The 288,358-nt window shown below is 37.2% G+C and overlaps 1 protein-coding gene across 2 annotated transcripts; it reads left to right on the top strand.

Annotated features, from left to right (window-relative positions):
- Positions 1-84,982: 84,982 nt before the first annotated feature.
- Positions 84,983-276,199, top strand: MMP16 (matrix metallopeptidase 16). Of its 2 annotated transcripts, XM_069854313.1 has the most exons (10): positions 84,983-85,248; positions 169,865-170,013; positions 178,280-178,402; positions 193,484-193,788; positions 218,161-218,322; positions 220,878-221,095; positions 251,493-251,631; positions 258,432-258,582; positions 261,933-262,048; positions 266,074-276,199. In XM_069854313.1, exons 1-10 carry the CDS (start codon positions 85,117-85,119, stop codon positions 266,406-266,408), a joined length of 1,830 nt encoding a protein of 609 aa, XP_069710414.1. In that variant the 5' UTR covers positions 84,983-85,116; the 3' UTR covers positions 266,409-276,199. The 2 variants fall into 2 exon arrangements, with proteins under 2 accessions (XP_069710414.1, XP_069710415.1); XM_069854314.1 differs by lacking the exon at positions 169,865-170,013 and having other exon boundaries at positions 85,137-85,248.
- The last annotated feature ends 12,159 nt before the right edge of the window (positions 276,200-288,358 follow it).

Raw genomic sequence — 288,358 nt, 5'->3', positions numbered from 1 at the left:
ATTGACGTTTTAAGGTGGTAGGACATCATTCATTCTAAAAACTTAGAGTGAAAAATAGTTTCACTTGTGGCCTTTGATCCTCATGGAATGAGAAGGAGAGCTAAGAAGAGTTAAGAAATTACATAAGGAACTTTCAACATCCTTACTATCGTGACATTTTTAAAAGAGTGTTAAATAAATGTGTGTCAGCAATAGGTATTGGTGATCCTCTGGTACAGGATTGTGAATAGGGATTAGATAATCTCTCAAAGTCTTTTTCTTTATCTTTTTAATGATTCTCCAACCTGACAAAGTTTACCTTATCTATTTTGGAACAACAGGGACAAGATGCTGCTGGGGACAAAAAAAAAAAAAAAAAATTCAGTCAAAAGACTGGCGACCAAATTGTATATTGGAATACTTGGATACATCCAAAGGTTTGCTGCTGTCAGAAAGTCTTCCAATGGACCAAGAATGGCAACCAAGTTACTGACAGTCAAACCATGCCTGTCTGAGATTGATTATATTTTAAAAAGTATTTATAAGCATGAACATACAAAAGAGTGGGATGCTACTACAATTGGGCTCATGAAAAAGTGCATTGCTTTTTGCTCTTGAATAAAAGTTATAAATGACATAGTCTTCTTGAAACTAATAAAATTGACTCTTCTTTGCTATTTCTGTCAGTAAATCATTCAACTATTTTCTCCTTCCAACTTCATACACACACTACTTAAGGACTCTTGAAGTCCATGGAGGAATCTCCATACAACTCATTGGGAATCTCCATGCAAGTACTAAATAGAAAAATCTGTTATATGAAAAAGCAACACTATTTGTTACTTTGTGAAAATCTCTGCTAGATCTCAGCAGTCAAGATCACTGAGCACAAACTGATATGTGTCAAAAGCATCAAGCAGTTGATTAAAATCATGTCTAGACTATGCCACTGCTTTATATTCATTATGAAAATGATAGAAGGTCATTTGCTTATCACACTGACTTCCAATAAAGGTATAAAAGATATATGTTGCCTAAGGCACTGTAGGTGACTTCTGTGAGTTACTGAAAACCATAAATTTTATTTGTTAGAATGGTTAATGTCAGCTGGTTTGTGATATATGGAGACTATTTAATTACTGTCTTTCTGAATTTGATATTAATATATATTAACTCAGTATCCACTATTCTTGATGATCCTATTTTTTAAATTTAATCTTATTTTTTATAAATTAAATATAAATATTTGTTAATATGTATTTGTCAGTACTGGAGATGTTCTGGACAGTATTTCCTTACATTCTGTTTCAGCATTATTATCTATATTAGAGGGAGAAATTTCTGTGGCAGTTGAGAATTAGACCCTAAAAGCACATCTTTATGTGTAAGATGAGCACTCTGGTTCAGAGGACGATACATAAGTCCATAAGTAATCCATTGTGGGAAGCTGATAAGGAAAGACAAACATCCTATTCTGAACACAGATGGTGATGTTTCTAAGCAGGAAAACATACTGCAATGAAAACAAGGAAACAATCTTCCTTTTGGGTTCCTGTTCACTGTAACAGTTGCCAAAAAAAGATAGTACCTTTTAAGAATAAGAAAAGGAATCAGGAATACAGTACAAAAGACAAAAAAACATTTCTGAAGGTGAACCTAAGTCCTATCACCCAGAGATATTTTCCACAGATCTTCAGTCCAACACCTCCACCTTCCTACTGGCAGTAACTGATGACCATTTTCATGGTTTGGGCAATTTGAAACTAAAATATTGAGAAGAGTTCTATTCTTGCAATGGAGACAATATCTGCTCTAAGATAGAGCAGATCTCCCACTGTTTATGCAGACTGTGGATATCATCAAAGGCCTTTGTTTCCATGGGAACACTGCAGGGTAGGCAAGGAAGCAGGGTGCAGTGGTAAACAACTGCAGACAGGATGACTTGTACGTGACTTTTGGGTTAAGAGTGCTGAGTGTAGAGGACAAAGAGTACTAGGTCTGTGGTATTCACTGAAGTATGGACATAGGATGTAGGATGCTGGGAGCCCTGTCCAAGGTTCATGTATACAGAGGCATTAAAGTAACCTATATATTCTTCCTCTTTCTTTCATCTTTTCCTTTCTTTAGATCTGAATTAATTTCACACTCTAGTTTCAATGTTTCTTCTCCAGTTATTAGTTTGTATTGTCTACTTCCTTTTCCCCTTTTCCTCTTCTGGTGGACACTCAAAATTACTGTGCCTGAATATCTTAGTAGCATTTGCTAATGTAGTCTGTCTCTCGCTTTTCATTATTTTACACCTTTAACTAACTTTCACAGGTGTAGTCTAAAAGTCTTTGCATTTTTACTCCTTTTTCCTGTCAGCTTTGCTGCTGAATTTCATCTGCAAACACCATCTACACATATCTGCTGTTGTGAAAATATTTACTACTAATTACTGATTGCTAGATACCAGAATATAGATTTGCTGTCACCTGAAGTAATAATGAAAGACATTATGCTTCTTCCATGTTAGTTCTGTAAAATAGAAAAAAAAAATTGGTTTTTCAGCTGATTTTTTCCCTCTGCAATTTTCTTTTTATTTCCTTACACCATTATAAAATAAGTAAATAAAGAATAAGAAATGCCTGACTGAAGTTCCAAAACAATACAAAGAGATATCATTCAAATGCTATAAAAGCACTTAATTTTTAAAAATATTTAAACATTTAAACTCATCCCAAGGGTCCTAAAGATGTTATTTATAGCAAAAGAAATATTATGAACCTTTGTGGGGTGGGAGGGGGGCAGGGAAAGCACAATAGATGTGTTTGAATATACAGAGAGAAGAAAACAGAACCATAAACTCAAATGACCAGAGCACTGAAACCAACTTCTCTTCTTTAGTAATGTCTTATTATGAGTTACTGTAAAAACTTGTATAACTTTCTTTAGAAAAAAAAAACAGACATGGAGAATGGAGAATAGCTTTGTCTTTAACATTAATCAGTCTCTATATCCCTCAAAATCTAAAAAATTTCAGTAGCAAAACATGTGTCTGCCATCAAACACAGCACAAACGGATAGCGTATTTTCCTGAGGAGAGAAGAATAAATGAAAGCTGAATGAAAGGGCTTACAATCTTCAGATTGTTTTAAATATGGTTAAGAGAAATAATATTGCTATGATCTGCATATAATGTAATCCATATTTACATCTCAAACCACAGACTTTTAGTGTAACATAATCATCTTCTGTTCTGTGAAAATAATGCCTCCTTACACACAAATATTTTAAAAACTAAAATTAGTTAATGCAATGAATTTTGATAAAGGGAAAAGAACTACATGCCTCCTTGACTCACTAGAATTTGAAAGATATTAAATATATTTCAGATTGTATTTTTATAGTAGGTCAATCACTATCTTTCTTTTTTTGACATATTCTGAAAATCTAAATTCCGTGTAATTCCTTCTAACTATAATTTTGTATTGGATATTTACTGATCTTTTGTAGTGTTCTTCTTTGGCCTTTTGAAATGCTTATTGAAACATAGAATAAAACTACCTTTTTCACAAATCAAACATAAAACTTATGGAGACTTAAGTCATTCTGCACATATCTGCAACTACTGAATCCTTCTAGTTCTTTGTCACTTGAAGTCTCCATGGACAATAGCAGCGAATCCACTTCAGTGTACAATTCTCTCCTAAAATTAATAGTTCCTATTTTGATGGAGAAGCATTATAGCAGGTTGAGGAAGACTCCTTGCCAAAATTGTTTATGAAGGCAAATAATTTATATGTTATTTATATGTTTATATTTTTATAAAATTCTTTTTAAGGTTTGACTTTTCCCCTTAAAACACACTAGTTGAAAACACATCACTTTAATAGAACTTCTATTTGTTTTTTTTGTTAAACCTCTTAAATCTTAATAAAAAATGCTCTTCAAAGTAACGTTTTGCCTAGGAAATTATTTCAGTAATTTATAACTCACAAAATTATACAGAAGATTTCCTTTACTGGAATCCTGTCTAATAGAGCATTATGTGAAGGTGAAAAAGGATATATATGAAAGAAATAGAATGATGCCTATTAAATATAATTTATATCTACAGAATTTTGGGGTAATATTAATACTAGAGAGCTGTATTAGAGGAAAATAAATTAGCAGTTCTCTGCAGAAAGCTAAAATTGTGTAAAAGCATCCACCATGAAAGTGAATCTGCTCTAGAAACTGTCAATAAAAAGGCTGGTATTAATAGCTGTGGCACTGAACTACAACATAACTTCACTTACTACTACTGAGCGTAAAACCTATTACAATTTAAAGGGAATTATTTTCACAAAGTTCTGCAAGGAAACATCTCCAAAATTTCTGAAATAATACTGAGCTGAAAGCTGTTCAGAAGTGATGTAGGAAAAGCAGGCAAGACAACTTCAGTGATATCAATCAAAATGTCCAGTTTTCATAATGAAAAGGAAATGTTCTCCTTAACTAAAATTTAGCCAATCGAGATTTTGAAAATCTTGAATGCAGCCAATAAATAGTTATCACTTTGAATGCAGAATTAGATATTGCTTAAAAAAATACACAGAGTAGGAGTAACAGAACCCCACGAAGCAGAATCATTTCCTGCATGTATGAGATTAACAGCTGAAATAATCTGAGGAAGTATGAGCCAAAATAAAGAATGCTATGTTGGAATGTATGAGCTATTATTATGAGCACATGATCTGTACCTCTTCTGCTCCAAAGAATTTGTAACTTAATGTACTGTTTTCCACTTTTTTTTCTTTTTATTTTTTGAGAAAGAAACTCTTCAGACAAATATTTTATAAATAAAAAGTTAGGAGGTAAAAGGAACAGTCATTAATCCCCTCTTTTCAAAGCATTTTTGAACTGGAAAGTGCCAGTTAAAAAATCAAAATAACTACTTTTCTGATATCAGACTTGGATTATAATGGATTCTTAGAAAAGCCACAGAAAATTAACATGCAACTTGAATCTGTAACTGTAACCAAATCAGAAAAAATGTAATTGATCGCAGCAGGAACCCGGTTTAGTGATATGTTTGCAAAGACTTGCTTAATCAAATGTTATGCAGAGAGAGGTAATAATGATTCTGAAGCCTGAAGATGTTACAAATCCTCACGCACTTGCAACAAAATTATAGAGGATGAACTGGATGAAACACAAAAGTAGAAAATTATCTTTTTCTGAATTATAGTCTATAGACATCATAATTTGTAATATCGCCCGTACCTCCCAGTAATTGAAATCCTGTGCAGAAAAAAAAGGATATTAAATACTGTCAACCTTATATATAAGTTTCTATTCTCTGAGTTGGAGATCTCCTGCCTCTTTGAGCCAAACTAGCTACAACACTAGTATATCAGAATTATTTTATTGGTTACTATGCTTACAGGCTTTACTGCATGTAAAATATATACTTCCTCAAATCACAAAGCAGTCTTTATATCATTTCTTACATTATTGTTGGTTTTGTACTATTGGTTGTATTATTGTTGTTATTGTTGTTATTATTATTAATCATCGCCATCTTCACTTTGTTCCTTATGCTACCACAAAAATCTGCAAAGCCTAGTTATCTATGAACAAGCACTGCTTCACAAAGTAGGAACTTAATGGGTTATAATACTAATATAAAAGTACTATTTAAAATTTTCTGTTGGGATTATATTTGCAATTTATAATTTTGTAAATAAACCCAGTTATTTTAGTTATTTAGAAAGCTGTCTGGCAGAGAAGTACCTCGAGGTGTTGGTTGACAGCCATCTGAACGTGAGCCAGCAGTGTGCCCAGGTGGCCGAGAAGGCCAATGGCATCTTGGCTTGTATCAGAAACGGTGTGACCAGCAGGTCCAGGGAGGTTATTCTCCCTCTGTACTCGGCACCGGTGAGACCGCTCCTCGAATACTGTGTTCAGTTCTGGGCCCCTCACCACAAGAAGGATGTTGAGGCTCTGGAATGAGTCCAGAGAAGAGCAACAAAGCTGGTGAGGGGGCTGGAGAACAGGTCTTACGAGGAACAGCTGAGAGAGCTGGGGTTGTTTAGCTTGGAGAAGAGGAGGCTGAGGGGAGACCTCATTGCTCTCTATAACTACCTGAAAGGAGGTTGTAGAGAGGAGGGTGCTGGCCTCTTCTCCCAAGTGACAGGAGACAGGACGAGAGGGAATGGCCTCAAGCTCTACCAGGGGAGGTTCAGGCTGGACATCAGAAAAGAATTTTCCAAGGAAAGGGTCATTGGGCACTGGCAGAGGCTGCCCAGGGAGGTGATTGAGTCACCTTCCCTGGAGGTACTGAAAAGGCGTGTGGATGAGGTGCTGAGGGGCATGGTTTAATGACTGATAGGAGTGATTGGACTCGATGATCCTGTGGGTCTTTCCCAACCTAGTGATTCTGTGATTCTGTGACTTTGGTTTAGTACTTATTTTGGGTTCTAAGGTCTGCAGTTTAAAGAGTAATATATGTAAGAATGTCTGAAGTGTGACAACCATAAATAAGTCTTTATTCAGATGGTTTCTGATTAAATTCCAAAAAATTATTCAAGTAATTACTTTTGGGTGGAATTCAACCTTTATATAAGCCCATTGTCTTCAAGTGTACAGCTGCTTTTACCAAATGTGAATTTGTGCTTACAGTTCTTGTTGTCCTGGGGTGCAAACAGACATAGTTACTAAGAGAGAAAACCAAAAATCTTTAGCATCTAGAGGTCATGGCTCTCTGTCTTTTCCTTTAGATTATCTGATCTAGTGGTAAATTACTTTGTTAAATAGCTGGAATTATTTTATAGCTCTTTTTTTGAGAATTCATTTATCCATAACCCAGAATTCACACGTGCACACAACAAGTAATTTTCTTATTAATTTGAGACATAAAATGTCAACTTCATGCTGATGGAACTGATGGACCTCTTAATTTCAGCCTAATGTAAAATACCTTTACAATTCCCAAATTCTCCCTAGTATCTTCAGAATTCCAAAATGGCAGCAAGACGATTTCTGTTGGAAAATGTAGTATTATCCAAAATTTCCCTTATCTACTACAGCAAAGGACTCCACTTTCTGCTCTTGAATTATGGGATAATACTGGGCAGCATAAAATCAAAGATGTTGGAAGATATCTCATTGCATCAAAGAAACAAAGAATCAATATTATTTGTTTTTTCCTATACTGGATATAAAAGTCCTTGGGTTACATACTGTAGAATTGGCAGGTAATCTCAATTTAATGAAAGTGAATTGAAACAAATTCAGTACCAAATGTAATTGACAGTTTAGACAGTAAATGAGAATTTCTCCTTTTTAAGTTGAGATTAACAGTATAGACCCTGGACATTATATTTCCAAAAAACCATTATTGACAGTACGGGAAATATTCAAACAAACAAAAAGACAGGAAAGTCATAGATGTCCCTTGATCTCTCTTCATTCCTCAGAGTATTTCATTAAGTAGCATCTCCCTTTTACTTTAAATTAAAAATCTCTTAAACTAGTGCATCCCAAAAGTAGAGAAAATCATCAATATTGACATCTTTAGAGCTATGAATGGACAAACTGGTTATCCAGTTTTGTCTTGCTCCTCCTAAGTCATAAATTAAACACTTTTTCTCTGGTTTAGTGCCACAATGTGAAAGGCAGTTACCAGAACAGAAATCAGAAAGCGTCTCTTCTTTTTTGTTCAGCCAAATTTACTCAGGTCCGTAGCAACATCGTCCCTCATCTGAGCTTTCAGTAGCTCACCATGATGAGCAGAGAGGTATTTGTCTCAGGGTAAGCTCTAATTTGTTGTCCAGGACATTTGCAGCATGCTTCTCATGCTCAGGAGCAATGTGCTCCTGACCCAGTGCATGCACCTTGCTCCAGCATGTTGCAGTACCAGGCTGGTGCTGGCATGTCCAGCATGAGTTCAGTGCAGAGGGGAAATAAAAATAGAAAGATTTTACCAAGAGTTATAAATTTCTGCTGGGGATAATGCTCACCAATCCTAAAGTATGAGTCACTCCATCTTTTTTCTTTCAAAATTTCTCCTTCTTCTATTTTTCAGCTTTCCTTCACACCCTCACCGTTCTTCTGTCTTTAGAGCCAGATGACAGTCAAATTCTCTGGTGCACAAGAAATTCCAACATCTCAAAACTTGTTTGTCTTCTATATTAGACATCACGTCATTTCATATTAGGTACTAATACTATGGGCATGTCATATTATATTAAACAACCATAAAGTACCTAAAATATTATATTTATTTTATTTAATTCATAGTATTTTATTTTAATTATGTAAGACTGATTTATTATATATTGCTTGTTTTACTTTCATTTTTTTTTAATACCATCTGCTTTTTCAATGTCATGCTCTGTTAAATGTGTCTCACTGCAAGAAACATAAGAAACATCACATTAAAAAAAGTCATGTCTTATTATCTTCTAATTAGAGTAAAAAGTTCAGACTGACATTACTGAAATGTGACACATGCTAATCACAAATCAACCAAGAGCTCATTGGAAGGAGTTATACTTTAATCTGTTTATTGACTTGATCTTTGCTAAACAAGTACAAACAATATTGACAATAGAGATTTAGGGAGATTACATAAAGGAAATAAGAACTTTTACCCAGGACAAATCCAAATTTTATTCTCTAAACCAAGACATAATCCCTGTTACAAGGAAAATGACCCAGCACTGAGTACCCATCAACACGAATATTGCTCATATACATACTGTTTCTGGGATCTGAACAGGCTGGACCAATGAGCTGAGACCAATGGCATGAGGTTTAACAAGGCCGAATGCTGGGTACTGTACTTGGGGCACAACAACCCTATACAGTGCTACAGACTAGGAGAAGTCTGTCTAGAAAGCTGCCTGGAGGAGAGGGACGTTGGGGTGTTGGTTGACAGCTGACGGAATATGAGCCAGCGGTGTGCCCAGGTGGCCAAGAAGGCCAATGGCATCTTGGCTTGTATCAGAAACGGTGTGACCAGCAGGTCCAGGGAGGTTATTCTCCTTCTGTACTCGGCACTGGTGAGACTGCACCTCAAATCCTGTGTTCAGTTCTGGGCCCCTCAACACAAGAAGGATGTTGAGGCTCTGGAATGAGTCCAGAGAAGAGCAACAAAGCTGGTGAGGGGGCTGGAGAACAGGTCTTACGAGGAACAGCTGAGAGAGCTGGGGTTGTTTAGCTTGGAGAAGAGGAGGCTGAGGGGAGACCTCATTGCTCTCTACAACTACCTGAAAGGAGGTTGTAGAGAGGAGGGTGCTGGCCTCTTCTCCCAAGTGACTGGGGACAGGACAAGAGGGAATGGTTGGACTCGATGATCCGATGGGTCTCTTCCAACCTGGATATTCTATGATTCTATGATTCTATGGGACAACACGTAACAGAAATTGTATGATTTGGCCATTACAGACCTTTCTACAGAATCACCTACACTGAAGAGTGACTGAAGAGGCAGTCACTTGGTAGCATGGGGAGGAAGCAGAGCATATCAGCAGGACACACAAACACTAGCTGAAATGCTGATATTGGAAACATGTCTCCTGGTCTGCCTGCCTACAAGAGGAAAGAGGCAGATGAAACCAGGCATTAATAATGTTAAAGCAACACAATGTTATGTGAAAACAAAGAAGCTTAATGAAAATAGAGAGAAATGCTCTTGTACGTAATGGCAGCAGAGCATTGACAAGTGCTATCCTGAGGGCACTGAAAGTATTGCTGAGTACATGCTTCCAGGAAGATAAGGGACCTTTAGTCTAGGCAAGATTTTTTTGTATAGTAACTGCAAAAATTGTGTATAAGACTAAAGAAAAACATGGGAACCCAAATACTGTAAATAAGTGTTTTCCTCATCTAATTATAGCCTCACTTCCTTGGTCTCCTTACTCCTGATACGTTTTTCTCCAAAATGACAGGAAGGCTATGCTTTCATACAGTAATAAGCAGTATGACATCTTTGAAATTCACAGTAATGTTCTACAGGGACATAGTTTGATGCCAATTGTCTTTGATAGAATCTTTTCACTGCTGCTTTGTCATTCTCTTACCCAGTATTTAAGGTATATATATCTCCATATACTGCCAGATGGAAAGCTTTTCAGCTCTTAATAAGAGGTGAATAGTGCTAAACAAAGTAAAGCAAATACTGGAGTGTACTTCTTACATTTCTCATGAAATGAAGACGACTACTAAAGAATACGATGCATATTTTCATTCATTGTAATAAAACAAGATTAATCATTGGCATAAAAGAAGCATTTATTATTGTTTATTTTCCATAATTTTAGAGTTAATTCCCTGCTCTAGAAGTGCTTATAGATAATACAGGTAAGAAATTGTTAATAAATTCTCTTCTTCAGCATAAAACATATTGCATTACCTATCTCTACATATCAAAACTCACTTTTGTACCTGAAAAGCATCTATTTATTAATTCAGTTGACTAGGTGGTCTTAGAAAATGAAAACAGTATTGGAAATCATTAACTATTCACAATTAGCTATTTTTACTAACTGTATACTCTGTGCCACTGTATGCCACTAGATTTTTTAATGGCATGAGGAGACAGAGAAATAAAAGAGATGTTATTGGAAAGGGAAGAAAAGAAACAATGAGAAAAGTTCATCAAGTACTTGGTAACGTTTTTTCCCCTTATTCTCTAAGTTGTGATCCTACAGATGTAGTGCTCAAATGCCAAAATAGAAACATCTGATGTCATTTTAAATGTCTTATGATATGCAGACTATTCTTATCGGGCTGCCAAGAGATGACAAAGGAGCTATTCCCTACAGCAAAAGTTGCAGGCCAGGCCAGACTTCCATGGGATCTCAAATCACAGTCACTGGGCAAACAAACCTGGTCCTAGATCTCCACTAGCTGCAGCAAGGTATTGAACACTGAGCTCCCACTAAAATATTTGTATTTAGACAACTATATTTAAGCATTTTAATATCAAATCTGTTAATGTTCGTCTGAATTACTGTCATGTGTTCACAAGTTTTGAACCAGATAAGAAATGCTTCACCCTTTCAAGTATTTTTCTCTGAAGTAGAAAAAGTACCAAAACACTTCATTAATTTCCTCTACTAATTCCAGAATTTTAGCATTTCCAGATAAAACTTGTTTTATCAGTAGTTTTCTATCTTTTCTTTAATTTTGTTTTTCTTCCCCATCCACATGGGAAGTTATCACGTATTGTTATCACACATGACCATTATCTTGGCTAGAATTATAAATAAGGATTCTAGAAATTCAGAGAAGAATTTTAGAGGAACATCATAATAATAAAATATTTTACTAGAATTGTAGCATATTAACTACTTTCATGAGTCAGTTTTGCTAGATCTGGACTAGTAAATAGCAATTATTATAGCAGATACTATCAGCTGATGTTATTTGAGATAATCAGTTTTAATAATAGTTCTGAAATCACAGCTTCTGGAGTCATGCTGTGGTAAGAGAAACTCAGTTGTCGTTTAAACAAAAAACAGCCTTCCCAGTCATAGCTAAATGTCAAAAAGGTGAATCCAGAGACTCATAAAGTTGTGAACATCCAAGATAAATAAGAAGAAATTAACATTTAGTTCTTTGTATATAATAAAATGAAAAGAAATATAGTTTTGAAGTTGTTATGTCATGAGATTTACACTGGACTTGGCAACATCAGACTTAAATCTAATAGCTGTTTAGTTTAATGCTCTATAACAGACAGTGGAACATATCAGAATTTAGTTCTATTTTCACCTCTTTCAGGAAGAGAAGTTTAGGCCTCATACACCCTAAGGATTATTTTACGATAAAGTGAGTCTAACATGCTGCCTGAACATAAAGTGAATTAACAACTGAGGGCTGCACCTCTGACGTATTAATAGAAGACATTTTCCTCCACTATGAAGGTGAAAATGCAGTGGAAGTATGCCCTACTAAACCGCACAGGGAAACATCAAACAATTACTTTTCCATCAAAAATAGAACATTTAATGGACAATTTATTGACTTTAAAGAAATACACTGTTGTTCATGAGATTTTCCATTAGCCTAAGATCTGTGCTCTGAAAATTGGATGTTTTGAGTGGGAAAACTCTCTTTCTGTGAGGAAATAGTTCTGTTAAATTGGAACAGCTTAAGACATGGTTCTATTTTAGGAACTATACAATGAAAATAACTTTAAAATGCTTTAAAATTTTTTTTCTGAGCTACCTCCTTGGAGAAAAGTGGTATGCCATCTCTATGGGAAGCATATAAAATTGAAAACAAATCCTTTCTTGCAAAAGGTAGCAACTCTGTGTTGTATGGAAGGCAAGAAGCAAAAGGGTATACATTTGTGGAAGTGGACTTCCAGGGCACTATTATGCCTGGCAATACGTCAGTAAACATCTTGCATTTTCCTTCTACAAATTTCAATTTTTTTTCTTTTATGAGAATGCACTTTTCTGGGTCATACCGAAGGTCCATCTAGTTCATGATGCTGGCTCTGACACTGTGTAACTTGGAGGCTATTTTCTTTTAATTCTGACCAAAACCATGTTTTCATAATTTAATGCTGTGCTTCTGTTCCTGAGGCTTTTCCTCACAGCACACTGTGATCACTAGCCAGGGAGAAAGTTTGATAATTCCATTATTTTTTTCAGTGAGAGGGTGTTTCAGGTGAAACAGATTGCTGTACTTTCTTATAGACTGAACTCAAGATCTCCTGTCAGAGGAAGTCTGTCAAATATCTCATGTTTATTAGCTTAGTGGTCCTATTTTCTTTCCAGAAAATAGTACATACATTTAATGGAGACCTGATGTGCCTGATTTAAACCCACCTCAAGGATTATGGTCAGTACTAGTATCTTTCAGTGAAGAAATGGGTGATGTTGTTCTTTAATCAGTCATGAGGTGGCTGTTAAGTTTTGTAGAACTAATTAAATTCAAGGCATGCTTGCCCATTACAGTCTAAGGACTTAATGGGTTTTCAGTCACAGTCTATACAAAAAGTCACGCTGCTTTCAGCTCATGCAGGATCAGCACCTAAGGGTATAGAAGTCTTTAAGACTGTGAGGAGACAAGAAGCTGTATCTAGTGCAGGCTATAGCAGGGAACTATACCTTTCAGACCATATCTCACTATTCTTTTTTACTGCTACCAGTTAAAATTTGGAACAATGTATTAAAGGTTACCCAGAGATTTCAAATAATGTTCTATCCTCTTGGTTGTTTGGGTTTGGGATTTTTTTTTGTTTCAGTTTTTTTCTTTTTTTTTTGTCTCTGTCATTTTGCTGCCTTGTCACATTTGTAGCCGTAATTGTTTAAGTCATAGCCTTAAAATCTTCCAAGTACTAACTGATTAGGTGTATCTTGCAAAGTTGCCATAAAATTTCTCAGGAGCTATTTTCACCAAACCTTCAAATACTCCTCCCATCAAAGCCAAAACCAAGTCCAAACAGAAAACAAGCGGATTTTTAGCATTAGGTGTTTTATTTTAGACTTTCACAACATAATATTACTGATATAAATAAATTCAATAATAAAGAATAAAACAGAACTAGCTCTTCTGAGACAGTTAAGGTGGTGTCGAAAACAAGGGTTATCTATTGTAAGACTACATTAGATCCATTAGATGTCATTACATTGGATTTATTTACACAGCATTCTTACTGCCCAGTAATGCTGACCGAAGACGTAATAAACTCCTACAGAAAGGAAAAATACATGAAATATAATGCAATTGTGAACAACGAAACTGACAAATAAATTCATTCAAACATGATCTGTAAAAAATGCAAGACTGCTCATATACACTTTGGTGTATAATATAATATTGTTTTCCAAAAGTAAAAGACACTACCTGAATTATTAATACAATATCCAATTGTTCATGTCATTGATTTGAATCTTCAGTGTTAACATTTATTTTAAGCAGACATTGCTTTTGCTTCTATTGTTCATCCTTATGATGCAAGTCAGGTCTTTGCACAGAGTAAAAGAATTCAGTATTACATGAAAACTTTTTTAAATTAGTACATTAGTATTTGTTGCTTCTGAACTACACCAGTAAAATGTTTCACAACAAAAAACTTTAAAAATTTTCTATGTAAATAGTTTCAGGCTTTAACAAGTTCAGATGATGTTAAAACAGTAAGTACTGAATGTGAAATAAGATTTATGCCGTACCAGTAATAATACTTGGGACATACGCATTTTTTAAAAATATCCTACGTCATAATGAGCAAGAGCACTTTCCTAGAAAGATATTTTCCTTGCCTAAAAATATCACAGTTTTAAGGTTCAAACTAAAATTATTAGAATAAAGATAGCATGAAATTCAGAAAGCAGAGGATGTCTTCCCAAATATTGTATTTGAATAGAAACTTACAGATCATGGTTTCACTTTTAGGTATTTTGTGAATAAACCACTGTAGATGTTGACTGATAATCATCATTTTGGCTTTATTACACAGACTTATTCAAAGGGGATTTTAACAGATAACTGGAACGCAGAATTTCTTTTTATCCAGTTACAGCTAGTTCCTGGTGATAAAGGGAATGACATTTCCTCAACAAATGTATAAGTAGGAATCTCTTGTAAAGAGAAGAAGTGGTAGATATTTGTAAGTAGCATGGGATTGCTAGATAAATTACAGAAAAAATATCTGATATCGTAGTTGCTGGTTGGTAAAAGCTTTTATAGGTCTTGAGCTTGTTGGCTGTAGGCAATGGCTGCTTCTTTCCCCACAGAATTACAATTTGTCTGTAGGGAAAGTACCTTTGCAAATACCTGCAAGAAAATATGTATTTTGGTGGTTTTGTTTGTTTTTCTTAGTCTATCATGTGGAGCATTACTAAATTTGAATAGTTTTTTCTTTCTCCACTATTCATCCAATTTTAAAATCATATATTATTTATATAGATGTGAGAAACAAAGTAAAGCTCCAGCTGTTTATTGTTAGGTAGAATCTTATTTGCACAAATATATGTTACCTTACATTGTCTTGTTGGCCTTGCTAGTGCATACAATACGTGACAGAATTGCATTATTAGATTATTGGCCAGAGATAAATAACTTGTATCCATTTTGATTTTTATACTTTGTAATATGTACTTATTTTCTTAAGGAAGGTGTTGAAGTACTTGACACTCTAGTCTGTATACATTGAATAGGTTTTGAACATTTCAGTTTGGGTACTCCTAGCATCCCATCCTTTTTGTCCCAAAAGAAAAAAAAAAATGTTCATCAGTTTGTTATGTCCCTTAATCAAAAAGCAAAGATCATAGACAACAGCTGAGGTATAGAACAAAATATTCTAATGGAGCAAACATCAACTTCTGAATATTCTCTGAATATTTTTGCCATTCATATTCAGCACATGAAATATAAATCTTGCTACAGAATTTCTCCCAGATATGCTTACTAATCAGGTACATGTACTCTTAAAAGTAGAGGCATTATCAGAGGTGATCAGAGGGCTGGAGCACTTCCCATATGAGGACAGGCTGAGATAGTTGGGTTTGTTCAGCCTAAAGAAGAGAAGTCTCTGAGGAGATCTCACAGCAACCTTCCAATACCTGAAGGGAGGCTACAAGAAAGCTGGGAAGGGACGGTTTACAAAAGCTTGTAGTGATAAGACTGAAGGCAATGGGCATAAACTGGAGAGGGGCAGATTTAGACTAGACATAAGGAAGAACTTCTTCACAACGAGAGTGGTGAGACACTGGCACAGGCTGCCCAGGGAAGCTGTGGCTGCCCCATCCCTGGAGGCGTTCAAGGCCAGGTTGGATGGGGCCTTGGGCAGCCTGGTCTGGTGGGAGGTGTCCCTGCTCATGGCAGGGGGTTGGAACTGGATGACCTTTAAGGTCCCTTCCAACTGAAACTATTCTATGATTCTGTGATTCTCTTACAGGATTAGATAACACTACTAAACATATAGATGAGAAAGGTGTCTGAATAGTAAAAACATTAGTTAAATTACTGTTCTTTGTAAAATATGAGTGTTAATAATAGAAAAATAGGCAAAAATAAGACCTACATTCAGCTAGACTTCATTTTATGCTTTAAATAAATTATTAATCTTCTGAAGCAAAGGAATGTTGACCTTTCCTTGTAATACAATGCAAAGTTCACTTCAGGGAGAACTATGGGGACAAACTGTTTTTTGTAACTGAAGATTCTCTTACAAGTCATATATCTTCTTACAAATTTCAAAAGAAAACAAACCCCACAGGAACATGAGAATTCAAAAATTCCAAATATTTTTGCCAGCATCTGAATTTTCTCTTTGGATGCATTGCTTAAAATTATTTGGAATAACTGTACCTTTTAGTACTTTAATTAGACTTTAATTCCATGATGGTAATTAAATACAGTATATTCTTTATTGATCAGTGCTCACACTGACTACCTATCCACTGGATAAATTAGCAGATACCCTTCATATCTGCAGACTAGTTCTACAGGTTTTTATTCATGTAAGAAACTACTTAATTTTTCTTTGTCTCACCAAATTCATTGTGAAGGATTTCTTCCTAATGTCTAATCTAAATCTTCCCACTTCCAGTTTAAAGCCGTTTCCCCCTCATTCTATCACTACATGCCCTTGTAGAAAGTTCCACTCTTGCTTTCTTGTAGCCCCCTTCAGGTACTGGAAGGCTCCTATAATGTCTCCCTAGAGCCTTCTCTTCTCCGGGCTAAGCAACTCCAACTCTCTCAGCCTGTCCTCATAGCAGAGGTGCTCCAGCCCTCAGTTCATCTTCATAGCCCTTCTCTGGACCCGTTCCAACAGTTCTATATCCTTCTTATGTTGAGGATTCCAGGACTGAACACATTACTCCAGTTGGGTCTCATGAGAGTGGAGTAGAGGGGGAGAATCGCCTTCTTCATCCTGCTGGCCAAGCTTCTTCTGATGCAGCCCAGGATATGATTGGCCTTCTGGGCTGTAAGCACACTTTGCTGGCTCTTTTTAAGCTTCTTATCAACCAGCACCCCAAAGTTCTTCTCCACAGGGCTGCTTTCAATCAATTCAACCCCCATCCTGTATTGAAACTGAGGACTGCTCTGACCCAGGTGTAGGACCTTGCACTTGGCCTTGTTGAAACTCATGCTGTTCACAAAGGCCCATTTCTCCAGCTTGTCCAGGTCCCTCTGGATGACATCCTGTCCTTCTGGTGTGGCAACTGCATCACACACCTTGGTGTTGTCTGCAAAGTTGCTGAGGGTGCACTCAATCTTGCTGCCTATATCATTGCTGAAAATATTAAACAGCAGTGGCCCCAATACGGAGCCCTGAGGGATACCACTTGTCACGGACCTCTGTCTGGACATTGAGCCATTGACCACTAGTCTCTGAATGTGGCCATTCAACCAATTTCTTATCTACCTCATAGTCTACCCATCAATCCATATCTCTCCAATGTAGAGAGAAGGATGTTGTGGGGGACTGTGTCGAAGGCTTTACAGAATAACAGATAGATTACATCCATTGTTTTTCCCATGTCCACCGATGTGGTTACCCCATCACAGAAAGCCACTAGGCTGGACAGGCAGGATATACCCCTGGTGATATATCCCTGGTCTCGAATCACCTCCCTGTCCTCCATGGGCTTTAACATAGCTTCTAGGAGGATCTGTTCCATGAAGCTATGCTTATAGTCTGCCACATAACCTAGAATCATGTATAATGGCATTTTTTTGAGATAAATTAACTTCTTGATTACTTCAGGGAAGACTGTTGCCTATCACTCTCCTATCTCTTAAGCAGAAATGTATCAATTCATAAGATACCATTCATGTGTTTCACATATTATGATATCATTCACACATTTCACTTATATGTATGGATACATTCACTTTCAGATTGTTTTTCTTAATAAATCTTATTATTCTAAGCAAACCAATCTATAAAAAATGAGGTGAAAATCCAAGTTATTAACTTAGCCACAACTGATTAATGACGTGACTCCAAGTCTTAAAGAACTGATTGTTGTCTTTCATAAATAATAAATAAATTATTTCTGTCTGAGCAGAAGAAGAAATGCACTGTCTTTAAAGAATTAGTAAAAGTTCCTAATAGAGGAGTGCTAATTGATCTTTAAATTATTCATAGAATTCCTCTGAGTTCTTATCCTCCACAGGAGGGATTTGCTTTTTTTTTTCCTTTTTCACTGAGTAAAATGACTTTGTCATTATTGTAATTTCCTGCGAAGTAACCATAGCTTTGTTTGGAGTTTGAATGAAGGACTTAGCCAATTAACATGCGGATTTATACATTTTTTAAGTTAAGATCTTGACTAATACAATGAAATTAGCAGGAGACTCTTAGGTTATTGTCATTTCATAGTAATTACATCAGTACTATTGAGAAACTGAGGATAAATCTGTCTGTACAATTATCTTGGCTAGGTAGCTGCATTTTCATTTTCTTGTCCCATTATTCATTGAAGGGGTTCTTTTGCCTTATATAAAATAAGTTCAGCTATCTGGGTAATGAGCTCTGCTAACCTTTGCCTTTGTGTAATTCTGCAAATATTTTTTAGTCACAAGAACATTCACATTTTGAGATTAACTGTATACATCTAGAAGGTAACATTTATTTCCAGTTCTGGGGTCTTATAAGTTTGTTTGTTTTAATAAAATCACTCCAGAGTTAACTATTTCTTTCCTGAAAAAATCTTCAAGAATATTTCCCAAGGACCATATGAGAAAAGCAATGCCTAACCTGGGTTTGTGCTACTACAAATTTCAACTTCTTTCGAGTACTGCTGGTATTATATATGGCGTGCAAAATCCTATATGGCATGTGACAAGATAGTGACGTACACCACAAAGAAACTTTGATCCAGAGTATCCACATTCAATGAAATGCTTCAAGAACATGCTGCCTGAGAATCTGCAATAGCACTATTGATAAAGTTTTACAAAGTAGGCACACAAGTTACTCAAACGAAGTTTAAGCAGACAGAACTGCAGAAAATGTAGGAATATATACAAAGGAATTAATCATAAAAGCAAACAGCAGATTCAGTTCACAAACAGCACAGCTCTTTCAAGGTGTACATTTTACTAATACAAAATAGATACTCAAAAGATACAAGCAAACTCAAGATCAGATACTTAATGTGCATATCTCCTCTAGTAGCAGCCTAACTAATATACAACCTACCAGAACCTTCACTTTTTATCAACTTCATTTCCTTACTACTACTGTAGTAAGGAGGTTGAGAGAAAACAGCATGTAAGAAGTATTTACTCAGTGCTAGGAGTCTTCAATGCCAGTGGGGAGTTGGCTTATGGGATGTATTTCTGTTACTGTGCATTAGGACTAATATAGCACTGAGCTGGAGGTTGGGCTGAAAACCTTCCACAGGTATTCCACAACCTACTTATTTCATGATGCACAGGTAAGCCAGGAAGTGGATAGAAATACATCTGATGGAAAGGAAAAACCATGTCCTATATTTGCTTTACACTTTTCTTTCTCTTTAAGTTGCACTGAATGTAGTACTGTGCTAAAAAATGCATAGGCCAAAGGAAAGATTGATTGTATTGATGGGAAGAAATAATTTAGGGATTCCTTCATTTGAAAAATCATATGGAAGTCAAAGAATCCCCAGAGAAGAAATAGCTGAAGGCTAGAAAACTGTTAAGGAGAAGTATCATAAATGCTTGCTCCTTTCTCCACCTTCCTAAGAACATGCACACAACCATTGAGATTAAACACACTTCAGTCTTAGACATAACTCATTATGTACATTAGGTTTTTATTCTATATAACATCAATTTTTCTTACCTAATGTCACTTATCATGTCAACACGTAGTTTGTGAATTTCTCAGACTACAAAATTTAGCCTTAAGATGTCCTCCCTACAATTAGCTTTGCATTATGGTATAATGAGGCTCAAAGTTAGCTTAACAATGTCCAATCAATCATATACAGGTGTGCCAGCAAGACTGAGAAAACAGGTGTTTTGGAACAACTGTAATTTTAAGACACATCCCTTGTGTTTATTACTGTACCATAGCCCAACTGGAAAGCACAAGGACCACCTATGGAACAAAATTAGTCCACATCAATGATTGTACACAAGGTACAGTATGATATTAGCACTGCCTTATGCTTTATTCAGCTTCTGGGTGTACTGTGCACATTCACTCTAAGAGCTGGCTGCAGTCCCCATGACTTGAACTGTACAAGATAATTTCCTATAATAGAAATACAACCTACTCCATCTTCAGCATTCTTCCTTTGTAGGATGAATTTGCTTGGGAACTTGCACTCACTCCACTCTGCTTCACCCAAGGACCAGATAATCAGAGAAAGCTTTATTACATTTAACTTTTATTTGATGTATTTTTAAATATTCTTCTCTTTATTTCTTTTCATGCAAATAGTGCATAAAAGCAGAGACTAAGAGACTTTAAAAAATATCTGGACCTGGCATTAAAAAAATTCCCCTATTATTGCTTTTGCAGGAATAAATGTGCATGGAAGTCTCCCAGAAAAGAAGACAATCTGACATTGTTTCAGTGGCTAGAGTGTATCAATGTCAGCAGTTATCAGGTGGGGAGATTTTGATATTGCAACCAACACCCAGATGCAGCAGATTTTTTTCAAAATGCACATTACTTCACTAAAACCTAAATACTGTCAATGACAGCAGCAAATAAAAAAAAAAACCAAAACCCAAATGTTCACAGAAATATCTACAATCTGTTTTTCATTTTTATGTGATATCTTTTTCTTTCTAGTTGATTTCTTTTTTTTTCTTTTAAATACAGAAATGATTATTCTGGGTTTTAAAATTAACTGAGGATCAGATATTTTAACATAAAAAATTTGCAATCAAGCTAACAGCTTGTGTTTCAAGTTGAAGCCAAATGTAAGTTTAAACAGCCAAACCATTAAAATTATTATTAAATGCCATTTCAAAGGCAGTGGTTCCATTCTGAGCCTCCATCCTTCCTCTTTTCTGACACTTACGTAGCATTCACAAGGCTATTCTTGACCTCTCTCTTCTGATCTGTCCCATTGGCTTCTTTCCTGGTTTTCAATGATCTTCCAAAATATCTTTATAAAATTGATCAGGTGAGACCAGCTATTCCTCAAGCTTTTCTAAATTGGTCTCACTTTATTTAGAACTGAAGTGTTCTTCTGCTCCTTTATGCAAGTTGTCTAACTAGCACTGGCATCTAGTTTCTTTGAAAGGTGCTTGCTTGACAGTTAAAACCTTGATAACGTGACTCAGCTCAGCTGAATAAAATAATAAAACTCTTAAGTTTATGGACAAAACAGAAGCAAATGGATATTTTACACTGGATTTCAGAGAAGCCAGGATCTCACTGTAAGATTAGACAATGAGTTTTGTGTGTGCTTTTTTCATTTTGGCCACTAATTCAAATTGTATGGTGGGATGCACTAATTTGCTCCACATTTTTGAGTCAGATTTTTGATTACATGAGTCAGATTTTTAACTGCATGATTTTAACTGCACTCTAAGTGTAATGAAATACCTAAATGATTTTGAAACCCTACATACATCAGTATTTTCAGATGTATACATGTTTTTTAAACCGCCCCTCTGTTCCTTGGTCTTTTTACCTGTAACACAAATATCAGATTACTCACTTATATAGGTTAGAGCATTTTGAAATATTAATTGAATTATGCTTTGCCAGCACAATATTTTTTTTTTTTATTTATTTATTTATTATTCTCTCTCCATTCAAATGGGAAGTGAAAGATAAGCAGCATGCAGGTAATTCCAGGAATATGATGCTCTATGTGACATTGAGTAGATACTTGTCAGAAATACAGTGCAGTTCAAGCTTTCCATTGGAGTACTGTGTGAAAGGAATCATTACAAAGAAATTTTGGAGTGGTTTTCTTCCCTACTATTTCCACCTTAGACTCAAGCTTGCAGCTTCCAGCTGCCCAAAGCATCACCTCAGTCAAAAATCGGTGTATAATAATTCAGTTGATCAGCATGTGCTGGTCTATTTGGTCACTTTTGTGTTGCGCGGGAAAAGAGGGGAAAGATGATACTGAAAGACAGTCAATCTATTCCTTCTGGGGTTTATTAAAAGTTGTTCAAAAAGGTTTGACAGAATAATGGCATGCTAATGGATCCTGCACATATCAAGATGGGGACAGATTCAGATTTACTAGCACAAAACCTTCTATATCTGAACTCTCCTCTTAATTTCTCACAGATTTTTCCCCTCTGGTAACAAATGCAACCAGTCATTTTCTGTACTATATTTTGGGAAAAACTGGAATTGAAAAAAACAGAAAAGACACTTTTCTTATGCTATTAAGCCTGTTTTCTCCTGTTTAGGTATCATGGATTTTGTTCATAAATTTGTTATGTTTTCTTTCTGCTGTGCTCATAGCAGGAGGGAGCCTGGCTAAGAAATATCAGAGCAGCTTTGAGATTATTATTCTTCAGTGGTAAGAGTAGGATTGCTTCCTGATGTAACATTGCACCATGTCTCTCTTATGTGTGGTGCCTGTCACTATAATATATGCAGATTCAAATCTGACTGCTATTTTTATATCTATAACTAGTCTAGCCATTTCTCCTTTTATATTATCCAGTTCTCCATTCTCCTTCCATCTCCTATACTTTTCACAGGAGAAATGGAACAGCTTGTCTTGCTACTACGTTTTCATACTGAAAGATACTCTGATATTAAAGAAATGTTTTCATAGGATCATAGAAACCAGGAAAACAAAACATTTCTTAGGCAATTTTGTCTATCTCTACCTGTTCATAACTGTTCCCTACAGTATAATTTTTAAGTTTTTGTCACTTTAAACATTATACTTCTCAAATGAGAAGACTCCAACTTTGTCTCTTTAAAAAATATTGCATATCCTAATAAAATTTCTTGACAGCATGTTTTCCCTTCAACAGTCACTTAAAAATTTCTTTCCTTTTTTTTCTTTAACATCTTTTAACTCATTTTCGTCAGGCAATATAGTCTTCCTGACCCTTGATTATTTTTTCTTTTGAATAATTAAAGACATCCCTTCTCCCACCCCACCCCCTTTGTAATTTTACATAAATGTATATTAATATCATGGTTATTTTCACTACGTTTCTGCTCTGCAATCATACCCACAATCCTGTAGTTTTGTCAATTCAGATTTCAAAGATTCATTAAAAATTAATTGGAGACAAAATACAAACTGGTTAGAGGACTTTAGGGAAACTACAACATGCAAAAGCATTGTCACAGTCGGACAAAACATTGTCATGACAAGAGATTCTATGTAAAATTCATTCTATTGAATGAGACTATTCATAGGAGTAAAACACTGATATTTTCTGATGATTTTGAAACAGGATAAATCATGTCTTAAAATGCCCTTCATAATTACTTTGAGACAAAGCAAAAGCAACAAGTTTCTTTCAAATTACAGTCAAACTGAGTCACTCTTTTGTGCTTGAAATTTATTTGGCAAAATTGAGGTCTGAGCTGTATTTTATAGCTAATAGTTTTAATGGAAGATAAATATAACCTAACCCTGGCAACACAAACACTAGTGCCACTGTTCAGCCTTGGCTTATTTAACATGCATTTCAGAAAATTTTCAACTGCCACATTTCCAAACCTCCTTTCAATGTTTCCCTGTTGATGGTAGACACAATTCTCAGCAGTAAACTGAATTTCAAAGAAACTCAGTTTCAAAGAAACCAACTGTTCCCAGGATTTAAAACTGTGAAATATTTGTGATTGCTTTGGTCATGAAAAAAGAGATTTATCAAAACAGAGTCTGAAAAATAGTTTTTTTTCTGATTTTTTTTTTTACATTGCTATATACTATGTCTGAAATGTTTTCTTAAAACAGAAGATAAATTGAACATAATTGTACTCCTAGACGAGTCTTTATAATAAGCTTTTTAAGATATTTGTGCTAAACAGTTTTCTAACCTCAGACCAAGTAGGAGACATATTGACAGAAGCCAGCTTGAACACCTTTAAGTAGTTTTGTCTTCAACTTTTCCCTGAAGATGACTGCATGATGATTACTAAGACACTACATAGTTCAGGTCCTACTCTTGCTTTCACGAAGCATAGGAATGCATTTCACAAGTAGTGACCACAATTTCCTTATCACTAGTGACTGATAGAACTACTGTTTACTAACAAGAGAAATTAGTACAATAGTTTTCCACTGCCTCTGCTGCCTTCTTCAACGTTTTTTATGCGCCTCCTGGTGATATTGCCAGCCTTGGGAACATCTCATGCATGGACTGCTGTTCTTCCAGAGCCTCAGTACTTGACAGACACTGACATTACACCTGGCAGAGCTCAGGATGGAAAATCAGTGGAGACTGGAATCTGCAGTTTCCACTGATGAGCTTGCAGGGATGTCATTCCTATGTCAGTTTGGACCTTGAAGGTTTGCTCAGATCTTTGCCTTTGCAGGACTCATCTCTTCTCCTTCAATGGTTTGTTCTGTTGTTCCTTCAGACTTTCACAAAGACAGTCAAGCCAACACTGTTTCTCCATGTCACAAGCAGGCTAGATCCTTTCTTCTTAACACATTGTAAAATCAATGGAGAGAGAGCTATTCAGCAGTCTTACATCTGACCTCTAATGCTCTATCTCTAATTTGTATTAAAAAATGCTGTGCCTTTTGTTCTGTAAGTATTTATCAAAATGCTCTGACTTGAGGAAACACAGTTCCATTAGTATTAAATGTTGCAAGCACTCATTAAAAGTTTTCTTCTCCTTAACTTTTATGATAGTTTTAGCACAACTGTTGTAGTATCACTTCAGAAAGACACCACAGAGTTGAGCCTTGGGGCTATGTTTTCTCACTGATTTTCTAGATAAAATTTATTATGTTTGCAAAATACATCATCATGTTCATAAAGCTTTTTGTTTAAGAGAAATAAAGAAAGCTTTGTGTTACCTAACATTGTATTTCTTCACAATTTTAATTTAAAACAACTGTAGCAATAAAGGATGAATGTATTTCTTTTTCAGCTTTTAAATACAAACTGGCAAATGTAGGTTGTGCATACCAGACAGGGGCTGCCCCTGCATGAATTAATAAAAACAAACTAAATTTTCATTCCCTCAACTTATGAATGGTGCCAGTCTTACATTAGGATGTCTATGCTATTATGTGCTTAAGAAAATACACAAATTAAAAGTCAGACTGCAGGGGATGCACATTTTTGAAATTCATTTCAAAAACCTCTGTCATAAGGGACTAAATTGTTGCCTTGTGTTTTTTGATTTTTGTTAACATCACATTTTATTTTAAGTGATTGCCATCCAAGGCACAGTAAGGAAGTGGTAATCAGATGCTGAGTCCATACATCATGATTCCACTTTCCTATGGAATGAAAAGTCACCAGTAAAACACAGTAATATTTACAACATTTCACAGAATCACAGAATCTCTAGGTTGGAAAAGACTCACAGGATCATCAAGTCCAAACATTCCTATCAACCACTAAACCATGCCTCTCAGCACCTCATCCACTTGTCTTTTAAACACCTCCAGGGAAGGTGACTCAACCACCTCCCTGGGTAGCCTGTTCCAGTTCCCAATGACCCTTTCTGTGAAAATGTTTTTTCTGATGTCCAGCCTGAACCTCCCCTAGTGGAGCTTGAGGCCATTCCCTCTCATCCTGTCCCCTGTCACCTGGAAGAAGAGGCCAGCTCCCTCCTCTCTACAACCTCCTTTCAGGTAGTTGCAGAGAGCAATGAGGTCTCCCCTCAGCCTCCTCTTCTCCAGGCTAAAGAACCCCAGCTCCCTCAGACGCTCTTCCTAAGACTTTTTCTCCAGCCCCTTCACCAGCTTTGTTGCTCTTCTCTGGACATGCTTTGTTTTCCTTACAAAAGCAGAATCTAAATTCATTTGTAACAGGTCAAATTAAAAGTAAATCTTCTAATATTTAGTAGTTAAAGTAAGGCAATCTCTTTTTTCTCCCGCTCCTATGCAAGAGCTTTGGTCCCTGTCTTTTATGTATTCAAATGTTTTTCAGCTTTCACTAACGTCAGACACCTTCTCTGATTAGTAAAGAAGTATATTTAAGTACTAGAAAATTGAAAGGAGACTCGGAGTTCCTAACGACTAAGAATGTTTATGGAAGAATATTTATTTTTTTTCTCCTGAAAGTGAAATTGTTGTACCAATTGCCAGACTGAAGACATTGCAAATCACTTGCAAAGATTACATTACAGGGGACAATGACAGCATCTTCTGCAAGACCCTCCCAATATATATGAAGTGGTGTCCTGAACACTATTTCTATAGCCGGGAAATTAATTAAATATCTGCAGTCATGCTATTTTGTGTGGTTTTCCTGGAGCTGTCAAAACCATTACACGTGCTAAAATAATATACTTCGTCTTGGAGAATGCTTCTCCACTGAGGCATGCACTTTAACACAAATACCCCAACAATCCTTGCTCTCCCTGAAAATCATGCAAAAGTTTGGAGAGCTGTGGGATGTGTTAAAAAAGAAACAGAATTACATGTAAACAGAGGGCATGTGTCTGCATGTGTCAGAGAATGCAGTCTTCACCTGAGCAGTTGCAAAGGTATTATGGTTGAGCATCTCAGCTACAAGCAACTAGAACTTCAGTGAACCACTACAAGATGGCTGATGGGGTATTAGCAATGCCAGCTAACCCATATTAAACTCTGCATTCCCATACTGCTATCAAATCCAATAAAGGTGAGACACATGGTCTTTCATTTCCAGCCAGTAAATATGTGTCATTAAAATGTTCTTAGACATATGGACTGGGGAAACTGATAAATAGAAATGTAATCTCCACAGCTTCATCCTTCAAACAAAACAATAGTCTCTTCTCCAGCTACACAGTGTGAATTTCCAGCATCTTCCATAATTTTCCAGTGAAAGAACTGAAAGAACATCCAGAACTTGGCTTGTTCTAGCCCATATACATTGATGTCATTTGGGTAAGCACGTGTCTCTTGTGCATGTTAGGAACAGAGTGCCTCATGCAACTTTTCTTCTTCTCTGACAGTGCTAAAAAGAAAAGAGCTAGGGATAACACTGAGGCACAAGCTTTATGTCGGCATAGACAAAGAATGGGTCCAAAAGTGCCTCCACCCTGGAAGTCATGATATAGATGCAGAGAAGTTTCTAACAGCAAGTAAGCTGGATAGATATCAGAAACTTTATGTTTACCCTAAGTTGAGGGTTAAGATACGATGCTTTAGAAAAAGTACTCTAAGGACAAGTTTATTCTAATAAATCAAATATGCCTGGGACCGTTATTCTGAGTTTGAGTCTGCACTGAAGCCAATTACTTTAACCTCCATACAAATCCTAACAATTTCTATACATAGTTATCCCCTCAAATAGGCCAGTAATACTTTAATTTTCTGAAAGCCCTGCCCTATTGTAACTTCTGAATGGTGGCTAGAAATTGTAAGGATGCTGTCTGGTTTGAGCAACAGATATGTCAGGGAGCATACTTCCAGTTTTACAGTGTAGGTGAAGTGGGTGGAAAAAACGAGCATAAATTGTATCACATTCTTTTCCACATAAATGTTATGATTTTTTTCAAGAGCAGATATCTCCCATTTTTCCTAACTCTCTCCTCTTTCCACAGAGAATGTTTCTTGTTTTTTTCTTCACCTATGAGAATATTCAGTCATTCCCTCCTGTTATATTCCATGTTCTTTAAGTCCTTTACGTTTCTTTTAAATCTCAACCAATTGCAAGCAGATTGAAATATAGTAAAAAACTCCTTAAAACCCAAGAAAGACTGGTTTTGCCACTGACCTATAAAAAGCCTGTAATTATGCACTAGCTGTGATACCTTGACTTAAAAATGTTTTCAGAAGCAGGAGAAGTCCAAGGCGTAAATAGAAGGACATATTCTTTAGGACAGCTCTGTAAGGTATTATATGTCCCATGTTTCATCTTTCATTGCAAGCCAATAACAACTGGACATATACCAGAACCGTTCCATAAATTTATGGAGTGTTTGAGGAATTTCCTACATGAAGTGTAAGAAATAGTACAAATATTGCAATAAAAGTAAATAATATCCATTTTTTTATACTGCCAAAGGTATTTACATATTTATAGTAACTGGAGAGAGGCCATATTTTATGCATATCCTCAGTGGAACCTTGATCCCACTGTAACTTATGGGATCTTTGCCATTGGCTTCTGGGGGCCAAGATTTTTATGAAATATTCATTGTCTATCTTACTAGTGGAAAACATTTATACATAATTGATTTTCAGGAACATCTTAAAGTGTAAAGAATAGAAAATTCATAGTACTGTAGAGCTGGATGTCAGAAGGAATCATTAGACTAAATGCTGCATGTACTTCTTAAACCCCATGCAAAATAAATTATGTAGACCATTAGGAGTCTATACAAGCAATCTTTGTAAGACTCTTGCAGGTATATTATACTTTCATTTGGGAATGTAACAACCCAGAGAGAACATGGAATCACTATCCTTGGCATATTTAAAAAAAACAACAAATCATACAAGGCCTTTAGCAGTTCATTCTAACTTTGAATTTATCCTTACTTTGAGCAGGACATCCAAAGGTCATTTCCAACCTTTTTATTTTGGTTTGATTTGATTTTTAATTTTTTTTATTATTATTCTAATTCCAATGCAGGAAAAGCCCATATTTAATAAGACACAAATGTTGAATTATGTTCTATTCTTTAAAACTTCAAATTTTTAAATTTCTTAAAATTAATCCCAGAAATTTGACTTTTAGACTAGAAACACCAAAATAAAATCAAGACATCGATGGTAGAGGCATTCAAATATATCCATCATTTCTTCCAGACAAGCTATATCCATTTTGAGATCACGTGTGATATTAACCGACTCCACAGATGCTGAGCAATTTGCTGATATGTGTTCTGAGCAGAATCATATTGTTCGGGCAGGCAAAAAACATTCTTGCAAGAGGAAAACGTAGACCTGATCTAAGAAAGTAAGATAATGTTGCTGGCTCACGTTTCTAGAAAATATACATCTAAAAATCAACAAAAGCTTAAAAAAGTAAAGAAATAAAGGAAAGTTTTATGCAAGAACTTTTTCTTTATCAATTGGCAGAGCTCCACTGGGAGAGGTGCATTTTCCCTAGGATGAAGTTTGTCCTTTGTATTCAAAATAATTAAGAACCCAGCCCAGAACCAGTTGAAACCAGGGGGAGAGCAAATACTGCACTAGGGGGAAAGCATCTTAAACAAGAGATTTCCAAGTGTCATTAGAGAAATCTAGAAACTCCATTCTTTAACAATATGCCTTGCAACTGTTATCTTGTTTCTTTACCTGGTTTGGGGTATCTTGTGTTCTATGAGTACTATTCAACATCAATCACTTCTGGTTAAGTCAAAAAAAAATTTGATAGATGACAAGTCTCTTAATCTTTCTGAACCAATAAAAAAAAAGGGTTACCCTGCAAAGTAATGTCCCCTAGGGAAACAGGAAATAAGGTGAGAAAACACTTTAAATGACCTTGTAGTATTGAGGTGCCACATCCCATTGCTGGATATCTCTGCACATTAAAATGTTTCCCTGGCGTGCAAAGAGATCAGTGATGTGCACAGGAAGCTGAAGGATTAAAAGCCACAGGGATATAACTGGGATAGAAGTAGGCATGACAAAGCTGTATTTGGATATGTTGGAAGGATAAAGAATGATTTATTATTGTTTTTAGCTGAAGCCTTTAAAAACTTTTGTATAGTTTTATTTAGAAAATAAAGTTTCTGTCTTAACATAGAAGAGATTGCTCTAATAAAATCTAATAAAAGTGAGTTTAGTAGAAGTATTTTATAAAAAGTGTTCTAATTTATGTAGGCAAAAAAACCAGCATCAACAGGACAAAACCGTAGGTAAGCCCAGTATATAACAGTGCTGTCTCATCACATGTTCTTAGTCCTATTACCTATTGTACTCCACTGGCAGCATCACAAAAACAGGAAAACAGATTGCTTATGCTTACTAGTTTAGATAATTTCATTAGGAAGTTCCTTGTTTCTATAACCCCCAGAGTATATTATTACATTAATTGTTCTCTGTCAAATGTTTGGATCCAATAGCATGAAAGGTAAACTTAAAAAATTTTTTTTAATGTATTGATTCATGTGACTATATCTACAATAGCACTGAATAATGATAATTACCATCTAGAATATGCATGCTAGGATTCTTATCAATAAAAAAAATAAAGGATAGATTTGGATAAAATGGGAATTTTTAAAGATCATGAATAATGAAAAACACTTAAAATTATCTTAGAAAATATTTTTCCTTGCTTTGTTCTGATGAAGAACATGAACCAATGCTGAGGTCTGGCATCTTGCTGCTTTCAGACTTTGTTCCATCCTCCTCCAGACAGAATCAGAGCCCTTCAGTACCAAAGGACAAGTATAACGTCAGTGACTTACCACTGCGGATTCTGCATGCAACATTTAGCCAAAGCAGGAAAAACATGTAGCTGAGAGAATCAGCAAGGCTCTGCCTGCAATTTCAAGCATAAACTGGAATAGAACAGAAAAGGAGAAGCGGGTGCTTGCATGACAGTCTAAAGAGGGCAAGCACAAAGGAGCACTGTTCAAAATTTAGGGGATGAAGAGACTTTTTGTTTTCTCATCTTTTTAAAATTATTTATCATATAACTACTGAGTTTACAGCATATTGATTGAAGGCACCCAGCACTTCTGTCTGTCAAAGACAGAAAGTTGGTCTAGGCAAACCACTACTGGAGACCAACTTGGTAATTCTCACCCTGCTACACTTCGGGTAAGTGTGAGTCCATATGTCTCTTGTGCATACATTTCTCCATACATTTCTTTCTGTTCATTTCGTGCCTCACCAGACCCATCACCTGGAGTGTCACTGAGTCTTGTTAGGATTTCTGTTTGTTGCATGATAAGTAAAAGGTTTAGCTGACATGGGAAATTGTGCCATGGGGAGGAGTTTCTCTATTCTCTGACCAACAGCATCTGGCTAGTGGAGCAGTAGCAGGAGTCCATGTCACTATGCGACATATATAAGGGAGACACAAGTTTACAGTTTGTGGTGGTAGGTGGGGAGCAGGTGGGAATAGAACAGGCACTCTGAATTTCTTGGCAAGTAATTTTTAAAAAGATATTACATTCTACAACAGAGACTGCTCAGTGCTAGATATGGTGATTTTTTATTATCATTATATACTGAACAGGTTTAATATGGATTTTAATAATTCTTAATTGCAAAAACTACTTAGGGATCCCTGAATAATAGCTTCTGTGGAAATATACATAATTAGTCATAGATGCATTCAATTAAAATAACTATCACTGGTGTCTAAATTTCATCAGTGCCAACAAGCCCCAAGCAGAGACTGTGGCTTGTACTGAAGTGGCCTGTCCTCCTCTAGGATACAGGGTATCAGGAGCCAGCACATCTTTTTCAATTAATGCATCAGTGAAAAAAAGTGGAAATAATTGAGAGGTAGGAAGGGAGTTATATGAAAGAAATCTTGTAGATGAATAGCCACATCAGACCCAAATACCACAAAGAGGCATAAAAACCAAAAACCCCTCCAAGTCTCCAGGGCTGGGAACCTGTAATAAACATAAGCAATGGTTTATGTTTAGCGTTATGTTTAGCTCAAGTTAGAGTTAAAAAAGAAACTCTCACATTAGATTCTTTCAGGGCTGGGAAAGAAGGCTAGTTGCTGATAAGCTGGTGTTTTCTAGGGCCTGAAAGGTGAAAAATAAATCCCATCTTCTTCCCTCCAATCCTTACCACTTGAATTTCCAAGTCATCCCTTATACCTAATCTATGGAAGTACCTACACTGTCTGAAAAAAACTTTCTCAGTTCCAGACAACTGTAAATATCCACTGAAAAAAAGAGCAGATTTTTTTAAAACATTGATGCCAAGTTACATCACAGAAAATTTAGATAAAAGCCCATTAGTTTAGACTAAACATATGACAGCAACATTTCAAACTCAAAATTCATGTCAGCAAGTAGAAATGGAGTAGACACTAATTATATGAGGTATTCATTACCCAAACGTTGCAGACTACACACGTTCTTTCGGATAAGCTGAAGTTCTCTACAGTCTGAAATCTAACTCCAAAGAAAATTGTTTGAAATGAGAGTATGTATCATAGGTACATACCTGGAAGTGAGTATTAGGAAAGGAGGCAATTCACCCAAATAACACTTCAGAGAAAATGAAGACAGTTATTTGATTTCTGCTCTATTATGCATTCTTCCATGCATAAGTATGGGTGTATTCATGAATATGTAAATTTTTGGTATTAGGTGGATCCCACTGCGATTCTTGTGTATAATTAGAAGCTCATTGTTAATGATTTATGAGCTGCTGCATGCTTTTAGCATTTAGAAACAGAACTACTGCAAATGACTTTTTATTTATACTTTACCAGGGTTATTGCTAATGGTGGCCACATTTTTGAAGATCTACATGAAAAACAACGGGTCTTGCTTCTAAAAGGTGGTGTTCATAAGACTCCCAGGACACGGATGTTTTCTACAGGAAAAAAAAAGGTGCTGGTGAAGATATGAAAAAGGAATGGAAAAAAATTCCTTGGGTTAGAAATACAATGTGATTTTGAAATAATAGGTGCAATTAATAGCTGTGATTCAAAGGAAGACTCTGAGCAAGGATGTCCCTGATAGAAAAAAAATAAACAAAAGGTGGGAAAAAAAGGACAAAAAAAAATAGAAGTACTATAAAACCAGCTAAAACCCCCAATTCCTACTTAGTACTGTCCAAACCCCTCCAGATAAAGGTTGAGTTGCAGTTGGGAATGGAATGTTTTATTTAATTTCTAGACCCTCTCAATTTCTTCTTTACCTATAAAGGCTCAGTTTGGTAAAGAAAAGGCTTGGGGGGAACATATCCATGTGTATAAATACTTGATAGGTGGGAATGAAGAAGAGGGAACCAGTGCCCATTGACAGAACAAGAGACAGTGGAGACAAAAAAAACCCCAACAAACATTAAATTTCCTCTGAACAAAAGAAAACAATCTTCTTTGCTTGTTTGTTTTTACTGTGAGGGTAGTCAAACATTAGCACAGAGAGGCTGTGAAGACTTCCTCTGTGGAGATATTGAAAATCTGACTGGAAAGGGTCCTGGGCAGCCTGCTCCAGCTGACCCCGACTGAGCAGGGGTTGGACCTGATGATCTCAAGAGATCCCTTTGAACTTAAATGATTCTGTGATACTCAAAATTAGTAATAGAAGCAAGGCTTGTGAGGAGATGTAATACGTTTCATTAGGCCATGTAGGAAAGCTAGAAAACATTTACTTTGGAGGAAAGCCAATAGAAGGAGAATTCGCATTTGTGGAGATTTGTACTGAGGTCACTCCTCATTTAGTGCAGAAGATAACTGATTAGAGAGTGTCCATGGGCAGAAGAGAGATTTAGAAGCTGGCAATACCAACTCTTTTCTCTCTGCTCTCAATTCATGTTGAGAAATAATATTTCCTATAGTGCAATTCCAGAGGTGATATTCCTCATTTTGGGGAATCTGGTTCCATGACACTTCCAAGTGATGGAGACACAAGAAATCACGGTGAACTTATCCTTGATTGGCTATGTTCATGCCACTTCTGGGTTGTATATGCATACCTATTCCCCAGTTTTCTGTTCTTTTTCTTGTCCCCCTCTGCTTTCATATTAGGTTCAATAATTTACCAACAGGAAGGGATATTATTTAGTTGTTACGTCAGCTGTAGGTCACTGTGAACACATTGCTGCAGTCATTTATAGGTGGTGTGGCAACTAGTTAATGAAGTCCGTATCTTCCATAATTCTTCCCTGGCTGATGTCAGGCTAGCAAATCATACTATACAGGGTACATGTAATAGTTAAAAGGAACATTTCTGGGCTCTAAAATTTGGTTGTCTTAATACTGACTTGTTACAATTGTGTCTTACTGAGTTTTGGCCCACACCACGCTCTTTCAAAGAATTGCCAGACAGTCTGCAACTAGCACATCCTATGCCAGTCAGCCTCAAGTCAGAGAAGGGTCATGGACTTCTTATGTTATCAGTTTATCTACGTAATAGCTACAGATAATTAATATTATTTCAAATTTATATTCTATTTCCTACTAACTTTATGATACTTGTGGCATTACAGAATAGTTCACAGGTAGTATTGGTTGTTTCCAGAGCTTCTTTCAGTGTGGGATAAGAGCAGTTGGTTAAGTAAAAAGTAAGGAAAAAGGAGAAGTTTCAGTTTTCAGCTTGAATTTGGTCTCTGCTTCCTTGCATGGATCTTCTTTGCCAGGAGTATATTGCATCATCCTTGTGACGGATAGCAAGGAGAATGGACGTCAGAAGAGCAGGCATGAGGCCCATATGAAAGCATAGCTCCAAATGGCTGCTCATTCACGGAGTTAGGGGAGCCAAACTATAAGGCATATCCTAGTTGGCTAGTTGTGCGAACTCCTGATAGTTGCCTGCAATAATGTGGAACTATGCTTGTTAGATGACAGCAATAAATCACAATTCAGAGTATTTTGTTCACAGTTGCAGCTTTCTCTGACAGATCAAACCCCATGGCCCTCAGGAAATTAGTGTTCCATGATGATCCAGGCCTTGTAGATCTCAGAAACTGGAGCCCCTGAAGCCCACAAAAAGTCATTTCCATTCATTCTAGCTACTTAGACCTTGCTGTCTCTGAAAATCAAGACTTATTGCTGCAGGCAGCCAAGTTCTTTGTTTTTCCAGAACTGGCCGTTCTTGCAGTGACTCCACACAGTGTTTTCCAGTGGGCTGTACAACATTACTTACGTGACTATTGAACAAGCAAACAGTGCAAGGTTTTCCTGTAAGCTAGGTCAACATGCTTGTGTGTGACAATTTCCAGATAGGAGCTTTTCATTTGACTGATTTGCACTAACTCAAACTTCTTCAATCATGAGTGTAAGGGCACTCAGGAAAGGATGATGAGTTTTTTGCAGAATCATCTCCTAGAGCTCTTCCACAGCATGTAAACATTGAAGTACAGCTGTGGTTCTCAGTGGTAAGGGAGAAAGATTCAGAAGACAGATGAAGGTTCGCTTCTAATTTGAGCATATGCATGAAATTCACAACCTTTTGCTACTACAATTTCTCCAATGTTGTACCTGAACTGTACTTTCCTTTGCTACTTTCCTCTATCTTATAATGAAAAAAGATCCAGTCCATCTATTCAGAATGGAAAAGAACATATTTTAAAAAAAAAATTTAAAAAGAGAAAATAAAAAGAAAAAAGGAAAAAAGAGAAAAAAGGAAAAAAAAGAAAAATATCCTCAGTGAGGTAATAAGTATCTCACTGCAAACAGTTCTCAGTTCTAAAGAAGAAAAAACTAAGAACATCTGACTGCTCTTTAAAGGGCCAATAATTTGGGTACAGGATCAATTCATCCAATACCCTACTACATGTCATATATTGCTTGTGGAAAGGAACAGCTTGTGATTGTACAAGAAGCTGCTCTCCAGCATCTGGTACATAGAAACTGGGGGATAAGAATCTGGAAAGAAGCCCTGCAGAAAGAGATCTGGGTGTTCAGGTTGATGACAAGTTGAATATGAGTCGACAGCGTGCCCTTGCAGCCAAAAAGGCCAACTGTGTCCTGGGGTGCATCATGCACAGCACAGCTGTCGAGGGAGGTGATTGTCCCACTCTGCACTTCATTGGTGTGGCCCCACCTTGAGTGCTGCGTGCTGGTTTGTGCACTGCAACATATGAAGGACATAACTGTTAGAGTGTGTCCAGACTAGGGTTACCAAGATGGTGAAAGGCTTCAAGGGCAAGACAAGTGAAGAGAAGTGGCCGATGTCAGTAGGCTTGTTCACCTTAGAGAAGAGAAGGCTGAGGGTGCAATCTACAACTTTCTCAAAGAGGCAGAGAAGGATGACCTGCTGATCTTCACTTTCTGGTGACCAGAGATAGGACGCAAGGATATGGAATGATGCTGTGTCAGGGGAAGGCATTGTAGATTTCGGCTGTCATGAAGTCAGCGTCATCATTTCTGTTTGTTATTAAAAAAAAGTCTTTGCTTTCTTGGATGGGCCACTGTGCATGAAAACCAGAAGTTAACGCACTTAAAATTCATGTGCTATAGTCTCCCAATCACCCATCCTGACAGCACCACAAAACTATCATGCATTACACAGCATGAAACGAAAGATTAATCATGTTTTATTTTTGCTTCTCTGCATCTATTCTTTATTTTTAAAAAATGCTGAGGGAGAATTTTATCTACACGTATTTATATGGAAATAGTACATTTTTTGTGAAGACTAATATAGTGGATGGTATATCAATGAGATGGTATCAGGATGGCATCCTTTCTCATCTGGCCGCAGGTATTTGGATTGTTTTAATACATCTAACAGGCATGCATCAAGCCTCCGTCTCTCAGATTTTGAGCACCAGTCATAGTTCTTTAACTCTGACCTGGATTCTGGCAAAAAACCCAAAGACCCTTAAAAAGTAAAAATGAAAGGTTGCCACAGATGCATTCAAGATTCACTTTTCTAACAAACTGTTTATGACAGAATACTTCTAAAGAGCTATCAGTCAGCAATGGAAAGTATGAATGACTTTGAAGGAATTCAGTTTTTAGAGCCCAAGTTCAAAGACTTGAATTAAAAACATCTTTAATGGCAAATTAATAAAATCTACAAGGAAAATTTAAGTACTTTGATAACTAATTCTTAGTGAAATATTCTACTGACTTGCCTGTTTTCCTTTTCAGAAAAAGATTAATCTATGTTCTTGTGTGTAAAACCATTTTGACAGTTTAACCTCAACTGCACCCTTGTGGAATTTCTTTAGTGATCACAGAAGACAGTGATGCATAGAAGACACCAAACATAGATTCATCTTATTTCCCATAAAAGGAGAACTCCAGCATGACAATAGAAAAATAAACCTTTTTAAAATACAAATTCGAGAAGAAACATTAATAACACTTGAAATAGTAGCAAAAAAACCCAAGAAATCTTGATCAGACTGTTTCTGTGATATTTTTCTCTGAAAAGGAAAAATGCAAAACTTCAAGTAGGAGCATTATCCAAGTCAGAATGATGATAAGATCTGAATGGATTGAAGAATGGAAGACCCTGAGAAAGCCATATCTGTTCAGCACACACTTATCTAGTGAGAGGAATCCTCCCTGACAAAATAATCTAATGCAGAAAGAAATGCTATTTCCCTTGCAGTTTCTCCAAGCTTTCAATCTCCTTCCCAATGAATTTAAGAACAGGTAGTGGCGGCTCAAGGTGCCCTGTCTACTTCCAGAATATGATAATCTTCCTGCTGATTACCTTAAAAAACAATAATAAGTATTTTAGACAATTTAACTTAAAACAAAAAAATCGGCAGTTGTCCTTAAAACCAGAAATTAGATTAGTTTTCCAGGATACATCACCACTCCAATTCTATTTCGGTTTTGTCAGCCATCAGATTTACACATACCATCAACTCATATGGGAACAGCTGTGTTGATGGCCTGTGGTATCTACAATTCAAAGCTCATACCATATGAGCTCATGTCAGTCTGACCTCAGTGCTGGGGAAAGTCATGGAACAGGTGATCTTCATTTTGAATCTTTTGTTGGTACATTTTAACTATACCAAGAGTTGTGACAAATAATCACTATCACATCGGGGTATAGCTGCTGAACTGCTCCCTACACAACTGATCTATGGACTAATATTGTACAAATAAAATCTGGAAATGTATTGTATAAGTTACTTTACTCAATTGTTTTTAAATAGTGGGTTATAGGTTAAAGTATTAAGCTCTTTACTTTTCTCAAGCATAATGTGGAGGAGTCCACTCTCATATCTATATTTACACATTTTTCTGTTACATAAACACCTCCAGGAACACTGGATATTGTTTAGAACATAGATGAGTGAATGCCTTTTCATGAATAATTTATTTAAAACCTTTTCTTATGGCATATCTGTGAGCAGATTACAGTTCTTTCAAATTTATTCAATATTCAGAATTAAAATAGCTTCTTTAAGAAGTTGGTAGCTTTATAGACTGAATATGAACTCTTTTTATGGAGGTATGTGTTGGATGCCTTGAGCAGGAAAGGCACATCGTATTGCTCTTATTTCCTAATTGGATAAACATCCAAGCAGCTTTACTGCAAATCCTATCACATGCAAAAGTAAATTCAGATTTCAGGTTGTTTTCATAAACATAACCTTGTATTTTCTGTTTGCAAATATTTTACCGTGAAAAATTAATTTATACTGGCTTTAATGAAAAGAAGCACAAAGTAAAAAATGTGACTGACAGGAAGCATAAAAAAAGCCAATCAGATAATCGCAGAAAATATTTTGCATTACCTTCCTTGTTGTATTTTATAGCCATTACATTGTTATTATTTTCTTTCTATTTCCTTTTCCGTAAATTATGAAATAAGGTCTAGGAACTGTCATTTCTTATTATGAGTGTTCTGTCTCCTCTGTTTATTGAAAGATCTAAACCTGTTTTCTTTCTGTGCTAAATAATTACATGTCCTTTTCATGACATTTAAAAATCAATAAGCATAATGTTTAAAGGAAAAGTCAAAGCATGAATTTTTCATGGACATATTAATCTATAATCTGATTGTTCTGAACATAACTGTTTTACAGGCACATGCAAATAAATGAAAGGGAATATGTACAATCTTTCTTAAGGATCCATCACTCAGCATACTTCTCAAGAACAAAAATATATATGGTCTATGCATTTTTCACATTCTGAAAAGAATTAACTTGATACCAAAATAAAAATGCTGGGGTTCCTGATTACCCCATTGTTTAGATTAGGGACCTGTAAGAATGCATTACAGCCCTTGTACAGCCTGATTTTCTCTAACAAAAATAAGACATAGTCAGCCAAAATATCCTTGAACTTGTAGTCTGAAATACTAATGTACAGCTAGGAAGTTTTTATATCAAAAGGTATATAACAACATTTTTATTATCATTAATACTATTACCAGTGGTAATAACAGTAATAATATTAAACTAACATCTATAGAATTATTAGATTTCACTTTTTTTAATTAATCACAAAACTATATACTGAGAGACATTCACTTCCACTGACAAGAGGTTAGATAAAGGTTGTAGGAGACTGTAAAGCTATGAAGGCATTCTTGTAATGTCATTGGAAATTGTGCTACTGGGGTATAGAGCTCTTAAGTCCCCTCTCCTTCTTTTGCTGTTGCAAATTTGCAGGAGAAAGGTTTAGCAATAGACAGGAAATTAAAAGAAGGCAGAATGACACGTCAAAGACCACAAAATAATTAAGGTCAGAGGTGTTAGTAGAAAATAGTTCTTCCCATTTCTAGTCCTGTGTTCTACCTCCTGGCCCATAATACACTCATAAATCTTTCCACATAAATCTCCGAGGCAGCAGGAGGAATCCTCAAGACAACTACCCAGAAGGAATTCTATTTTTGCTTGACAGTTTTTGACAAAAAGCCAATCCCACTTTGGCCACTCATGAATAAATACATTCATATAATCCTTTAAATTTAAATAATATTTCCTATCTTAGGGTCTCCAACACTGCATGTTTATATTGCACAATACCCTTAGTGACCCTTAGAGAAGCATCACTTAACTGAAGAAATTTTTCATAGCCCTTTCAGCTTCCACTAAATGAAAAGTTAGGTTATCCAGTTCAAATGTCCCCAGACCTTATTACTAGAAGTGGCCATTCCATCTGCCTTCCTCTAGCACATGAAGTCTATACTACCAAATAAGTGAGGTGTTGATAAAGCATATTTTTATGTAATGTTAAAGTTTATAGGAAAAGCAGAGCCTGAAAACAGGAGCTGGCAGATGTGCTGGCCAAACCCCTTTCCACCATCTTCCAACAGTCCTGGAAGACTGGGGAAGTCCCACTGGACTGGAGGCTGGCTGATGTTGTGCCCATCTACAAGAAGGGTCGCAGGGAGGACCCAGGAAACTACAGGCCTGTCAGTCTGACCTCAGTTCCAGGAAAAGTCATGGAGCAGGTGATCTTGAGGGCTATCATGAAGCACATGCAAGAGAACCAGGTGATCAGGCCCAGTCAACATGGGTTCACAAAAGGCAGGTCTTGCCAAACTAACCTGATTGCCTTCTATGACAAAGTGACTCGGCTGCTGGATAAGGGAAAGGCTGTGGATGTGGTCTTCCTGGACTTCAGTAAAGCCTTTGACACAGTTTCGCACAGCATTCTGCTTTGGAAACTGCCAGCCTCTGGCCTGGACAGGCGCACACTCTCCTGGGTGGAAAACTGGTTGGATGGCCGGGCCCAGAGAGTGGTGGGAAATGGTGTGAAATCCAGCTGGAGGCCAGTGACAAGTGGGGTTCCCCAGGGCTCAGTGCTGGGTCCAGCCCTGTTCAATGTCTTTATCAATAACCTGGATGAAGGCATCGAGTGCACCCTTAGCAAGTTTGGGGACGACACTAAGCTGGGTGGAAGTGTTGATCTGCTGGAGGGTAGGGAGGCTCTGCAAAGGGATCTGAACAGGCTGGACCGCTGGGCTGAGTCCAATGGCATGAGGTTTAAGAAGGCCAAATGCCAGGTCCTGCACTTGGGGCACAACAACCCTATGCAGTGCTACAGACTAGGAGAAGTCTGTCTAGAAAGCTGCCTGGAGGAGAGGGACCTGGGGGTGTTGGTTGACAGCGACTGAACATGAGCCAGCAGTGTGCCCAGGTGGCCGAGAAGGCCAATGGCATCTTGGCTTGTATCAGAAACGGTGCGACCAGCAGGTCCAGGGAGGTTATCCTCCCTCTGTACTCCGCACTGGTGAGACCGCTCCTCGAATCCTGTGTTCAGTTCTGGGCCCCTCACCACAAGAAGGATGTTGAGGCTCTGGAGCGTGTCCAGAGAAGAGCAACAAAGCTGGTGAGGGGGCTGGAGAGCAGGTCTTATGAGGAGTGGCTGAGAGAGCTGGGGTTGTTTAGCCTGGAGAAGAGGAGGCTGAGGGGAGACCTCATTGCTCTCTACAACTACCTGAAAGGAGGTTGTAGAGAGGAGGGTGCTGGCCTCTTCTCCCAGGTGACAGGGGACAGGACGAGAGGGAATGGCCTCAAGCTCCGCCAGGGGAGGTTTAGGCTGGACATTAGGAAAAAATTCTTCACAGAAAGGGTCATTGGGCACTGGAACAGGCTGCCCAGGGAGGTGGTTGAGTCACCTTCCCTGGAGGTGTTTAAGGCACGGGTGGATGAGGTGCTAAGGGGCATGGTTTAGTGTTTGATAGGAATGGTTGGACTCGATGATCCGGTGGGTCTCTTCCAACCTGGTTATTCTATGATTCTATGATTTGTCTGGTATATTTTTATCACTTTGTAACAGTCTACCTGTTAATGTATAAGAGATGTAATGCGGCATCTGTGTTTACCGAAACTGTTTGAAATTTTTGACTCCCTGTCTGTTACCTTGGTCTATGTTACTGTCTGATAGTTTATGACAGACAAGGCTCTGAATACAACTCAAAAACGCTTTTGGGGTTTACAACAGGTTAAAGCAGTATGTTAGTAATGTATCCATGGAAAATCCCAGACATTTGTCAAATTAGCTATGGTTTCTCTTTCCCTCAAGAAAAAAAATTAGTTTATCATGTAAAATATCTCCTACAGAAAAATATTGGACAAAATATATGAATGGGCTTTACAGTTTTCTCCTGTGATGTGTGCTTTGTACACTGCCTGCATCAAAGGAAGCATATAGGGATATAAATTTTTTATTTTGCTTACAGTTTTGTAATCTTCAGTTTAATAAACGTCTAGACTGTGTTTTCAAAAGAGAAAAAATATTCCTTCCCATTGATAAGTAAGAGGTTTTGTACTTGTTTTTATAGTAATGAAAGTTATTAAACTGATGATTTTCTAAGTATTAAAATGTGAGGAAGGCAATAAATTAACAGTGTTTAAAAACAGTAAATTGTATCACTTACTGTGATATTTACCCTAGGATGTCATTTCATCAGGCTCCAGTGGTGTCCATGACTTGCTTATCTATTTGAAAAGTATTTCTGTATCTGAAATATATTTCAAAGATGCTTAGAAAAATCTTAATTTTCCAACCAGCTTTTACAGTAATAATGAAACCTAAAGCTGATATCAGACACCACTAAAAAAACAGGGTAGGAATAAATGTTTTTATGCAATGAAATATGGAATAAGATCTTCATAGTTCGGATTTAGTTGTTCAACTCAAGAATGGAAGATCTCCACTGAGTCTCCTTTCCAATTGCTTAGTTGCATTTCACACTTCCCTGAGCAAAGGCTACTAGAATATTCTGAGGCTGGATTTTTAGAAATTAGAAAATAAAATATTTCATTAAGTAAAAAAAGCACAGAAGCAGGAGTTCAAAATTAAAATGAGTAGTCAACTGCAGATGAGACATGATCCAGCACAAATGCACATTTCATCTTCAATTTCTGTATGTTTACCACAGGAATGTCGTAAGTATGGCCAGAGCTTTTGCCCCCAAATAATCCTCTTAGGTGTGCAAAATTCCTTCCAGATTCAAGCCTGAAAAATTCAGCACCTTAGTTACTCCCCAGAGGAGTAGTTAGGACGAAGAAGTAGTACAGTTTTCTTAGCCTCTTAATCAACTTTCCCTTCTAACATGCATATGGAAGCCTGCACGGAATTATGGATTCCTGATTAATTTCTTAGAGCTTCTTCTGTAGTCAACAGTGCAGCGCAAAAGTCTGTCTTTCTACTTCTCAGGTATAAATTATTTGGACACAAGAGGACTTCCCCTTCCAGTCCGGGTTGTTGAATGCTTGCCTTAAAGAACAAGCATTCTTTTCATGACAGACTATAACAGTCTACAGATAACACATTTCATTATTAGGCCTTTGCACTACTTATGCTTCATGTTACCTCCCCACACGAAAATTCCAGAAAGGAGGAAATTAGAAAAACAAAATTTCTTGGCCACAGCTCTCTACTCTTTCAGACATATAAACTGTCATGTTGATGTCCATTAGTGAAAAGGTATTATCTTCTATGTGACAGAAAAATGCAATCCTCTGAATCTGGATTTGTTTTCAGTAAGATGGACAAATACCATGCACAATACCAGGGCTTCAAATGTCATGAGCTACTCCAGGGACAGGGAAATTTCATGTCAGGTCTGGTGCTGTAGAGATTTTTGGCCCTCTACATATTCTTTCATACAAACAGCCCATACTCCCCATTCTTTTTTCCCATTTGGTTAAGATTCAGCCTTTTATTTCTTAATTTTAACAGCAGCTGATCATGTAAAAATAAAGAAAAGAAATTTATCATCTGTCTGACTTGAAAAACGTCCCCAAATGGATTTTATTTAAGGGAGGAATTAAAAAGAACAACACCAAAACTTAATGTAGAAAATTCCTGCTGAGCTAAGAATTTTGTGAGTACTCACTCTCAGCTATATTGAGGATGGGCCAAAGACTATCTAAATGTAACACCACTACTATTTAATCCTTTTTACATGCTTAAGTGAATGGCTCCTCTCCTAATTTTGAAACTCTTCCCAATGTAATTATTTTAACAAAAATGACGATTCAGCCTTTGGAATTTCTTCAGCAAATCCTTTCCTGATATTATTTATTATTGCACTTACTGCAGTATATAATTTCAGTGACAAGTGTCTCCTGATAATATAATTAGATACTACTAAGCAATCGTGTTTATGTGACTGTTTTTTCAAGATCTCTTGCAAGTAAAATGAAACTCTCGGAGACTTTTAGTAATAAGATGATGCTATTCCTTCACAAATTTCTATTTCCACTTTCAAATCATTTTGTGAAATTTCAGCAACTGAGTTACAATTTTTCTTACTATATTAAAATTCACACAAAATAGCTCAGCTCTACCCAAAATTGAAGTGTAGGAAAAAAATGCTTTCTATCTGTTTAGAGATCATCTCATGACTATTCCTTACAAAATCAGAAGCACACCAACACTAGAACATAAACCAATGTTTTACTACACATCCTCTAATCTTCCTGATTAAAATAAACCCACAGGGTTATAAGACCTTCCAAAACTCACAGTCATACATTATCAGACAATTATTTTGAGATTGACTATGCATGTGATACACACACTTCTCTCTGAGGCTGAGTAAGCACTTTTACCTAAGCCTCTATATAAGAAGATCGTTCTGAGGGCCACATCCATGTACATGCATTTTCTACTCCCTTAGGCTGAAGAAAGCACTGAACCTAAAACTAAGTTAATAACTGACAGTTTTCCACCTCATGGTCAGGACCCAAACACTCAGCATACCCCCTCAGTGGTGCTAAACTTAACAGATGTGGCAAAGATAGTGGTAAGTCAGTGGCAAAGCTTGGACCTGCATATGGGAGTCCCAATCATTCACCATGGTAGACATAGAAGCAGATTTTTATGCTCTCCAACCCACAGATGGAGGGAGAGAGGACCTTCTTGTGAACTTGGCTTCTTGTTTTAATTTTATCTTTCATCTACATGGCTAAATAAATCTGAGAGGACTGTCATTGAGGTCAAATAAAACAGTGAAATTGGTTCTTGGATTGTATTGGAGAACCACTGATTCACACAGAGTCCAAAATATAGAGTTATTGGGGACCTAGTAGTTTTGGGGGTCAGAGATGACAAGATCAATTAAGATGTGGCAAAGGAAGATATAATGCTTAAAAATGCATCTTCTAAATAGCCAAAATAATAGTCAAACTCTATCTTCTATGTGACCAAGAAGACGAAAGGTACATAACTTCTAAAAAAAATTTCCTACTTCTTTATGGCTTAGGGTTCCCAGGAAATTTTTGTGGTATTAAGCCATCAAAAAGATACATCATCCCCAGACTGGCTTACAGTCTTATTTACAGGCAAAATAAGCTCAATCATGAAATCCAGAAAAAAAGGGGACTCGAATCAGTCAGGTCTAATGAAAAAAGTTATCTGAAAAGTCATAGATCAGTAAAGCTAATGGGAGCTTGTGAAAATGAACGTTAAGTAGCAACTGTGTAGTTAATGTTTGTAGAGCTATTCTGGACATCAAAATTTATATAAAATGGGTCCAAAAAGGAATAAGGCTTAAAACTATTAAATAACTCACAGATGAATATTCTTGGCCAAGAATATTCCAAAGAATAAATAAAAATATATCCAAAGATTGTCTCTGGTATTACACAGTTTGAAAAACAGTCTTCCATCCGAAGGCTAGGTTAGAAAATATGTTCTTAGGAAAAGCAAGACTATTAGACTTCCTTTATAATCAAATAGTTTCTAAGAGACAATTTCAGAAGATGATAGTAGCAGTCCATGACAGCTGCTTGGTCTGTCAGCACTACTGTCTAATCTCACAATGTTATGGGATTTAATGAGTAATTTAGCGAGAAGCAGGGCGGTCTACCACAGTAAACTCCATCAAAGAATATATGTAATAACGATAGCATCACTTAATGGCATATAATGTATTTGATAATCTTTAAATGAAGATATCACTCCAGAATAGATTCATTGTGCATGCCTGGGAAACTCATAAATATACACTGCTATTAGAAATATGCCTTATGTTTTTATTACTATAAATCCAGACACAACCCATTTTAGAAAGCTTTATACAAAAGCCAAGTCAAAGTGTCAATAAAAGCATATCTGAATTATTCCCATGCAAATGGATCTGAGAACACAGTATTAGTTTACCTGCCTAAATCACAAACTTCACTGTTTTCAGCTTTCTACTTCTTGTCTTTCCTTATACATGGAAAATGTTTCCTATAATATTCCAGCTTTTCTGAGTTCAGTGCTAAAATGCTTATAGGGACTAGCAGATTTTTTCTGGATCCAATTAGATTCTTGAGATAACAAAACATTAATCAGGAGATTAATTGCAAAATTTATTCTCTGCTTTATCTTTTCATGTAAATGCCTCATGTTTACCAACTGACACTGGTTATTATGTGTGCTGGTAATTCAGATTTTAATGGAGCTCCCTGCCAAGCCACTCACAGCAGGAGCTGGCACAAGGCCTAGACTATGGATGGACCAGAAATGGCATGTCTATGGAATCAAGAAATTTTTGTGGTGGGAATGACAGCTGCTCAGTGTTAGCTGAAGGTGTGGAGAAGAAAGGACTGCTTTGCTGTGCCTGACCCTCTTGTGGCAAAGCTTATACCTGGCAAAAATGTGTACCATACCACTGAAGCCAATTAAACTGTGCCTGTTTATGCCCTGTCTAGAAATTGGCCTTTACTTTCAATCTCACTAATAGAGAGTTGACCAGCTCTCACAGTTGAAAGCTGGTCATTCCTAACCAGATATATATTTTGCTACTGTCTTGCTAATGTAGACTTTGAGTTTCTGCCAAAATGCCTATACCGAATCTAATTGAATAAATATTGGAATGAATCTGAGTTTGAATCATATTTTTTTTTTCTGAGGAAGGATCTTCCAGTACCTTTCCTTTGCAGGTAATCTTTTCTCTCAGGTGACAGAGAGCCACTTATTCTTGAATCCTTACAGATAGGCAGAAACCATCTTCCTGGTCAGCTTCTATTTCTTGTCTCAATTCATGAAAATGTGTTGTCTCTTCTGGCAAATTTATTGCTGCTCTTGTAGATATATGAACTATACCAAGCATAACCTGACCACAGATGGTATAAAGCTCACTTTAATCAATCTCTTGCTGTGTTCCTGGAATCAGAACTGGCCTGGCCCCAACTTCATAAGCTTGTTATGTCAATGTCCAGACTGTACAAAATATCAGTTGCATAGGGCACTAATCTGTTTATTTTTGTCCAATGAGCTATAGACTGTTCTCACAATGCAGCTTTCACATGAGAAAATGTTTGTTTGCTGCTCACTGATACTTTGCAATTTCAAGGACCACTACTCTGTCCAGCCTGAGTGACTCCAGGGTGCTTATACTCAATTCCTAGCAGGTAAGCAGATGATAGAGAAAGCTTAATCTTTAAAAACCTGTTTCAGGTTCATTTTGTGGAAATCATTTGCCTGGAGATAAATATTAAAGCAGCAGGGATTGACCTGACAACAAACTGGGTAGGACTAGTCTGGAGAGAGAGTGGCTGGATCCTTTTGGCATCTAGCGAGGGACATGCAGGGGCAGCACCTGCCATCGTCTGGCACCCATCAGCAGGTGAGCAACAGGCCTGACTGTTAGTCAGAGGGAGTAGTGCGGATATGAGATGGCAGAACAACTCCCTTACAGGTCCCTTCTGACCTGCTTATAGAGGGATGGTTGGTAACAAAAAGACACGAGTGAAATTCCACCAGTGTTTAGCAACACTGGGCTCTTGTTTACTGTTGAGTTTTGAGCCCACTGTTGAGTTTTGAGCTGTTCTCCCTCTCAGTGACGTCAACAACTATGGGTTAACAAGTGGGTTTAAGCAAACAATTATTTTTTCTAGGCAAGAGATGGAAAACTTCTGCTCATTCCATTTTAATACTAAGCTAGATTTGAACCCGCGCCTTAATATTAGTTACACTGAAATCGTTATTTCCAAATGAATACGTGGCACTTGGGTTTACAATGTGTGAGATGGAGAATGCTTTTTCAGTGCATTGATTAAATTTTCTTAAACAGTTGGTTGATGTTCCCCCAAGGTCTGGAAATTAAAGTAAATCATGGAGAAAATAGGATAGTGAGTAGAGATGAAAACAGACAATCAAATACAAGCCTTAAATGAATGCATCACATTCTTCTGGATGTTATTCTCTGCCTGTACAATTTACTACACAGATGATATCATCTACTGTAGCTATGTCCTCGGACAGACAGAAAATTTTGTGTATTTAATATAATACACTAAAAGAGAAAGTAAAATTCCACAGAGTTTATAAAAAAGTATTCAAACACACAAGAACACAGTATCAGGCAAAAAAATCAGTGGAAACAGTGCCATACCAAATTTAAAAAAAATCTCTCAATATATTTTACCTGATTGCATGGGAGGCCATCAAGACTGTACCAGGGTCTTCAGTGGTGCATAGTGCATGGATGAGATAGAACATACATGAGTTGAAGCAAGGGAAACTCAGACTGGATGTAAGCATAAACTTTTATACAACTTGGGCACTCAAATGATGGAACAGGTCAGACAGGGAAAATACGCTGTTTCCATTCTTGGAGGTTTTTAAGACCGAACTATGTGTTTATCAGTTTTCTTTAGAAACAGAAGCACCATTAGAAACAGTAAGTCATATTTTTTTCCCACTGAATTTATGTCAAATCTATGTATATGCCTTTCTCATGCTTACATTTCTCACAGACGCTGTCACCCTTCCTACAGAAATACTCAACAATAAATTTGCTTATATAAATAATCAATCAAAAAACAATTACTCGAGTGCTTTAGACATACTGATGTGAAAATTATTCCTAGGCCCAAGCTCAAAAATGAAACAATTTGCAGTGCACTATGAATACAAAGAGTCTAGAGAACCAAAAAGAGAGATATGAAAATGAAGACCAAACCAAGAAGCAGGAAATCTGTGTCTTTTCAAACCAATGGTAACATTTCCCTGTCTTTAGTGCAGCCAAGATTTCATTCACTGCTTCCAGCGCAACCATTCTCAAAGATCAGCCCTAACTTGCAACCCTATACTTTGTGAATTATAAATTGATCTTGCCTGCTGTCTGATAAGCATTATTTCACATTAGTGTACTTACTAACCTTTCATGATTTTCTGCTGATAGAAGAAGAAAAAATACAATCTGACTCTGCTGAAAACTAATAAAAAAACCCATGTTCATCACTTCATCTAGTAAAACATTTCTATGCTAGTGAATCATAAGAGACCTCAGTGCATCTATACATCCCAGGTTATTACTTTCCTCGGGAGCAGTGCAGTATTTAGGGCATTGACATTAACAACTAGCAAGAAACATATCAGAGCTTACTGGTGTCAGATGTGACACATGGATGTGATGTGTATTACAAAGTACTTTCTCTTTTAAGAGAGTATAGAAAACATTTTTGGTGCATGCAAAAAGGTTGCAACTTCAAAAAGACTCCTTTCATTTTCAGAGAATAGGCAGAGCAATATCTTAGTGCTGTCATAAAAATGAGTTTGTGTTCTAACTTTAGTGACCCAATAACTTGCAACACCAATATCGTTCATCACACTGTCAGAAAGAAAGAACCAAGGAGCAGGGAAATAAAACATCATATTATATTGTAGAGACAGCATTTGCAGTTGCCAAGGGAGCAGGGTACCAAGTTAATTGGTGTCTAAATATCAGATCATTAAAAATAGTTCAGTTAAAAACTGTCATTTTAAAAAGATTATTTTCTCAGTCTGATATTTCTGGTTTCTTCCCACCTATTTTAATAAGGAGCTTTTAAGTTTGGGCTTTGGGTGAATTCTGACAATATTACTTCTCACTTTTGATTAATATCTTAAAATTATTATCTCTTTACACCAAACTTCACTGACATGTAATTTCTGAGATGCAATTTCTGATTTAGTATAATGGATCATGTTTCCTTTGTTCTTAAGCCATTTACAGCAATTCAACAGATTTAATCTGCTCTTCACTAAAAGAAATTGGTGAAGCGTCACAGGGGATGCTCATTAAACTGGAGAAAAAGGGAACTAGTAGAGAAATTGTATGGTAAGTAAGAGACTGACCAATGATATAAGGAAAAGAACTGAAATGAGGTTTATCTTCACAGAAGAAACTTACTGGTTAAGTTCTTGAAAGATCAGTCTTGAGTCTGATGTTATTTAAATATTTCATTAGGTTGTTGGCACAAAAGTGTCAATGTGATAATGAAATTTATTTATGATATGGAATTGGAAAGCACCTTAAACACAGAATATTAAGGGTGGATGAATGAATGACCCTGAGGAATGAAATAATACCTAAACAGGACAAAATCAAAAATCCAAAATACAAGACCAGGCATTGCAGGCTGGACCTCAATGTATTCATGGGGTTCAGCCAACTCTGTTTTAGTTGCATGAAAGCACACAAACTTCTAATGGTAAAGCTTATAACTCCTGTCTGGTCAATGAAGAGAGGTAGGTGCCCTTGAAGTCCTCATGAGTGAAATTATATCTGCCTAATTTAGGTACTTGACCTTGGACAAAATACATCCTTACTCTGAAGATAAATCTTACTATTACATTAGATACCTAAAGTGAAAGTATTATCCAGTTACGTAAGTTAAAGGAACTGGGTCCATTCCTTGGAATGTATGGGTTTGACATATGAGACCTACCAGACTGGAATCTTAAATACAGAATTAAGAGCCTTGCTGTCTCACAGCACACATGAGTATTAGGTGGTCCAAAAATGATGTTGTTGATTAAGAAATCTTAAACCACCCAACAGCAAATGCAGAAATAAGGAAGGAAAGTACATTAAAGTCATGTTCCTTTATATAGCTAAAGCAATTGACTCAGGTTCAGAACCCTCATTGGATTTCTTTTTCAAATTTACAGACTGAGAGGAAGTATCACTTAGCAGTATAAGAGTTCAGATGTGAAGTGCTTCCTCCAGCTAATTAGAGATGGGCCAGAATGGACCCTGGTCTGACCTAAGTCCTGAACATTTTTACAGACTGACAGTCCTAAGACAGGTTTTTTTTCACATGAACAGATTACCTATACAAATCTGCACAAATCAGGAAACTTGAAACTTTCTCACATTAAACTTTTATTCCTCTACTCAGAGGCATGGGAAGACATTTATCAAGTCTGGAAGTGACAGAGAAGATTGTACACTGTACTTATAATTTCCTTATTTTTAAGTTGCAGTTGAGACTCAATATCACCAATTTTTTATCTTATTCCTGCCCCTGTGTGTATTAAAAAAAAAATGACTGGATTTCTGCAGCAGCAATAGCTACTCAACGTAAACTGGCCTAGATCATATCTCTTCTGCCACAAACAGCATATTTAATGCTATATCTAATGTTTTGCAAATGCTGTTAAGTGAGTCTTTTCCTGTGCAAAATACCACACAATTAAAGGGAAAAAATTGAGGAATGTGGTATTTCAGTTAGTAATACTTTGTTTACTCACCTTAATTGATTACTTAAATTTCACCTGCTTTGATTGTTTTTTATACCTTTCCTGTGGTTTTCATAGAATCATAGACTCATAGAATAACCAGGTTGGAAGAGACCCACTGGATCATCGAGTCCAACCATTCCTATCAAACACTAAACCATGCCCCTTAGCACCTCGTCCACCCGTGCCTTAAACACCTCCAGGGAAGGTGACTCAACCACCTCCCTGGGCAGCCTGTTCCAGTGCCCAATGACCCTTTCTGTGAAGAATTTTTTCCTAATGTCCAGCCTAAATCTCCCCTGGCGGAGCTTGAGGCCATTCCCTCTCGTCCTGTCACCTGTCACCTGGGAGAAGAGGCCAGCACCCTCCTCTCTACAACCTCCTTTCAGGTAGTTGTAGAGAGCAATGAGGTCTCCCCTCAGCCTCCTCTTCTGCAGGTTAAACAACCCCAGCTCTCAGCTGCTCCTCATAAGGCCTGTTCTCCAGCCCCTTCACCAGCTTCGTTGCTCAAAAAAAGATTTTAAAAGATTTACTGATGGTTGTTAGTGAATCACTAAGAAGGGCTGTGTTAGTGCCTTAATTGTTGTTAGGGTGGAGACATCTTTTACAAGGACTCCAGTAAGGACTGTCTAGCATAATTAAGAGTAATAACACTGAGGGGTTTGATTGATTGTTTATTTAGATAAATGAAGAAATGTTAATGATTTCATGAGTTAAGACCCTAAAAATATTGTGGAATGTAAAAACCAATAGGGTTTTGCACACTCTGATTTGCCAGGACACACTTTTGCTTTTGTGCATGGTACTGTACTGCCTAGCATGTTTTTCCCCAGGTATGTGGAGCTTTTGAATAACAAAACTGTGCCTTTTAAGGACCTGGACAAGTAATTTGGGATAGTACTACAGATACATCACCTCTTTTCAAGCTAGTTGGGGAATATACACAGGAAGGTGAATAACTCAGTAATTTATAATTTATGTGCTGTCAAAGACTTCTGCGTGCCTATGTCTCTCACTAGGTCTAATCCTCTGACTGTGTCTCACAGAAGTTCATCACTCAGTTTTGTGGCTCAGTCTGTGGTTAGCCCAACCTTGAATAGAAAAACAGAACACTGTGGGAATCAATCAACTTACAATTACATAACAATTATTTATTATTATTATTAATTAAATGAGTAGCTTGGAATGGAAACTATTCACAAGCCCGATTGACTATCGTCAGTAAAAGCCTTACAATTTGGAAGGAAATCAGCTGCTTTCAGACTATAACCTTAAAACAAGAAGTAAGGAAAGCAAAGAAGACAAAGGACAAATGGGGCTAGACTCTTCATTGTTGCCATCTTGTAAATAAGAGCTGTCTTTGGTGAGAGGTATCTACATGACATATTAGCCACGTTAAGACAGCTTTGAATTAAATTAGAAAGTCACTACAGTTCTGCCAGTTTAAGACTGAAGCTTTTTCAGTATTAGATACATCTCTAGGCTTTAAATATCCATTAAAATGATCTGTTTCCTCACATAGCAAAGTAGCAAAGGTATTAAAAACATGCTACCAGCTTGGATAAGTGACTAATCCAATAATGTCCATGGAATGCCAGGGCAACTGAAATTATTTTTAACATTTTAAAATTTGTGCTTAGAAAACAAAACGTATTTTCCTACCTTCTTTCCAACCCTCTGTTTCCCTTGCAGATAAGCTGTATTCTGACCTTCACTTCTTTTTCTATCTGAGGAAATGATTATGTATTACCTTTTTAGGCCCTAAATCAGCACTCCAACTATACAGTGAAATGGCAAGCTCATTCCAAAAATCCATGGTGGTAGAATCAGACTGTAAAGTAGTTAACTCTTCCCTCCTAACTTCACATTTTATTACACCTATGACCATACAAACACATCTGTGAATGTGCAATTTTAAAACCTGCAAAATCAAAATTTAATCTACATATATCTAAATTAAAACTTTCAGCTAAGATGAAATATAAAACCGTTTCCTAGAGAGACAGCTCTTGTATGTCAAGTCAGGGAATACTTCTCTGTTCTCATGTACTTCAAATTTTTATTACTAGTCAAAAGCTGTACTAAGAGCAATAAGAATGTAAGTGATGGGCGTCACATAAATGCTTTCACATCACAGCATGCAATCAGCAGCAACAGATGTATAATCTTTCCTTTAGAATAGAAATATGTTCATCCCTATTGTGATGAGATGTTACAGGTATGTTGTAAGGTAAGAGCTCTTTTTAGAGTACTTAAAGTGAGAAGTATCATTATAGTAATACCTTCCATATTTTAATGCAATAGAGCTGTCTCAGTGGTTAATTGCTTTCAGTAACTGTCTTATTTTGAATTATAATGCAAGCACCAATTTCTGGGTTTGCTAAACTATCTCTTCAGTTTATCTAACTACCTTAAGGTTAGGTAATTTATATAAAATCTGGAAATTACATTAAAACCTTGCCAATATGATTATGAATTATTAAAAAATATATTTATAATGGCATCTTGGATTAAAATTGCATCTCTGATTGTCACAATTTAGTCCCACATGGCTAAATCCTGGCAGCTAAAACTGTGCAGTTCGACTACCAGATATCTCCCCCACCACCACCTGCAGGGGAAAGGGGAGAGGGAAATGAGAGGGAAAAGACTTGCAGGTCAGAAATTAAACTCACAGCTTTAATGAGAAGATAATAATAATGGAAATAATTAGAAAAGTAATAAAATATATACAAATATGTGAGATCACACCCCCACCCCTTGATGACTACACATCACCACAAATACTGCAGAGCAGACAGGAGGGAATGGGTCCACAGCCAAGAGGGAGCTGAGCTCAAGGAACACAAGGATCTCGGATAAGGAACAACCAGACAGACAAGGTCCTCATTGGATGTAATCCATGGCAGAAGAGAGAAAGACCCTCATGATGTCTCAGTTTTACACCGAGTATGACATAAATGGGATGGAATACTCTGTTGGTCATTTTAGGGTCACCTGCCCTATTCGCCTCTCCTCGCAAGTGCGGCCCCTTCCGGCAACTCAAGGATGGCCTTGGTGAAGTATAAACATTGGCCTTTCTGGATAACAATGCCCTGCATAATCACTCTGGGAGAATTACACTATCTCAAAAACATGCAGTTAGCTTTGAGAGACAGAATTTACTTAAAGCAATTGAGTTAGTCACAAAACTGATTCTAATTTAGCTCAAACCACAACACTGATATTTTTCCATAAATAGCATAAAACTGAATAGTTCTCTGAAGAGGTTTATCTTCTGTATGAATATCCAGAAACATATAGAGAGCTTTGAAAATATGTGCATATATTTTTTATAAGATAACCAAAACAGATAGAATTCATGTTCAAGAACACTGACTAATTTAAAAAAAACCAAACCAAACCAAACCATCTCCATTGTATGTCATGCCTACATATGCCAAAAAGCGTGATCTCTTTTACTACAGATCCTTAACTGATACAGAAGGTGTATTTGGTCTGAAGTTTAAGCAACATGATTCTCTAGGGCTGTTTTTAAAATGCTGTAATGTTGTTTAGCATTTCACATCCGGCATATCAAATACTTCTTCACAGCATAATATATATTTAGTCTGTTCCTACAGTACTTGGCACCATTTTTTTCATCCACCCTGCATGTCTACACTGGATCTATTATGCTTTTCACTTAAGTGAGAGTATTCCATTCAGTAAGGTACTTGAAAAACATGGATAAACTGTGAAACGGGCTCTGTCACGTTGTTAGCTCTCCTATAGTCTTACTGAGAGGAGATTAGAGAAGGTGTTGCCCTTCTAAATGCACCCTCAGTGTGTCCTATTAAATTTTCACCTGTCAGTGCTAATTTCCATTTATAACACTGAAGTTCTTCCGTTAGTGCTCGTGTGGTGGAGGTAAAATTAAGAACCTACTTTCAGTTCTCCTCATACAAATTGAGTATAAACTGAAATCTGTAAGTAGCATTAATTAGTAAGTTCTTCTCTGATATTGTAAAGAAAAACTTCATAAAATTTTACATATAAGTAATTTGGTAAGTGACTTACATGGCTAACCAGATCTAACCTATAGGAAAGATTGAATACACAATACAGATAATCTATTTAGGACAAAATTTTTCATTAACATATTAAAGAATATTCTCTATACTTCCTTTAGAACTGATTATATAGGATAAATGCAACATTTCTCACCTAAAAATCAAATCAGAGAAAAAACTGAGATTTTGGTATTTTTAATTTATGTTACATTTAACAAAACAGTTTTTCACCCCATTGTGTTTTCATTAACTGCTTAAAGAATCTGCACCAAATTAATGTATTGTTAAACAACCCACATTTAGGAACACCTAATATTATTTAAGTTACTTATTTTGTTTATCTTCAGAAAGTCTATATATTATAATAGCTAAGACATTTTTAAAAGTCATAGATTGGATGTAGTGGAAAAGTGAAAGACCTCATCATCAGTTTGAAACAAATGTGATGTACAGTTGGCTAAATCTAGATTTTCTGTTTCAGGATAAAAGTAGATGATTATTTCTGAATCAAAATGGGAACAAATCTCTTCAAAATTACTATCAAACTTAAATACTAAAAATATTTTTTATTTGAAAGTCTAATTTGTAAATATTTGTAGTGCCTAAGAGGACTTGTCAGCTCACATAACCTTTGCCATAAGTGTATCAGGCAAATTAATTTTCCATAGGACGCAGCATTCTAAGTCACTCTGTCACTTTCTTCCAGTCCTTTATATACCGTCAGTCTGCCAATTCTACATGGTTGTTCATGGTTTTCTCTCCACCATACCCTCAGTCTGTGTTTACCCTACGTGCACTGTTTTCCCTGGAAACACGTGCTATTGCCTTTTCACATTGTTTGTGTGATGACTTGACAGTTGGACCTGACCATGCTCAGCTGTATATCCTCACTTCAGGTCACTGACGTTTTTTGCTGTAGAGGGCTGTCCACTTCACTTGGCGTCTTCCTAACTGACAAGGTCTGTCACTTCTCTAGCGAGGTCCAGATGACTTCAGGGGACAAAAATGCTTTTCTGGTTCATCAGACTCTGCTTTGTTACCTGGGAAGATGTTTTGCTGGATCCAACACTAGCAGATAAGGATCCTTTTCTGTTTGTTTGCCCTTTCCATGAGTTTCTTGGATGCCTTTCCAGGAGGCTATGCATGCCTACTGCTATCCATTATGTTTTCAGATTCCCAGATGTCACTGAACCACTTGAATTCTCCTGCAATGTGTTGCTCATTTCCTGAGTCATTGTCAGATAGGTCAGAACTTGTAAAAAATCTGTCTTTAGTTCCCTCATTACCTTTTTTGCCCTCTGGGTAGACTCTTCCTCAGAAATTTGGAAATTAACCTTCTGTCACCCACATATTCTTAAATCCTGCTCTGATGTTTTCTATGTTTAGTTGACAATTTGATGAAGCTATATGTCTCTGGTATTGTCTCCACTCTTCTCACTGTTCAAACAAGTGCCAAATAAGCTTGCAGGACAAGATGCTAGTCTACTTATGTTCAGAGTTAAATATACATTTTTCTTAGGTCTGCTCCTAAATCTGAAGGGGCTGCCTGCACAGTTTGCTAAGCAATTTGGTAAATTTTTTTCTTATGATCTGTACATCCATTCTGGTGCGTCCTGAACACTTTCATGAAGTAAGGGTATGGGAGCAAGCTGATGGAACCAATATTTTGCTTTTCAGAACTATCCTGTACAAAGCTTCTTGTCTGTGCCAACTTGCCAACAGTTGTCAGATGCAAAATATTTTAAATTAGAGGAATTTTACTTAAGTTTCATAGGCAAGTAGCAGAAACTTCGATTACTGAATCAGATACTGAGAAAAAAAAGAAAACACACACAATTAGACACTAACACTTTCCTCCCCTCTCCACAGGCTCCACTCCTCACTGCTTCCAGTTAACATGATTCCAGTCTTTGAGATGCTTCCACACTGCATTAGCCACCACCCAGGACTCTGTATGTACATATATTGGAGCTAGTGATGCTCCTGAACACGTTCCAAGGCTACTTTCAAGGCCATTACTTCCGCAAACTGACTACAGAGTCCAGTTCCTTTGCAGGTGGCAGCTTCTCCCATGGAGGGATTCCAAGAAGCAGCTTACCACCTCCTGATCTCTGCTATAACTTTAAAAGATCCATCTGTATACAAACTTCATTGTTTTCATCACTTAATTCATTACATGCTGCAGTGCCAATAGTCTGAGGAATTAGGTTTCCACATAGTACTTATTTACTGGCTATGGGCTAATAATCTTGGCTGGTCCCCATCTGGAGCTTAAACCAGTACGTGCCTATTGGGTAAACAACAGCACATATTTTTGCCGTGTAACACTGGTTGTTTTTCCACCAGTGGGTTTTTAATCCTTGAAGAAAAAATTTAGGACAGGTAGTCTAGGGTATAATCACAGTGGCTGCTCTGTGTCTAACACTTCAATGGCATGCAGAATGTCCTCATCTGCAGCTTGAACCTCTTGCTCCACAGAAATGTGATTCATTTTGGCTCTTTTGTAGCTCCAAATCCAGTATCCCAACAGCTAGCCTCCCATTTCTTGACAGGCTCATTACCACAAGCCCCTGCTCTCGCTGCCACAATCTGCTGTTCTTTCCTGCACTGGTATATAACAAAATTTTTACGTCACTCTCTTTCTCCATCAGTGCTAATGTCAATGCAGAGGCTACCTCCTGCTTGACCGGGTTAAAAGCCTGCTCCTGTTTCTCTTTCCTCCCAAGATGGCTCTTTTTAGAAGGTCATCGACCATTCCTATCAAATACTAAACCATGCCCCTCAATGCCCCATCCACCCGTCCCTTAAAGACCTCCACGGAAGGTGACTCAACCACCTCCCTGGGCAGCCTGTTCCAGTGCCCAATGACCCTTTCTGTGAAAAATTTTTTCCTAATGTTCAGCCTAAACCTCACCTGGTGCAGCTGGAGGCCATTCCCTCTTGTCCTGTCCCCTGTCACCTGGGAGAAGAAACATCATTTAAAGTACTGTATTGCTGTTCAACTTCTGAAGAGGTAAGATTCTCCACGATTAGTGACCCTCTTATGATTTGATTTCTTTCTTCAAATGTTGCCCCCTGCTCTCTGTCTCTATGTCATTCTTATATAAAAAGCTTCTCAAGAGTTCATGGTATTCTGAAGCTAAGGTATTGAAGATAATTAAACAACTCTAGAAATTGCTGGAGTCATTTCCCAGTCATTACTCTGGGGTTCCTGTACTTTTCTCAGTGTTTGAGGCAAAGCTGGTGATCACCACCTGTCAAGAAATAGACTGGAGTAATGTCACCAAATATTCAATTTATCTGCATTCTGTCTACTGTCCTTGCACAGGAATTGCTATTTTCTTGATGTCATTTTTTCCCAGTTATTAAATCAATGTATTGGCAATAAATTTTATATAATTGGCCATCACCCTGTTTTCTGGTAATATTCTGCCAATAGGCATTCAAATTTGGTGGTATCGATCAAAATATATAGCAAAAATTGTCTATGGTTGAATGGTTCATATGGCTCAATATTTCAGGATTCATTTTTCCATCACAAAAAGTGAGCATTATATCTCTAGAGAGGCTGAACAGCAGATCCATGTTGTTCCTAATGATATTGACTTCAGTGCTGCCTGAAGTGGTCTGGGATAGTGCTAGTCTTCAGGTTATTTAAAGACTTTGTTTGCTTTTTGTCAAGGACGATTCATCCTGTGCTAGTTTTGACGTAATGATATGTCTTTGTAGGGTTTCTGTTCTCTACTACAATTCTGTCTCACAAGGTGTATCTGGGCACATAGTTCCACTTCAGCTTACTTTATCAATGACTATTTCCTTTCTATTTGGAGACTTTTTTTTCTTAGATTATAGCTATTGTTGCACAGTCTCTCTTAACTCTGTTACATGCCATATATGTGACTTTTTTTCAATCATAAGCAGATGGCAGAACACTCTAATTTGTGAGTATCTAGTAGCCATACTGCATCTTGACTTTGAGACTTTGAATAAAAAGAGTAATTTCTTCTGTCTTACTCTGGATGTGATTACATATTCTACTCTTCTGCTTTTATTCCTGACAACAGCTTTGTCCTTTTCTCTAAACAATGCAGTAAAGAAAAAAGAAAAACCAAAAACAAACCAAAAAACCCACCACTTCGTTCTTACTGCATTGTTTTACCTTCCCTTTTCATTTTCCTGTATGGGTTCACATGTTGCTTTCAAACTATTGCATGTGCAAATTTAGACTTACAAAAATTTAGGGTATGCTAAAAGTGTGCTTTTTCCATGGTGCCACTTAGCTGTCTTCCAAAGTTCTCCTTTATGCACTAATCAAATACTCTTCCTAACTCTGAATCTGAGTGGGCAATTCCCTGCCACCAAGACTAATACAACACTAGTAACCGTAGATACACTAACTTAGTTCATAGATGAAATAACATCAGGTTTCTAAAGATAAACTGATATTTTTATTAAGAAAACACTTCATTAATTTATTTACATTAGGTACGTAAGAATCCTAGTCATGAATAAGCTGCTGCCTTGCTTTCTTCCTTCATGATACATCCTTCTATAACCGCTACTCTTCTAAGTCTAATGCTACTATGGTTGCACACTAATATGATTATCAGTATGCTTAACTATGATGCAGACAGAAGACTTGTCTTTCAGCAAGAAATTCAGGTACTCACCTTCTACTCCTGTGTGCTTGTGTGCTGTTGCCAATTTTTACCTTATTTAAAGTGCTTTTCTTTAAATAACAGTTCTCAGAGATAAGTGTCTTCATTTAAATGCTTGCAGAGAAAAGTTGAGAAACATGGCCATGATACAGCAGTAACAAGAAGGATGACAACATGATTACTCTAAAGAATAATTTAGAAGCCTAATTTAGAAATGTCTCCTAGGATAGAGGATGACGGGATGGGGAATGTGAGTCATGCATCCAACATATTTGAAAGTTTTGGTAGTGCTGCCCAAAGTTATGCTACACTGTACTGTTTAAAGACTTATTGTATCCGGCAAGTCAAAATACTTTGCAGAAATTTCAGGAAATACAGGCAAGAGCAATTAACTGATACTGGTACATATGAATCATCGACAGCTGAAATATCAGGGGGCTCTTTCCTAACAAATATTTAGTTCTTCTGTAACATAGGCATTGATATCTAAAATCACAGAATCATAGAATGGTTTGGGTTGGGAAACACCTTAAAGATCATATAGTTCCAACTTGCTGCCATGGACAGTGACGCCTTCCACTAAATGAGGTTGCTCAAAGTCCCACCCAACTTGGCCTTGAGCACCTCCAGGGATGGAGCATCCATGACTTCCAGTGCCTCACCACCCTCACAGTAAAAAATGTCTTCCAAATATCTGATCTAGATTTACTCTCTTCCAATTTAAAACTGTTACCCCTCGTCCTATCATTACACTCCCCGATAAGGAGTCCTTCCTCAGCTTTCCTGTAGGCTTTAAGTACTGGAACATTGTGATAAGGTCTGCCAAGAGCCTCACCTTCTCTAGGCTAAGGACGCCCAACTCTCAGTTTGTTGCATCCAGCTGGGTATTTATTTGCCTTAATGCTGTATTGGGCAAATAAATGACTGGATAGGAAGAAGAAGATATATGTCCTGGTTCTCTGGCTGCATTTTCCCCATTCTTCCCTTTAATACGTACTTCAGAAGACAGCCTGGCCCAGGCTGCTCTGGGAGGTTGGAGCAGAGGCAGTATCACTGAAACTTGAACTATATCCCTTATCTTGGGAGGGATAACATTTATATTCCAACTCAGACTGTCTTCCCCTTGAAAAAGCTCTGTCTAAAATTATTATTTAGGAAAGTTCCCCATGAGTTCAACACAAATGTCACACAAACAAGGATGTGTAGATCATGCCCCTCCTTTTCCCAGTGACCTTCTACTCTTTCCACCACAAAGACCAGCTTGTGTCTTCTTATCTTGTAAAACACTTCAGAGTGTCTTGAATGAGAAAGACACTGAATCAAAACAAATTTTATAAAATTTAACCTTTGAAAAAAATAATGTGAAAAGATAGCCAAGAAAAGAAGTAATACCATCAATACAGGATGACATACAAAAGCATTTTAGACTTCACCGTCATCCATTTGATGTTAATCTATGCTGCTAAGTTTCAGACTGTGGAGAAACAATTGACTCATTAAGAGGTGAATTCAGATATGGTTGCTCTGAGGATATATTCTTCCTATATTTCAACTTATTTCTCTGAACAGAAAAGAGGGAAAAACAAATCCTAAATCTGCTTTACCTGTTACTTTGTTCATAATAATGCATGTACCTTAATGAAAATATAAAAGAAATCTTTAAATTAGTCCCATTTCTCTAGTGTGACACAGCTAGCTCCCACATTTAAAATAAATCTGTATTTACTGTGAAATTAGCATTTCTTTTAACATGAACACACAAAATCCTTTCAAGAAAAATCACCAAAGTCACTTGTCAACCAAAAGGACATAGCCAGTGGCTGTACATTGTACGCTTGCTTAGAAATATTATTTTTGGTATCATTCTGACATTGCTCTAGAAGCAGTTTAGGCTAATAATGTCATTTTATAGTGGTCCAAAGACAGTTCTCTGCATAATGGCCCAAGCATATTCATTGCAAAATTCAGCACCTGACACAAAAAGACTTCAAGTTTTTAAGAAAACAGCTACAATTTGTGCCTTTCCTTCAGGACCTAACAGTAACATCAAGAAAGAAAAGGGAGTGCGTAATTATGGAATTGATCTTATTTGTAAGCAGGAGAACTTAAAACTCTTTCAGACTCCAAACAATTTGCTGTTAAGCTGAGAAAACTGATCTCATGTGTTTTTCTCTTTAGCATGAATATTTTGTGTTCCTCCATCCCTCCATAAAGTTGCACAGCATAGAAAGACTTCCATAATGCAGACTGTAGTGAAATCATCTAATTTAAATCACTATGGATCAGACTGAATCTCTGATTAGACTGCTAAAATTATAAACTATATGTGTGTGTAGGTGTCTGTCAGTTAACAACAAATTTCACCACTGTATGTGCATTTGTATATGTAATATATAATCCAAAGACAAAAAATATTTTAACACAGAAGTATAATTGGTTGTGTGTGTTGGTAAATGAAGAGTAAGCAGCATCTTGCTGTTTGCAAACTTTTTTTTGCCTTTGCATAGCATTTTTCTATATATTTTCTAACATTTTAAGAATTACCAAGCAATTTTTATTAGTAAACTGAAACAAGAAGCTGCCAGAGAATTTTAAATTCATAACTTCTAATGACATGAAAACATGAAATATCAGCCTCTAAAAAATAAAATGGTTAAGATCAGATTTATTACCATGCCAAACAGTTCAGACCTCTGCTGCATTAATGGTTACTGTACATTTTCAGAGCACAACACACTGCTGAATCTAGTCTGTCTTTGTAACTGACTTCACAAAACTTCAGAGGGCTGTGTAAGTAAAAGCAGTGCTATAGCAGAGGGAAAAAAACACATTTTGGAGTTCCTCTATATCTTCCTGAGTTAAGGATTTCACTCTGTGTTTCTTCTCTCATTTGTCTGGTAACTTGTGCCTTAGACACAAAAGGCTGGGCATTTCAAAGTCAAAAGGAACCTTTAATGATCACAGCAGCCGGAAACCACAGTACTTTTGAGGAGTATTAACTACCAGGCTCTAAGAATTCTTGAAACAATCATTTTTTTCTGAGTCATCTCATCATAGAGACAGCTTCCTGAAGATTAACTCTAAAGGAAGAATTATCTAACTATCCCAATGGCATTTCTTGCCTTAATTTGCTGAGAGAAACTAATTGGTAAAATGTACGGAGAAAATGAAAACACTGAAAATAACCCAAAAATTCTGAAAGAGAATACTTTAGCTTATAATTGTTTTATAAATATTTTATAAATACTTCTGCTTATAAATCAATATATTTCCTAGTTCCTTTACATGAGATGTTATTTCTACTGGCTAGGCAAGATACTTGGGGAAAACTTATGAACTACTTTTCAGACAAAGAAAATTAGCAGAGATTGTGACTTAAGCACAAAGCTGGATGACAACCATCCTGTCTTTGATTCATTGAATTTTACTTCTGATTTTTTAGAAATACATTATTTAATGATAAAACCATCTCTGGCATTATAATAGCACAATTTGAGACTTCCAGAAAACCATATACTAGGCAGAGAAAGCCCACACATTTGGACTTGTCCTCAGGAAAAAAAAAATTAATTTCTTCTAAGTATACCTTATTATATCTATACCTATAATTATGTCTGTGGTTTGGCTTATTGTATAATCTGTATTGAAAATTTCCCTCACAGGTGGTTCATCATGTTAAGTTAAAGTCCTGTGCATTTAGGAGGAACCTCCTGCATTGATTAAGAAGCAAGCTGTGGAGATAATCCTTTTCCTACTCTACCTCCTGCAAAGTGCTATTAACTCCAAAAAAGAAACCCTATTAATCCACTTAAAATGCACTTTTAATGGATATTTGTTATAAATCTAAAAATAAGTAAATCTTCTAACAGAAAATTATTAAGATTATATATTATTTGTGCTACTTAGAGTCTGATCTTTGTTAGACTTCTCAGGTAAAGGACTATGCAAGGTCCGTTTCAAAACATGGTGCAAAGAACATATCTCCTAACTCGCTGAAAGATTAATTTGAAAAGTTTCCATATGCAAAGAATAGAGGATATAGTTTACTGGAAGTTCACATAATGACTGATGGGTACATAGAAGAGGAATATACTTGCATAAGAATAGTATCAGCTTTTGTTGTTGATATAACACTATCATATCAAAAATCTAAAGGAGTGAATTTATATTTTTACTGTCAGGACCTTGTAGTTCTTGGGAGATAAGGCTTCACATAACATTTAATAATATTCTTATAAAGATAGTATTTTTGAATTTGTGAAGACATGGGAAGGGTGGGAAGTCCCAGGGGAACTGGGCAGGGGCAGTTTGGGCTGGTGGTGCCCTTGTGGTGCTAACAAATATTCAATGCACAAAGCAGAGTAAACAGCTTTCCTGAAAAATTGTTGCATCAAAACATCACTTGGACATTTCGGAGATAAAAATCTTCTAGGCTTTCCAGCCTCAGTTTTAATATTTAGATGGCTTAGGCATTTTTTTTGTTGTACACATACTACCTAGAGGAGATTAGGGTAAATCAGAATTGTTGCAGATACCATGCAGATTTCCCAGGACTATATCACTTGGAAAAACTCTATCCTTTAACCTGTATATTTTGGAAGAAGAGAAGTTATGGATTTATCTAAACATTTACCCAGGCAAAACAAAATGATGTTTTCATATTCCATTTCCCTCGCTTCCAGGTACCTATCACAAAGAATGAAGAGATCAGCAGCCCTGGCATGATGGGGTATATAGACTGTGCCAGAGAAGGCTCAAGCAGAATATATTCCTCCATCCATCTAGTGCAATAGTTATGATCTTCTAGTTTATGGTTTCCTGCGTGAATTCCTCCTGGAGCATGTATCAATGCTACTTTATCTTCAGGATTAATTCAATGCTACTACTAAACTCAATTTACTCATCATCTTTGACGTCACATCCCAGGCATTTTACCAGCATCTCCTTTGGCATTTGGAACATACTTTCAATTAAACTTATTTACCCATAATTTCATATCTATGTTTATTATTTCCTTAATCCATTTCAGACCTTGCACATAAGTGTATGTATATATAGCAGCTAGAGGTATCATTACAACTTTGTTAATACTGGGATGAAATTTAAAGAGAGACCTATATTTCTACTTTAATTGCTCAAATAAATCTGCAAATTTAGTTTTATAACTAAGCATAGATTAGCTGAATTTGTTGGTTTTTAATAATTGCATGTAATTATTTTTTCAGAAGAATATTGAGTATGTGCCTTTTTAAAATGTTGCCTTAATTTTCTTCATACTTATTTCCTAGCCACATTTTCTCTGCCTGAAAGGTCTAGACCTCTGAGAGACCTGTCTAACAAGACAACTACTCAGTAATGTTTATTCAGCTTTCCTCAGCTGCTGTTCCCAGGATTCACAGGTGATGGCATTTTTTCCTTGGATTGAACCACACAGTGGAGGGCATAATTTTGTCATAACAGCAAGTAGAACAAAGGAGTTGAAAGAGTTCCTGAGTCTGGAGGGTCTTCAAAGTACCCAAGAGGACATGAAAATCATTTGCTTTTCAAGATATTTTGAAAAAAGGAAGAGATAATGACCCTATAAATAAACTTAATGCAAATTATTCACACGTTATTAGCAATGTTTCTACACTTGAATTACACAGTTAGAAGTTAATGTACTTATTTTTTTCCACCTTTTTACCCTATCTTGTTTACATAATTGATAGATGAATTCACTGTATAAATGGGATAGTGTGCTGATGAGATTAAGGCATTTTACTGCATTATGCAGGTTATTTAAGTGTATTAGTGATTCCACCAAAACTTTCATCATATCAGTATGGACAGTTTTGCAATAGACTTACCTAGCAAGACAAATCAAAGAATCTTAGAATCATAGAACGGTTTGGGTTGGAAGGGACCTTAAAGATCATCTAGTTCCAAGCCCCCTGACATGGGCAGGGACACCTCCCCACTAGATCAGGCCACCCAAGGCCCCATTCAACCTGGCTTTGAACACTTCCAGGAAGGGAGCATCCACAACTTCACTGGGAAACTTGGTCCCATGTCTCACCACCCCCATAATGAAGAATTTCTTCCTTATGTCCAGTCTAAAACTTCTCTCCAATTTACAGCCATTCTCCCTCTCACTACATGCCTTTGTAAAAAGTCCCTCCTCAGCTTTCTTGTACTCCTCAGGTCCTCCAGGTACTGCAAGGCTGCTGTAAGGTCTCCCAGGAGTCTTCTCTGTCAAGGCTGAACAGCCCCAACTTTCTGTCTGTCCTCATAGCAGAGATGCTCCAATTCTCTGATCATCTTTGTGGCCCTCCTCTGGACCTGTTCCAGCAGTTCCACATCCTTCTTATGTTGAGGATTCCAGAATTTGACAGAATATTCCAGATGAGGTCTCACAAGAGCATATTAGATGGGCAGAATAACCTCCCTGACCTGCTGGCCACACTTCTTTTGATGCAGCCCAGGATACAGTTGGCCTTCCGAGCTGCGAGCGCACATTGCTGGCTCATTTCAAGCTTCTCATCAACCCGCACCCCAAATCCTTCTCTGCAGGGCTGCCCTCAATCACATCATCCCCCATCCTGTACTGAAATCCAGAATTGCCCTGATCCAGGTGTAGGACTCTGCACTTGACCTTGTTGAACCTCACAAGGTTCTCAAAGGCCCACTTCTCCAACTTGTCCAAGTCCCTCTGGATGACATTCTGTCCTTCTGGTGTGACAACCACACCACTCAGCTTGGTGTCACCTGCAAACTTGCTGAGGGTGCACTTGATCTCACTGTCTATATCATTGATAAAGATATTAAACAGCAGTGGTCCTAATATGAATCTCTGAAGGACACCACTTATGACAGATCTCCATCTGGACATTGAGCTGTTGACCACTACTCTCTGAATGCAACCATCCAAACAATTTCTCATCCACTGAACAGTCCACTTATCAAGTCCATATCACTCAAATTTGGATAGAAGGATGTTGTGGGGAACCATGTCAAAAGTTTTACAGAAGTTCAGACAGATTACACACATTGTTTTTTCCATGTCCACTGATGTGGTTATCGCATCATAGAAAGTCACTAGGTTGGTTATGCAGGACCTGCTCCTGGTGAAGCCATGCTGGCTGCCTCTGATCACCTCCCATCCCTCAAATAAGCAGACTGTTATAAACATATTAGTAATATTTCTGAAGCCCAGCATTATAATTTATCCAGTCCAAATCTGAAATTGTACATTATTCATAATTTTCATCTACTTTCCATATTACCCAGGTTTGCATCAGAAGTGAATGCAAACCATGAATTAAAATGATAGTTTCACTTACTGTAGAAATAACATTTCATCAGGTGTGAAACATGCATGAGAAAGAGCCCCAGCAAAGCTCCAAGGAATGAGATGGGGAAGATGAGTGGACTTAGACTAATATAGTCTCACTGCCTTGCCGTCAGGAATATTCTTTCTGCCATTTCTTCCCATAAAAACATTTCAGAAAGCAATCCCTAACTACTCTTCTATCTCTTCTGCCATTCTTTACTTGCTTTTTCCCTCTCATAGTGTAAGGTTGGGTATATACTCCTAAGGGATAGAATCACAGAATCACTAGGTTGGAAAAGACCTCCAGGATCATCGAGTTGAATCACTCCTATCAACCACTAAACCTGCCCCTCAGCACCTCATCCAGCTGTCTTTTAAATACCTCCAGGGATGGTGACTCAACCACTTCCCTGGGCAGCCCATTCCAGTGCCCATGGCTTTTACAAGACATTAGCAAGTCTTTCTGGTTGGTACTTTGCAGGTCAGGAAGGGATTTTCTAAATAAGGCTGAAACTGGTGATAGCTTGACAACTATTTTACTTTGCAATCTTCTTCATAGAAGTAAAGGACATTTTAATTGGTAGGACATATGGTTACTGTTCAGGCTAAAGAATGAAGCACAGTAGCTGAGGTTAAATTAAGACAGGGCATTCTAAAGTCCTTTTGTTACAAAACTGTACTTTTGACATTCCCTTTTTCTCCTCATGAAATTCTATGGTCAGTGCACCTGAAGATGTGTACCCTGGTTGTTAGTTTTTATAGCTGGAATAGGAGAACCAAAGCAGGACAAGCAGTGTTCCCAGTATGCAGTCAGTACAAAAACCTATCACTTACATGATTTCCTATGCCTTTCCTTTTTTGCTTAAATATTTTATTCAACTGGAATGTGGCTATTTCAGCTAGATTAGCAATGTTGTTGCCCTCTAGTGGACTTATTTATTTGCAATTGTACAAATTATCCTGATAACATTTTGAAGAACATATACTCTGTAACACAGAACACTAAGTCTGAAGTAGAAAATACCCTTGATTGAAAAATATTGCATGAGTTACTTATTGCAAGGAACGTATTGGGGATTATAACATGTAAATTATATTGGAAGACAGGGATCTCCTTCTATTACATTAAACAATGAGTAAAGCCTATTGCATCAAAGGTTGAAAATCTACCTAGTATTGGCACCAACCAAACAGTATAACATAATGACTAAGGCCTAAATAATACAATCAGACCAAGTGTCTGACTGTCATTTCAGTTATGAAGTAAGTGTATTAATAAGCCTCAGTCACTCTTGGCCATTATTCATTTTTCATTATAGCTTCAAAGCCTGGTTAGGTATCTGAATTCAGCTAATGTGAAATTTTCACAGCTTCTGTTTGGGACAGACAGCAAATCTTGGACAGCATTCTATCAAAGAAAAAGGAAGGGTAAGCTCTGAAAAGAAAAAAAGAAATTATTACAAGAAGTATGTCACAGAATCATCAGGGGATGCACAGACTATAACAGGCTTCTTAATGACACTTATAAAGATTAGAATTGAAGGGATGGGTCTAACAGACATAGTTAAGGTGAGTAAAATGTAGACAGATTTTTAAAAGAACCCTCTAGAGTAAGCACTTCACTCACTGACTTCTAAAAGTATTGTTTAATGAACCTTACTTGCCACTGGAAATTGCACTAACCATCCGTCTGCATAGTTAGACCCCTTCAAATGTGTGTAAATGTAGCCTTTATATCCAAAAAGAATGATATTTTACATATTTTAATATGGAACAGGAATCAATAAAATTCATGTTAGGATAAGATGTGCTCTGATTTTTACGAAATATGAATTAAAGGGAGTAAAACATTGCTTTGCAAATTTACACATTGCAGCAACTCCAATATTAACATAATTTGATCATTAATCTGTTCTAAACATTCAGTGGGTATTGCTTTAATAGTCAGAGGCCATCAATAAGACTCATTTCACACAATAAGGAGCAACATAAATATTTATTAAATTACATTATGTTTCTAAGCCATATCTCAACATATAGTGAGGTTTAAACCTTGACTGAGAGAGACTGATCTCTATAAATTCCATTGCTTATGCTTTGGAGTGAATGGGATTACTTTGGATTTGGCCTTGAGTGCACTAACAGGCTTTACCTACCTACCCTAAGGAACCTCACCTGAACCTACACTCACCCTCTCTGCCCATGGGCACAAGGGCTTCATTCAAGCTCATGCCTGTACATCCAGACCTCCCGAGCTACTCTGTAGTTGTCTCTGAGCCCAGACCTGCTGTCTGCTGTCCTGGTTTGCAAGGTTCCTGGGAAAGACTCTGCACCTATGCTGGGGGCGCCCTATCTCTTATCACTCCTGATGGGATCCCTGGGCTCCCCATGGACTTGATTTATTATCTCATCTTATCTGGGACTGCTGATGGACTTGATCCTTCTCATCGTCCTGCCCTGATGTAGTAGGGCTGTGACTTCATCAGAGAGGGCACTGACCTGCCCAAGTCATATCTGCTCCCAGCTTTTGGCTCATTCACTTCAATGGACTGGTTAGGCTCTTGCTGCTCCCTGGAGAACAGGTGAACAAAATAAGACATTTCCCCCCAAAAAATTTACATCCAGTATCAGTAAATGAGGCAGAAATTTATATTTACTTGAATTTTATGAATTATGTTTAATGTTTCTGAGTTTTAAGGGCAGATAGGACTTCTAAACATCACTCACAAAGAATTAGAGATAAATACTTCTACAATGTATTCCTTGCATTATTCTGAATATTTTCTAATCTGGTATTCTTCTTCTTTCATACACACACCTAATACATTCATAAAAATTACCTTTTACTTATAAACACATTTCAGAGATGGAACACTTTTTAAAATTTAACTGATATGTTGTATCTAGAGTTTAAAATTTGGTTTTAGATTGCATAAACTGCCAACTATATTCGCACGGCAACCATTGATTTATGCAATAAATACACTGGGATCTGAAAGTGAGGAACTGTGAAAGAACAGGCTTCCACAGCTGAAATGTAAAATTAGGAAAACACAAGTCATTCTTGGACTCTTGGGTTCTGCCTGGGAGATAATATATTGGGGTGGAGAAAGGGCACAACATTAACCTGGTGGTGGGTGACGAATGTGTGGGCAGATGCTGTATATCTTATACATCCTTAGAGAAGAATGCAAGAAAATGGAATCTGGCAAGAGGATGCTTTGCCTCTGTCGTAATAAAAACTCAATCAGTTCAAGTGCTTCACAATACAAGTATCATCATACTGATATAAAGCATCCTACACATAGCTTCTCAGCAAGAGCAAGTGAGATGTGTGTCAATCATGCACAGTTTCATCCCTTCCCTCACACATTTTACGTGGGGAGATCTGATCCCTAGGACGATTTTTAAAGTTTGCCTGCGGCTGATGAGGATCCCAGCTGCAATGTTTTTGAATCGATATGACTCATTTTGTTTACAGTTACAAGACTCATCTTCCCTAAACATTCTCCAGCACTGCCTTTAAATGCACCATTTCTTAAAAATAGCTAACTAATCAAATCAGTGCACTCCTGCACTCTAATTGTAGTTCACTGGAATGTTCATAGACAAACAAAACTAAGTAATACAATCCTGAAGTGAATTCCTTAAAACAATTAAATGAAGTAACAGAAACCATTCCATGTGTTCACCAGCTTACCTTAATGAAAATTAGTCATGTGCTTGCATGCTTAGCTTTGTTGTTCTGAACAGTATTGGTGTCATATTTTGTTTTTCTATGCTGTATTGTCTATTGCTCTACTCATGTGAAAGGTTTATATCCACACGGCCCATGAGTTGTTCATAAGGCACTTCTTGCTCAAATGTCCTGTTTCTTCTTCTTCTGTGACTTCATTATTGAAAGTTCAGTCTTCCTGACTGTACATATTTAGGCTAAATAAGACACAGCATGTTGCAGTTATTACACAGTTATCACAGCAAACAGCAAACATAATGATTTGGTGAGCAGTACCATTGCCCCTTTACAGTTGCATTAATAACAGCATGGCTTTCAGAAATGTGGAACAAGGTTCAAAAGTTACCCTGCTGGAAGAGGCAATCTACATTCATACACCAGAAATACCTTATATCTACTTATTTATCTACCAACATAAGGAAAATGATCTGGAAAACAAGCTGTTGTGGTCAGTAGTTTTCATAATGCAGGATCCTCAAGTTCATGTTCTGAAAAAGGTAACAAGATGCCTTAAAAGGTAGCTACTTTCCATCTCATTACTGGCATCTGCATGGTCCAGACAAACTTTACCCTTTCCCATCCATAAAAGCAAGTTTAGAGAATGTACTGGTAACTGTTATGAGGAGATATGGGTTTCTGAAAATGAGATCACTTCCCAAAGCTGTACATGGTGTAATTACATCACAATCATATTGCTGTCATCGTGTTCTCAGAATGGTAAGTTCATACCATTCCAAGAAAGTACATTTTTAATCATTAAATGAGAAGCTTTCAGTTTAAAAAAATAAGGAAAAGTATATCATCTGTCAGCAAAACAATGAAAGGAAAGAATACTGGTGCTTGAAAGAGTAGTCCCATTAGTCAGCACACTAAGCGTGCCACAAAAGCCTATAAAACTTTCCATCATGTGAGAAACTTTCCTGACAAAAAACCAACAACAACAACACAAATACCCTCCCTTTTCTTTAATAAATACATTTAATGCATTAAATAGAGAAAGGCAAGTATTTCTCTGTCCTTTTTTCATTCTAAAGGACTGGAAGAAGTAATTATTTTTTCTTATTGGAAAAAAATACTTCTATTCATACTTAAATCCATGTAAAACATATATTTGCTATTTTTTTTAAATGTTGATTGCACTGTTTACCTGTAATTCATTAAAAAAAAGATAACTCAATGGGCCAGACATTTGGTCAACTTACTTTGATTTGAGGCAGGACTATCTTGAAACATTCTTTTTTTTAAAACTCACATGGCCTTCCTACGTAGCCACTTTCAATGCTTGCATATTATTAAAGAAAGGAAAAACATATGTTGAAACTAAATGTGCTGGTTTTAAGTGAAATCAAACTTATCCCACAATGATGGGGGATAAATGTATTCTTTTTGTGAAACCTGCACAGTTTCAGAGACGTTACCATCTCTTCTGCACTGTCTTCCTTTCTAGGCTATATAAATCCAATCTTCAGTCCAAGTCAAAAGATTTTCTCATATGCTCTTAAAATTGCTGATCACTTTGTTGCTCCCTTCTGTTTGTTTTCTCTTACATAATGGTGCCCAAAACTAAACTTCTAGCTGAAGCCTTGTCAAGACTGAGGAAGGATGAAAAACTATCACTCAGAGCTGACAAATTTCCATGAACTATTCCCAGAACAACATTTGATTTTTTGGGCAACATCTTATAAACCTTCATTCAGACCATGGCACATCTATTTTTCTGTGGTCTTTCCTCCTTTGTTCTTCCTCCTATTATATTTGCCCATATAAGATCCATCCCCAGCATGGCACCTGCATTTGTAATCATTAAGTTTAATCAATTTGAGGTATTTTCTCTGACATACATTGATCTCCAGAATATTTGCAAACTCCACAAATCTTGTCTTATTTGTAAATTGTATTACTGCACCCTTCATGTCATTGCTTAAATCATTAAGGGAAACATGGAATAGACCTTCAAAGAAGCTGCTTCCCTGAATGACTCAGCTGGGACAGGCACCACCTTTCCAGTTGGGCAAAAAAATACCGAAAACTGAACTTTGTCAATATTTTTTCTACCTCTTCTGACAATTTAATGTTGACTATAAAATTAGTATGATAGTATACTGTTAAGGAGCGGGATTTCTAAAAATTTTATATTAAGAAAGAAACTTTTTTCATTATTCAGTATTGCATTGTCCCACATGTAAATCCCCTTGCTCTCTGTGCTTTATAGATAAGTGCTTTAGTGGGGAATAGAGCATTTGGCTAAAACACACAGAGCACAGTTACATAAATTTGGGAACTAACCATCGAATCTTGAAAATACAAAATAAGAATTGTTTTGATCCCATGGAATGGTAGAAAAATGGAGATTCTCAGATGCGAGTTCAATACCATGCCAAGTGTCGTTCTATGTAGTACTGTCAAGTAACCTTGAGTAAGGGTTGGAGAAGTAAATACCCAGTGATACTACTTTAAAGAAAAACATTAAGAATATGTGGCATGGGTTGGGAAACCATGTTACCTATATCATTATGATTTAAAAGGCAAAACGTTAATAAGAATCCAAGAAGCTCTCTAGCATGATTAGGAAAAAGGCTTAAATTTTACGAAACAGTGCCCTCAACACAGAGCTTTTGAATACTGAAGTATTCTTGTTAGACTGAAGACATAACTTCCATTTTGCATTTACCTGAAATTCATATCATAAAAACTAAACCAATATTTAGTTTTCAGAGTGCTTCTCTTCACACATATATATTAATTTGTTCACTTATGCATTAGCAGAATACTTGGTTGTACTCTGCTACAGGAAATTATTTAGGTCAAATATAGATTTCCTGAAATGGGTCCTTTCGTAGTTAAAGCGAGTTCCACTGAAAACAGTAAAAGTAAGGGTCTACAGTAGGTTGACCTGAGTATTCACATGAATGCTGGAAATGCATTACACTATTTTAAAGGTGAATTTTTATGCAAATTATGTTTAATTCACAGGTTATTTAAAGAAAACTTACTGGAAATTGCCAAGTTTTGTGTGTGCTTGCACAGCTCCATAAGTCATCTGATTATTATTTATGGTCCCTAAATATTTTCCATATGGTTACATACCTGCAGATATATTTGAATTCCTCATCTAGATGTAAAATTACCTATTTTCTTTTGACTATTGATAATTTATGTAGTTTGAATATAAATTTTCTCTCTGTGGATATTGAGATTTTTAACTTTAAATTTTAGGGTTTGAATGTTCAATGATAACCTTTGCTCAGAACTGTATTGTCTAAGGAAGAAGAACAACTACAAAGCTTAGAGTAGGCATTTAAGCACTATAACTATATATATTTTAACAACACTTAAGTAAAAACCGAAGCACAAACAACATAAATATAAATAAATTTCCTATTTTTTTTTAAGAACTCCAGTCTCAAAGTTGTAATGATAATTAAAGAATAGACAAGCTCACTTATTTTGTTAATAAAAAATGGTAAACTTGCATAATTGATGTCCCAGACAGAAAAGTCAGAGTTGATAAAATGCAAGTTGCTCAAATAATTAATGAGAAAATATCTTTTACTTGATCTAATCTCACAGAATCACAGAATCACAGAATAACCAGGTTGGAAGAGACCCACCGGATCATCGAGTCCAACCGTTCCCATCAAACACTAAACCATATCCCTCAGCACCTCATCCACCCGTGCCTTAAACACCTCCAGGGAAGGTGACTCAACCACCTCCCTGGGCAGCCTGTCCCAGTGCCCAATGACCCTTTCTGTAAAGAATTTTTTCCTAACGTCTAGCCTAAACCTCCCCTGGCGGAGCTTGAGGCCATTCCCTCTTGTCCTGTCCCCTGTCACTTGGGAGAAGAGGCCAGCACCCTCCTCTCTACAACGTCCTTTCAGGTAGTTGTAGAGAGCAATGAGGTCTCCCCTCAGCCTCCTCTTCTCCAGCCTAAACAACCCCAGCTCTCTCAGCCGCTCCTTGTAAGGCCGGTTCTCCAGCCCTTTCACCAGCTTTGTTGCTCTTCTCTGGACTCTCTCCAGAGCCTCAACGTCCTTCTTGTGGTGAGGGGCCCAGAACTGAACACAGGATTCGAGGAGCGGTCTCACCAGTGCCGAGTACAGAGGGAGAATAACCTCCCTGGACCTGCTGGTCACACCGTTTCTGATACAAGCCAAGATGCCATTGGCCTTCTTGGCCACCTGGGCACACTGCTGGCTCATATTCAGTCGGTTGTCAACCAACACCCCCAGGTCCCTCTCCTCCAGGCAGCTTTCTAGACAGACTTCTCCTAGTCTGTAGCACTGCACAGGGTTGTTGTGCCCCAAGTGCAGGACCCGGCATTTGGCCTTGTTAAACCTCATGCCATTGGACTCTGCCCAGTGGTCCAGCCTGTTCAGATCCCTTTGCAGAGCCTCCCGACCCTCCAGCAGATCAACACTTCCACCCAGCTTAGTGTCGTCAGTTCACACGTACATATATGTTCTCATGAGCATCCATGCTTATGTTTCACTCTGATTTTGTGCAATACTAAACATGGATGAATATCATATGTTTGAAGATAAGCACCTGTATGGATTTGGGAAAAGCTAGAAGGCTTTGTCTCAGAACTGCACCTCTCACATTATTAGCATCTTTCTGGATACTTGCAATGAAAAAACAGATATTACATTCTGTTTGAAACAATCTGTGCTCTCCCTCCCTTTCTCACACACTTGTGTGTACACACAGACATATACACACTCTCAGAGAATAGAAGCCTTATTGTGGGTGTTACAATGAAATTCCGGCATATTTCTAATGATGTCATCATTCTCTGTCCTGCAGAAATTTTAATCAACCTGACGAACATGGGAATGTCTGAACAAAATGTGAGAAACTTTCTAAAAGGTAAAAATGTTTTCATCTGCCTTTGGGTTAGTGACAGCTAAAGGTTTCAAAGTCTGCTAAAGGCCCCTCACCTCAGAAAGCCCACTCACTACACGAACAAGGTGATTTTTCACTGTAAATGACTGGACACAGTAATAATGGCAATAATATTATATGATATTAAGAGTAAGAAAAGTTTTCAGAGCAGCTAATTAGCTGGGCAATTGCAATACCAACCAATAAATGTAAACCCTATGAAAATCACAGGTGATAACTATGCAGCTAAATGAACAGCAGTAAATGCACTTTTAAAAATAATTATTAGCAAGTCTCTTTCTAATTTGCCTGTATTTACTTTCATTCGTTTTTATTTCATCCTTTCCACCATAGGACAATGAAATAGGTGAAGTGCAAGCCTGTGGGATAGGTTTGTCCAGTCTCTATAAAATTTATTGAGAACCAGGTGATCAAATCTGTTATGTTGCCTTGAAATTTCAAACTGAAAGTAGGAGCACTATTTGGAAGCCTCTCTCAAGTCAAAGGTCTAAGATAATTCTGCCTCTTCTTCAGCTGTGCGTGAGTCAGAGCATGTGTTTAGGGCCTCTACTGGAAGCACCCTTAATGATATGGAAATACTGTATAGCTAGTTCCTGTGCTTTTCTGAAATGTCTTGTAATACAGAAGATAGAAGAAAATAAAATTGAGAATATCAGAAAAATCCCAGAAGAAAGACATAAAACAGGAAAGACATAAATCCCCATATGTCTCAGATTAGGGAAGATTAAAAAATACTTATATTAAAAATATATAAATAGCAGCTTTCTTGAAGAAGCATGATACAATACATTACAGGGACCAGGACTGTGTTTGCGCTCACACATTATACACAGCAGAACTGGGGGGGAGGAAGCATTACAAAATTTTCTGTGCCGGGGTTATACAGGTCACATCAAACTGAAGCAGCATGACTTTATAAAAACTCACACCATAATCTACTTTCTACATGTTCCTCTCAGAATGCAAATATAAAATTGAACTGATTATCTCGCTCTCTTGCCAATATCACTGTTACCAGTAGCCATGTATAAACAGACTTCTCAAAGCTAATAACCTTCAATTGTGCTTCACCATTTTATGTTCCCATTTTTTCCTCTACTTGTGTACATTAGCACTAGAAATATGCAACTTTTTAAAATTACTGTTGTTAAGGTTCTGACTGTCACTAAAATAGCAAAGAACAGCCAGGATGCCATGAAATTTGACTAATGAAAAAAGTTAACCAGGTAAAATTTGGTTTAAGCCTAATTACTTTGAAATCATTCCCTAGCCTCTGCTTCCAGAACAAACATAAACTAAAAAACACCTGTAAGAGTAAAAGCAGAGTGTTCACATTGCCCTGAGAAGCAAACTGTGTGGAAAACAGAGGGACTGAATATTGTTCAGTCCAGAGGAGCTTGGGCAGAGAAAAACTGAGTCAGATCCAAATTTATATTCCCCAAAGACAGGTAAAATCATCTATATGGTGGACCTAGATCCCGTAAGTCTGCAATGCATTTTCAGGTAGTGCAGCCCTGGTAAACATCTGCCCTAGTATTCTAAGGAATTAATTTTCTGAATCTTTCCTTCCCTTCACCTTCCCAACTTTTTTTCACTTTGAGATAAGTGGCTTTATAAAAACATACCCACAATTCAATATTCCTGCACTTAAAACCTGTATTTCTAAAATTGTTAACTGTTGCTTGTTAGATCAGCATTCAAGTTAAAATGTTGAAATTGCAAATGGGATCTTAGTACTAGTCTCATGAGAATGTGCATTATTGTATAGTCCTCTTTGACTTGACCGCTATTTCCCCAATGAAAAAAAATTAACCGATTAGAGCAAAAAGTTGTTAAGACAGCCCTAACCTGGAAGTTAAAGTTGTCAATAAAAGGGGGAAAGAAACAGGTTGTAGCTGGAGGAATATATAGACACAGAGAAACTGAACCTTCTGTGTGTGATTTTTCCTCTCTCAATTGAATAACCGTTTCTATCAGACAGGTTATCTGTCACTTTGGTTGTATCTGTATTGCAGAATGGAGTAATATATAAGCTTAACCTTGAGTGAACCCTTCTGTTTCCTGCAGGCTGGCTTATTCGGATACATTTTCAGGTGTGCTCTTTTAAAACACATCTTCTATTGTTAACGTTGCTCTCTCTTTATAAGCAGTGTGCAGCTTTTCTTCTCCTAACTCTTCTCTCGGATCTTCTTATCCAAAATCTCATATATGAATGGTATAAACCAAAATGATGCACAGGAGTCCTGTGTCTGATGCTTTCAAAGGGAGTAACTTGAGTTCTTGGGCTACCAAGAACTGGCTGTAGCAGAACTGCTTTTTAGAACCTGAACTTTAATTCATACAAAAGCAAGTAAGTAAAGAAATTATGCTGTGATGATGAAGTTATACTTGAATGTATATGTCAAGTATATTTTTTTCCTCGAGGATGAAGAATAGCTCCAAATGTTGCAATGATTTCATTAGTGACATTGCTAATTAACTCTGTAATTCATCAATGTTACTTAAATGTAAACTGTCCTACCTCTTTTACTGAAACTAATCTTGCCATATGCATCCAATCCATCTATGAAATGCTAAGTACAGTTAATTTGGGGAGGTTAAATAGCAGAGTATTTTTAAAAAGTCTGATTTAACTATTTTGATGTGGAATTTATAGCCAGGTTTGAGCAACACAAAATCTGGGATAATTACCTTCCATTTAAGATTCAACTTGATATGGAGTTATGGAGGCCTTTTCCTTTGCATTATGGAAGCCACCTAGTAACTAAACCTTTGCACACTTCTGAAACATTATATTTATGACATGAAACTGTTCTTTCTCCACCGAATCCTTCAATATATTTAAGAGGACTTTGTTAATTTTCAAGCATTAAGCTATGCCAGAATATTCTCTCAGAACTCCTTGTGTCTTCCTCCTCAAATCCGTCAAACTCACCTGTCCCTGTTTGGTGTTATTTATTTTTGTTTCGTATAGTGTGTTCTCCTAGTTGTTAACAATATCAAATGGATAAACAGGGCACCTTGTAAAAATGAAGGAGACAACACAAATTGTTAAGATCTTACAACAATCATGCCATTCTGAGACTACTGTAAATTCAGCGAATAATCACCAGCACATTCCAAAGGACAGCTGGACCACGTATAAGCCTTTGGCAAATAGTTGTAAAGAGCAACAAGGTCTCCCCTCAGCCTCCTTTTCTGCAGACTGGGAACCCCCAGTTCCCTCAGGTGCTCCTCATAAGACCTGTGCTCCAGACCCTTCACCAGCTTCACAGCCCTTCTTTGCACATGCTTCTGCATCTCAATGTCTTTCTTGTAGTAAAGGGTCCAAAAATGAACAATGTATTCAGGGTGCAGCCTCACCAGCACTGAGTACAGGGACACGATTACTTCCCTGGTCCTGCTGGCCACACAATTTCTGATACAAGCCAGGATGCTGTTGGCATGGTTGGCCACCTAGGCACACTGCTGGCTCACATTCAGCTGGCTACCAAACAACACCCCTGCGTCTGTTTCTGCTGAGCAGCTTTCCAGTCATTCGTCATCAAGCCTGTAACACTGCAAAAGGTTGTTGTGACCCAAGTGCAGAACCTGACACTTAGCCCTGTTGAATCCCATAGTTAGCTTTGGCCCATCAAGCTAGCCTGTCCAGATCCCTCTGTAAAGCCTTCCTTCCCTCAAGAAGATCAAAACCCCCCCACAACTTGGTGTCACTTGCAAACTGATTGAGGGTACACTCAATTATCTGGTCCTGATCATTGATAAAGACATTAAACAAAACTGGCCCTGACACTGAGCCCTGGAGAACGCCACCCACGACTGGCTGCCAAGTCCATTTACCACAAGTCATCAGGCCTGGCCAGCCATTTTTTTACCCAGATAAGAGTATGCCTGTACAAGCCATGAGCTGCCAGTTTTTGCAGGAGAATGCTGTGGGAAATGGTGTCAAAGGTTTCACTCAAGTCTAAGTAGACAACTTTCACAAGCTTGCCCCTATCTACCAATTGGGTCACCTTGTCATAGAAGGAGATCAGCTGAGTCAAGCAGGACCTGCCTTTCCTAAATCCATGCTGACTGGGTCTAATCACTTGTTTATTATCTACATGCCCCATGATCACACTCACTATGATCTGCCCATAACCTTCCACAGCACCAAGGTCGGGCTGACAGGCCTGTAGATCCTTGCACCCTTTTGGCCCTTCTTGTATATAAGCTTCACAGTTGGTAACTTTCAGTCAAGTGAGACCTACTCAGTTAGCCGGGACTGCTGGTAAGTGATGGAAAGTGGATCAGTGAGCACTTCCCTCAGTACCCTTGGGTGGATCTCATTCTGCCCCATAGACTTCTGTGCGTCTAATTGGTGTAGCAGGTCACTAACCACTTCCCCTTGGATTGCAAGGGCTTCATTCTTCTCCCTATCCCTGTCTTCCAGCTCAGGGGTCTGGGCATACAGAGAACAACTAGTTTTAGTGTTAAAGACTCAGACAAAGAAGGCATTATGTACTTCAGCCTTTTCCTCATCCTTTGTCACTAAGTTACTTCCTGTATCTAATAAAGGACAGAGATTCTCCTTAGTCCTCCTTTTGGTGCTAACGTATTTATAGGAACATTTTTAATTGTCCTTTACCACAGTAGCCAGATTAAGTTCTAGTTGGGCTTTGGCCCTTCTAATTTTTTGCCTACATGACTTCATGACATCCTTGTAGTCCTCCCAAGTTATCTGTTCCTTCTTCCAAAGGTCATAAACTCTCTTTTTTTCTCCCAAGTTCCTGCCACAGTTCTCTGTTCAGCCAGGCTGGTCTTCTTCCCCGATGGCTTGTCTTTCAGCACACGGAGACAGCCTGCTGTTGTGCCTTTAAGGCTTCCTCCTTGAAAAATGTCCAGGACATCTTTTCCCTTGACAACTGCCTCCCAAGGAATTCTGTCAACCAGTATCCTAAACAGGCCAGTGTATGTCCTTCATAACACTTCCTCACTTCTTGAAGAATCAAAAACTCTGTCATTTCATGATCACTATGCAATATTCCCTCCTATACTTTTTAAATTCATTTGTTGCCTTCATGTCTTGTAGGACTTTTTAAATAGTCAAAGAGAATTCATATGGACATATATCTATGAAAGTCTTATTCCACAAGTAAAATGCTAGGTGTTCAGATGAACTTTTCCAAAACAGAACTAAATATAGCAGTGTGAGATAAATATAGATGTATGAGATATGTGATTTCTACCCTCAATCTCTGTAGGGTTTTTTTGTATCTTGTAATGAAGCTGTCTTCTCTTTAAAGTTCCAGCTGGTATTATGAACAGCTAAGCAGGAGAAAATGCAGAAAGGACAACATGTTATATTTTGATTTTTCAGCTTTCACATGAATTTCTATTTAGAATTGATATACATCAATACTGAAAATCTTTGCTCTCTGTTCAAAGCTGGACATAGGGATGTGTAAAAATGTCCATGCCTGCTTCTGGTTATCACCCATCCTAAACCTATGACTCTAATCATCCATAAAATGTATATTCTATAGAGTCTAGTAAACTCAGCTGGTTAGGGGCACAGGAGACATATCTCTTCCTGTCTTTCAAAAAGGCTAAGAGTTTTAAAACTAAATGGAAGTCTCATTTTTTCGATATTGCTTCACTACAAACCCGCTCGCAGCTTATTAATTACCGCTGGTAACTGCCATTACCAAATAAAAGCAAGAATAGAAAAATTACATTGACATTTGATAAAGACAAAAATCTGCAAGACACTTACAAAGTATACAACTCGAATCATTCAAGCACTTCAAGAAATTATGTCAATTTCTTTAAAATTGCATTTTTCTGCTTCCTACCTTCTTTACTCGTTTACTTGCCCTTTCATCTTTGTTGCTTTTTTTCTGTCTTTTTGTTAATCTCTTTCATAATCCCATACACACATATCTAGGAACAGCCCTCTGCATGGAGTTTTAAACCCTTTGCTATTTCTTTTTACTTTCTTACATATCCCATGAGGCTCTGACCCTACTCCTGTATGTTTCTGCCCACAGCTTACTCATAAATAATCAAAGCCCTTTCCCATCACTGTTGGTGTTTCTTCCCTTTCTGAATTAAATTTTTCATTTCAAGGATCTCTGTCCTTCATGTGCCTTGTCTCTTCTGTTGGCACTCATATTCACACATTGCCACTCTCTTTCCTTACTAATCTCTTTTTTGACCTGTGTGGGCTCTCTCTTTCACAAACACAAATACTAAGGTGTTTTCATTCTCTTCCATCCATCGCTCTTCTTTCTTCTTCTGATGGATACAGCGTAAAGGAAGGAGGTAGCTGCACTCACCCCACTCCTCCCACCCCCATCTCCTTGTCCTTTTTTGCAATAAATAGCCACAGCAATCCTGACAGGGAAGATGAATGAAATTCCAGTTACAGGAACAAATCTATTTCCATTTCCGTTTCCATTTCTCGGTATTACACTAATGGCAGACTCTACAAAATATACCAACAAAAAGAGAGTTAGAGTTCACTGAGTGCACAAACAAGAAGTCCCTTGGCAGAAAAGGAAAACCAAACGAGGACAGTATGAAGTTAGCAAGCTAGTGTTTCTTTCACACCAGGTACAGTCATTAATTTATGAAGCAATAAAAAGAAATTAATTATATATTAGAAGAAATATTTTACTAGATCTCATGATAAAATCCACTGCTCTAGGAATGGAGAGAGGACAGCTATAATATTCTTGACAACCAAATCTCTGTATGGAGGAGGTCCTACACACCTACTTGGTATCTTGTTCCAAACGCTACTACCACCACACTTTAGAAAGTTTTGTCTAGCAATGAATCTGAACGTTCTAAATAATTTAGTTGATCCACTTTTTCTTTCATCCTGACCGCAGAAAGAGTGAAATATCTTTTTTTTCACAGCAACACATTCCATATAAAAAAAGACCATTTACCCTCAGTCTTCTCAGACTAAATAAATAGTGTTCTTTCAGCTTTTACCAGATGTCATACTTTCTAAATGTTTCGGTATTTTGTTTTCTTCCTCTGAACTGTCCTCAGTTTAAGACTAAACACAGTTGGCTTCATCAATTCCTATCAGAAAAATGATTTGCCCTGTCAGGTGTGCTGCACACCTATTAATACACTCCCCAATGAGGCCGTCTTGTCTTTTTCTTTAATGGAAGTACATTGCTGACTCATATTTACTTTACAGTCCATTACAGTCCCCAGAATCTCTTCTGAAGTGCAGCTGTTTTACCAGTACTCTTTTGATTTTACTTTTTGATTTTACTTCCCAAATGTAATTTGCATTTGTCAGTATTAAATTTCCTCCTGATGGTTCCAAGACATTTCTTTAATAAATTAAGATAATTTTGACTTCCGATATTGGCCACCAAAGTGCCAACAGGTCCTTCTAGCTTGCTGCCAATCTGCCACTAAATATCTGAAGAACAAAAAAACCCTTTAAAATCCAGCAGTTAACATACCATTAATTTTGGTTAGGCACAACATGACTTCTTCAAAGGTAGCCGTCTTACTCGCACAACATCAAATGATGGAGAACCTACTACACTTCTATATCCTGCTCCTGGGTGTTGTAAAAATCTTATACAGCCAAACTGCATGTGTTTTAATTCTGGCCATTGACCTCGACTATCTCACTAAGGAGACTCCATTTGTCAGGTATGTCTTTTACTTCCAGGCTGTTTTGTATCATGATCAAGTATCTTTGCATCTTTTTTTTTTTTTTGATAACTAACTAAGTAAAATTAAGATAAATTTTCAAATCCTGGAAATTTTTAATTGCTTCTATTTTTCAGTAAGCTTGCTTTCCTCCTCCTCCACATTTCTTTTTCTTCTTTTTTTTTCCCTCAAGATGCATTATTGCAATAGCTCCTCTCACTTAACATTGTGAACCATTCCACCCACCTTTGGGTAACCTATCAAAGGGCTTCATAAAATCTCCCATTAGCGATCAAATCACTGCAGGAGTACTTTATCTGCCAGAATCACAAGGCATTTTTTACACCACAATATCTGGCATATAGGTTGTCCATCCTATAGGTACTTCACATGCTGTTTTCCCTTAAATATATGAACACATATTTTGGCACATTGACACTACTGGTACAGGTTGCCCAGGTGTTCTGGAGGTGTTCAAGGCCAGGTTGGATGGGGCTTTGAGCAACCTGATCTAGTGCGATGTCCCTGCCCATGGCAGGGGGGTTGGAACTAGACGAACTTTAAGGTCCCTTCCAAGTCAAACTGTTCTAGGATCCTATATAGATTTTCAATCAACCCGATACCCAGACTTTGCCTGCCTTGTTTAACGAGATAATGATGTAAACAAGACCTCACTTTCTGATCACATCATGATCTCACTTTCCATGAACTTTGTCAGCAATGACTTCAGATTTTCTTCCGAGATGGGGAAAGAACAAATCTCCCGGGGACATCCTAATGACTATGCCACGACCCCTCCCCGACAAGCGCTGTTTCGAGCAACTCCATCTCTCCACCTCAGCCACCACTTTCGGTCGACGCTAACACTGCACGCTCCGTGTCATGGAATCACAGAATCCCTAGTCTGGGAAAGACCTTTGAGATCATCAAGCCCAACCGCACTCGTCCGCTGCTAAACCGTATCCCCAAGCACTTCATCTACCCGGCTTTTCGATACCTCCAGGGACGGTGACTCAACCACCGCCCTGGGCAGCCCGTGCCAGCGCCCGACAACCCCGCCGGTGCCGGTGCGCGCCGACACGCGTGGGGACGAGCAGCGCGTCCCCGGCCCCTGGGTGGCAGCGGGGGGACGCCGAGGCCGAGGGACACCGGCGCGGCCCGTCCCGGCGGCGCTGGCGACCGCTTCGCTACGTTCGCGTGAGAAGGGGCAGACAACGCGAGCGGGGCCGCCTCCGAGAGACGCCTACGGGGCGGGGACATGTAGGGGGCGGCTGAACGTTCTGGAGTTGGAGGGGGGGCGAGGGGGGCGGAGGGGGCGTTGGGACAAGGCTGGGCTCCGAGCCGAACCGAGCCGAGCCGAGCTCAGCCGAGCCGAGCCCAGCCGAACCGAGCCGCTCCGCTCCTCCCCGGGAGGAGGCAGAGGAGGAGGAGGAGAAGGAGGGAGGAGGAGCAGAGGAAGGGAGGAGGAGAAGAAGGAGAGAGGAGGAGGAGAAGAAGGGAGGGAGGACGGACACGGGGAGGCGGTTGCTGCTGCTGGGCAGAGGAGAGTCGTGCGGGAGCTGCGGCTACATTCGGACGCCACATTCCCTCCGTACGGGACCGGTGGGGAGGATGAGCGAGAGCTGACCCCGCCGCCGCCCGTGCTGCGAAGCGTCTGCTCCTCCTCCTCCTCCTCCCCTGCTGTGGGTGAACCTGCGCTACGGGCTCTTCACCGACACGGGGAGGGGGTTGGCTTGTTTGTGTATTTGTTTAAGGCAAAGAGAGGAAAGAGATCTTCCATCCACTGAAGCACAGTTCACTATGATCGTACTCGCATTCAGCACTGGAAGCCGGTTGGATTTCGTGTCTCAGCCCAGGGTGTTTTTCTTGCAAACCTTCCTTTGGATTTTATGTGCCACAGTGTGCAAAGCGGAGCAGTATTTCAATGTGGAGGTAAGATCGGCCGTATGCGTGTGCGAGCCTGCGTGCTTTCCCCCTCTCCCTTTCCACCCCCCCCTTTTTTTTTTTTTTTGACATCCTCTAAATAAAAATGTCATCAAATAGCCAGCCAGCTCTGTCTTCCAGAAGCCTGTGTCGGCTTTCTTTCCAGCAGCCGGTAGGTAGCTTCCCTCCCTGAGCTCCCCCGCCTGATGGATGCGTTTCGGCAGGCGACCCCGAGCGCTGCCGCTGCCTCCCGGCGAGGGGAACCCGCACCCCGGGCACCGAGGGAGCCTGGAACAGCTTGTGCTCCCGCAGCTCGGGGAAGGCTCTGTGACTCTCTGAGATACCGCTGGATTGATGAGTTTCACCAGCCTAACCCGCCCCACCCTCCCCCCCATCCCCCCGCCTTTTTTTTTTTTTTTTTTCTAAGAAGAATGAATGAAAAAGCAATATGAGGACAGGAGGCAGGAAACTTGAGATTTTGGCGTGTTTCTTTGTGGTGGAGGATTTGACAAGATGCTTTTCCCGTTTAACCATAAAAATAAAGAATTGCCACTAGAAATAGGGAAACAAACGGTACAACTACAGCACAAAAGTTAGAGGGTGTGTACGATCAAAAAAGAGAATTTTTATAAGTGAAAAAGAAGATTAAAATGTGAGGTTACCTAGATGGGGCAAACCCTAAGAGTTTGCAGTTATAGTGAGAATTCAATGGATAGGCATTTCCACTCTCTTCTGTACACTCCCGGTTTCTCCATTTGGTTTTTTTTCGTAGTGCTTTTACCTGTCATTTTTGCATATATTCTTTCCTCCTCTTTCTCCCTTCTGTCACTCCCTTCCTTCTGCTGTAAACCCTGTTCCTTAATCTGTTTTAATGTAATATGTGTCTTCGCCTCTTCCTTTCCCTATCTGTTCAACTTATTTATCTTTCTTGTTACGTGTCTCATTAATTTATATGTTCTCTTTCAACTTATTGTACATAATTCTGGTTTTCTGTTAGATCACTATGTTCCTCTAGTTTCTTCTGTCTGCCAGCACCACTCCAAACTTTCTGCCTCACCCATACACCACCCTCACTTATTTTTGTTTCTAGTCTCTTTTGTCTCCTGGGTTCCCACAATTCTTTATCTCAGAGAAATGAAGTCTGTATCTTTTCCTCTGTCTCACACATATGCACATTTGCTTGTTGTATTTATAAATACTTACTCTCACTTAGTGGCATTCATTCTTGCTACTGTCTCTGGCAAGACTGCTTCTGGAAATGCTCATCTGTTCCTAGACTGTCCCCCTTTTTGTCTGAAGTTCATAGCCGTGCTTCTCCCTTTGCTTCGTGCAAGATGACCTCAAACGCATAAAAATCACTTCTTCTTTCCCCATGTCTCCTTTCATTCTAGTCTTTCCCTCTCTACACTGGCAGTTTACACTGCCACTTGCAATCCTTCTCTCACCTTAATACACATCCATAGCTTCTCTCTTTGACTTTTATCTCTCCAGAAAGTATTGTCTTCTTATTCTATGATTAGGATCTCTCCTGATTATGAATTCTAGACTTTTTTTTTTGCTCTGTCATCTATATTCTAGGCACTCTCGTTTGTTTCCTATCACAAAGGTACATCTCTGTTTCTGTTCCTAAGCTTTTAGGGCAGGACTCATGTCTGTTTCTCACGCTTATGCAGTGTGTGCTATGCTTGGGTCTGGAGTACAATTGTGAACCTTTTGCAGTATAAATATTGAAGTTGCGAGTTTTAGAGCAGACATTGAAGTTTATCCCCCCTTGTGCTCATGTCCTCAGCTGCCTTCTTTAGTGATGAGCAGGGGAAAGCAGTGTGAGGGAGAGGAAGTTGCTCTCTGTATCCACTCCAGGCTTCACAGGCTGGCCCCCTGCAGGGTATAGGGAAGAAATTCCAGCGACAGAACTTTCTCCTCCCACAGTAGTCTGCTTTGCTGGCATCTGGCTCTGCTGGAGAGACGGGCGGCAGATGGAGCTAGTGTGGGAGGAGAAAAAGATTGGGTTAGTCAAGTGTAATATGAACAGGAGGCCAACTCCAGTCAGGAGGTTTTATGAGGAAAGAAGGGAAGCACTCATTTTTAGCACCTCTTCCATATGGAAAATAGCACATTTTGAGGGCAAAGGCAATATCGGGAGCAAGAAACACTGTTGGGTAGAATGAAATTGTGTGTGTGTGATGAAGACACATTTCTCTCTTTTGAAATATGCCATCTCCCATTCTTCCTCCCAGCCCTGTTAAAACAAAACATGTTGCATCCCATTGTTCCCAGTCTCTTTCATATTTAAGTCTTTGAGCCACAGATTGCTGGGAGCCAAGAGTGTCCCAGGGAATTATTATAGTATCTGAGGACTGTCCTAATACAAGACTCTTCCCTAGGCCACTACCTTTGACCACTGGGTTATAGACACCTGAGATTTACCCCAGAACAGCCATTGTCGTGTTCACATATTTTGGGTAGTGCTGAAAATTCAACTTTGCATTTGTTGGAAACCGCAACAGCTACCAGCATGGGAAATTTGAGGCAAAGAACTTGGCAACAGCATGAATGTATTGTGCTATACATGCCGTGTCAGCACAAGTGCACAAAATAGTTGAACTTGATAATAAACTGTAAAAATAGGGCAAACGTTTCTTCTGACAATAGAAATAAACATATGAAGTAGTGTTCAGGGAAGAAGTGGTATATGTTTAGTTGAATGAAATGTCACTGAAAAAATGCTTAAGATGGTTGGAAAGCAGAGGTATTTTCATTCTCTCTTGCCTCCAAATAAAGTACAGATAATACCTGTTGGATATTATAAAATGCAGAGATCATTTATTTTCTTTTGTTATTCTGTGTCATTCAATCCACATTCGTGATCGAAAAGCAAAATTTGTGTAGCAGTGTTTTATTTTTTTGTTTGTTTCAGTGTGGGTTTGTTAGGCTGCAAGTCAGGGCAGTTCTTAGGAGGTATTACTGTATCTTAAAGACATTAAATAAAAATATTTTTTTAAAAGAAAAACACAAAGCTGATTCCATTCTTCTTTATAATTGTGTTGTCCATCTGTAAAATATGTTTTAACCAAACATCTACATGTATGAAGTTCTCAAGTTTCCCATGATAGCTGAGTTGTCAGTCCTGAAATGTATCAATGCTTGTAGTGTTTCATGTAGTAGACATAGCTGAGTAGAATTCCTGTCATGGAGAGCAAGACTCCGGAGAGGCACAGTTGCACTCTGAGTCACTGAAAGCTTTGCAGGAAAGCTGCATGAGAGATGGTTGTAAACTGATAGTTTAAGTATGATGGAGTTTAAGATTCACGTACTCATATGAACAGGAAGCTTTTAGCATTTACTTTCAAAGTTCACTGATTACCAGTAGCATTTTTATGAGACGTTGTTTCTGACATCATGAGAAAAACTAAGGACTACACTGTTAGCTCCCTCTTCTTAGTTCTGAAGTATTGGTCCAAAACTATAACATGAATGAGTAAGTACATTAACAGAAGAGTGTGACCACAACGTAGAGTTTTTCTAGTTCCATATAGACTTTATATATATTAATGTTTTCCTAAAACAAATAATATTGTACTGTATGAGCTGATATTATGCTGTGAATTTATCTTCTAATGTTATCCATTAGCTTATGTGTATACTTAATTAATATGTATGTGTGTATTTAATATTAAATATCCAATATAAAAATATGTAAAAAAAAAAAGTCACCATTTTGTGAAGGCACAAATGGTTATTGGAAAGGGAATACCTTATTCAGAGGACAGGATCCACATGAATCTAGAATAAGATTAATCTCCAGATCCTAATACTATCTACTCTTACTCATCTGGGTATCTGCATAAAACCCATTGAGCAAAGAAGTGTGTTTAGAATTGCACCTAGTTTCATTGACTGTGTCTGTGATAAGGGAAACACTAGACATAAAGCATCCTTCATCATCTCTCTCCTCAAGCTGGCAGTTGTGCCCTGTTTTTCTTCTTCTAATGCTGAATATGTAGACTTTAATCCCTAGAGTAGATCTTTCATTTTAGTGTGAGCAACTCTTTAAAACAATAAGTCTTTTCTCTCCTCCCATTTTCAGAGTTGGGACAGGTAAATTGAACAAAATACAGTAGAATCTGAGCTTCAGAAAAATGCTGTCAGTTTCCTTTGTGGTAAAAAGTGGCCTACTGAATGGTAATACATTACCTTTTCTTCTGTAGGCTTGGAGTATTTTAGGCTTAAAACCAAACCAGTTTAGTTCTTCAGTTGGTAATTGAAAAGGAATAAACATTTGGGAGGAGAAAAAAAAAAAAGTCCTCCAATATCACTTTTACACACATATCAACTAGTGAGCTTGGTTGTGAGGTTTACAAGCACACACAATATTTTTATAATTTGTTAAAATGCAAGCTCGAAACTAGGGAGAAAAATTAAGGTGGTTTTGATACAAATAGTGCCATTCGTCGTAAAGGACTTCGTATATGGTCTTCCGCATTATTTTTATGCAGAAAATCAGTATTCATGATTCTTAGTTATTTAAATTCTAAATCTAACCCTTGCATGTGGTGTCAGATAAATGAATTGGATTTTTATCAGAACAATAAGATGAAACAAGTTATTAGAAGGGTGGGGAGGAGTTATTGAATCAGATTGTGTATGTGGTTAGTGGCTGAAATATTAGTCAATAAAAATATAATGTGGTTTATTTCCTATTTGATTATTGAGGAAATACAGATACGCAGAAAACCTCCTGTAAAAGCTTCTGATGAACAGATATATATCTAGATAAGGAAAGTAATTGGAAATTTTTGTGTCAGATAGGCAACAGAACACTTTTCTGTCATAGATGGCAAATATCTGCTATATAATTAACTGGCTCTCATTTGATATGAAGAAATACATATGGAGACTACTGGTTAGCAGAGTGCCTTCTGTGCTGTAGTTTAAGCAGTAATTCCTGTTTTCAAAGCTTGCTGTAGATTAATTTTCCATTGTGATGTATGAGATTATTTTGAGTTAGTAATTTTGCAGGGACATTTATGGATCCTGTTGCCTGTATTTTTTTCACAGACTTTGGAAAGATGATCCCAGTTCCCAGCTGACACAGTGTGTTAAACCTCAGATGAAATTTAGGCCTTTTCTATAATTCTAGTTCCTCTTGTTTTCCTATTGCAAATTTTTGACTGCTTAGTGCTTTAACATCACAGCTATTAGTGGTTCTCAATTCTAATGAACGAAAGAAATAAAATGGTTAGATGTATGTAATCACCTTATGTAGTGCAAGATAAACTCACCAAAACATGTATTCCTAATGTTTTCTGACATGAGATCTTACTAAAATAAATACACAATTTATTAGCCTATCAAAACTCCCTGAACAAGCCCAAGCTTGTGCCCCTGCTGTTATTCAGAAGGCATCGTGTAAAACTCCTGCATAATCACTCATTGTTTCTTCAGAGTGGATATACTGTGTTCTTTAACTGGTTTAAGATTTATGCTGCTCTTTGTCAGTTTTATTTGAATCCATCTGAAAGGTCAGTGCTTGCTCTAGGCACCTCAGCTCTGCTTATGCACTCAACAAGACTGAGTTGTAAGGGGTTATAAAGATTGAATGTGGTATTGTATAGATTTAAAAACATTTCAAACTGCATCTGTTTTCAGTATTTTAAAGTGTGTCTCATCCAACTTTACTGGATGATCATTATGTGGAGTTAAACACTAAAGGACCCTGTTGATGCTTTTTGTAGATCCTTAAAGTAACAATATAACATTTTTTTACTTTCTTTTTAAGTTAACCCATTTAAATTGCTAAATTCTTTTCACCTCTCTATTTTGCATTCCAGTTTCTTGTCTAACCTGTTTGCTATCCTCAAACTATGCTGTTGACTGTGGTCTACAGGAGCAGGTTGAATCTGTTTAATTTGTTATCCACGATATGTCAAATGACAGATTTAGTTTCATTTTGTATGAGGAAGACCAGGATTAGTGCTGCAGACATGATTTTAGTTGGCATTGAAATGAATTTGAAAAATAATTATGATTAGAGTTTTATCCTTTAAAGAGAGGTCGTGCTATTTGGAACTTTTATTTATTGGTTGCCTAGCAACTGTTCATTCATGTTGCTGCTTATCATCATTCATTATAATCATCTTCGCTGTACAGTAAGAACAATTAAGTGGTAACAATGTACTTAGTGATAAAATAAAATTGACATAAATTGCAGAAATAGAAAATAGTATTTCTATAGTAGTAATTATTAACCAAAACTCTTAACACAGTATTTCTCTACTTATTAACAGCTGGTTTACACCAGCTTAGAAGTTACCTGCACTTCAGCTGTGATCATAATATTCCTAGCATACCCTTTGAGGTATTACAGCACGTAATTGACTCAGGAGCTTGTTCAGGTGCTTTTTGTTATGCTTAAAATCTGTTAATTTCAAGATCAATGCTTCAGGGTATGAGGAAACTTATCCCCTGTTGATTTCAGTTCTTAGCATTAGGCAATCCAATCTTAAATGCTGAAGCTTGAACCCAGTATTGGGAAAGGGGTTTAAAATTCCAAGATTAAAACTGCTGTAACAGGGGATGTGCAGCTGAAGCAATGAGCCTCTGTAGTTCTGTAGAACATTAAAGTCACTTGATGCTTCCTTTCTGTAGAACAGTATCAGGTTTTGTTACACTCTGAGTAGATGTTCATAAAACATATTATTTGGCAGTCGTTTTGTCACTGTGCATGAGAAGTATTTTGCCTTTTGCATTAATTCTTTATGGATCGTATTGTGATTGACTTTTATGTGGAATAGCAGCATGGAATGGAACAGTTGTGATATGGAGTATTTATAGTAGATGTCTTTGTAAATTGGGAGGAATAGTGGAACAAATTCCTAATGGCTCCATTTTGGAGAATATCTGTCAGTAGGACTAGGGTGGAAGTAGTTTTGTCTCTTTGCTGGTACATGTCGGTAGCAGTGGCTTTGCCTATGTACCAGGTGGCTCAGAGTTTGGGGAAAGAATGTTTGTCTAGGACTAACGCGCTCCGCTTTGGGCTTCTGATTGTATTATCTCACTGGTCCTCTTTATACTGGGTTGTGGTTATGAGGGACAAAGTAACTGCTGTAAGGTAAATCTGTATGGGTTTTCTTCAGGTTTTCCCACTCACGTGGCATGTCTGTAATAAATGAAGATGCTGTTAGGCGTTTTTACCTTTTATGAAACAATTTAACTGGTTTCACAGTTGTATAGATAATTTGAAAAGAAATTCGAGACTCAGAAAATCTGGTCTTTATCATTTTTTTCCGCATGATCTTGTATGGAAACAGGGTTTTTTTTTTATTTCATTGCTCCTGTTAATTTTTGCTGATACCACATTTCGACTTACAAGTGAGAAATACAAACTGACACAGGACTTACCTTTCAGGAAAATTACCAGCTGAAAGGCAGACAAAATCATCAGTTTCTTTAAAATGTAGATAGTACAACAGAAAAACAAGCATCCTTTTCAATGGGGAGGAATATACTTCCTTTAAATTTATCAGTGGGTATTTACAAAGAGGAAATTGCTTCCTTTTTGTACTGCATCCGGATCTGAAGGTGATGATCCTGTCATATTTTCCATTCTTACCTCAGAGGTTGTTTGTGTGATGTTCTTCTAGGAAATTGCTTTGACCCACTGAGAAATTGACAGATTGTGTTTGTCTACATGTCACGATTTACATGCTGTACAGAATAGTAAAAATGCATTTAATTGCAAGTAAGATAAAAGATTTGTCTTCCACACACTAAAATCTATTATTATTATAAGTAATACTATTATATTGCTAACTGCACAGCATGACTTTGTCTTGGCAAGTGAAGCTTTTGGGCTTTTTTTCTGTTACTTTTGTGTATTGTTTTTAAAAAGAAAACAAACATCCGAATAACAACCCAGGACTGTGCTCATTTTTTGGTTTTTCTTATTGTTTTTGTAGTGCTAGATACCGATACTTCTGTTCTTCATTAGTCATACATGGAATGCCAGCTTTGGAAAGATCTTTATTGTTTCTTTCTGTGTTGCACGTATTTTTAAATCTATATGAAAAAGGAGGTGGTATAAGTAAGTGACTGAGGCATTGTACCGGAGGGTGGAGATCTGGGTTGTGCAGACAGCTCCATCAAGAGTCTTCATATTGATCACATAGCTTATCCATCTTTGTAACCTAGCTTACAGAAATGTGAAATGGACTAATTGAAGAGTATTTGCTGCCTTTTCTAATACATGTCAAGAACAATAGAACTGATCAACATAAAAGAGGCAGTAATATATTTTCATCATTCATTTGTCTCTGGATAGTTTTGCGTTTTTCATAAAAGGTCATAGAGGAATATCATAAAGCATAAATACAGCATTTCAATTTGGTCATCTCTGTAATCTGTGTAATCATTCAATTAGTGAATAAGTTCAAGAGACAAATACCATAGCAGAAAAGGTGAAAAACATGTTTATAACACTTCAACTCCTGATGTCTTTTTAGTTTACTTTTTTTTTTTAAATGTAAGTACCAAAGCTAAAACTTGGTAGAGAACATTACCAGAAGGATTACATGAAATAAATCATCACATGACTGAAAACAGAGAGTATCACATTCTTTTTCTGAATGAAAGTTAGAATAAGATATTTTCTGTTATTAAATACAAAAACAAATAGTCTGGTTCAAAATGTATTTAAATAAATGTAAATATCTTAACAAATAAAATGACTTTTGGATCAGATGGTAGATGTTACACAATGCAAAATTAAAAACTTCTTTTTTTGAATGTATGTCTTATTAAATAAGTAATTGCTCTACAAACTTTCATGCTTCCTTGTCATCACAGTACCTAATCTTCTCCTGGGTTTTTTTTGCATATTTGTGTTTTTTTATGAAATGCAGTAAATGATTGGTCTTTCACTGCTTCAGGTATTACTGGTTCTTATTAGACATCACTAACAGGTAGACATGCTGCTTACGTACCCCTGGATGTTAATGATGGGAGGATAAGGCACAAGGGAAATAAGACATTTGCTGTGCTGTCATATTAAATATAATAGAAGTGGGACCTGAAACTTTTTCTTTAGGGTTCCTGTACCATGAGTTCACCTTATGAACTTACTTCCTTCCACTTCTGTTTTCCTTGCCTCTTTCTTTCTTATCTCTTGTTTTCATCTATTTTATTTTTATTCTTTTTTTTTTTTCTTTTCCTTTCCTCTCAGCTTGTCTTCCTACAGGCCATTGCATGCAGCCAAGAAAAATCATCTGTCATTGAACCACAGAATCGGAGACTTCAGAGAGGGGAAAGACTTATCAAGTGCCTCTTTCTCTGTCAATGCAGGACTGCTAACTGTTGTATATTTTGTATAGTTCCATCAAGTCAAGTTTTAAAATGCACAGTGGTGGGACTCCCAAAACCTAGAACTGAAAAAAACCATGGTAGAAGTACAGTAGGGAAAGCTATGGTGGAAGAATTCTTTTCAGTAGACTTTGCCTTTGGCTACTGGCAGCAGTTTGCACTTGGCTCAGGTTAGGCAATTTCTAAGACAAGGGGATGTCTGCTCTATGATCCAAGATGATAGCGGTCATTGATGTGCATAGATGACATGCACTGATTGGTAATTTCATGTATTTCTTTGACTCTACAGAATGAAACATACAGGAGAGACAGAAAAATGAAGGATTGATTTAAATTTTCACTCCATTTCAAATCCTTAGTGTAGTTGAAATGGACTAGCTCCGCCTGATTTTAGAAGAGATATAGATGTGTAGGGATTGCTGACACTGTCTCGGGAGGGCTTGGCTAATTTATGATGATTTTTTCAAAGTACTGTGTCTTGTTGTGTTCAACTATTAGTAAATTTAAGTACCTAGTGAATAAAATTGGTTATTAGTGGGAATTTTATGGGTATCTAGACATTACACTGTTAAAAGATCTTTTTTTTGGAGTTTCACACATTACATTGTTTATATGGCCGCAAACACAGACTTAAATATGTGCATGACACTGACCCATAGGAACTATCATGATGCCCACGCTTTACAAATTATGTAACACTTGGGAAACATATTTTGTGAACATATTATATTTCTTGTGAAAGATATTTTATGTGGGAAGGTTAAGTATGTTTGCTGATACACAGCTTGATGATGAGATTTGTGTGGAATGATTTGCTTGAGGTATGCAAGTATGCAAGCTGCAGGGTTAGATTGGGAAAGTGATTCAGTTTGAGAGAACAGTACTTACATTTAGGTATTCAAATGTGCTGTACGTGTTTCCTGACTTTAAGTGGTGGTGGAGGGTCTTCAGACACCTACATCTATTGGGCTTCCTCAGTTAGACACTGAGGAAGGCACTCAGACGGCGTAATTTGGGGTTGAATCCCTTCCCTCTGCAGTGGTGGGATTCATTACACTTGTATGTGTGCCTGATGCTGTTTAGGCCCTGTGGTCTGTCTTGCTTAGCCTCTAGATAATGTTGCAGAAAAGTATGAGCCTCCAAAATGTCTGATGATGTATCTGCCAAGTCTGGATGATGTAGATCTCACAAAACCATAAGTTTTTACCTGTTAACTCTGGTGTCCTGCACATTGTTAAATACTTTTATCCCTTAGTGCAAAAGGCAAACACTTTCTTATATCTCTAGATCTCACATATTTTAAATGTTTAGATAGGGATGTGAAGAACACATTTCTCCACTGGCAACAAGGCTGTTTGCCTTCGACATTGAAGACACCAGGCCTGGGCCTGTTGAAGTCAGTGTAAAACATATTATCTAACTTTGATTAATTCTGGTGCATTTTATAAACTCAGTGCTCCTGAGTGTTATTTGATGCCTTACTGTAAATGCTTTTAAAGGCTGCCTTTCCCATCTGAACATACAAATCTCTAAACAGCTATTTGTTGCTGTTGAGGGGAGAGAACAGGATGTTAAGCATTTAAATACAAGGTAAGAAATTAGAAAATAAATCTTAGAAGAATAAGCTTGCTAAATGTCTATTTTGTCATAGACAATCTCCAAGAAGATAAAAATGAAAATGACATTTTAATAACTTCTTTGAGTAGGAGCCCTAGGCCCTCCAAAACAATTAGCTATGTTGTCAAGTACTTTTGTTATGTAAAGTAAAATGTGGATTAAGTCAACAGAAATGTAAATTTCTGAGTTAATACCAGCCTTTAGATCTCATCGGAGGAAGGTATGCAAGTTCATTGATTTATTTACACCATTTGCTTTAGGTCTTCAGAATCATGAAATTAACTGAATGAGTGGTATTGGCCAGCTTATATATACGTGTTTGCTTATTAAGTCCAAAATGTGAAGTACCTCAGTGCACTACCTGAGATACTATTCGAATGAGTTTTCTGCTATCATGTAATTATAGAGACTAGATCTGCTGTTGATTTTTAGGTCTGCGTTTGGGAAGGAAGAGTGATATATCTGCAATCTTTTATTCCGAAAGAGCTTCCTTGGCAATATTTAGCTCTACTCTATTGTTTTACATTGACAGGTTGATTTAGACAAAAAAAACCCCAACCTGGTATTTTGGTTCCTTTTTTAATGAATCCCATCATTTTTCCTGGCTACTAAGAGAATTCACTTTTTGTCCTAGCAGTCAGATAAAGATAGAGTCATTGTTCTTTATAGATTAATTGCTTAGATGCCTTTTCCACAGAGATAGCAGAGAATGTTTCTCTACATGCAAGATCTTTCTAAGGAGGTGATGTCAGTTTAATTTGGACCAAAAGATTTGTATTCTATATGAACATGTTCTTTCTTAGCTTTGCTCAAAATAAACATTATGTTTCGTTAAAAGTTTTTTTTTTAGTATCTTTATGAATATTCATTCCTTCCCTTCTCTAAATTTTCAGCAGCAGAAGAAATGATTCTTAAGGTAAAACTAAGCTCTAAAAATGTTAGAACAATACATTCTGTCATGTTTTGTAAAAGTTATGAGTAACTAAGAATAGGAGAGCCTTAAGCAACTATAGCTTTTCTTATGTTCCAACTTTAATACAACAGAAATTCATTATGACTGTTAGCTCTAACATGATAGCTAGAAAAGGACAGAGTGAGGCTTTTGACTTTAAATGTCCTACAGAGCAAAGGCTTTGTAGGTGTTAACTTGTTTTTAGAAATAAAATAGCTAGATATGTAGTTGAAAATTACTTAATGGTGTTTGCTAAACTATCTAATAAAAAAATAAAAATGGAGGTTTTTTCCTTTGGAAGGAAGCATTCACAGAGTTGTTGAAAGAAGTCTACAGCCTTCAGATTTATGTACAAATGGAGAGTATGAATATGCTTTTGTTCCATAGTTTCTTTTTTTGGATATCATAAATTACCCATATTTCAGTGAAAAGATGAAATTATTTAGAGACAAGAAGGGAATCCGCTCATATTTGATCTATTTACTTACTATCCTAATAAAATTACTTTGTCTAGGATCTTGATTGGATAACTTTGAGACTCTAACTTAATGGAATTGGTCAGATTGTGCCGTTAATTTCTGTGTAAATTAAGATGATGTCTATATTAAATACTTAAGATGTGTTGATGTGGAAATCTGTAGCCTTAACCTGTACATAAAGAATAAAGTTGGTACATAAAGAATAAATTTGAATACAAAAAGAAGTGGAAAGAAACTATGTGTGAGTAAACCTGTAGTTAGAAGAAAGGTTAAGAATATTATGGGAGTGGTTTTCTTGACCTGCTTTCCAGAAAGAATAGTATGTGGTGTTGGAGGTGTGTGTGGGAGAAAAAGTTATCTTATTTTGAGGTGGGATCTTATTGTTTAATGAAAGGGCTTATGTAGTATAACTTCTCTCATCAGCAGTAATGGACCTGATTCTTTCTTTGTCCTATACCCTCAGTCTAACAGTAATTTTTCTTATTTAGTGAGGCTGATGGCTCTACTGATAGCCATTGACTGTAATGTTTCTTCTTATGCATTAGTCTGTCTACCTTAAGAACACTATAGCTATTGGATTAGACAAAAATTTGGACTATATTGCATTGACTCCTCTGCTTCAGTACTTTTTGTCACACTGTTCAAAAGCTGTGTTAAAGTCTGTTTTTCCTGTAAGTTTTAATTCAATGCTGACAGTCATGAATAAGGCCTGTGAAATCAACCGGACTGGTTTGAAAATCATATAAAAGCTTTTGGAATTTATTTGGTTGTATTCAGTTTTTTGAACTTTTGAGTTCACATCTTCAGTATTTTTTTTTACTGAAACAAGGATGTGAAGGTCACAGTTGAAGAACAAAATGAATATCCGTGTCCAATAAGCTGAGCCTGCATGAAACATACCTGCTGTTTAAGATGAAGCCTGATCACTTCATACCTTTTTCCAGTTTTGATTGTCTTCAGAATTGAATTTACTGCTATTTTTGCTGCTGTTTTGCTGCCACTTCCAAAATGTCCAAGTACTTCTAACTGTTGACAAACACTGTTTTTCAGTATGTGCTGGCTACTAACATTACACAATTTGTATAATACCATCACATTGTGTAAAAGTAGCAAACTAGCTGGTTTGTGCATCACTATTTCCTGACCTTGGGAGAAGCCTCAGTTTGATTCTGTGACTTAACCGCTGATTCTTTGCAGCAGCAGAAACTGGGTAGTTCACCAGAAAATTAGCTTTCGCTTTTACAGGTACTGTGTTTTCTCTAACAAGAGAAGAAAAGCATAGCTTACACTGCTTTTAAACTAATTTGTGATTTTTGTACTCTTAACTTGATATTTTTTAGCATCTGTGGGAGGCAAATTAGAGTTCTAGTGAGGTAGAACCAGTGTCCTAGAGATTCAAGATTGAATCTCCAAAAGCAGTAAATTCAAATTCTAATATCAGTAGTGATGTGGTTTTAGTCATAAAATAGCAGTAATTTGTGAACTAAGGAGGTTAATTTAGATAATAGTATTTAAATAATATAAATGATTTTTGGATGAATATTTAGATAATATAAATTCTCCCTTCTGTGTAATCAGATGCTTTTTTTGCTTTCTTTTTATGTTCTTCTATTTTTATTTACTTTGATTGAAATACATGAAATTTAAGACGACAGGACTACTTAGTGGCTGAGTACGTAGATAATACTTTCATGAGAAAAATGGCAGTGACTGATACATATTCAGAGGATATTGACTGAAGAGGGAAGACACGACGCAGTAGACTGTGGACTGCCTAACAATATGAATTTAAACTTCAGAATTCCTGTAGTAGTTGACTTTATGCACGAGTCAGGAGTTGAAAATCGGGGAAGAGCCTTTGGAATATCTGTCAGGAGGGATTCTGCTTGTTCAAGAGTGCAAACAGAGACTTCAATGTTATTTTAACCATATATGTCTATAAGGTTTGGGGGGATGTATTTTAAATCAATCACCACATTTCTTTCCTACAATAAAGAAAATATTGCTTGGGTAGAAAGGAGACAGCAAGTCATGAATTTCAAAGTAAGGGCTAAACAGAAATGCACTGTTATATGTCAGATAAATGCAGTGGATGGTGGGGCTTTTGGTTTTGAAAGAACAGAGGAGATAATGCGTTCAGGCATTGCCCTTTGCTTACATTAATAGGGTTAGATTTGGCTTTTGAAGTGTACTTCCACAAAGGGTCTCTCTAAAGTTAGTGGAATGAATTTGACTCATTATGTCCAGCTCAGATGTAAAGCCCTAACCACACTAATGTTTAAGAAAGAAGAGCATTTAAAATTGGAAAATAAAGAGCATTTTTGCCCAGATGGTGGCAAAACCCTTCTCTTATATAAGATGAAGCAGAGTCTGTACAAGAAGATATCGCTTGAGTTCACTGTTTCAAGTTACACCACATGGGTTTACACTAAATGAACACAGTATTGGAAAATTTTTGAAAGAAATCTAACTTTCTATGTATAATATATTAAAATAATAAAAATGTTTTTGCAGGTTTTCTGAAGAGCTCTCTGTAAAAGTGACAATGCAGTTTAAATTGCTGCATTACAGACCTAGCTGAAACTGGTGTAAGTCTTCAGTGTCTTTAATTATGTTGAGATACTTCCAACACAGATGGTAAACTGAAAAGGTCTGGATAAACCTTTGTATTATGTGTAACTTCTGTCTCTTTTAGTCAGTTTGCTTGATGCAAGATACCAAGCTCACGACAAGTTAAATAGCAAGAATGAATTTTCTAGATAACACAACATGCTTTAAAAAGAATAATATTATGGATCAGAGTAACTTTATGTCTACCTATACACTTAAATTGTTTCAGATGTGATTTCAGTATGGACCAGCTAGCACTTTTACTGACCAGGGACAATGTCCTGAAGGAACTGAGTTCAGGCACCCTGTGTTTTTAACAGTGTGGAGGTGAATTGTTGTACCAGTAATTTTTTTCATGCTGGAGAAATGTCCCAGGGCGCATTTAATGCAGACGTGACCAGTCATTTTTGTGAGTGTTCTGAAATGAACCAATTCTGATTTGTCCTTCTCAGTGATGCACTCATTTCAGATGACATGTGAAGGGGAAAGGTCCAGAACATCTATGCCCTATGTTACCATTTGTCACAGTTTCTCTCAAAAATTTTTGATGACATACCCTCTGTTGGGAAACTGTTTTGTTGTTTCTTTGTTTTTTGCATACCTGTATTTTCTTTGGACTTGAGTCATCCAGGCACCACAGACATTTCTACGGTAGAAGGAGAATTTAACCTGATTTAAAGACTTGAGGATCAGGGTTTTATTTATTATCACCCCGCAGTAGGATCACACTGTTTTATTGGACCAGGGCTCAGTCAGGGTGTAGAAGATAGGCCTTCAGAAGCCCAAAATTTTTTTATTGCCAATGTCTTGTTTGTCTGCCCTGCATTGCATTTCTTTGGAATATTTGGGTTTTTATGATTGTGCTTTTCTTGTTTGTAAAGTTGAATTAAATTGACTGACTATTAAGGACATAGATATGCTTTTTCCCATCACTATCTCTAGAATGGTTAGTAGCAGTGCCAGTTACCCAGTGTTGTAACAAGGTTGATCAAAACTGAGCTGGCAAATGCAGCACCCAAGTCTGCATGTAAGAGAATAAAGTCAGCTGGAGCAGACATTTGTTACTTCTCATCATGATCTACTCAGTTGACTCTCATGAAATGCTTTTCTGCTGCTTATGTGTTTGCAGTTCCACGTTACAAGGTCCCGTTAAGGTTTCAGACTGTGGATGGTGCAAATGTTATGGTGTTGCCTCACAGGCTGTATGTTATGGGTAAAGTCTCACAGTGGATGAAATTTTGCTGGAAAACATGTCCCTTTTGGTGAGCAAAAAAAAGGCCTTTTTGGGGGCAGTTGTATGCTGATGTTTATGTGGGATATGATTCAGTCAAAAGAAGCAACCAGTGCTTGGAGCCTCCTGTGATGAGGTAATTCAAGAGAACTTTCCGAGGTTTGGTACTTCCTGGGGCTGTCAAGGAAGAATGCCACTAAAAATTGATTTGAATTATATTTTTGGGAACTGAGCTGGGATAATCAAGTTCTGTTATGTTACTAGCAGCTGTCTGAACTCCTGTGGTAGCTATGATCTAGCATTTATTAGCTTGCAACACCACATTCAGAGTAGTACTTCGATGGGGAAAAATGAGCCTTCCTCTGCTTTTTTTCCTTTGCATTTCCCTTTATAAAGCTCATCCTGGTACATAGCAGAGGACTTTAGCCTTCATCTGGGAAAGCATGCTATTGAGAACTGTGTTTAGGGAAGTTTGACTGTTCAGTGTCTCGAAAAGGAGAAAGCCCAGAGTGGTTTTCCATTTTCATTATTGTTAGCCTCCTCTGATACCCTGTAAAATACTGGCTTTGGTATAAACTGTGTAAACAAAATCAAGCTGTTGTTACCTATTGTGCTTATTACTCCTACACAAATCAAATGTTTTCTCCTGATCGAGCACCCTTCATTCTCATTTTGTAAGCCAGTTTTTAATCTGTATGAGCAACTTTTCTAATGTCTGACCTTGTAGGTGAAACTGCTCCTTGATGCAGGATTAACTGATTTGAAATTGATATAAATACAACAATCATTGTGTCACATTTATCATCGGTTGTATCAGCAATACATACAGTAAATTTGCCATGTGTAAGGTTTTTTATGTGTTTGAGTTACTCTGGCTTGTGTAGGCATACAGTTTTAAAGGTTTGTAAATGAGGCCATAGCAGGCATTTTGAATTTCTATCATAAAAGTAAAGTCAGAGTTACTGAATTGCAGTTCTTCAGATCCTCTCTTGATTTTTATGTAAATATAGTTATTACTATATAACATATGGTGCTTCATCTCCCCTTTTTAACTTCACTTCTTTAGTCTAAGTAGAAGGAAAAATATTGAAAGTATGGCAAGACTAGCAACAAAAAAATTCCAGCAGTGAAAATTGTGTCCTGGCTGAAATTAATAGGAGTTTTACTCTGACTTCTGAGTGGCTGTGGTTGTCACCCAGAGCACTTCTCTTACAAAACTTTCAGCTCAAGTGTGAGGAGACTATGTCTGAAGCCATGGATTCCCCTGTCACCAGCTACAGTGTTTGCTGTTGCTTTTGCTCAGTACTCTTCATTCACAGGGTTAGGTCTTGCTAACTAAGTGATTGATCAGTTGAACACTGTAGATTGTGTGATAACTGTAATTCAAGGAAGTATTACCTGCAGGATGATAATGTGGCTGATAATTTTCCAGAAATGTTTCTTGTGTACTTGGCAAAGTAGGTTCAAATTATTAACGCTTATTTCTTTTATTTTATTTAGAAAGCGTTAAAATACAACAAAATATCAAATGAGGCAATGCAGCTCTTTGAACTGGAGGAGACTTAGCTAGGGATCCTTTGAATAAGGTGTCTGACAATTTTCAAGGTAGTGCCTCAGTTTAAGCCCAGTACAGAAAAAAAAAATTGCAGTTGATTATCAATATGCTTAACTTACCTGTATGTACCAGGTAGATATTCCAGATCACTAGAAATATTTTTCTTATGTTTTATCATAATTTCTGATTCAGCTTAGGTGTGAATATGGTTACTTTGACCTAGCCTCTTTGCTTGAACTACATCCTGGGACAAATACAGATCTGTGATAGTGCTTGTGATGTGTAAGGCATATCTATATTACAATATAGAGGGTAACATGGATATCCTGAAACTACTATTGATTCTCCCTGCTCTGCCTGCTAGGTAAAGATATTTGATTTGGCTTCCAATAGCAGTCATGGAGTGGTATGCCTGACCCCAAAATCCCCTTATACAAAGACAGAAAATTAGTATGAGGAGATGTAGACCTACATCACTTTACTCCTTCTGGTTAGAGACCTAGGGGAGGTCCCTTACTAACTGCTGGCTCACTTTCCTCACAGTGGGATCAGAGAGAGAACAGAAAGAGTAAAAATGAAAAAAAACTTACATGTTCAGGTATCGACAGTTTAATAGGCAAAGCAAAAGCTACTTCTTGTTGACAGGCAGGTGTTCAGCCACCTCCAGGAAAGCAAGGTTCTAGCAAGCATTATCAGTTACTTGGGATTACAAATTCCATAATTTTGAATGTCACCACTTTTTCTCTAGGCTTTTACTGCTGAGCATAATGACATATGGTATGGAATATCCTTTTGATCAGTAGGGTTCTGGTGTCCTACTTGTTTCCCTTTCCAATTTTTTGTGCAACAGCCAGCTCAGTGGCAGGGCAGTATGGAAATCATAAAAGGCCTTGATGCTGTGTAAGCACTGCTCAGCAACAGCTAAAACTTCCCTATGTTAACAACATTGTTTTCATCACAAATCCAAAACAGCACAATACAAGCTACTATGCAGAAAATTAGCGTTATCACAGCCGAAACCAGTACAGCAATTAATACAGTGGAACCAGAACATACATGTCTGTGATTCTCAAGTGCATAGGAAGAAATGCAGGATGTCACATGAGGTAAAGTTGTGGTGGTAGTCTGGAGGAAGATTGTTACATTTTTTTCATAGTTGCCTAGCAGCTAAATATGACTGCATTTTATTACTTCTGCATATGAATGAGCCCTTGTTCACAATGTTTGACAAACATCAGCAAACAAATTCTCACAATGATAATGATGATGTTTAAAAGCATTATATCTGCACTTTCTGTATCATTTTATAGGACCTTGTCTAAACATGCTGGAAAATATCAGTCATCACTCCAGACAGACTTTTCAATCACTCTACCACAGTCCTATTGTTCTTTTCAGTTTCCAGTCTGTACCACTTTCATGTTCTAGACATGCTCACTCTTTTAAACATCCTACTCAGTAAAAGCCCGCAATCCCTGGTGATTCCTATGGATCTATCACATGCCATAGGAGTTCTGTGGTTTGGTGGTAAAGTCATTAAGGCATCATGGTATAGATCCAAAAGTTCTTCCTCTAGAAGGCTTCCTTATATATACCAGTTCAGGGGTAACTGGGGTGTTTGTTCTGTGGGATTCGTGGCAAGCCACAATATTTCATGTTTGTACCGTTCTACTCTTGTGAAATTTCAACCGATCTTTGATAAAATTATTCATTCTTTGTGAATTGAGATTTTTCTAAGATGCTTTTCTCAGCCCATCAGACATATACAGGTGGGCAAACTGACATAAATTTATCTACCCAAACATCGCCGCAAGACAGAGTCAGATATCATGATTAAAATATTTGGAAAAGCAGCGTCGCACCACTATGTCACAGATTCTTCTTAAAAATCCTTTGTACACCAGCACATAAGTGACACTTTCTACAAGGAGGACACAGGATAAGAAGAAAAATCGATCAAATAGCTAACAGCAGAGTGCATAAGATATGCTAAAGGAATCAGGAGATGGAAAGCACCCATAAAGAAAGGAGAAACTGGCCTTCCTCTGTTTAAAGGTATGGCTTCCCATGGCAGAGGACCAGGGCTTGTAAATTGTATTCCGTTTTTCACTTTCCCTAAGAGCATATAGAAGAAAAATGACATTGCTTTGAGACAATGTGAAATTTAGTGCAATTAATGTGAAAAGCTATTTCTCTATTTTCTTCTGTGTTAAAAGGATCTAAAACCAAATCAGGCTGAGAGAATTGAGATTGTTCAGCCTGGAGAAGAGAAGGCTCCAAGGAGACCTTATAGCGACCTTCCAGTACCTGAAGGGAGCTACAGAAAAGCTGGTGAGGGACTGTGTACAAAAGCTTGTAGTGATAGGGCAAGAGGCAATGTATATAAATTGGAGAGGGGCAGATTGAGACTAGGTATAAGGAAGAATTTCTTCACAATGAGAGTGGTGAGGCACTGGCCGAGGTTGCCCAGGGAAGTTGTGGATGTCCCATCCCTGGAGGTGTTCAAGGCCAGGTTGGATAGGTCCTTGGGCAGCCTGATCTGGTGGAGTGTCCCTGCCCATGGCAAGGAGAATGGAACTAGATGATCTTTAAGGTCCCTTCGAACCCAAACTATTCTAAGATTCTAGGAAAACAGTGTAAATAGCATTGCTGTCCACTGTAGGACTCTTGTACATAGAAGATGGGACGAACAGGTCAGCAGCTAAAAAACAAGTCCAAAAGAACCTGTTTCCAAAGTTTGCTATCTCCCACATAATCATGATAACAAAATAAGAAACTGTATGACTGGAAATGTGATTTTTCTTTCTTTCTTTCTTTTTTCATTTTTTCAATATATACCCTCAGCAGCCACTGAATCCATCTGTAACAGTATTTCCAGCAAGTTTTCATGGTAATTGTTCCTTTTTATAGATTTCCCCATGTCCACTTACGCTATGTTCTAAAGGAAAAATGCGTCAACAGACTCTCATATATGCCTTTTCTTTGTACATTCTAGAAATAAAGCAAATTAAACGATATATTTCTTTTCTTTTTTCTTTTACAAGCAACCGTTTGTAAAAATCAAAGAGATTTATTAATATCACTAGCTGTAAGGATTTACAGGGGTATAAGTGCAGTATTCATGAAACAATATATCAGTTTAAGGCAGATGAATAACAGCTTTTTCCAAGCTGTGTATGCTCAGGAGAGGATAAAAAGCCTTGCTGTGGCATTACATGAAGGCTGGATTGGAAGTAACTCTCTTCTGGTCCATTTAAATCAGTGTGGGCATCAGAGCGATTCAGAACATTTCCTCAACTGTCCAACACTTGCTAGTGTTTGTGTTACCGTATCTGGATTTTTAACACATTCATAATGAGGATCCATGATACTCAGGCTGTTCTGTTGTGTGCAGCCTTGGAGGCAGACCAGACCTGTCAAATCCAATGGAAAATAAATGTAATGGCCAGCTGGCTTAGGAGGCTGCAGTTAGATCATCGAGAATGAGAACTCCACCCAGAGGTCTGCTTTCCTCTTCTACTGGATTTCGGGCTTCCAGTAATAGATCATGCTATCCCTACCTGAGCTGCAAGGCTTTAACCTTTAATTTTTTTGTTGTTTTGTAAGTGTTCATAAGTGAGCAAAGGGACTCCACTTGTTATAAGTTTCTGTTTGGAGTGCTTCAGAGCATTGACAGAGAATTTTTTTTTTTGTGATTTAATAGTCTCTTTCTTGACAAGGGAACTTTTGTTCTCTATGTGATGAAATAGTGAAAAGATATCTCACATGCCTTCTGTCCAGAAAACAGGTGACGGTAGGAGTCATTTGCATGTTAAAACTTAGATTGCTGGATCTTTCGGTGGATACCAGTATTACTCTGAAAAAAATGTTCTCTACAGCCTGGATAGGTATTCATTTGCACTCTTTCACTTCCTTCATAATTTTACAGCAAAGACAAAAGAAATACAGTGATATCATGGCTTTTGGTGGGTGGACAGGGATCAGAATGGGAAGTGATAGACAAGGATATTGCTAGACAGCGTTGAGTCAAAGCAGAGAATGGGATTGCCAATCATAAAGAAAATCTTAAAGAGATCGGTCCATACTAGATTCAGGTTCTGCAGCCCTCACAGGAGTGTGTTTAGCAGGCAATGGGAGACTGTATGAGAATGCTCCAGGGCAAGCAGTCAGAAATACTCCTCTTCTGGTTTCAGGGGTACAACACACAAGTCATGAGGTCCTTGGATTTATACACCTGTGGTCTCATACTGTAAATTTTCCTGTTATCACATATAGAGAGCACACTGTGGCTTACAAAGGTTATATATATATATAGTGCTATATTGTATTAGTGTGATATCAGCATTCTGCAGAATCACTTTTTCCAATAAACGCGTAAGCTTGAGGATGTGGGCATGTGCTAGAAGGAGTGGTTTTATAGGGTTTCTGGAATTAACATACTTAGAAATGAGAAAAAAATCAAGAACTTCATTCTAGGATGTTTCAGAATGTAGCTTGTTTTAAGGTTTTTCCTTTATACATTTAATAAAAACATGACTAAGCCCATATTTAAAGGTTGTTTTGGGTAATTAAATATGGTAATGTTTAATAACAGGTGCCCAGAGAGCAAGACAGTCAAAGAACATCAGTAAGTAGCAGGAAAAAAAAAAGGATACAGGTTAAAAAAGTTAAGCTGATGTAGTATAGATATTTCAGAACAGATTTTAAGTTTTTTACTGATGAAGCTTACAAAAATAGTGGGTTTGTATTAGTGAAAAACATTAATTGAGAAATAAAATAAAACTTCTCAATAAACACAGTTCCAAAGTGTTTTTACTCTTTGATTTAATTTATTTCCATTTCTGCCTACTAAGTTGTTTGGTGTATATAATAAATATGCCTGTCTTTTTAAAGAATGATAAGACAACTCTGAAAATCAGTATCGTACAGTAACTATATGGAATGTTAGAGGGTAAAGGCAATCTAAGCAATAAATCTTATTTCTGTGTTAGGATTTCACTTTACTCTTGCAACGGTACTTTAGTAACAAAACTGAATTCTAAAGAGCATGTGTCTTTAATAATTTGCCATCTGCAATGTATAGGATAACCTGTCTGAAGAGCCACAGTACCTCTTACCAATAACAGGTTTAGTACTTCTCTCAGCTAAAATAATAGTAGTATCAGTGCAAATAGAAACTGCTTAATGAGTCATTTGTCATTTAAATCTTTCAGTGCAGTTACAGCAGATGCTTTTATATCCTTATTTTGCTCCTTTTTTTTTGTTATTTTTATACCTATTGTTCACTACTGAAATGAGCACGGCTGCTCAGCTGATGCTGTTTTTTTCATAGGCTCTCTCAGCAAGGGAGGGAGCAGGGATGTAGCTGCATGTAGGTCTCCATGGCGACCTTGGTCTTGGTCTGATGCCTGCAGTCTGGCCTGCTCACAAAATGCCATGCCCTGATGAATTATTTAGCTCTGCTGATGAAAAAAAATACAGCAACAGGCTTCTAGTGAGTAACCAAGGAGGGGAGTAAGGTGACATCAGTCTTATACTGATATGCCTGAGAGTTCTCATCAGCTAGCAAAGGGATCAGTTTGCTCCTGCCTTTCTTAAGGCTCTGCTATTTATCTCTGCCTATGTTGCCCATTTTGTCAATGATTATGACCTGAAAATAACAGAATAATAATTCTCTAAGTTGGTAGTATTTTTTCCTTTTATGGTCTTTTATTTATCTTCTAACAAACTTGTTCTTCCTTTTTTAACAATATGCTTTCATAGAAAGAAATTATGACAGGAGTGGCATCGTACACTGAGTTATTAAGCTCATAAATAATTATGCCTCAAATTTCTATGTGTTTCTGTGCATTCAGATGATTCTATCTATTTGTTAAAGAGCGTTTGGTAGTTGTCAAATCATATCTGACAACATTAACTGAGCTATAGTCTGTTTGTGCGTTGGGATTATGCTTGGATAACATATATTCATCCAAAATTCATATATACAGTTCTGTGTTTTGAGACATATTTGCAGGTAGGGTATCTGAGTAGAATAGACAGAAGTAATTGTTATTTGCAGTAGCATTATCTACTGCAAGCGTGAAGAAAATTTGGAATACTGGGCGAAAAGGTAGCGTATCAACTGTATCACTGTTTGATTTGGCACCTCATAGTTTGGAGACATATTTTACCAGTGAGCCTGATTTTCAAAACTTCAGTCTATAAGGAATTGTTAATATAGGTATACTTCAAAGCCATTATGTGCATATGTAAGACTCAAAAGCCCTCTATTTCAGAAGAACTGAGAATTTTCTTTCTAAGGGGAGAAGATTATTTCATATTAGCACTTACCGAATCTCTGTTCATATCAAGAAAGTGAAGTATTTCAAATAGGTTTTTTCCCTGGCTATGGTGCATTTTTGCATATTTTTAAGCCATACAACAACTCAGATTATTGCCTATCTTTGTACAACAGCACTAAATAAGGATTACAAATGAGCTGTTTGATGGATTCATGAGGGAGCATGTCTGTGTCAAGGGGCTGAAGTTCAGCTGCATTTTGTTGCTTGACTCATGTCCTTCCAGTTTTGACACGGCAACACGGCATTGACCTTCTGCTTGAAATCTGAACTTGCTGAAGGAACAATCCTTTCTTGACATACTGTATAATTAGTGTATGTGAGTCTTGAACTAACCCAGTAAAACACTACTAGTGCTACCTCTCATCATTAGTGACTCACAAAGGAGTGTTGTGCCTAACCTTTAATCCATTTGTCTTTGCAGCTTCAGCCTCAAGGAGAAGGATCTTCTTCACAGCTCTGTCAGTTTGCAAATCCAAGGCCTTACCTGAGATTATTCTGTCCCCTTGCACTCTACTTTTGTTTTAAACAGAATTAACATTAACTGAACATTCTAATAACCTTAGCTAGCTAAGCTAATTGGAAGTCAAAAGCTGCATGTTGGTTATTAAATCCTTATTTTGAAAGAGAGTAGATAAGTCTAATAATCTCATTTTGCCCTGGGACTCACATTTCTTGAAAATGAAACATGGAACAGTTTGCTAAAGGGAAAATTGTAACTCCTCTGCATTTCAAGAATTCACATGTCAAAGTCTCCTGAGTGTAGCTAACATCTTTGCATCCAGCATGTGCAATTAAAGATGAATTTGTAAATATAGAGCTCAGTTATAGTCTAGAGAATACAAGAATGTGAAGACCTTATGAAGTCACTGTTAAGATATACAGTATAATTCAAAGACAGATAGCCAATGATCTAAAAAAGAAAAAAAAAGAAAATGTCATTTTTTATTAGACAAACACACCACAGTAATTGAACACTACAATGAAAAAGCATTGAAGGCTTCAGCAGAAAGGAAACAGAGATTTCTGACTTAGGAAATGATAAAGTCCACAATTTCCATGAATAATCAACAAGTGCTATTCTCTTTTTTTCATTAATGCTTAGTTTATCATCTTTATTTTTTTTCATTCATAGAAATATTCATTATTCTTGGCGGAATGGATTCTGAATCTGCGAGTACTGCTCTACATAAGGAAATTAGGTGGTTGCCTATAGCTCAAATGTGGACTTTACATAATTCTTTCTTTTAGATTATATTTTTTTTGACAGTTGGCATATCTGAGTATTGATACTTCATGGATTATATTTACTCCCCCAAAAATCAAACAAGTAAGCTTATACTTAGCTTCATTTTTAAAATCTTACAAAAAGCATGACTCCAAAATTTAAAGTATCTTTGCAGAAACCGGTGAAGCCAATTGTCTGTTTATTAAATAAATTCCTTGAAGTACTATTGCAACCGTTCAGAAAAAATCCATTATTAGATCTCATTACCATTACTTAGATAATTTGTAATTCTAAAGAAGGTACTAAAAGATGGGAATGGATTCTCTCTGCTTTTAAAGTAATAGTGTGTAAGTAATATATTTTATTTTCAGATATGCATATTTTAAGATTTTTTTTTATAGTATCAATTTATCAGTCCTGGACATTTTACATTAATCATCCAAGGTGATGTACATTTTGCTAGTGCCATGGCCTAAAGTGATTCAGGACCCTTCACCAGCTTTGATTACTTATTGATAGTTACGGTGATTTATGAGATGTTTCCTTCCTTCTCTGGCTTTCACAGTAACCTGGTGTTAACTGGTGGGCATGTAAAAATAAATTCTACCAGGAATATACTGTGTGGTTTTGGCTGTGATGTTTCAGCATTACTTTTAATAAAACCCAGTATTGTAATAGCATCTCTGTGTGCCATTTTGTCTTGTTGAAATACCTCAATTTGATACTGAACCTAGTGAAGAAAGAATTTCAGTCTCCATGTCTTTGCTACTCTTTTAAACACTTGAAAGTCGTGGTCAAAATACTTCCATTGCTGCGTTCAGTTACTGCGCTCAGCAATGGTTACAATTGAAGTGAGAATGTCTGATCAGTAGGCTTAAATATTTGTCATACCATTAGTTAAAAATGGTTTGTCAATGGTCTCATTGTATAATGTTGTATTAAATTACAAGATTATCCATTTTTTTCTCTTATGTTTTCTTCTGTTACTTAAAATAGAAGTATCTGAAGCAAGGTTGAATAGTATTTTAAAGAAACATTGAGGTTTGCACGTCTTCAGTTTGCAGTTGTATTTGTTGAATAGTTCCTTTAAGATAATGTAACGTTACCCGTATCATAGGAAATGTATTTTGTGCTTCTTGGAAAAAAAAAAAAATTCTTTTTTGCAAATACTATAATAATGGCAAGCAATTTTCCCCAAAACAGTTAAGAACCTGTTATCCAGTTTAGAATATTATTATGGATGTTTTCCTGACATGCTTTCTGAAACAAAGCTTTTTTTGTAAGTCAGTTTCAATTTTATACAGTATTTATTCAGAGAAAAATGCTGTTCAAGCACACTGCTACTACACCTGTCATTTAAATCCTAGATAAAAGTAAAGAGAGTTTTGCCCTAAGTTGTTGGGTGGAATTAATTCCCATGTTCCTAAATTTAAGGAAGAACTGAAAGAAAATATCCTGATTAACATTTAATGCACTGTATGATCTCATAGCTCTGCTCAAGTAGAAGACTGTAATCCATAATTTACAAGTGTGAAATGCATTTTCTTTATTTTATGCAATTAAGCCCAATGTTATTTAAGAAATACATTTCATATTAGTTTGGGCTGCCTTTCAAAAAAGGCAGCACAGTTGGGATATGGAAGAATTTTCCATTGTAAATTACCACTCAAAAAATGACACTTTAACTCTCTTATGTTAGTGCAGTGGACTGAATCTCGTTTAGTGACTGATTACCTTAATCTTCTCATGGTATTTTCCATCAGATTGAGATGAATGTTTGCATAACAAACTGAGAAAAAGAGCATAGGATGATTCTCATGACACATCTAAGCTTCTATAGTGATGGCAGAGAGGGATGAGTTCCTAGGGCAAAAGATGTTGCTTGTCATGTGTTTGGTGATTGGCACAGCTGTAAAAGAAGGGAAGAAAAACTTTGCATATTCCCTGTGCTGCTGGACAGTTCCCCAGTGCCTCAGGCCTCTGCAGCTGGGTACCTTATTTGTGTTGCTCCTGAAATTGCTCTGGTATGGGTATACTTCTAGCATTACAGTGAGCATGAACATTACCTTCTAATTCATGTGCATCATTCAGTGTGCTGTTGCTATAATTAGAAAGAATCAACTTCCGTCTGACTTGAAAAGCAAACACTTAGAAAAGTTTGACTTCAGTTAAGGAATCATCGAATCACAGAATCATAGAATAGTTTGGGTTGGAAGGGACCTTAAAGATCATCTAGTTCCACCCCCCTGCCATGGAATAGTAAGAATAAAAAAATACCTGAGAGTATTATACTGCAGTGTCACAGTTTGAGATCACAGTGACAACGTAGAGGCCAATTGAGCTGCAGAGAGGTGATTGATGCTGTGGTTTTGGTTGTTCTTGTTTCAGATAGCTGGGTTTAATCTGACTGCCTTATTTGTGAGGTACTCTTATTCTTTCTGGTAGGTGACTGACAGCAGTCAGAGGTAAAAGTTAGGAGGCTTGAATTCTTTAATTGATAGCCAAATCTATGAAGTTGCATGACCAACCTACTAGGTACAGCTGGATTCTCTTATTGGTTGTTTTTCTTGGTGGTGGTTTTGTTTGTTTTTGCTAGAAACATCTGAAGCTTTCCTGACTTAAAAACTTACTTTTTAGTGTCATGGGACCCCAAGCCAGTCACAGATGTGAGGCAGATGTGTGTAGACTTTTCTGTTACAAGGAACTCTTCAAAGAAAAGCAAAAGGCTTTTAAATAAACAAGTAAATAAGTAAATTACCTTTAGATTTTATAGGCACAGAAGTAGATTAGTTAACTTCCAAAGAAAGTTCAGAGCATTTAAGATAGGCATTGAAATAGGAAGGATTTGTAAACAAATACTTCTCAGAGTTGATCCTTGTTTCCAGAAAACCTACTGACCTCCTCACTCAGCACCATCCTGTGGGCCTCACAGGGAAAAATAAAAAAGGTCCCATCATCTCTGAGGTCTGATTCTGCTCTTTTCAATTGTTCCTTCATTTTTTCATGAGCTCTGTACTGTTATGCAGGTTCCTTTGCTTGAGCTTTTTCTCTTTGACGAGACTCAGGGTCTTCACCAAGGAAGAAGCAATATCCCCTTTTCAACAGTTTTCATCTGAACAAAGGTTCATAACTGCCATAAAGAATGAAAACCAAGAATTGCTCATCACAGCTTGCTCATGTTACAATTTTTTTCCTAGCAGCTAATGAGACAGGTACAGAAGTAAATGCTACTCCAGCATGGCTTGGTAGAATTGACACAAGCATAAAGATACTCCATGGTTTATTTCTAGGTGTGGAAGCAGAAAGTTAAAAAGATATAACAGTATGAAGAATCAAATGTAAAAAAAGTACAGCCATATCTAAATGAGAAGCTGCTGTTGTATGAATATAATTACTATGCTAAAAGCACCCAGAAACCAGAATTTTTATTATGCTATAGTCTGTATATAGGCTAGCATTAGGTATTCATACACAAACTGGCAATTGCAATGAAGTATGTGAAGCAGATAATTTCAGAAAAATACTGAGGCCTGTGTTTGAAGTATTTTTTCTATTTCTGCCTGAGCATGCTTTTAATTATTTTTTTCATTCCCTTGCACATGCAGACATGCAGTTTTGTGATTTTATCTGAAAATGATCCGGGGAGGAAGGAAGGGCATTTTCATTGGGGAGGGGGAGTAATTTCTATACGTTCCTTCACTCAGGCAGAAGTATTTCTCTGAATAATGCATAATGGGAATGTTGTATAACTTTTATTAAGATCATACTCAATTTTTTTTTTTTTTCCCTCAGAAGAGAGATTATTAAAAGCAATGATTCTATTACCTGAGAACATGTCATTCAGTCATTAGTATGTTCTTTTTTGTTCTGGTCTGTCTGTAATTGTGCATGCATGTGCATATACAGTTCATGAACTTGGTGATTGTGTACATGGATGATACAGTTTTCAGGAGTCAGTCTTAAGAATCCAGAGTCTTTATTCATCTCCTTGGGAACAAGCAATTTAGTATCCAAGAAAATGCTGGAAGTTACTTATTTTCCTTTCCTTCATTGTGAAGCTTAGTTTGGACATATGAAAACACTTCTGGTGTGGTGTGATGTGATAAGTGACTGTTTCAGAATCGAGCACTTTTCCTTCTGAAATAGGTTATAAGGATTTTGTAAGGCTTGCTTGGTGTGCAACTTCGAATGAAAGCAAACTTTCAGTTTCCCTAGAAATAAGTACAGCCTTTGAATCATGGCCATATTTTATACTATCAAAAGAGATTTAATAGCAATGTAAATCTGTGTGCTGAAGTTGCAAGCTACTTGCTGCTTCCTTTCTGTCTAACGTTTTTCTATTGCTGGAAATATTTGTGTATGTATTGTTTCTCTGATTTTTGAAAAGAATTGTTACATCAGCAGATATATGGTAGATTGAAGCTGAACATTCATTCAGTAAAATTACTCTCCATGTTCACAGTTTAAAGTAAGGAAATAATAAGTTTAATGTCTGTCTTTCATTTCTGATGGTTATCTGTGACAGATAAACAATGCTATCTGTCTGAAGCAAAGACAGGGCAGAGCTGCTCAGAAACTAAAAGGTTGGTATACAAAAGCTTTGTCATAGCACCATGCTGGTCATTGATTGGGTGCTATTGGAGAAGGTGGTGGCTCTGTAAGGAAAAATAAAAAGCACATAAAATCAGAGGGAGTTGTGGAAGCTTCAACAGAACTTGATTGATGCAGGCTTTCCAGCTCTGCTTGTTATCCTGCTAACATATCCTTATGCATAGTGATACCTTTGAAGAAGTGTCTGGCAAGCAGTCTGTGAACTGAAGGCTGTCAGTCAGAAACTGAATCCAAAGAGAAGAGAATTATTTAAAAAGCAGACATTAAATTTGTGTGATCCGCATTTCTTCTGAAATAATCAAGGTTGCATGGAAATGAGTAATTTTCCATTTTTTGCAGGATATGGAAAGTTTTGCAGAAGCCTTTTCTTGTTTTGCTCAGTAATATAGCTAAACTAATATTGCAGATGGTGCACAGGTTAAGTGACAAAGGCAAGCTTACAATAGTTAATGCAATGTGATTTTTCCTTCTCAAGTATTGACAGCTTTTGTAGTTTCTTTAGTTTTAGACTGCTTGCATGCCAAAATTGCTTAAAGTTGAATATGTATAGCAGTTCTTACAGTGTAAGAACAGTAGATAAGTGTTACAATGTCTTAAGAAGGTGCTGTGTCACAATAGAAGTCCAGATTTTCCTGAGAGAAATAGCTGCGCAATCTTGTGATTACATTCTAGAACATTTTCATCTTAATTTCTATTAATAATTTCTATTCAAGAGAGATTGTATATCCTGCAACAGATTTTATGGTTCAGGAATCTTGATGCATAGCTAGATAAGTGGTCAGAAAAACCTGAAATATTGTGATTGATTAAAAGGTTAAAGCACACATGGGTGTAAACATAATAATACTGATGCCCTAACCAGACATTTGATATTTTAGGACAGTATGTAGACGAAAACCAAAAATTGAATGTACAAGAAGGAAGTATGCATGCTAAGAGAGGCTTATCTCTTTCCATAATACAGTAGACTTAAGACTCAAATCTGTTTTGAGATCTGCTGAAAACTCACTAAAGAAATTCCTAATGTCAAGGTAGGCATTAGTCAAATATGAACTGGTAAACTCATCCACCCTATGTGTAAAATTCTTTTCAGACTACAAACATGCCATTTTTAAATCAAATCATGAAAGCATAGCTTTTGAAGATGAAATATTCAGAGCAGGATGTAGAGGAAGGCTTCAGGTAAAGGAGATGAGCAACAACTGGCTTTCTGTTTGAGGAAAAATGAGTTCGGTTTTCTGTAACTCTCTGTAAAACTGTTGGACTGCTGGCAGTTGCAAACAGTGAAGAGATTTCTTGGTGAAACATAGAATAGGAAGATGTGGGAAATTACTGCAAGTTAAATAAGCTTGTTTTACAAGTATTTTTAGGACTCTGCAACAGCTCTTGAAACTTTTTGAGGGATCGCTACTGGAGCGTGTTGTGACTTGGGCATCTGCCTGTAACAGAAGCTGACAGTCGTGCTTGTGAATTGCAATGATGTGCTTCACAGATTTGCTTGAGACTTAGCCAGTAAGGAGCCAAGAATGAGTGATAATAGCTGGGGCTCCATCAAGTTAGTTGATTAGTCTGGGGGTTGTGAGTCAGTTGAGATGGGAAAGCACATCACTCAGAGTGTTTCAAAGGGCATGATGCAGTCTAGGTTCAACAAAAGATATACCACCTTGGAAATTAAAATCTAAGACAAATCTTATGTCAGATCTCAGGAACTCTCCTGGAGTATGTTCCCACAACATGATTCAGTGGTTGGTTTAATTAGCCGTGGCAGAACACTTCAATAATACACCTACACTGTCTCCAGTTTTTGAACTAGCTTGTACAACTCCATATGCGGCATTATATCCCGACAACATACCTTGGAATTCAGCTTACTGCCTATGCAGAATAAGCACATTATGGCTCAGAGAGAGTCTGCACAAAAATTCAGGCGAACAAGTGAAAGTACAAGCAGAAGAGTAGGAGTCTGTTTTCATTAAATCCATTTCCTCTATCAATGTGTCTGCTTTCTGCTAACATGCTTTCCTTTTTCCACCATGTTGTACCTCCTCATCGTTTCATGGCAGGACAGGTGGGCCTTTAGTTATTACTGTGTGAAATTAATGATTTGATTAATCCCAGCCTCCACCAATGTCAGAGCAAGTGTGGCAACTCATCTACTGCCTGTTTTGTTGCTATGTCTCTTGTTCTCTTAGAGTAGAATTGTCATGGGAAGTTGTTTGAAGGTGATGCAGTCTGTGCCTATGTCTGGGCATGGAAAATAAAAAAAAGTGCGTCTCTGCAAATGTTCTGCCTGCCTGTCCCATCTTTGAATCTTTTTATCCTCCTTTGAGAGTAAAACTGAAATGGATCAGTGATATATAGAATTAGGAATTACAGGGGATAAGGATTATAAAAGAAGTCCAAGTAGGAGAAAAGACTTAGAGAATTCTACTCAAAATTAAAGGCAAAAGCAAAAAATCAAGACTCTAGAATTGACCTTTCTTAATGTAATTACTTCTGAGTTTAGGCCAAAAAGCATAAAGACCTATGTTCACAGTGAAAATGAGAGATCTATATCAGTGGCTGGAATGGGACAAGAGCAACCTTCCTATTTCATGATAATCACATTTGTTGCCTGAGTATGTTTCATTTAGCATGGTTTGTTAGAAAATTAAACTAAGACTTGTTATTCAAAAGATTGCATTTGATCCCTTTAGATATCAGCTGAGTTAGCAGTTGTTCTGCTAAAGGAAGACGTGTTGCTTTTTCATTACTGATGATTAGTTATGGAATGACTGTACTGCATGAAAAGGACTGGGGTATGGGTGGCAGTTTTCAAGCAGGAAATAACTACTGATCCACCATGAGTTTTAGTGATATTAGACAATCTGCTGTGTGTATGTAACATCCAGTGCTTTCAAATATAAAAAACATCTTCCTTTAGAAAGTGTTCTAGCATTTGAATGGAAGCTCAGGTAGAATGTTAGATACAGTGTTCTTCAAAGCCTTGCTGAGGCTACCTACTACTGCCTGCCTACTAAAGCTTGGAGATTATATAGTTTTTGTGCAGATTGCTCAAGACCTATAACCCAGTTGAGGTTATTGGAGCTTCACAAATGAGGAATCCTTAAATTTTGTAATCTCTTCAGCAGTCAAATTTAATAGGCTCATTCAACCGTGTAAATAATCAATGCAGTCGTGCTGGGTTTGCTCTAAAATAGACAATACGCAATAGTTAGTTAGGTAGATTTTTTTAGGGACAAGCATGTGTTGGAAAATACTAAAATGCTGAAACAGAAACATTTGATGAGTATATTTTCTTTCTCCACTTGTTGTCTCCTGTGATGAAGACTCCCATGAAATAGTAGATCAGTTAGGTTTTTTTGTCTCTGTTCCTTTGGTAAATCCATACAGACAATAGGTAATTTCCTTATCCCTTTTCTAAGGAAGGTTAAAGAGATAAACTCATGTCATTCTTCCTTAATTTTATAGCATTCATATTCTCTCTTTCTGTATTTCAATAGGTATGCTAATATTAGAGAACAATAAAGGCCATATTTGATGGCAAAACATCTGTGGAAAAAGGAATGCTCATGTTTGGTTTATTGCAATAAATTTTAACGATGCCATCCTTCAGTGCTGTATAACTGAGACAGTTACTTTGTTTGAAAGCATCTTTTGTCATTTTCCCACCCTTCCTTCCAGTGTGTATCAGCAACACTCATATTAACTATGCCAATAAGCAATGGGAGATGGTACCTACAGGCAGTACCTATCCCACTGAAGGGTCCTCTGCTCTAAAGACTGCAGTTCACAGCACAAGTTGCTAAAGTCTGTTTGTGCTCTCTTAGTATTTGTTGAAGGTGCACTGCTGCAAACACACCTTGAGGAGTAACCACAGTCCGCCTGTGCTCTCTTAATATTGGTTGAAAATGCATGGCTGTAAACATGTTCTGGATTTATAGCCTGGGTGTTGTGGAAAGTGTTGGTTATATTACTGCATTCTAACTAACAAAATAATTTTGAAGTATGTCAGCAATTTGTTGGTAACTGAGGTTTACATTGATTGTATTATATTTTCATTGAATATATTGATCCACTGGCATAAGCAGTATAAGGAACCAAAGAGCTCCGGGAGCTTCCACTCAATTTGCAAGTTAATATTTTTACTTTCTTTTTTAAAAACAATATAGACTTCTAAAAAAATAAAATATAAACTTTGTCTGTAACTTGTAATACATTGACTTACAAGGTGCCTAGCATGTAGAATGCTAACTCGCTGTATTCATCCCGCCTTGTCAGTATTCCATGAGGCTGCTTATGGTGAAATCACTTAATCATTTGTTTTATAACTTAGAAAGGCTAAGAACAGAAGGTGTTATTACATCAGATAAAGTGTTGCTATGTACTACAGATGCCATGCTAGTACAAGATACACAGTCTATGGGGACATCCTCCCATATGGTCTGTGGTAAGCTAAACTCTTGGCTGATGCTAATGCCCACTACATTTTGCATTTTTCTGTAAGTAAATGCAAATGCTGATTTGTAAAACCTGCATAATAATTTATTTGAAATCCATCTTCTGGATGGCTAGATTGCGTGCTCTCTCACTAATATATTCAGTTATTTTGGTTTTATTTTATGTCCACTGAAATTTAAAATCTGCATGAATCCTATTAGGAGAAAATAGCATTGTCTTTTTGCAAATGGTACATTTTCATTCCATATTCTATTTATGTATTGGGCTTTTCTGTTCAAAGTGTAACTGTGATTTTCATTTCTATGTCTGTATCTTGAAATGCTTGTACTAGCTCAATATAAGTGACCACAACTGCAGAATTTAATTTAATCCTGTTGGATAGCATTCCAGAATTATCTATGCATGTTTATTTTAGATTGTTCAGAGTATGATTACTAGTCAGGTTTTCCGTGAGCAGGGAGCTGAAATTAAGCTTTACCAGCTCAAATACCTAACCAGAAATTTATTGCAAGGAGTTGTCTGCTATTCAGTTCTGCTATTCAGTTGTCTCGTTCTAATACTTCGAAGTGTTAAATAGCTTGATATCTGCTTCCCATGGCTGTGGCTGAAAAGTTTTCTACTGAAAAGTAGAATAAATGTCTACCTAGTGAAATGTGCTATTAGAAACCAATTTTGTAATGTTTTGCTTGATTTTATTCTTTTCAACAGAAACATGCTGACATTTCAAAGAAAGCAAAAAGTGTTGCAAGGAATTCTCAAATTCCATTACAGTTTTCGTTGGCTAGTTTTGTTTTAATATATTGTTTGAATTTCCAGTTAGTATCACATAGGTGTATGTGGCTAGTGAGTTTTGAAAACTATCTTGGATGGTATTTCCTGTGAACGAAACAAATTTTTTGCATGTAAGAAAAGATTTTTTGGGGGCAGAATCCCTATGGCTCTACCTTCTTTTGGTGAAACAGACTGCTTCTAACTGAAGTCAACTGAAGTACTTTCCTGTAAGGAGGTGAAGGCAGGGTTAAAAGTTCAGAGAAAAGGTGATTTTATTTTCTCATCCAAGACTATAAAAACTTTTTTTTTTGGGTAGATGTAGTTATTTTTTTACTGTTATACCTACAAATTACTAAGGTAAATATATCCTGAAATATTAAAAAAACTCACTATGGCTTCCTTTTTTTTTCTTTTCCTTTTCCCCTTTTTCTGTTCTCTACTTTCTACCATTATCTATTTATGTTACTCCCGTTTCCACAGAACTTCATCAAAAATTCTACTCCCAGAATGCTTTCATAACTATGCTGTGTCTTCAAACCTTCTGTCTTCTCTTTCCCTTTCCTTCCTCAACTTTACCTCTCAATATTTTTCACTCCTTCCATTGTATCCCCATTTCTTATTGCCTCTATCCCTCCCTGGACACTATTCCACTAGCTACCTTACTCTCTTCTTCATTTGCAAAAGCATGTCTCTGCTGATGAAGTTTTGGTAACATCTCAGATGAGAATATGGGATGAAGCATCTGCAGAACATACCCTGCTTGACTGCAGGCACAACAGGTGAAGCAAAAATCAAAGCATAGCAGATAAATGGTTAAGAAAAGTAAGCTTTCCACAGGTAGGTCTGGCAAAAGCTATTTCAATAATAAATTAGAATACTGATATATGCTTAAAAATATAGAATAGACAAACTTCAGTTAAGAGATTAGTTTATGAGGAAGAGATGGAGGGAAAGTCCTTAGTATATAGCTCACTTGTATAAATTGAAGAGAAACACTTTCTTCGCCTATTACAGCAATAGATAACCTGCATTGCTTATCCCAGAACTCATCAGCTGAAGCTAGCTATACCTGAACCTCTGACCTTAATTTAACTTGACTGGGCTAAACTGTGGCTGATGAGCTACTGGAGAAGTTTGATCCCTCAGTACCAGCTAGCTAAAGCTATTACTCTATGATTTACTGTTTGAAAAGCTGTACTTTTCTATCTGTAAGTGACTGCTGAGTCAAATACTTGTGATTCAAAGATGGACTGCAGTTCCATAAATGCAACTAACTGCTTTGCTGCTACAAAGTGAAATACCCTGGATTAGGTCCAGTTTTTCTACTGAAACAAATAAATTGCATGGAAGATTTTATTACAGTTTTTAATATGCTAGGTCTTTTAGCCAAAATCTTTTTTTTGAACAGAAATGCTGCCACACAAGGGCATGCACACAAGAATTTTTGTTAGGAAATAATACCTATATAAAGACAGGGATTTTTTTCCTCAGTTTGTGCAATAATAGCAGGACTCAGGGACTGTCCTCAAGGTCACGCTGTCTTCCTTTTCCAAATCCCTTTGAAAATTTTTATCTGCTGGTAACTAGAACAATATAATTATAGGGATACTTGTTATTGGCTCCATTTACAACATATTATGGATACAGTACTATTTGTCTGGTTAATTTTTTTCTTTGAGACGTAAATAATTCTTACTTATTAGTTATTCCTTGATTTTTTTCCTCCCTGTTTTACTAGAAATCATACAGCCCATGAGCAGAGTACTGTCCATTAGTATATTAGGAGTACAAGAAATCCAAATTTTATTCAAATCCTCACTACTTTGATTGCATTGTAGCCAGAACTCAGCCAGATATTAGCCTAGTGTGATGTAAGTTTCAGACACCAAATCAGGCTTAGTTGCTGAGTGTTACCTTCTGACGAGTTCTGGTCTTCAGATCTCCTTTATTTAGGCTGGGTTACTCTTCTTTTAATATGATGCAAAGATTTTTAAAATCATTATTTCTGTGAAGTATTGAGAAGTTATTTTTGGTTCTTCCCCTGTTATGCTGAGGCAGTTAAAACCAATAACTATTCCTAGAACTATGCAAGTATCAGTCAAATGATGATAGTATACAAAGATGTGTCAAAACATCAAAACACTGTGCAAGCTGAAGTTGGTCATGTTAAACAAAAGCAGATGTGAAAATTTCACTTTCATTATGGGCTCAAGAAGAAAAATTGATCTTTTCCAAGTGGTGGAAAAACTAATCAGTATAAATGTGTGAAATGTATCAGTATTCTCTTACTCTATGTTACAGTTTCTAATGGGTTGTTGCAGGTAGTAGGTGGAAAACATGAATGTGTACTGATTATCTTCTTACCTAAAAAGAATAGAAGAGTACTACTAAAAAGAAAATATTTTTTCCTTCATATTTTTGTTGATGTTTGAAATTGTATGGAATTCTTTCCTTGGTTTCTTAGTATATAGGTTTCTGAGAATGTGGAACTCTGAACGCATATGGTTTATACACTTTATACATTGAAATACCCATTTTATGTAACAATGGACAGGTATAACCTTATGCAACCATATAAATGAGAATAATTTGCATGTTTAAGAACCTGCACTTAACTGAAATTAGACAATAAAGGGAAGCAAGCCATTTTTGATGGGTAATTTTCTGACAAGTTAAACTATACTATGAATGGTTGTTTGAAAGACCATTTGCAGAAATGGAATGAGACCCTAAAAGAAATAATGCAGATTAAAAAGAGTTGTATAGGGCCTTCAGATCTGATATGATTTGCAAATTCAGAGAGAGTAAATGTCATTTGCAATATAGTTAACACAAATATTGCTATGTAAGAAATAAGGTCAGTTCTTAGCCTGTAGTTTAATGCAAATGCCATCTTCTCCCCATTGATTTGAAACAAAAAGGCTTTGTACTTTTTGTATGGGATTCATTAAAGAGATGTATAGCAAGTTATATATGGCCTCTCCAGAATGATAAACAAATATTGATATGACAGTGAGTTATTTCACGTAATCACAAGTTGTGATTCTTTCTTAAGCTTAATCCTTTAGTTTTGCAGCTCGTATAAAGCTACATTAAAAAATACATGACATGCTTTTTTTACAGTAATATCTACACAGTTCCGTCGAGAAATGTTAGTGGGTGGAGAGTGAAGATTCAGTGGACTTCCCTTAAAGATATTATGCATAGGAAAGCTATGTAAGATATGTATATGATAGCATGTATAATATCCAGTGTATTGGAATATATATTTTTTCTCTTGAAGGGGCTGGCATTTATGTTAAATAGACAAGATTTCTTTTTAACCTTAAGAAAGAAAGAAGGTTTTTTTTTCCTCTTTAGAGCAACCATAGCTGCAGAAGCAATTCACGTGTACTATAAAGCATTTATTTGTCCCTGTTCAGAGCACTCCTTCCACTCTCCTCTCCTTCCTACCATTTACTTTGCACTGAGCACTTTGTGATCAGCTTTTCAGTCATTCTTGCTTTTATTATGCTTTTTTTTTACATTTTAGATAAAAAATGTTTTAGAAGTGGAATAAAAAAGACAGAGGTATTTGCTTCCTGGAGCACTGGAATCTGGAGAATTTTAAATTCGTTAAAGTGACTAAAATTAATTTGAAGGTCACAAACTGCTGTGAAAACATAAATGAGTTTAATTTTTCCTTTGTGGCATGGCTTTGTAAGAATATTGTGAATATTTGCACACTGAAATACAATATATGGCTGTTCCTTCCAGTATTTTATGTACCTAACTGCTTGAGAGTTATGAGAAAGGGAAGATTTACATTTTCAATAATTCTGTCTTCAGTGCACATGGATGATATTATTCTCCATTTTTAAACAGTTAAAATTAGACATATTTAACTCCTCTAAGGTCATATTGGATGTTGGGATGGGGAAGGGGGTAGTTAAACATTCAGGAAACTTTTGGGTTGCTTTTCTGTATTCTGCTGTATTGCAAAACTCAGAAAGGCAGTTTGGAGTAAATGCTTCACTGTAACAGTTACTCAGGTAAAATGTCCACTACATGAGTGGTGCTAGAGCCCTGTTTAAGAAAGGCTAGTTGTATCCAGCCCTCAGTAAGATACAGAAGTGAAACAGTTTCCTTCCCTCCAGAATACCACAAGATCCTTCCACAAGTCTTGAATCTTCTCAGTGACCTGCACCAGCTGTGCAGCACAACTGCTTCTGCAGTCTGTATGCTGGTATTAAACTTCAACATTTCCACGAGAAATTCTTAGCTTTATGCCTTTTAAATAGACCCATTGACTTAGATAACATCAATTACATTCTTAGCAGTTAAATATCTGGTATAATTACAACCTAATGAAACATGATAAACTATATCTACAGGACACAATGCTGGACGTTACTAAAATACAGCTAATGAAGATAATATTTAGAGCATGAGAGGAAGCATTTAACTTGGGAAGAATACCAAAGCAAAGACATTTTAGAACATGCTTATAATTGAATACTACTCCTGATTATACAAACATGAGTTTTAATAGGCATGATATGTTTTGGTGTTTGAAGCTTGTATTCTAATTAAAACTTTTGAACAGGTCTGACAGTGAGAAATACAACTATTTCATAACTAGGCATCTTCTTGAACTGTTTAAAAACACTTTGCAGCTGAAGAATGGTTGTAGGAAAGTCAGACAGGGCTTATTACTTAAATGATTGATATTTTGGTGGTTGACTGTGGACACTAAAGTTCAGTGCTGCACCTCTACATAAAAATATGTAGAAGTAGTTAAAACACTAGTACAAGCATACTTTAAAAAAACCCCAAACTATTGGAGTGTAATCATTTGTACCCTCATAGAGCCTGCATTTACTCAACAGGTGAATATTCCTGTACGTTTTCTCTTCATTTGAGGGACATAGTCTAAATAAGTGTAATGCAGCTGCTTGACTGTACTGTCTCTTCAGGCTTTCTACCTGACTCCCATCTGCCAGCCTCTTGCAGACTGTGGCAGAATCCATCCTTCTAGCACTGCCCTGGATGCTCTACTACCAGTTCTGTGGCAATGTGATCCCAGCCCTTACTGATTATGCACTACCTGGAGCCAGAGCAGGTGACAAGTTGTTGTTGAATTTTATGTGCAGAAATATGCATCTACTTTTTAATACTGCTTGAGCCACATCATCCTCAATTGAAATACAACTACCCTTTATCCAAGTTGAGTTTCTAGGAACTGAAAATGACCCGTCTCTCCAGATCTTGCTGCTTCACAGTGATTACACAGAAGACCATTCTCAAATACTTGCAGTCACCTCCACTGGCAGCCTTGGAGCACAATACCTTCAAAAAGTGTGTAGAGACATTTTTTTCAAACAAGTTGTCCACCTAGAGTTTGCATCTTCCCAGAATTAGGCAAATCCAGGATGGAGTCCGCATATATTTTAATATGTGTATAGAACTTATAAATATTATAAAACAATTATTTTTAATAAAGATAATTATTAATGTCCACATTTACTGGTGGGAACAGTAGTCCAGAGAAGTGATCCTTACCATAGCTGTCCCTCTGCTATGTACAAGTTAGAACAAGTTTACTAGGGAGAATGTGAGAGAGAAGTGGGCTTTCTGGATTTCACATTGAGAGCTGGAAAGGGGGTGGGATGAGCAGCTTCTTTATGACCTTGTTACTTGTAAACTGATAAAAGGCGTTGAAAAACAGTAAACATTGAGCTATGAGGTAGTTTTCACAAGAACGCTGGAGTTGAATCACCATTTAGAATTGACTGCACTCACTGGTTCAAGCATACTTTGTTGTGCTACAAACTGTCCAGATGGTGGCTAAGGCTTCACCAGGGTTTGAAGTCCTTGGTGTTTTGGATGTTTTTCTTCTCTACGTGTGTGTGTGTGGCTGTCAATGCATTTCAGTCCTGTTTTAAATATGATTGTTGCTAAGGCTATGAGAGTTAATTTTTCTAGAATAGAAATACTAGAATAGAATACTTTTGCCTAGTGTGGGAAAACGTGTGAGAGAAAAGCAATGGTACTGGCATTCATTCCCTTTGGGTACAGCATGGATGTTCTCTAGACAGGGCCATTTACTCTGCACAGCTCTCTGGGCAGAAACCCAGTAGCAAATGGCAGGAGCATTAGAGCAAAGAGAACTTTTACTGAAACAGCGGAAATGGGAAGGTTTTAAAAGGATCATGCTCTTTAGACAAAGAGAAGTATTTTCACCCAGAAATGGAATGCGAAGGGGGATAATGAATGTAGCTTCTGTATAAGCATAATGTTCATTAGAAGTTTGAGAAGTAAAATGACATTCAGGAGGTTGTTGTTTTCCTGAGAAACTTATTCTCCCTCTCCCAACCCACACCTATTGGGTCTTACTTCATTTTTCATTCAGGAGAACAGCATGTACGTATGTTTTAGAAATTCCTTTGTTCTATTACGAACTTGTTCTCCTTTAAGAAATTAATGACAAGCCAGCGTCTTGTTGTAGCCATGTGTTTTCTAGGATAAATGTATCCAATCAACTGTGGCACTTAAAATGTTTGAAGAGCTAGTTCCAGAGTTGAGGCGGTTGAATCGGAGGATCCTGCTTATATGGAATAGTGTCAGATTACAATCTGCACTTGAGAGAACCAAATTAGCCGTGGTTATCATCCCCTGCTTAAACAGAGGCAGCTCTAGAGTGAATAAAGTATGTAATTCTATCACAATAGACTAGCTTTCACTGAGAAGAGCAGAGCTGAACCAAGCTGTGATACAGGGCTTGGTTTTGACATTTTATCAGGAATGAACCCATTTAAGATGTGCCTAATGGATACATGCTGGAAGAGAAAAATGAAATTGTGGGCTTTAAGCAAGTTAAAGAAGGAGTAGGTTATAGACCTTTCACTTTACTATTTGCATAGCTGAGGAAAGAGAAGACAAGAGACTGCAAAAACAGCCCCTAAATTGTGAATGAGACAATACATTAGATGTTATTTAGCCAATCCACTGAATTTGCAGGAAGTTTAAACTTTTTGGTAGCACTAGAAAAGGAAAAAAATAACATTTGGCAAGTGGTATTATTTCTAGGGATGCATTATGTAGCAATAGATTATCGTATTTCTTTAATGCTTGAGTGGAGATTAAAGAATTTAGAATTTTCTCAATGGAAAAATGGATACATCGACAAAGGGATCAGGTTTGTCTCAGCAGAAAATACAGTGCTGGCTACTGCAGCATAATTTGCATATATCATGTGGTTCAGTTAAGTTTAGAAATGGATTTAAACCTCTCAGACCAAGAAAATCATGTTTTTTCTTTGGCAGAATGATGTCCTTCACTGATCTGCAAAGTAAATCTGTAATGGAAAGGAATGGTAAACTAATGGGAAAAGCAGGGTGTGGGTTTCAGCCAGACATGTTATTTTTTTATTTCTTTTTGTGCCTTGCTTTTGTTTTTTCATGCAAGAAGATCCTTTTTCAGTGACGGCAGTTAGATGCCTACTTCTGTCCAGTGCTCCTACCCAGTTATGTGTCAGGAAACTGTGCTACATGAGTGAACTAGTGCTTCTCATTCTGCTGTGCATCAGTCATATTTGAAGCAAACCGGAGTGGTCTGTCTGGAAAAAGATGTTTTCTGTATTCCGTAGATGTTTCTTGGGTCTAGCATCTGTCCTAGATAGAAGCAGTATCTCTAACATCGCTGCTCATGCAAATGAGTTCAGGTTTGGAAAAAGATGAATAGCCTGCAGAGTTACTTTGCTCGTTCACAGGAGTAGAGAGATGCTCCAGATGCATCTTTGTGCATTAGATCTACTTAAAAAGAGTGTTAATAAATCAATTCTCACTTTTATTTTAGGTGTTTTACACTACAAAAGAGGAGAGAAAAACAGGGTTCACACTAAGAAACTGTGATTGTAGAAATAAAAATTGGTATGGGAATTGTGGACCTGTAGTGTACATGCAACTGCATTTCACACTATATTTGGAAACTAACATTATTGCTAACTCAGTCTCCTACACACAGATCAATATTGTGTATGTTAATATGAGTAAGTTATTTTTACTTCCATAACAAGAAATGACTATTTCTAATCTTGCAAGTACTTAAGGCAATGAGCAGAGTATGCTGGTGTACTTTTAAATAAGGTAAGAGTAGATTTTATTAGGTTTATTTTAAGATTTCAAATTTTTGTAGGTCATACATATCGATGCTTTCTGCTTACCATAGGCAAAGGAGATTTACCCACAGTTGTAATTAAAAAAAGTCAGAATTCAAAACATGATGATGCTTAGTAGGCTTAATTCATGACAGCTACAAGACAGATACTAGCTAGCATATTTTTCAATTAAATAGATAAAAACTTTTGTTGCTTAAGTAACACTTTTAGTGCAGTTAGTTAATTAGGCACTGTATTTCATTATTTGTTTTGAAGGGAAGAGAGGAAATTTAATGCTGAAGTGGCACAGCAGAGCACCGCAGTCAAACAACCTGGATTCTTATTTTGACTTTGCCCCTAATCCATCATTGAAAAATGAAAGACATACCGCATGTGTAAAATTATTGTAAATATATTTTTTTCATTAGAAAGCAGTTGGAGGCATCCATTATAATATCTCCTATGAGTCCATTGTAATAATTAAAAAATCATGAATGTACACCTAATTTACAAATGTGACAGTTTTCTGGAAGTGTTAGCTGTCCTAGACTATTAAATAAAAAAAAAAAGGATTTTTATTAGATTCTAAGGTCTCTCTCTTCTTTAAAAAAGTAGATTTAAGGGGACTGAAAATCCTGTATTATGTAATGATTTTGAAATAATCCTCTCTTGTAAGAGTGTTCTGGACATCTCGAGGCTAAACAAGAAATCAGAATTCCCAATTCAGCAGTTCCAAAAGAGTCACAAGATTGTATTTCATTAGATGTCCAGAGGCAGAGGTGTATGAACATTTGCATGAGTGACTGCCCTTCATTGTCTTCAGTTGGTCCATTACGCAAGTCTCCCTATGTGGCCTATTGAGTTGCTATGGAAATGAACCAGAGGGTGCCAGCAATGACCTGGAAGATGGAGAATTGGCCTGGCTGTTATCATCGCAGTCAAGTAAATGCTGAAGTGCCCTTCTTTGCACAAACATAGCCAGGAATTTAGTGTCTACTGAATGATTATTGCATGATCAGAGCCGAATTGAACATTTATTCAGAATTAGCTGGTTGCATCCTGTAGAATTCACCACAGATAAAAAGAAGACAGTTATCATGTCCGTACATTGTGATTGAAATGTAGATTGGAAGGGTACAGTGCACTTTAAACAGCTACCATATCACAACAGTCTTGAAGTCAGAGGCAAAGTGCCCCTTAATGTCAAAGAAAGCAAGGTGGAACCCCTGCAGAGTAACAGAGTTTGAAAGGTAGGATATTTTTCAGTCTGAAAGGGAATTAGCACAGTTTTAACAACGCATACAAGCTGATAGCTCAGTATGTCAGGAAAAAAAGTCAGTTTCAAGGTGAGTATATAGATTATGATCTTGATATAGGTCTTTTTTTCATGTGGTTCTGATAGTTGTGGCTGGATATATAATTAAACCGGCTTTGTTGGAGTAGCTCACGATGGGCGTTTTCCATTCAGGGAATGAGAATTAATTGTCTCTTCAGCAGATCCAAAGATGATCTCTTTGATCTAAAACCAGCACAAAAGAAGATTTATATAACTGGATCTACAACTAAGGCAAAAAATGTCACTAGCTACTTACTGAGTAAAAACTTAAATATGACTTTAAAGGAGCAAGAGCTGTAAATAGGAACTGTACGTTGTTCAAATTCACTCTTTAGAGCAGTTATTATTTTTTTTTCCTCTCATTAAGTGACTGCAGGCTCTTTTAGGTGCAGTCCAAAGTCACTAGTGTGTAAAATTAGTATAATTAACTTCTAGATGTTTGCTAGGAGATATTGATATATTTCTTGACAATGATTCCTGTTTATTTTTATCTAAGGTTTAGTGTTTAGCCTTGCACATAATTACTTCCTAATTTAGGCTAACTTTTCCAAAACCAAATAAAATAGAGGGTAAAAACTCAACAAACAATCTTCATTCTTTTGTAACATTTTCTTCTGAAATGTCAGGAATTTGACAGTAGGGGCAGATGTTTTCTCCTTAATGGTCTGAAGACATCTTTCTGCTAATTTATTTGACAGTATGAGAAAAACTACTTAGAATTACTAAACATAGCATCTTTGCCTTGTCAGAAATAGAAAAGTGCAAATTAGTCTGAGAATTAAACAAATACAAAGCTTAAGGATTTTAGGAGAAGCAAAGAAATAACTGAATGCTGGGGATGGTAGCAACATATGTCTCTGTCATTAAACTTATGCCTCAAGCCTAGGCAATCCAAGGAAAAGTTCAGTGAGCCAGCTTTTACCATGCACCTACTATGCACATGTAAATCTCTTGGATTCTGGTCCTGCAAATGAGATAAAATTAGATAAAAGTTAAATATATATCTCTTCAGAAAATGTGGAAATCTAATCTTTACTTAATCTAATATTTACTTAATCTAATCTTCAGTTATGCAAATATGACCTCACTGTTTTGTCATGTTAATTCTTGATAAAATAATCACTGCCAGTTTCAACTGCACTTTTCAGAAAGGAGCTATTGGGGAAGTCTTTCAGAATTTGTGATAACCTTCCTCTTGTGTGAGCATTGAGTCTCCTTGTACGAAAAAAAAGGGTGCAGAGAATAAATTGCAGGTTACAAGGAACTTTATGTGCTTTTCTTCCTGTGCACTCTCCATTCTCCAGCCTACAGATTCTTGTATATATCCTGGAATTGCCTCCAAAAGAGTTCAGGACTTTATTATAATGGTGACAGGCAGATTTTTATTTTTTTTTTTTACTTAAAACCTTTACGTAATGGATGTGTGAGTGTGAGAAACGGAAGATATTGTTGAAATTGGTTGGTTTGGAAACTTTAGATCCTCTATTCCAGTTAAAAGAATTGTGATGTAACCCATATTCATTTGCAAAATAATCCTTTTTCCTAAATTTCTGTAATGGATAATTCACTCTGCTTTGTTTTATAGGACTTGAAATTTCAGGGCATTTTTTTCAGAATTCTTCTTTGGTCAGAAGTTTTCAGTACAGTTCAAATCTCTTGCCTGTTATTGTAGCTGTGATTCTTGGAACCCACTGCTGGATAGCAGGGTGGGATTTTAGTAAAAATTTTATCTGTGCCATTTACTTTACTGAGAAATCCGTTGTTGGAGGGACAATCTGGTAGCAAGGATTCCAGTAAATTAGGTTAAATCTTAAAAAAATTTAACTTCAAGTGTCTACAACTCATTGCAGCAAGAATTTCTTTTCAGATGTCTGTAGCCTGTGGATCTCTCTTTGATTCAGTGAATTTCTGTCTCACAGGCCTGTTTCTCAGCTAAAATGTCTCTTACAGTTTTTGACAAAGTTCGCATAAACTGGAACCTATTCCACCATTGTTTCAACAATCCCCTTTTAAGTTTCTTTAGCATCTTGGTGTAATTCTGTGAACAAGATTTCCTTCAATTTGTAAGGTGAACTTTGGAACATGCTATTGAATTTTTATAACATTTTCTGCTAATAAGAGAAAAAGCTTTGTTCCTTTCTAGTGGAAACTGTAAAAACATCTTTGTTAGCTCAGGCAGTGAAGGCTACTACAGAAACAGATCAGAGCTGATTTATTATTGTAACATCAAGAGTGAATAAATTTCTTTGTAAAAAGTTTAAGATTAATTCAACCTAACAACTGACTCTCCTTTATTTTTAATCTTGGCAGTCTTGAATTCTTGAATTTGCCTTGAAACTTTCCCTGTCACTTTTTCATAGACTACATTTCCCTTTTTAAAACTCCTTTTTATTATTTGCGTTACTAAATTTTTATTCAGAATTTATAGTAAATTTGGACAGTGAAGTGATGGTGCTACATCATCCTGAGGAAATCTGGATCTTGTTGAAGCTAGCGGGTCTATTTTTTTTTTTTACTTTTTTTTTTTAATATTCGTCTTACTTTTAGAGAGCTACAATGTTTGCATTTGGCTTTTTAGCTGTGCCAGACATGTTTGTGTAATTCCTAAGGTTATTGTGGTATAGCTTAAGTTGTTTTCTAGTGAAGAAATGTTAGTATGTCAGTATTTAGATATCTGCAACTTCTCTTACTCTTCTTTAAATTCTATTTATTCTCTGTGTCAGTGCACACTACTCATTATAAACTGCCAGTATCTGATTCAACATTGAAGTATTGCAATTATTGCAAACTATGAAAGAAATGTTTCTGCATTCTCTGTTCAGCACAGTGTAAAAGAGACAGTTTACACAATCTCCATAATATAATCAGATTAAGGCACCTTTGGAAATCATGGAAGATACTGAACACTTGTTTTGCTATATTTGATACTTTCCTTATAATGCTGCCTTTCTTGAGGTGGGAAAGACTACACCTACACTGGTTTTAATGATTAGGGTTACATAGCCTTAAAGACCTCGGAAGCCATCTCCTATATTTTATTGAAGAGAGTGCAAGAGTGAACTCAAATGAGATGGAGATAACATCACTATAGGGGAGCTTTTAAAAAGGCATTAGAGAAAGCCACCTTCTCACCGTGCTTAGTTCCAGCTAAAAGTAACAGAAAACCCTGGGACAAGGAACTGAGCTCACCACTCTCTGGGGAAGTTTTTTATATTTTTAAGCACATGCAAGCCACAATGACTGACATTTTCATAAATGTTTATATTGCAGAGAGATTGCTAAATTGCCAGGCATTTGCTAGTGACAGGCTAAAGGAAATCCTCTCTTTAAATATCAAGCTATACTTCAGAAGGCTGAAAAAGTTTTAACTTATCAGAATTGTGTATAAAAAATTATATACTGAGGGAATCTAATGTGAATGCAGCAGGAGCTTAATTAAAAAAAATGCAAATAATGTCATTATACTAGTTGATAGTTACAAAGCCAGTGTTTCAGTTTGTTTATTGGAATTATTTTTCTATTTAACTTGATTTTAGTGCAGTGGAGTCCTACATTTCTGTCTTAGATGCACAGTCTTTATGTTAATTTGAAATAATACATCAGTTTCATATGTGCAATAATTTTAGAATTTAAATGGATCCTTTTAAAATTCTATATATATTAAAATTTATTTTTCTAATACATATATAATGCAAAATATGTACAGACTTTATAAGTTTTGTTATACATTTCAAGAATACAAATTGGGTCTTTATTTCCCAGTATATGTCACTGTTGAAATATTTGCATGTGTGGATGTATGTTTCCATTACTATATATGCTCACATAATTATAGATATGATTATTCTCTTTTTATAGGGAAAGTTTTTACAGGTTCAGGGTTTCAATAGGTATGTTTATATTGAAAAATAGTTGTGAGATATATGTTAGTTCAAAGACAAGCTTGTTATGGTTGAAATCAAACTGTGATAGTGCCCTTTGGATATTTCTTAATATGGGGATGGAATAATTCATGTATGCATCCCTGTTTTCTCCAAAGCCTACTAAATGAGGAAGTAATCTTCTTTCACCAGTCTACTACTATAAAGAAAGACCTATATTCCCATAAATTCTCTTACACAATGAAGGTGCTATGCAGGTTGCCAATAGCCTTTTTGCACCAGGTATTTTCAAGTGTTCTGAATACATTCAGTGCTTATTTTAGTGTAAACTAATTAAGTAATTTTGGTAAAGTGACACTTTTTTTTTCTATTACAAACTTCGTAGTTCAGATTTTCCTCACGTTTCTAGAGGTAATTTGATGAAAATTCCAGTTGTAGTGAGATCAAGGGACATCAGTGACAGGTATTCACATCATACCTACCACTTGCAAAGCGTAAAGACACTTAGGATTGCATTACTTGTGCCTAAAGTGATAATAAAAGTGTCCAAATCCTAAAAGTCTTATCTGTTACAGAATGGGTTTTGGTTTTTTTTTTAAAGTATTAATATTTAAAGGCTTGATCAATTTGGTCAATAGCATTTGTTCTTGTATTTATAAGTTTTGCAAAAAACATTGTTTTCTCTTCTTTTTGATTTTACTTCTGTTGTGACTTCTCTTGTCCAGGCTGAACAATCCCAACTCTCTCAGCTTTTCTTCATGGCAGAGTTGTTCCAGCCCTCCTAAATGGTTTGAAAGTCATAAAGGATGTGAACCTGTTCGTGAGTTATGATGTCACAGATAGGCTGAGGTAGTCACAGATCTGAAAACTTAGGCAGGAACATGGAAATTTTAGAAGGACAGTGGAGAAGAGCAGAAGGTTAAAACTACCAGACATTCTGACATCTCTACAGAGATGCCTGGAGGATAAACTGGAAGATCTTAAACTTGAACACACATCCAGAACTATTACTTGATATGGATTGCAGAGATGCCATGAAGCTGGACTATTGGGTTAGAAGAGCATGACTTGTCTAGAAAAAGCCAAGGAAAACCAGTAGAGTTACACTACATCTGAAAAATGTATTTATAGCTCTCTGCTGTTCAAGCAACGAAGTAAAAAGCGGACTTTTTGAAGGCACACCTTCACCCGTGTGGATAAAGTTATGAAGTAGGAAGAAAAGAGATACTGTCATACTTTGAATCTATTGCAGACAGCTTTATCAGAAGAGTAGAATCGCTAGAAATACCTGGAGAATTGGTGTGGTTACTCAGTTCCAGAAATGGTATGTAAGGATAGAGGAAGTCTGACATATAACCAACTAACTTTATTTTAAAAGATTAAAGAAGTTATTACAAATAGCATATCTTAGATTTAGCTATGACTAAGACATTTCTGAGACTGGATGACAATCTGTACTTGGAAGCCAGTTTGGGTGTAAGTGACTATAAAATAACATTTGTGGTTTTAGAAAGAAGCAAGCATAGCAGCGAAACATAAACAGCTGACTTCAAAAAAGCATACTTAAATGAACTTAGGACCTAGTAGAAATAGTCTCCTGAGAAGATATCTAGCAGGTAAATGAGTGAAGGAGAGTTAGCAGTAACTGAAAGAGAGTATATTAAAAGCAGGGTCACAGACTATCACGATGGGGAGGAAAGACAGGAAGTGTACGCAGAACTATGGATGTATCAGGCTACACAAATAAGACCCATAAAAGCTTTGGGGAAAAAGTACTGAAGGAGTTAGAATGATGTGTTGGAATGATAGAATGATTAAGGACAGTGCTGGTCCATAGCTTACCAGGGAAGAATAACAAATAACAAAATAGAAATAAAAAAAATATACTTCTGTAGGCATGTATGTAACACAACAACATTACCAAGTACAGAGGCGGAACTGGGAAGGAACAATTTAAAGAATATTAATGCAACATGATGTATGTGTGTTTACAGGATCCAATTAAATTTGCCCTTAAGTACTTAGAAAACCTAGCCAGCTCAATACTGGAACCATTAGCATATAGTACCTAATTTTAAAAAGGGAAAAAGACTATTGCAGAATTATAGGTGAATCAGTGTAATGTCAACGTCTTTAAATTTACTGGAACAAATTATTAGGCATTCAATGTGTAGATAGAGAGAAGATAATAAAGTAAAAAAACCAGCTAGCATGTTTTTGTCAAAATTGGTCACATCGATGTACTCTTAATTACTTTCTTTGATGGGATTTCTGGGTTAATCACATATGGGAACAGATAGGATTAATTTTGACTTCAGGCAAGGTTTCTGACACTGTCCCATAAAAGAGTCCATAAGTAAATTAGGACAATATGAAATTAAGGCAAAGTGTAACTCATTGGTGGTGATACTTAAAACTGAGTTATTAATGGCTGACTGTCAGTGAAGGTGGACAGTGCTGGGCCTAGTTTTGTTTAACGTTTTCATAAATGCCTTGGTAACAGACTAACAAATATACTTCATATAGTTTCTGGATGAAATATAAGAGATTGGGAGCATTTTGCACAATAGAAAAGAAAGATTATTTTGGACAAGTTGAAATGATTTTTTATCACTGAGTGGAAAGTCAGTAATAAAAATGTGTAAAATGCTTGGAGTGAAGAGTGAGATGCATGAATGCAAAATATGGATAAGGAACTAGATATTTATTCTTAAGAACAGTGTCTTAATATCATAGTGGACCAGGGAGTCTATCAGGTAGAAAAATTATATTGTTGAAAAATAAACGTCAGATGTTATTCTAGTTTACCAGAATGCCATATGTAGCGTCTGTAAATTAAGAATTTTACTCCAGAACTGGTGAAGACTTGACTATGAAGTAACGTGTCTATTCTTTACCTCCACAATTTAGAAGAGACCTTAAAATTATTGCAAGATCATTGGACAGTAGCAAAATTACAAAGGTATGGAACATTCCCTTTTGAGCAGAGAAGATATACTTAATTGGTTTCGCCTAAATGATGGAACTCATGATAACACACTTCCAGTACATATAAGACTGTTGTAGACAAAGACATCTATGTGGTTGGAAAAAAAAAATAGTAACAAAACCAGAAGTAACCATCTAAGCAAAGCCCAGTGCTTTAGAGATTTGTTAGGAAAAACCTTCACCTTTGTGAGCAAAATGCAGGAATGCTGACTAACAGGAAACAGTGTGGATTTTCTTTCACTGGGATTTTTAAGAAAAAAATCTGTCCTCAATAGTCTAGGTGCACTTAATGCTTTTGGGACACGCAAGTGACTTCATTGCCCTGTTCATGCGTCCAGCCTTCCTTTTTTATGATTTCTTGCAAAATAATATGTCAAAATTCAGATTTTGCCCTCATCTCTATTATTTTAAACTTCTCTTTATTTTAATGTATCTTTTTAATTTAATCTTTGTGTCTGGGAAACTGGACATGTTACCTCAAATAGGATGCCTTCCTAATTAATCAGTTATTCCAAACAGGTTTACACATACAGAGACAAGGAACAGAACTTCTGAATCAGCTCAGTGTGAGTCACTTGCCAGACTGCTGCTATTTATTGCTCCACACATACTCTCTCAACAGTTTTGCATGAACACTTTTCTGTCTTGTGAAGGCTCCAGATGTGCATCTAGAGCACAGCAGTCTGTCTGCTATGGTCTGAGAATGTCACCTCCCCAGGCTTTGGTCTTGTTTATTTTGAGGCTATTTGATGGAAATGGCAGCCACAGTATCTGAACACATCACATTAGAGCTAGCTGAAATCACAAATTTTGTCCTGTAGGCAATTTCAGTATTTTGACATTTTTTTTCTGTCTTCCTTACTGGATTAGATTTCCTCTATCACATTGCTTTAATTTAGGTGAGACCGCGTTGCCTCATAGAAGATGTGGTTCAGACGGGCGAACAGATACTTTGCCACTGTCTCAGAAAAAATTGTGCTGAGTATTTGATTTGCTTGTATGACTCATGTACCAGAATAATTATATAAGGTTTGACAGAGTTATTCCTAAATTGTGCCTATGTAAGGAAGAGAACCATAAGCAAATTGTTTCAAACTCTGTGATTCAGTGAGAAAAGGTAGCCTTGTTTCATAATTGGAAAGGTTTCTTTTAAAAATTATTTTCTCCTTTAATTTAAAAGCTGAGAGCTTTATATGAAGGTATAGACATGTTTTATTTTCATTGGTGATGAAATTACTTTACACAGATATTCCCATCTTTGTTGCTTCAGTAAAGGAGAAAAAAAAAAAAAAAGGATCCATGGCTGGATTAAGGGAAGATATTGCTTCAGGAACAGCAGTAATTTAATCTTTTGTTTATTTTGCTCCTGCATAGCTGATGGGTGATAGTTACAGGCATTCTGTTTTTTGAACAGGATTCTTCTGTTTTTCACAGCTGAAGTGATTATGTAAAAGAGTTGTTTGGTTTGGGTTTGTGTGCTTTTTTTCATTTTTTTCTGGCAAAACAGTTGCATTTTCTCCTTAATACATTGTACTCTGGTTGTAACAGTTTGTTCATTGTGAAAAATGAGTAGTATACCACCATGTCACGCTGGTTTTGAATGGAAGCTTACTAAACTCTGAAGTTCCTTGAAAGCATTTAAGTGTTTGCTGTTTTATGGATAATGAAAGCTACCTCATGCAAAACTTCTGTCCCTTTAAACAACAATAGCAACCATATTTCTTTATCCATTGCATTGTTTTTGTTTCTAGTCCAATAAATGACAAGTATGGTTTTCATTATTCATCTATCTTCATTGATTAGGGGATTTCCAAATTGGTCTTGTGCTTGTTTTACTTTATAGCAAAACCTACACAGATGTTTTCTTAGCCCTTCTACATGGGAATTGAAAACCTAGTATTTACCTTTTCTTCAGTCCTCAGCAATAATTAATTACTTTGCCTTCATTTGCTTTCCTTTTCTGAGCATGGGCAGAAAAAATAGGAAATTGGCTTCTAGGAGAGGGATACCAGAAGTACCTGTCTAGTAGAAGATCCATAGGAACTTGCTTCATTGTCCTGACATAACTACCACTGAAATGTTCCTGTTGATGGGGATGTGTGGAATGACACTGTTATGGCATTCATAGACTGTGCAAGCACTGAGCTAAAATAGGAGTACCTTATCCAGAAGGCCCTCCCTGCTTTCTGTTGCAGAGCTCTTCAATTGTTTTGGTCTGTATTTGCATCTATCATAGCTAGGTTTTGACTTCCCAATCTGCTTTTAGTACTAAAAATCAAGCAGCACTAACGCTGGTCTCCCTGCTGCAGAGCTGCATCTACTGTGTTGGCTTTTATCTATGACTTTAAATCTCCTCAGGGCTTTGTTCCTGGTATTCAGTATAATTACATATTTTAAGAACTATGCTACTTTTGGTGGTACAAGCTTATATAACTGAGTGCAGGAAAAATATTTTTTGGTAGCATTAGTAGTTTATATTTTTTCGTGAGTCAGGATGATGTTTCAATTTATTTGTTTGGATTCGTGGTAAAGCAAATTCTTATTAGAGAGAGCTTTATTTTAATGCAGGCTCTAGTAAAGCAGACATGCAGGAGATTAAATAATTTACTGCTTTTTCTTGTCTTTAATTGAGTCTAGCTTATCTGAATTGGACAAACAGGGCACTATTAAGTTTTTCCTTTATGTCTGCTTGCGTGTGTGGCAACAAAAAAAATACACTTAATATATAACCAGATTAAAAAAAAGAGCAGTAGGAATCTTGGTGATTCTTTTTCCAGTACATTCATGTTAGTTTTCCAACATGGAGGACCATTTTCTTCCCTCAATTGCACCAGCAGAAGCAAGGAAGAATTCCACCAAAACCACCAGGGTTGATGAGAAAGGTGATCAGTTCTATTGTTTACCCAAGGTCTGTAGGGATGGCAGGAGAAGGGGCATGTATTCTGCATATGCTGATTCTACAAAGAGTAATGTAACTGAAAAAATAACAAAATTGAAATTCTGTAAGTAAGTCTTTCCTTAAAATCCTAGGCTTTTAAGGCCTTTTTAACTTTGATGTTCCTGATTGAAAGCTAGATGTTGGCTATTATACTAAATAAAAGTGAGTTATAGAAGTTACCTGTTCAGGGTTTTTTTTTCAGAGCTGGCATAACCTTTTATGTGATACAAAAAAAGAGAGACATTTTAAACAAAGGTGACAAGGGTAAGCAGGAATTGAGAGAACAGAAGTGAAATCAACTTTCCGTTACGAATTATCTGGTCTGTATATAGGTCATTCTGTGGGTTCAGTCAGCACCATTAACTCTGCTCTGGGCTTCTTGCATGTGACATTGCTTAGTAGTCCAAAACTGTGTGGAGATGGTTGTGTTGTTTTCTGATTTGAGCTGACTCTGCAGTTGAGTGTTATTAATGAGCTTTCCAAGAAAGACAGACACAAAATGCCAGAAATTGGGAGAGGAGAAAGAAGAGGCAATTGTGAACAGCGTCAAAAGCAAGAAAATGTATCAAAGGCACAAAGATGATAGATATCACAGAATGGTTGGCTGGAAGACATCACTGGAGATGATGTCCAACCCTCTTGCGCAAAGAAAGATCAGCTAAAGCAGGTTGCCCAGAACTGGATTTTTGATGTCTCCAAGGATGGAAACTCCAAAATCTCTCTGGGCAACCTGTTTCAGTGGTTGACCACCCTCAAAGGTAGAAAGATTTTTCTTATGTATAAATGGAATTTACTTTATGTCCTGTCCCTGGGAACCAACAAGAGTCTTCTTTTGTGTTCTTACTCATACTCATGAGTTATTTATGCACATTGATAAAATCCTTCCTGAAACTTCTTTTCTTCAAGGTGAACGGTCCCAGCTCTCTCAGCCTGTTCTCATATGACAGGTGTTCCAGTCCCTTAATGATCTTCATGGGTCTTTGCCGAACTTAGGCCCATGCATATATGCCTCTCTTGTACTGGTGAGTCCAGAAATGGACACAGTAATCCATGCTATGATGGGAAATGTATTCAAGGTGTGGAAATAGGAATCCCTCTAAAAAGAGGCATCATCGTAAGTAGGGCAGCTGTACCTGAATGAGGAACAGCCTGGGCTAGTGATCCTCTATATCCACACGGTTCTAAGCAGAGCTAGATCAAGTATTTTTTTTTCCTTCACATAGGAACAATTTGCACACATTTATATGAATACATGGGGAGTTTGTGACAGGAGGAAGAATTAGAAGAATGAGGAAATGTCTCCAGGATATTCTGTAGGTGTATTTAGGGTCTCTCATGGGCTTTGATAGGGTCCAATGTGAGTTGACCTGTGTCTAAGAGATCTGTGCCTATGTTGGCAGAGTGCTGAGTTTGATCTGCTGTATTTTATGTCTCAGGAGGGCTTTTTTAGTTCAGGTTTAGCTCCATGTAAAACAGGCACATCTTGGCTAGCTCATAGGATGGGCAGAACAACTCAGCATTGGCCCAGTGCCAGAAGGGGTACAATCTGCTATGGAAGCTGTTGGCATGGAAAAGGCAGGGAAGGAAGCTGGAGTAAAGCCTAAGTGAAGTGAATGAGCGAGTACTGCACTTGAAGTTTATACTTTGAAATCCCAAGGCAGGTAGTTAAAGAGAAGAAAAGGTAAAATTTTCTTGGAGTTTGTCGATGGGTGAGATGGATGTAAGCAGGAATAATCCACAACTGTATAAAAGCTGAGTAAGGCAGGGGCAGACCTTTGAATGTTGTCTAAGGAGACAGAGAAGGCAGGTGGATGACAGCAGGGGAAGCTTTAAGAAAAGTATCAATCAGGTTTTCAGAGACAAGTGGGCAAATAAATGGAAGCAAACTATAGAATCACGTAAAAGAATATAGAATCACGTAAAAGAATATAGAATACATGCTTTTTAAGAAGGAAGGCTGTTTAAATAGCTAGTTCATAAAGGAACGTCTGATTCTTCTGAACTCAAAATGTATTGCAATTTATTTAATTCACAAAGAAGCCGTGGTGAAGTGATGTGCCGTTCATATCAACTCTATTTTCCTACTTCTTTATAATCAAAAGGCAAAGATATGAAGCTGTTGAAGATTTTTCCAGCTGCAGTTTCTCCCTTTACAGTGTAATTACCATACAGCTGCTTTAGAGCATACTTCAGGTTGATCATATGAATTTATTTCTGCTGATGGCTGCCTGCATGTTTTATTTGAGAAAGCTTACACATGTCTTTCTATAATGGTTCCAATTTTCATTTTAGGTCAGTATGCTTGTGGTGGCAAACAGCTATAAATGGCACCACAAGGTACGGGCTTGAGAAATCTAGTAGAAGAAAGTCTCATCACAGTATACCCTCAATTTTTCCCCTTGATAGCAATGTATCTCTTCTGCAGGATGCAAACACGGTGTTTGCAAATAAGTCATCATAACAATCCTGAACAAAGATGTTATACTGCAGCATTATCTTTTGACACTCTTGGTCTTTTGTAATGGAAGTCTAGAGGCTGTTATATGATTGGTAGATGGTGGGGACTCAAGGTTTCGATGTGCTGTGGACAATCTTTGGACACATCTGGGTAAATGCAGGAGGTTACGTGATAACCAGCAAGAGTAGCACAAGTGTCCTTTTCTGGTCTGAGACAGATCTGGCTGTAAAATATAGTTCTGACTTTCATGTTGCTTTAGCATAAGTGATAGGTAGCTTTGTTTTGTATTTGTTCTTAGAGTGGAGACATTAAAGTGTGTACATGTTCTGTAAACTCCAGAGAGCTGTCATCGGCTTGCAGATGCCAATCCACCAACTGCTTGTGCTTTTTGAAATGATGCTGCCTTCTTTTCGTTTCATCCAAAAAAAACCCAAACCCAAACCAAAGCATTAAGGGTTTTGTATGGGTAGAATTGCATGTCATTCTTAACTGAGATTAACTCAATTTTTTTTTGTTAATATTTCTTCACAAGTATCAGCAATATTTTCCTCTGTGGGATGTGCAGTTTCTCTGATTTATATATTCTCATAGCTTAGAGCTGTCAGTTTTCCAGACGCTTCAGTGGTATCAGTTCTGCTTTGCTTTTGCTTGAAATAAGACTGAAGTGCATATTGACGGGGCTGTATTGTAAAATACTAGCCTGGCATCATTGTGCTTTTTTCAGAGGTGAGCTTTTTAATTGTTAACTACAACATATAGCTGCATATTTTGTTTCAAAAGCAAAAGCAGAATGTTACGTTATTTTAAAATGACTCATCACTGGATTAAAATAGAGAGAACCCTAAAACTGAAATTCAAATCTCATCTGTCTTATCGTGTTTCTGGACCTTTTTTTTTTGTCTGCATCTGTACTTAAGATGACACTGTCAAGGTAGCTGGAACTGAATCAGAAAATTACCTGCCTTGACAGTTGTACCATCTGGAAGCTCCTATCTTTTGTATGTGAAAGATGTATTTGTTTGGGGTTTTTTTTCTTCTTTCCAAATAAGAGATATTTTGATTTAGAATCACAGCTGTAGCCCACTAGTGCTTGGCACATCTTAAGTGGTGGATGATGCAAACGTTACTTCAAGCCAGGCTGCTTTCTTATAAAGCCAGTCTCTGAGCGCTGGTGAAGATTCTGTGTGGTATGGTTTTGACTTTCTCTGGCTGCCTGGTATCTTAAAAGACTTAGGACAGCAGTGGTTTTGCTTACCTTTGCCTGGCTTTCCTGCCGTATATATCTTTACTAGCTGGGGCTGTGGAGAGCTTGGTACAAGCAGTCAGGACTGGAGGTCTGAATACATTTTATGCTCTAAAAATGTGCGAGTCAGTGTTCATCCTGACTGTCTTGAAAGCACTGAGCTTAAATAGGAGTGAGCACTGTTTGCAGTAATTATCATTGCACAATAAATGAGAGAGCAGCACTGCAATGCGAATGTCCTAGCTGGACTTCTTCATAACCAGTATGGAGCTGCACCATTTCCAGCAGTGGGCTACCATCAAGTCTGATTTGATCCTGGATATAGCAGAACAGATTACTAACTGTATTTCTAATCAAAACAAGGATTACCAAACAGTTGCATATATATATATATATTTTTACAATTTGTGCACCTTCTATTTCAAAGCAGCCTGTAAAATAATAGTAATAAAACAATAATATGACATCTTGCTCCTTTATTCATAGAGGAGATGAATGTCAGCCGCTTGGTGACCTGCAGCTGTGCAATTTGGCACAGAGATGTAGCAGCTGCCACCATTGCTATACAGAAGAGATGGGACAGGAGACTTCCAAAGTGTGCATGTGACTCAGTGCTGACTCTGCAGGAGTGGCTCCTTGTTATATGACGGAAACCCTGACGTATTAGAAAATGTAACAACCAAGGAGGGCTAGCCGGAGAGATATGAGGCATTTCTATGTGTCTTACCAATAATTGCCTTGCTTTCACATGCTTGGTTCTGGTTAGAGAAGCCTATGGCACAACTGATGAAGTAAAACATGCTTACAGTTTAAACTAAGGTCAGCCTATTCCCTTCTCCCTACTCTTCAGCTGGGGGACCTAGAGATACTAAGCCAACATGCATAAAGAGTCCATATTGTGTCCACATCGCAATCCACATTTTGTTGGGAACTTTCATTTTGAAGCATTCTTTGAATGAATTAAAACAAGTAGTGGAGTTTGAGATGACTTTTGCAGATTATGCTCATTAGGTGGCTGCACAGCAATGAAGAGATGTGATAACCTTTAAATCATTCTCGTAATGTTTGACTCATCTAGCCGCTGCTGATTTTTAATGGCAGTGACTATCGTAAGTCTGAGCATCCTCTTCATACTTCAATTTATTTCATGCTTGTGCTTTTACTTGTAGGCTGCTACACTGGATAGTTCCAATGGACTATCTAGTCAGGATGCCAAGTATGCTATTGGTGTACTGTTCTTTTAGTGCTAAAAAAATGAAAAGAACAAACAACTGTACATGGGTGAAAGAGTTAGAACAAGTAGTACACCTGGAATATTTAATCTGTTTATGCTAAGTTACATTGGTAGTGAAAAGATATCATGAACTATTTAAAGAAATAAATACATTCTTGAATTCGGTATTATTTGAGTGTTCCATCCTGCTGAAGAAATACTTATCATCATATGTAAATTATTATTCTATAATAACAGTGGAAAGTAACCAAAGAGTTGGGGCCATATTTATACTCTTTGGTACACTTCTGACTGATCAGTTAGAGCTAGTGTACCATAGAGATCAAGCACTGCTTGATCCTGATTTCAATGGCAGCATGCCCCAGACTCTCTGTAGCTTTTTGGAGTGTTACTACTACTGTTTTTTTGTTTTCCTACATTATTTGTGTTAATGCTGAACAGTTTTTGGCTCCTTACATACTTAGTGTACAGTTTCTGCTTACAGTTTTCATAGTTACCTATCCAGCTACAAAACAGGAAGCACTAAAAATTAATGCGAAGCTTCCTCCAGGACTCTGATGTTGTCTGATTATTGTAGCTATTTTTCTGACATGTCTATGGAAAAAGTTGAACTCGAGCAAAGGGCAGTGTAAGAAATTCTACGTTGCTGTCACATTTTGAAGAGGCATACAGAAAGTCAAAGTGTTCCTGCAGACCAGAAGCACTGACAAGGTGATAAAGGGCATTGTCTGCGTAGACAGGATCAAATAACTCATGAGGGAATAAAACAGAGTAGTTTCACAAACTAGAGGTTGTTGGACTGAACAGCATTGTAACTAGTTACTAGAATTTAGACTTAAACCTATTTTTTTAATAAAAAATAGACATTTTTTAAATTACTTTGACGCATTATAAAAGCTGTGATTTAAAGAGAATGCCATTTCCTGACATATTTTTTCTGACAACTTTTCTAATTCATTCTTTCTATGACGTTGAATGGTTTGCAGTAGTCTCCTAAACTGGAGTATTATGTATATCTGAAGGTGATAGCATCAAAGAAAAATCAATATTTGCAAATATGTTAGTGCTTGTTCACAGTATTTTGAGATACTGCCCTGATATCTTGTGATTGATCAGACTAAAGGAAAGCATTTTCTTCATCCAGTCTGCTGAGTCCCATTGTCATGGATGCGGCAAGCAAGGTTGTCCTTTTGCATTAACCTTTCTAAAGCTGAACATGTCATATTCTCATCGCAGATGGCATTGCTTAGAGGTTCTTTGTCAGATTCCTTGTCACTGAGATTGTGTTTATATTTTGGGTCTGTAAAATATAGGCTCATAAAAAACTTGAGCATTATTTTGGATTTGTCTGAAAATATAACTCTCAAAGTCATCTGTACAATTATGTATCAGGAATTTGATAAATGTTTTGCCAGCAAAATCAGGTTAAATAAGAACTGTCATTCTAAAACACCAGTTATAGTTTATTTAAATTCTGAAAGTGTTAAAAAGGTAAATTTATCAATTGTTGATCAAAATGATAGTAAGCAGTTGATATTGAGTCTGACTCAGTGCTGCTCCTAAGCGTTTCATAAGACTAAACATCTGGTGAGGCCACTTTAATCCGAATTTTAATAATATCCCATTTAGATAATAAACTTCTGACTTCCATGTGCTTAAAGCTAAGCCTTTCCGCATATGCAAGTCTGCATGAATTTGTAACACAGAGGGGAGGACATCTGGGACTGGATTTCATTCCATGTTTCCACAACCAAGTACTGAAAAAAAACAAACATAAAATTAAGACTTTGCTAAAAGAAAAATGTGTTTGCAGTTCATTTTATTAATTGAAGCACAGTTATCAACAAGATCTTTGGTGTTACAAGCAACATTAAAAGCATTTCTTTGATATGTTAAAATACAGTTAAACAGACTTGTTTTTCTAACAAGGAACATGGAAGATATTGAAATGAAAGCCAAGCCATTGTTACTGGAATCATTTACAGTAAAATGATAGTATTTAAGGTGTCCTATGGCCTTGTCACTGATAGTAGGACATGAAAAATGCCTGGTAAGAGCTGTCCTTGTGGAGACTCCCAGCCTAAATTCAAAGCTTCTGCCTAGCTACCAGTTTTTGTTGCTTCTTTATATAGTAAAAACTACCATACATATACCAGAATAAAACTTAATGCCAGAGTAACTGAAATGCGCTATGTTTCATCAAATGAAAGTCATTTTAAACAACAGAACAGAGAAAGAAGTACCTGTGAAGGACAGTAAGCAGAATCAAGTGGTAATCATTAAGGTATTCTGAAACTGTGGGACAGTTAATGTAAGAGTAATGGAAGTAAAAAGTAAACACGCTGTGAAATTCATAACTCATTTGTTTGCAAACATAGTAAACATGTATGAGATATTTTAGTTTAATCCAAACAGTAAATGTCTGCAATTCCAGTTGGAAAAGCCATTGGTTTTTGTTTTGTTGCTTTATTAATATAAAAAAGAGAAAGTAAACTTGGTTTCAATAGCTCGCTATATATTTTTATACTTTAGATATATTGTACTATTTATGTTTATGGGCTCTTCTATTGTTTTCATTCCTTGTTTGTTTTATTTCTTAATTTTAGATTTTTTTTTTTGAGCAGTTCAAATTCACAGTCACTGTAAAGTTCAGTCATGCAACTATCTATGAAGATATGCATTTTATACATTTTTATATATATCTTTACATATTTTTGTGTATTTTATAATTCTTCAGAGTGGTAATGAATGTGCATGCAGTATGAAAATGTAGTTTCATGTGTTTCCGAAGAGGCCTTGATTTAATTTTCCAGGCTTTTGATTTTAACAGAAGCATTTCCAGATTGTAATTTATTGCTTGCAACTGACACTGAATATATGTTCAAATCTACTATTAGATTTCTCACTATACCTCTAAGATGCTGCACTGAACTTAAACATCTTAAGCTACCTTTTAAGGACTTCTGAGGATTTGTTGTAATTATCCATGTCATTCTTCTCTTTGTGACATCTATGAACCTTTCAAAAGCCTAGTTGCATTCAAAATTTTACATACAAAGGCACAGAAGATGGTTAAAAAATTTGCTGGTTTGGATCAAAAGGGTGAATGCCTCCTTTGGTTGCCTCTTCTTCTATGCAGGTCTCTATCTTCTTTTCCTAGTTTTAATTTGTTCTTTTTCCTAATTTTTTTTTACTCTGTCTGTTTTCAACAATTGATACTCACATTCACTGTTACATATGCTGTCATGCGCAACTGCATGTGAAAAGGTCAGATCCAGGAAAACAAAAAGATGTGATGTGACTTGGACTGGAAATAGAATTAAAAAATTATGTCCCAAATCTGCATTCTTTTTACAGGGAGGGGAGAACAGGGTATTTATCAGCACGTTTATACAATACCTTCAGCTTCCACTCAGACATATACAAAAGAGAAGTGCGTTTGTAACATCTGCTCTCTTCAGGTTTTCTTAAGCTAAATAAGCATTTTGAGTAGCTGGTTCGTTGTGGTCTTTGAAAAGTATTGCCAGATAGCTGGTGCTAAGAAGTCATCAAATTTTCTATTACGTTGTTTTAAATACAATGTTTGCTCATATTCTTGAATTTTCCTTGCCATGCTCCCTTGCAATAGCCTATTAGATTAGAGGCAAGTTTGAAGCTCTTCACCTTCTGAAGAAATACTCCTGCATAGGAAGATTGCTATCTGAAGTATTGGGAATGCCTTCACAGAGCTGAGCACAAGGAACAGTGTGGTTTTGTTTTCCAGTGGTTAGAATAGGAAACAGAGGAATGGGACCAAAGTCTGCTTCACTTTTCATGCATACATGTACGATCTAAAGATCTTGCTGAATAACAAAAATTTGAATTTAAAGCAATGTGAGGAACCTGGGATGTTGTTTATAGTATCATAGGAAAATGTGTTTATATCCAAAAGGAAACAGTTGCACTACAGAGGACAAATGCACAAAGGAGCCCAAGAAGGCTGGGTGCTCTTTAAGAAGGAAATCCTGGTGGCACAGTAGCAGGCCATCCCTGTGTGCCAGAAAATGAGCTGCTGGGGGAGAAAATCAGCTTGGCTGAGCAGAAAGATCTGGGTGGATATCAGAAAAAAGAGAAAAGTATATGAATTTTGGAAGAAGGGGCAGATGAAGTGAGATCATGTAGAGAGAAAATCAGAAGAGCTAAAGCCCAAACAGAACTTAGATTGTCTAATTCTGTGAAAGATAACAAAAAAATCTTCCTACAAATATATCAACGGCAAAAGCAGAGCCAAGGAGAATCTCCATCTTTTACTGGATGCAGGGGTAACAGCAGTGACAAAGAATGAGGACAACGGTGACGTACTTAATGCCTTCTTTGCCTCAGTCTTTAATAGTAAGGTAAGATGTTCCCTCGATACTTACCCTTGTGAGCCAGAAGATAGGGAGGAAAAGCAAAACAAAGCTCCCATGATCCGTGAAGGAATGGTTAAAAGACATGCTTGGCCAATTAGACACTCACAAGTCTATGGGGCCAGATGGCATTCACCTGAGGGCATTAAGGGAGCTGGCGGACATTTTTGCCAAACCCCTTTCCATCATCTAGCAGCAGTCCTGTGACTGGGGAAGTTCCACTTGACTGGAGGCTGGCAGATGTTACAGCCATTCACAGTAAGGGCCAGAGGGAGAATCCAGGGAACTACAGGCCTGTCAGTCTGACCTCAGTGCCAGGGAAGGTCATGGAACAGGTCATCTTGAGTGCTTTCATACAGCACACGCAAGACAACCGGGTAACCAGGCCCCATCCACATGGGTTTATGAAAGTCAGGTCCTGCCAAACTAACCTGACCACCTCCTATGACATGGTGACCCATTTACTGGATGAGGGAAAGGCTGCGGTTGTAGTGTACTTTGACTTCAGTAAAGCCTTTGACACTGTTTCTCACAGTATTCTGCTTAGGAAATTGGCTTCCGCAGGCCTGGACAGGCAAACCCTCTACTGGATAAAAAAGTGGCTGGATGGACACGTCCAAAGAGTCGTGGAGTTAAATGGAGTTAAATCCAGCTGCAGACCAGTCACAAGTGGTGTCCCCCAGGGCTCAGTGCTTGATCAAGTTCTGTTCAGTATCTTTATCAATGAACTGAATTAAGGGATTGAATGTACCCTTAGTAAATTCACAGATGACACTAAGCTGGGTGGAAGTGTCGATCTGCTGGAGCGTAGGGAGGCTCTGCAAAGGGATCTGAACAGGCTGGACCACTGGGCTGAGACCAATGGCATGAGGTTTAAAAAGGCCAAATGTCAGGGCCTGCACTTGGGGCACAACAACCCTATGCAGTGCTACAGGTTTGGGGAAGAGTGGCTGGAAAGCTGCCTGGCGGAGAAGGACCTGGGGGTGTTGGTTGACAGCCGACTGAACATGAGCCAGCAGTGTGCCCAGGTGGCCAAGAAGGCCAATAGTGTCTCGGCTTGTATCAAAAACAGCGTGGCCAGCAGGTCCAGGGAGGTTATTCGGCCCCTGTACTTGGCACTTGTGAGGCCCAACCTCAAATTCTGTGTTCATTTCTTGGCCCCTCACTACAAGAAGGACATTGAGGTCCTGGAATGTGTTTAGAGAAGAGCAACAAAGCCGGTGAAGGGGCTGGAGAACAAGTCTTATGAGGAGCGGCTAAGGGAACTGTGGCTGGAGAAAAGAAGGCTGAGGGGAGACCTTATCATTGATAAGGTGGGTGTTGGTCTCTAAGCCGAAATGACAAGTTATCAGATAAGAGGGAATGGCATCAAGCTGCACCAGGGGAGGTTCAGATCGGACATTAGGAAATATTTCTTCACCAAATGGATTATCAAGCAAAGGAACAGGCTGTCCCAGGTCACCATCTCTGGAGATATTTAAAAGACAGGTAGATGAGGTGCTTAGGGATATGGTTTAAAAGTGAGCAGGTACAGCTGTGCTTGATGATCTCAAAGTTCTTTTCCAACCTAGTGATTCTATGATTCTATAGGTACTACAAAAAATATTTTTTAAGGTCTATTTGGGTGTTCTTTAGAAATAGATTCCAAATACGTTACCTTGTATTTCATAGGTAAGAGCATAATTTTGCTGGAAGAGAACTGAAGGTAACGGAATTTTGAGTCAAAGATGAACAGATATTAAAAGGACTTCCGTGTGCATATTTTCATTGATGCATTTTCCTGTATCCACATAGATATTTATTTGGGGCATAGATATTTGGGGCACAACAACCCTATGCAGTGCTACAGACTAGGAGAAGTCTGTCTAGAAAGCTGCCTGGAGGAGAAGGACCTGGGTACGTTGATTGACAGCCGACTGAATATGAGCCAGCAGTATGCCCAGGTGGCCAAGAAGGCCAATGGCATCTTGGCTTGTATCAGAAACGGTGTGACCAGCAGGTCCAGGGAGGTTATTCTCCCTCTGTACTCGGCACTGGTGAGACCGCTCCTCGAATCCTGTGTTCAGTTCTGGGCCCCTCACCACAAGAAGGATGTTGAGGCTCTGGAGAGAGTCCAGAGAAGAGCAACAAAGCTGGTGAGGGGGCTGGAGAACAGGCCTTATGAGGAATGGCTGAGAGAGCTGGGGTTGTTTAGCCTGGAGAAGAGGAGGCTGAGGGGAGACCTCATTGCTCTCTACAACTACCTGAAAGGAGGTTGTAGAGAGGAGGGAGCTGGCCTCTTCTCCCAAATGACAGGGGACAGGACAAGAGGGAATGGCCTCAAGCTCCGCCAGGGGAGGTTGAGGCTGGACATTAGGAAAAAATTCTTCACAGCAAGGGTCATTGGGCGCTGGAACAGGCTGCCCAGGGAGGTGGTTGAGTCCCCTTCCCTGGAGGTGTTTAAGGCACGGGTGGACAAGGTGCTAAGGGGCATGGTTTAGTGTTTGATAGGAATGGTTGGACTCGATGATCCGGTGGGTCTCTTCCAACCTGGTTATTCTATGATTCTATGATTTATTTCTATTGCTTTTAATTATTCATAGAAATAACCCACAGCATACTAATGGTACTGTATAACTAATTTTTTAAAGGCAATGTGAACTCTATGACTTATTTTTTATGTGTAAATATCCATGTTGTACTGAATTAAGCTCCTGCTAATCAAACCTTTTGGTCTTGTGCAAAATTAAATTTTAAGCCTGAATATTTCAGAGTTAGATTCTGTGCCTTTCTAGAAAAGAGGAACTACTCTAGAAGCCTTTCAGAACGGCAGAATAGTGCCTGAGGGTACCAGATTCCTACTATATGGGGAGGCACTTGACTTTTGAGCAGAAATTTCAATACATAGTATGTGAATCAAAACAGTGTTTCCAAGAGATTTCAGATAGTTTGCTGGTGTTACGAGTTATCAATATTTTACCATTAAGAAAGAAAGGAGAACATAAAAATTAATGTGAGGAGGAGAAAAACCAAATCTTGCCAAGCATTTCTAGTAAAATGCTGAACTGTGCACTATTTGGCACTATCTGAAACATTTCAAGGCCTTCACAAGATTGTCAACAGAGACTCTCTATATATTCTTCTCACGCTAAGTAGTAATAAGTATTTTACAAAATTTAGTTTGAGTATTCCATTATGAAAAGTGACATATAGAGAACCTGGTGTGTCAGCTGCCCTATGTGCCTTACAGAAATCAAGGAAATAAATAGTGCATTCTGAGCCTGCAAGCAAATTTTATTTATTTTTTTATTTATTAATCATATGACAGAAAACTCTCTTTGGTTAAGTTTGAAGGGATGTAGATGTGTTTTCCACCTGTCTACCTTATGTGTACAAATGAAGCCATTTATATAAACAGCCATGGAGTCAATACATCATCCCAGACCTCATTGTGCTCAGATTCATTTTCCTACAAAGCAGTTCAGTGCTCACTAAAACTACATGAATCTTTCCAAGTTCCTTCCAACTCCAGAGCAGTCTATATCAGTCCCTCTGTAGTCCTATGATTTGTTATTTGTCAGTCCCCACTGCTTTTTTTCATTAAGGTTTCTGTGCTGTTCCCTGAAGGCATTAACTGCTGGATATTCCAAACTCTTATGATGCATATCTTAAACACGTAGCTTTTGCTTACAGGATGCATTACCTCTTTGCTATCAGGACCACAAGTGTTTTGTGGGGCTGAACAGGCACAAAAGAAAGACTAATAATTTCTGTGTCATGATATGAAAAATGCAAGTCTAATAGCTTCTGCCATGGTGATTGTACAAGTACCCCATCACATCTTTCTCTTCATAAGGAATTATGATCTCTAAGAAGGCTGATACCTCTAGGAAGAAAATAATATGAGGCCTGTTCTCATAGAAGATGTTGATCGTCCTTCTTTCATAGTAAAGGTTAGAACTTCCTTGAACTAATTCTGCTTTGAAATAAAGCAGAACCATTAGGGAAAAGACAAACGGTCCTAATTTTCAGCTTGCTAGTGAAAATAATATTTCTTAAAACTTTGAAACTTATTCCATTAGCTACTTATCCTTGCAAGACTTTTTCCCACAGATTTTGTTGAGAAGTCAGTTTATGATGACATTTTGAATTTATTTTGAGAGAGAGAGAGAAAGAGGTTATTTGCTGAGTGCTGTAGTGTAGTTCTCAGAACATGTGGATTGGAGTGAATGGTTGTCAATTTATTGAGGTTGGCAGGTGAAATTCAGCTGATAAGGTAATGCATGCTAGAGGGGATAATTTGAATTTCTCACGCACGTTGCAGATTTCTAAATTAATTGTAATCACTGAGGGAAAGACAGGCAGTGTTTTGAAGAGCTCAGCAAAAACGGCTGTTCAGTGTATTGCAAAAGGAAGATGCTAGGACATTTAAAAACAGTTCTAAAAGTCCTGAAAGATGTTAACACTGTTAAGCTGATCTGTTACTACTTTCTTACGTAGTGTTTGTTAGTTTCTGTCAGCTTAATCTCAGGAAGTGATTCATCAAGAAAGAAGGGAATTTTAGAAAAAAGCGAGGAGAAATTTGAGTAAGGGGATGCCTTTTTTTGTAAGGCACTGTATTAATATTGTTTCATTTGTGGAGTCTAAATAAGATCAGCCTTAAAAATAAGAAAAGCTAAACTGAGTTCTCCTATTTATCTTTTCAAAAGTGAATGCAGATCAGCTGAAGTAGACAGCGAAGTTTGAAGTGAAAATTGCTTTCTAGCAAAGCGGCCTTTAATAGGATGAAAATGAATTTACCCCAATAGCCTTTTTTTCCATTATTGTTTTCACTAAGGCAGAAGATGAAGTACCATTAAGACAATCCATTATGGCATTTACTATGTTTAGTCCCATACTTAGTTTCTAATCGCTTATTGTGATCATCAGTTTATGTGATAGGGATAATCATCCTGGCATGAATAGAATCTGTTAAGAGCTTTTGATGTTGTCAGAACCTTCAGCTTTACTTTGCCTTCAGGTCATTTGTAAAACTTACCCAACAATGAAGCAAGACTGTATTTCTGCTCTAGAAAGGAGGAAAGGAAGGGAAGCTGAACTAGAGATCAATTAAATGTGATTAATTTGAAAATACTACTTGCTAAGGACTTATTTCACTAGGCATACCTCACTTCTTGGCAGTACGTCACTATATGACCATATCTCACTTTTTATCCATAAAACTGAATGAAGAGAAAACTCCAGTTTTCTACCTGGCAATGTTAGTTTCCCAAGAGTTACAATGCTTAACTTCGCGGAGAGGACACACAGGTACTTCAATGTGCTTCAGTGACCACAGGTACCTTAACAAATAATGGAACATTGGTTACAGTTTCTGTTAAGTAATGTCTTAGGGTCTTCAAATCTACTTCTGACTATCAAATGTTCGGTAGCTTTGAAGCTCTATCCTTTCATAATTGTAATGTAGAAGAACTTACTTCAATGTTGCATCAAGTTCCATCACTGCTTCATCAGACTTTCTGCTATGAACAAAAAGAAAAGAAAGGTTGCTGTCACTACACTGAGCCACTATTTGCATCACTGTGTTTGCTACAGGTAGCTTTTTCAGCAACATGATTCCTCACAGCTTTCACTCTCTAGGAATTTCTCATTAAAAACTTGTTCATATCCCTGCTCCTCCTTAAAAAACTGTCAAAGCTTAAGCACTTTTGTGGATTCAGGTTGTCACCTTTGCACCAGTTTCTGTTCGGATAATGGCTGCATTAATAAATCCACTATTAAACAAAAAAAGACTTGAGTCCTAATTATATATTTAAAATGCCTTTAACCCAAGTTATGTTGTTGAGTTAGAAAGCTATTATTGCTTTAAAAGCTGGTCTCATACAACATTCCAAAATTAGAAGGAATTTCACTAGGAATTTCTAATGTTACTAACATTAATTTCTTATGATTAAAAAAGTCTGGTTAACATTTTCACTTTTCTCAAACTGACTAGATCAAGTCTAAAAAACTTATGTTAAACTAAAAGCAAACTTATATCAAATAAAGTGCTACTTGGGATACTTGAAGTTTGTTATGTTTTCAGGATTAACTTACTAATGACACTGCTATGAGAGTGCAGGACCTGTTATGTTCATTAATTGCTAATGCAATTTCTGAAATGTACTAGATTGCTTGTTTTGCATATTTTTATTCTTAATTGTATGGAAGAACATGCCTTTCAGAGCAAAAAACCGAAAAACATGGTACATAATTTTCCCTGTCCTTTTCTAATGTTTTATTCCTATCTTCATGTTTGAGTTATAAAAACAATGTATTTATACAAAAAAAACTCTACAATGTCTGAGCTTTATAAATGATACCAGTGATGAATGTAAGGAAATTATTTTCTTTTAGCAACTTATTTTTTTAATACATATATATAAATGCATAGATAAATGCTAATCTTGCTGTTGGTTGATAGAGACACTTGACTGAGTTCTGCCAGGTACTGAGTGCTCTAAGCATCTAAACCCATGGCTATTGAGAGTACTCAAGAATTCACAACATCAGGTCCTAATTATGCGAAGCTAAAATTGTTCTATTACATTTCAAAATTGCATTGCACGTGACCATAGCCCATAGGGGAGCTAATAAAAGATAATCCCATGGTTTGCTTTGAAGCAATTACTGTATGTCCCTTTCTGCCTGCAGGAATCACCTTGTCACATTCCTCATTCGCATCAATCCACCACTTCCCCTTCCCCACTTCTATTTTTGTAACCCTGCCCTTTAACAAAAATAGATGATGACATAAAAAAAAAAGAGTTGCAGATGTACTGAAATATATGCAGTCTTTCTGCTTCTTGCAGAAAGATTACAGACAGCTGGTGAGTTAGTGTACTGCAAGCAAAATAGTCTTACTTATCACATGAAGTATGAGGATTTCTTTATCTTTGTGAAAGTGGAATCTAATACAGCTAGCCTGGTCATATTCTGCTACTGGTCTACAGAGAGATGGTTTCAAGGAAAGGGAATGTTTTAGTTGAGAATAAATATGATCTTTTTTTTTTTTTCCAAGATGACTTTCTCTACACTTTTTGACTTCTTCCTTCACCTCAACACCTATGGCAAGAATCCATTGTGATTAATTCAGTGGTGATTTGAAGCAAGAGATAGCATCTTACCTGTACTAAATTCACCTTTTCTTGCTTCTTAAGATTTGAGCTTTATAATGAAAAGCTACTCTATTCACCTATTGTGATTCAACCTATAATAGAATTTATGAACAATATGTGATCAGTGTTAAAGAAGATTAGGAAAAAACATATGAAATTTTAACCAGTGTTGTTGTATCTCTTCAGTTGTAGGGCACTGCCTGGCTCCATTTGAACCACATGTTCAAGAGGAAAATGGGACAAGTGTAATTTACATAAATTGTCAAAGAGAGTCATTAGAAGCAAGCATGTAAAAATAGAAGTGCTAGATTCTGATTGATCCCTGTCCTCTCTGTGACAGAGTCATCTCCCATAGGCATTTTCTGAAGAAGAGTTGGAAATGAAAGTAGGAAACATTAATTACAGATCAATATCCCATGGAAACTCTGGACTAGCATTTCAAAACTCTGACTGTAAGTCAGAGGCTAAAAGGGGATGGAACAGAGGAGATGGGTCTTGTGCTGCCTTTTCATCCTTACAGCTTCTGATCAGATAGTGTTACTCTGTAGCTGAATAGATTGTTTTTGTTTCAGAACAGGAAGAGAGTGTCTAAATAAAATGTTGCTCTTCTTCCTCCCAACTGAACGCATTGCTCCAAAGAACAAATCAAACCTTTCAGGGATTTTACTGCCTTTCTTCTCTATTAGCTCCTTGCCTCATTGCAGAAGTTACAAGTTTGTTCTTTCAAATGATGTTGTGTTGTAGTATTTACATCTTTTCTGTTGTTGTTTTCATTCTGCTGTGTGGATCAAATAAAGTAATTTGGGAAACCTCAGTATTTCCTTTTTGTTCACTGCATTCTCTTCCTGTCTGGTCCTGGGAAGTGACAAACTGATATTCTCTGTAGGTTTTAATGTGCCTTATGAAGTTAACGTTCATCTTCTATTTACAGATTTCTGCAGGAAAGCATGAATCAGATTTTTCAAAATTCTATTAAAGTACTGAAATTATCACAAATCTTATACCAGTTTGATTGTAAAAAACGATTTATAAAATATAGAATTATAGCCAGCAAGGAAGCACAGCATCTTAAATTTTACATCTTGTATATGTGGCTTTGAAATGTAGAAGAGAGGAAAAACGATATTTTCAATTTAAAAATGGAGTTATTAATATATGTTTTAAAACTGTTGGCTTTGGGAAATTAACATACTGTACTATAAAAACTGACACTGCAAGTAGTACTGACATCATTAATGGCTGAGAAGGCATGGAAAGGAAAAAGATTTAACAGTAACATTCGACAAAATAAAGGAATTATCTCGTTCAATTAAATACGCTCTTTTGCCACTGAAAGAAACTTTGCTGTTGACATTAGTATAGCCAGCTGGTTTTTTTTAGAGACATTTAAACTATGCTTATATGCATTACAGTTTGACTTTACATGCATTCTTAACTGTAAAGATGTAGTTAAAAAAAGTTGTGAAGCATAAATCTGCCAAAAAAAATGCAGTGCATTGTTGCATTTCCATTCTTTTGCTTTAATGCCACTTTAGTTTATTCCATAACATTAAGAATATTTTTGATACTGATATGTATATGGGAAATATTTGCATATACATTTAATGGATGTGTTTAGGATTTAAAAAAAATATGTTTATTATGTCACTTTCCCTGGAGGTGTTTAAGGGACGGGTGGACAAGGTGCTGAGGGGCATGGTTTAGTGTTTGATAGTAATGGTTGGACTCGATGATCCGGTGGATCTTTTCCAACCTGGTGATTCTATGATTCTATTCTATGATTCTATGATAAAATGAGAAAAAACATGTTTAATGAAGCAAAATAGTATGAAGAAAAAAAAATTGCCCCACTCACACTTCCTACAGATGTTTGACTTGCAGTTCATTTACTTCACTGATGTAAACTTAAAACTGCATAAAATAGAATAGTAAATTTATTTTACCTAATGGATTTGAATATTAAATGTCAAATATGGTTTGAATACTCATTTTTCCGAAGGAACTTTGCAGTTTGACCTTTTGATTTTATTACAATGGACTACCTTCCCGCAAGCCTTTTTAAAGTATCATAATACCATCGGTTGGTACATGATCTATTTCCTATGTAAATGTCTTAGAACAAAGTTTTAGTACTTTTAATAAGATAATTTCAAACAACCTTTTGGGTCATTTGAAAAAGGGGAGTGTTGATTAATATATTTTTGGTTAACATACTGTTGGTATCTTTTTTTTCTTTTTTTTTATACATGACAGCATGTGATGTATAAATGTGTGATAGAAGACATACTAAATAACCAATATTTTTACATTAGTTTTATAGTAGCATATAGCTTGCATTTGTTTGAAATACTGAGAATAATTTTACAGTTTATAAGGATAAGTAAGTCCTACATTACTGTTAAATTTTACTGATATGAGTGCCTCCCTTTTGAAGTACACGATTGGTTGTAGTGATATTCTCAGAGCCTAAAGAAGTCTATGACCATTTCTAGCTTTGAGACTTTGCTGTTTGTAGGGTGGCAATAGAAGTAGTGAAGCAGTCCTTGTGAATTCATGATGAAATGCACTGCTTTGGTTGTTTAGCATATGTGTATGAGGGGGGCACAGGCCTTTCTTTAGTGGAATCTAAAGCAAAAGAAATAGAAATTAAGCTGTAGGATCTAAGCAACAAATCCATTTTCCCTGATTGGTGTTTAGTTCCCTACTTGCTTTTAGAAATAGTGAAACAGAGGAAACAACTCTGCACTGAAATACTGTGATGGCAAGCATTGTCAAAATGAAGCTAGCAATATAGATAGATTAGACCAAAATAATCAGCTTGCAGGTAAGGTGCAAAGCTATAGGGATCAAATATGCTAATACTATAGCAATGACAAGGTGGGGTAATCTTCTGAAGTGTGATGAAAGAATCACTTGAAACTCTTGCCTTACTTGATAAATCACCAAATGACAGTTGCATTTATATAGCGTTTTGTATGTTCCAGGCCCTATCTGGATGCTTGTAATGATGTGCTGAGGAAAGTTCAGCAGCATCATTCGTTCTTGTTTTTGCTACCACAAAATTCAGCTGATTTTCCCAGGAATGCCTAATGGGCCTGTGGCTCAACCACAATTGTTCTGACTCCAGCCTCATTATTGTTTTATGTGTGTGTGTGTTTGTGTGTATATATATGTACGCCAATCAACTTGATCTGGCCAGTAATGTTATGGAATCCACACATCTGGATGAACTTTACAGTTATATAGAACAAGATACAGAAAACAATAAAAGAAAGAGAAAAATCTAAACCTAGCAAAGACCAAGGATATTCCAAGTAGGAACACATAATTAACCTCTCAGAAGATAGGTATACAGATAGGGAAAGAAAAAGAAAAAAAAAAAGGGAAAGGCTTGACAAATAAAATTAGTCTTATAGGGACTGAAGGTTCTGGAATCTTGTGGGCAATACCCATACCCCACAGTATGACAGCTGTCAATAAGTAGACTGTGATTCTTGCAGTGTATTCCAGAAGTCAGACTGCTTAGCTTTCAGGCAAAAAGTTGCAATATTGCACCCAAGTTCTTCCTTAGTTTGAGATTCATTAACAAAACATGCCATTGAATAGGTATTATAGAAAGAGAGTTCTGTAGACAATTAACTTCCCGGAACTTATTATCATCTCTGAACACGAGGACTTTTTTCCCCAAATCTTGCAACACTGCTAGATAGGCTGTTCTCTCGAAGACTATCCTCTCAATTTTTACTTTTTTTTTTTTTTTAATAATTGTGGATGACTACTGAGAATTACACATTAGTTTTTCTACTTTATCTCATTTAAAAGGATGAATTACTCAATGCCTCTTGTATATAGGAGTTTTCAGTTTCTCCTTCCTGTAAACTGTTTCTTCATTTCGTTTTGAAGTGGATAGTGTCTATTTCTCATGAAGGAATTTTCTCTCTTTCCTACATTGTTCAGTGTAGCACAGTGTAGCTTCTTGTAGCAAACTAACTGACTTCTACTGCATAAATACTAATAATTAATGTTGTTCCCATGTTTGTATTCCCTGATTCTCTGCCAGTCGTTTTTTGTCTCCATTTTAGGAGCAGTGTCAGTGCCTTATAGGCTGAAGATTTAGGAGGCTGTGTGTTTAGGAAAATAAGCATGTAAGCATGTTTTTCCCCCTAGATGACTACTGTTCTTCCTGTCTTGGAACGACACTGGGTACAAGTATGTGAGTTATAATACCAAATAAAGTCTCTACTATTCCAAGAGGAAAGTGTCTGTCTCAGAAAATCAGTCAGCATAAACATAATTTATAAGGAGTGCATGCATAGCCAAGGTTAGCAGTGTCCTCTTTCAAACCAAAGTTTTGCGATGATTTCAGCCAACCAGTCTATTAGAACTGCTAATTAAAATCAGTTAGCCTGAGGATATATTCCCATATGTACTTAATGCACCCTTCTGTGTTTGAGCTAGAATATAACAGTAAAAGCATCTACTGTTTTGTTTGACCATATAAGAATTGATCTAGAGTAATTTTAGAATAAGTATTAGAACAGACTGTGGGGGGAAAAAATTACAAAAATATCGGTAATGACTTACCGGGATTTCTAATCCCTCAGTGACTCCCAAGGCTTGATCCAGTATGAGCAGGATTCTACAAGTCTTCAGAATATTACAGTTTACGGAGCTTCAGTCTAGAATAACAGAATCACACAGAATGATTGGAGTTGTAAGGGACCTCTGGTCATCAAGCGGAACTACCTAGTGTAGGCTGCCCAGGACCAGGAATAACGAAGAACTGGTGAATAACATCCAAATTATGCAATCAGTTATAAATTTGCATACTGTTACAGGCAATGACGGAGTTATAAAGAGTTTCTTTACAGGGCAAGAATTTGTGTCATGTTTGTTGTAACATTAACTCACTCTTGGTACAGACTCAGTAGAAGTAGTAGATGAACAATCTAACTCTTGCCTTTGTAGCTGGGTAGTATCTGATTGCTGTCCGAAGTGTATTTCATAATCTCTCAGTTTTGCATGCAAGTCCTGCATCTGACATTTATTGATAGGTGCGCACCTATCTGGAATCTGCAAAAGACTTTATCCTGGTGCTATTGGCTTCTCTTTTACACCTTCCACTCTTGCTGCTTTCAAGGTCCATTGTTTTTTTTCCATGGATGTGACAGTAAAGCAAAGGATTTAGTGTATTTTAAACTCAAATTACGAATGAGAAGAAATCCACAAACAGTTAGGAGTATATTTTGCCTTTTTTACTTTTGCCAGTTCTTGGACTATGACTCCTTTTCAAGTCACTGACCAGGCAGAGCTTCTGGCTTCAGGCTGCAGTCTTATTTCTTGCAATGGACATGCCTCTCACTTGGAATAGGAGCTTCCTTTTAAACTTATCTCAGTCACCATACATTTGCATGAGGAAATTCCAGATCCCTCTCTCCTGACTTCATGTAAGAAGAGACATAGAACATCATGTATTAGTAAATCTGGTTTTGTACTGTGACTTATATAATATACTGTTTTCCATCCATTTTGCAGTCAGAACACAGAAAAAATCTATAAGCATGTACATACTAGAACTATGGAGATGCCTCAACTAATTTTGAACTAGCTGCCTAGCTGCAGCAACACTTAACACAGTGAGGCCTAATTTTTTCTCTTTTTTGGCCCACTATCAGCTCAACTCTGCCACTTCTAGTACTGCATCTATGTATTTACTGTAGTGCAGTCTGTAACCTAAACATCCACATACCTTTTTTGAATCAGTTAGTCCTTGTTACAAATTCTGTAATCTACAATAAAGATTACAGTCATTAATATGTCTAAGACTATGCCAATAATACATCTGAGTTGGTTTTTGGTGGGAATTTACACAGTAATTCACAACAAAAGAAGCTGATAATTTTCTAGTTTAGATCATTGAAGAACTACATTTTATAAGGCAGTATCTTAAGGGTTTTTTTGGCATGTTCATAATGACAATCAAGATAGTTGCTTGGTTTGAAGATGATTCCTTCTGTTTAAGATCTTTTCCACCCTACTATACAATTTCTAAGAAGTAGATTTATTTGTGAGTTTCAAGGCATTCTAGACTAATGTATTCTGAACACGCAGGATCTTTTTTAGCTGTTAAGGATTAGTTATCTCAAATAACAACCACAGGTAGCAAGCCAATCATAACCACTAAGCTATTATATTATCTATGATAATTCTTATTCACATTCTCTAGACTAATTCTCTAATTCTAGTCTGGAAGACTAGATTAGACTCTTTTGGACGATATGTTCTTATTATATGGTTTTTGGGAAGTATTTTTCTCACTAAATAGATACCAAACACAATATTCTCATTCTGTAAATTCACATCAGTGTCTGCTGTTAAAAAAAGAAATTGCCAATGAGGAACTGGCCATGTGGGAGATATGAGGTGGGAAAACCAGCGAAGATTCCCTAAAATGCTCTGTGTAAACACTTCTGTCTGTGTATCTGGATATCAAGTTGTTACTGAAAAATCAGTATTCTGATTTACTGGTGTAGATGATGAGGTTAAATGGGTATTAAATCTGGAATTAACTTACTTATCAATACAATAGTAAAAGTAATCAATGTGTTTTCAAAATTACATCAGCATTTGAACTGCTAAATTCTGTGGTGATCAGTATCGGATACTTAAATATAAGCTTTTTGAAAATATATATGTCCTGAACTACTCAGACATTTTAAATCATTTTACTTATAGTGTATTTGGTGGAAATGTATTATAATACAAATATATTTTGAAATTATGAAATCTCATGATTTTGCTCAATACAAGTAGGAATTTTGTTTACATTATAAAATCTAAAAAAGGAACTGGAATACATGAATAATAATGGTATGCAGCTGCACTGCTGAAGGTATTTATTAAATTGTTTTGATCAGTGCTTTATTAGACTGTTTGATTTACTAAGCTTCCAGTTTCGTAGAACATAATTGTGCTGTAGCTTATACTATGTACTGTGTTCCCGAAGATTAATAATTGGTTGATAAGTTCTCTTCTATCTTAGAAATCAGTAATCTCTGCAAAACTCTGACAGAATATTCTTGCTTAATTTTTAATGATGAGATATGGGTTTTCTTTGTTCTTAGGAACAGTTTGGTGTCAACACACTGTTTTTAAGACTGCTCTTTCTTCTCAAACTAGCTAAGAGCTGAATGACTGAGATCTGTTGCATCTCTTTAATGTGCTTTAAGTTAGCTTTATCCTTTAGAGGAGGCATAAACACAGCCATGTGACATTCCATAACCAGATGATACATATAGCATAGCATTAATAGCAGTGAAAAACTAAAATGAAAAGATCTTCCCATCATGACAGAAAAAAAGCTCAAACCCTAGGCAGTAGCTCAGTTACATCCAAAATTTGGAAAGTGATACAGCTGGCATGCTGAGGTTTCATTGACTCCTGCAGAACTGGCAGGTCCCCAACAAGCTCCTAGCATCTCTACAGGTTCTGTTTATCTGTTTCCTTATAATTACAAAAAGAGAAGGTGAAATTAGAGTGAATAATTTTTTCTGGGGGAAAAAGTGTGTGTAAAGTATGGGTTTATAACTTAAAAGTGTATAGATAAATTGGACATAAGCCTTGAAATTCAATTAGTGAGAAAAATATTTTAGGCTACAGAATCACAGAATCACTTGGTTAGAAAAGACTCATGGGATCATCAAGTCCAACCATTCCTATCAGTCACTAAACCATGGCCCTCAGCACCTCATCCACCTGTCTTTTAAACACCTCCAGGGAAGGTGACTCAACCACCTCCCTGGGCAGCCTTTCCAGTACCCAGTGATCCTTTCTGTGACTTTTTTTTTTTTAATGTCCAGCCTGAACCTCCCCTGGTGGAGCTTGAGGCCCTCTTGTCCTGTCACCTGTCTTTTGGGAAAAGAGGCCAGCACCCTTCTCTCCAAAACCTCCTTTCAGATAGTTGTAGAGAGCAACAAGGTCTCCCCTCAGCCATCTCTTCTCTAGGCTAAACAACCCCAGTTCCCTCAGCAGCTTCTTGTAAGACTTGTTCTCCAGCCCCTTCACCAGCTCTGTTGTTCTTTTCTGGACTCGCTCCAGCGCCTCAACATGGTTCTTGTGGTGAGGGGCCCAGAACTGAACACAGTATTCAAGGTGCTGTCTCACCAGTGCCGAGTACAGAGGGAGAATAACCTCCCTGGACCTGCTGGCCATGCTGTTTCTGATACAGGCCAATCACAGAATCACAGAATCACAGAATAACCAGGTTGGAAGAGACCCACCGGATCATCGAGTCCAACCGTTCCCATCAAACACTAAACCATATCCCTCAGCACCTCATCCACCCGTGCCTTAAACACCTCCAGGGAAGGTGACTCAACCACCTCCCTGGGCAGCCTGTTCCAGTGCCCAGTGACCCTTTCTGTAAAGAATTTTTTCCTAACGTCTAGCCTAAACCTCCCCTGGCGGAGCTTGAGGCCATTCCCTCTTGTCCTGTCCCCTGTCACTTGGGAGAAGAGGCCAGCACCCTACTCTCTACAACGTCCTTTCAGGTAGTTGTAGAGAGCAATGAGGTCACCCCTCAGCCTCCTCTTCTCCAGGCTAAACAACCCCAGCTCCCTCAGCCGCTCCTCATAAGGCCTGTTCTCCAGCCCCTTCACCAGCTTTGTTGCTCTTCTCTGGACTCGCTCCAGAGCCTCAACATCCTTCTTGTGGTGAGGGCCCAGAACTGAACACAGGATTCGAGGAGCGGTCTGACCAGTGCCGAGTACAGAGGGAGAATAACCTCCCTGGACCTGCTGGTCACGCCGTTTCTCATACAAGCCAAGATGCCATTGGCCACACTGCTAGCACTGGGCACACTGCTAGCTCATGTTCAATCAGCTGTCAATTAACATATCCAGGTCCTTCTCCTCCAGGCAGCTTTCTAGACAGACTTCTCCTAGTCTGTAGCACTGCACAGGGTTGTTGTGCCCCAAGTGCAGGACCCGGCATTTGGCCTTGTTAAACCTCATGCCATTGGTCTCAGCCCAGCAGTCCAGCCTGTTCAGATCCCTTTGCAGAGCCTCCCGACCCTCCAGCAGTTCAACACTTCCACCCAGCTTAGTGTCATCTGTGAATTTACTAAGGGTACATTCAATCCCTTCATTCAGTTCATTGATAAAGATACTGAACAGAACCTGATCAAGCACTGAGCCCTGGAGAACCCCACTTGTGACCAACCTCCAGCTGGATTTCACATCATTTACCACCACTCTCTGGGCCCGGCCATCCAACCAGTTTTCCACCCAGGAGAGTGTGCGCCTGTCCAGGCCAGAGGCTGACAGTTTCTCAAGCAGAATGCTGTGAGAAACTGTGTCAAAGGCTTTGCTGAAGTCCAGGAAGACCACATCCACAGCCTTTCTTTCATCCAGTAGTCGAGTCACTTCATAATAGAAGGCGATCAGGTTTGACTGGTAAGACCTGCCTTTCATGAACCTATGTTGACTGGGCCTGATCACTCGGTTCTCTTGCATGTGCTTCATGATAGCACTCAAGATCACCTGTTCCATGACTTTTCCTGGAACTGAGGTCAGACTGACAGGCCTGTAGTTCCCTGGATCCTCCCTCCAATCCTTCTTGTAGATGGGCTAATTTTATTTCTGTGGGGTTTAGGTTTGTTTGGGGATTTTTTTTGTTTGATTTTTTGGGTTATTTGTTTTCTTCCCACCAAAAATGAAATGTTTGAGTGTCCTTGTTCTTCTGAATTACTAACACTCTTCAGCTAAACTCCAGTGATTGTTAATAAACTAAGAATGGGAGCGAAATACGAGTCTTGTGCATGCAGATGCTTAGTAAAGATAGATTTTAGCTTCTAGTTTCCTGGAGCTTAATGTGGAAAATGAAATAATATTAAATAAAAGACATTATTTAAAAAAGATTTGAAAGAGTGACTCACATAAGAGAGCTCAAATACATAAAAGACTACTGCAGAGGGCAAAGGAATAATCAATTCCTCTCACCCACTGCAGGTAAAATGAGAAGCTACAGGCTTACATTATAATAAGGGAGATTCAATTCTGAGACAAACTTCACAGCAGTAGGATATTAAAGCACTGTAATTGAGGGGGAAGTGGTACAGTGCATTGTCATCCAGCTGTGGTTTTCTGTGGTTACCATGAGAGGTCACTATGGCTGTCATTTTGCTGTAGAACAAGAAAGTCCTGCCCAAAAATTTCACTTGAAGTAGCAGCATTTTATCTTCCTAAATTGTTTAAAGTAATGGGATAAATCAATGAATTCGGAGTCTGTGCAAATGGTCTCCGTTGGCATCCCACCCATTACATGTTAGATGGATCTACTTCACTATTTCATTGTTCCAAGACACAAAAGTTCCTCAGGATGATAGGTGACTTGCCAACACTGCATTGTCATTGCTCAAGTGCATTAAGGCAGAGAGACATTTAATTTCAGTAGAGGGGAGGGGAAAATTCTTGTCAATATCTTTAGTCAGTTGCCTGAAAATACAAGGCTATGAGTAAATTGTTTACTTTTGTTCTGCTGTGGCTGCATCATTGTGTTTCTTTTCCATTTTTTTGTTCTAACTTTAATTTCAAAGTTAGGCTTCTCCTCCATAGTTCCCAGCACTTAGACTATGAGGGGCATATTTCAGGTGTCTGAACCAAGGGCCTTCAGAATTTGTTAACACAAAATGGAGTAATCTGAGGAATGCAACGGGAACCAGGTTTATTGCCTCTTTCCCTGTTTCATGATCCTTTCTCACAAGGACAGAATACTAGTAGTGTGCTACTAAATGCTACTAGCCCTCAAGCATTCACTAGTTACTAGTTTTGGGGGTCAGTTTGTCAGAATTTTTAAAAAAGAAAGTTGCTTTCAAAGTATCATCTTACTTTCTGGTATGTTGACTGACTCTTGTATTTGCTATTTTGAACGCCGAGGGAAGACCCAGATTGTATACTTCCTTTGTTCCTTTGTTCAATCATAGGGAATGATTATGAACTATCCTATATTTAACTTATATTTAAGTCTCTTTAGAAGGGCAAAGGCTACACTGTCCTCTCCTGCGGTTTGTGAGCCATCTCTCTTTTCCTTTTGCTGTGCCTGCAGTGGCATTTGGCTATCTACTCCCGTTTTCCCACTGGCAGTACTCCCCAAGCTATTTTTTTCTGTCTCTTTATAACTTTTCCAATTCAGATATATGAATGTTTAGCTTCTCGTAAATTTGGTTACTTGTAACCTCATACCTCTTCCCCCTTCAGTTATGCCACAGTGAGGATGGATCTGAGTGATGAAATTTGGCCTCATAAGCCCACAAAACAGTTTTATGTGCCCTTAGCACCTGAAAAAGAGCTTAATGGAAAGCCCTGCCTTGTGTCTGCATACCAAATACATGGTGAGAAAGTGACAAGAAGGTGGCATCAATTTTAGACAACAGTGACATGCTGCTCAGAATTATTTTTCTTCCCTGACTGATAATTTGTTTTAGTATCACTGTCTTTGACTATTTCCTTTGCTTTTTATGCAGTGACTTGAGAGGGTAAATCTCAAAATAACTCCATTCTTAAATATACCTGTTGTAAATATTGGTTAAAAGGAACTCTGCATATTACATTGAAATCAACCCACTCTGTATCAAACTGATCTCTTGCTTCCATGGTCTTATTTCTGTATGTTGCATTGCTCTTGCCACCCTTCCATCTCTAGCTGGCCTTTCATAACTATCTTTCAGTAATGGATGGAAAGTAACACCTCCTGTGCAATGCACAGTTAAATGTTTTGAGTGATGACCTAAATATAGCAGAAATTTCATGTTCACAAGTTCATTCTTGAAGTTGAAAAGTTCAAGAAATCAGGAGCATGTAAAGTTGGGTGTACACAGTGATAGTAGCAATTCATTTGTGCTGGAAATAAGTGCATCTTCCAATCTATTAAACATAATTTTGTTCTTATTCTGAATGGCTTCTGTACACAGAGGTAGTGTGAAGGTGAAAGAGGTTAGGCTGGATCTTAATCCTCTCTGTACTGTATCTCCTTGTTAATGTGGAGCTTACAGACATTGTTGAGATTGTGTCTGAACTGCACTATGAGAAGTTAAACCTGTTGAATTAGAAATATCTGAGCTCATAACCTTAAGGTTTCCCCTATCTTTAGTGCTAGTTTGATCTTTTATTTACAGTGAGCCAATGTGCATCATGTTTGTAAATGTTCAGTCAGTCATGTCATACATCTCAGTAAATTAAACCATAGCAATGAATTGATCCATCTTGAGGTTCTTCACTGAGACTGTAAAATGGGAATGCACCACTAATATGGTTAACCTGCTATAGCACCAAGTTCTGTCTGACACTGCAAGGTTAACTTCAGGCCAAAAATTACAGCTACAGACTTTGGTGTTAGACTGTATATAAACAGTGAGTATAAACAGATAAAAAACCCAGAAGTGTACAACGCAGACAGAGCTCACAACATGCTGTAAGGGGAGAGTGGGTGGATAGCATTCATTAATGTAATGATTCAGAATCCATAAACTGGTATGTGTTACATTTGAAAGAAGTAGGTGAATGAGTCTATGCATTCACTTTTTTTTAAATAACAGAATATCATATTTTTGGGGTCACAAGCATTTTGTTACTGGGGAGAGTGAAGCTGCAGCAATACAATTTAACTGTGTTTTGTAGAGGTGCAATATATATACTTTTCACTGTAGTGAGTCCTTCCAGTCCTTAAATGAGAAGTGAAGATATTTTTAAAGATGTATCAGTGCTCCTATTGGCTCAGAAGTCTTACTGTGTGCTTGGTATAGGCTAGATTTTGAGAGTGCTTAGAAACATTAAGATAACTGCAGCTACTTATTTACGAGAAATATTGCCTCAAGAGGACAGGGTATTCCAGGTGTTCTTAAGATATTGGCTTGGAACCATAAAGCTTTCAGTTATGTGGACCATACTTTCTCCTTCAGATTTCTACACAATTAAGAGCATAAACAGTTGTCATTAAATCCATCTTGATCTAAAAAGGAAGATCCTTTTATCAGAGAGTTTCCTGTAAGTGGGCACAGACTCTGCTGCTTCACTATTGCCTGGCCAACTGCATTGCCTATAAGTCCGTTATTTTGATATTCTTCCCAGAAAGCTGAATATCTCCCCACCTTCCCTTTCATATTCTTTGAGAGACAAATGTAACTGTGTGTGCGCTACTGTAGATTTTTTATTGTAGTTGGTGAATGTTGTTATGTACCCTGTGGACAGTCAATTCTGTGTGGCATATATTGTAGATTTTATATTTTGTCTGCTTCAAAAATTTCTTGAAGTACCTAGAGGAGCCAAGGTTAGGTGGTTAAGTTAGAACTTCAAATAAAGGAATATATGAAATACATACTTGAAGCAGGCAGTTTCAGATAATAGAGAGAGCTAGATCCTGGGCAGAAAACACTGTAAGTCTTAAAGCAGTAGAATCTTTAATAAAGGAGAATAAATAGAAGCCCTAAAGAATTTATTCCCTGAAAAAAAACCCCAAAAATGGAAAAAACCCAACCCCCAAGGCCAAACAAAAAAGCTCAGACTAATAGGATTTATGCTTGCTGAATTAGAATATTATATATGATACAAAACTAATTATTAGGGAACATTTTTTTACCTCTAATTTCTATTTAATAGCCACTGCACTTGTCATTGCAGGTATGGTTACAAAAGTATGGCTACCTTCCACCAACTGACCCCCGAATGTCGGTGTTGCGCTCTGCAGAAACCATGCAATCAGCTATAGCTGCCATGCAGCAGTTCTATGGCATTAATATGACAGGAAAAGTGGACAGGAACACAATTGAGTAAGTAACCAGCAATGAACTGCTCTTGATTTTTCTGTTTCAAGCAGGGTAAAACAAAACTGGAAAAACTTTATAATATATGGAGCAGCATAACTGGAATACCCAAATAGTGTTGCAGTATCAGATGGGGAGTTAAAATGTCTCTCTCTCCTTGTCTTTTCTTTTTTTTCATCTTTTGTATTTCATGGCAGCAGGTAGTCACTGGCCTAACTGCTATCTGCCTTTGGGCATGTGATTGTAAGAAAATGTTTCAGAGTTAATTACAGAAAAGGCCAAAAGGTTCTCAGTGCAGAAGTAGAGAAACTTATTCAAAACTGGCAAGAATTCTTGAAATGTGTTACAGTGGAGTCTTTTCTTGCTGGAAAATCTTAAGTGTAAATTTCCTTATTCTAATTTCAAACAATTGTAGCACGCACCACTGGCCCATTAATTTAATGGTTTTCAGTAGCAAAAGACCAGGTGTGGCCATGCAATAATATTGGATTAATTTTGTACGCCCTTTGCAATTCTGAAGTTAAGTCCAGCAGTGTCTGATTTTTCTGACAGACTGAACACAGAGAAACTTTGTCAAACAAGGCTCTTAAAAGACACTTCCAAACAACTCTATAATACATTATATTTAAAAAATGTTCCAGTGAAATACAAAAAAAAACCTGCAAAAGAGTATTAGTAAACAAATATGAAAACTTATCTACTTATCTGGGACTCAGCTTTGAAGTGCCTGTTGGACCCATTCTAGTTAAATGCAATGAAGTTTATCTAGTGGTTTTAGAAAAAGTTAGTTTGCTTGAAAAGAAAACAATGACAATATAGTACTGTCATTACACATGCAGCATTTAGTTTATTGAAATATGTTTTGACTACTTTTATAGAAGGCTTTCTTTGGGGGGGTGCGGGGGGTGGAAACGGGTGGAAATCTTCCTTCATTTTCTGTTGACCAGCTCCAACCCAATGAGACATCTTTCGTTATTCTGACATGAATGATTTTTGTATCATTTAGAGTTTAGGGAAGAGACTACCCAAAATGCTGGCAGGATTGGAAAAATCATTTTATTCCACTGGCACATGCATTATTGCATTGAAAAGCAATAAAGCAAAGCAGATTTTAGGGCTGCCCTGAGGGGAGGTGAGTTGATCACACATCCCTCACTTTAGGAATTTAAAGGACCTTAGAACATGCAGTGCAATAGTAGTAAATGCCTTTTGAGAAACCCATGCTCAAAAGTATGCTTATGATCCCATCTGCAGTGTAGAGAGGCTAGGCTCTTCATACAGCTTCAGTGACTGATTCTTGAAAGTGCTTCTATACCAGTCAATAGCAGTCTTTTAAAGACATACTAGTGGCAGCTTTGTAAGAGGATATGTATTTCACTAAAAATAAAATGTTTTTTTTCACAGTTAGCAGTACAGAGAGGATAGAAAGTGGTAACCTGAGGAAAAGTGGAGGCCATCTCTTAGTTTAGGGTATCATCTAGTGAGCTGAAAACAACCAAACTAAGACAAAACTATAATTGTAAAGGAAGTGTTTTATGTTTTCTAAATTAACCTTGTTGGCCAGCATGTCAGCAGGGCTGTCTCTATGTCTTCTGCTATGTGGAGACAAAGGAATCCATCTATGCAGCAGTCTAAAACATTAATTTTACCCTTTGGTGGATATCGAGTCTTCCAAACCTTTTGATGCATGATTTGCTTTTACACAGAAAGGTATATTATAGCATGGCAATTCTTAGGTACATATAATTCTTGCTGGATAAATACTGCATTTATTTACACATTTGGACTTGCATTAACTTGAGTCAAGTTAGGAATAGAACTGATTCTTAAAGACTTGTTACACTTGCATTGGTGTTGAGAAAAAATAAACTCATTAAACTAAGCTGTGGCCTCAAGGTAGCATTGAATTCAATTACCACTGAATATTATTGGGAAATGTAACTATATAAGAAAGATACACTTTTTTAATTACTAATTTATGACAGTATTGTCTAACTGTTTGAAATAACTTTCCTTTTCATCTACAAGGAAAGTATACTCTTTTGGCAAGACATATATGGCAGTTTGTAATTTGTTTCTCTGTAATGAGTATGTTATAATCGCATACAATCCTGGGATTATAAAGTAAAGAGTACAACAGAAAACTCATAACCAGTATGTTCTCATCTTGTGTGTGAAGATGTACCTGCTTCTCTAACATGTCTTGAGAAGACATTACAATGTACTTCTTTGTCTTCAGAAGAACAATTAAAATAAGTTATAGTAGTAACTTGTTAAGAACCAACTTTAGGTATATTAACAGAGTAATAATGTTCTGCACCTTCATCATCAAAATCCTCCTGGGAAGATTTTGTTAATGTTAAAAAAGATGCTCCGTCGATGAGTATTTTGGCATGCATAAATATTAACAATGTTCATCTTCCCCCTACTAATGACCATTCACTTGGTTCTGCCATATTTTTTGTTTCCCAAGTGGCTTGAACAGCATGATGCATGCTTATTGGTGAAGACAAGAAAGTGTAAGTGGTAGAAAAAGACATCATTATAATGGCGTAAAAATATGAAGGATGTTCTGAATAGAAGTACCATGACTGTGGCAAACCCAGGGAAAATGCTGTCTGACGTTTGCATGGGCTGCCACAGTATTTCCAGTGATTCATTTAAGCATAGCAAATGATTTATTTAAAATGAGATTTCTGAAAAGGGACCCATGGTTGACATCCTGGTCTTTCACATCCCTAAAACAAACATGGTAAATAGAAGACTGATGGTTGTCTTTTCTTAAAACTGCTATACATGTGTATTTCCAAAACATGTTTTGCAGTTTAAAGGGGTATATCACAAACTTTTTGGTATACAGATAAAATAGTTTTATATAGGATGCTGACTAAATCTATTCAATATTAACAAAACATTCATTTTATTTTAGTGTCATCCTTTACAAATAAATGGCAAGTGTACTTATTTTAATGCTCAGCAGATCTTCAAACCAAGTTTACTTCAAGATTCGTAATTAAGATGTAATCATATTTATGTGTGATCTCTGCTGTTTATATGCTAATTATCAATCACAGAGTAAGAGTGAACAGTAAATTTTGAGCTCTTGAAATAGACTCAGTAGTCTATTTTATTAATAAATTAGTTTTGTACTAAAGCTATACATAAAGTCTGGTACTCTCAGTAAACATTCAGTGAGAAGCCTTTCAGAGAAATCATTGTCAGTAACAGTATCTTACATCAATCTTTGACTGCTTCCTATTACTTGAAGAAGTGTTAGTAAAGTCCTGTAATAGCAAAGTACAGTAGGGAAGAGTAAAGATGTTTAGGAAGCATATCTATTTCTCCTCACAGGAATTCTAAGATTGTTATTTATTAGTTTTCTTAAACAGATGCCTCTACTTTTTCCAGCCACTTAGTCACGTTGGACTCCTCCTTTAATTTTTTTTTTATTTTTTTTCTATAACGCTACCAATCCCGCCCCCTCTCCGAACCCACCACCACCAAAAACATTATGCAGCCTAAGTAGCAGTTTTGATTAGGGATAAATGTGAGGGGATGTTTACCCAAAGGTGGAATTATTTGATGTTTTGATTCCACGTTAGAATAGAACTTTTTTCTTAAAGCTTAAGAAAGTGAGGAGACAGAAAGAGATTCTTCATCTTAATGCCCAGAGATAAAAAATATGTTTAAGGAACTGGCTTGAGTTATGAGAAGTTCAATTTCTGTTCTGTCTCTACTGGAAGAGCATTGCATTTTGCTGCATATTTTTATTGTAATCTTTTCTGATTTTCTGTGACTCTAAACTGTTTTCTCTTGACATAAATAGCTCCTCAGGTTTTAAGCTAAAGGAGCTCTGAGAGGAATTTGATGTGACATAGTCTACAGATAAAGTACAGTAGTCACAATTGAGCCTCTTTATTGAGTACTGATAATATATTAATTCTGAGGGGCTGCAGCATAAAAGATTTCTACAAATTCAGAAACCAACAGATAAAAGATGCAAACTCATTATAAGCATGCACCTTTTCTAAATGAAGAACAATTATTTCAAAAAAATTAACTGAACTCCAGAAAACAATGAAGAACATGGAAGACCATGATCATATTATCTTAAAAGTGGCTGTACTTGGAAGAAAATAGAAATAAATACTTCATGTGTCAGTTCGCTCACAAATCGAAAAGTATGATTACTACTAACAGGAGTCTTCCTGACAGTCAGTGTGAGAACAATTACTGTTTAAAAAAATACTTCTAACAGATTAAAGAAAAAAAAAGCAAAATATATGCACCAGAAGTTGTTTATATTTTGCCTTATTTCAGCACTAGAAAATACTGAACTCTAGTACTAACTATGTAATAATTTGTTTAGAATTCTGACAGCTCAACTTAACTCAGCTAAGATCTAGGTGATAGGTCTGATGGTGGTCCAACTCTTCATCTGCAGATTGCATCTTTCCTTAAATTTTACATGAAGATGGTTTCCTGAACGCTAGTGAACCACTTGTGCAACAACTTCCATGTGATTTACACTGGTATTTATATTGTATATAAACCACAGTCCCAGTCCTTGTGGAAGAACATTAGTGAGCCAGACCACATGACAACATGGAACTTCTCCTACCTATACAAACCAACAAGGGTACAAGCATAGTGTTCTTGATAGGCACATACCACTTCAAAATTGATGCAAGAACATATTATGACTGCTTGAATTCCATAACATATTATTTTGGGCTATGCTTTGTTTTGCTAAAAATGGATTGTCAGTAGTTCTAGTAAGATATTATTTTATAAAATTGAATTTCAAGTCAATGCTACCTGCTGTTCCTGACTTTTTGTGTTAAATCTGAAGTGTAAAACATTTTATGCTAACATTATTTTATGTAAGAGTATTTAACCTTTGACAGAACTTTAGATACTATTTCAAGAACTCCTTTGAAGATTATTTTTTAAATACACAGCTTGGGATATTTATATTTATCTGCCCCTGGCTTGTCAGTGAGCAAATCCTGTTACTAAGGTAGATCTCCGTCAGTTAAGCTAAATAATTTAAACTTCTTTTTTTTGGGGGGGGAGTTGGAGGAGGAAGGTGAAGGGAGACCTAATTCAATTGATTTAAAGTCATTGCCCTTAGTGATACATTATATATTTTGTTCAAGACCCTAACATTTTTGTAGGGTGTTTCTAACAATTTTTTTTTTTTGGTTTTGTCTTATTCTTTGTTTCATTCTTTTGATGTAGTGATATCACCTTAAGGTTAGAACACTGACCTTTTGTTACATATGTCTTTTTCTGCTGTGTGTGTGCACGGAGTTTCAACACCATATTTTAAATATACCTTGTTATTAAAATGTGTGGTAACTGCATGCAGATCTAACAGGCGCTGCAAAAAACTATTACTGACAATGTGTCTAAAAATATAAATCCAGCTGCTATGTATATATTTATTTCTGAAACAATGCTTAGATGTCAGCTTAGTGGTCAGAAATTAATTCATGAAAGCCTGAATATATGGTATGACTACTCTTGTGGTAAATACCATTGTAAAACTATAGCTTTTACATAAGTAATTATTTGGTATGTTAGAAATGAAGACAAATGAACTGGAAAAGTTACAGAGGAGGTTTGTCTTTTACTTATGCAGTGAATGTTTTTAATCTTACTGTCTTCTTGATGGTAAGCTGTTCAGCAGCTCTTCAGCTCATATAAAATAGTAACTTTGGCTGAATTTTGTTCACTTTTGCTCCAAGTAACCCCTTACACTACAAGTGTGAAAAAAATCAATTGTCGTGTTTTTGAACTCATGCTTTTGATTTAAGCATCATTCTAATTTTTATATATTTGGAATGTTAACAAATTTGAAGTTTTTTAAATACTGGAAAACACTGAAATATTGAAAGCTGCTGTAAAAATCAAGCATGTGTCTGAAAAGCCTGGTGTTCCTGCAATGGAAATCTTTGTTATTTGTGATTTAGACTTTTTCAGCTTGATTTTGTGTGGAGTATTAAGTATTCTTAGGCAGGATTCCTCTTACGTGAGGCAATGAAACTCCACAAATTATACATCTGATGACAAGATATTTCTTTATTTTGGTATCATAGAATCATAGAATAACCAGGTTGGAAGAGACCCACCGGATCATCGAGTCCAACCATTCCTATCAAACACTAAACCATGCCCCTTAGCACCTCATCCACCCGTGCCTTAAACATCTCCAGGGAAGGTGACTCAACCACCTCCCTGGGCAGCCTGTTCCAGTGCCCAATGACCCTTTCTGTGAAGAATTTTTTCCTAATGTCCAGCCTAAACCTCCCCTGGCGGAGCTTGAGGCCATTCCCTCTTGTCCTGTCCCCTGTCACTTGGGAGAAGAGGGCATCACCCTCCTCTCTACAACCTCCTTTCAGGTAGTTGTAGAGAGCAATGAGGTCTCCCCTCAGCCTCCTCCAGGCTAAACAACTCCAGCTCTCTCAGCCACTCCTCATAAGGCCTGTTCTCCAGCCCCTTCACCAGCTTTGTTGCTCTTCTCTAGACTTGCTCCAGAGCCTCAACATCCTTCTTGTGGTGAGGGGCCCAGAACTGAACACAGGATTCGAGGTGCAGTCTCACCAGTGCCAAGTACAGAGGGAGAATAACCTCCCTGGGCCTGCTGGTCACACCGTTTCTGATACAAGCCAAGATACTATTGGCCTTCTTGGCCACGTGGGCACACTGCTGGCTCATGTTCAGTCGGCTGTCAACCAACACGCCCAGGTCCCTCTCCTCCAGGCAACTTTCTAGACAGACTTCTCCTAGTCTGTAGCACTGCACAGGGTTGTTGTGCCCCAAGTGCAGGACCCGGCATTTGGCCTTGTTAAACCTCATGCCATTGGACTCTGCCCAGCGGTCCAGCCTGTTCAGATCCCTTTGCAGAGCCTCCCTACCCTCCAGCAGATCAACACTTCCACCCAGCTTAGTGTCGTCCGCAAACTTGCTAAGATTGCACTCAATGCCTTCATCCAGATCATTGATGAAGACATTTAACAGGGCTGGACCCAGCACTGAGCCCTGGGGAACCCCACTTGTCACTGGCCTCCAGCTGGATTTCACACCATTTACCACCACTCTCTGGGCCCGGCCATCCAACCAGTTTTCCACCCAGGAGAGTGTGCGCCTGTCCAGGCCAGAGGCTGACAGTTTCTCAAGCAGAATGTTGTGAGAAACTGTGTCAAAGGCTTTGCTGAAGTCCAGGAAGGCCACATCCACAGCCTTTCCCTCATCCAGCAGCCGAGTCACTTTGTCATAGAAGGTGATCAGGTTAGTTTGGCAAGACCTGCCTTTTGTGAACCTGTGTTGACTGGGCCTGAACGCCCGGTTCTCTTGCATGTGCTTCACGATAGCCCTCAAGATCACCTGTTCCATGACTTTTCCTGGAACTGAGGTCAGACTGACAGGCCTGTAGTTTTCTGGGTCCTCCCTGCGACCCTTCTTGTAGATGGGCACAACATCAGCCAGCCTCCAGTCCAGTGGGACTTCCCGAGTCTTCCAGGACTGTTGGAAGATGATGGAAAGGGGTTTGGCCAGCACATCTGCCATCTCCTTCAATACCCTTGGATGAATCCCGTCCAGCCCCATAGACTTGTGGGTGTCTAGTCGGGCTAGCAAGGCTCTGACCACCTCCTCTTGGATCATGGGAGCCTCATTTTGCTCCTCTAGCTCCTGGGTTTGTACACAGACGGAACAACTTTCTTTACAATTAAAGACTGAGGCAAAGAAGGCATTAAGTACCTCAGCCTTTTCCTCATCCCCTGTCACTGTTGTTCCTTCTGCGTCCAATAGGGACTGTATGGTCTGCCTAGTCCTCCTTTTATTATTTATATATTTATAGAAGGATTTTTTGTTATCTTTCACAGACTTTGCCAATCTGATTTCTAGTTGAGCCTTAACCCTTCTGATTTTTTCTCTACACAATCTCACTTCCCTCCTGTAGTCCACCCAAGAGGCCTGTCCCCTCTTCCAGAGCCCATAAACGTTTCTCTTCTTCTTGATATCACTCAAGATCTCTCTGTTCAACCCAGCTGTTTTTTTCCCTTGTCGACTTTTTTTCCGGAACATGGGGATGGCTTTCTTCTGAGCTGCGAGGATTAGTAGCATGGTAGGATGGTAGTTATTGTTGCATGTAGACACAAAATTGATAATACCGTAACTTCAAAAAGTTTATGTTTCTGTTAGTTAAGTGCAGTGGTTATGATTTTCCTTTAATGTGGCTTTAACTATGTGGTTATGTTTATTGCAGCTGGATGAAGAAGCCTCGATGTGGTGTGCCTGACCAAACAAGAGGTAACTCCAAATTTAACATTCGTCGGAAACGCTATGCGTTAACAGGACAGAAATGGCAACACAAACATATCACTTACAGGTACCAAAGTTATTAATATAGAGCTATAAATCTCACTGGTAGTGCTGACACTTATTTTAATGTAAATATGTATTTATGAAATATTTTTCAATATTTTGAGAAATTTATTATTAATGTGTGATGTAGAAATGCTGATTTGGATACCTCATTGATACGTATATATGTGCTACATAAGAAGTAAAGTATTTTCTTGAATTAAAATTGCTTGCATTTAGTAACTGGTAAATTCTCTGAAGAGTTCAGCATTGGTCTGTTACCCAGTACGTTCTTAAAATTACCTTTCAATTTTCTTGGCAACTTCTCAGGGGACATTGCTTTGAAACTAGGAGCGCTCTAATGAAACTCAGGTCTCTAACTTAAGTGTATAGAATAGGTTGAAAGTAGTCAGTCTCTGCATAATGTAGATGCCTACCAGTCTGTTCTAAGTGCAAATTAATTTGATTACAATTTGGTGAGTCACCGACTCAACCATTTCCTGCCTGCATGGTGGTGGGCACAGGAGTATATGCAGGGCTGTACATTGGTATAACTCTTGAGTCTGGCATGTAGTTTACACAGTGTAGTGTGTACTGTCAAAACCGGTCTTTGCAGGGAAAGTTAGGTGCAAAGTGTGTACTTCCTAGAGGTCTGTCAACCAAAGAAATTGTCATGTATATAATGTAAAATCCATAATTTGTCAGCCAGTCAAGGATTCCAATACAGCCAGTTCGAAAATTTACACAACTTCATTTGGATTCCTGTGATATCTAGCAAGGTTAAGTTATAAGTAGAGAGAAATATGTTTTCAGATTCTTTAACTGGTGCTGTTATTCATGAACCCATATCAGTACTGAATTTTGGTTCATAAGCTCCAGTTGTCATATAGAAAGTTCTTCATACCATAGTGAAGAGATAATTTTATTAGTAACCTCTTGTCAATACTATGGTTTATGTCAGAATTGGAGAATTCTGTTTTAAGACATTATACACTGGTGTAACTTCAAGCAATAGAGAAGCAACTGCCTTGAGATTAGTGTGTTGCATCGGCTAGAGTCCTTTATTGTTAATGTAAATGTAACCTACAGCACTTTACATTTTTTTGCATTTTAAAATTTAAGTGTAGTATGTATGCATATGTATGGCAAGGCATGCATGGTCATTTACAAATATGTGTAGCTTTCTATCACTCTGATTTGTAGAGAGTCAGATTCTCTCTTTTGCTACAGGATCAGTCTAAACCCTACCACTTATATATCTTCTGTACCGTCACCTAAGGCATTACTTGTAATAACAAATGAGGGCATCTGGTATTAGATTAGGTGGCAACTATCTACTAATCTTTCATACTTTGAAGAATTCATAGCAATTCTTTAACTCCTGCTTTCCCTCTTGTAAAATATTCTTTCACTCAGTTTGACAAGAACTCTAGTCAACCAGAGCTTTGAAGTGAACAGGCCTATTATACTTTTCATAATGAAAAAGTATATTCACTTGTCACACTGAATAACACACCAAAAGACTTAAAGTAGGAAGCCTACATTTTATTAGAAGAAAAAATACCGTATTAATCTCCGAGTTAAAAAATAACTTAAAGTAGATAAGGACAACAAAAAAAGAAAGTTATTTACATGCTTGTTTTCATCTACTTTGTTCTTCCCAGCAATTCCCTGCTTACAGACTTAATACTTGTTAACTAAATGACGTTTTAAGTTGCTTTGTTCCCTGAACTTTCGATTTTATCTCTAGCATCACTTGTCTGCTCCATTTTTCTTAGTGTCACTTCTCAGTCACTTCATGAACTGCAGATTTACAGTTGCTTTCTGTGTCTTCCTGGCCAGTCAAATCTTGTAGTCTGACGAGTATTTGCTAAGCAAGCTTAGTAATTCCTTCAAAGAAAGAGTGCTTTCTCTGTCATTGCAGTGTCTGCTGCCTCCTCCACTTACAAAGCTGCTTTATCACTCCTCTCCTCAGCTGGACAGGGGAGAGAAGATGTAATGGAAATGCTTGTGGATCAAGATAAGAGCAGGGATAGATCACTCAGCAATTACTGTCACAAGCAGAACAGACTTGACTTAGGGAAATTAGTTTAATTTTATTACCAGTTAAAATCAGAGTAGGACAATGAGAAATAAAACCTAAACCTTAAAACAACTTCCTCCCACCCCTCTCTTCTTCCTAGACTCAACTTTACTCCCTAATTCTCTGCCTCCTTCCCCCCAGCCCTGCCCAGTGCCGCAGAGGGATAAGGAACAGGGCTTACACTCAGTTCATCACATGTTGTCTCTGTCACTCCTTCCTCCTCAGGGGAGGATTTCTAAGAGCCTTTCCATGCTCCAGCCTGGGGTCACTCCCACAGGAGACAGTCCTCTAGGAATTGCCCCAACACAAGTGTTTTCCATGGGCTACTGTTCATCATGAAATGTTCCATGGGGTGCAGCCTTTCAGGAACATGCTGGTCTAGCTTAGATCCTGCATTGGGTCACATGTCCAGCCAGCTAATCTAATCCATGTGGGTCCCTCTTTCCATGGGTCCACAGGTCCTACCAAAATCCTGCTCCACAGTGTCACAGCATCCTTTGGGCACATCCACTGGCTCCAGCATGGGGTCCTCCATGGGCTGCAGACTGGATATCTGTTCCTCCTCCATGGGCTTCAGGGTGACAGGCTGCATCACCAGGGTCTTCAACATGGGCTGCAGGGGAATCTCTCCTCTGGGGCCTGGAGCATCTCCTCTCTTTTCTTCACTGACCTTGGTGTCAGCAGAATTGTTTCTCACATATTCTCACACTGCACAGAGTCCCTCGACCCCTTCTTCCCCGGCCCCTGCTGCTTCCTAGCTATGTTATCCCAGAGGCACTACAACTACTGCTGATGGACTCCGCCTTGGCCAGTAGTAGGTCTGTCTTGGAGCCAGCTGGCATTGGCTCTATGGACACAGGGGAAGCTTATAGCAGCTTCTCACGGAAGCCACTCCTGTAACTCCCCCACTACCAAAACGTTGCCACACAAATCCAATAGATCCACCTTTGCTGGGAAAGAAAACTAAAATCCCGCACAAACCACACTCAAACCCAAGCCCCTCTCCCACAACAGAACAGAAACACAGAATAAACAATTAAAAATATGCCATCCATCACAGCTATCTTATCATAGAACTGCACTCACTGGCTTTGTGAACACACCCAACAGATGACCAGAATATGGATCTTAACAGCAGTTAATGGGTTTTCCTAAAATTAGTGATTTTTTTTTGCCAAGGATTTTGACTGGAACAAAGGAAGGCAAGCTTTTCAAATTTGCTTCTTTGTTGCTTATTTCAAGAAAATATTAATATAATGCTATAAATGTATAAGCACTTGTTGGACTCTATGAAATTCACAGATGTGAAGTTATTGTATGCATCACCGCCAAAGAGGTACAGTTCTAGTGTTGAGGGGAGCCCTTGGAAAGAGACCAAAAGCTAGATTTACCAGTCACTGTCTGGCTGTTTGTCTTAGGGTATATCCTCAGATGCCCTATTTAAATGAAATAATTATCTCTTCAGGCAAAACACCAAGACATATTAATGGAAAAATAGAATTGAAATCACATATAAATCCATTTTAAACTGCGTCTGCTTATATTTTTACTCTAGAGTTTTCTGTCTGTCGCTAATTTTTTCCCCAAGAATTGCTCCTGGCACCTGTTAAATTTAAATTAATTAATTTTATTCAGGAAATATTTCCTCTTATATTGTCCCTGTAATCATGGGTAAAATGATCAAAACGGATACAGACACAACATAATATTATTTCTATATTTTCATATTTTCAATTCATAATTTTTCAGGCTGAAGCAGTTTTCCAAAATTTCAAGACAGAGCTTCAAAGAACTGACTTACTACTATAATTTACATTCATTATGTCCTTTTTGGCCACATCTTACATTTTGGACTTAGGTGATAACTATTCTTAGGAAAATATGTGCGTGCAGACAGTACCAAAATGCTGCAAAATCTCAAGTATTGGGAACATCAGCACAGAGTTGGCATTGTACTGCATTAATTATATTTTCTCTCCCTCAGGGAATGCAGCTTTCCACTGATATTAATTAATGAATAAGATGGTTCTTAGAATTTCTGTTTCTTCTGAAGTTACACAGCAATATTACTGTATCTTTTGTGCCTCATATAGTTCATAATAGTATAACTTGTTAATAATGTGATTACTTATGTTATATACAAACATTACTTTTACAAAGAGAGAAACATAAAGTGGTGATTTGAACCTTTTTATCAGCCAAAAGAGTATAGAAACACAGGAGAAAATATAGACAAATAAAATTATAGCCACGTTACAGAAAAAAATACAAAGATCTTAATCACAGAACCATAGAGTGATTGAATTGTTTAGTTTGGAAAAGACCTTTAAGATCATCAATTCCAACCATAAACCTAACACTGCCAAGTTCCACACTAAACTGTGTCTCAAAGCACCACATCTAAACGTCTTGTAAATATTTCTAGGCATGATGATTCAGCTACTCCCTGGGCAGCCTGTTCCAATGCTTTCAGTGAAGAATTTTTTCCTGGTATCCAAACTAAACCTCCCTGGCACAACTTGACACCACTTCCTCTTATCCTATTCACTTATTACTTGACAGAAGAGACTAACATCGACCTTACTACAACTTCCTTTCAGGTAGTTGTAAAGAGCAATAAGTCTTCCCTGAGCCTCCGTTTCTCCAGGCTAAAGAACCCCAGTTCCCTCAGCTGCTCCTTGTAAGACCTGTTCTCCAGACCCTTCACCAGATTCATTGCCCTCGTTTGCATATACTCCAGCACCTCAAAGTCCTTCTTGTAGTGAGAGACCCCAAACTGAGCATAGTTATTTGAGATGTGGTCTTGCCAGCACCAAGTGTAAGGGGATAATTACTTCTCTAGTTCTACTGGCCACACCATTTTTTATACAAGCCAAGACGCTATTGGCCTTCTTGGCCACCCGGACCACCTCTAACTTGTGTTCAGCTGGCTGTCACCAACACTCGCAGGTCCTTTTCCACCAGGAAGATTTCCAACCATTTATCCCCAACCCTGTAGCGTTGCATGGGGTTATTGTGGCCCAAGTGAAGGGACTGACACTTAGCCTTACTCAACCCTATACAATTGACGTCAACCCACTGACCCCTCTGTAGTGTCTTCATGTGTGTTATCCTGTGTGTGCTGCATGATGGCTCTCAGGATGAGTTGTGTAGGGATGGGGTCAGGAAGGCCGAGGCGCAGCTTGAGCTAAACTTGGAAAGGGAAGCAAAGAATAACAAGAAAAAGCTTCTACATCAATCAGAAAAGGAAGGTTAAAGAAAGCGTAGTCCCACAGATGAACAAAAATGGTAACCTTAGCCACTCTCCTTGATATTTGAAAAGTCATGGCAGTCAAGGGAAGTCCCTGGTGACTGGAAGAAGGTCAACATTGTGCCCATTTTTAAAAAGGATAGAAAAGACGACCCTGAGAATGACCAGCCTGTCAGGCTCCCACCTGTGCCCAGGAAGATCATGGAACACAAAAGCACATGAAGGATGGGGAGGTTATTAGAGGAAGCCAACATGGCTTCACAAGTTCTGCCTGAAGGACTACAAAGAAGAATATGGAACTGTTGGAGCGGGTCCAGAGGAGGGCCACAAAGTTGATCAGAGGGCAGGAGCACCTCCCATTCAAAGACAGTTTGAGAGAGTTCGGGTTGTTCAGTGTGGAGAAGAGAAGGCTTCAGTGAGACTTCACAACAGCCTTGCAGTACATGAAGGGGGCGTATAAGAAAGCTGGGGATGGACTTTTAACATGAGCATGTAGTGATAGGATGAGGGGAAATGGCTTGAAATTGGAAGGGGGAAGATTTAGATTAGACATTAGGAAGAGTTTCTTCTCAATGAGGGTGGTGAAGCACTGGAACAAGTCGCTCAGGGAAGCTGTGGATGCACCCTCCCTGGAAGTATTCAAGGCAAGGCTGGATAGGACCTTGTGCAGCATGGTGTAGTGGGAAACATCCCTGCCCGTGCCAGGGGGTTTGGAACTAGGTGATTTTTAAGGTCCCTTCCAACCTGAACCATTCTGTAATTCTATGATCTGCTCCATAACCTTCCCTGGCACAAAGGTCAGGCTGACCAGGCCCATATTCCCCAAATCTACTTTCCAGCCCTTGTTGATGTGTGTTCAGTAACCTCCAATCAACTGGTACCTTCCCAGTTAGCCAGGACTGCTGATAAATAATGGAAAGTGGCATAATGAGCACTTCTGCCAGTTCCTTCAGTACCCTTGGATGGATCTCATCTGGCCCTATAGACTTGTGTGCGTCTAAGTCATGTAGCCTGTCACTAATCATTTCCCCTTTGATTATAAGGGTTTCGTTCTGCTGCCCATCCCTGTCTTCCAGCTTAGGGTGTCTAGGTATCCAGAGAATAACTGATCTTAGTATTAAAGACTGAGGCAAAGAAGACACTAAGTACCTCAGCCTTTTCCTCATCCTTTGTCATTAAATTTTCTTCTGCAACTAATAAAGGATGGAGATTCTCCTTACCCCTCCTTTTGTTACTATCATATTAATAGAAACATTTTTTATTGTCCTTTACCACAGTAGCCAGATTAAGTTGTAGTTGGGCTTTAGCCCTTGTAATTTTCTGCCTACAAAACCTCATGACATCCTTGTACTCCTGTGTTGCCTGCTGCTTTTTCCAAAGGTCATGAACTTTTCATTTTTTCCCGAGTTCCAGCCAGAGTAATCAGCTTAGCCAAGCCAATCTTCTTTACCACTGGCTTGTCTTTCAGCACACGGGGACAGCCTGCTCCTGTGCTTTTAGGACTTCCTCCTTGAATAATGTGCAGCCTTCCTGGACTCCTTTGACCTTCAGGACTTCTCCCAAAGGGACTTTTTTGACCAGTTTCCTAAACAAGCCCTCCGGAAGTCCAAGGTGGTAGTTCTGCTGACTCTTCTCCTATCTTTTCCAAGAATCAAAACCTCTATTGTTTAGTGATTGCTGAGTCCAAGATGCCTTCCAACCATCACATCAGCCACAAGTCCAGGTGGGCACCTACCATAGTTGGCTTACTCACCAAACGTGTTAAGAAATTCGCTCTCGAATGCTCCAGGAACTGTTTCCTCTCTGCTGTATTTTCAGCAGATTTCTGATAGGTTGAGTGCCTCAGGAGGATGAAAGCTAGCAATCTTGAAATGATGATCCAGTCCTGGTTCTTCTTTAGTGTATTATATTGTATCTTTTTGCACCACAATCCTTGAACATTATGAAGAGGCAGAGAAGAAATCTAAGAAACCTATTAAGGGATTTTCTTTTTGTTTTTTTAAGGTATTGTTTACAGACACACTTATGAGTCTCTCTCAAAAAACAATCTCCTCATTTTTTGTTATGGAAGTAAATCATCCGGTACTTTAAACAAGGAGCAACAATATGAATCAATAGAGCAATAAGCTTTGTAAAAATGGAACATAAATATTTATATGTCCTTTTTAGACAGAGAATTGTTGGATATAAAGTCCTTCTTGTCAGAATTTTAGGCATGCTATTCATAATTTTAAGTCCAACAGTCAATCATAGGTCAATCGCTCAGACTATTCAGTTTGCAGAACACTTTTGCAAATAAAATTGGAGAATGTTCTCTAAAAAGCCAAGGTTTGCCTTGAATTACAATTATTTTTTAGAACTCATAAGAATATAAAATAAAATAGAATAATAATTTAAAAGCTATTGAGATTTATTTTGCTGTCTTGAGGAAGAAAGAGACCAATTTGTTGGTTCACCAATATATAAAAATTTAATTGGTGGAGGAAATTTAACTGTAGATGTTCAGTAGCTTCCTCCCAAACCAACTAGAATTAATTTAATCTTTTTCTTTACTTTAGCTGACGTTAGGTCAAGCCCTACATTAATGCCTTTTTCCTTTCTCAACAATTTTGATGCATGCTGGATTTCAGGTCTCCAAAAGCTAATAGAAGATGAACGTTTTGGACATGTCTAACTTCATGGTGTTCAGTTAAATGAATGAATGCTAGCTGAGAGCTTCAATATGCAATGAAAAGTCCTGTCTGGCTCGTTAGCAATAGACAGTGTTATTTCCATGGTCTGAATGATCTGTATTGTGTAGAATTTGGAAAAAGAATTTCTTCTTGGGCTTTTAAAAGCCACGATGAAAAGTAAGAAAATTAAGGAAAAACTTGGAAAAACATGTTGATTCAAAGTAGCAACAAGATTTTTTATTAAAAAGTATTTTAAGTGTACCACTACAGAGGAATAATTAGAAAATATTTCCTAAACCAAGGAAGTCCACACCTTATTAATCGTATTTGTGCTGATATTCACACTGCATTATTTTTTAAATGTATGGCTACACTATTTCAGCATCAAGATATGAGCATACTGTCTTCATTAAAAATGAAAAGCGTAAATAAGAGAAAATAATGATTTTTTTTATCAGAATTGCCAGGAAAACCCTAACTTTACCAAATTCATGAATAACTGAAATGTCTGAATGGTAGTCTTCAATACACTAGCAATATTCTGTGCTTTAATTCAGTTGTACGTGCCTAATATATTTTGAAACATGCCAGAAGCATTTACAGAATTGGTCTGCACTTTGATATTTTTTTTTTCCTAATACATATGAGGCCTATAAGTCCGTAAGTCAGTGGAAAAACTACACGCTCTGTAATCCTACCATACCATTTTAAGACAGTAACAAATGTTGAAGTTCTTAGCCCATCTGTGTAGGACACAAAGTAGTATAGAAAATACATGCAGCTTTATATAAAGAAAAAATACCTCCAGATGGGGAAATTTTCTGAATTGCATTTTGAAAAAAATTTCATGGTTCTTTGAAAACAAATATTTTCAAAATTATCTACCCATGAATTCTTAGTGTTCTTTCTTACATGTTTTGCTGGCACTCTGACGAAGTACAGCTACAAGTCTAGAAAGACAGTAACTTGTATTGAACAGATTACTTGTTTCCTACAATAAAGTTCTCATAAAGTTTTAGACTGTCTACCATAGGACTTAAATCCTTAAGGACTAATGGGGCAGGGATGCTCTGATCACTGACAGTAAACATCAGCCTTTTGTAGTAAGTACAGATGCAGAATTAGATGCTAATTAAAGCTCTATTAAACATTCTTTCATTGTTACTACTACATCTTTCAGCAGCTTTCAATCAGAAATACCATAAAAAATGCAATTTTATCAAACCTGGTGCTACACACGAAAGTTTGCATTATCTACCTATCTGATATCTGCAGGTGTCATTATAGAAAATATTTAGGAGTCTGAATAAAATGGAATACTTTGGTTCCTGAGTGTTGATTTAAGCATATTTACCCCTCTGTTGGGTGCTTTCTCGAAGTCCAACTTAATTAAGGTAATGCTTGTCCTTTTCTTAAGAAACTATGTTAGCAATGTAATATACCTTAGCATTTCTAACCTCTGAATGGAAGAGGTAGGACATGTAAAATATACCCAATTAAAAGAGATTAAATTACACTGTGGTGATTCTAAAATGTATGCAATGGAATAAGCCTAGATAACTATAGTTTTGAAAGAGGATTCGTATGTAACAATGACTAAAGCCAATTAGTCATGTTTTCTCCACAGCATTAACAGAAAAATGTTCTTATATATATATTTTTTTTTAATGTCAGTCTTTTTCATATAAAATCTGAATAGTATAGGATATCAGTTCTCATTTCTGAGTTGCATTTTAATGTTTACCTAATTCAGAAATCCTGAAATGATTAAATATTTGATTATCGTTATATTATGAGTGTAAAATTTTATGTTGCATTTTATTCATTTAAAATTAATTAGTAGTAAATTATGACATGGGAATACTTAAAATATATTTGCTATAAAAGCACTTGTCTGTCGAGTATTTTGCTATCTTGGTTTTATGTCTTGGACATTTCATCTTTGTTAGTTTTCATCTCCTTTTAATTTATTAGAGGGAGAATATTACCCATGAAACTGGAGAGGCAAGAGAATTATAAATTCCTTCTGATGTGGCTGCAGTAGGTTGACTTCTAATGTGGTCACAGAACAAGGAAATAAGTTTTGGTTCTGATTAGGTTTTAATGAGATGGATCAGGAGCTATATGAACCAAGATCAGATTTTATGTGAGAAACATTCTTAGGTTATAGCTACAAAGAATTTAGCAAATTGAGACTGGAAAGAAGTTGAAGCTAAGAAAACCCACATCAGTGAGACATTAATGAAGCAACTTGATACAAATTATCTCTAGAGAAACAGTGATGTGAAATGAAATATAACTTTAACCAGAAGTGATCTATTAATTTTAGTAAAAGTAACAATGGGATTAAAAAAAAATAAAAGAAGAGCTTTGATTTGATTTAGGTTTGGTTTACAGCGATGGCAGTAAGTAGTTTCAACAAGTTATTCAAATTTAAGCTATGCTTCAACTAATTTTATCTTAGCTGTTACATAACAAATACAGATCTATAATTGTCCTGCTTCAAATAAATAACTGACTCTATCTTTTTACCTGCTCAGATGAATTTCCTGCTCTTTTATCTTCTGTGTCCTTTCTTTCTTTAGAATAAGATTTCCAATTTTTGACTTTGCTCCAAGGAAACCTTGGAATGGTTGAAGGAAATGTCATTGCAGAAATATTTTCCTCATTTATACTTAATGGATGTATTCATGTTCTTAAAAAAAAAAAAAAAGATGTAATCTTGCATCATTATAATTACCTCATAATTCCAAAAGCACTTATCAGTATCCAGTCTAATCAGCACAATAGAGTAGCAAGATATTGTAAATCTTGTACTCTGGGTTTAATCTCTGGGTTTAATAGACAAATGAGCATTGAACCAATTTAAAACCAGTATTTATTATATGCAGTGGAGAATAGAAATATGAAAGTCTATAGGCCATGAAGAAGTCTGTCACTGAGTTATTACAACTCTTGTAGAGGCCGTTACTGCTAAGGTAAGCAGTAATGATAAACTTTATGCAATTCAGGCTTTGTCTATCCTTTGCTGAACAGCCTCTTGGGTCTAGCTTGGGTCAGAAGGGTTGATTTTATATACCACATTGTAGCAATTTATGTGAAACGTATAACGAGCTATTCTAATGACAGCTCAGGAAGAAAAAAAAATAGTGAAATTTAATAGCAAATATATGCTACTTGTACTGTATTTAAATTTTGGATGACTGATTTTACACAGCCAAGTAAGGTATATCCTGACAGCCTTGCAAGGCTGTTGAAGCCAAAAATGTGTCACTGAAACATGAATAATTTTTTCTGAGGTTATTTTGGAGAAGGAGAGGAAGGGGAAGGAAAATACAAAGCTTTTCAAAAATCATTAGGCTCAGAATTTTAGAATAGATCTACAAAACAAGACTCTTCAAGCATCTGTATTAATAGTAAATCACTGTGAAAGGTGCAGTCTTATTCTTGTGCAAGACAGATTTAAAAGGTATAATTCTAAAGCAACTACCAGGTCGAAAATCATGTTTGCATCAAACAGCAATAATAACCACAAAATACTGTATTCAAGTGATACATGGCTGTGGTTGTCTAAGAAAAACAAGGAAGGAATAGTATGTTCTTGAGCTTCTTAAGGTTGCACTGCCAATCTGATTGTTGTCAACAATGGATCTTTTCTCTGTTGAACATCTTTTCTGGGAAATCATCACTAGATTTGGAGGTTAGGAAAGTATTACTTTGGAAATATTGTTTTCTTATTGTGATGGCCTTTGTCTTGCTGTGCCACTTTGCCAAAGGAGTGTTTCTGAGTTGACATTTTCTCTACTTGTTTTTATTTGAACTTCACTTCCCGGACATGTTGAGTGTAAGATACGTGTTACATTATCAGTGACAGATACCACTATGTCAGGTGACTGCTGGCTTTTAAGATGTAGAGACAAATGTCATAGGAAAAACGTTCATATAAGACTTTATTTATTATTGCAGTGATCTGTCTAAACTGAAGACTTTTAAGAGATAAGTCCTAGAATTCTGATACTTGATGGATTGTTTGTATGGATCTAACTTCTTTCTGTACTTCTCCTTTGGAGTTTATATGAACAACATCATGAAAGAAATGTAAAATACCTTGGATTTCATATGTCTGCATCAGTGAATTATTCTAAGCAGTGTTCCCAGCTAGACAACTTCAACGTTCATGTTACACAGAGTATTGGAATTTGCTCTTCTAGATTTGAGCATTGCTTGTGTTAAACACACTAAAATGGATAATAGTTTTCTGGAATTACTCTTATATTGGAGTAACTACTGATTTATTTTATTTCTTTTAGTAGCTGCATTTTTCAGTATAATCTCACCCTTTCCAGAAGGCTGTTTTGGAAGACAGAAATCTGTCTTGTTTTAATACGGAATGTTGCTTTGAAAAATCGTTCTTCTTGACAATCAATCTTGAGATGTAGGATGCTATTTCAAAAGTAATTCAGTAGCTGAATCCCCTGGAAAAGGTCTCCCGTCATAGATAATGACGCCTAGTTAACGTGTATGAAACTAGCACAATGGCTCAATTTTTCATTTGCAATCAATGATTAAATTTAATTCTGTGCACTGGAAATGCAAGAAAAAGTAAAGTGATAAGGTTTAAAACCTGAGCCAAACCCCTTTAGACCAAATAATTAATCAGTTTACTAAGAATGCAAAATTCCAATCTGTTTCTATCCATTTGCACATATCACCCATAACAGTGTAAGACATCCTTCTGCACTGTTTACATAACCCCAGTGTGACTTTTTGTATACCAAAAAATAAGTTTTGCTAGACATATTCTATTTTTTATGAAAACCTGTTGATTGATTTGCTTGTTCATTATACATAGAAAATAACAGAGGTTCTAATCCTTTAATTAGCTGTGCTTGAGACAATTTACATGCTTTAGAGGTTACCCTACAGGACTGACTAAGTGAAAACTCATCAGCTTTATAGGTGGTATTCTTAGCATAGTAACAGGTTAACTATTGTCAAATTTTTGGTAGTGGCAGTACAAGTGTGCCACATGACACTGGTTGTAAAATATTATATGTGCTCAAGGGACATAGGATAGGTAGTTTATGAACTTGCTAACTAAAACATCTCAAAAAAGTAATTCACAAAGGGGGAGCGGGGTTCAGAGAGAGGGGTTCTGTAGGGACTGATAGTTGGTCCAATGCATACAGTAGTATGCATCACTTAAAAATTAACACAATACTAATCATAAAATTACTGATGAGTAAATGACAATGAAAAAAGGGCGTCATATAAAACTGTTTGAGTCACATGACATTTGTATCATATCAGGTAAGGCTGTGTCTACAGAACAAAGGACCTTTTCTTTCTGACTGAGATTATTACAGAATTACTTTGTAGTTCTGACAGAGTCAATTTTGAAAGAGCTTTGCAAAATTGGAGTGAGTACAATAAAATTACAGAAAATATTCAATAGACTGGAGAAAATGTCATATAACAGATTTCAAGAATTCAAATTTTAATTTCAAAGAGACAACAAAAAAGTAGTGACTTTGCAGTGGAGAAATGTCTTTTAAATGTCTTTTTTAGGAGAAAAACATGTTCTTAAAGCTCATATATGTGAAAGAGAAAGGCAGAACCAGAACCAGTGTTACAAGTCAGACAAATATGAGAATAGGCACAAGCATGTAAATCATCTATTGAACAAAACATCAGGGAAGCATTGGATTCTCAACAATATACTGTCTTCTAATCTGTCTTGATGTCTCTTTGGAACATACATACTACCTAAAAAGAAATAATTATTTGATTAGACTAGCATTATTGGATTCAAAAGAAGAATATTTTTTTGGGTGGAAGTCAAAATAAGGTAGCTATGTTTTCCATATTGACCTGTGAACAAAATATTATCTATGTGAAGCCAGATCTTTAAAATTAGACTTGAAGAATTTATTTCCACTTATATAATCTTACAATACCATACAATCAAGCACATTTTATGCATCAAACAAATAAATCATTACATGTGTATCTGTGAAAATATTTTTGTTCTGCATTAACATACCATGCTGGGTAAATTTACATAAATCTTACATATATTCTTGAACTATGTAATTTCTGAAATTTGTGCTGAACATTCAGTCAAGTACATTGCAGATTTACAAAAAGCATCTGATTGTAGCAGTTCCAGAACAGACACAAACCTGACTGACTTTTTCCCGACCATATAAAGTGAGTGAAAATTATGGAAGAAATTGGATGGGTCTGAAATAAATTGCTTCCATTCTTTTCTTCAATTCAATAATTAAAAAAGGGTTTTTTGAGATGATTCCACTATAATTTACTAATAACTTTGACTCTGAACTAACTGTAATTCTTTTTTTTTTCCCTTTCTCATTTGTGTGTCATTTGAAAAAGTGATGCAAGCTGAAACTTCTGTTTAAGTATACATTACTGAATTAGCACATAATTGTCTTCTCTAAAATGATTGCTTTGATGATTTCTGCAGTTTTCTGCAAGTTTTAAAGAAGTAATCAGATCATGAAAGGGCATCTTAGGCAATGTTGAAATGAAAAGGCTTGCCTTCTGATGAGGAATTTTCTGTCCAGTTATAAATGCAACAAGAACTGTTTTTAAGGCTTTGTGAATACTGGTTGGTGGTCACAGTATGGAGCTCTGCTATTGTTAATGGACTCACTAAAAAGTTAAAATTTCATTTAACTGAAAACATTTTTCTTTTGATCAGAAATTACATGCTGTTCTTTAGCTGTGATGACTTCTAATTGTGGTCCAGGAAGTAAACAGTCAGTTGTTGCTTAATCTGTTTATCCCACTGTTAACAGATTTTAATTTTAAAATATTTTTAATCTTCTAAAAAATAAGATTTTTGTACTGCTGAGAGTAACCTAACTAACATATAAGAAGTTCTAGGATAAAGGGCTACATAGATTAACACAATAATTTTGCACATTTGTATAAAAATGTTCTTCTTAAAGGCTATAATGATAGACTAGCACCTTCTATTAAAACAGTGCTCTTAATAATAAGGGGAAATGGATGTAAGTAGTGTCACTTACCATTCTGTCAAATTTAATCTATTTAACATTTCTTTGTTCCCTCCAGCATAAAGAACGTCACTCCAAAAGTAGGTGATGCGGAAACTCGTAAAGCCATTCGCCGTGCCTTCGATGTGTGGCAGAATGTAACTCCTCTAACATTTGAAGAAGTTCCTTATATTGAATTAGAAAATGGCAAGAGGGACGTGGATATTACAATCATTTTTGCATCAGGTTTTCATGGAGACAGTTCTCCCTTTGATGGGGAGGGAGGATTTTTGGCTCATGCATATTTCCCTGGGCCAGGAATTGGAGGAGACACTCATTTTGATTCAGATGAGCCATGGACTTTGGGAAATCCCAATCACGATGGTAAGAGAAGATTTCAGTCTAAACAAAATAAATGGCATGAATTTTTAGCTATCAGAACTATTTCCATGCTTCCCCATCCCTAAAGTAATACAGTTTTCTTTCCTAAGTTCACATTGCTTTAGAAATAGCCTCACTTCATGGGGGTATTAGAATCTGAGGCAGAAAAGTTTCTGACTAGATATAAGTTACAGTATGAAAATATGTTTCTCTTGAATAACATTGAATTATTGCTAGGAACCTTTGCTCATTCAAACATTGCACTGTTGAGTGTTTACATTAAGTACTTTCATTTTGAAATTGTTTGCCATATAGATCTGATTTAAGTTTATGGAAAATGTGGAATGTTCTTCAGCGGTAATATAAGAGAGGTTAAGAACAAATGAAACTACCAATACAGTGGATACTAACGTACATAAAACCTAGTCTTCTCCAGTTTTTCTTTGCAGTGATGCAGTGACAGCATTTGAAGTCAGCACTTGAAAGGAAAATTCTAAGTGTTTCCTGATAACTTTGGAGGACTTTTGGAATTGTTAATGGCAACAATAATTCCAATTTACTTAAGATGTACATTCCCTGTTGTCAAATAAGTGACTGCATAGTGCAGCTAGCATACCTAAAATTTACCAGATCAAGACTAAAGATACTCTTTAAAGTTACTGTTCTCAGAGGTATAATTTGGTTCTTGCTAAGCTCCAAATTGCTGTAACTAAATCACTGCCATTATCTAGGAAACTGAATTTGAATCAAGCCTTAGCATCTCTGCAGAACAATATCAAAGAAGAGTTTTTATGCAGACGTATTCTGTGTTTGATGCTCTGACAGGTTTTAGCTCCAGCCGCCTCAGTTGTCCTTGTAGATCTTTCTATGCCAGTTACATAGGATTTGAAACAGTCTGTTCAGTAAACAATGATGAACAAAAGAGGATGCACAGATGCACAAAGAGGATGTTTACAGCATACAAAAGATGATAAAAGATGACAAGAAGTGCAGAACTGTTGTTTTTCAATGTTACACTGAATTTGTAAACAATTAGAGGCTTTATCTAATTCCTTTCTTTTCTCTTTCTCATCTGAGATGATCTAAGTAAAATTATAGTTTTTTATGTAGCAGTATTTGTAGTCTGGAGTTTGCTACAAAGCTTTAAGATAATATTTCAGGAATAACAATATCAGGAGTCACAATATTCAGTGTGACTGTTGTAATGGTGCAATACTACTGCTGTATCAGGATCATTGACACAAGATAATTATACTGCTACCCTTAGTAGCAGAATGGGTTCAAGCAGCTTATTTCTTGTGGACAAAGCCCTAGACTCTTGTTGAAGCAAAATCTGTGGTATTGCATTACTCGTATTTGCCCTCTTCACAAGTTTAGCTCAAAGAGACAACACTGGGAATCTTCTGTAGGTGCAGTTCAGCTTCGTGGTCAGTCGCAGCACTGTGAGGCTAGCAAGGCCTTTTTATGAGCTTCAGTGGGAGACTAGCATTGCACGTACTGTTCTGTGGTTTTGAAGCTATCACTTCAAGCACTTAAGAAGCTCTACAGGTCTTTTTTACGTCAAAGTCAAGGTGTCAATTTTAAATGTGATAACTCTTTTGGATCAGTTCCACATACAGATACTTTCAGACTGCATGAAAGTGTTCAAACTTCTGGCTATCTCCTTCTCCTTTAACTTAAACAATTTTCAGAGTGCAAAAGGACACTCATGTCTTTATATCCCTTTTTGTGGTTGAGTTTTTTAGAGCAGTTGTCAAAAGCTATTTATCATATTAGTGAATTTTAAGATATTTTGAAGGAAAAAAATCAAGTGAATGTAAAAACATACTATCAGTAAAACTATGCTTTTATGTATCTTAGAACGTTGCAATTTTACAGTAGAAAACTTTTGCTATCTATATAATGAAGGTTTATGGGTATGACTGGAAACTTATTCTGAAAATTCAATAATTTATGTACTTTGATAATCAAGGTAGAAAATCCAGGATATTTTATGACTGGAAAATTTGTGCAAAATATGTAACAACTAAAATAAAAGTCCTACTAACACAAGTTTCTGAAGATTTTTGGTAACTCCTAGTTTCATTGTTGAGATAGTATGAACTACAGATCTTAGCCCAGGGAGGTGGTTGAGTCACCTTCCCTGGAGGTGTTTAAGGAACGGGTGGATGAGGCGCTGAGGGGCATGGTTTAGTATTTGATAGGAATGGTTGGACTCGATGATCCGGTGGGTCTTTTCCAACCTGGTGATTCTATGATTCTATTGTCCAGAGAAAAGTCTTATGTCATTGTAACTCTATAAATAGCAGTTTATGTGCAGTTGATCTGTATATGCAAAGTGGCTATTTGTCTAATTGATGACTTCCAGTTATCTGGTAGTACAACTTCTGCTGATAATCTTAAGGACATTAACTTGTGTTTAGGAGTCCTGTAGGAACATCCGGATTTTTTTTTGTGACTGGAAAAACTTTCCAGGTGGAAAAAGAAGACAAGCATGCCATTTAGGACTGACAAGAATAAAAGATTTACAGCTCTCTTAGGCTACCTATCATCCTGAGCTTAGCCTCGGAGCACTGAAAGTAGAAAGTTGAAAAGATTATATATGATCTTAGCTATTATTTTTCCTAGGTGAGTGCCATTTTTTAAGGTTCATTGCTGCAATAGTCATCCTCCTGCAGCATTTTTAGAAAACCAATAGGAGCAGAAAAGGATTTGGTGCTTTGTTTTTGGTTTTAAATTAACTCTCACCCCAAAGGGCTGATCTTTTCTTATTCTTGTTATTCCAGAGTTATTTGAAAATATAAAAAATTTGATTATGTAGCAGCAAAACTGCAAATATAAGATCCTCTTGAAAAGCACTAGCCTCATTCTTTACCTTGTGCTATTCTTCTAATGAAAATGATTTGCATAATGTCCAACTTAGAAAACACAGGAAACTTCTTGAAATGCTTACATAAACTCTTTCCATTTTTTAAAATCATTTTTATTCCTAATAAGGAATCATAAACAAATTCAGTGTTCTGAGTGTAGTTAATTTCTAAGGTAATTTATCCTGACTCATTAATTGCAGTGTTTTCTTAGTTTAGGTTTGGACTTTGGTTGTTTTGATTTTGTGGGGTTTTTTTCCTATTGAGTTTGCTTTATTTTTTAATACTGTTCTAGACTGAAAGGGCAGTTCCAGTAGAAATACATCATCACCACAATACAGCGGTGCTTTCCTTTGTTCTCACTTCAGTGGTGTGTTTTCATGGATCACAGACCTACCTTGTCAATCATGTTCTGGAGAGGAGGTCTGTGCTTTGACTCCTCCCTCTTTCTGAAGAATGAATAATTCTCTTGTAGGAGTACAAGAATAATGGGCTCTTTGCTCAGGAAAAAAAAAAGAAACAAAAAAAACCCAACTCCTGCCATACAGTCTAACACTTGTAGGCTCTCTAAAATTATGTATTCCTTTGCCTTCATAATACCCTGTAAACAGAGTATAGCTGGTACCTTAACTTCAGCTAAGCTGTAGAGGTCTTTTTTGTGAATTTCCTTTCCTGCAGGTGGTGCAAGAAATGTTAGGCAGAAAGAAGGACAAGAAATTTTCCAACAAAGGGGATCAATGGAAGCAAGAACATAATTTCTTTTGCTGAAGAATGAGGGATATACTGGAGGATAAAAAATGTTTGTGTTTTTTTTGCAAGATAGAGTTATAGTAGTCTCAAAATACTTCGGACAATCTGTTTGTATGCATTGGATTGTAGGTATCCTCCAATTAGTTTTCATGTTCCACTTTTTCTTTTAGGACATCTACTTTTCAAGTTGTTCTGTGGGAGTAGGCCTTTTCACCTGTAGAAGACATTATTTCCCTTATGGTCTGCCTATCCAGGCTTCACCATGAGGTGAGAGCCTTAGTTTTGTGAATTATTTGGAACAGTATGGTTTCTGTCACATCTTATGAAGTACCTTGTGCTCCTAAGCAATGTCAGTTAAAACACACATTTATCTGGGAACACTAGGAACTATGGTAGAAGAAGAGAATGGAGGAAAGAAACATTGAATGTGAAATGATCTTCAGGAATAGCAAATCAGAAAGTGTAGAAATATCACAAGAAAACTTTTCACGATATGTCCACTTAACGATGTAAAAAGAGAAAAGATTAAACAGGAGATGAAAATCAAGTTATGCAAGTAGTTATCGCAAAAAGCAATACTTATGAGGAAAACTTTAAATCTTCATTTTCTGCTGAACTTAAGTGCGTGAAAAAAAAAAAGAAGTGGGGAAAAAAAAGAAAAGAAAGAAATCTCAATATGCCAGTCTTGAGCCTAGGGAGAGATTTAACTGTTCCCATGACTCCAATCCCTTTAGCATGTATCATCTCATTTTCTGAATTAAAAATTTAGGGACAGTGAATAATATATCTAAATCCATAAAAGGTCAATGACTTCTTGCTAAGAGTAGCCATATTTTGGAGATACTGTATTGCTAAAATACTCAAGAAAAATCTTTTTCAAAGGATTGTTTTCGGCTCCAATATTTCAAATCTTGTGATGAAATTCAAAGTTACTGCCAGAGAGATGTTGGATAGGGGCTGTCTCTGTAGCAAATTTTCTACTACCTAGCAGAAAAATTCTGTCCTATAGCCTGCCTTCCTGTGGTAAAACTGAAAGAGGTGTTCTTTTTAGCCTTAACAAGGCTCTCCCATGTATTATCTTCATCTGTCCATTATTAAATCTGTGGCATTTAATTTTTTTATGCACTGCAGTATAATTAGAGGTTGAAGTGTCAGATTGTAGCAGAACAAGTAGTGTGCTGTATTTCTGCAATATCTGCTTCATTATTATTAAACCTCAGAGCCTTTAGTCTCCTTCTCTGTTGTCCTTCAAAGTTACTGCAGCATGGTGGACCATACACATTCACAAGGTCATATAGATAAAATATTTACCCTTTCATGAGGCTGGCAGTTATTTGTTTCTACTTATAGTCTCCATATTTTTTTCTAGCTCTGACTAACAGTCTTTTGAAATCTGTTACTAATATGTCCTGAGCATAGATGTTTGATACAGGAAAAAATTGAAGGTGTATTTATACAATGACACACTTAGGGCTAGGACTAACCTTGCAGCTCCACCTTGTTAATAGCATATAGTAACAAAACCATTAAAAATTTCAGAAGGTCAGTTTTCCTATGTGTACTTAAGAAAATGCAAATTAGAAAGAAGTCAAGACATATATTATACACACTACTCACTAGATTTTATTTCATTGCCTCTTTCCTGTGACTGAAGGTTGCCTATGATCCCATAAAGAGAACTTTGAGAAAGAGGGGAGGCTGCTTTTGATCTTGAAGCTACTAAATGTGGTGTACACAGTAGGGGCTTCTAGGAAAAGATATATGTTCCTTAGTATAGGATTAGTAACTGCTGTGTTTTGGAGGGGAAGTGTTTTCTCCTTGTAGGTTTTGTTGTTTGTTTAGCTTGGGGTTTTTTGAGGAATCCCTTGTAAAACCTTGGAGAGGACAAGAACTATTCTTAGTTTACTTTGTAGTTTTCTCAGTAATTTAAAAGCAGACAGTTTCAAAAGCTAAGTGAATCTCAGGCCCTTCAGCATTTCTGAAGTAAAACCCAAGAGATGAAGGGTCTGAAAACAGTCTTCTGAACAGTGACTTCAGGGAAAGCTGTCTCATCTGTAGAGATCTGTGTATCTTGACTAGTTCTGTTGGCAAACCCCAAGGGCTATTTCATGGATCAAGTCTGTGCAACATTCCCATAGTCCCTAGCAACCCCAGCCCATCAAAACCAGTTTCCTTAACTAGTGACTATGCTCAGAAGTTTCATTGTGGCAGATAGCGGCAGGGAAAGAAAGAAAGGACTGTGATGAACTTTGCAGCTAAAAGTCTCTGCTACCTGCATGTTGAATGAAACACAGACTTTTTCTATCAGATTTTTTTCTGACAGATTTATCTGTTCATCTACCTCATTATTACCTTACATATTTTACACCAGTATCTTTTCCTGAATCTATTGCATGAATTATTATAAACATAATTCCTACTAAATATAGGAAAGCTCTCAAACAGAATCCGAGAAATTATGTGACAGACAGAGCAGAATGTATACTATGTTCTAATAGAGAGCAAAATCCGTTACTGATACATATCATCATATATTTCATGGGTTCTTAATTTATATATTTCCATTCTTCACCTAAGAATTTATGAAAACATTTCTGTTATATGTCAGAAGGCAAACAATACTAACTTAAGGCATAAACTCTTGCCTCTGTTTCAAAAATGGCATTATTTTATCAAAATTGATTTCACATTTGCCTGACTACATGCACTTAAGTTAGTTCAAACCATTTGTTTTTCTGGGAAATTACTGAATGCATCTAAGCCTATTTAAGGGAGTGTTAGCCAGTTTGAATGGAGAGTGCACTACATTTAACATGATTAATTTAAGATTGACCTACTTACACAAGTGCAGCTTTTTAAAACAGAGCAAGATTTAGATGTAGTTCTTGGGGAAAACAAGGATTTGTTAGGAGCTTAGATTCCACGCACATTAGACGTGATGCGTAATGTACTAATTACTGGCTAAAATCTGACCATCAAACTGTGTCTTCCAATGGCAGGAAACATTTAATGAAAACCTAGATTCAAGTTCTCCTTAGATAAATACAGTAGGTCAGTAATGGTAGTCTGTTAGTTTTATCTTTATATCTGTAACAGAAATAGAAATCAAAGTGAAATGCATGACTTCTTAACTCTGTAGCAAATTTACCAAGGCAGCTCCTGTACCAAACTGAAATTCTGCAGCAAACAGTTCTTCCATCAAAGAATATACAATAAATAATAGCAAATGAAACTCCATTACAGAAGCAATAGGTGATTTTAGTGTGCAGTTATGTATAAATGTAAGAAGAGTATTACCTCAGAGTGTTTACAGTCACGTGGAATATTTCTAACTTGTATATGCATTAAGTTGTGTTTTCAGGAAAACAAACTCAAAACTTCAAGAATTCTGTATTTTTGTTAACTCTCCAGCATAAAGAAAAGACTCAAACCTGTCACTTTGTATCATGATGTTTGTAGACCTCCAACAAAAAGGTTTTTGGACCTGATGCAAATACGGTATCTAGTGTAATGTACTTGGACTCTAGTTAGTGCATAGATTCTGCTGTGGGCACTGTGTTGTCAGCCAAGAAAAATTTATGAAAATCCTGATCTCTGAACTGCACAGATCAACGTGTAGTAAATTTACTTTGGCTGCCAGTGTGGTTGACACAGTGCAGGAGATATATGCTGCTGCAAATAAGAAACAGTGCAGCTGTGAAAAGTAAGTCTCCTAAGGGACCTCTGTGTCTCAAACTGTGCTCATGTCATATGCTATGGTTAGTTACAAAGAAAGTCAAGCATTTGAGATTAAAGGAAGTTCTGTATGATAACATTACCATGACTATAATTTCATAAAGCATGATTTGATTATAAATATTTTAACAAGTTCTTCTCAATATCAAATTTGGTCTGTAACCAAGCAGTGTGACCTTACAGTTGTCACATGCTTGTTTTCCATTCCTGTACTAGAAAAGATTATATGTAAAAGATTAATGTCTTCTTTGAATTTGTATCGTATTACATATGTGTATATACTTTTAAATACAGAATTGACAACATGGGTTCAGATGAAAGGTTATCCTACAGAATATCTTATCTCCTGTTATGGCTATTAACAGATACCCAGGGAACAGAATAAGAGCAGGGCAAACATATGGCAACAAAACCCTGGCATATTCTCTCCTGGCTTCCAGCAATCTGTGTCTCGTTGAATTTCTGAGCCATAGGCCATGTTTTTGCATTTAATAGCCTTTGAGGGATTTCCTTTCATGAGTTGGTGTAATCTCTTTTTGAACTCATGTAAGCACTTGGTATCCACAATATCCTGTGGCAATGTGTTCTATAGTATAAGCAGATGTGACAAACTACCTCTTTCTGAATTTTGAACCTACCATTGATAAATTCACTTTAGGCAGGCTGGATCATATTGTGAAGAAGTAATTTCCTAATCATTTTATCTATTCCGTTTGTCATTTTATGGACCTCTGTCATGTCTTGTTTCCAGGGTAAAGAAACCTTGCCTGTTGAAGTATAGCTTTGTTTATATGTAGTTGTAAGGATAAGGAAGCACAACTTCTATTTTAAACCTAATCTATTTGAGTTCAAAATATGAGAATTAGCAATATTACAAAAGATGGCAAAACCTATCTATTACATTTACAACACTGCACAATGATGAAGATGCCAAGAAAATATTTAAAAGAACTTTGCCAGTTGCAGACAAAGAAGTAATAATTGATTCTTTTTTTTTCATTTCACCATTCCTCCTGAAATCCACGTGGATAATACTTTCTATTGCTAAACCTCGAGGCTTCCTGTATAAAAACCAACCCCTATCAGCAAGTGCATGTTATGCTGATATAATTTAACAGGGCAATCTGTCCTCAAGCTTTGCAGACTTTCCATGGATTATAATTACTTGGTGTGTAAGTATGTCTGTTCCATATCCAGTCACCCCAATATCTTACATAACTTGTTAACTCTGAAATGTTCAGTGTCTGCTGCATAACATGTGTCCTTGAAAGTTATCATAGGATGCAAAGCTGCACTTGAGAATAGAAAGATCCCTTTCAGTTACTGAAGAGATGGAAAATGATTAAAAAATAAACTATAAATCGCCTTGGCCATTTTGAGGACTCAATCATTATACATAGGGCTATACAGATAGGAGAAGAGGATTTGTCTGCTAGATCCATTTACTGGCTGGAAGCCAGATGACAGAAAATATTAACTGTTGGCAAGGTAATGACCTCATTTTTATTGTTTTGGGGGAGGTTTTTTTCCTTTCATGGAGCATGCTTTTGGCTTTGAGAAAGACACTTAATTTGCATGTTGTTAGAAGGGAAATCTCTTAAACACTGGCAGTCAGTAAAAGCAGTCCTGTCAATGAATCCAGCCCCATGTTCTAGATGTGTGTTCAGCTGGCTGATTTTTAATATATCCCAGTGGCTACCAGTGTGCAATATCATGCTCTCATCTTCCTTCTTGCCTCAAAATTGCCAAGTGCACTATTATCCAAACTGGAAGATAGGCTGAGGAATATGTCAGGAAGGTGGAATTTGTGATGTTCTTAATGAAAACATTAGAAATGTAGACTGTTAGGCACATTTTACATTGTATTTTTTGTGTCTGTAGAAGCAAGGTGATATTTATGCTGTGGCTTAATTCAAAGATGGTCATGATGCAGGTTGTAGAATAAAAAAATAGTCTTTGTAACCTGAGCCACTAAATTGCATATTGCTTCCATCACAGTATAGATGAACATAGATCATTGCAAGTCTATGTGGAGTAGTTAGTGAAGTTGCAAACTCAATTATCCATTCAAACTGCAACTGGAGGTTATTTCGCACATACCAAGGCCAGCAGGAGAAACTACTTGCATATGCCATCTGCCTCTGCTATCAGCCAGCGTATCTTAAACTGCTAATGAAAAGTGTTAAAACAAAGCTGGCTGACTTTGCATGGAAATAAATGAGGAAAGTTCACATTGTCTGTTACATCAACTTTACTGCCAAGGAAGCAGATAGCTGAAGGGCAGAATGGATTCTTGCAGACAATTTTTGCAACCTTTGCATCTACATTCACAGAAAAATAGCTGCCTTTTTTTTTCCAAAGACATCTTTGTCTAAAACAACTATTTATGCAACAATGGAGATAAGTTTATATACCCAAACTGGATTCAATTGATCAGATGCTCATGTTAGTATATTAAGATCATTAATTTAATATGGGAAAATACAGTTGAAAAATGTTGGTTAAAACTGTTAGTGAGTTGGTTTGTTGTTTTTTTTTTCTTTATTTTCTTTTTTCCCCTGGAATAGGCTAAGAAAAAAAGAGCACTGGAAAGGGTTTTTTGCTCAGGTAAAAGGGCATATTTTGAATAAGTGCATACATAAAATGTGGTCCAGCACGTTCATAATTATTTTTATGACCCCACAACCTCTCACACATGAGTTCTGTGTGGGAAGGACAAGAAAAAAAAAGGAAAGGAGCGCCACATATGCAGCAAATAAATAAATTGAGCTCCCACCTTAATCTTTCTTCCTCTCAAAAAAAAGCGTAGCAGATTTTGAGTCTTGAATCTGAGAGAATTTCACAGATCCTTCTAGAAGCTACGCTAAAGCACATGGAGGACAGAGAAGTGATTTGAGATGGCCACCATGGCATCACCAAGGACAAGTCCTGTCTGACCAACCTAGTGGCTTTCTATGATGGGGAAACCACAGCAGAAGACATGGGAAAACCAACAGATGTGATATATCTGGACATCTGTAAAGCTTTTGACATGGTCCCCCACAATATCCTTCTCTCTTAATTGGAGAGATATGGATTTTATGGGTGGGTGATTCAGTGGGTAAGAAATTGGTTGGATGGTTGCATTTAGAGAGTAGTGGTCAACAGCTCAATATCCAGATGGAGATCCATGAAAAGTGGTGCTCCTCAGGAGTCCATAATGGTACTGGTGCTGTTTAATATCTTCATCATTGATATCGATATTGAGATTGAATACACCTGCAGCAAGTTTGCAGAAGACACCAAGCTGAGTGGTGCAGTTGTCACACAAGAAGGAATGGAGGTAATCCAGAAGGACCTGGAGAAGCTGGAGAAGGGGGCCTGTGTGAACCTCATGAAGTTCAACAAGGCCAAGTGCAAGGGCCTACACCTAGGACAATACACGGTTTCAGTACAGGGTGGGGGGTGATGTGATTGAGAGCTGCCTTATGGACAAGATTTGGGGATGCTGATTGATGAGAAGCTCAATATGAGCCAGCAATGTGCACCTGCAGCCCAGAAGGCTAACAGTATCCTGGGCAGCATCAAAAGAAGCTTGACTAGCAGGAAAAGGGAGGTGATTTTCCCCCTCTACTCTGCTCTTGTGAGACCCCACCTGGAGTACTGTGTTCAGTTCTGGAATCCCCAGCATAAGAAGGAGATGAAACTATTGGAACGGGTCCACAGAAGGGCAACAGAGATGATCAGAGGGCTGTAGCAGCTTTGTTATGAGGACAGGCTGAGAGAGTTGAGGTTGTTCAGCATAGAGAATAGAAAGCTCCAGGGAGACCTTACAGTGGGCTTGCAGTACCTGAAGGGGGTGTGCAAGGAAGCTGAGAAGAGACTTTTTACAAGGGCATGTAGTGATAGAGTAAGGGGGAATGGCTTTAAATTGGAAGGGGGAAGATTTAGACTAGACAGTCGGAAGAAATTGTTCATGATGAGGGTGGTGAGGCACTGGAATAGGCTGCCCAGGCAAGTTGTGGCTGCCCCATGCCTGGAGATGTTCAAGGGCAGGTTGGATGAGGCCTTGGACAGCCTGATGTAGTGGGAGGTGTTCCTGCCCATGGCAGGGGGGTTGGAACTAGTTATAGAGAAAGCAGGCGGTGGAAGGAAAGAATTTAACGTATTCCAGAGCTTTTATTTTTTTATCCCCAATACATCTTTTTATAAGTCTTCTGCATCAGCTTACGAAAAGGCAATATTTCTTTGGAATATATAGTATAAAAATAATGTGATTAGTACTAATCATAAAGAAACTACCTCATGACCTATGAGATTGCACACCAGAGACTGAAGGTCAGGATCTTGAAAGATCCTCAAACTGTCCTTTTAAGCAGAAAGTGGCATTTCTGTCATTTAAAGCAGGTACTGAGTGTAGCACTCCACCTCTTATGATCCAGAGATCTTTGAGTCTTTGCTGCTAGGACCACTTCATGGAGACTTTTTCACGAAGACAAGAGCTTTAGGAAATCTGACTTTTGCTAAAGATGTTCTATACAATATTATTACTGTGCTGTCCACTCATTTTCCCTGCATTTTCAGGGGAAACAGAAATGGAAAAATTTTGTTGCCAGTTCCTATGAATATTGTCATGGTTTCTTGAGAGAATGAGACAAGAATTTTACAGTAATTACATATTTATCTGTTAGGCAGAAACTTAATGGATTGTTGTTGAGAAAGTAGAAGGATGTTAAGATAAACCTAAAATATAAGGTAATAATATGTATGGCTTTTTAAAGAATAGTAAATGACTAACTAATGATTTTCTAAAATATCTGTCTTATCAAGTCTAGAGATTAATTTGTGCTTTATCCTTACAATTCTTTACTTCAAAATGCTCAAACTATATGTTCTTGAGGCTAAAATGTTTTTAATCTATATTTAGACTCCTTTCTAAGTGCCCTGGCTCTCAAAAACTGCTGAGCAGTTAACACTAATGCCTGCAAATATCTGCAGATAAAACCAGAAAGATCAGAAAGAACTAGACAAACTAAAATAACCATATTGATTTGTGCAAAACCTTTTGTTGTAGTAGACAGGTTATAATCTCTAGTTCAAGTCAGTGAGGAGTGCTTCCTGGTTTTGTACATTTATTACTTAAGTTCATATCCTGTACTTTTATAATTAATGTTTTGCCACTGATTTAAATGAAAATACCTAAGTCAGAAGCCAGAAGACTTGAGAGGGTGGAATTAATCTGACCATATGTTGATGTTTGTATCTGAGTCAATCTCATAGAGTCCCTTTAGAGTTAGAGGAGAGATATATTGCCTTCCTGGGTAAGATTTGTTGCATCTTGAAATAGGTGTCTAAAATCAACTAGATTAATCATGTCCTGAAATACCTGTTTCTCATCATGGGCTGTGAAGGTGCAGGTAGAGATATTTGGGTTTTTTTGAGATATTACAGTTTTCTGTAGCTAGGTGACTTCTACAAGTGGTGTTAAGTCATGCAATTTCAGATTAGAGGAGAACTGAAGTGATAAGCACTTCCAAGTAACAGCACCAACTGGCATACAAGGAAATCTCGGCAGCAGAGATGCCTGTTTTGGGGACAGTTCACTATTACAGTCAGAAAAAGTAATTACTGATACAGGCTATCTATTGGCTCTCTTGTTATGGCAGGACATTCTTCTATTTGTCTAACTATGGTAATTCACAGATGGATTGTACCACTTAAATTCTGAATGCATGTTTGCGTTGTTTCCCTTTTCTAAGGATCTTACGTAGCTCCTTTCTTAGGATGCAGTTCAGGTACTGATACAATGGAAGTATGAGGAAATGGGATTATTACTGAGTATTCAGGAAACTCATGATATGGAAGTGACGTAGGACTAACGTTGCTAGCTGTAGTGCAGCTAGCAGTGGTAACAGAAGCAGTACAAATGTTAGTGTCTAAGCTTCTGAAAGAGTTAGCAACTACAATATATACCAACAGTCAGTCCTTAGCTGGTTTGTGTTTACACTGATCACTTGTGTTGCTGGCAGAGCTGGCCACGATGTCTGGCACAGGTAGAGATATAATGGTCCTGGACCTGCCTGATTGTGGGATGTTGGCAGAGTAGCTGAGGGAGCAATGTGCCCCCAGTGACTACACTCAGCTCCCTGTTTCCTGTGGAATGCTCTAGCCTGAGAGACATCAGACATGGGACCTCTGGCATTGTCCCTTCTCCCTGCCTCTGCCAGCTGCTCTCCTCCCAGGATGGGGTCCTACTAAGCTCCTAACTCACAGGAAGGAAAGTATGCCAGGACTGACCTCTGCCCTGGCTAACATTTCCATGTCCAAGCTCTCCTGTGCTTTGTCAGGGGCAGCTAAGTCTTGCTTTCATCTTCCTTTCTAAATATCCTCTTCCATAGGCTTTCCTCTACTGGGAGGCCCAGGAAAATAGCTTGGCTGCCTAATCATCTTGGCCTCTCCAGTACCTTTTGCCCTGGCCTCTGCAGTCTCTCATCCTGGAGTCTGCCTCTCCATTGCAGGTGCTGAAGCATCTCCATGCCAATCAGTTCCAAGAGTCACTACTGCCTAAGTGAAAGTATTCTCTGAGTGCTAGAGAGCCTTTCAGTGGTTCCTCCAGCTAGGTTGAAAAAACAGCTATATGGATATACCCATTAACAGTAGCAGATTAGCCAGTAGATCAGAGCATTTCATATGAGTTAAATTTTAGCAGAGTAAGACCAAACTAGCAGATTTGTCTTTCTGTCACTTTCTTCATATATATGATCCCCATTTTGAAGTTGCCTCAATTTAGAATACGGTACATACTTAGATCAGGCCTCCCTTTGAAGTCTGCAGATTTCATAGAAAACACATCTACTTTTCAGATCAGAGAACCTTTAATGATTTTTTTTTTCTAGTCCTAATCACATTCCCAATTATGATTCAAAATTCCCACTTCTTTTATCACCAGTCCAAGGAGAAAAAAAATAGATGGTTCTATCTTGACATTTTTTTCTTAATAGAATTAAACAAGCAATGTAATAGCGAAGGAAGAATTGTTCATATAAGATTACCAAATATATACAACACTATGTCTCTTTCTCTTTAAAAAATCTTAGAGTCATCTGTACGTGTTAAGCAGATCCAGTGATAAGGTAAGAATACTAACCTGGTTTTCATGGATTTAATGTGATTTGAGTTAGAGAATAATATGATTACTCTCTGTAGTTTAACTGACACAGGCTAGAAGTTTATTTCTTCATAAAGCCAACACAAGATTGACATAAAATTAAATTCTATGAACATTCTGTTGTGGGGATTTGAGTGTTCCAGTAAGACCCTTTCAGATTTCTGCCCCATGGCAAATTATGCCTATTGTGAATATTGGCAGTGTGACTTTGACCTTCCTCCTAGTAACTATACATATTTCTTTCTAGTAGGACACACACAACATTTGGGGAAATGAGGGGAAAAAAAAATCATTCCTTCAAAATAAAAACGACACAATGTTTACATGCCAGAATTTAGCTGAGTGGCTTATAGACAAAATCTTCATTTTGTCAAAGGCAAGGATCTGACTTTAATACGGACTCATGCACAATTAAGGTCCTTTTTTTTTTTTCTCACCTATACTGACACTTACTCAGCAGTGGTAGAAAGATGTCCGTTCCCTTCACATGATTGACCCTCAAGGACAGGACCAAGGAGAATAGCTGAGATTTGTGAGACACATGCTTTTTTCATGCATATATCCAAATCTTCAGTCCCACCATGTGTTCATTTTCACAGACTTCAGAAAGGAGTTTAAATACTTTTACAGTTTATTGTTCCCACAGCAACAGCTAAAGAAAGAAAGAGAGAAAGGAAGAAAGGAAAGAAAGAAGAGACAGGAAACAGTATAAATAGATAAAGCTGCTACAGCACTTTTTGCAGCATTTGTAATTGCATTGACTCTGAGAACATAGTATAAATGTCATTTAACAATCTGGTCATTTGTAATGTTATGAGAATGACTGTTGTATTTTCAAACATTTTTACGGGTATGACCTTGCTAAGACAAATTAATTTATGGAGATCTTCTCTAGCAAAATGCAAAATTCCATTAATATTTTTCATTTAAATTATTAAAAACAGCTATTATCTAAAGATGACAATGAAAAAAAAACAAAATAAAACTTTTCAGTCTGTTAATTGATAATATAATGAAGATGGCATTTGTGACTATTATATGAGTTCAGTAGTAGACCTGAACAATGAAGAAGCTAGAGATTCAGGGGAATAAGAAGGAAGAGCTGGAAGCTGTCATAGGACAAGGAGCCTATGATGTCGTTGCCATCATGGAAACGTGGTGGGACGACTCATATAACTGGCGTGCAGCTATGGTGGGGTACAAACTCTTCAGGTGGGATAGGAAGGGTAGGAGAGGAGGCGGGGTAGCCCTCTTTGTAAGGGAGGACTTGGACACCGTTGAGATGGATTGTGGTGATGAGGAGATTGAGTGCCTGTGGGTTAAAATCAGAGGAGCCCACCAGAAGGTAGATTTTGTGATGGGAGTCTGTTACAGACCACCCAGCCAAGGAGAAGCAGCTGACGAGCTCTTCTATAAACAGCTGGGGTTAATCTCTAGATCAATGCCTCTCATTCTTGTGGGAGACTTCAATCTTCCTGATACCTGCTGGAAGTACAATAGAGCAGAAAGGAAGCAGTCTAGGAGGTTCCTGGAGGGCGTGGAAGACAACTTCCTTGCACAGCTGGTGAATGAACCAACAAGGGAGGGTGCCCTCCTGGACCTGCTGTTTATGAACAGAGAAGGCCTTGTGGGCGATGTGGCAGTAGGTGGACGCCTAGGACAAAGTGATCATGAGATGATAGGGTTTTCTGTTCTAGGTGTTCTAGGTGAAGAGGGTGGTTAGCAGGACAGTAGCATTAAATTTCCAGAGGGCAGACTTTGAACTCTTCAGAAGGCTGGTTGGCCAAGTCTCATGGGAGACAGTACTTAAGGGCAAGGGAGCCCATGAGGGCTGGGAGCTCTTCAAAAAGGAAATCCTAGCAACTCAGGAGAAAGCCATCCCCATGTTCTGGAAAAAAAGCCGGCAGGGGAGAAAACCAGCTTGGTTGAACAGAGAGATCCTGAGTGATATCAAGAAGAAGAGAAATGTTTATGGGCTCTGGAAGAGGCGACAGGCCTCTTGGGTGGACTACAGGAGGGAAGTGAGATTGTGTAGAGAAAAACTCAGAAGGGCTAAGGCTCAGCTAGAAATCAGATTGGCAAAGTCTGTGAAAGATAACAAAAAATCTTTCTATAAATATATAAATAATAAAAGGAGGACTAGGCAGACCATACAGTCCCTATTGGATGCAGAAGGAACAACAGTTACAGGGGATGAGGAAAAGGCTGAGGTACTTAATGCCTTCTTTGCCTCAGTCTTTAATTGTAAAGAAAGTTGTTCCATCTGTGTACAAACCCAGGAGCTAGAGGAGCAAAATGAGGCTCCCATGATCCAAGAGGAGGTGGTCAGAGCCTTGCTAGCCCGACTAGACACGCACAAGTCTATGGGGCCGGATGGGATTCACCCAAGGGTATTGAAGGAGCTGGTGGATGTGCTGGCCAAACCCCTTTCCATCATCTTCCAACAGTCCTGGAAGACTCGGGAAGTCCCACTGGACTGGAGGCTGGCTGATGTTGTGCCCATCTACAAGAAGGGTCGCAGGGAGGACCCAGAAAACTACAGGCCTGTCAGTCTGACCTCAGTGCCAGGGAAAGTCATGGAACAGGTGATCTTGAGTGCTATCATGAAGCACATGCAAGAGAACCAGGTGATCAGGCCCAGTCAGCATGGGTTCACAAAAGGCAGGTCTTGCCAAACTAACCTGATCACCTTCTATGACAAAGTGACTTGGCTGCTGGATGAGGGAAAGGCTGTGGATGTATCTTCCTGGACTTCAGTAAAGCCTTTGACACAGTTTCTCACAACATTCTGCTTGAGAAACTGTCAGCCTCTGGCCTGGACAGGCGCACGCTCTCCTGGGTGGAAAACTGGTTGGATGGCTGGGCCCAGAGAGTGGTGGGAAATGGTGTGAAATCCAGCTGGAGGCCAGTGACAAGTGGGGTTCCCCAGGGCTCAGTGCGGGGTCCATCCCTATTCAATGTCTTTATCAATGACCTGGATGAAGGCATTGAGTACCCCCTTAGCAAGTCTGCAGATGACACTAAGCTGGGTGGAAGTGTTGATCTGCTGGAGGGTAGGGAGGCTCTGCAAAGGGATCTGAACAGGCTGGACCGCTGGGCAGAGTCCAATGGCATGAAGTTTAACAAGGCCAAATGCCGGGTCCTGCACTTGGGGCACAACAACCCTATGCAGTGCTACAGACTAGGAGAAGTCTGTCTAGAAAGCTGCCTGGAGGAGAGGGACCTGGGGGTGTTGGTTGACAGCCGACTGAACATGAGCCAGCAGAGTGCCTAGGTGGCCAAGAAGGCCAATGGCATCTTGGCTTGTATCAGAAACGGCGTGACCAGCAGGTCCAGGGAGGTTATTCTCCCTCTGTACTCGGCACTGGTGAGACCGCTCCTCGAATCCTGTGTTCATTTCTGGGCCCCTCACCACAAGAAGGATGTTGAGGCTCTGGAACGAGTCCAGAGAAGGGCAATAAAACTGGAGAGGGGGCTGGAGAACAAGTCTTACGAGGAGCGGCTGAGAGAGCTGGGGTTGTTTAGCCTGGAGAAGAGGAGGCTGAGGGGAGACCTCATTGCTCTCTATAACTACCTGAAAGGAGGTTGTAGAGAGGAGGGTGCTGGCCTCTTCTCCCAAGTGACAGGGGACAGGACAAGAGGGAATGGCCTCAGGCTCCGCCAGGGGAGATTTAGGCTGGACATTAGGAAAAAATTCTTCACAGAAAGGGTCATTGGGCACTGGAACAGGCTGCCCAGGGAGGTGGTTGAATCACCTTCCCTGGAGGTGTTTAAGGGACGGGTGGACGAGGTGCGAAGGGCCATGGTTTAGTGTTTGATAGGAATGGTTGGACTTGATGATCTGGTGGGTCTCTTCCAACCTGGTTATTCTATGATTCTATGATTCTATAACTGTAGTTTTTCTTATTTTGTTAGGTTCAGTGTCACAACAGGCATAAGCATCATATTTGCAAAAGGAACACATACCAGCATATTTAGACCTTTTGTGAAAGCAGCAGGCCCTAGTATCTTCTTTACCTCCCCTAGGATCATCTCCAGCTGCTTCCTCTTCATGCTTTGGAGAAGTTGGTATTCATTAGTCATAACAGTTTGTGGATTTTTTTTGGTACTAGTGATTGAAGCGCTGAGAAGCAAAATGGAAATATCCTTAAATCCATGCTTCCTTAGAAAGAAATTAAGATATATTAAGTTATTTCTTCCACCCATTTCGAGTAATTTACTAGAAAGTTGTAGAACATACTTGGTAGTTAATGTAGATACTAAAGCATAAATTCTTATCTTTTGCATGTTCTTACATTCTAAAGTACAAACTGATCTATAATATAAAGAATGTGGTCTCCTTTCAAATAAATTAGACTTCATCTAAATTATGTCTACGATATGCAGAAATTGTAGAATACTGTCAGGAAGGATATACACACCTCTGAAGTCACATGTCCTTATCATAGCTCAGCGATCACAGAGTCACCTGGAGACATACTTGCCTTACAGGAGTATTCTGTCAATATCCCTGTCAATAAGTTTAAACTTCACACTAATCTGTTGATCTTTTTAAAATAGAATAGCTTTTTAAAAAATATACACAGGTGGGTGCAGGCATACTGAATTATACACAGAGTATATTAGTACATACTTTTATATAACAAACCGCCTGTACCTCCCCTTCTGTTTGCAAATATATGTATGTATCAGTAAGTCAGCTTGCAAAGGTTTTAGTGTATACGTTAGTATATGTAATAATAGAGTGAAAGAAGCATATTTTTAAGTCATTTTCTTGTCACGATGGAAAAAAGGCTGAACGCATAGATATGTTAGACTGAAAATGATTGTTTAAAAGCATGGTACAAAATCAGTATGTTGAGTTCATACAGAAAATGGATGCACTATATGTGATACAACTCCCAAAAACTTACTTTTGCTTTTCATTTTTCAAAGCTCCAGCACCATCTCAACTCCATATTTTAGCATAATTTTCTTTCCAAAATAACAACCAAGCTACCAAATTTCAATGCTAATGGCAGAAATTTGAGATAATGCCAAGCAACTGTATGTGATTTCTTAGACTGGAAGATGTGGCACCTTTATTACCATACATTACCATAGTATGCCTATGATTTATATTTAGGTCCATGTATAGTCTCTATATGGCATATATATATATACACACATATATGGTGCTTATGTAAGTACATACATAATGTATGCGCTCAGTTCTGCCGTCTTGCAATAAGGTCAAGAAGAGGAAGAATCTTCTTTTATCACTGAATGTTAAAATAGCACATTCAGAAATATGTCCTGTCTGGAAAGAAGAATAAAAAGAAAGATATATTTTAATTTTTTAAATTTATTTATTTATTTATGTAGCTTAAGAATCTTACTCTAATCCTTGCAGTATTCCATCCAGCTGAGATTAGCATCATTGGTTCAATGAGTCAATGGTGCCAATGAACAGAATAGTGAAAATGCAAAATCTAAATACATCAGACACAGGTTCATGGGTAGTATATGTGTAATATTTTCTGATGAACTGTAACCTTGACTTTGAGGTACTGTCTTATTGATAATAAGACTGCAATAAAAGTCTTTCTTGTACAGATTTACATTTCAGATTCATACGGATTTAATCTGAAATCTTCTATCTGCATCACATGAAAAATGAAGTATAATAGTCTTTGGAAGAAACAGTGTATGTCCATGTATAAAACCTTTTTGTAGTTTTCAGATATGTTTTCCATTTGAAATGCAGCTTCATAGACTTTTTCATTTCTCTGGATGGGAAAGTCTTCAAAATTGAGGTCATATCGCATATAAATTATGGACAACTGTTGAACTCACGATGTGTTGTAGTAGTTACTGTCACGTGCCAAGGAGAGGAACCAAGTGTCATGCGCTGAGGTGCCTATGGCTGCCTAAGCCATTAAGGTATTGCTTTTATAAATTAAGATCACATACCATTTAAAACAGGAATGAATAGCTTAAGAACTAGGGTTTCTTGATACCTTGCTGTGGTCAAACACATTCACTTTTTTTGTCTGTAGACACAAAAAATATTGTATATATTAGCTACAGGGAAAGGCCTTTCTATGTACCATGCGCCACAGTGCTGGCTGTTGAATATTTGACATATTAATACATATTTATATTCTAGAGGTTAGGCAGTGATTGTAAAGTCAGTCAGATTCAGTGCCTAAAATAGTTTATAGCCTCAGAGAGAAATGTCAGTATAAAAATAATCATTTTGTCTTAGTTCTTTAAATAAGAAAAACAAACACAATCTTTTTGAGCTAATATCTATTCTATTCCAGATCTCCATGCTAATGAGGAACACAAGAAGAGAGATGCACAAGTACTGGACTTGTGTAATATGTTTTCCAATATTTCTCTACTACTGTATAGATAAATATGACAAGATGTAACTGAGACTGTCACAGTGAATATACACAATCATATATCCTGCAGTGGCAACTTTTAGTTTAAAAGTCATCATAGTCATATGTAGTTTAACTTTGTTGCCCAGGACTTATTAAAGTTTTGCAATGGTGCTTCATTTTGCCAAGTTGGCCAAAATATATGTTTCTACTTGAGTAATGCATACTGAAATATAGGACCATTTGGAATATTCTCCTTCAGTGAGAGGACGGAAAGTGTTTAAAAAATTACACTCTTTCATCTTACTGTGACCACTGGCCAAGGAACTGAATTTGGCCAACTATGAACTTTGCAGTCTCAACTATACTTCTGTGCAGCCTGGAGAGAAACAGTGAGCACTCAGTGTTTTCCTTCTGCAATCTCAGCAGCTAGTTACAGTAACACTGAAATGCTTAGGTCAAGTCTGCTCCCAAAAGCAAAGAAGGACCAAGTAATTGTTGCCTAATTAGAGAAATCTAATTATATGCAAAGGAAAAATTATGAAAACTAAGACAGCAGTAGGTCCTTCAAGTGCTGGTCTCATACAACACATCTTGAACTGGTTTAAACCTCAGTTTCAACTGCATTAAGTTATTTGGGTCAGTTTAAATTCAAGATGCCCTGGAGACAATCATGACTCTTGATGGAAATTGTTATGAATAATGGGGCTTTTTGACTATAAGTAGAAAATATGTTCCCTATTAAATCACTGTCACCCCAGGCAAGAATATTATTCTCCCAGCTCTTTCCTGTGACCTTCTCCTGTTCCCCCTTATCCATTTGCTCCAAGACTGTGCTGTCTTTACCGCATTTAATAGCTCCCCTGATGGCTGCAAGTTGCGTTGCAGAAAGTGGAAATTTTCTAAAGGCCTTTTGCCTTTTTCCATTTTAGACTTAGGCTTTGACTGAGTCTAGAGGTGCAGTCAGATGTTTGGCTTTTTTGGTTTTGTTTTTGTTTTGTTATTTTTTAATTCGAAATCACCCCTAAACCAAAGACATGGGGAGAAAGAAATGCTAAGAAACGGCCATCCCCTCTGTAATATCCACTTTCTGACGTAGTCCCACTGTCTTAATTTAAAAGTACTACATTGGAAATACTCTACCATATACTCATTATCTGTGATCACAGTAGCTGACAGTGTGCTGTATTTAGTTCCCCTTTACTGCGTACTTCACACGTCTTCAAGCTCAACATAGAAACAAATCAAGAACTGATAACCAAAGGGTGTATTGATTCGCTGCATAACTAGCACCAATAGAGATAAGTAGTATACTCCTCCAAGACTATCCATTAACTGGTTTCTTGAAATTTTAGACATTGCAATAAGTTCGCTTCCCAGACTCCCTACCTCAAACACATGTAACATAACACATGTAGAACACTCTTCGGTCTATTGATACTGAACAGCCTGATAGTGGTAGAATCAAATGCTTATAGTTTAAATGTATTTGAAAATGGTTTAGTAAATTCTGTGGCCAACTCTTACAGAGTTACTCCTGTCCATCGCTTCCAATGCTGAGGTTAGATACAGAAGCTGTGGATTATTCATATGAGATAATATCAAGATCAGCTTTGACTGCATATAGAAGGGCAGATTCAGATATCAAAAAACATTCATCACTGGGACAGTCAAGCTTATCAAACAGCTTATTACCACAGCACATTGAGAATTTGCTTTACTATAAAAAGAACTGCATCTAAGAAAAGATATTGTCATGAAAATATTTCATCCAGAAACCACATAATTATAAATGATAGGATAAACTCATTTCTGAAAGAACATTGTATCACATTAATTTTTGAAAGACATGATTCTTCTGTACAGTTATACTGAATAAAAGAAGCAAGAGCATTTAATTTTCATGTTTCTGGATTAAGAATCAGAAAGACATGAAAAGACTCTATCAACTAAGCACAGTTTTAGTGGTGACTGTTTCCTTGCTTTCAATCAAACATTTATTTTACAAATATCAGTGTGGCTCCATACATCATGAAGACATGTACTAATAAGTGTTTCACTTTCTTGTATACTTGGAAGAAAGTTTATTTCTTTGTGCCAAGAAGGTAAGGTGCTTGAAAAACTGAAATGCTGTAACTATGCCCTCAAAATTCTGTAACTATATATGCATATATATGTAAATTCTTTTGCTAAATTCAACTTTTTAATATTAGTACTTTCAATACTATAATAGTATTTAGAATTCCAGATCAAGTGACAGCAGTATACAACTGACTATTGTAGAGGTGTTTCATTATTTATACGGCTCTTTCAACAACAAACTACCTACTATCACCTGTTCCACTTGAGTCCAGACATCTAAAACTTAGACGTTCAGTATAAGCTGCTGATCTAGAACACTTCTCTTGTTAGTGGGACAGGAATACATTTCCAGAGGGTGATTCTCCCCATTCCTACGTGGTGAAAATGAGCAGTACCCTGGATGTGACCCTCTCTAAGTAACCAAAGCCTTTCTTCTGATGTAAAACATTTTCCCAAAGTCTCATCATGATGGGTTAACTACAGACAGAATCTGTACAAAAGATTCATAGGAATATATGCTGATCTAGGTCATAGATGAATAAAAATATACAAATTAATACCACAAAGATCCAGCTCTGAAATTTTTATAGAAATAATCCCATTGGCTTTGATTTTTATTTTCTTCACAGAGTTACATATTTCTACTGCCAGACTTCTAGTTATGTCTAATACCCTATAAAAAAAAATTAAAAGATGATTTTTAGGAGAGAATAACAAAAAAAGTTAAATCAATATATGATTGTGCCATTTTATCTTTTAGACCTACAAAAATCAAAAAGTTCTAATATTTATGTAGGTAACTACATTTATAAGGGAATTACACAATGCAATAAATAAGGGTATCCTATTTTGAGAAGGATAGTACAACGCCTGTATTTTCCTCATTAGTATTTCAATTACGGTGATTTAGAAATGGTCATCTACAAGTAATCATCAGGGGGCTGATTTACAAGTGTTTGGATGACTAGGCTCCCTGTGGGGTTTGTCCTGAATAGGTAATTCTCTGTTTGTGAAGTTTACTACAGAGAGAAAAGATATTTTCCATTTGGAACTATGTCTCGATGCAAGCATTTTTATCAGGTTCAATGCAACATCAGTTTCAAGTCATAAATTGCACACAACCCTAAATGTGAGCTATGACACTTGAACCCTACACGAAACATGTGCAGCAGCTAAAAAAGATTACATTTATGCTATGTGCAAAAGTATCATATATTATATGAAAAAATAATGGTTTCCTCATTTAAAAAAAAAACGGAAAGCTGCCTTTTCTACCGCATTATCCTTGTGAGTCATTATTAAGCATTACTTTGTAAAATGTAAATTAAATGAAAATGTCTTTCAAGTGCAGAGTCCTCCACTTGTGTTATTTCTGTTACTATGCTTATGGTTTCAATGACCTTTTTCCCCTTTCTTTTCTTTGTAGGAAATGATCTGTTTCTAGTTGCCGTGCATGAACTGGGACATGCTCTGGGCTTGGAGCACTCTAATGACCCCACTGCAATCATGGCTCCATTTTACCAGTATATGGAAACTGACAACTTCAAACTACCTAATGATGATTTACAGGGTATCCAGAAGATATATGGTATGTCTTGCTCTAATTAAGCAACATAAGTTTTGCGCTTCAGAATACATTTTATGTAAGTGCATATCACCTCTCCAAGAGTTTGTTAGTGTATACTCTGCCACTTACTATGCCAAAGGCCTTCTTGTGAGGAGACCAAAGATTTTCATGAAGCTCTTTTACTTACTCATTGTCCACAGTTTGCATTCAAATTTGCACTCAGCTGGAATAGTAATTTTAAATGTTTTAAAGAGCCAGAAAAAAATATCTGCTAAAGGATCCCAAACTATGACAATAGAAATACAGGTCTTTAAACCATAATGAGCTTATTTCCTCAGTAGTCCAAGCTGATGTAACTGGATGAATTGATTGTTACTCATTTTATCAGTTGTAATACTAAATGGTTCCCTGGGTGCACAAAATTTGTACTCCTGGAAAAAACTCATTCTTGTGATAAGTATAGCAAATTGATCTCAAAAGAATTATATTACCAGCCCAAGATTTTGAGCTACCTAGGGGGAAAAAGGCCCACTTTTTTTAAAAAAATGTTTATTATGGGGTTTTGTGGTCTGATATAAAAGACACGTGTTGTAAATAAATTATGCATGTATTTAAATCAACTTGACAAGGCAAGGTAATTGAAATTTAAAAAACAAACCAAATAAAAACAATAGCATTCTGATGGTTTGAATGTAACACTAGCTCACGTATTACTGTTCCTCACTTTTCCAAAGAAAAGTTTTTGTTCTTGGTTTGAAAGACTTTGATTCTGTTGGTTTCTGTTAAATAGTTTGGGGTTTGTTTAGGGGGGATGGGGTGGGGTGAGTTTGTCAAGTTTGTATTAAATATTATCAGGGCCATTCTTTACTACTAGAAGGGACAGCTGTGATCACGTAGAATTACTGTGCTGCTAACTGGAACTCTGATTCATATTAATAGGCTTTTAAAAATATTACATTAACAACCATTGTTATATATTTTCATGAAGCGTCAGTAGCAACTTCAAAAGGATTGGCTGATCAAGTCTTGTTTTGCTGTTGTTTTGGTTTTTTTTTTCTGTGCGATTAGCTAGAAGGAACGTTGTTTCTCATGACCTCAAAAGTTAGTAGTCTAGACTTAAGGGCTAGACAAAAATACTTTTGCTGAAAACTAACTGCTAAGCTCTAACAGCTGTTGGCTATACATTAGGAGAAATGTGTTACCCCTGGGAAGTAATATCTGACATCACCACCAAATGGCATACAAAAACTTTGGTTTGGGTTTAGAAACTTTCCAACATGAGCTACTGCGAATAGATTCCTTTGCTGCCTTTAAAATCAAGAAGTGATCTGAAATCATGTGCCTCAATAAAAATGTCATGCCTATTAAAATAATTACTTTGGTCTGCAGTATACCTTGAAACACCATTATTGACTGTAAATTATAAATGTCACAAGCCTTAAAATTGTGAATGAGATAAATGCCTTATTAAATTGTATGACAACCATTTGGTGCATTTAATATTTCCTTACATAGTCCATCTTTTTTTTTAAAGTACATTTTTATTGAAAAAACACCAGAAATTCAAATTCCATTTATTGACATTTAGAGATGTCTTACTATTCAGAAGTCTTTCTGAAACTCATCATGTGAATTATACTTATTTTTTAAAGTCAAAATTGATTGTGTCTTTAAATTATTTGGAGAGAAGCCTGAACAAAAAGAGCAAATTAAAGTGTTTGCTTACAGTTTCCAGAATCTTACTGAATGTCAGTTGTGTTTTTTGTTTATACGGATGCCTTGGATTTGAAATCCTTTTTCAAGAGCTCCTATACATATCAAGGCACACTGAGGAAACCTGGGAATGTTACTAATATATATGAGCCTACTTGGCCTACAAATTGTGTCAGTAGGAAATCACAGAATCACAAGGCTGGAAAAGACCCACTAGACCCACTGGATCATCGAGTCCAACCATTCCTATCAAACACTAAACCATGCCCCTCAGCACCTCATCCACCTGTCTTTTAAACACCTCCAGGGAAGGCAACTCTTATCACCTCCCTGGGCAGCCTGTTCCAGTGCCCAATGACCCTTTCCATGATTTTTTTTTTCCTGATGTCAAGCCTGAATATATGTATGTTAATTGGTAGGTGAAGTTGAAAATATGGCTTGAAAACCCATTGATTGCTGATATCCTTACAAGGATACAAGGTTTTGTTCTCCTCTATTTTCTATGATACATAATGGTTCTCTTTTAATTATTCTTCCCCAGTAAAGTATGTGCTATGAACTACTTCTCATCTGAAATAATGATGGAATGTGCATCCTTTGCAAGTTTTATTGGAACATTATTCCAATAAGGAAGGAAGATTATGGATAGTGAATAGTAATTTTTTTCTTCATTTATACCTTGATTTTATGGTAGTCATTCATTATACCCTTTAGCAACATGGGAAAGGTTTACTAGGTCACTTTTTCCATTCCTGTCCCACTGTAGGGTTTGCACTGCTTGCAACAAGTGTTTGTTGTGTATTTCTTCTTTAAATGCCACTGAGGGGCATGTAAACTACATCCTGCTGCTGTATGTTTTAAAGGTCCACCTGACAGGATTCCACCACCAACAAGGCCTCTGCCAACAGTGCCCCCACATCGTTCAATCCCTCCAGCAGACCCACGAAAGAATGACAGGCAACCTAAACCACCCCGGCAACCCACTGGTGACAAACCTTCCTATCCCGGAGCCAAACCTAATATCTGTGATGGGAACTTCAACACTCTGGCTATTCTTCGACGGGAAATGTTTGTTTTTAAGGTAGGAGGCTCTGATTTTTTCAGTGTTACAACAAATGTCTACATTTTTCTTTTTCTTTTTTTTTTTTAAGCAAACTCTCATTTATTATGACTCCACTTTCCCAGCCATTTCACAGTTAGGAAGTTCAAGAAAGAAATTGAAAAATAAACATACACATGGCAGAAATGTCTAGCAGAGGACTGCTGTAATGTTCTATTTTGGGCAAATACCCATGTCAGCAGAAACTGTAGTGCCTCAAAATGTAAGTGTAAAAAAATGCTGCATGTTATGGAGAGATAAAAGTGTAAATCAGCTCATGAATAATAGTAATTATTTTGTTGGGAACACAGCCACATCCTGACATCCAATAGATATTGTGTCTTCAATGCTTTTTTTTTTTAATACTTGGAGCTATAATTTTAACTTTACAATTAGATCTAACATTTACAAGGGAAGTTTGCCATTGTGTTGTGCTTACACTGAAACCGTAATATCTAAGTAAAGGTTTTTTCCACAAAAACCTTATTGCAAATGTGTCATTGTTTATTTCCATTTATCTTCTTGCTCTGTGCTGATAAATGTGGTGTATGCAACAAATTGAAATAAACTGAACTGAAAGGGAATCTTTTGCTACAAGGACTTTGCTAAGACTCATGGACATCAAAGCTGTCTTAGGAGGATGATATGCTTTGCGGTTTCCAGAAGGCATTGAATGTTGAAGAATAATTACAGAATCATCATTATTCAGTCTTTTAAATCTTAAACCAACTTACTGACAGGTAGTTCTGTCAAATGATCCAGAAACAAGTAACAGGATAGATAATCTATTATTTTGAATGACTGGTATTTCAAATTTGCTTAAGCAATAGGAAATGTGGGATCTTTGTTTTGTAAATATATAATACAATTTGTCTTCAACATTATACATAGAGAACAGGAGGCTTTCAGATGAATAGATACCCTATTTCCCTTCAGCAATAGTGTAAGTACAAGGAAAGTGCAATGAATTTGTCCCGAAACTTGAAGCTCCTAGTTCAATGGCCTTTGTTGTCCTTTCTGATAGGATGCATTTCTCCCCTATATGTTTTCTTTTTATGTAATCTATCACTTTAGATAAATCTTCTTAGCAATGCTATCCAAACTTTCACTTTTTTTAGTGTACCGGAAAAATATGTACAAATAGCTTTAAATGAATTAATTCAAAATTATTGAGCAGTATTCACAACCCAATGGGCAGGAAATATTTTTCACGTAAACAGCTAAGGATTTTGCCAGCCCTGGGTCTGTCAGTCTTTTCCATTTAAAAAAAAAAATGGTATATCTTCAAGCACTTGGAGGTCCTGAACCATCAGTCTTATAACTAAAATTCAAAGGTTAAGGAAGAATCTAGTTTTCTAACTTGACATTAAACAGGGTACAAATATACCTACTTCAATCTCATGTCATACACCTCAAGAGCAATAGAACATATTCTCATTTATTTTATACATAAATCAATAAATAGTGAAATGTTATCCCACTAATACAAAATTTCCTGTCTAGCCAAGTCTGTGTTACTGGATAAATAGATTCACCACCATTACTAATCACTTAGCTATTCTAATTGAAAATACAAATTAAGTTTTCTCTGGAAGTGTTTATTGCTTACTGCCTTAACACCACACATTTACTATATATGTATACTAGTATGCTTAGTAGTGTGTAAACTGCATTTATATTCTGAAATTAAAACTCCATTCGTGACCTACACCCTAATGAGGAAACATGGTAAAACTTTGTCAGAGAAAAATGACCAGTAATAGAGTGTTTACAGATTTCGCATTTAGAATCTGACTTTCCAAAATGAAGTTGCTGCAAACAAAAAAGTAATGTGCTGGGAAGGGACAAAATCTAGATCTTTGTCCAGATCAATTTCTTTAAGGGTCCCACAGTTCCGCTTTTCTCCTCATGGTACTTGGGAGTATGGCAAGGTGTGACTTGGATTAGCACGCTACACAATGGAATTTACTTAAGTATGGAAATTTACTTAAGTATACAAATCTTGACTTTGTAGCCTGAGTGTCTTTGAAAGTTTGAGATAGTAGTCCTTAACTTTCTGGTTTCTACATTAATTTGCTAATGAAGATTTTTATCTTTTAAAGGAGTTGCATTATGTATTTGAGATCTTTTGTTGGGGGTGTTTTTTGGTGTATGGGGAGAAGTATGAAAGGAGTAGGAAAGGGAAGAGGGAATTAGAAAAGTCAGAGGTTGTCCACTAATTTTCAACTTACTTTGCAGAGCCTTATGGGGCAGTTTATAAGGAAAAGCTCAGCATGTCAGACTGTAGCAGGAACTGGGCAGTAATTAATTCTCAGAAGGTATAAACAGTAATAGAAGCATAATACGGGGAAAGCATTCAGCAGTGGAGGAAACAAAGTTTGAGGTTCTGTGATCTGACAAAACAAAAAACCCCAAAATCTCTTTGCCCTTGCCCCTTAATGCTAGTATAAGGATAGACTGAGAAAGCATGACTGATGGGCTGAGAGCCAAGTACAGAGAGGTGGTGAATTAGAGGGGGTTGATGGCAGTACTGTATCATGTGGAAACAGTTAAAGAAGAATTATAGCCTTCATTGGAAGAATTGTTCCTGCATAGTTCCCAGATGAGTTAAATTAATAAAATTGGAGACTAATCAAATTATATCCTTTTCTTTCTTTGTCTTTATCCACAGGTCTGTAATGATTGTGTAGTGGTAGATTTTACTGCCTTTTGCATGGCATGTATGCCGTGTACCAATTTCAAATTGAAAATAGCCACTTTTTTATCTCATGGGCAAGTCTCAAGCCCAGGAGCTCAATTTGTTTAAATATATCTTGAAATTGCTTGGGATCTTAGCCACAGACTTGAAGAATGTGAACCTTTTTGAAGAATTAAATTCTAGTTTAAACATAAAACTGAAGCATGAAAGAACAGTTTGAGATACACTGCGGATTTTCATAGTAGAAGACAATATTAATTTCAGGAAGATTGTTTTCTCTTGGCTGTGGAGCTGCTTGGTATACTTAAGAGTATCAGATTATTAGAAGCAATTTCTGTATTCAGTCAAATTGATAAATTTTGTTTGTGGTTTTAAGTCTATTTGGCTTCCTCAAAGGGATATATTCAGAGTAAAACTGAGTAAAAATAAACACTTGTCCATCCCTTTTTATTGTTTTGCCATTACTTTGACAAAATAATGATCCCAGCAACACGTGATTAAAAATTGTAGTGTTATAGAAATGATACAAAGAGGAACAGTTCTTGATCTAACGTAAACAGTAAACACAAAAGCAAAACAATCAACTTGTTAAAGAGTCCCCAAAGATCATCAAATAGAATTAGAATTTTCTGGATCAGTTGTTTTGGTTGAAATGATTGGACTTTAAGGAAAACAAAATTATTTTTCATCAAAGATGCATGGATTACTGACATATAAAGATATTGTTCCAAAAGGACTTTTTTGTGACATAGTTAAATTAGGTATCTACAAAATGCCCCTACTAGCTTAAGGCGTGGGGACACAGCATGCTATCAAAGAAAAATAACAGTTAAAATCAATGTATTGTTACTCTCATTTTCAATTGTCATCAACCAATATTTTAAAATATTTGAAGTTTGTCTTATGTGAATTCAGTTTTTTAATTACTGATATTATTTAATATATGCTTGAACTGGTCTAAGCAAGCATCAGGGCAGAGGAATTTTTATGCCAAAATTCATGAGTGCCAAGTTTTTATCTTGAGATGCCAGTTAGCTTCTATATTTATGCTGAATGCAATTAGTATTTAGCTGTCACTCTCATTTCCAGTCTTTTCTACAGCTATTTTCTCCCTCTATTTAGTTAGAACTCCCCATGGACACAGAAAATGGCTGAAAATGAAGGAAAAAAATTGGTCTTCCTTTTCTGGGAAAGTTGTGCAGAATGGTATGACACTGTCTGCCTTTAATGGAAAAACCTCTCAGCCATTGTATATAGCAATATGGGGTGTGTCTTCTTAAAGCCTCGTGAGAGTACCTCCAGGACTAACTGTGTCATGAAAAGGAACGCCCAAAAAGATCCATTAATGAAGAAGTTTACAACATATATTTCAACTTTCTCCCTGTGTTCTGCGCAATTCACACTGCTAGTCTAGTATTCTGTAACAAAAGAGTTTTGAAGATGTCCTATCAAGGACAGTTAATGCCTTCTGAATCTTTTACACAGTTAAAAAAATGATCAAGGGAGCCAATGGTAGCACAGAATGTATTCTCTCTCAAAGGATACAGGAAACAAATGTTGCTTTTTCTGTTATTTTTGAGGTGTGTATATCTTGGGTTTAACTCAGTGTACTCATTGTTCCTTGGCGACAAAATCATCTCTAGCTCTGCTTCAACAATTTATGTTATTGCTGTTAATACCCTTTTTCTTTGTGTCCTTTTCAGTTTCACAGATTTTAACAAAATCCTTAGGTTTTTGAACAGGTTACATTTAGAAAAGTAAAAGCTAAATGTGTGGAACTTCTGTGTAAATCAGCAAGTTAGAGGGACAAGTCACAGCTCTTTGTTTATGCAAAACAGGTTTTTGCATCACAGAATATCTCCTAGAGGTTGCACTGGTCCTTTGTTTGTTTAACGCCAAATCTTTAAGAAACAAATTAACAAATCCTGTATAATCTATAATGATCTTAGTGTTCATGCTAGAAAAGTTAGCTCAATCCTTGAAGACAGTATTTTTAACCGCTGTCATATACTAGGATGTTTGTTGAAATGTAAGTATAAGAGAAAGAAGCTTGTCTACCAGGTAAGTAGCATTTACAGAGAAATGTCTTCTGAAGCATTACCATTACAGACGGTAGAATATGGAACCAATTTTCAAAAGACCTTAACAGGCTGTGTTTTACTGTATCTCCACAACTTGCAGGAATTTGTTTTCTGACTCTTCATCTGCTAAGAACCATTGTAAAAACATTTACGACATGCCAAACAAGCCAAGCCAATTAGGCTTTTGTTACCCCTTGACAATAGTTTAGACTGCGGTTGCTTTCATACGTAACTCTATAGATGACATTTAATATCCTTTTCAGAATTGTGTATTTATATAGAGTGTGCTGTTAAACACAAAAGAAAAAAAAAACACAAAAAACCCCTGTTTCTTCATATGTGGTGAACGTGAGGAATTTTTAAAACTTTTTAGCATTGGCTCTTTAGTCATAATTGGGAGGTCTAATAAAAAACCTGTAAGATGGAGGGAAAATACTACTAGTGAAAAGCAGAGACAAAGAAACAGATAGAGAATAAAACTTGACTCCACTGGATTTGAAAGCAGATTCTTTTTCACAGCTCTCCTGGTCTGTTTGTGTAGCTGGTTTTTGTCGCAGGATTCTGTGGATGTCTGGGCTGTCATTTGCAGCCTGGGAAAGTTCAGCAGAGGATGCTGTGGAAGTAGACAGCTTGGGATCTAAGAGGGAAAACCACTTAACATCTCAGCCATAAAAGACTGAGAACAGGAGGTCAGAAGTAGCTAAGTCTGCAGAGAGCAGACTCCTTTCCCCATACCTTTGCTATCATTGTGTTAGGAAGAGCAGTCTATGGAATTTGCCATTTTTTTAACGCATCAGGCAGAAGGGCTGGTTTAATTCAGGTAATTCAGGCTATACATTGAAATGTATCTCAGTAGACCAAGCCCATTGGAAATGCGTAGGATGGATATTTTGTGACACAAAACCAAATTGTAGAATGTCAGGAAGGAAGAAAGCAAGGACACAGTGGAATACTAAAAAGTCATAGCTTGTACTTTTTTGATAAATGTATACTTTCATTGACAGATGTAAAAATATTTTCCAAATGCTACCTAAATCATTCAGCATGCTTCTAAGCTAGGGAAGAGTTTTAGCTAACACATTCCACAGGTCTAAAATGGAAAGCATAGTCTGTTCAATGATGTACGGAAAGTAGGTAGTATATTCCATCCAACTGCAGAGGGATTTAGACAGGAATGTAATCACCTGGGTAATAATTGTACCAGAATTGTTCATTTAAAAATCCTTCAACCCTCTCATATTTTTAAAAAATTGCCTTGGACTTTATTAAATAGCTTTATGTTCATTTGAAAGATGACAACCCAGTCATAGCTGTACCTATTATCTAGCATCTACTAGTTTGTAAATATTATGTATAGAAAGTTCTAAAAATACCTGAAATTTATTATTAGGGCTTTATTTACAAAAGCATCACAGTAAAGGACATATATGTTACTGAAAAATATAAGCAACTTGAACAGATCAACAATCTATACCATCTGACTAATAAAATTCCTATTATTCATTTACTAGCCCACTAAAAAGTATAACCTTAGCAGGATGTATCTTTTGCAGGGCTTAAGGTTTCTCAGAAGAAAGAATACTATTTTTTTTTCCAAAAGCTATGCTTTCATTGGCAAACAAAGTGGTATAAAAGGATTTGATCAGTAGCAGAGCCAATGGTATTGAGCTTCTCTCATGTCTGTCCTATGTGCTTTACTTTTAATTAGATACAGACTGTCCTCTGAGGCCAAACAGTTCCATTGTACATGTGGTTCAGATTTTTCTGAAGGACAGCTATCCATTAGACACTGATGGCTTTGACTGTGGGCCCCTAGATAGTGTACTATGAAAGCATATCATCCAATGCAAGTGGTGCTACCATTGTAACATGCAATTGCTCACATCATCTTCACCTAAATAAGCCCTCACATACAAAACACATATTATTATTTCTACTTATACATTTTTTTCCATGACACAATAGTATTTGTTGCTTGACTACCTCTGTAAAGCGAGTTTGGGCGATGTGCACTGTAACATAGTCCAGGAAGCAGATTTAACAGCTGTGCTGAGGCATCATCTTGACCTTACAGACTAATATATTTCTAAATTTTCTTTCCCCTGACAGAAAAACAAGGCACAATGCCTTGTTTGAATTCAACTTAAGCGTAAGGGAAACCTTTTTCATTGTAAACCCTTGCAGACTGAACACAGTAACAGGTTGTCCAGAGAGTGTCTTGTATCTCCGTCTTTGGAGATGCTTAAAAGCTTGAGCAAAGGAAGGTATTGGATCTTCAAAGGTGCCTTCCAACCTCAATATTTCTGTGATTTTGTGTAGTGATTGAAATGCAAGCATTAAAACACATACCATCCCAAACTGCTTGTGTTACTTTTTCCCACTTTTCTCGAAAGGAGAGATAAAGTATTTGTTCATACTCCCCTGAAACCTCTAGAGGACCTTTCCAACCTCAGACATTCTGTAATTCTGTTAATCCACTGAGATTTAACTATTTCACCTACTCATTTTCCAGCAGCATTTGATTCCCCATCTCTTTGGGCAATTACCCACACAGACAATAGCTAGTGAGATCTGATCAGGTTACTTCTGTGATTTCTGTATTCAGCTCAGAAGGAGAGACCAGGCAGAGGAGATCGGGACCTGTGGCTGCTGCTCACAAAGCACTAATAAAGGGGCTGCAGGGGAGGGACTGTCCATGACTTCCAGCTATGTGAGACAAATCCTCTCCTTCCCTTGTCTCAGGTTTCAGGGAAAATCCCCCTGCTTTCTAGGGTCGGGCTCTGGGCTGAAACACTTTATTCAAAGACTGACATCCTTTCTCTGTGAGACTCACTATCTTATGATGAGCTGTTAATAGTACTTCGGGTTCTTCCAGAGTTTTCACAATGGGGTGGATAGAAAGAATTATCAATCATAGAATCACCATGTTGGAAAAGATCTCTTGGATCATCAGGCCCAACCATTCCTATCTGCCACTAAACCATGTCCCTGAGCACCTCATCCACTGGCCTTTTAAATATCTCCAGGAATAGTGACTCAACCACCTCCTTGGGCAGCCTGTTCCAATGCTCCCAATGACCCTTTCTGTGATGAATTTTTTCCTAATATGCAGTCTGAACCTCCCTTGATGCAGCTTGAGGCCATTCCCCCTTGTCCTGTCACCTGTCACTTGGGAAAAGAGGCCAGCTCCCTCCTCTCTACAACCTCCTTTCAGGTAATAGTAGAAAGCGATAAGGTCTCCCCCAGCCTCCTCTTCCCAAGGCTAAACAACTCCAGTTCCTTCAGCTACTCCTCATAAGACCTGTTCTCCAGCCCCTTCACCAGCTTTGTTGCTCTTCTCTGGACTCTCTCCAGAGCCTCAACATCCTTCTTGTGGTGAGGGGCCCAGAACTGAACACAGTATTCGAGGAGCGGTCTCACCAGTGCCGAGTACAGAGGGAGAATAAACTCTCTGGACCTGCTGGTCACGCCATTTCTGATACAAGCCAAGATGCCATTGGCCTTCTTGGCCACCTGGGCACACTGCTGGCTCATGTTCAGTCGGCTGTCAACCAACACCCCCAGGTCCCTCTCCTCCAGGCAGCTTTCTAGACAGACTTCTCCTAGTCTGTAGCTCTGCACAGGGTTGTTGTGCCCCAAGTGCAGGACCCGGCATTTGGCCTTGTTAAACCTCATCCCATTGGTCTCAGCCCAGCAGTCCAGCCTGTTCAGATCCCTTTGCAGAGCCTCTCTACTCTCCAGCAGATCAACACTTCCACCCAGCTTAGTGTCATCTGCAGACTTGCTAAGAGGGTACTCAATGCCTTCATCCAGGTCATTGATAAAGACATTGAATAGGGCTGGACCCAGCACTGAGCCCTGGGGAACCCCACTTGTCACTGGCCTCCAGCTGGAGTTAACTCCATTTACCACCACTCTCTGGGCCCGGCCATCCAACCAGTTTTCCACCCAGGGGAACGTACACCCATCCAGGCCAGAGGCAGCCAGTTTCCTAAGCAGAATGCTGTGAGAAACTGTGTCAAAGGCTTTACTGAAGTCCAGGAAGACCACATCCACAGCCTTTCCCTCATCCAGTAAGCAGGTCACCTTGTCACAGAAGGTGATCAGATTGGTTTGGCAGGACTTGCCTTTCATGAACTCATGTTGATTGGGCCTGAACACCCAGTTCTCTTGCATGTGCTTCATGATGGCACTCAGGATCACTGTTCATGACTTTCCCTGGCACTGAGGTCAGACTGATGGGCCTGTAGTTCCCTGGATCCTCCCTGTGACCCTTCTTGTAGATGGGTGTAACATCAGCCAGCCTCCAGTCAAGTGGAACTTTCCCAGTCAGCCAGGACTGCTTGAAGATGATGGAAAGGGGTTTGGCAAGCACATCTGCCAGCTCCCTTAATACCCTCGGGTGGATCCCATCCGGCCCCATAGGCTTGTGAGTATCTAATTGGCCAAGCAAGTCTCTAACCACCTCCTCTTGGATCATTGGAGCTTTCTTCTGCTCCTCTAGCTCGTGGGGATGTACACACAGGGAATAACTTTCCATACTATTAAAGACTGAGCAAAGAAGGCATTAAGTACTTCAGCCTTTTCCTCATCCTTTGTCATGGTTGTTCCCTTTGCGGAATATTGTCCCTGGTCCTCCTTTTACTATTGATGTATTTGTAGAAAGATTTTTAATTATCTTTCGCAGAATTGGCCATTGTGAGCTCTAGTTGGGCTTTAGCCCTCCTGATTTTCCCTCTGCATGATCTCATTTCCTCCCTGTAGTCCACTCAAGTGCCTGTCCCTTCTTCCAAGGCTCATAGACATTCCTCTTCTATTCGATGTCTACCCAGATCTCTCTGCTCAACCATCTCATGATGACTTTGCCCCAGGCATCCTCCAACCATCACATCTCCCACAAGGCCTTCTCTGTTCACAAAGAGCAGGTCCAGGAGGGCACCTTCCCTTGTTGGCTCTCTCACCAGTTCTGTGAGGAAGTTGTCTTCCATGCACTCCAGGAACCTCCTAGACTGCTTCCTCTTTGCTGTATTGTACTTCCAGCAGACATCTGGTAGATTAAAGTCTCCCACAAGGACAAGAGCTAGCCATCATTAAACTTCTCCCAGTTGTTTGTATAAAAGCTTGTCATCTTGTTCTTCTTGGCTAGGTGGTCTATAACAGACTCCCATCACAATATCTGCCTTCTCGTGGGCTCGTCTGATTTTTACCCACAGACATTCAATCCTGACAGCACCATTATTGAGCTCGAAGGTATCAAAGCACTCTCTAACAGAGAGGACTAACCCACCACCTCTCCTACCTTCCTATCCCGCAAGAGCTTAACAGAAATATTCAAGTACTTGTGTGAATGCATACACAAATGTAGTGGTAGGATTTGGGGCAATGTTTGTAAAGGTTTGGACAGTTAAAAATGAATCTTACAAATTCTTATTTCTGATTTACTTTTATAAATACTGAAAAAATGTGAGACAAAGTATTTGTAAATCATAAGCCAAAATTCCAGTAATTAGGCATTGTTTAGAAGCATTTTTTTTCTTGTTTTGGGTTTTTTTTCCATAGAGTGGAATTCATGGAACCTGAAGATTTATGTTACTTTCTTTTTGCAAAAGGTTAATACATGTCAAATGTTTTATACGTTCTTAGAAAAGTACTTGTGACAATACTGAATAAAATATAGAATTATATTTTTTCCTTGATCCCCCCAAAATAATCAGGAGGTTGTGCTGAAATTTAGTTGGCCATTAACTTAATCATTCTTACAATCACTACAAATTTTACATCTTATCAAATACAAGAAATACAGAATTCTAATTCTTCATAGCACTATTAAGTAAATGAAAGATGATAAAAAACAGATAAAAAAATGAATGTGAGAGACTTTGATCTGACAAATTTACTTCTTGGGAATAACTCAATCCTGGACAGAGAATCTCAATGGAGAAAATATATGCACATAAGCCCTCAATGGGCATAATCACTTGAGTAAGGACTAACTATGTGAATTTAAGTCGAAAGATCAAATCCTGATATTTTTTTTTCCCTCAGAGTTACAATGATTTCTTGTTACAGTCACAGAATCCTGTGACTATTCATTTTTCACTTGTTATTTTACTTCAACAGAAATTACTAACTAGGGTACAACAAAAGAATTTGACTGTTTTCAAAGACTCAGCATTTGTGTGAACTGTTTAAAAATATTTCATTGACAAAAATTGAAAAAAGAACATTATTAACAAAAAATAATTGCAGAAGTTCACAGCAAGGAATTATCTAAAATTACATGAAGGCATATCTTCAACTTTGTACTACCAGCAAGTGTTATTTTGTAATATTAACAATACATTTTAATTGGGACTACATCCTAATGGAACCAAAGGGAGTAATTGCAGAAACACTTCAAGCACAAGGCTTAATTGAAATTTCTTGTTGCACAAGATTGTGGCCTTTCAACTAATTTGGGTAAATATTTTGGGAAACAATTGGGATAGCCTGTAATGTAAGCTTCGTCAAGCAGTGGTATTGATCGGTCTTGGAAATATTTACTTTACCTTGATCTATAGCTAAAGTTTTGTATTCCAGAAGTATTTGTGTATTTTTATTTTTTTTTTTTTTTTTTTCCTCTTTCAAGAGGCTGAGGGTCCACAATATGGAAGTTTTGCAGGCATTTAAATGATAAGAAACTAATCTCATTTGTTCCTTTGAACTAGTGGTTTCCTATGCAAAACACTGCAGGTACTAAACAGCTGATATCTTAAATATCTTAGAAGAACATCCATGGATGGGGGTTTTTTTGTTTTGTTTTGTTTTTTTTTATAAATCAGTGAAACACTGGTCACACTACTGAAAATCTATTGAAAAATATCAGAGAGTTATAATAGAATTTTTTTTAGATCTTGTATTTTCTTGCTTTTATGAGCTATGGTTTGAATATATTTTTAAGTTTTACCTTCCTTGCTTACTGATTGAAAACTTGGCCCAGTTGAAAATAATGGCAAACAATTCCATAGACTGTAACAAATTCAAGATTTTGCTTGGAATTAAGTACCTTTGACATGACAGGGAAACTATTGATATTAATACAAATTAGGCAAAATAACACAAGAAATTACAGATTACCATGTAGTACCAGGCATATGAAAACAAAACCTGTTTTCCTACACAAAATCAAATTTTATTTTACTGCTTGTACAGTCTATAAATCAAAATGAGACAGGGATGATTTTAATTAATGATTTGGCATGTCTGGCCAGGGAATATATCTTCACTGAAGAGAAAAGATTGTATTAGGTCAAAGGCTGTACTTTATAATTACAGAGTTCAACCTTTTCCCATTCTCCCTAACTGTTGACCAGCACTTCTCAATGTTATCATGACAGAGCCTTTGTTGATGTTTTGGAGTGATGTTTGGCCAGCCCTTTATAACACACACTGTCATTTGCTGCTTCAAACGTACATTGCCACCTTATCTGTAATCAGATGCAATTTACAATATTGTATATTTACTTCTAGGGATTCCTTCACTTTCTTCATGATCCAGTTCCTGTATTTGAGTGACAGAGACAGAAAGCAAAGACAATTGAATACTTAACATTTTCATATGTGCGTTGTCATGATAGATGTCACTGTTGACTGCTATTTGTTGGGTATGCTACTCTTAATGGACTGTTTTTCTCTTTGGCTAAAGCTGTCAGCCTCAAAGCTGAGTCACTCCAAGAATATTGCTGTTCACACACTGAATACAATGGGAACTTCTACACTCTATTTCTAATCCTGCCACTTCCAAGGGGGGAGAATATTTACTTAGCTTGGCCCCTTAATACTCAAAGCTAAATTTGGTACCCAGATTTCTTTATTTTTGTTGTCAGCACAGATCCATAGATCACAGGCATTAAACTAAAGTCAAACAGCACATATTTGCATCCTCAATTGCAGCAGCTTGAATCCAAAATAAACCCATGCACTCACTTATAAAATCATAGAATCATAGAATAGTTTGAGTTGGAAGGGACTTTAAAGATCATCTAGTTCCAACCACCCTGCCACAGGCAGGGAAAATTCCCACTAGATCAGGCCACCCAAGGTCTCATCCAGCCTGCCCCGAACACTTCCAGGGAGGAGGCATCCACTGGGCAGCCTGTTCCAGTGCCTCACCACCCTCATCATGATGAATTTCTTCCTAATGTCTAGTCTAAATTGTCCCCTCTCCAATTCATAGCCATTCCCACTCATTATGTCAATACATGTCTTTGTAAAATGTCCCTCTCTGGCTTTCTTGGAGGCTCCCTTCAGGTCCTACGACTGACTATAAGGTCTCCCTGAAGCCTTCCTTCTCCAGGCTGAAAAAGCCCAACTCTCTCAGACTGTCCTCATAGGGAAGGTGCCCTCTGATCATCCGTGTAGCCCTCCTCTGGACCCCTTCATACAGTTCTTATATTGAGGATTCCATAACTGGACACAGTACTCCAGGTGATGTCTCACAAGAGCAGAGTACAGGGGCAGAATCACCTCCCTTGACCTGCTGGCCAAGCTTTTTTTGATGCAGCCCAGGACATGGTTGGCCTTCTGGGCTGTATGCATGCATTGCTGGCTCATGTTGAGCTTCTCATCAATGAGCACCCCCAAGTCCTTCTCTGCAGGGCTGCCCTCAATCACATCATACCCCATCCTATACTGAAACTGTGGACTGCCCTGATCCAGGTATAGAACCTCACGCTTGGTCTTGTTGAATTTAATGAGGTTCTCACAGGCCTACTTCTCCAGCTTGTCCAGGTCCCTCTGCATGACATCCCATCCTTCTGTGTGAAAACTCCACCCCTCACCTTGGTGTCATCTGCAAACTTGCTGAGGGTACACTTGATCTCACTGGCTGTATCATTAATAAAGATATTAAACAGCACTGGTCCCAATATGGACCTCTGAGGGACACCACTTATCACATATCTCCATCTGGACATCAATTCGTTGACCACTAGTCTCTGAATGTGACTTTCCTACCAATTTCTTATCCACCGAACTGTCCATCCACCAAATCCATTTCTCTCCAATTTAGAGAGAAGGATGTTGTGGGAGGACCGTGTCAAAGATTTTATGGAATCCCAGATAGATTACATACATTCATTTTCCCATGTCCACGGATGTGGTTATGCCATCATAGAAAGCCACCAGGCTGGTCATACAGTACTTGTCCTTGGTGAAGTCATGCTGTCTGCCTCTAATCACCTCTCCATCCTCCATGTGCTTTAACATAGATTCTGGGAGGATCTGTTCCGTGATCTTCCCAGGCACAGAGGTGAGGCTGACAGGTTGGTAGTTCCCATTTTTAAAAATAGACAAAATGTTACCCTTCTTCCAATCTCCTGACTGCCATGACTTCTCAGATATCATGGAGAGTGGCTTGGCAACCACATCAACCAATTCCCTCAGGACTCTGGGATGTATCTTGTCAGGTCCCATATACTTCATATTCCTCAGGTGGTTATGAACCTGATCCTCTTCTACAGTGGGAGGGGCTATACTCCCCTGGTTTCCTTCTTGTTGTCCATTGACCCAGAAGGGGTGAGGAGATCAGTTGTCAGGGAAGACTGAGGTTAAAAAAGTTAAGTACCTCAGCCTTCTCCTTGTCAGTTGATACGAGGCTACCATTTTTGTTCATCTCTGGGGGTACGCTTTCTTTAACTTTGCTTTACTGATTGACATACCTGTAGAAGCCCTTCTTGTTAGTCTTCACTTCCCTTGCCAAGATCAGCTCCAGACATGCCTTGGCCTTCCTGACCTCATCTCTACGCAACCTACAGTGTCCCTATACTCTTCCCAGGATACCTGTCCCTGCTTGCACTGCCTGTGTAGTTTGCTCTTGGTCTTCAGTTTGACCAGCAGGTCTCAACTTAGTCACACTTGTCTCTTTCCTTCCCTGCATGATTTCCTACATTTGGGGACTGAGTGCTCTTGTGCTTTATGGAAAGCATCCTTAAATATCTGCCAGCTTTGTTCTGCTCCCTTGTCCCTATGGACCGTTTCCCAGGGGATCCTACTGACTAAGCCCTTGAAGAGTTGGAATTCTGCTTTCCTGAAGTTTAGAGTCCTGACTATACTCATCACCTGTTCCGTATCCCTTAGGGCCTTGAACTCCACCAGTGTGTGATCACTGCAGCCCAGGCTGCCTTCACTCTCGATATCACTGATGAGCATTAGTGACCATCAGGCCCAGTATTGACATCAGAGTTTCAGGCATCATATCTTCCCCTGTTTTCATATGTTAGCAGCTTATCAGAGCTTGTTGCTTAAATCGTGCCCGAAAGAGCAGGGAAGATTGAATTATCTGCAACGTATATTAAATTCATATGTTCTTAAAATTTTGGTTATGCCTTAGTCTGCACATCTTGCTCTTTTCAAGTGACTTATGTGGAGGTTTTTTAAGCCATTCGATGATTTACAAACAGCCTTGTGTTAGGCCATTGCCTAAGCGTTTCATTAGGAAGTTAATCAGTTTCATTCTATCTCAGAATACCTGTCTCCTCAATTGTAGAATTACAATAGCTAGATTTGGGGGCAAAAATTTTGTCTCTCAAAGTATTGCATTGATTGACTTCCATGATCATTGAGGAGAATACTGGAACACGAAAAGGAAGCTTAACTGAAATGTATACTTAGTTGCATTTAGAAAGGTTGGAATGTATAAAATTAAATGCATTTTTACCTTGTTTACAATTGTTTAGTTCTTTTTGCAAAGAAACCATAGCTCTCACCTGAATACCTACATATTTTCTACTTTATGATCTCAGAAATCTTACATTTAGATGTGCCAACCCATGTAGTTTTGAAGGCTGATATACATCTTTTCACATCTGCTCATTATAGGTATGCATATGTGGACAGAGGTTGTATAGCCCTAAATGAGTAAGACAGGTCCTCTTCCATTTCCCCTGCACGGAGTGTATAAAAGGTGTGGGGTACAGTTTTGAGAGCCCCAGCCTTGTTAGAGCAGTTTCAGTCTCTTGTTTATGCACGGACTGTCCTAAACTGTTGTAACCAGGAGGAAATACTTAAATTAGTCATTGTTTCTTTCTCCCACCAGTGGTTCTAACATGACTCATAAGGGCACCACATCTTCTTTTAGGGACCTCAGAAAGAGGGCGGGAAGACAGAGTAAATTGTAGGATGAGCACATACCGCATCTGCACTTAGGATCACATTGAATCGCATGTGTATTGCAAAACCATGACATTTGTCTTCAGTCTTTATGAAGGTTCAAGGGAGGAACATGATTATTTTAGGTCATCAGAGAGGTAACAAATGCCAATGTGAGAGTTATGGACTCGGCTGTTTTCATTTGTTGTATTTGCATATGTGTGAATGACATGCACATTGTGGCTTTCATCACCTCATGCTATGTCCTTACCCACTGACACCCAATTTCTTTTCAACTTGTAATGTTGCTGTTCTATTAGGAACATTTTGCCAATTCAATTTATTCTTTAGATGTTTTTTTCCTTCTTATTTTCTTGTGAATGCTTTCTTATTATTAGTCGTAGAATCATAGCTTTATAGAATGGCTTGAGTAGGAAGGGACTTTCAAAGATTGTCTAATCCAACTCCCCTGCCATGCGCAGTGACATATATATTCATATGGAGAGAAACACAGATGTATATGAATTTATGGGTACGACAGAAATATGCAAAGACAGGTGATATAGTGATAAGTCATATAAATATTAACATAAATATATCACAGTTTATTCTAGATCGAAAAGATCACTACTTAAAGGAAATTAAAACTATATTACATCTAGGAAAAATATTTTGAGTACTAGTTTCTGTGTTTCTACAGTATCAAAAATTGATATTTGATAGTGGTTTTTGACTAACCTTAGTGGATGTAGTTTGTTACTCCCTCATCTTTACAAGCTTTTGGCCAACAAGAGTGAATGATAATTACTCAGATTTTATTTCCACAGTGAACAGTTTTGGAAGCTTCTTATAGCTGGAAATTACACTAAATGATCTCCTAGACATGCCATAGTTCACAAGCCATGGGTTCATTCATGTAGATGAATTATTTGTATTGAGTGAATCCTTCTGTGATCTACTTGGAATTTTGCAGTCATCTTGGTTTGCCAGTGGTATATAGCTGGGTTAAAGGAACTAGAAACAAGTATTTGGCCTTTCCTTAATCATAATTTCTCCCTTTGACTTCTTTCAGTGTTTTCCCTGCCTGCATCTATATATTTTGATTAAGTAGGTTATACCTTCTCTTGGATTGTCAATAAGTTTTGGTTATCTAGACCCACAGCCCCCATACTATGCTGATTTCATCCCTATGTTTTCGAGGGTAAAAACTAAAGAAAAGGAGTTAAGTTTGCTCTCCTCTCGCTTTTTCCTTTTTCAGGGAGTGCCTGAGTCATTAGAGAGAGTCTGATTGCTCAGACATATTTGTAGTAGTTGTTAAAATAATCTGCTCAACCCTCAGGCAGAGGGTGAAGCATCATATTACAAGTGATAAAATTATAAGGGCAGACAAGGAGGGAAAAAACAATTATTCTGTTTTCTTTAGAAAGGTTGGTTTGTATTGCTTGGACAAAGATAACTCTGTCCTGGACCATGTTCACATATTTGTATGTCTATTCCTTAGAAAACTGGAGCCAACAATTTTGGACTGATGGGAAATATATAGAATTTAATGCGGGAGAGGCAGGAGGGAAAGGGGAAATTACAGAAAATAAGGTAGGCACAAAAACTCAAATATTCCTTATTCTTTTCTCATAACCCAAGATGCAAGGCAAAAATAAATAATAAAAAAACTGTAAAAAAAACCCTCAAAAATACAGTATTTTTCTATGGGATCTGAGGTGGTACACTTGGTCTTCTTCAAGAATGAGATATGTCTTTAGTTCTGTGCCATTGTTGATAAGGCAACATAGTGCTAGGGAATACTGTGCAAGTGGGAGAAGAATCTTGAAAATACGTTCATGCTAATATCCTGTCTGATTCTAGGGAATTGCACATGTTTTCAAATCCTCTTTATGATTTCATTAAAGGGAAAAAGGTAGTCAAAGACTCTTAATATTCTTTTTATTATTAAACAGTAAAAGAGTCTGTAAAAGAGTGGAAGAAAAGTGGAGAGTAAGACACATAATACCAGTGATGGCTCAGAGAATGTAAAGGGAGATGTAAAATTAGTATTACTGAGCCTTCAAACAAAATAGAGGATCATGTTTGTCAGATTTAAACTAGGAAACTGTCACAGAAATATACTGATTATTTAGTTTCCCACAGAGCACTTTGAAAGAGGAATGTGTTAGAGTAAGAGATGTACTAAAAAGTAGGTGTTGGCAAATTTAACTCATTTGAATATTATATTCATTGTCTATCCCATGATATTTCCAAGAGCCATAGTCATGTGTTGCCATGGATTGTGTAAATGCAAGCCTTTCAGAAAGCTGATCTTGATCACAATTTGTTTTTACACCATGGTTTGTAAAGACACAAGGATAACTACTGCAAAGCAGATATCTTCACCTCACATTTTTATGCAGGTACTTACTAAACCTTTTAATGCTTTTTCAGTGTTTAGCCCCTATTATGTACCTGCCTGCTTTCAAAGTTGGATCTGTCAAGAATCCCTTGTTTGATTTATATTACATGCATAGCTGTGTGTATCAATGAAAACATCATACTTTTCCATTCGAGTCACCATTGTTGGAATATTTTCAATTAAATGTAATATAAACTTCAACACAACACTTTTTTTCTCAATGCCTGGAGAAAAAATTTCAGTTCTAATCAAGAAAATTAATAATTATTTTATAATTAAAAATATCCTTCTATTCTTAGCTTTCCATGGTGCAGAATGTGCCATTGCTTCATGAACCCATGAAACCCATTGTCTTTTATGGGAACTTACAGCGGGCACAGATAACAAAATTGGGTTCAAGAAAACTTACAGATGGTTTTGTAGGCTCAAAGTACAATCACTGCTGGGGAAATAAACAGTCAACGGATCTCTGAAGGCCTAATGTTCATCTTGTGGATGAAAGGTGTTGTGCAGTACTTGTTGTTCATGTGCATGTGCTGTTACTTACAAAGCATTAGAGGGAACCTGAGCGTTACAAAGATTCCTGGCTGCAAGCCTCTTTAGAGGCCTTTATTTTACCTCTTTTATGGCTGTTTGTTTCTTCATATTGGATCATCATCATATACAATGGGAACATTTTACATTCTCAGTAATTTTACTTATTTGGACAAAATCAGAATGAATTGAAATGTTGAATTTAGTTAGGAATACAGAAACCCACCCATGTGTTCTGAGACACATCACTAAGGCAATAGCACCTTGCAACATTATCTCCGGCTTTCCCACAGTGTAAGGTCTGTAGCTGTCTGACTTGTAATTCAAATAGCTACTTTGGACAAGTTCTGGTGTGCAAGATTTTCCAGAAAGAGCCAAGTGTTCTTGGAAATCAATGACAGTGATATAGTACAAGATATTCTTCCTCATAAGGCCTGGATCAACTCATGGTGTTGTTAGGATTCCTTAAGACTGCTAAGTTTCATGTATAAGATCTAGTGTCACTCAGCTGCTGGTGGTAAACGAAGACTATGTAGCACATTTTAAAAGTATTCTGCATAGCAGTTTTTCCTTGAACTGAAAGTATTCTATAGATACTTAGAGCTTTTTATTGTTTCAGAGTAGTTCTGAAAGGTTAATGTATACAAAGAAAAGAAATGGATAAATGCCGTTGCTACTGTCTACACAGGCAAAATAGAGAGGACAGATGGATATGCATCAGAATTATTTTAAAAACTTATATACAACTTGATAATGAAAAAATTAGAAAATACATATTTGAACAAGCCAGAAAGAATTAAAGTAAACCCTATAATGGAAGAAGAATTTACTAATGAGCTAATTTGTTACAGAGCTGTAACAAAATGAGGCTACAATACTTCATAATTAAATATTAACCAAATGTACATCACAATGTTCTTGAAGTAATTACTTCCATAGAACACCAAATAATAATAGCAGTCTTAAGAGATGTTTATTTCAGAATGAATTTTGCATATGTAGCAATTTATAGTTGTTATTATGAAATGTAGAGAAGATTGTTTTAATAAAAACTGTTTCTAGCTGCACTGGAAAGGGCAACAGAGATCCTATGGCTTTTGAGTATAGATGAAAGTAAGTTAGTTAGTTACTGCAATTAGCTATTACACTCAGCTAAGCAGGGACAAAAGGTGGCCAGGATTTAAATTAAGATATGACTTCCAAAGGAGAACCATAGTTATGTTTCTGAATGTCTCTGCAAGAAGGCTACGTTCACTATATTCATTTAAAGAGGCAGTTTCTCTGACATTTCTCCTGGATTTATACCAAGCCTATTTCCTTAAAAACAAAAAGATAATTAAAAGCAATTAATAGACACTGGGCATATTTTTTAAGTCCAAGATATGTTTTTAAGAGCTGTTCTTGATTTGTCTGTGCGTATGTCTTGTATATTCAGTATTCAAGGAAGCACACAGTGTGTTTGGATATACTAATAGTCAAATAAATAGATGTCCAAAGCCATTTCTGCACAGTAAATGACCAGACTGCATGAGGTACTTCGCTGAATATTTTGTTACATTTTGTTTATGAAAAAGTATTAAGTTCATGGTATTATGCACTTTTTTTTTCATTATTTGCCTTCTAATATGTGAAATATTTAGCAAAATTTCAACATATAATACCCAAAATAACCTTCACAGTTATAGGAATTTTAATATTTTTATATTGCTTTTACATTGATGACTCCAGATAAAATAACACCTCTCTGAAATAGTTAAACAATGAATGTTTTCTTTTAAATGAGAAAAATATAATGCAAAAGAATCATTTGCAGAATCTAGTCCAAATACGAATGGGTGTTTTCCAAAGCTTGTTGAAGAACTGCAGGTTTCTTATATACCTTGTTGTCAGGCATTCAATATTACTCTTTGTGTACTGGAAATAAAACCAGAAATTCCTCAGACCTGCTACTGAACATGGAATTGTTTTGAATATAAAAAAAACCTGAATGGGGAGCAATGCTTTTGCCCTTTTTTAAATACATTACCACAGAGGCAGCAACAGCTTAGCTGAGAGGCTCAGCTCCCTAAACTCTGAGGCCTAATTTCTGGGTTACTGTAGGGTTTATTGGTTTGGGTTTTTTTTTAAAGCATAGCTATAGATTTCACCATGAGAAATGAAAACCAGTTTTCCGCATATCTCAAATGAGGAAAAGGGGCTGCTCGTGTCAATAGTTAGGACTAAGAATATGAAGCCAAGAAGTTAAGAATTTAACATAAACAGATATTTTTGTCCTTGAACAATTTATTTGACATTCTGTGTAACTGACAAAGTAAAGTAAAACCAGATAAGAACAGACAGTAGGAAAAATACATTCTATTCCTTAGCACAGGTTTGCTAGATAACATCACTAGATGTTTTTTTCTGCATGAAAATGTATCTACGACACTGAACTTTCTACATCAGTGTCTTAGCTGAAGACAGACATATTAAAGCAGGGTCATAGAATCATAGGATCATAGAATAGTTTGAGTTGGAAGGGACCTGGGCCCCTCACCACAAGAAGGATGTTGAGGCTCTGGAGCGAGTCCAGAGAAGAGCAACAAAGCTGGTGAAGGGGCTGGAGAACAAGTCTTACAAGGAACGGCTGAGAGAGCTGGGGTTGTTTAGCCTGGAGAAGAGGAGGCTGAGGGGAGACCTCATTGCTCTCTATAACTACCTGAAAGGAGGTTGTAGAGAGGAGGGTGATGGCCTCTTCTCCCACATGACAGGGGACAGGACAAGAGGGAATGGCCTCAAGCTCCGCCAGGGGAGGTTTAGGCTGGACATTAGGAAAAACTTCTTCACAGAAAGGGTCATTGGGCACTGGAACAGGCTGCCCAGGGAGGTGGTTGATTCACCTTCCCTGGAGGTGTTTAAGGCACGGGTGGACGAGGTGCTAAGGGGCATGGTTTAGTGTTTGATAGGAATGGTTGGACTCAATGATCCGGTGGGTCTCTTCCAACCTGGTTATTCTATGATTCTATGATTCTATGATTCAATCCTCCTGCCATAGGAGGGGACACCTCTCACTAGATCAGGCTGCTAGTGTAGGACTTCCTGTAAACCACAAATAGGTAAGTTTACCAGTTTTTTGCTTGCTCCTGCTTTGAGTCACAGCAATTAGTTCTTTTATTCATGGTGTTGGTTAGCATTAACATGTTGTTAAGAGAAAGAATAAGATCATAAGACACAATGGTTTTTATTTGTCTGGAGAAGTGCTTCAGTGTCTGATTAGATGACAGTAATAAATGGTAATGAACAGTGGTCAATTATATTGAATCAAGGAAGTACATTCCATGTTTTGGACTTTAAGGAAGCAACAGATCTAGCAATAGCATTTAGTGATAGTTTTGCATCTCTTTGTTTTGAATCCAGTGAGTTTATCTCATCTCCAGTGAGGAAATGGTCAGGAGGTTCAGGATCTCAAAAAAGGAGATGTTGAGGTTTTCTTGAGCAGTATTAAATGTTCTGACTTCTCATGGTGGTTCTCAGGTGACATTTTTACGCTATTGCAACCATGCTGTTGTCTCAAACACATTAGGCAAGATGAATTTTTTCTAGATGATTCTAGAAATCATCTTCAATGCGTTATACATTCATCTGCTAATGAATGGATGACACTTCTTTTTAGTTTTAAAGGCGCTTTGTTTGTCCTTAATGTGAGTCAGCTTAATAGTAAGCTAAGATAAAGTATTCTGTGTGCGTAAGGAAGAGCCCATTTAGTTGTTTCCTGAAGTGAACTAGAATGGTAGCATCCATTTCATGTCTGATTCAAGTCTCACTAGAGCCAACTGTTACCTGCTATGCAATTAAGTAGGAACTGAAATAGGGCTGATTTGTGAGTTTCCTTGCAAATCCTATATTGAAAAAAAATATTAAGCCAGAAGAGTAAAGTAATTTCAACATTCATTCTCATAACTGAATTGTGCTAGTATTTTTTCTACATTTAAATGCCCTGGACTGCAACTTTTTTTCTGCTCCATGAAAGTAATTTCACAGAAAGTTGCTTAAAGGTATTTAATTCTTTTTTTTCTTGTTCTGTGTAGTGGTGTACTTTGAGTTAAATGCTATAAATTCTGAATTTGGAACACTGAAACTGTGTGTTACTAAAAAAGTGGTAGAATCCCACAAATGAGTGAGAGCAAAGACTTTAATTCCACTTGTTGCAGACCCAGTATTACCATCATTGAGGTCCTCTGGTGAAATTCACATGAACTAATGAAATAGCTGTGGAAAAGTGCCTTTCGAGATTAGATCAAGATATGTAAAAGGATATTCCTGATTACTTTTGATTTAGGTATAATAAACATATCTTGCATTCCCCAAATTCAGGAAGTTTCTTAATACTCTCATAAAGGTATGTAGTAAAGGAACTTCATTCACTCCTGGATGGCAGTCTTGAAATCCAATCTTTGCAAGTTCTGTCCTCTGCTAAGTTTCTTTGTACTTAACTGGAACTCTTCTTTGTAAGAGAATAATTTAAAATTACTAAACAGCTTAGTATATTGGCTCGTTTTGCAATACTCAGATGGAAAAAAAATTGGAAGGATCCTTATTTTTTTCAATGTTTCAGTATGCCTCTCCTGCTTTGCATAGTTGCTGGGTGTGTTTAATCTTCCATTGACAAAGACTTGCTTTTGCACGTCAGAGATGATTTATAGGAGAAGACACGAACCAGTGTGAAACCTTGATGTATTCTGTCAATAATATTAAGCGACATTATTAGTTGGAATTCATCATTACTAACATTGATGTAGGCCAGGTGTGTTATATTTATTTGCCTTTATTTTGGAAATTAAATAGGCCATGCAGTGATCCCTGTGGAATCTAGCTAGAGTAGAACTGTTCTCTCTAGCAGCTGTAGATGTTAAGATTTTAGGTTTTGCATCTCATCCACCTTTTGATGGCGGTATACCCTTAACAGCATTATATATAATTTAATATCAAGTCAGAATCTCAGTATTGACTGAGAGAAATTCACAGAGATATTTTCTGTACAATGGCAGAATAGCTCACAAATTACTGGGGGGTTATAATCATAGTTGTACTATTATAATTTACAGTTGTGATTTGTCTTTGGTTTTCACTTATCCTACTGCCTGCCTTAAAGTTTTTTCTGCCTTGTGTACCCACAGTGAGTTGTAAGATTCCTTGTAAAACCAGCATAAAACCTATTTTCTGTTAAAGTCAGCCAGCCTGATCTTCATCTCCAAGTAGGTGCAAAAGTTACTGCTTGAAAAGTTTCCAATTCTTTCTTTTTTCTCGGTCTTTGTAAGTTTTTTAGAATGCTTGTCAATCACATTGGGCATTCTTTCTGTTTTATTGGATATAATTTGGATCTCCTAGTCAGTGTCATGTGTCACTACAGAACTGAAGATAGAGTTCATTAGGTGTAAAATAAAGGGCAAACCTCTATATACATTTGCAGCAAATTAATGTTTTATTGTTGGCACTTGCTGTTGATGCAGAGATGCAGGAGAAAATGGGGTGCTGAGGAGAAAGCTCCATTCATTTTGCACTAAAATCTCTACTAGTTTGTTTATTATGGATGAATTGAAATATCTGGAGATTGATTATACTTCTCCCATCTATCAGTTGTGTTCCTCAAAGAACCTGAAAGATATTTAAAGTGAGAATAAATACCAAGACTGAAACTAAGTATACGTATAAGTAGGGATTTAAGTGTTCTTTTAAAAATAAATAAGATGGCAGCAATGCTTACCAGCATTTAACAGGAATAAATAAAAGGAAAGGTTCAAACTCTTTCAATTTAGATTTTTTTCAGCAAAAGAGTTCATAGAATCAAACAAGAAGAATGAATCAACACAATCATTACTAAAAGGTAAAACTGAGTTATTGTGAGACTGAGAGGAGACTGTAACTTACAACAAAGTATGAAAATTATGCATTACAACCCAGTTGTTTTTTTTTATTCTAATACACTCTTCCGTACAAGATTCTCCAAGCTGTTAAAAATGAAGTGCTTCTATGAGGAACATATCTGCTATTATCATACACAACATTCTAAATTTTAGTCCTTAATCACTGAATTACATGTGCACAGGAAAAAATACTCAGAGCATTTACTGGCAGTGCAGAGTGATTTAGGTATTGCCTCTGTTCAGTCTGTTTTCTCTAAAAGTCTCTATTTTCTTTTTTCTCTCAGATGTATGGCATCTTCTTAATTAAACAAATGTCATAACACTCAATCTGAGTGAAAATTACTGCTTTTTCATCCTACTATTACTCCTTATCCGTAATAGTGTTTCTGAAACAGCTTACAATCTCTCCTTACACAATGCCCTTTCTTTGACATATTCTTTGATATACTTCTAAATTTTCAGTTCAGTTTTGATTTTTTTTTGTTTCAGTTTTGCTTTTTGAACAGGGAATAATCATCCAAGTTTAATTTACTTAGTATGTCTATAGTCATAATATTTAATGATCCATTATTATGCAAGTTTCCAGCTGCACAAGAGTGATCCATATATTTGGAGCTATTGAGAAACTACAGATGCTTATGAAAAAGCATTTCCTAGCCAGCAAGGGAAGGCAATGAAAGCTATGCATTCAATATATTTGTTTGTCAGACTTGGAATTAGAGTGCATGTAGCTAATCATGTGTTCAACCTATCTGCAGGAATTTATGTATTTTGGGGTAATAGAATAATTAAGACAATATTTAACCAACGTAGTGGGAAAGACAATTTTTCAATGCACGGTATTTCTCAAAAGAGACAAAATTGTGATTATTCAGTATAACCAAATGCACTGAGGTATGTTTTGTCAAAGAAAATGCTTCGCGCTATTTACTTCAAGGGTGAAAGAACTTTCTTAGAGTGAATACACATTCTCTTGGACTATTCCTCTTTTCAATTTCAATATCAGCTGAATTGTGCTGAAAACACATTTTCAGTAATTGTACCTGTTTTTCAAAACGCAGATGATAAAATTTCTGGTAAGTATAACACTGTTTAAGATAAATTAAGTATATTTAGTTATATGTGCTGAAGTGACCCGTTCTTTTTATAAGCAGAGCCCATTTCATCTCATACTTGAGGAAGATCCTTGGCATGCTTTGCACCCATGTGCTAGAGTTTTTTAAGTTCCAGAATTTGAACCCTAGCAGTTTAAAACCATCGAATCCAGTATGTTCATACAAAAGTCAGCCAGGAAAATGAAATTTACATAAAGAAATTATTCTATCAACCTCTGCCAACACCTACCTTGCCCAATCTTATAAATGATCCAAACTTCCAGTTCTGCTCTCAGACATTTACAAATATTTTCTAGTTCTTCTATCTATCTCATAAAATTCATCTATTGGCAAAACACGTGCCTGCTTCTCTCTGTTTAAATAAGAACATAGAAATGCTGAAACTGTACAAACCTGTAGGGTCCTCTACTCATGAGCGCTGCCCCATTGTTCATTATTATTGCACTGGTGGCATGTAAATCTGCTGAAAATAGAGTAGGAAGATAAGGAGTCCACTGGACTTCCTCAGCAGAAGAGAAAGCATAGTAAGTTATGTTCACAATTATGCTTCAGAATGGAATATTTAGACATTAAAGACAATAACACAGGAAGATCTTATTTCAAGCCACAGATCCTTTATCCTTAATATTGGCCAGATGTGTTACAGTATAGAAAGATTTCCTGGAAACAAGCAGAAGGATTTAGTACACAAGGTGGTTTTAATATGAAGCAGCAAAGGTATTAGATTAGCTCTTGCAGTCAAAGTATTACTGTCCTAGGTGATAAAGAAATAGAGTGGATGAAGCCTGAATGCCTGTGAACAGCTTTTATTATTCCTGATTTCTTCTGGCTTTTCACATTGCCAGTTGTTAGATTGTCATACACATTTCTGCAAAAAGCTGTGGATGCTCCAAGTTTTCATGTGTTTAGGAAGGAGTCCAAAGGAGTAAATGTCCGTCAAGTGCAGTTAATCACAAAATTGTTTACTATAGGTCAGGAGTTCTCTGAACCGCAAGTGTTGAGTGACTGGGAGAAGGTGTCAGAGAGAAAAACTCTCTCTTGTACCACATTAATGTGATTTGCAAGATTGGGTTTGGTCTATTAGCTGAAAGCTAAGATTCATTAGGCAACCTAGAGTGTTATAAGTTTTGTCTATAACATTAATGTCCAGATTTTACAGACTATGTGCCCTCTATTCAGTAACCCCTGAAAGCCTGAACATTTCATTTAGGTTTTCGATCAGTGAAGTGATTATGTGTGTACTTATGTCCTTTTGTATTCAGCTAAGTAGTCAGCTTTTGTTCAGCTTTAAATATCTTCCTTACTTTGCACCTGCAAGTTGATCGATGTCCTTCTAGGCTGTTGGACATTTTAGGAGAGATGAATACGTTCCTTCCTGCAAGTAAACATCATTTTCTAAGTTGTGCTTTTGCAAGCAAATTCAGAAAGATAACAGGGGTTATCTCTATCTTGAAGTGGAGAAAGACAAAATTGGAATATTCCATTGTATTGAAGAGAGTGACAAATATCACAAAGACTGCAGTTTTAAATAATTGCAGCTTGCTACTTGTTCATTCTTTTTTATAACTTTAATAACTTTTCTCTGATATACTTCCTGGCTTTTGAGGATTTATAAAAATTGGAGATGACAAAGAACTGTTTTACCTATTTAGCCTTATCATTATTTTATCCTCCCTAAGTAATTTCTAGATTGATGATGTCTAAATAATTTGACCAGAAAATCCATTTCATGCATTTATTACTATTTCAATGAAATGTGCTTCCAACTGTCTGTTTTGAGGATATTCCCCCTAATTTTAGTTTTCCAAAGCCCTCTTGACTTATTTCCATGCTGTCGTAAAAAATAAGAGGTTGAGATTATCTGTTCCAGCATTCAGAACACATGCTTCACTTAGGCCTTCCCAAATACTCGTATCTCTAAGTTATATTCCCAGCTTCTTCCAGTTCTCTTACTGGAATTTACTCAATTAATTCTAAAAAAATGCTTTGCTGACCTTCCTTAAATTTAATAATACACTGTAAAAAAACCAATGAAAGCTTAAAATGGGAACCTAATCCAGTGGGAAGAGTGCCAGACAATTGCAGTTTTTCAATATAGTATTTTTCAGATATTGTAAGATATTTAAACTTTGATTTTAATACTAAAGTTCTCAGAAATCTGGGATTCAAAACAACTGTTTCAATTTAGACTCACTTATGCACAAGATTAAGATGCATTTTAATATATATATAAATAGAGAGAGAGAGAGGTGTTTTCTGCTTGTATGGCTAATACTTTCTGTGGACATTTATAAATTGTGAGTCATTGGAAAGATAAACATTTAAAGAGAGCTGTAATCTCAGGTTTGGAAAGATGATGAATACAGGTCATCATAAGCCTGCTCCTGCAAAGTATTAATCTTCTCGCTAAGCTGTGCCAGTTCCCGTAAGAGCACAAATCTCTTTTGCTTGGCAAGTTGACCTATACAGAAAGAAGGTTGAACTGTAATGTAAAACTGCGATAGATATCTGACAGAATAGCACTTTTTTATCATTTAAGGGGTTTGTATAATATTAATACTGTAAAAAAGTGCAAATGTATGTAAAAAGTTAAATACTTGCTTGTCCCATCCTTCATCTCTAAATATTGGATCAACTGGAACTGCTGTTGTGATGCTAGCTGAAGAGGTATAATAATGACATCTTTATCAACACCCACCTAATGTTTCATGTACTCATTTGCCAACTTGAGCATGCCTCATTCCTCAAGACTGCAACTTCCATATGATTCTCATTTAAAGCAATAGCATATACCATGGGAAAAGTAATTTTGAATGGCAACAGGCTAAGAGGGTTTTACCAGGACACTGGAGTTAGCATCTATACGTGGCTGTGAAATTAACTGTTCTATTTACTATTACATATGAAAACTGCAGATCTTGACTACAGTAAAGTTGTCATCAAAGCATAGTTCTTTTTGGACTGATTTAATGTTACAACTGTATCTGTCAACCTTTCACTGTTAGCAGGATTTGCAAAAAAAAATAGCTTGCAGAATTAGTTGATCTTGAAAGCCTGTCTGTAGTCCCATTAATTAGGCTTACACATATGCGTATGGTTCCATCTAAGATCACTTGTAGTCAGTCAACACTTGCAATCAGCACAAATTATACATTGGGCCCCTTTTAGGAATTATTTTGAGAAAGTTACATCATCTCATCCACCATACTGCATGTTCTGTCGAAGGGTATCTACACCAAACACAGAGTTCACATGGGTAGCTTATTCCCACTTCAGGGAACTACTAGTTCTGACACATTTGTAATGTGTAGATGTGATGTGAAAGCAGACACAAACATGGTTATGCAAACAGCATCGTAGGTCATACTCTTAAAAATGCTAGGGTAGGCTGTTCTGCATTTTCAAAACAGCAACTGAACACATAAAACCACCTCAAAGCATAGTAAAAGGTGTATATAAGGAATTGGTTATATGGTCATATTCAGAAAGCAGCAGTCAATAGCTTGGTGTCCAGATGGAGATCTGTGACAAGTGGTGTCCCTCAGGGATCCATATTGGGACTGCTGCTGTTTAATATCTTCATCAGTGATATAGACATAGAGATCAAATGCACCCTTAGCAAGCTTGCAGATGACACCAAGCTGAGTGGTGCAGTTGTCAGACCAGACAGACAGGATGTCATCCAGAGGAACCTGGACAAACTGAAGAAGTGGGCCAGTGTGAACCTTGTAAGGTTCAACAGGGCCAAGTGTAAGGTCCTACACCTGGGTCAGGGCAATCTGTGGTTTCAATACAGGTTGGGGTATGATGGGATTGAGGGCAGCCCTGCAGAGAAGGACTTGGGGGTGCTGATTGATGAGAAGTTCAACATGAGCTGGCAACGCATGCATGCAGCCCAGAAGGCCAGCTGTATCCTGGGCTGCATCAAAAGAAGCGTGGCCAGGGGGTCGAGGGAGGTGATTCTGCCCCTGTACTCTGCTCTTGTGAGATATCACTGGTAGTATTGTGTCTAGAATCCTCAGTATAAGAAGGATATGGAACTGTTGGAATGGGTCAAGAAGAGGGCTATGAAGATGATCAGAGGGCTGGAGAAACTCCCATATGAGGACAGGCTGAGAGAGTTGGAGTTGTTCAGCCTGGAGAAAAGAAGGCTCCAAGGAAACCTTACAGTGGCTTTGCAGTGTCTGAAGGGGGTGTAAAAGAAAGTTGAGGAAGGACTTACTACAAGGGCATGTAGTGGTAGGACAAGGTGAATAGCTATAAATTGAAGAGGGGAAGATTTAGACTAGACATTAGGAAGAAATTCTTCATAATGAAGGTGGTAAGGCACTGGAACAGGATGCCCAGGGTAGTTGTGGATTCCCCCTCCCTGAAAGTGTTCAAGGCCAGGCTGGATGAGACCTTGGGCGGCTTAATCTCGTGGGCGTTGTCCCCACGCATGGCAGGGGGTTTGGAACTAGATGATCTTTCCAACTCAAACTGTTCTATGATTGTACAATTCTATGTTTGGTTTCCAGGATCAATGGTTTTGGCGAGTCAGAAACAACAGGGTGATGGATGGATACCCCATGCAGATTACTTACTTCTGGAGGGGACTACCTCCCAGCATTGATGCAGTTTATGAAAACAACGAGGGAAATTTTGTCTTCTTTAAAGGTAAGAAAAGAAGAAAAGTAAGGTTTTGCATAATACTTTCAGCTGTGATGATTTCTTGTAACCTATCTTGCTTATTTTTACTTATGATTTTTGAATCATGTTGCAAACTTGTATTAAGAGTAAACAAGTTACTAAATTAAGATTATACAAGTTGTGTTTTCCACACTTCAGATTTTCGGATCATTTAATCCTACATACTTATTTAATTTGAGAATTCTGATGTCAGGAGTTTTAGGTGGGAAAAAATAAAACTTTTTCATTGATGTATACTTATTATTTTTAAAGAAGCATACACTCCAGAAATTATGTTGTATGGATTAAATTTTTGATAATCATTCTTTTTGAAGTTTCAATCCAGGCATCAGTGGTTCTTCAAAACTGAAGTTCTTGACCATGCATCTAATTTAGATTTAATGATAAAATTAGCCTATATGTTTAATAAATAGTCATTTAGCAGCAAAAGATCCAAACTATGTAAAGTATGTTTTATAAGATAATGATTTGGGAAAGAAAGAAGAAATTGGATAGATATTTAAAAAAATATTCAGCTGTGTAGTTTTGTGAGCAATTCACTTCTTAACTGATTACAAAAAGGTACACTTTTTTAAGTTGTTATATCAAAAATGAAGTAATTTTTAGAAGTTGAATCATTAAGAGGGAGATAGAAATAATATTTCACTATGGAAACTGTCATTGTGGGAATGCTAAATTGGAAATGTTAAATAACATGCAGAAACACTGCATAACAGTACAATGAAGATGAAGTTTATGTTTTACTAATAAAGAAATTGTATTTTTCTTGTGCGTATCCTAAGCAAAATTACATTCCATATAGTACATTTTCTATTTACATGACTTAAGACAGCATATGCTTTTACTTCTCTTGTCATCAAATAAACTTCTTGTCATAAATACTTGGAATTGATAAGATTAGAAATCATGATCAAGATACCTCTAAATGTCCATCACCCTTCTTGATTTTTGGTCCGTGAGATGTGGGAGGATACAAATATTCCGTAGATATTACTTTGCCCATCACTGCTATGCAGAGCAAAGGAACCACCCTATGCATTTCAGACCTCTACATTGATAAGGCTTTTACCTGATCTTTGGACAGAAATGATCAAGCTTAGTCTTATACCAGCTTTCTTTTCCTCCCAGTAATCATAAAATAAGTTTTATTGTTATTTAACTCTTCACCTGATGCTAACTGAATCCTGTTAGGCCTTATAGCAATGGGTTGATTCAATAGTTTGTAGGTTCCAGATAACAAAAAAAAACAGAGAGGAGAGGAATGTTACTGTTTTCTACCTGGGAAATTAAACAGTCTGGCTTAAATGAAACCACCAGAAGCATCAGGATTGTGTTATTGAAATATTGTGTTCTTTCCTTCCTCATAATCCCCAATGTATGCTTTCTGATTTCAGACCAACTAGTTTTGTGCCTTCTAGTTGATATCACATGATACCTGGATTTTCTGTTGCAGGTTTTTTTCCACCTACTTTCTTTTCAAAATTCATTCTATTATTTTCTCCAATGACACTTGTGTTGGCCCTTTGTTTGCCAAAATTCCTCACATTTCCTGTGTGATTTTTCTGAATTTTTTTCTCTCTGCCACTTCCTCTTCATGTTTTCCAATATCTACCTGATAGTGCTTTTCTATCAGTGTAATTCACATTTTTCCACTGCCACAGAAAGAATAGTTCAGCTGAGTCTTTTAAATGTGTATCCTTCAATATTCCTGTTCACCGAGAATCTCAGCTGACTTGTGGAATGTTATTACAGAAGTCTGTATAAATAGACTGTAGTTAACAAGCATTGTCTTGTTTATTCTGTTCCTCGACAAAATTTCTTCCTAGGAAAAGATTATATGTTTTCCTCCCAAAGGTGCTAAAAATAGGCAAGTCGATTGTAGAACATGTCATCCAGGTAGTGTGCTTTACCACTCTAAAACTGGTCAAACCAAGTAAGTTCTAGAAGGAGCTTTAAATCTGAAGCCTGGTACACAGATATGTTCATGAAGTACATATCTAAACCAAGATTTATGTCTATTATTCAGAGTAAAAATATAAAAGATGGAGTGAGTGCCATCACAGATCTTTCACCGGAATAATATCACTATGCGCTTCTCTCAGAAAACATTTTCCTGATCACTTCATTTTAAGGCTGGTCAGTTCTTTGTGGCAGAAAAGTGTGCCGTTTGAGTGAAGACAGCATTCGTTTGGGGATTCTTAAATAAAGTCTCCAAAACTTCCCAAAGTATCAGTAGCATCTAATATCCTGTTAAGTCTTGAACCTCTAGTGTGTGCTTGATAAGTAGTTCACTGTGTGAGTATTCTCCTTTCAGCATAGCCACTACTTCTTCTGTAGATGCTCAAAGGAAGGTTCCAGGTTCACATTCCATCTCCATTGCTCTTTCACTCACTTCTGAGGCTTTTCTACTAGTGTGAAACAGGGCCTCGTGTGACTGACCAGGTTTTCACTTCTGCTCGCATACTTGTGGGCCAATATGTCCACACTTTCTGAGGAAGATGAAGAAAGGAGTAAGCCATTTTACTCATCTGCAGCTGCTACTGAGTAATTGCCACCTTGCTTCTCCTTTACATATCTACACTGCTAAAAGTTCAGGATAAACAATATCCTGTTAAGCTTGTGACATTTTTAAGATGCCCTAGGGACAGACCTTGTGAACCATCCTGGGTTGAAACATTCTGTTTATCTGTCTAGAAATCCACAGATCTCATTTATTTTCGATAGTACATGTTCTATTTAATTTGTTTCAATCCTTGTCTTTCACAACAGCAATCATCAAATTTGAAACAATTGATTTAAATTATAAACCAGGTTTAGATCTTTATTACTTTTAATTAGTATTATATTTTTCCTCCCTTGGTATATGCAGTTGGATCCATGATATTAGTAGACTCCATCTTTACAGTAGCAAAAATATAGATTAATAAAGGCATGAAAGTATTTTAAAACTAACATTTTTTTAAATGAGAACTATGTTGTAAAGTATAAACCATATGCAAATAGTATAAAATGGCAGTTCAGGATGGAACATTTATTTATGAACCTTTGAAATGTCTTTATAGCTGGTTTTTTATTATGAGAAATGTAATTATCTTTAACTTCTGCTAATAAAGCCTAACAGCATATTTATACCTGTTTGGCATTGCTGTCCTGACAATACTTGAGGGGCCTGTGAGGTCATGCATAGTGTGCTATAGAAATCTGTGATAGCTATAGAAAATGAAGTGGAATCAATTTCAAGACTGTTGGAATAATTGTCTTCTTTGGTTTTGAAATTTCATTGTTATTGATTTTTCTTAAAAAATTAAAATGTTAACTTTTATTTCCTTTTGATTGCATTAATATTTATTTATACAAGGAAAAAAAATTGTAAAAATTTAGTAATGCACTTTTAGTGCAAAGCGATGACTGCTCATTTTGCATGGCTGAAGACACATAGCCTACCTCCTTGTGCCTCATAAAGTACAATCTGATGGACAGTTGCTTGTGAAAAGCAGATGTTTGCATTCCTGTTACTATTTTTATTATTTTTTTTAATGAGGAAATGTGAATAGTAAAATTTATTCTCTGTACCTGTGGGATTTTATACGGTGCTAAAAATGGAGTTGTCAAGCCATCTGTGCTGTTGAATGTTATGGTAAACCAAATGTAGCAAGAGAATGCCTGCTGTAAAACTCCTACAACCAGTGCCACCATCATAACTTTCAATGACATCCCACTGCTTAACAGTTTTATTTTGAAATAGAGATTTACTATAGTGTCAGATCACAGAGAAGAAAAATGACAGAAACTTAATGTGGGAAATAAAAAATTGTAAAAAACCCCCATAAATAGTAATTTGGGGTTACTATAAAGAACACACTGGATCCTGGTTTGAAAGACCAGAACTAAGAGCAAAAGTGACTTCGGTATTAGTTATAAAAAAATTTTAGCTGGATTCAGTTGAATACAGTTACTAAAGTTTTGAGAATTTATCTCATCACTGTAACACTTATAGTGATTATATGCTATATTCAATGCAGGTCTTGCTCTGCACACTAATGACATATAACATGAGCAAAAACTTAGTTGCTGACAACACAGGAGCACAACTATTCAGCATTCTGATTCTGCAAAGGAAGAACCACAGTTGCTAAAAACTGCATAATTGCTTGCAATAATCAGTAGGTAGTTAAATACTCTGAAGACTATTTGGAGTATAATATTTAATATTTTAAGTGAAGCATAGCAGTACAGATACCCTTTGTTTCCAGTATTTTTTTTAGAATGTTAAAGATACATGCTGAGAGACATCAGATAATTGCAGTCACAGTTCATCTGTCTCAATTGTTTCCCTACAGTGATGGTATTTAAAAAAAACATTATTGCAAAAAGTAAGATATCTTGACTTTTTTATCATTTGTTTCATTCTCAGCTTGTGACCTTACCATTCTGCCTATTATTATATTAGATTTTACATGAGGGAATAAAAGCAGAGAGATGAAACATCCTAAAGGTTGGCCAGACTTCATGAAACATGTGGTGCTTTATTCTCTCTGAGGATAAAAACACAACCAATGAGACCTTAAAAACAACTTTTTAAAATAAATACAGTGGTGATTTCTGCCAAGGGCATAGGTTAGGACTCTAAACAAGCATTAGTTATCTATAAGAAGGATCAAACTGTAACTGTTCTAGTTTTGTCACATATTCTTTATTTCCATTGTAATCACAATTAAATGTACTGACTGTGCACTAGTGGAAGTGGATTATGAGCTGAATGAAAGCATACTAACTTATTCATTTTTAAAACATTTTAAGATAAATACACATAAGTTAGAAATAAAAGGAGCTAATACTTATCACAGTCAGGCATCTTTTGCACTGATTTTCAGCTTTAACTCCTCCTATATTTAGTTCTGAATGTGAAATCTTCACAAAATACAACCCAATCAAACCAACAAGTAACCACTTAAAAATCACTGAAACAAACAAAAAAAAATGAAGAGAAAACTAGCAGCCGGATGGAACATTTGGATTTCTTATATACAGCCCTTCCCAGTAACAATCAACACAGTTATAGCAGACTAAACATGTCTTCCAAAGCAAATGTCAAATACAATTCCTTCTGGTTAGAATCAATAGAAATCTTGCCCACAAATATTAGAGTTATCAATGCCCTACTGTATCCATAAAATACGGTTAAATTTACCTTTTTCCCTATTTTGCCAGAAAGAATTTGCTTCTTAGTAAGGAACTATGTGAAGAATTCAATATCTTAAGTCTTGTATTCCCACATTTACACTTTTGTACTACTTCAGTATATCTGAATATGCAACAAATACCTGGCTCAGTGGTGCTGTCACTTATAATGGTGTGTGGTCTGCTGTTGTTTATTGTGGTATGGCCCAATTTTGTTAATAGCTAAATTTGGCTAGTTGGGTATGGCTGATAATGATCTAGGCCTAAAAATTGCTGTTAATTTTATGTGTTGTGAGTCACAGAGAAAGGTAATGGCATTCTATACATCACAGCATATGCCTCTCAGTGCTGTGCAACAGCTGTCATTTTGAATGATCTTCTGAAACAGAAATGAGCTGGCTCAGTATCAGTCACTGGATGCCATCTGTTGTTCACACCATAAGTACTGACTAGTAAGGTCCAAATGCATGTTTTCCCTTATTGTTGCATTTGAAACTGCCATTACCGTTTGAAGCCTTCTGTGTCCTGTCATATGAATTGGCAAAAGGAGGAGGGACAGTGAATGGCTGAAGATGCTCACTCCTGTTATGATAAAACCCTATAAGTGAAACTTGGAAGGAAGGTAAACGTTAGATTAACACAGACTTGTCTCAAGTCAACACAGACCTCAGCTTTCCATGACTACTCTTCATAGATCTCTGTGTCACTTTTTCTTTAGTACTTCAAGTGCCTCTGTGCATTCTTATTCTTTGAGTCCTATATTCCTTCAACTGGCAGTTGAGAGAAGACAAATTTGTTGAGCAAACTGTAGTGTCTGTGCTTGGAAGTGGTCGACAAGCAACTGTAAAGAACCTGATAAAATACTTCGCTATGGAAATGCAGCATGGGAGGGACTGAAACTATATTCCTCTCTCCTAATTAAATCTGTGATAAAATGAAAATATGCTTTAAGTCGCTACACTATAAATAGGGTGTTTAAAAAAACCCTCCCTTTAAACAAATATTTATTACCCATGAGGGATAGATAAAATACAAAACCAACTGCAAAACAGCTCTCCGGATTTTCCCTCTTGGTGACTCTGGCATACACCTGATCCTAAATCTTTGGGATAATATCACATTTCCTTATAAAATATTTATATAGCATGTAGCCTTAACCTCATAAGTCTGTGTAACAGCTTGACAGGCCTTACAGGTAAGTGCGATGGCTAATATGCCATGATTTTATCACTTAGGATCTCTTTCCAAATGTGTTTGAGTGAAATACATTTTTCAACATTTACCTTTATATTTTATTTCATTTCCATTCTGGGTTTGATCCCCGTATAGTTGGTATCAAAATATTCTGTGGGCTTACTGAATGAAATGTGTTTTATAAATGCAGCAATCTGTAAAGCATATTTAATTTTGCATTATCTGCAGGGATAGAACATTTTTAATTTCATTGTGTTTAGCAGAACCACTATAGGCCTTTGAGAGTCTTTCTTATTTCTTAGGAATGTGTTAATTCTAAGAGTTCTGAAGACTAACACACATATATGTATGTGTGTATATATATATATGTGTATATATATGCTTTTGTCCAGGTAACAAGTTCTGGGTTTTCAAGGACACTACCCTCCAGCCAGGTTATCCTCATGATTTGATAACACTTGGAAGTGGAATTCCTTCCCATGGCATTGATTCAGCAATTTGGTGGGAAGACGTTGGGAAAACTTACTTCTTCAAAGGAGATAGGTTGGTATGAGAAATCTGCAAGGAAGCAATATGGTGGATATCGGCTCAAAGTGTTAATATTTTCCTCTGTTTCTCAAAAACAGAAGTCAAGCCATTTAAACCATTCATTTTCTCTGGGTGAAATTAACTCCTCCCGTAGACAGGGCCATACTGTTTACATGTTTCTAATAAACTTAATTATATTTGTGTGAATATATTGAAATAAATGTATACATATCCCATGGATAGGTTATATTTGAGAAGTTAACAGGCAAATCACAGATGTGGCAAATTTAAACTTTAATATTCAAGTAACGTAGTTATGTACACTCTTACCTGCTTTTTTTAATCCACATTTCTGAACCCTAACACATAAGCATCCAAGGCATGATCCAAAGCTTTTTAAGGTCAGTGAAAATTACTTCTCTGCTGTTATTTAAAAATTAAGTAAGAAAAGGAAATGACAACTAAACCAGGAAGCTAGAGAACAACATGAGCAGTGCCTTAGGAATTATGTTAAAATAGGTCTTAAGGTTCCCTTCAGAAAGGATACTTATTCTTATGATTGATAAAGAATAGAAAAAAATTTGAAAAGCTGAGTTATTTTCCAGTCCTGAAAGATCCTTGCCCTAGTCACTTAGTGTCTCTGTGTCTTCGTTCCCCTGTCTGAGAAAATAAGAGAAAGAATATTTGTCTCCTTTATAGAGATGCTAAAAGAACTCATTAATATTTGAAACCCTATAAGTTCTCTATGTGATAGGTTTCACAGATTTTCAGAATGTTACTATGTTTATTGATTGATGTATCACCATGCAAATTCTGAGTAGTCAGAGAGAAATTTTTTTTTTGTTATCAATTGTGATGTTTGTATTACTATCATTAAAATTATGATGACTGCTTTTTTTTTACTATGTGGTACCTAGGATTATAAGACACTAATAGCATTCATGAATAACTTAGAAAATTAATGCACATCATAGAATATGTTTAACACACTGTGGTTGATAATTTTTTATCAGTACTGTAATAGTGCACAGCAGATTACCACATTTTTTTTCTTAAACCTTCTTTTTAAAAAAAATCTCCAAATCAGTGAAGAAAGTAGATAACAAAGTAAAATTTGTGTGGTGTTTGAGAGCTATGTACCATTTCAAGCAGTCGATTTCCACAGTGAAGAAGAAAGCCACATAAGTAATTTGCATCCCATGGTTAAGAATTTTTTTAAAAAAATTCATGTTTATTTTCAGGTAATAATTTACTACCTCCTCACTCCCGGGAAAGTATGTACAGTGGGAATCTTATGTGATCTACACTTCCTTCAGGCTTTTTTCAGTAGTGCCCCTTAATATCCTTTTTTATACGCCCAAAACTGCACACAATACTTGAGGTGTAGGTGTACCAGTGTGGAGCAGAGCAAGACAACCAACTCCCTTGACCAGCTGGCAATGCCATGCTTGGTGCACACCAGGACAGGATTGGCCTTCTTGGCTGCCAGGACACACTGTTTGCTCACATTCAACTTGCCATTGACCAAAAGCCCCAGATCTCTTTCTGCAGAGCTGCTCTCCAGCTTCTCGCTTCCCTGTCTGTGTGTATATCTAGAGTTGTCCTCAAACACTTGTTCTTTTAATGAAAATTTTTGAAAGTGCTGGTGGACTTATTTCCATCATGCAGCCTAGTGAAGAAAACCACAGACGTTAGTAAAAGAAGGAGCTCAAAAATATGAAAATGTTGGAGGAGAAAAAAAGACAATGAGTGAAAGTATGCAGGAAGGAAATAGGGCTCTGGGAAAGAAGGATAGAGGTGAAGATAAGTGATAAAGAAGAAATGAAAGGTATAAAGAAGAATGCAGATAAAATTTGAGATTATAAAATAGAATATGAAGCTCAGCAAACAAACAAATGTGAAAAGAGGAAATGCAAACTAGGTATGAAGAAACAGAGTCAAAAGATGAGCAAGAACTGGTTGCAATAATATTGATGTCAAAACTTTGTTTACTACTTTTTTATGTTGTTTCTTTCTCCATGTAAACTCTGCAAGATGTTAAATTTCAAAGTAAATAGCATTGCTTTTTTAGCTGGTTACTGATGCATGTGCAAAGAGATTAAGAAATCAGACTATAAATATAATTTATGCACAGGAAAGAAAGAAATAAATCCAAATGTTTTTAATGTAACTTGCCAATTCTTAACCCACTTGTAATCTGTCACTTTCTAATTTCATTGAAAGTTTAAAAGCAGAGAAATGCCCCAAAGGAAGGAATACAGAGGAGTTTAGACCTTTTATTTTTAAAAAAGATTAAGACATGAATTGATTAGAGTGTCTAAGTACCTTCACAGAGAGAAAATATCATCCACTTAAGGACTCTCTCAGATGTCAGGAATAACAAGGATTTCTAAAAGCTTAGGTCAAATGAATTCACATTAGAAAAAAGGTCATGTTTTTAGCAATGATCAGATTATCAATGACAGTGATACATGCTCAGGCCCTTGATGTCCAGAAAAGGAGAGTGGCTGCCTTTTCATGTAGCTTTTCACATGAATAAAATGGATTTTGGAAAAAAAAAATCTCCAAGATAACCATACTCTAAATTGATATGCTCTAAATAAGTGGAGCACATCAAAACACGAAATGACTCACCCAAATATTGTATCAAAATACAGAGATACTAGAGATACAGTATGTTAATCCTTAGAAATAGCTTATAATAAGATATGTGTGGCAATTTAAGCAGCTGCAAAACCACAAAGAAATTATTAACATTATCTGTAAGTGTATATAAAACTGTAAGTATAAATGCTTCTTATATGTTCAGATTGCCTAGAATTTGCATGCTGAAGCATGAAAATTGGAGAAGGGCTGGTTGCCTCAAAAGCAGGCTGAATTTTGTAGTACACTGTATCTATTTAATGATAATGAAATGAAAAGCTACTGTAGTACATACATATAAGGAGTTAAGATTGCTGAGAGTATTTTAATCTGAATCTGCTGTCATTTTTGTAATTTAAATGTTATCTAAAATATTAACATACCTTTTTTACATGTGTTACATCTCTCAGTGTCACTGTGCAGAAATCCTAGGGATCAGAATTACTGCAATTATAAGTGACGTGCATGCTGATTTTGTTGTCAAAATACAAAAATCTTTTATCTTCTTTCCGCTTACATGAAAGAGTTGTCTAGTCAGCAAATAGATTTCTTTGTAATCTGGTAGTACGTTCAAAGAAAAGAAGTCAGATGTTCCCATTTGTGACTAATGAATGTAGCAAATATTAGAAGGAAAAAAAATATAGTTACTCTTCTGCTGTCTTACGAATGCTTGTTTCTTGGTGGTTTGTTTGTTTGGGTTTTTTCCCTAAAAAATATTTCAGGTACTGGAGATACAGTGAAGAAATGAGATCCATGGACCCTGGTTATCCCAAACCAATCACAATTTGGAAAGGTATCCCAGAATCTCCTCAGGGAGCCTTTGTCCACAAAGAAAATGGTATGCAAATACATTTATGCTTTAATGATTTACTAACACCCTTTATGTAAGATAAATCATGTTTCTGCATCATGGAATTATGACACCTGCAGGATGTTAATATGAAGTGCTGTAACCTGTATCAAGATGCATCCTCACATACAGGAACCTGATATCTCAGCTGGCCACACCTCAATATGAATAAGGGCAGCCAAAATCTCATACATCCTATGAGAATTCACTGCTACCCAAGGGCTGCTGACTGGCTGCCAACATGCCCTCAGTTGCACAGGGTTTAGATCCCTTTGACAGAAATAAAAATATGCATTTGTCATCACTTATCATTGTTGAGAATTGTTGTATGGCATTTCTGATTTGTTAGTAGGCTCTGACTTTATGACATCTTACTCACAGACAGCACACATATATATTGCCATTTTAGTTTAATTTCCTTTTAAAAAGCAGATAAAAGATTTCTTTCCTAGGATGAACTATTACAGTCTGCTATTTCAACCTCTAACTTGATTAAATAATTCACCCTAGAAACATTTGGGTTTTGGGGTTTTTTTTCAGAAATATGTTTAATTGCTTCCTTGATTTGTCTCTGTTTTATCCAGAAGCAGAAACTCTCTCTGGATTCTGGACTTCTGGCTAGAATGGATTTTTTTCTCCTGTTTTTTATTTGATTTGTTTTTAATTTGAAAGTAGGTCAGTCAAGATGATATCTTGCATGCATCACACTCAATAACTTACTCTTTGTACATACACATATATGTGGAAATAGACACAAACATTATGTATGCACAGAAAAACATAATGAATATAACTTCTTCTTTCTCCTCTTCATTATTTCTTAAGTATATTTTTAAAGATTTACATCAAAAAGTAATTTAATGTATATATATGTATATATGTAGGGAGCTGGGTTTTCTTCTGACCTTGATTGCATTCCCTTTAATTTTCTGTACTGAGCTTAGACCAGTGGGTTTAAAAGTACTGCAGAGACAGAACAATCAGAAAGGAAAAAAAAAAAGACAAAAGACTTTTGGCTACAGCCTCTTCTCTTTTTTACCTCAGTGGCTCTGAAAGCCTGTGTGATTCTTTGAATGAGTAGGGTGGTAAAACATGACATTAGATCATAGAGGAATGGAAAGAGGGCATTCTTGGGCTTCTCAGAAAGCCTAAAAGGGCCCCATGGCAGAAAGAGGGACTGAAAATGGCACAATAAAGTTCCCCAGAAGACCACTAAGACATTTTCCCTGAAATCAAGAAAACAGGCATCTTAAGAAACAGTTCACAACTCCACCGTTGTTTTTATAAAGAGAAAGAAAGGCAGATGGAAATAAGAAATGTCACAGCTTAGCTGGAAAGAAGTTGATTACATTTTGCCTGAAACTGTTTTCCTTTCTTTGGGCAGAAGCAGAGCGGACAGGGAGGTTTTACTATATAACTTCATAAGGGAACATGCATGTCTTCCAATTCATCCAGTTAATAAATTTTGTTTTAAAGAATATTTCCTTTTTCTTTTGTCTCTCTATTGTGTAAGCCATGCAAATGAACAACTACAGTAAGTCTGATCATAAAGAGGTTGCCTTCACTTTCCACAAAAGTTTTGGGTAACCTTGCAGTAAATATGCTTAGGAAAGATAAAAAACAGATTCCTACTCTAGTCATCATCCTGATTCAGAGTACTAGAAGTCTGGTAAGCTAAAGATAACATCTTTGAAACTCTCCCTGCTACTTCCCATATTGTGATTTGGTTTCTAATGCTGTGGTAGAATATCTTAGGAGGAAGTGAAGAAGAAATTTAATTTCTGTTGCTCCATGGAAAATGAGATCATACTAAATTCTCCAGTTGGAGAAATCATTCTTTTGCCTTGAAATCAGCATTGAAAATCTCACCTCCCAATTAGAAATTCTGCTTAGATGGCAGGCCAGGTTTTAGGGAGAAGAAAGAGAAAAGGTAGCCTACTTTATCAGACCACTGAAGGATTTTTGCGTTGTGCTTTCTACCACTCCTAATCTGAGTTTCTGTTTGACATGTTAGCAACTGCTAAGCCCTTCCTTGCTGTTTGGATCAGGCATTGTGCTCACTACTCTGAGTGACTAACACTTGGAAAATTGTAAGAAGCAGTTCCTAAAGCAGGCTCAGCAAGTCAAGCAGATTAGATGAAACCACTTTCAACACTTGTGTAAAGTCTCTTGTTCTGCCATGAGAAGCAGTAAAACTACTTAGTCTCTTAGAACTACCCTCCTCTGCTGGTAACTTCCATCTTTAGCTGTTACTGACTATTGTCCTTGTTCCTGCCTCAGCAAAATGACAGAAAAGTTTAAACTACCTTCGAAGTTCTCCATTGGAAAATATGCTCTGATTGAAGATTGTTTACTGGATCTATAGACGCTGGCAATGCCTTTGCTGCTTTGATTTTAATGTGATGTTTTAATGTATTATAACAAGTAATATGATATGACTTCCATGTGCCCCAATGTATACATTTATGTATTCAGTATGTGTGTAAGAATATAGATTTAGAGATGTCATTGCTATATATGGTCTCTATCTACGTATTAGAATATTGATAGAGATATCAAATTACCACACTTGAAATATTTATCCACTTACATAAACTGTTTTATTACACACAGGTTGTTATATGAAATAAAAAGATAGGATAACCTGTGACTCAAAAGTACTGAAATTCTGCATTTGATAATATTATTCATTTAACGCACAGATACCCTTAAGTAACTTTACAGATGTTAAAATTTTAAAAGTACATAATATTCAAAAAGTTACAGTCCTCTTTTTTGTTTTTCCTATTTTTTCGTTTTGTACTGGTCATAATAGAAGGCGTTTTGTGAACAAGCCTAATTACTGTTTTAACATAACTCAGTGCTTTGCTTTTATTTTTTCTTTTTCATGAGTATTATGCCTTTTTACAGATACACTAACACATTCTCAGATTAGTAAGGAAGGTTAAAAATACATAAATAGCTAATTTAGAAGAATGTTAAAATATTCTAAATTTTTTGAAAAGTGGCAGTAGGTGATTAAGATTTTGTTTAGTTTGTCCTGTAAAATATACTGTTAAGTTTTTTTTGTTGTTTGTTTTTTTTTAAATTGGAGCATACTAGCTGCTCTTTGAATAGGTGATTACTAATCTTATATTATCTCCAAATAGCCAGTAACTGAACTTTTCAGGAAGCATTGTTAGAACAATAAATAGTGCCCAACTTTTCGTAGCAATCTTAGTGGCTTATAGTACTGCAGCAAGTAAGCTGAGGTTGGCAGAGTGGAGATAAGGTAAAATCCAGCTGTTTGCATTCAGCTTATAAACACAGGGAGGAGGTTTACCCATCCTGAAGGCTTGTTTCTTGCCATTTTTCAGCTGAGGTAATAAAATAATGTAGATATTTGGCAAGGAGTCAAGCGGGTTTTTTATTTCCATTTAGTATTAACATTGGATTGCACCTGAATGATCAAATCCTAACTCTTCGCAGAAAACTTTCATTTGTTTTTACCTTTTTTCTCTTGGCAAAGCTGCTGTTATTTCATCCTGTTTCCTTCTTCTAAAGTACTGCAGTCAACTATGTGACATTAAATAGTTCTCATTTCTGGCTAGCATAGCATTATAACTTGTTTCAGTAAATTTCCCATCTTGAAGTGGTTGTGATGCTTTAAAGTCCTTGCCCTGAGGATTTCGGCAGTGGTTGGGTTTTCAGTGAATGAAAAATCAGGAGGATGATGGTCTATGAAAGATCATATTCTCTGGAATTCTTTTTTTTTTTTTGTAGTAATGGAATTAAATTAAAACCTAGATTACTGAATGAGAAAGAAGCAACCTCAATTTTTGAATTTTCTGGAGAACGTAAAGAAACAAAACTTGCAAGGAAGATTTGAAAGACCTATAACTGAAGGTCTGTTCCTGACATGTTTTTAATTTTTGAATTACAAAATAAGTTGATACCAGTAGTTTGAGCCATGATGTGTTGATGACATGACTTGATCCAATATGACCATGAATAATTGCAATTTCTTTCCTCAGGCTTCACATATTTCTACAAAGGTAAAGACTACTGGAAATTCAATAACCAGATGCTCAAGGTGGAACCTGGCTATCCCAGATCCATCCTCAAGGATTTTATGGGTTGTGATGGACCAACAGACCGAGATAAAGACCGACACAGCCCTCAAGATGATGTAGACATTGTCATCAAACTGGACAACACAGCCAGCACTGTGAAAGCCATAGCCATCGTCATTCCCTGCATCCTGGCCTTGTGCCTCCTTGTCTTGGTTTACACTGTGTTCCAGTTCAAAAGGAAAGGAACACCCCGCCACATACTGTACTGCAAACGCTCTATGCAAGAGTGGGTGTGATGTAGGGTTTTGGTTTTTTTCTTTCCCTCCCAGGAGTTTGTGGTAACTTGAGATTCAACACAAGAGCTGTTATACAGTTTCCTAGCTAGGAGCGGGCATCTGTCAGTCTGAAACAAAGCTGATCATTAAAACCCAGGGGGTTGCCTGTCTTGTGCGAGTGGCAATTCGCTCAGCTGGGAAGCTTCCATGATACACAGTATCTGCTGTTTCTTCAGTCCTTTGTCTTTCTTTGTCATTCAATTCTAGGCCTTTCCTCTGCACGCTCAATGCCCTATAAACTGTCAGGATTAACTAGTGAAGAGGAACAAGTATCTCTGATGTTTCTACATTTTTCCCTTAAGGCCTGTTCCCCTTACAAAAATTTTTTGCTGAAAAGAAAATTTTTTTAGAAATACAAAACAACCCACAATGGAACTTTCAGGAAAGTGAGAAGACCCAAACCAGCTTTGTCTCCAAAGAGGATTGCTTTCTGTCTGCTATGGATAAAGTCCTATACTCCTACTTCCAGTTTTGTCAGGTGGGAGACTCAGATGACACGCAGGACTTCAGACTGTTTGGACAGCCATTTTCCAACAAACAAGGGGCCAAAATATCTGCAATATAGTAACAGCCTTAATGATACATTCATTTTGTGTTTTTTACAGCTGCTCTGGGCTATGTCCTCAATGTTTTAAACTCATTTATATTCATTACTATATTCAAGTAGAACCTTTTTATCGGCTTGTTTGATTTTTTTGTTGGTTTTTCTGCATAATCTTTCCCAAGCTGTAACAAGCCAACTTCCCCAGGCCTTTCACAGGTCTGTCAGGAGCACTCAGTCTAAAGCATGGTAAGAAGTAGTGTGTCTCTGAAGTGGGTTTTGATGTGCTAAAGCAACAGTCATGCTACAGAGAAACTTGACGCTGGTGTTACACTGGTGGTATAACCCTTTGAGAACTATTGCATCCATTTTCAGAGTCTGGTCGGTTGTCATAAAATTATAGGATTGTGTTTGGGTAATACAGGTTGTGAAAGAAAACAAGTTTTTCAAAACGGATTTCCTGTGTCTGCAAGTGAGTGTTTTTAATTATTTGCATTATTAGTAGAAAAGCATTTGTAAAATAAATAGAAACCAAAATGTGTTTACCAGGTACTTTCTGGTTAAAGGAACCAAACCTATTTTAATAACTTCTACCACTTACCAAGAATTTTTCTGAACTGGTGACAGTTTTATAGCTTAGCCTTTTATCTTAACTGTCTTGAATTTCTCTTTTAAACTATGTTGCATGATCATTCAATTTGCCTCTGCAGAGGTAAAGTTACAGCTTCAAAGGAAAGTTAAAACCATGACTCTGATATTGCATGAGTATCCTCTGGTGTTTTACCCCTTTGCATGTTCACCATAGTTCTCAAAGGGTTAGTCAAATTTCTGGCCTTCAGCCGAACATGATATCACTGACAGAGCCGAGGGACCACCAAAGCATTTTGTCATTGTGTAACTTGTGCTAACAGCAGTATTGTCATATTCATGTGACCTGCAGAGCAGGTTTGTATCAATATTTTTTCCTAGAGAAAAGTCAGCAACTGACAGACCTCTTTATTGATTTTAGGAGCTGCTTCTTGCAGTGACAGGATTTACAGTCACTGGGCTGTGAACTTATTAAAGATGGTCAAAATGATGCACCCCAAAAGTCAGACACCTGGTTTTTTATGAAAGCCAGGATTTGAGGGGAGTAGCTTTTGCAACAATGAACAGCTTGCCTTGAACTTGATTATTGACCTGTTGACTGTCATTACCAAGTTAAACATTGTCTTCTGTGAACAGCTTCACTGTCTGAATTTCCTTGAAGTGTACTGTCCTACGTCTTTGATCTTTGACCTTTAACTTGCAAACTGGCACAAACTGAAGGGAATCTGGTGTTGCAAATGAACTAAAATGAGTTTTTTTTTCTTAAAAGGCCTGATCTACATTATCCAAAATTTGAGGAAAAAACATTGAAGTGTTTTCATAGAAAAGAACTGACATACACTAAAATATTTATGATAGATTTGTAGAAGGGTATTTTGCTATGTATACATGCACACTCTAAAAATGAACAACAGTAGAAGTTAATTTTTCTTTTACTTGAATACAATTTTCAGTATAAAATTATCATTTCTACAAAGAGGTAGTTATTAATGAAAAAGTTATAAGAAAGTATTAAAATACTTGAAATAGCCATTATTGGCTTTTACCTAAAATGAGACTTTTATACTACATTCAGCCACTTTCTTACTGGTTTCTTAATCCGCATAACTGGATCCCTTTTTAGAGAGTGTAGGTATATATACGTATATATTATGGTTATTATTATTTTGGTAATGGATAGCTTGACTGCCTTGAATTTATATTTATATTGAGCATAGCATGAAAAATATTATGCCTTTTTGTTCAATTCCATGATTTTATGTTGATTTGAGGACTTATTTTATGAACATATGTGGCATGCTATAAAGCATTGCAAACTTATTTCTTAAAGCATAAACAGATATACATATGTACAGCTAACAAAAATGAAGATTAGAAAAAGATATAGTTTTACAACAGATATGCAATGCAGATGGCATTTTGGAGATGTTTTATAGAGGTACTGCATACTGTAGGTTAGAATTGCACCAGTATCGGCCCGTAGCGTTATTCAAGTAAATTCAATTCAGATGTTCTTAAAAATATAAATTAATTGACAGTTAAGTAACATAGGATATTTACTGCACATCAGCTCATTTGGTGAATTCAAAATTCTATGCCTGTTTGTCATATACATTAAAATGTGTGTGTATGTTTGTGTATTTATAAATACACACAAACACACACACACATATTTTAATCCATAGAGAGATTTTTATTGTCAACAAACTGCTATAACTTATGTTCTGCTACAGACAGAACAAAATTATTCATACTGCTGTTCCAATTTTGTCCCTAGGATAGTTGGTGGAAAATCCTAACAGTGCTGCTTGTTCTGCATTTGGTTTTCCTCCACAACAGGAGAATTTATTTGATATTATCTTTAAGTTGGAACAGCATCTCATCCATTTTTTTTATTCATGTGAAAATTTCACCTCAATTTTGAAATATCTTTCATGGCAGCTTTAACTTTTTGTGCCACTGTTTCTCTGACAGTAATGAAGTGCTGAGCATGTTGACTGTTGTTCTTTTTGATAAGGTAACAAAAATGTTTGTATTTGGAGAATATAACTTTAATTATGCAGGAAGGTAAGTGTGTTAAGTCTAGTGCTTGGTATATGGTACATCATAGATACACGAATATGTAATAAGTTGATTGTTTAATCTATTTTCTTTTACTTAAAAGTGCATATATATTATATACAGAGAAAGGGAGTAAACATATTATATTGGCATGTTTATGTCATGCAGAACAAGATTGTGTCAGCATTTCTATAACATACTCCTATTTTCACTAGTTTATAACACAGTCATAAAGGTTTGCTTTGAGTAAAAGATGTAGGAGCAATTGCGTTCACTGTAATTCCCACATACATACTGGCTAGTTTCAAATATAGAAGTTCAGACTAAATTAGTGATGTTGCCTGTTCTAGTTTTGAACTCAAACTAGTTCTAAGACAATGTCATGATTTGAACAGTTGTTTTTCTACCAGGGCCTATAATTATGACAATTAAGAACAAACAAGTTGAAGATATTTTCATTTCTGCAATCTGGGTTCCTGCTCATGTGCCGTAACATTTTTCATAAAGTTTTTAATAAACATTTCCTTATTGCTATTGTCATGAGCTGTACTGTGGAACAATACAAAACTGAATATGCATTGTGTTAATCAGTAACAGTCTATCAAGCTTTCTATACAGGGTCATGAATCTTCAGAGTACTATGGTCTGTATGGTACAGGAGGCCAGAGTAGATGATGACAGTGTTTCTTCTGGCCTTTTAGTGTATAAACCTATGAAGAGGTTATTGACTGTAGACAAAAAATCATTTTTTAACAAAAAAATACATTTAAAAAACTGTGTAACTCTATATTTAGTGGATAGGCTGGGATGGAGAGGCTCAAATGGCTCCAAAGGAGCCCTTTCAAGTCTCTTGAATAAATGTAATACGTATTTTATATCTTCCTATGAACTTTTGTTCTTTTTCTTCTTTCAAAGTGGAGCAGAGGGGGGGAATAACTAAAGAAAATGATTTTTAAGGCTAATTTGGGGAAGGAAAATAACAAAAATTAATAAAGTCAAACATAAGGGGCAGACTTACACTTTTGCTTAGAAGTGTACTTCTCCTCCCCAGTTGTTTGGTCTTGATTCCTGTGCCATCAGCACTGTGGGTTAAGAACAGAATTAATTTTTGAATTTTCAGCTTTTTTCTGAGGTCTTACTTCACAATCTTAATGTCAGTTAAATGTAGCTTTTCGTAACAAATTATATAGAATCAAATTCTAGCTCGTTGGTTAGAAAAAAGTGTGTAGAATAGAAAGTAGGTCTGCCTATCAGCAATGGAAGCATTACATTCCCATTCTAGTTTTTTGCATTTGAACCATCGCTAGGGCAAACCTTAAAAAAGACATATAGCAAACTGAACAGTGAACGTTCCAGGCACTGCATTTTAAAGAAAGTAAAAATGCTAGGTACCACACCATTAGCAGCCTAAATTGGAGATAATGCAAGATGACTGGGTTAAGAAACAAGGATATGACTGTGGATGGTTGTTCTGTCCTGGCTCCTGTATCTTCTCACAATGTGGCCTAAGTTTTGTCACCAATTACTGAGTTGGAGGAAGCTGTGTGCTGTGACAGTAGATGTGAAGCAGCCATTACAGAGTTCTCTGTTGCCTTTTGTTGTTTTCAAGACTGTCTTTGGACAACTCTATTTCCAGGAGCGTAAATAGATGACTGCAGTCCTATGAGACATAAGGAAAATTGTTACTATCAGTGGAGGGAACAAATGTCACTGGCCACTTAAGTGTTCTGCTATGCTGTAAATGAAGTAATATTGTGTGGGAGCTGAGGGATAGATAGCTCGTTATTGAATACAATCATATAGCTGTGACTGATATACCAGAACTGTAATGTTAGGCATAGTTCCTTAGCTCACATGACGCAGACTGCAGACAGAGTGGTTCACATAAGGTGATTTAAACATATGTCAGTTACAAAATCAGGTGTAAATTAACCATATATTCATAAAATTAATCTCTGATTTATGCATGCAAATCAACTGTCTTTCACAAGTCTCATGAAAAATGTGATGTGTGAGTCAAATCTGCCTAACCCATTCTTATGACTTGTCATCTAAGACATCAGAGGCTGCTAGAGAAAGTTATTGTAATCAGTGCCATCGAAGCTGAAAATGTCTGGTAAGCATCAAAAGCATACCATCACTTGTAAACTGGCTCCATTTGGTGCTTGATCTGAGGTAGCCTCTAATGTTAGGCAGCATAGATTCTGCATAATGTGGCATTATTTGATGTATGTATGTAACTAGGAAAGCCCAGTGATAAACAGGAGATCATATTCTGAAGGATCACAGCAAGCATCTCTTCTTAAATCAAAATATATTTCAAAGAAGCACATAGGCAGCATTAAAGACATCCATCATAAACAGATATTGTTTCCTAGTATACTTAAGCTTTAGCATATAATCTACAAATTATAGTCAGTTCATTAACATTTGTAGTTGCAACTGCCCATTATGTCCTTGAGATATGAGATTCTGTAAGAGGTGTGCATGAAGCATGTTTGCCCTGTGGAGAAAGCTTCAAGTATTGCTGTGGTCTGCCCACAGTATAGACAAAAGAAATTGTGGATGCCCCATCCCTGGAAGCGTGGAAGGCTGGGTTGGATGGGGCCTTGGGCAGCCTGATCTAGTGGGAGGTGTCCCTGCCCGTGGCAGGGGGGTTGGAACTAGGTGATCTTTAAGGTCCCTTTCAACCCAAACTATTCTATGATTCTATGAAAATAAATTTGAGAGAGAGAAAAGACTTAAAATGAGAAATGCTGATGTAAACTAGCGTGCTAAAGACAATTTTCTTACACCTGGATGTGCATGCAGCATAGTACTACTTGCTGTGACAGTAAAACTACATAACCAAAAATCATTACACATGTCAGCCTTTTATGATGGCACAAAGCTTTCCAGTCACACAGCTTGGTTTCTTCTGCTTCTGTAGAACGACATTGTCCACAGATGGCAATTATAGTAGCCATCACGTAAACCAAAGCTTTCTGTTTAGTTAATAGTAATTTCAACCCTATGAAATTGTATAATGTCCGTTTTATAACTATAACCTTAATTTCCTTGGAGAGCTATCAGCATATATTAATTCATAGCCTTTCATCCCCCCCTTTTTTATTTGTTTTGCTGTTCCAGTAAAATATATATGAAACATTCTCTCCATCTTGTCATCTGGCATTAACATGGAATTCTGTGACACTTTCATTTGGTGCAATGCATGTCATCCATTTGCCTATCCGTCATTCTGGGAACTGGCTTTCTGGAAGTGGAATTTGAAACAGAAGGCTGGGATAAAATAGCTTCCTAAAATACCTGGTTATCCTTTAACAATATGGCAATGGACTTGGAAGAGGTTTTAGTAAATTATTATATTACTTACCAGCAACAGAACTGTGTCACTCTGCCAATCAGTGCATGCCCAGATGGGTTCACCACTCGCAAAGAGTAGTGTGTTAAGTCAAAAAGCCATATTTCTAATCGATATTTCAATCCTGATGTGTTGGCATAGTTTAGCACACATATTCATAGCTTACACGGTTGTACATAAAATCATCTGCCTTGTGGAAGCTGAGAGTGCTTAGGGTAAGTAGTCAATCACTGCTAAGTCATTTTCAAGGTGTGAAAATATTTTGGTTCTCCTACTATAATTTGACAAATATAAAGACAAGAAAGTAGGTTTTTTCATAATCTAAAATGATGGTTTAGAAAACTCTTTGTCAAAGTTCACAATTACATGATATTACATATAGCTCAAAAAGTGCCACTGTACAACTGATATATGCCAGTTGAAATGCATAGCCCCATATTGAGACATACAATGAATCTAAACAGAGATGCACATGTGCTGTGCTTGGCTATTGCCACAAAATTGTCAGTGCTCACATACTGATCATCTTCATATCTTATGAGAGCATCATATTGAAGTCAGCTCTGAGCAGTTTGTCTGCTTGGATCTAAGCAGAGTTATATAAGTTAGAAAATGGTACATGTGATGATGTGTATTCAGAAGACATCATCAGCAATCTACAGGACTGTTTTAAATGGTCGTGGCAACTGTAATTCATACCTGCAAGGCATGGCTGCATTTTGTATTTGCTTGTTTGTGTTTTACCTTGTAATAAAGTGCTATGAACTCTGGCCATACATCACAAGGTAGATGAAAACTATTAAAAAAGTCTTTCAGGATAACTGTTCTCAATAATCACATGGCTCACAGAAGTACCTGAGATTGTTATACTGAAGAAAATTTCATAGGAATCCAGAACTGAAGGAATGTCTGATGATGCAAATAGTCTTTTCCCAGCTCTTGCTCTATATAATGCACTTGGTGAAACACTGTCAGCTATATACATGCCTAACATCCATCTTCACTATGTTTTCAAAACCATGCAAATGTCTCTTGCCAAGTCATTCACAGTATTGTCTTACAGTGTCTGGTTGAAAACCGTTTTAGAGGATAGATCAAGGATTATGATCATCCATTCTCGTCATCCAAGATACACAAGTTATCATCTGCTATCAATATGCATTCCTTTGAAGGTGGTAGTCCTTGGATCACAGTAATGACAAATACAGATTTAAAGGATCACTGTATTGAAACAGTATTGAAGAAACTTAAATTAGCCATGAACTTTCTTTCCACAACTTCTAGCCTCCACAGGAAAGCCAGTTAGGTCATTTGGTCAAAGACTGCAGTGAGGCACAGAAAAAGTAACATTAGTAATTTCTGTTTCTCATTTCCAAAAGAATATAAGAAAAAGAATGAGAACATTTTGGTTTATAATTGCAAGTATGAAACCAATTTGTCAGAAAGGGAAGGCACCAAGGATGACTGACACCACTAAAATTACGTGTAACTGCTATGTAATCAACAATAAAAGAGAAATTACCAGAAAGCTGGTGATTTGAAAATATTATTGCTCCCCAACAATAAAGATACTTGTTAGGCTGTAGGAAGTCCACTGAATTCCATATTTGATGTCATAACCCACCAGAGAGCCTTCAGCCAAAAGGTATACTCAGTATAGTTATGCTAGATCTGACTACAAGTATATAGAGATTATTTATCTGCTGCAATCAAAAATCTTTCAAAAGAGATTTAGTCAAACTAACATCAGCCTGAATTAATGTGCTAGAACTTGTCACAGTGAAATATTCTAACATTTGTTTTCAGAAATTAGATCCAAAAAAGTTATCTATCATTTGAAGAACTCCACTGGATGAAATGCTGAAGGACAAAGAAGCCCTTACCTCTATTAGTCTGTATTTCAGCCATGTATCTTTATCTCCACGGTATCTCAGTCCTGAAGTGTTTGCTATAATAGAAACACATTTATGACCTTTGGATGGATCATCTATTGCTATTTCTTTATTTAAATTTATAAATATGACCAAAATTTGATTCCCCTCCACCCCTTATTTCACTGTGCCCTGACATGTTTCCTGACTAATTAAGGCAATATTTAATTTTGTATGGCCTTGGTAGAAAAGTGAGAAATTATCTGTTCACTCTACAGATAAAGGAAGAAAATAAAATTTTGTTGTCTATCTCACCTAATCACATGCAGCTTTTTATGATCTATCACTAGGAAATGCATTTTTTTGTGAAGATGTAGCATCTTCTCAAAAACTCCCATGAATATTTGAGGAACTTGATGTATATTCCTCACTAAATCTTGTTTGTTGTCCAGTCACCCAACACTGAGCTCCAAGTTACTCTCCTCAGATTGTTGAAGTGTCTGCCATCCATTAATATTGTCATCTTTTAAATCTTATATGAAAATGACATGGCATAGCCAGCACTTGACCATCATGGACACCTTATTAGCATCTTGTGACTGCCTTCCTGGTCACGTACGATGGTGTAACAGCAGAGATCTATCATTTTTTAATGCCAGCTACTGCATACCATTTTCATGCATGGTTTATGCCATTTGTGAGAGATGAATAGTCTAGAAAGCTGCATTTCAAAAATCTTTGTATTATTTTCCGTGTCTCCAGTTCTTTATCATTTTCTCTTTCTTCTTTGCATTCTGATGCCTGTAATCTGTGTCGTGGATATCCAGACACTAATTATATGGCTGGAACCTTTCTTTTACCACAAGTTGGTTCATACATATACACCAAACACCATTACATTACTGCTGTAGCATTATATACTAGCACTGTTGCATGACAGAATGATTTGCTGTCATGCATCATTTTCTGATTGACCTTAATTTTTGGGTATCATAAATAACATGTTTATGAAGAGCTCTTCTGACATCTGCTACTGTAGTCTGAGGATCAGATTAATTGCAAGGTTCCATCACAGAGTGCAGAGAAAGATGCAAATGTTTGACTAAGTGGTCCTATATGAACAGAAGTTGTTTGAGGGAGATGATTTCTTCTCCTTGCCACTCCTGTTTGTAGTGTTGTTAGCGGTTAAAGCATGTATTGGTTTTGCAGTGTGTAGTCAATCACGGTGTGATACGAATCTGTACAAGAAGGGTGCATTGTTTTCCATGCTTCATACGCATATTACTTCTCTTACTTTCTGAGTAACTTGCATCTTATTTTCCCCCCAAGTGCTGTACTCTTGTATTTAATAGAACCTGGTTTCTTCCTTAGTTCTTCTTGTTGGGTGTGACTTTAGAAGCCAGTTCAGTTTTCCGTCTTCTTACCATTCCTTCCTCCCTGTAACTCACTGTAATTCCAGCAGAAATCATTCTGGTTCCAATACACTATCTGAAAGCTACTACAATTGTGAATCTTCCCACACTGTGATTTGCCTTTTTATCCTCCACCTCTGCGAAAGAGGAAGTCAAATTTTCATGCAGAGACAAGGATTTTGGTGCAGTTGTTGAAATATCTCTGAACACGTTTTTCTGCACAACATGACCATAAAATTCACATATTGTTAAATATCACTTTTCAAGCTCTACTTCTCAAAACACCCAACAATTCTCCTTTTAATTACAAAGCCTGACAAATAAGTCAGAATATGGTTTTGATGATCTCTCTGTGTGGTACAAATTTCTCATTTTTATTACCTTTTCTCTGCATAGCCCCATAAGCATTTCAAGCCCATGTTTGTCTCATTAGGATGCGTGTTAGTAAGAAAATAAATGGAGCATTTATTTGCTTTCTGCAACTAAGGTTCATTTTATTATTGTTGTTTTGCTTTATTTTATTTTACTTTATTGGCTCACACAGCATTCTATACAGTAACCTTTTTATAACTGACATATGTTATTCCTTCAGGTAGCTTCCGCTGACAAACACAAAGCTTGTTTGTGTGCAAATGCAAGGCTGACTAAATGGTGCTAAAGTGTATTATGACTGTCAGATATAATCAGGCAAAATTTTGTGGTGCTTAGACTGATTTTTTCATTGATTTTATTGATCAATGCATTGAACAGTGTTTTATTATGCACAAGTTGTCTTTTATTAGTAAAACAAAACCTCATAGTGCATTGTTAAACAAAATGGGTTAATTAATCTATGTAACAGCTCATCAAGCTATTATCTCTTTAAATCCTTATAATGTTGTGTCATTAAAGGTCAAGGGGTCATGATAATAATCTCATTACTGTAGACCATTAACATGACTGAATATTTTCAACAAAGTACTTATGTTTACAATGCTATAACCCTTTGACTGCTGCGGCAACCTTTAACCACAGAAAGTCACAGCTAGAATCATCATTATGGTTCTTGCCATGGCAATCAAAGAGTTAAGGGCTGTGCAGTGATTTGGTTTATATTTATTAATTTATATTTATTTTTTGTTTTCATTTGAGAAGAGGGGAATTGGGGTGGGGCAGTTGTTGTCTGCTGTAAGTGTCTTAACCAAGGGAAGGATTAAAATGGCTTTTTATACTATTGCATCTTACGTACTTACCATCATTTCATTGTGTTGTAATTAAAAAAAAAAATCTGTCAATAAATAAGAGAACAGAAAAAAAGTTTCATAAAGGCATTGTGGTTTAATTGGTATATATTACTATAGGTTTTATAGCTACTGCTCTTTAGATATTGTAAAATGTTACAGCAAATTTTCTCCTCAAAAGAGGAAAGCCTAACAGATAATGGTAATGTATAGGGATATCATGGATTATATCTGGGTATGAATGTGGGTGAAAGAAACATTAGTTAATTTTCCTAATCAAAATAGTGTAGGAAAAACTAATTTGTGTGGAAAAGAAATTTGCAGGAAGGGGCTGTGAACTTACTTCTGTAACGTCTGAGGGCCACTCACTAGAGATCGGTGTCACAGCCACTATAAAATGACAAACAGGTGGCTGAATTTTCTGCTTTGTTGTGCTTAAGAAAAAAAATGAGAAGTGTAATGTAAAGAAAAGGTAGCTCTGATGATTCTAATTAGAAATAGCTGAAGAATAAAACCAAAAAAAATATATACTTCTCTTGAAATAAAATTACAATAGAAGACTGCAGGACTAAGATGCAAAGGAGAGTTTTGTAAAAATTTGGCCATACAAATGTCCAAAGATCTAAGTTCCTCTCATGTTAACAAACAGGTAATTCTTCTTAGGCTACAGAGAAATAAAGAGTTCCTATACCATAAGTGTGGATATAGGAAACTGGGAACAAGCTGGATCTATTTGGAGGCAAACTGAAAGTCATTATTGTTTCAGAGTCCTAGCAAGAAAGAAGGCAGAGCCTGTGAACTGGTCGGAGACCTGGGGCCAAACACATCACATATCTAAATTATCTGAAACGTCAGTCTTCCATTCTAAATCAGAGGAGCATGTGTTTTACTCTTGGTAAAACTTACAAATAGCTCATAATTAAAAAACATAATATTCATTATTTAGCTGATTAAGGGAAGAAAGAAGGAAAATTAATAAAACAAATGCTGCAGAAGTCATTCATTGCAGTTCTCACCATAAGAAAAGGCCCTGAGTTAGAGCCACAAAACTGACTCCAGTTTAACTCAAACCAAAACAATAGTATCTGACATTCTTTGTTTCTAAACAGGATACAATGACATGGAACGTGCTCATTTTCCACTGTAAAGAAGGTGAGGATAAAAGAAATATGTATTTTATAATCGCTTACTAAGCCATCTGGTAAAACTCAGTGTACTTACTATGAGTTGTGAGGGTTGCACACGAATGGACGTTATTTACTCCTAAAGCTTACCATACATGTAAGTCAAACTGCTTTTCTTCCAAGTATACTGGCAATGTACAGCTGCTGGTTGTGAAATTGACTCTGTATTGGTAAAGAGATTTTTGCTATATGATATGCAAACTTTCAGTGAATATTTATCAGTAGTATAAAATCTAGACCCTGATCAATGCATAACCAATGTTCATCTGAGTCACTTTCAACCCGAAATGAGGTGTACTATAATCTGCACATTCAAAATGCAAAGCAGCTTTTCCAATATTTAACAGAACTCTATTCCTTTACATGAGTGTGTGCCACGTTAAATGCAACATACAGACACTTTTACTTAAGTGCCTCTTCCTCTATGAAATGTTTAATACTTTTTTTAATCTCAAATAGTCATGTTATAATTCAGGAGAACCAGGTTGGGTAAACTGTGAAAGCAGCATCTAATAAAACAACAACAACAAAATGTATTTGAAAAGCAAATATATTTTGAAGATTTTCTTGCTTTAGTATTTAATTTCTGGAAAATTTCCAAGCTGAAAGAACAATCGTTGTTACCACACTTTTCAATATATTGATATGAGGCTTGATTTGCAACACACTCCCCCTTCACAAGTCACTGGAAGAAATAACTTCCAAAAAGCATGCTTACTTCCCCAGATGTTTGTGAAATTATTGACGTTAATGACCGTATTGATTGTCTTTCTTCTCTATTCCAGGATTCTTCTATTTCAAATGTTCCCCTGAAGTGACTGTAGAGGCATCCTTATTGTCTATGACTTGTTCACTTGCTGTCTAATTGCTAGATAAGAGATTCAATGTGCAGTGCTTTTGTGCTGTGGTTCATAGATAATTTTTGCCTGGAATTTCAGCCTCAAACATTCTCACTATTACAAATGGCAAGTGTGGCGACACTCCTTTTGTTTCTACACTGGGAAGTTGTTAATCTACAACAACGGCCAACTTCCCACTGCATGTCTTTGCGCATACTTTGATTAAGGTAATAGATGCAGGTTGCAAAGATTCTGAAGAGTTTTTCTGTTAATTTGGTTCTTTTGTAAGGAAATACTCTATTAAGTTCCTAGTTTTACAAGGAAGATATGGAGTATCTGGATACTGTCACAGTGTCAAATAACCTTGCTCCTGAATCTCTTCCAGGTCCTGTTTCTCTGGCAGTCCACACTGTGTGCATTTCAAATTTTCTTTCAAAGTGCACTAACAAGGTCTTTCAGAGATAAAACCTGTATTTTCTTTTGGAATGCAATTATTCCAGGAATTACTCTGCCATATGGCATAAGATAACATCATACCTTCTCTATGAAGTCCTGGAATGCGTCCAGAGAAGAGCGACAAAGCTGGTGAAGGGGGCTGAGGGAACTGGGGTTGTTTAGCCTGTAGAAAAGAAGGCTGAGGGGAGACCTTATTGCTCTTTACAACTACCTGAAAGGAGGTTATAGAGAGGAGGGTATTGGTCTCTTCTCCCAAGTAATAGGTGACAGGACAAGAGAAAAGGTCCTTAAGCTGCATCAGGGGAAGTTTAGATTGGATGTTCAGAAAAATTTCTTCACAGAGAGGGTTATCAAGCACTGGAACAGGCCGCCCAGGGAGGTCGTGGTGTCACCATCCCTGGAGGTATTTAAAATGTGAGTAGATTAAGTGCTTATGGATAGGATTTAGTAGTGGACAGATGCAGTTGGAATTGATGATCTCAAAGGCCTTTTCCAATCTAATGGTTCTGTGATTCAATGACCCCAGTAAGTATAACACCTTCAGGAAGATGGCACATTCTGAAAATACCTCAGTTTATAAAGAAACAGAAGTTCAGTTCAGTTAGAAGAATGATGTGTTTGTAAATCTTCCGGGTATAATGACAACCAGTCAGTTATGTTTAGATTCATAACTGTACCAAACTCAGAGGTAAAGAAAAGTTAGCCCTTCTCCAGTGTCAGCCTAGTCTATCAGAAAATCAGTTTGGGATACAGGAACCTAAACGCCCCTTAAAACTCTAGCATGAGGCATAATTACCACTATGCAGCTCCTAACCTGTGCCTCAAAAAAACACATTAGGGCTCTACCTGACTATAGGAGATTTGTACCTTAGCTGATGGCCTTCAGAAATTGGTTACTCTCTCAATGAACAGACAGCTAAATTTAAAAGTTAATTTAAGAATCTTTCTCTTGATAAGACCTACAAGTTAAATGAATTTTATCCCTTTCACCCCTTAGCTGCGAGAACAGAAATGCAGACAGTAGAAAAAGATGCTGGTAACAGCAATGCCCAGGAATCCAACACAGTTAAAAATATGAGGCATGTCAGAACTGTCAGGAGTCATAGTACAAAGAGGAAAAAAAAAGGAAAATTTAATGGAAGCATATTCTTCTCTGTGTTTAAATACGTGACACCCAACTGTCCTTCAGTTGTGTGCTACACTGGGCACCGTCCAGGCAACAAACAAACTGGAGTCTTCTATTAACAAGTCTCAGGCAGAGATACACTCTTTCTAGGTGCACCACTTGCTGATTTCTTTTGTTTGAGTCCAGTAAAATTCAGGTGTATTTAAGTCGTCCTTACCACCTGTAAGCTCAGTGCCTCTAATGATTCACTGTTGACATTTCTGTGTGTAGCAGAGCCTTTGCACATTACAAACAGCCTAAGAAGACACATTCAATGAGCTATGTCATATAGCATTAGTTAGCAGGACAGGACATAGATGAGAGCAAAAAGAGACCTTACAAGGGCAGCAGTGCTGAATGCCCTCTGGCTGTAGTGCTGAATGCCACCTATAGCTTTTGCACAGAAGATTTTGGTACAGTGGTTTTCTTATACCATACAGTAGAAGCTTACATATTGCTGGGAGATGTTACTATACTGTGTATACTTAGGTCTCTCAGAGGATGAAGGATGAGACAAATGACAAAATCTGGAGTTTGCATACATTTCTGGCCATGTTACTTATTAAGCCTAGTTACAATCAGTAGTTACAGAGGAAGCAGCAAAATAGATCAACAGTACTGGGAAAGTATAAAATGCCCAGAAGTGAGGAGATTTCTCAAATCCTTTGGTATGAAAGGGACATTGTCTAATGCTGTAAAGTCCTAATGACCTTTGAAAATGCAAGCAGGGAATTGTAATCTAATTTAAAAGTTAATTAAAATAATTGAACTTAAGTGGTTCAGGGGGAAAAAGGAATTTAAAGTTTTGAATATTAAATTATGCCTTTGATGGTCAGTCTACAATGCATTGTTGAGTACTTATGCCTCCATTCATGTGGGCTGCAGGAACAGTTCCTTGAAGGACAAAACTTCTCATTTCACCTCTCCCACCTCTTTCCCAATTATACTGGCACAATCAGACATGCCTGTTTATCTCAGAAGCTGTACATTTCATGCAGAGCTTTCTTCTTTACACATAAAAATAATTGGTTTAGTGCTATAAATCTTATTCCCTCATGTCTCTTTCCTTTTATACTCTTTACCTGGAATATTACAGAAGTTAGTCCCAGCCTGCAGCCTGGCAGCCTCAGGAGTTCCTCTAATGATGATTCTTCTGTCTGCATAGAAAGTGGCTTCAAGATGGACCTGCCACTGGCCAAGGCTGAGCCCATTGGCGATGGTGGCAATGCCTCTGGGATAATATAGTTAAGAAGAGGGAAGAAAAATCATGCACTGCAGCAATTGCACCTAGAGAGAGGAATGAGAATTTGTGAGAGATAAAGCTCTACACATAACAAGGCCAGAGAAGAACAAAGGAAAGGAGATTCTCCCAACACTAGAGCAGACATTCCCTGGCAGTGTACAGTGAAGATCATGGTGTGACAGGCTGTCCACCTGCAGCCCATGGAGGATAAATGTGGAAAAAATTTCCACCTGTAGCCCATGGAAGACCCCACACTAGAGTAAGTGGATGCCTAAGGGAGGCTGTGACACCATGGGGAGCCCACAGTGGAGTAGGTTTGCTGGCAGAACTTGTAACCCCATGGGTGACACATGCTGGAGCAGCCTGTCCCTGAAGGATTGCACCCCATGGAAGGGACCCTTGCTGGAGTACTTCATGAAAAATTGTGGCATGTGGGAAAGAGTCATGTTGGCAAAGTTCCTGTGGGACTGTTTCCCATGAAAGGGATCCCATGCTGGAGCAGGGGAAGAGTGCGAGTACTCCCCTCGAGGAGGAAGGAGCAGCAGAGACAACGTGTGGTGAACTGACCACACGTGTTCCATGCCTCCTTGTGCCACTGGCAGGGAGGAGGTAGAGAAAATCATGACTGAAGTTGAACATGGGAAGAAGGGAGGGGCAGGGGGCAGTGTTTTATGATTTTTTTTTTTTTTATTTCTTATTATCCTACTCTGATTTGATCTGTAATAAATTAAGTTAATTTTCCCCAAGTTAAATTGTTTTTTCCCATGACAGTGATTGCTGAACAATCTCTCTCTGTCCTTAACTTCACTCATGAGATTTTAGTTATATTTTCTCTCCACTGTTTCATAGAGAAGGGGAGTGATAGAGCCGCTTTGGTGGGCACCCAGCACTCAGTCAAGGTCAACCCACCACATTTAGTCTGTGAAAAAATCAGTATGTATGTATATATATTTATCTGTTTCTATATATATGTGTATGTGTATATACATATATATACGCAAGCAGGAAGTTTAAGTAAAACCTATATACCTGATGTAGAATTTGCAATGAATTTCTTATAGTTTTTCAAAAGAAATAAACATTTTTCCCTAATGTATAAGAAAATGATTCAAGATAAGTGATGTAGAAAATGAGTTATAAAGGACGAGTTTCTTAGATGGTTTCTCAGAGATCATCACTGTATAAGTAAGTTTAAAAGCAAGATTCCCTTGCCTTTAATGGATTTAATTCCCCTTAGTTGGTTTAATAATGATGATAAGCTAAGACCTGCATAAAGCATTTTGCTGGTCATTGGGAGCAAGCAAGGTCACACAGACAAATTTTGCCTCAAAATTTTGCACTGGAATTGCTGCAGTAGTTGCTCCCATAGTTAATAGCTGGTCATTTATTTCACAAATTTTCATAAACAAATGGACAAGGGAATGTCAGAATGGATCTGAGATGTGAATGAATTAACTTCATAAATGAAGTTGAAAGTCTCACCCTCAGTGAAAAATGAAGAGTGTATTCTGCTGTTTCATAGATTTGTTAGTGTTTTAAATGAGGCCAAGAAAAAGTGATTTTGTCAGCAGTTTTCATATTGCTTGCATAGATACAAAATAGAACAACAGCAAAATAAAAATGAAAAGAGAATGAGAAAAAATAGTTAACAAAAGAAGTAGTACTAGCGCTATTTCCCTTCCATTACCACTTCTTCCTCTTTCAGTATCCTGGAAAGATAAAAAGAAATGGGCTGTTTATCAACAACACTTGGCCATGAATTTTTGATACTTGACAGGAAACATATTGCGCTGTATTTGTGCAGTACTAAATTGATTCCATGCTTTAGATTTTTCTCTTGGCAATTCTGTGGACAAGAAAGATTTTTTCCCTTTGTACTTGGACAATTGTGTATCAGAATTGCATTTTACCTTCTTTAAGAGATTTAGAGGATGGCTGTGCTAGGACATAGTTCAAAAAATGCATTTGTGTTTTTAGTGGTGTCAATCTGACTAGCTGTCAGATTGGAGCTCAACAAGGAATTGTGTCTGTTTCCAGACTAAATTTACAGGAACCAATAACTTTTTAGGGATCTACTCCACAGCACATGATGTGGCTCCTTTGAAAGAGTTTTCACCCTGTTAACTTGCCATTATAATACATAATGGAGCATTGGCACCCTGATTGTGCATTCTAATGGCCATTCCTTGTCTTTTTGTGTTGTATTTATTGCTTTTAAAATTCTCCACACAAATTTTGTGTTTGGATTTGGAATCTGGAGCCAGGTGGGCCTCTGGTTGGGCTATGGGCTCCTGGAAGGAGGAGTCAGGATAGGGCTGCTTATGAGCCCAGTGCCTGCAGCTCCTTCCCTCTGCATACAAGGTGCGATTCAGAAGGGTCCCTAAGGACTATGAGCTGAAGGCATGCCAAATCTGGTGAACTTCAAGACCCAAGGGAGTTATCATTCCCAGCCTACCAGAGGCAAAAGCTTAGGCTCCTTCTAACTCAGTTCCCAAAAGTCAGCTCAGGTTTGGGCCCTAGTGACACTAAGGGGGTACCCCAATGCACATGTGCGCACACATTCGCACACACACTCTTAAATACACACACACACAAACAACAAACAGCAAAGTAGCACAGATGGGAGAGCAATGCCTTACAGGTGCCACATGCCCACAAACAGCATCCCCACAGACGCCAATCATATAACTAGCCTGACCCTTTTGTCACCCTCAGCCTAGTCAGCTTCAAGGTTTACTGACAGCACCCACACTCATGCACTCACAAATGAGACCTTCTGGTGTATGGTTCTGTCCTAGGATCCTTCCAGTACCTGCCCCCAGTCTCCACAAAATCTGGCCCCAGACCTATGACCTCCCCGGTAACTGTCTCCAGACCTGTGGTGTGACTCATTAGCAGGTCCAGCTAACAATTGGCTAGCAGAATTTGCATGTAGATGGATGTCCCCTGTAGCTGTCCCCAGGCCCCATTCTCTCTAGCTGAGACCTCCCTCATATAAGCCCTTTGATCCACAGTCTCTATCTTCCATTGAAGACACTTAGACCACTCTTCCTACTTGCTAGCTAGTCCGGTTTCACACTCACTATCAGGTCTCAGACACACATGCACACACACAACAGAGTACACTCACATGGGAAAACATTTAGGAGAAGGGTTTAATAGGAAGACTCAAGAGACTGTGATTGATCATGTGCAGAGCTTAGCCAGGCAACTGTACCAGGCCAGCAACTTGCTTACATACTACTTTCTTTGGCCTTTCTGCTAAGCATCCCCTAATAAACATCACAATCTCACAAGCTCCTTCATATGTCTCCCAATAAGTTTCCTGTTTCTCATGGAACACAGGACAATCTTGTTTCATCCTTCTTATCAGTTACAATACATCTGAATGAACCTCCTCAAGGCTTTGAGTGGTTCTGTCAATGGTCTGTCTCAATCAGGCACCTGAGAGCTCTGGTCTTTGGTATTGTCTGTTATCTACAGCTCATTACAGTATGTTTATCTGACTGTTTCATTTATTATGTTTCCTGTCTATTTTCATCATCTTGTGTTCAATACCCACTGACAAGATATCCTCACAAACTACACATCCTTACTTCTATGTGTTCCACTACATCCAAGCATGGCATTCATAATTTATTTGATTGTTCAGTTTAGTTAGAGACTATTACCTAAGTATACAAATCTTCATGAGAACTTTGCAAAGAAATTGCAGCAACACTTATCTTTGCAAACTTCTAGCATTTTAAATATTTGTTGGTGAACCAAAGTCCCTGTAATGATTCCAGCAAAGGTTCCAGGAACTCTTATTATATCTAAAAGTTAATGCCTGAATCATTTGAAATATCTGGCTGGAAGAAAGATATGGTTCAATGTACTTTAAAAACTACACAATAAGTAGCAGTTGATATTCAATGATTAATTAGAACTGTTCACATGTACTTATGAAGAGAGGTAGGTTTCAGATGTGTATACTTATAACTGATATATTATATCCCCAGCTGTGTGAGTCATTTAAACCGGAGGATTAAGTCCTGTTTGGCCTGGAAATTAGCTTACCCGTCTGTGTATTTTTAAATACCTTCTTAGAGGGAGATGGGCTCCTGCATTTGAGGGCACTCGCCTTACGTATGTGATTGTAATAGAAAGGGACTGATCAACAGTAGAAAGCCATGATGTGTGATGTACTGAAAGCAATGATCATCTCATAATAATCTCATAATAATCTAGAATATTTCAGCAGAACATTTTTTAGGAATTAAAACATGATTTATAAAATTGAGGTGAGGTAAATATCTCTTGTGAAATTATTGTGTACCAAGCAAAAGTTATTATGTTGTTTCTCCAAATTTATTAGGTTATCAACTCTAACTCTTTCAGAATGTTCTTTTTCCTCAGTGTATTTACTAACTACTAATTTTGAATTGCTAAATATTGTGCTAACACCACTAACAGATAGTAACAAATAGCTTAGTAGTTTCTCTGGCTTGGGAGATATGCAATGTAGAACAATATGAACAGACCAGCTACATACTACACTAGAGGAACAAATAAATTGTAAACTAGAATTAAAGTGGACAGTTGTCTTCACTTAGTTTTTCTTATGACTACTATGGCTGGAATGTTTGATGTAGAAAATTCAGTCTTATTTCCTGTAAAGTATGTCCTGCCTATCCCTGGGAGTGAAAACTAAGAAGATCTGCAGGATGCAGCTATCCATGAGAGAAAGATAAGATGAAGGTAGCCAATGACTCTAGTTTTCAAAATCTTAAACTTTTTTTCACTGCTGAGGGTGACCATGGGAGCCATGGGGATCTATGCAGAGCCCACAGTGCCAGGGGATTATATCTGTCAGGTTCATGTGAGCCTTGTTGCTGATCTTTCCTCTCCAAGATCCCTCGTCTCATTATTCAGATTTTCATATTTCTTACAGTTCTTTCTGAGATGACACCTCATGTGCTTCTAAGGTCTGTTGATAATCCCCTGCTAACTGTTTAATGTGTTATCATTAACCTGTCTAGGATGTCAGCATCCTTACTACCATATTTCTCTCTATAACTACCTGAAAGAAGGTTGTAGAGAGGAGGGTGATGGCCTCTTCTCCCACGTGACAGGGGACAGGACAAGAGGGAATGGCCTCAAGCTCCGCCAGGGGAGATTTAGGCTGGACATTAGGAAAAAATTCTTCACAGAAAGGGTCATTGGGCACTGGAACAGGCTGCCCAGGGAGGTGGTTGATTCACCTTCCCTGGAGGTGTTTAAGGCACGGGTGGACGAGGTGCTAAGGGGCATGGTTTAGTGTTTCATAGGAATGGTTGGACTCGATGATCCGGTGGGTCTCTTCCAACCTGGTTATTCTATGATTCTATGATTCTCTATTTAGATTGGGGTGAAATGAACTCGCAAGCAGTTTTGGAAGTCAAACACACCATTACAACGATGTTCCTGTCTTCTGACTTGACATTTTGGCTATGTGAGTACCCCCGTGAGCACTCTAAGAACTGAAATATCTTACAGCTAGTATGAAACCAAATTTAAATCAATGTTTTTTCTCAATCACTCACACCATTTGCATTTTTAAAATGAAACATAAAAGAAGAAAGAAAGTTGGGAGACAACTCTTACTTATGTTGATATTTTTAATAATAATATGCAAGTAATATGTATACCTAGGTCCTTACAGAGTAACTGAATTTTTTCCATATATATTTTTTTTCAGATGTCTTGCAAATTATACCATGGAAATATTTTGTGTTCCTAGCAAGCAAAGTTTAAACTTCAACTTGAAACCTCTCATTCGAACAGAATTATGTAGTCAACGAATATGCTTTTATGAAGTATAAGCAAAAATAATTTTCCTCCTCATAAATCTAACATTGACGCATTTAGTCTAACTTCTCCTGTTGGAGCCTCCTCAGTTAGCAAATATCTTCTAAGTCTTCCTAGATCATACACCTTTGAGTTTCAAAA

Source organism: Phaenicophaeus curvirostris, chromosome 3 (assembly GCF_032191515.1).
Source record: "Phaenicophaeus curvirostris isolate KB17595 chromosome 3, BPBGC_Pcur_1.0, whole genome shotgun sequence".
In the NCBI taxonomy this organism is placed as follows: Eukaryota; Metazoa; Chordata; class Aves; order Cuculiformes; family Cuculidae; genus Phaenicophaeus; species Phaenicophaeus curvirostris.
This window is presented reverse-complemented; position numbering and strand designations above follow the sequence as displayed.

Bases quoted from the DNA above. Each gene is read 5' to 3' on its own strand.
- MMP16 (XM_069854313.1), top strand. From the start codon at position 85,117: ATGATCGTACTCGCATTCAGCACTGGAAGCCGGTTGGATTTCGTGTCT. The intron at 170,014-178,279 runs GTAAGTAACCAG...TGTTTATTGCAG, and splicing joins GTGGACAGGAACACAATTGA to CTGGATGAAGAAGCCTCGAT. The intron at 193,789-218,160 runs GTAAGAGAAGAT...TTTTCTTTGTAG, and splicing joins GGGAAATCCCAATCACGATG to GAAATGATCTGTTTCTAGTT.